Genomic DNA, 243793 nt, shown 5'->3' with positions numbered 1-243793 from the left:
AATAAGTAAATTAATGTGTTCATTTAAAATAATCAGAAAATTTGAAGCAAGCAAATGAAAAATAAAAACAAAACCCTTCCTCTAGGGCTACTGCTGTTAGATGTAGAAACTCAAACATCTATGTCGGCTCTGTCAGTTGTATTTGGAGTTTTTAAATTAAAGTCAAGCTCTTTTGTGTGAAAGTATTTACTCTCCTTGCTAATCGTTACAATCTGAGATCAAGCTATGAGTTACTGTACGTGACCAGAGAGAAAGACTGGGTGAAAAACTGAAAGCGTATGAGTTTTAAAATAAGTCGTTAGAATAGCATTAGAGAGGAGCTGATGACGAATGATAAAACAAAAGGAAAAAAAAAACAGGAAATGGGGAGGGATGACTGGAAACTATAAAAACCTAACCATTCACAATAGTTCTATCCACTACACTGGCTTCATCATTTCTTTCAAGTCATAGCGCCCTCCTCTCTCTCTCTCTCTCTCCTCTCTCTCCCTGTCGCTCTCTTTCTCGCCGCTCTCCTTCCCCTCCCCTTCTGTGGATGGTGTAGCTCTCTCTCTCTTTCTCTCTTTCTCTCTCTCTCTCTCTCTCAGTCTGGTGGAGCTGCACACAAGGATTAGAGGGTTGCTGTGAGTGTCTGCTCAAAGAGAAGAAGGCAGAAAGAGATATCTATTTTTTTTTTAAATCTCTAGGACAGGATAGCTTTACTGTTGTGGATAAGTGTTCTGATTTACCTTTGCACAGCATCTACCTCTCATCTAAATCGCACCAAGCTGAAGCGCTGCTGCGCCTTCACCTGGGGGACGACAGATCAGCCCGGGGGACTATCTTGCCTGGACCTCCACACGGGGAGCCATGTGAGCAGCACCCCACCACCACTACCGACTTCACACTACAGAAGTCCCCCTCCACAGTCTGCACTCTGAGCTGGGGAGCGCAACCAGGATTTTTCACCCCTCTCCCTGGAATCTCTACTTTCAGGGCTTGAGTGTAGGGACTCTCCAAGCTTGGTGTACCCCAGTGGAAGGCACTCTTCTCAGGGCACTGGTCGGGCTGTGAGTGCCCCCCTGGTCTGGAGGCCGGCCAGCAGCACTCCAGCACCATGGAATACCTTCTTGGGATTGTAGTGCTGCTGTGTGGGGCGGTGCAGCCGGGAAGAGGAGTTAATCCAAAGCACAACGTACCCAGACTAAAGCTGTCATACAAGGGTAAGCCCATTCTCCATTCTCCCCTGGCTCCAGGTTATATAGGCTCACCGTAGTAGCTGGTGCTTTTAGCCAACACTAGCCTGTCCAGTTTATTTTTCTTGCCCATGGGTTCTCTTTTATGCTTTGCTTTTCATCTATTCTTCCTCATGTTGAGTATGGCTTTTTCCTCCTCTATTTCTGTGGATCTATTTCTGCCTCTGTGTCTGTCTCATTCACTCTTTCTCCCTCTTGGTCAGCATACATGATCTAACTCTCTCCTTAACCTACTGTCTTCCTCACTCCCATTAACTCACCCCTTCTTTCTGGCCGGTTCTGTCTGTCACTATCCCACTTACAAATAGTCAAATTGGTTCCATATGCTGTGAACGGCTCTTGCCTGAAGTTAAATGTATATATTGGCCCCTGTACCAATTTTCCCTTGTGCTGTCCCCTTGTGCTAGTACTGTACAGCCCTGTTAAGTGCTCTGCACGGGCAGTAGAGCCTCTGTTTTAATGGCTTCTGTCCCAAAAACTCCTGAAAAAAAGGAGGAGATCTGCTTTGGTTGTGACACAGAGCCCCTCTTTATGGGGCCAGGTAGATTTCTCTACTTCACATTACTGTATCCTGTACGGATCCAACAGTTGGAGTGTGCGTGTGTGTGTGTGTGTGTGTGTGTGTATTAAATCACCTATTGCACTAGAGCATACATTAATGGTTAAATTTATTAGTTTTCTCCTATTTTTCATCTTCCTTTTATGTTTGTTTTACATCGTGCACGTGTAAGTTTTTGACGTATATAGCAAACATGTTATTCTCTCTCCTTGTGTGTTATTTTGAGGGGAGACTGCGGAGCGCCGGTTCTTCCTCTCCTCCTCCCTCTTTCTCTCTCTCTCTCTCTGTGTCTCGTCTCCTCTCTCACACCCTACACTAAATCAGGCTCTTTGTAATAGCAGACTTTTCATCGCAGCTAGAAATAACTGGCAACATTTTTGGCATTTTCTTCTTTTTTTTTTTTGCTTTTTAATGTCAGTGAGGGAAGGCTATTGTGGTTCTTTGTCCTAAAACATGACCGAAAGTATATGCCTGGGAGTGTGGTCTCTCAATTCTTTATTTTCGTCCCGTTTCCCTCGTAAGACGTGCCCTCTGAAAATTTACGAACAGGCTGATTTGCCGTCGGGTTGCAGCCGAAAACACGAGCGTGCGGTTGAAAAGTACGCGTGTGCGCTTCGACTGTCACCCAGAGCTTTTGCTCCTCACATGATTTCAGTCCAAGTTGAGGGAAAATCACATTTCGGGCTTGAGGAGGGTGAATATGATGTTTGTCACAAATTCATTCTCTATCTTTAGACAAAACCTTTACTATAACTTATGTTTAGAGGCCTGCCATGTGACATGCACGTTGTAATTTGGGAGTAGTATATTTTCATTTATCACCCTTTCAACTTCCAAATGTGTGTTATTGTATGTGTTTTAAATCCAAAATAAAATCTGTGTGAGATAGTATTTAAAATTCTAAAAAAGAAAAAAAAAGCCATCATCATACGGGAATTCAAAGGGTGATGACATGCATTTTCCACATGAGCTGAATAAATCTGGAAAGCATCATTCTTGAACTCACCTGCTGCAAGTCATGTATCCCCTGGGCTCCATCTCTTCAGTTCACACGAAGCCAAGCCTCTAGGCATGATGAGACGATGTCATCCCTTCTTTACCCAGCCATCTGTTTAAAGAATGTGAATATAGTTCCCTCCTGCCCCCTTTTTGTGATCCTCTTCACTGTTCAGTCTGACAAGTGAACATGTTGCTGACAACAGCACTAGACAAGAGATATGTCATCAACCATCAAAGTCTGTATTGACTGACTGTGTGAGTGATGGACGAGTGAGAGCAGGTCTGCTCGGGAAGCCTGTCACGCTAGACATAGTTTTATGGATTTCTTTCTTTTTTCTTTTTTCTTTTTTGTGCTAAAAGTGCATCAAAGCTTTGTTGTTTATGTATGTGTGCGAATGTTCTTGCCACATCTTGGTGTGAGAACTCAACACCCTCTCTTGTGATTTCCTCCCCTTAGACTGTAAGTGGTGTCTCTGCATGCGAGTGTGTGTGGCGCAAATGTGTCAGGTCTTGCGTGTCCCCATATAATTAGACACCTGGTTGTGTGCATGTGCATGTGCCCGCGTGCATATGCATGAGCTCACAGATAAGTTTCTTTTATTGTGCCGTTGCATCAGTGTTTCTATAATTATGCGTGATTGCATTCTGCTGTTGGCTTGTGCCGTTGTGCATGTCACAGCGCGAGCGGGCGTGGGGTGTAAAGGCATGAGAGCGTATCGTGCGCCGCTCTCTTTGTGTGTCACCGCTCGCCAGCATCTGCGCCTGTGTCTCGGGCCCACAGGTGTTTGATGGCTCTCTTGATGTCTGTCAGGAGACAATTCGCAGTTGACACCCACATTGTGACGGATGGAGGGAGGAAAGCGAGGACGCTGGTAGAAATGGTGGAGGAGATGAGATTCACGTTTAATGAAGGAAGAGCTGGCAGTTGATGACGCAAAAGGATGGGAGGCCGGGCTTCGAGTGAAGTGTCGCTCATCCCTTCTCCCCATGCAAATCCAGCTTAGTAATTAAGTCAAATAAACAGCAAGGAGGAAAGCTCCCGGGTAGCACAGTCGGGCAAGCGCCGAGCAAAAAGTCCAGCACGAGAGCCGAGAGTGAAGGAGAGACTCCCAGGCATAGGACGGCCACAAGAACTAGCAAGGTTTGTTATTTGCGGCAGTCATATAAACACAGAGCATGTGAGCAGGGGCCCATGAAATCATTCTCAAATGAGCACTGATGACACGCCTCCAGGGGCCGATAGTCACACAAGACGGAGCGATTTTCTTCTTCTGGAAAGGACAGGCGGAAGATTGCAGAGTGAGCAGTTTGGGACGGAGAGCAACTGAGAAATGGGAGACAGGTAGATAAAATGACCTCTCATGGGATGGCTGGCAGGGCAAGCGCGGAGTAAATGATTTCCCTGTGGGGTCAGTTAGACGTTCAGCAAAAAAGGGATCGTGCTCTGCGGGGACGGGACGCTGATCAAAAGAGTTAATGATTTTCTTGTCTCCTTGAGACCGCAATAGCGCTTACTTACGTCGCCTTGAAGTAGTAACACAAGCAAGGTGAAACTCAAGTCCAAGTTCAAATGATCTTGCTTAAATTTGTGGCACGTGTTGATACCATCTCATCACAGTTCTGCTTGTGTGAAGAAGAATTTAACGCTGTGTGTGTAATGTTTTAAAGCAAAAGAAAAAGGAGAGGCTGACTTGTTACTCAAAGTGAGTCATTAGCACCTTGAGTTTTTGAGCAACACATGTGGAAATCATCACTTTAGAGTGAACTGCGACTGCTCCACAGTCCTGTTGCACCACTGCAATACGTCATGCATGCGAATCACAAGGAGAAAACACGGGTACACTCCCATGGATCAATGCATACCTGCACACACATTCCTGAACAATCGATGTACAGCACTCTCCCTTACTGTGCCATCAGGAGGAAGACTGACCCCTAAAGGTCATCTGAGGTGCATGCAGCATGAGGGGCCTTCCTGTGAAACTCCCACCAAGACCCAGTGTGTCGGTCTTATAATGAAATGAAAAGCGAGACTGAAAAACTTTAAAATGTCCCATCAAACAACCTGATAAATACTCTCAGTGTGTTTGATTATGGAGCCTAGGTATGACCTCCCAGCGCCGTCGCAGACGCCCCACGCTGGCTCGATGGGTGGAGCGGATGAGGAGCCGGGGAATCTGGAGTTGGCTCACAACCCTTCAAAATAGACACTTGGTGTGGAACCGCACTCGACGCAGTCAGTCTGGACTCAGCCCCCATAATAAGCCTGTCTGTGCGTCCATGTGTGCTTGTGTGTGGGCGTGCCTGCTCGCCTGTGAAAATATGCGCCTGTTTGTATGTTTGCGGGTGTTTGCATGTGCGTTGGGTTCGTCAGTGTGTGTCTTTTCTATTTATTCTTTGATATGTGAATGAGCATCTGGGTGTCTCGCTCTCAGCTTCTCTCTGCTGTATCTGTCCGTTCTTGCGGGCTGGGGCTGACAGAGCGGATGTAGATAATTATAAGGTGTTCGTACAACGCGGCAACTTTGGAGATGCCTGCCTTCGTCTCGCTCTTTCTCTCTTTCTCATCGTCCTTTTCTCCCTAACCCTCCTCCCTCTCCTGCGGCTCAGTCGCTTCAGTTGAGGAACCACAACACCGCAGACCTTAAGTACAATCTTCAAGCAAGCTCTGTGTGTGTGTGTGTGTTTATCATTTTTTTTATGTTCGTCTCCTTTTCCCGTCTCTTTGATTGCAGCTCACTTGATACATATCTTTTGGCTATCCTTCTTTTCAACTCTTTTTGGACACACACACACACCCACACACACTGAACTGCCCTCGTCTTTTCTCCCACACAGCCACATTCCAATAGTATAAACCAATGTTTTGCACTGGTTTGGTTTTCAACTATGCCCCTGTGTTACATCGGAATATATTACTTTTCCTTCCCCTGACTCACAAACCTGACCACAGAGTTTGGTGAGCTCCCACCACCCCGAGTCCACAAGTTTAAAGATGGCAGAATGAATTTGTGCATATGTGTGTATTTATGTGACACTCATTGCCCCACAGATACCCAGCTCCACTTGGGAAACAAAAACAAAAATCCATTCATCAAATCCCTGAAAAAAGCAAATCTGTTTTCACTGAGCTTTTATACCGCACCAGCTGATCTCATCCTGTGGCATATAAGAATATAATGCAGGAGGAAGACAGCAGAACCCTTTGTGTAACTTGCAACTTCTATGAGCATCCGTTGCATGTGTCTTCTTCCCATCGCTTCCATTTTTAATCAGCTATTTTCTTTTTTAAATTGTCATAATAAAATAATCTGCATGTGCACTCAAATGTCACAATAGAAGGGAGCGTCAGCGCAGTTGGTGTTTGCCGGGAGATGAATATGTGTGCGCACTGCAATTGTGTATGTTCGCTGTGCATTTTTTGTGCCTGCGCGCGCATAAACACAGTACGGGCATGCACGCGGGAAAAATATCCCGTGTCTTTGCATCTGTGTTTGGGATGTAGGCTTAGGTTACAGCATGGTGCAGATTGCTGAACCGTGGGTATGAATGGGTCCCGCCACCTGCTAAGTCTTGTCAGTCAGATGGAGAAAGGGTGCACCGTTCAATCTGAGCAGAGTCGCGTTACAAATGAGGGGAACATCTCTGCAGAAAGACGGACCGAGGGACCGACAACAGACGAATAAAAGGGGAGCGGCTAACAAGGAAATGTTAAGAGAAAGTAGAGTGTGTAATGATTTTTTGCACAGGCTGATATTACTAAGCATTAGTGGCTATTTATAAAAATTATAGACACTGTTAACGATTTTAATCTGACTCTACCAATTTTAGTGTTATACTGTCCAAATCAGAGGTCAACTTGAAGTAACAGCGCCTTAAAAATCACTTTAATTTAAGACTCAATTTAATGTGAGCTCATTTTTTCCCCGTTTCCTCAGACTTGCTGTTTTATTCCTGTCATAAATAACAGGAACAGCATAAGACATAATGAGGAGGGGTTGAAAACATATCGCTTCCTTATGACAATATTAGTCTTGACAGTTTAAATTGCTTTCATTATCATTTTCCAGTGGAACTGCCTTTAACAAAGTGCACACAGCAATAATTCTTTTTTTTGTTGTTTTTGACACGAAACCTAATTTGTTTGCACAAACCCCCGCCCCCCTAAAAAATGCTGCACAGAGCTGAAATGTGCATCCTCGCCCGTGGATTTGTGTCGCATCAGTGTGTTTGCTGTCACGTTCAGATTCCTGGCCCTGCCTCATTAATTTGTAATAAAATGGCAGAGCTGACATTCAGCTACACTGTACAGCTGACAGGCTGCACTAACAGGCAGTGGCTCCAGACATGACCACCGTAACCACAGCCTGGTTCCTCTAAAAGTCCATCCATCAAACTGCCTGGTGATAGCACCAGTGGCTTTGCAAGAGGAGCGATTTTTTTTTTTCTTTCTTTGAGTCTACACGTACGTGTGCTTGGATAGACACGACCATTTCTGCCAGTTTGTTCATACTCCGAGAAGTTTGGATGGGTGACCGCTTACGTACAAAAGTCAGTGTTTAGATTCCCTTGTGTGTCTGTGTTTTCCTTAAAAGTAATAAGAACCAGGGCAGGCCTCATTATACTGTGAACGTTTAGTGGTGTGTGAGTGCGGTAGGCACGGCCAGGCCTCGAGCCGTCTGTGGTCATAGCCCTGGTCTGTGGTCCAGCCGTCCAATGACAGGAGGAGACGCACGCTAATGAAACGGTTCCATATTTGACCGCTTTTGTTGTACGCAAGCTTTTTACGGGTTTCTGCCTCTGTTTTGTCATTATCCTTGATTTGAAGGAGGTTTCTGTCTGTTGCTCAGTCTCTCTGTTTTTTCCTCCCGTCAGATTTTCTAGTATACCGTCCTCTTGTATCCTGTATTTCTCCTCGCTCTGTCTTTTTCTCTCTCCCTCTCTCTCTCTCGAGGGAAAACAGGCATGGCATACGGTGACAAGGAAGTCTAGCATTTGGGTTGAAAAAGATGAATGAGCTGTGTGGTGAAATTCAACACATACTTAAACTATTCATATAGATTCGGTGCGGTTTGGGTTGTGGTCACGTTTTCCTTATTAGGGCCTCTGATGCATATTCTGTTTTCACATACACTGAGTCATATTCACAGGACAGAATATGGTATTAAAATGTCCCATAAGATACGGTACTTGACTATGAGTTATGGCTGTGAGTCACTTTTGGTTAAAAAATAGAAAATTATTATTGAAACTGTGTAGAAATCAAAGGAAACTTGCTCATTCTTCCTGCAAAGCACCTTCACTGTGGCTTCAAAAGCGACATATTTGGTGTGGCTGTAGTAAATAGTCCATCAACACGGGCTTCATTCACACACAACCACACACACACACACACACACACGCGCGCACACACACATGCTCTGTTCTTCTAGAGTAAAACACTCATGGGAGTTCCTCTTAATTGTAGAGTTCGGGGCACCGTGTGTAAGGAAGCACATTTCCTGTCAGAGCTGTCACTCAGCTGCACCTGAATGAGAAATCCAACAGTCCAGGTTGTGTTATACAGACAGTCGCCATGGAAACCAACCCACACCTGCTACTGTGCTTAGAAAGAGAGCGAAAAGGGAGGGAGGAACACCGAGAGGGGAGGTGAACTTTTAAGGCATGTGTGGATATCCTTGAGCTTAGGATAATGTTTGAGCACTTTGTTAAGCAAAGCTCTCTGCAAATTTCCATGCGGCGGCTGTCTCCTCTTTTTCTGCCTCACACCTGCGTTTTGTGGCCGAGGCCATCACGAGAGAGGCAAAATGTACACTGCACCACACACAGAGAGAAAAGAAAGCATTCAAGAGCTGAGATGCCAAACCAAACCGCTGGAGATATTATAGTACTGTTCGCCTTTGCTTCTGCAAAGCTTAGCTTGATAAACACATGCCATTTTTTTCCCCCCGCGTGCATGTGAATGGAGTAGGTCTTTCGTAATACTTAGATTTACACACTCGTTGAATCCACAGAAACGGCACCTATGAGGTCTAAATCACACACCGTGCAAGAAAAAAGAGGATATAAACAAGACGTGGTCGAATAAAACGAGCATTCACTTGGACATATGAACAAGGGGGGAAAAAAAGACTTTAAAAAAGAGCGACGTTGTTTTAGTGGAATATTATCCATCTGTTGATTCCCAGTCAAGTGTTTTCCTCTGTCGGGCTTTTATGTTTCGTGTCACCCGCACAGCACGCACATCCTCACATACACGCATTCAGATAAACATAATTTAATGCCTCGTCGCCTTTCTTTCATGTGGTTTCATTATTCTGCTATTGCGTGGCATGTAGGCGTCTAAAACGCCTGGCTGTTTGGAGAATGGGGGAGTGAAGAGTACTCCATAGACAATTGCACTTGAATTTTGAATGTAGCTTTTTTTCCCCCTCTAGCTTTTTAAGACAAGAGCCAGGTTATTTTCCATAATGGAGTATGACGGTGAGCAAATGGTAATTTATTTGAATGAATTGCTTGTATTTGCCTGTTTCAAGCTGCGTCCTTGATTATTTGTTTGCAGTTATTGAATATGAAAACAAAGACTGATAACGGCTGTCGAGTAGCCTACACGTGCAATAATGTAGATCAGCATATATGGCCATTCACTCTTGTGTTAATGTCAAAGGGAAAAGAATACACTGATGGCACGGAATTTCCGGTGTGGTTGCATATTTGCATCTGCGTGTATAGGTGTGCCCTTGGCATATTTGTCTGAAGCCGTCCGCATCGGCCGTTGTGCCTTTTACAAAAGGAAACTGTGCGAGAGAAAGACAGCAGACAGAGGATGTGTGTAACAAGAGACAGTGAGGAACAGACACAGAGTTGTGTGTGTGCATGTGTGAAATGAGGGGAATGTGTAAGCATGCACCAGTATGTGTTCAAACGTCTCCGTGTTCAATGGCTAGTGTAAGCAGACTGTGTGCGGTGAGGGGGCATGTGGCTTTGTATGAACGCATACGTGAGGAAGAGTGTGTTTCTGTGTGTGTGTCTGTGTGTGTGTCGGGGGTCCGGGCAAGGGAAGAGCGCTGGAGGTGGAAGCTGCTGAGTGCGCTCACTGTTCCACGAGTTCGTGCTGCATAAGCACAAATTCTGATTGGATTACAACTTGGACTATGTGCGTGTGTGTGTATATATGTATATACATATGTGTGTGAGTGTGTGTGTGTGTGTTTGTGTTCAGAGAGAACTAATGTGGTGTATACATTTAGGTCAATATCTGCATGTAAGTTCAAGGGTGTGGCAGGCATTTTAAAAACTAGAGCGCTGTGAATTCATGTCAGACCTGCTTTTCTTTTGTGTGTTTTTGTGTGTGTGTGTGTGTTTGTGTGTGTGTGTGTTCGTTCTATATGTCCGCTGACTGTTTGAGCGTTTGCTTGGTTACTGTATTTTGTATGAGCTGTGCCTTGTGCTCTCTATCTTCTCTTGTTCCCTTTTCCAAACGAGTGTGTCTGTGTTTAGGTTGGAGGTCCTTAGGTGCTTACGCCCCAGTTCCTCCGATTTTCCAAACCGCAGTAGATCCCGGCCCCAGATAAAGGCTCTCTGTGTGTTTTTGTGCGCACAGGCCACCTTGTCTTTGTCAGAGATTACAACGTGTTGAAATATGTGTGCGGTGATTTATTTATTTATTTTTTGGCCCATTTGGAGGAAACTTTTCATGAAGGATCTCAGATACTGACAACTGGACCGCAATTCTAACTCAACTCATATTCACACGATGATGAAACTGAAATTTGTCCTCTGGTTTGTTATTTTGCTGTTTTTGAAATTGTCCAGTCTTCCTCTCTTCCTTTGTTTTCATCTTCTATTTTTTTTTTCCCATTTCATTCTCATTTTTTATGCCCAGCTTGGCTTTCTGCCACGTCCATCACTTTTTCCGTTACACCATAGTGAAAACACGAGAAGACCTCTTCTGGCGTCTTGTCGGCTGGAAACAGCATTTCCTGACTTCCCTTCTCAAACTCATTTCCTGACCCTGCTATGTCATGTCTTATTGGTAAACTGAAAAATGTGGGTCCCGACCGGTTAGCATATGATAACAAAATGTTTATGAAAATTGCTCTTAAGTTAAGCAATGACTTCCTTGAGCACTGTGGATTTATTTTCCCATGGCAGCCGAGTGTGTGCAAACATGAATGCCAGCATGTCAGTGTGCAGGGAATGGCCCACGTAGGAAAAGATACCTACACGCACTGAAACCCCCACACATGCGCTCAACCCATGTGTGGTACAGTACAAAATTTCACACAAATTCACTCCCACTCCCCTCCAGGTTCCTTAACCTCAAAGGTAGCCTCAAACAGAAATCCAACTGACACAGATGAGCTGCGAGCGTCTTTATTAGGTGATGACCGCTCCTTCTCACAGCCCTCATCCACCCGGCTAGCCCTCGATCCACAGAGTTGGTTGACACACCACTTCCTCCGTATCCCCTTTCCATCAATCCACTTTTTATGTGGACACAGATGTCTAAGATCTTACACATTGTGAGCGGGCACAGATGGCTCCTATAGCAGCCCGTCAATCAGAGCTTTGTCGGGAGAGCACGGAGATCACAATCCACTGGACTGTATACTCTTGTGCGTGTTTTCAGATAGATAGATATATAGTTATTGGAGCAGCATACAGTGAAAAGCAAAAATGATGGTTGACATATTGGATATTCATTTTTGTTGCCATGTAATGATGTTACAGAGTTTTATTCACAATGATAATTAAATATAATTTAATGGGTTTGGTCAATGTATTCTCTCCACAACAGAAATATGTAATAAGTAAAAACATCGCATTCTTTCATATTTAATTAGGACTGCAAACAACAATCTTTTGATACATATTTTCTTTCTTATTTTTGTGATAATTATTATATTATTATAATTTAGTTCACTTACTAAGCAGTTAATCTAATATCTGTGTCAGGTCATGTCATACTGTAGATTATTTTGGGTTTTTTTTTTTTTATAAAATTGCCTTTGATTTTGCATAATTGTAAAAATCGGTTTTCTTGGTTGTTTCAGGCAAGTAGGTTCACGAGGATAAACAATGAGATAATCCGGGGTGGGAGTCTTTGTTAATATAATACTGTTGCTCTTGTGATAGCTGACCCTGCAGAGTGGAAGGGACTCATCTTTGCTGATTAAACTTTAACTGACTGGCTAGACTTCAGCCGATATGCCAGGTCTTTGGTTTTACATTCAGCTTGACCACATATTATAAGTTTATGCATGATGGCTTCGCACACATGTGCTGTAGTATACGTGCAGCCGCAAACTCGTTTATGTAACATAGTAACCCGTTTAAAGATACATGGACACCTCCGCACATACTTGCTTACACAAAGTGTCTCCCCTGGCCTTTACTCCATATGAATTATTCAGCCAATCACACGGCTGAGCAGTCTGAACCGCGTCCCTGATTGGGACATGCTGTGTTCACTTAAAATGTCTCACGCTATACTTGACTGACAAGTGTCCGTGCAAGTGTTTGTGTGGAAAAACAATTAAGGAAACATGAAATCTCCTTAATATCCTACAACATTATCATAGATAGGGAAGAACTCTTTGTTTGTTCTTTTTTTTTCCTGCCATTGAAACGTGGCTTTGATTAAAAAGCATTCACTGGTACTGACTGATTTAAGATATGAATAACTGTGATTTCATGCAATATTTAATCAAAAAGGTACCGTGTGTTGCAAATGCATTTTTTACACTAGTCTTTTGTGGTTAGTCCAAACTTGGTGGAAGTGCGTTAGATAACTATAGACTTGTTTTTGTCATTTAAAAAAGCTTTTCTTCCGTCATTTAGCCTTTTCTTCACCCTTTCTGTACATCTAAGAATCACCGTGTTTTTCTTCTTTCCTTCCAGAGATGTTAGAGTCTAGTAACCTCATCACCTTCAATGGCTTGGCAAACAGCTCGAGCTACGACAGTTTCCTATTGGACGAGGAGCGAGGGAGACTGCTGGTTGGAGCTGAGGACCACATTTTCTCATTTGATCTCGTTAACATCAACAGGGACAACAAACAGGTAAAACTCTCGTTTCAGGTTTGTCTATAAGTCGTCTCTCTGTTTCCATCTTTCCCTGCCTGCTGCTCCCTCTGGAGTCCATTACTCCATCACTTTCTCCCCTCCCCTCATCCCTCCCACTGTCTGTCTCGGTCCAGACGAGGCTGTCCATAATTCCATTACTCCACCTGGACTAGGTTAACAGTCTCTTTTATCTGATTCGGGCTTCTATCACAGACACACAAGACTGACACAGACTTGCCTGCAGGCTGCAGAGAGCTGAAAGAGGGAATGAAAGTGCTGAAAAATACATAGTCAATGCGGAGAGGGGAAAGTGCGTCTTTTAAATCTTTTGCCCTTGGCTCGGATGTGTATTTTCCCCCCTCCTTTCCTTTTCGTTCTTTTGTTCTAATCTTCGCATCATTACGAGATAAAGGCCAAAAAAAGCAGTGATTAAGCAAATCGAATGTAATTATCCTAAAAAAATGTGCAATGCAGAATCCCATGAGGGGAACAGTCAGCTGATCTAGAGAGGAGATAAATCTAGGAATAGAGTGAGCAGTGCGTGTGTCTATTGTAAGCACATAACAGTGTGGATATGTGTATGTGCATACATTTGGACATGGGGATACGCATACATTTCCATTGTCTGCAGACATCTGTGTGGCCAGGAGCAAAAAGTTCAGCTCTGTCGCACCCGTTTTTTGCAGTATAATTGAGTATAATCTTTCCCGTACTTATTACAGCTCACACATGCATGCTCATACGCTTCATATGCCCCATGTGTGTTTAATTCATGTGACACCAGAGGCCACAGATGGATGACAATGAGACTTATCTCTTCCAAAGCAAAGTAGCAAAACCCTGGTTTCTTTTCATATTTGAAGTGAAAAGTACAACCTTATGGCGAGGATTTCAAGCATAGACATGCTGTAATTTAAACCAGAACCCCTGTTTAGACTGTATAAAATGCCTGTATTGACACAGCAAATGTCAGAGAGGGCAATAAAACGTATATTAGTCCATTTCAATAAAACATCAGATTTTATTTCTTTTTCTCATTTAAATGTCTGTCAATAAAACTCTTCTTTACTTCCCTTTAATGCAGTCAATCTTGCACCGTTCTACAACGTCCTTATATTTATTATATGTGCACATATGTTTCTGATGGAATTGCCAAAGATATAAAGCGAAATAAAGAACTGGGTAATCCAGGAAATATCTTTCTGAATCGTGTCCTGGAATTACACGAGGCTTGCTTCTTTCCTCTGATTCACTCTATCGACTCACTGCCTTCCAGTTTAGTGTTTCATGAAATGACTTTTAAATGTTCCTGTCAACCCCCAGCATGATATGACTTTGCTTTTTTTCTTCTTTTTTTTTTTTGTTCATTTGCACAGATTGCGTGGCCCGCCACCCCCTCTAAGAGGGATGAATGCAAGTGGGCAGGGAAAGACCTAGGGGTAAGTCCACATTTATAACAGCGTCATGATTAGAGCTGTTCCATGTAATGTTTGCTTTTTGTCACGGAAATTGCATGTCTGCTCTGTCTTCAAATTTCCCTTTTTTGTTTTTTTTAACATCCTAATAACAATATAAGACAGAAATAATTTCAGGGCCCAGCGGCCGTTAAAGAAACACTAGCACGAAGAGGTATTAAATTAGCTCAGATAAAAGTCGTGGTGCAGCACCCGTGTTCCATTTCACCTCTGGCACGCTGTACTCTCTATAGGCTGTCCCACAATGACACCTACATCTAAACACACTGTACAGCAGATGTTCAGTCACACGATAGTGTACACAGCATGTCGGGGGCACAAGGACAATGAGCTTATTTGCTTCTGCGATGTACAGTTTAATTTTGGGAGCATGTTTATCTATGTGCCTCACAGTGCGGCTTTGTGTGCATATTTATGTGGGAGTGTATTGTTTGAGTTCTCGTTATCTGACGCCGTGTGTTAGCTCACATGTCGCAAGTTTGCTGAACGCACTCTATGCTGCTGACTTTGTAAGCACAATGGTGCTAGTGTGCTTTATTTGTATGTGTGTGTGTGTTTCTGTTTGGAAAGGCCCTGGCTGCATTGTATCTGATCCTAATTTCATAGCTGGATGAGTCTCGAGTGCGGTGCTGCTGGGTTTTTTAGGATTATCAGGAATTACGCAGTCTTTTTAAATCATAGTGGTTCCGCTGGGATCTAACTCACTAGCGACTTTTTGGGTTTCGCACAACTACGTAGGCAATACTTCACCTTCACTCCCTCGTGCAGTGGAAAGAGTGTGCTCTGGCAGCACAACATCACACAAAATGCAATGATGAGGTATTTGCCTGCTGTGAAAATGTTTACCCTTGAAAATGAGGCGGTGAGAGCAGAGACAGAGTACAGCACGGAGAGGCCTTGATTAGGACATTACTAAAGCATTCAGAGCTCCCATAGTGATGCATTTCCCCAAACCACAGTTTACAGCGGCAGAACAAATGTAACAGCTGCCCCCTAAAAAATGCCTCATGGCTGTATCGCTATCCGTGGTAGAATGGCTGTGTAACATGGTCCAAGTTGTTGCATTTGATTCACCGAACAAAGCGTTCAGAGTGTGGATTTACGATTTCGTAGAAGTGCCTGATGTCATTTCGGATTTGCTGTCCAGCTATTGTAGACATTAATGGGAAAATAATACTCTCGAGTTATCCCACATTTCCAGTGCATTTTCTTTATTGAACTAGAGAACTCAGCATTATCTCAAAATTCATTCAAGTCATTTAAATGTTTACAAATCTGTCCACCTATTTTCCCCGTGGGAGGTCAGCATTAACAACCAATCCAACGAGAGCCATTAATATCATCCGGTAATGACTTATTTATCCTCTGCGTGTGTTGCGGTTTTCACATAATGACATGGTTTGTGATCAGGGAAGTCATTTTTCTCCACAGAATAAGAAAGAGCCGCAAGTTTCAGTGACCATAACGACCGTCTCTCAGTGTTTAGGTGTGACCTACCTACCACATAGCTAATGATTCTAACTGAGACAGCCGTGTAAAATCCCAAACAGAGCTGACCCTGGAGGGGATTATAGAAGCTGATGAAATGTATATAACGAGGGCCGTGAGAATGATGTGGGGGGACAAGCGCGCTCGCTGTTCAGCAGTACACAGAGGGTAAAACCATTAGACCCACAGACACACAAAGACTTGCAGGGTTAAGGTCAGCCACAGGGCTTCAAGTTAAGTTAATGATAACACACATCGTTAAAAGGTGTTTAAATACATGGAAAACCCCAGTCTGTTAGCATGCTGTCACAGATTTTATATTAAGAGAACAGTTAGACTTAAAGCAGATAGAGTTATTTGCTTTCTTCCAACAGTTAGACACGAATATTGATATTACAGTCTGTAAGATAAATTTTAAGATGCTGTAACAACATCAGGCAGTTACCTTAAAAAAACAGACAGGAAACAGGAAATTAACCAGTCTGCCCATTTCAACAGGTAACAAAATCTGCCTGCCAACACCTCTAACACTCACTGATTAACATCGATCTAGTTCATGTTTAATCAATGAAATATAAGTGGAAAGGACTTAATGGAGTCTCCACCACAGACGGATAGATGCACAGTACTGCGCAAAAGTGTTGGTCCACCCCTTGTTTCTTTATATTTTTTATTGGAAAATGTAAATAGGTGCAGAGATTTACTGAAACATCTATAAATATACATTATATATATATATATACAGTATAATAGGGTAAAGCTGAGTTTTTACAATTCTAATGAGCTTGAAAATCAATATTTGATATGTCCAAAGCTTAAACTCTCCTGAGCCTTGATTTAACTTGGTTGCGAACACGGGCATGGACAACTGGAGATACAACAGCCCAGTCATTCCCGTTATAGTTCTTTGAAGTCCGCTCGAAGTCCGCGGCCTGGGGCACGTGCATAGTTAAGGCATTGAATTAATTCATCAACTATGCATGTGCCTCAAGGACGGCGAGACCACATGCTCACAAAACACAGGCAGGCAAGTGGAGTCCAATGGACTTGTGGATACAAAAGGTTTTCATGTAATTTCTTGAAATAATCTTAAGGAAAAGTTCTCCAGACTTTCTCTTGAATAGCATTCAAAGGCTGTCTTTATTTCCATCCTCTGTCAAGGTGACTCCTTCAATAATATTGAGGTTCAGGCTCCAGGGAGACAAGCAAATGACTGATAGTGTTCCCTTGTGTGTTTTTTTTATCAAGATATGCTTTGCATTGGCAGTGTGTTTGTAATCATTGTCATGCTGCAGGATCAAGCAGTTTCCAATCAAATGCTTTCCAGATGGTACTGAATTGTCTATCAAAATCTCATGGTATTATTAATAATTCCATCAATTTTGATAAGATCCGCAGCACCACTGGCTGAAATGCAGCTCCAAACCATGACAGAGCTTCCATCATGTTTTACAGATGGCCGTAGACACTCACTGTTGTTCCTCCCCCCTGACCTCCTCCTCGACGATTTGAGCCAAACATTTAAACTTCGCATTTTTTACTTAATAAGAGCTGCTGCTTTTCTTTCCACTTCTTGAGAAATATACCATACCGCAGTCTTTTCTCCATGTTTGCCTTCCATAAGAATGGCTTCATGACAGCTACCCTTCCCCTCAAAGCATTCCTAATGATGTTTTGATGAACAGTTGATTGATCGACTGATGGGTCAGATGCATCATTCAGATCCTGTGTCAGGTCAGCCTGGGTTTTTCTCATTTCTTAAGCACATGATTCCCAGATACTGCTGTAGGTAGTTTTTAGGCCTTAAACTTTTTTGATATCCTCAAATTATTCAAGAGCATATGAAGGGTGGCTCAAAACTTTTGCACAGTACTGTGGTCAGTATATGGTTTTGAACCTCATATTTTGAAGCTGAACATTAGCAGTTTGGCTAATGCCATGCTAGTTTGTTTGAAATTGCCATATTTATCAGCTAACACTAACAATCCCTGCTAATTAAGGCAATGTACCAGAAATACTAGAATTTAGCTCAGCAGAACTGGAGCCTCATCTTCTTGGATGGGCTGTACCTCACAGTAGGTCATATTATACATAATTTCATGTTTCAGAAACACTAACAGCATAGATATTCAGTTCAGTTTGTTTTTCTACCTTATGCTGTAGCGTCTTTTTTCAGCTATCGTTACAACCATGAAAAAAATCAATGAAGTAGCCTCCTGTAAAACCACAAACTCTATATATTTTTTTTACACTTTTTACAATACAAACAAATGCATGGACAAGCTAATTTTTTTAACCTTCAAACAGACCTCCAGCTAACAACCTTGCTAAGCTATTTAACTCTCGGGCACACAGACATGTGAGTGGTATTCATGCCTTTAAAAACAAAAAGTCAGTGGTTTTCCCAAAATGTCAAACTTTCTCTTCGTGCAGGTTACTGCGGAGGAGAAACAGTTAGAGCTAAAACAACAGTTTTTACCTTTTAGAATAATTACAGAAAATTCTGCTTTTTTTTGAGGGGAGGGGGGGGGGCGGCTTTGCAGTGACTGATCCCAGAGTTTATTTTAAGCAGCACTGGAAAATGTCAGCATCCATTTACGGCTCATATAAGAGACACCATCAAATCATCAAAGCGAAATGTCTGCGAGCTTGAAAAGACTGAACAGATACACGTGTTTTAGGGAGGGAAGAAGAAGGATAATTTGGCTGCCTGTGTGACGAGGACTGTATTTGCAAATCCCTGAGCAAATGTGTACTTATTTGTTAGGTAGATATCCAGCATGTATTTATAATTAGGCAAACCCCAGCCTAATCTCTTAAACACATGTGGCCAAATCAGCTCCTCAAGGCTGCTAATAGGCCTCCTACATTAACCAATCCCGTTGATTAGCACTCTAATAAACAGTCTCACACCACTGGGACTTTCAACACGCACTGCAGCGCCAACCCAAATATCCTCAGTAAATTCAAACATATGGGTCGTTAAAGATCTGTGGTAGATTTGCCTGATTTTCCTTACAGGTGGGATTTCCTTAAAAGAGACTCAATTTCACACACCAACTGGAAAGTCCCTGTTTAAAATTAAATTCCAGCAAATCTTTGCTATATTATATTCTGCTTTCTATTAGTCTCTATTTTCAGTTTTTCTCTAATAAAAACGTCAAGTTTATTTTCATAAAGCATACCAGTTAATTTAAACTTTATGATATGAAGGTGGCAATTGGCAGAATGAGGTTACTGTTAACATATCAGATCTTTCATGAAGACCAAAGGTCACAAAGTTGCATGTGGCTGTATAATATCCTCCACTGGTAACATTACAGCATAAACAAAGATAGGTATCACATTAACAAAAATGTATTCAAAACAGTTATTCCAGCCTTATATCTCACGGTATCCTGTAAGCCACAGCCTTATAGCCAAAAACTTCACATTACTGGCCAAAATGTAGGTCTGTTTTATGCTAGTTTTTATGATTGTTTAACTTTATTGTCATGTGAAATGTGGTGTAAAACTTTATGCATGCTGTACAAAACTCATCCCACCAGCCTGTAACATAATTTAACCTTATGCCTGCAGCATAACTGCAGCATATTATAACCGTAGGATATATAAAAGTTATAAATAATTCAGTCTTTTAAAGTAATAGTTTAGCCATGCAACAGTAGCTAAAAAGTTATGCACTTCACACATATTGACATATAATTAATATTAATATGAAGACGAATTATTATAGTCAAGCGATCTTCATGCATGCTGTAAATATAATATTCATATAATAAAAATATATTCTCAGTAATAGCAAGTTAAAAAAGTATTCTTATTATATTTAGGATTTGTGAAAAATTGTTTGCTTGCCACACTCCAGTCTCCAAAATAAAGAAAGGTTTTTATTTTGTACTTTTTATGGTCATAAAAATGCTTAAATTTCTAGCAAACTGCTATTAGAAGAAATGCAAATTTTACATCATAATTTGGTAAAAAGTATTTGCATTAATATATAAAAAAAACCAACTATTTACATTTGACGATTACCACTGAAACCTGTGTGAACTTCATCACTAGAACAAACTTTATATCGCCAACACCAGCTTATGTAAAATTGGATTATTCACTGGAAAATCATGTTTTTTTTCCACAGATAAACCCAGTTTTCTCATTTGAATATGCCTGATCCGTATTAAGTATTTATAATAGCGGAGGCTTTATGATCCTGTGTCTCTTTTCTTTTTTAGAAGGAGTGTTCTAACTTCATCCGTGTCCTTCAACCGTACAACCAGACCCATCTGTACATCTGTGGCACAGGAGCCTTCCACCCCATCTGCGCTTATCTGGAAATGGGCAAGAAGGCAGAGGTAATTCATTCAGGGCTTTTATTGTAACCAAATGTTTTGGGGTTTTAATCAGTTATATATATGCAAAGGGTCATTTAAATCTTAAACTAACCATTCATTAAGAAGACATGAAATGTGACAACAGCACTATAGTAAATTCATGTGAGAGAAAGTCTGAGTATTGTCTATCTTCTCATCAGTGTTGTCTTTTGTGCGAAGCAGTGGAAAAAAGCGGTCACTACATGGTTCAATTACAACTGTCGAATATTTAACAGCCTTCCATCCTGCATTAAAGTTTAATCAGTCATCTTGAGAAACTTCTACAGGTTAATCAATGTACTAGCATGGATCCTGCCGTCCAGCAGTAGGGAGGGGTAGACCCTAGAGGCGTTCACTTCAGTTTAAAGTAGTGCTGACAGTCTGTAACTGATTGAATAAATTAAAAGCCACAAAAAAACTCACTCGCTTTTCTTTAAAAGACTCAGAGGTCGTGTCTGTTTTTACTTAATTTTACTGCTTATATTCCCTTTTTTGGTGCATTTGGTAACCAAGGGCAGCAGTGTAATAAAACATTTCTTGTTTCTCCTGTCTGGAGGTAGTGTTTTTTTGCATCCCACTCCCCCAAAGTAGCGCGCTATAATGAGAATGTATTGTAACTTGAAACACGTGCTATAAATGTACCTTTAACCATGCTCGTTGTGGCTTTCACTGCCCTCACTTCGATCTTTGACCTTTTCCCACCGCAGGACAACATCTTCCGACTGGCCTCACAATTTGAGAACGGCCGCGGGAAAAGCCCCTACGACCCCAAAATGCTCTCAGCCTCACTTCTCCTTGGTGAGTTTGATGTGTGCTTTTATTACTTCCAGGGAGGACGCAGTCACTTCAGAGCTGGTCATTTGTTCCTAACTATCCTTTCTCGCTGGCAGATGGAGAGCTGTACTCGGGCACATCTGCTGACTTCATGGGAAGGGACTTTGCCATTTTCCGTACGCTGGGAGATCATCATCCAATCAGAACAGAGCAGCATGATTCAAGATGGCTGAATGGTAAAAAAATAAATAAATAAAATTGTAGAAGATGAGCTAAGAGTGAATTCTTTTATTTCTCATGTTCAATTCAGCAGTTGAATTTTTCATCATGGTGTATTCTGCTGAACACTTCTCAATTATATTTATTCCTAGTAGCAACAGTTAAGTATAAACCACTTTAGACTGCAAAAACTAGATAACATGACTCAAAATACTTTGCTATTAAGGTAAAATTAGACCATTGTGGTCTCTATAGACCTCAACCTTTCCCTAAAAGCTGGATGGAAATCCCTGTCATTGGCCATTATTTGGAAAAGTATACCATTGAGCTTTTCAGCAGACTTTGAGGCATTAAATTCTCTCGCAAGCCTCAAGTCTCCAATCATTTCCATTCATGTGCAGACATCAGATATCAGAGCCCATTCACAAAGTCAGTGGATTTGCCTGTGCTAGCAAGATTAGCGCTGCAGTGAGGGTTATTGACTGCTCAGTCTGTCTGGCTATCTTTCGGCACCGCAGAGGACTTAGGGAGCCACAAAAGGTCAGTTTGAACCTTTCCCTCAAGCTGTGCCATCCCCCCCACCCCTCTTTCCCACAGAACTAATCCGCTCTTAGCTGTTTTCCTCCTGTAGTGGAGTCAAATTCCTCCCAGTCCCCCTCAACCGCCCACGTCCCCCTCCCCAGGCACCATCAAAAATCACAAACACGGGTCTCGCCAGTGCTGATTACTGTGACATATTAATAAAGAGCAGTATAAACCGAGGAAGTCATTGTTATAGTGTTAATCCTCATCGATCTTTCACCTTGTTCAAACAAATACGCTGGGGATTGTATCCATTCGGCTCGGCAGAATCCAGCGTCTTCTGCACAATGAGGGGATTGTAATTGCATGGATTACCGGGGTGGAGATATTCTATTGAGGCTTTATCAACAAGGTTATATGGTACTCAAATGTATCAAGAGAGAAACCAGGGAATGAATCCCTAATAGCAGCTGATTCTAAAAGGATTTGGGGTTAAACTGTAGTTTGGTAGTCCAGATTTATTTACGCATTCCTTCACATTTTAATGACCTCTTGCTTATATGGATGGTTGGATTTCCTTTGAATAAAGCAGCTTTTTCTTTGGATTATAGGTAATCGGTGGTATGACTTCAGTGGTCAGCAGCTTGGTTTTGTTTTGTTTTATCTGTGGTGTGCGCACACAAATTTATGGTGGTCTGCATATAAGGGCAAACATTCATGATGGAAGTATGAAGTGTGTGTGGGGTACACACAATTCACAGCAGAGGTCTCACACCTGCACAACCCTTATAAATCTGCCTCCCACTTTGGCCGCATGCTCCTTTTTCACAGCTACTCTATATCTTAAACGCCCATGGAGGTGTAACATGGCACTACTTGTTTCTCTCCGCTTACACCCACGAGCTTTTGGACGTAGGCTCACGACTTTTCCTCGATTCTTACGCCCTCTTTATGCCAAAAGATCCCAGCCCTAAGGCCTTGGCTCCTATGTTTAGCTTTGATTTCCTCTTGCGCTTAAAGTCAGGATAAATTTATTCAAGTGTTACCCGGGACAATCAGAGCCATGTGTGTTTGCGAGGATGTGGTCTAGAGACAGGGTTTATGTGGGATTTGGATTTGGAGCGCTCACTTGAGGTAAAGTCACATACTATAACACCATGGTGTAAAGTGAAGGGCTGCTATTACCGAGCCGTGACTGGAGAATATCGGGGGGGGGTTACAGAGGTGTAAAATAGGGGTGAAATGATTGTCACCGGGGCAGAGGTTGGATTGTAAAATTGTATTTGTGTGTCTGCTGGTGTGAGTTTGAGTGTGAACAAAGTTTATGTGCTTTATTTGTTTATTTTTCCTCTATTTTCTTTCTTGTAGATCCCAGATTCGTAGGCATACACCTGATCCCTGAGAGTGACAACCCCGAAGATGACAAGATCTTCCTGTTTTTCAAAGAGAACGCCATGGACGGGGAGCACACTGGGAAAGCTACTATTGCCAGAATAGGACAACTGTGTAAGGTAACAACACACACAACCCCACAAAACTGTTATAACAGTGTGATGTGGTATCAATACGATTCTGTTACACAAAAAAGTAGCATACTTCTTATAATGTGCCTTAGTTATCAGTTTATAAGCCCTTAAAAAGCCATTTATTAACATGTACGTGTCCTAATGAGAAAATAAAAGTAATTATGAACAGCCCGAGTCATAGTTGCTGAAAAAAAGTTAACGATCATATGCCCATAGTTAACCTTTACCTTCCTTATATAAGTATAAGTTAGTTAGAGGTGGGAATCTTCAGACACAACGCCCCACAATACGATATTATCACAAAACTTCACACATGATACAATATAGAAGGAGACTACAGTCCTATTTTTATTACTGCAATATGTATGAAACTTAATACTTCTGTAACATTTTTAATAAATGTGATATTTACAAGGACCTTACTAACAAAAGTGCATACGGAGGTTTGAGCTGACAGCACTTCAAATGTTGTTGCAGAATGACATGGGAGGTCACAGGAGTCTGGTCAACAAATGGACCACTTTTCTCAAAGCGCGGCTAATATGCGCGGTTCCTGGCGTCAATGGCATTGACACACATTTCGACGAACTGCGTAAGTGCGTTTTATTTTATTTATTTGTGTCTTTGCTCGATGTGGAAAAATTCCAACCTGACCTCAGAGCTTCACCTTCACACATTATTCTTCTCGCTGTTTAGAGGACGTGTTTCTCATGAGCTCCAAGGACCCAAAGAATCCAGTTATCTACGCTGTATTCACCACATCCAGGTACAGTCTTTTACCCTTGACCTCCAAAGTGAGCATGCAAGGGTTTCAAATGTTAAAACTGCGTGACAGATGCTGGTAGTATCAGAATTGTTTTGTTGATGTGTTGCTAAGAGATCAGAAAGACTTGATTATTTCAACGGTCAACCTTCCTGTATAGGTTTCATCCTCTGCATTTGAAAAACACGCGCCTCGTATTTCTTTTCAAGAAGCCTTTCTTTTCTCCTCCTTTATCCTGCCCCTTTATCTGTAATTTCCTAACCATTTTAAATGGCACGGCACGATGCAAGCGACCAAGTGCGCCTCTGTCAAATTCCCAGACGCCGCTCTCGTAATCCACTTACAGGTGTCTCACGGATGCTTTTCTCTCCGAGGGTAGCCCTCCCCTCGTCTCAGATTTGGAGATTGCTTTTATCTGATTCCCCAATTCCTCACTACCTGTCCTGTTTTTCACTGAAACCTTGGCAGGCTTGTAGGAAAATCAGATTATGGAGCAGGAGGGAGCGAGAGAAACATGATATTCACTTAACAGAAATCCACGGGGGTTTTTTGTTGTTTTTTTTTTTCCTCCCACCCCCCTCGGCCACCGCCCCAGCTTCGAATGGGGTTTTCAGAAGCCGGGTGTGTCTCTACTGAAGCATGTGGAGAGGTGAAGGCATGGGGCAAGGCAGATAAGTGAGTTGAAATGGCACAGATGGTGGCACTTATCGTGATGATGAAGATGATGAATTTGCATTCAGGAAGGAGGAGGGCTTTTTGTGCGTGCGTGCGTGTGTGTGTGTCCGGTACTGTTTCTGCACCGCTTCGAAAGGAGGACAAACACTTCATCATCAATCACTGCTAATGATAAGACGAGCTGAATAGAGGAGCGGTGCAGGCTAACGCATGGTGACAGGCGCCTTGCTTTACCAGACCTGTTTGGCTTTTCACTGCTTTCAGGGATGTATTAAAACCCAGAGGTTGGTGGGCGCTGGTGGGCGTACACCCACGTATCCACGTCTGCCCACACACGCACGCACGCACACACACACACGCGTACACTTTAAAATTCAATTATGGGGCATTGAGGAATTAGAGTGGTTTAATTGGTTTTCTAAGTGGCCGGTTTTCAGAGATGAATAGAGCAGAGATTCAGAGGGACCGGCTTTTAATATCACTGCTTAATGAGGCACAAAGAAGCTGCCACTGACAGATCAGTGTCTGATTGTGTACCTCTGTGTGTGTGTGTGTGTGTGTGTGTCTATGTGTGTGCATTCTAGGGGTGAATTTGCATGCCTCTTTCTGTGTGTCTGTGTGTATCTTCACAAACACATTTTCACCCTTCTTCATAAGCACAGATATTGGAGCGTCTTTTTTTTTTGCCCCTGGAGTTAATTGAATTTCTCTGTAATTAACATTTTCAAATGCTAATCCATTCATCTTCCATGCTTTGTGGAGTACTGTCGGCTGTGTGTTTGCCAGCCACATCCCTAATTAGGCTGATACAACTTCCCATTGCAGTCAGCAAGACAAAGGACATCTCGAATCATTTTGAAGCATTCGGTTCCTGCAAGTGAAGGAGATTTGCTGTCCAAAAGAAAATCTGTAATTGTAAAATGTGACACCTGGAAAGTAAATGAATGATTATTTGGGGGGCATTTATCCTCATAAAGTAAATAATTCTAAATCTATAAAACTGTGAAATAGATGAATAGATATGACGGAAGGTTTATAGACTTCACGCTCTCCACAGACTGCAAGCATTGTGCTTATTCTGTCATAATCTCCACAAGAATATTTAATAACTCTTGTGGAGTATGCATGTTGGAATATTCATGTGAAACTCCCCGATTCTCCCATTTAATGACTCACGACTCAAATTGCTGTCTTCTGGATGACCCGCGAAAGAGCTTAAATTGAAAAAATAAAATCCACATCACTTCCCCTTTTTTAGCATGATTGATCGACCTTGCCTGCTTTCCTTGTGAAAGCAAAATCCACCCATCTGGCTCAAGCAAATGCTCACAAAATATTGGAGGGGATTTCAAATATGCTCTGAACCAGGTCTCCTGGTTTGTTGGTGGTGTGCCCAAATTCCTGTCTGTTCTCAAGAGGCTGGAAGCAATCAGAGAGAAGTTCCAATCTGTCATTGCTGTACTCAAGTAATGACAACTTTGCTCCGCTCTGTCTTTGTGCGATGATGGGTCATTTTGTTGTCTTTCTTCAGTTTTTAACAAGCTCCTAATCCCTGTCTTGTGACCGATCATTTACGAATCCCCTTTGTTTGTCTCTGTCATCTCTTTTATTTCACCACCCTCTTGCTTCCTCCCCCTCTTGATCCTTAAACTCACCCCTTCTGGATTTATTTCTTTTTCTCTCCTTCCACAGTAACATATTTAAAGGCTCAGCGGTGTGTATGTACAACATGGCAGACATCAGGAGGGTTTTCCTGGGTCCCTATGCCCACAGAGATGGACCCAACTACCAGTGGGTGCCCTTCCAAGGGAGGGTGCCCTACCCTCGCCCTGGAACTGTAAGGCAATTTAGCAAAAATGTTGTAAATTTACAAGTAATAATGAGACATTATAAGACAATATTAGAAGAAACAAACATATCACGTCTTGATCTCAGTGCCCCAGCAAGACATTTGGAGGTTTCGATTCTACGAAGGACCTTCCGGATGATGTCATCACCTTCGCCAGGGGTCACCCTGCCATGTACAACCCGGTGCACCCAATAGGGGGACGACCCATAATGGTACGCACGGACGTGGACTACCAGTTTACCCAGCTGGTGGTGGACAAAGTAGAGGCAGAGGATGGGCAATATGATGTCATGTTCATTGGCACAGGTATGCAACAGATGACACTGCAATAAATATTGTGCTTCTATATGTTTATTTCACCGCCAGGGTGGTCCGCCATAAGTACTTTTGGCGTACACTGCAAACAAAATCTGTTCAAATAAAGTCCAGTGTATTGTTTTACAATTAAAGACATTTTTAACCACAGATAGATTTTTACGATTTAGTATTTACAGATATTTCCACTCAAAAACAGATACAGAAAATTACAATAATATTTTTCCTTTTTTTTAACCGACTTTTAATTTATTTTTTAATTTTATTTTTATTTACAGTGTACTGGCATCAGTATCTAATACACTTAAAAAGCTTGATCTCACTAACAAATGTCTATGTTGAAATAGGGGGAGCTTGGGTGAAGATGGGTTTCAAAGCAGCTCGCAGAATCCAAATTTCACTTTTTGAGATTGCAACCCGAGTGTGTAAAAGGATATCATCATGAGCCATCACATGGCATTGGGATCAGTTGATGTACCAGTTGATTCCGATTAACTTCTTGGCCTGAACCACTGAGCTCAATTTAGTTTTTAATTAAAATGGGATTAAAATAATCAGAAATTTTGGGAAAGACAACTAACGACTAGCAGGACCGTTAGTCATAAATTATTAGTGATTTTTAATGGAATATCTGTCTAGGCACACAAAGACCCCTCCTGTGTTCCAGCGGTTCTTTGTGGTACTTAATTCCAGTTTATCAACTTTATAAAGCTGATTGATCGGTGGGAAACCCCTTTCCCAGTGATGTTAGCACAGCTGAAAACTGTTGTACTGATTAAAGGCGCAAAATGTTTGGATAGTTGAGCATCTGGATTATTGTAATGGACAAAGAAAAGACATTTCTTTGAAACTCACAGAGTATCATTGTTCCAGGAAATAAGAATAGAAAGAGAAGTGGGAGGCCTCTGTGTGCACATCTGAGAAAGAGCACATCAGAATCTATAGCTTGACAAACAGATGCCTCGCAGTGCCTTTACCTGGCAGCTTCATTAAATGGCAACTGAAAAACACCAGTCTCAGTGTCAACAATGAAGAGAGTCCTGGATGCTGGCTTTTCTCTGCTGAGTTAAAAAGAACAAGCTGTGTTTTAGACTGGGCAACAAAATAGAAAGATTAGGATGGGTAAAGGAACACAGACGTTGGACAGAGCAAGACTGAAAAAAAAAAACCAAACAGAAAGAAAAGTGACTGAACAAAAGAAAATATGCTGGAGAGCTTAATGCACTTGTCAGGCATGTCGAAGATTCCAGAGAATCTATTTTAATCGTTTTTAATTTTTTGATCTATTTCCATGTTTCTTCTTGCACTTAACATGTATTTTGAAGAAGGCACACACACGTTTTTCTAATCTATTACTTAAACCATACATACATGCACCACAGATGTTAATCTATGACCAGCGAGGCCTGCATGTACACTAACAGTATGCTGTCTTTTGCATTTCAGATAAAGGAACAGTGCTGAAGGTGGTGACGATCCCCAGAGAAAGCTGGCATGACCTCGAGGAGGTTGTATTGGAAGAGATGACTGTCTTTAGGGTATGACGTTTTGTAATTGCGTGCTAATAGCCTTCCTTTAAAAACACATTGTCCATAGAAGTGGTGTTAAATGGGGTTTATTTGCTTTGTACAGGAGCCTACTCCCATCACTGCTATGGAGCTGTCCACCAAGCAGGTAAAAACTTGCTTTCTCACTTTGTAATTAATCCAAAAGCTGTTGACAAGGGTAAAGGTCCAAGTGAAACAAAAAAGCGAGAAATTCTCGGTCTTTAAACATACACTGTTACCCATAAGCAAAGAATGTGCCCACTGAGAACTAAACCCACAAGCACCTTCTTTTTTTGCAAGAACCCTTCCAACTGAGGCGCACAGGAACATTTAATTTTTACATCCTTGCTCTCTCTCTGACTCCCACAGCAACAGCTGTACCTTGGCTCAGCCCTGGGTGTATCGCAGATGTCTTTACACCGTTGCGAAGTATATGGGAAAGCTTGCGCTGAGTGCTGCCTGGCCAGAGATCCTTACTGTGCCTGGGACGGTGCTGAGTGCTCGAGATACTTTCCTACTGCCAAGAGGTAGGAGCCGGCAATCGCTAAACACCCTTCTTTAACCTTTATGTATCCTCGGAGGGTTTGCTGAGCATGCACGCTGCTTTTCAACAACATCCTGTATTAGTGTCGTCACATGCAGTCACACCTGGGACTTATCAGTACACCTGCATTCTGTTGTTTTGGTTGGCTTTAAAACAATTGGTTTTAAATGTTATGCTCAAGGGCATCCTGATGTGCAGCCTCATTTCTCTAGCGTCAGACCTCCACTGGCTTATTAGTAAGTGTGGCGACTCCCAAAAAACAGACACAGATAGCCATTGTATGCCAAAACTTCTAAACATGGAAGTAATCTGAATATTACACCAGCACGAAATTGAGTCATTAAACACACATACGCACTAATTATGCACTCCAAGAAAGTACAATCCAGCAACTTAGCCAGTAACAGTTGTTCTGAGTTGTGCTTCAATCATCCTACCGACCAAGACGCATTAAGAAATATGCACAAATATCCAAAGACAAGCGAACACACAATAAATTATAGCCACCAGGAGCTGCCTGACCACTTCACCCTTCAGCCAGGAGGGACATACACACCCTCAAATTACCCTCTGTTGTACCCAGCAGGATTAGGCTGACCACTACACCACTACTACCCTCCCATACACACACATGGCACGACACCCCCACATCGTCTCATTCATCTAGAACTTCTCACACCAACAGAAGTAGGCCAGTGGGTATACTCCAGCTTGGCAAGATTACAGACGAGGTGGCACACCCCATGTTTAAAGTGGGGACAGGCTTCTCTCAGCTCTCCACTGCACTGCAAATATTTTCGCTACCAGAATGAGAACCAGACACCCAACCTTGCACGTGCTCAGATGGCCAAAAAAGACAGGAATGTTAGCCCAGGAAATGTACAGACGAGGGACACGTGTGAAAAAAGTGGAATGTAAGTGGTCATAATTTTGTGTGGAGAATTCACACAAACACGCTGAGCATTTTTTATCTTGTTTTTTTTTGTTTGTTTGTTTGTTTAGTCTTTTTTTAAAAACCTTAAGTGGTTCTACTTTTTATCCCTACCTTGGTTCTTTCTCTTCTTTCCAGCCCTTGCCTCATGTTTGGCTTGCACCCAATTTGAATTTTGCAGCGGCCATCAGCGTTTTTTGAACCATGACAACTAGGAACTAGGGAGCCATTCACAGCTAGTCAGTAAAGCCAGACTTTGAAAACGCCTTGCCATCGCATTAAAAAGCCAAATCACACAGTAGATTTTTTCATATGGAGAGGACAAAGACTGGGCCTGCTTTTACAAGGCGTTTCAAGGGCAAAACAATGCTGTATGTGTTTCATAATAACGGCTCATCGGAAGGCAATGAAGCGCACTGTTTCACTGCTCAGCAGGTTTATGTTTCTTACATTCTGCTGTTTTTTTTTCCATCCATGTGATTTAACAGTGGAGTTAAAGGTTGAGTTAGTGCCTGTATTTTTGGGCATTGGGTAAACATTGCCCCCAAGTGGTGGGAATAAAAAAGTACATAAGAAATAACTTGTCATGTACAGCAATGATTCCCAACCAGGTTACAAATATACCACTGGATACTTGCAAAGCTAATCTTAGATAAGTTAAGTAAAAGTATAATTTACTAAGTAGTAGTAGCCAAAAGAAATTCATAAAAGATTTCAATAAAAAAGCAATGGAAACAAAGTGAATAAACGGTTAAGATCTCTCACTTACTGTATAACAGTTGAACAGTTTTTACCTGATAGCATGGGTAAAGATTTTCAATAAAATTTTATTTATATAGCCCCAAATAACAACAACAGTGGCCTCAAGGTGCTTTATATTGTAAGGTAATAACTCTGCAATAAAGAAAACGGAGAAATTAAACAGAAATCTAATGACATGGGTCAACAAATGAAACAGTTGCAACACATTCAGTGACTAAAAAGATGTTTTTGTTGGGTTTTTTTTTTTTTGCTAAATGTACAACTAACTATTAGCTAATGGTGTATGTTAAAGGTTAAATAGCATATGGATAAAAAGTGAAATTTGTTAGCTAACAGTGTCGGCTAACTGTTAGCTAAACTTTATGGAGAAGCAGGTCAAATCTGGTCACTGTACGTGTAATTATATAGCTGTGAAATCAAGTATTAGCTTACAGCAATGGAATTGGAAGCTAATAGTTACATGTGGTTAAAAGAGTTAACTGACAGTAATTGAAAATTTTTGATGATTGTCCAGATACACTTTAATTAGTACAGTTAAACTCATTTATGTACAGAAAAGAGTTGGGTTCCACATAATTCCACAATCTTCCAACAAATTCAACCCAGGGTCAGACCTCACAATGCTCAGATAAACTGTAAAAACTTTAAGGGCAACATCTCCAACCCTAACATTTAGCATGCCAACTGAGAGTAAAGATGATAACAGTACAATTGAAAAAGGACTCAAATATGTATGCCTTGTGTGGTGTGATCACCTGGAGATAGTTTCTTCACTCTAAAAAGAACATGACAGCATAGCTTAGGTTTGCAAAATTACATTTGAACAAACCACTAGACTTCTGGAACTGGCCATGATGCACAGTACCATGTTTGGAGAAAACCAAACACAGCATATCAATGCAAACACCATAAACCAATAGCCAGCACGGTGGTGGAGGGGTATTAATTTGGGTTTGCTACACAGCCCCAGGACTTAAGCAGCTTGCAGTCACTGAGTCCCCCATGAACTCCTCTGTGTACTAAGGTATTCTAGAGTCAAACGTGAGGTCATCTGTCCGACAGCTGAAGCTTGACAGAGACAAGATCATCCAACAGGTCAATGACTCCAAGCATAGCAACAAATCTGTAACAGAATGGGTGAAAAAGAAAAGAGAAAAGTGTTGCTGTGATTCAGTCCAAGTCCAGCCCTCAACCTGATTGAAATTGATCTCAAGAGAGCTGGACCTAAATGAATGCTAACAAATCTGAATGAACTGCAACAGTGCTGTAAAGAAGAGTGGGCCAAAATTCCTCCACATTGATGTGACAGACTGATGAAGTCATACAGAAAACTAGTTATTGCTGCTAAAGGTAGTGCTGCAAGCTACTGAATCATGCAGTGTACTTAGTTTTCCACAGGTCCTCATAGCTGTCTGTTTCCACCACTTCCATTCAGTTTCACTGTCGTTTTTTCACAGGCGAACCAGACGGCAAGACATCAGAAATGGGGATCCTCTTTCCCAGTGCTCAGACCTTCAGCATCACGGTACCTTAAAGATCTCATACAAGCACATACACACTGTCTCCTTCTCATGTCATTTGCGTCTCATTAGTCTGTCTGCATGTGCTTTGCATTGAGCAGATGACATGGATGGCTTAGGGGACAGCGTGGAGGACAGGAGTGTGTTTGGTGTGGAGAACAGCAGTATGTTTCTAGAGTGCAGCCCCAAGTCTCAAAGAGCGCTCATCTACTGGCAACTGCAGAAGCCCAACGACGAGCGCAAGCTCGAGGTGTGTATGCCTAAGATTACTTGCTAATATACTGCTAGATGATTATAAAATATATTACACATAGTTAGATTTCTTCAGACAAAATATCTCCATCCAGGGCTCCACCTTTCCTGCTCCATCATCTAGTGACTTATGACACTTCTAATCTTTAACCTCAGAGACCCAAAAGGGTGAAAACCACTGGGTGTGGGTGTTTAGATTAACTTTTGTACTGCGGCTGTATTTTTATAGCTGGTCTTTCTAGGCGTGGTATTTTAGGTACCAATAAGCAAAGAGAAATGCGATACAAAAAAGTCCAGCTGTGTAATAGATCCACAAGTCAGAGGGTGTATTAAATGTGAAACACAGCCGTTAATAATTTTATATGGAAGGATATTACTGTTTCAGCAAAAAATAGTGTTCAGCTAAGAAATTAACCTAATAAGAATTTGCTGTGCCCACCCACACTTGCTGCATGATTTGCTGCTAAGTTTAAGCCAGCTTCTACTTTTTCTGGACAACATCACTCTGTGATGACAGCCCAGGTGATTGATGTAGCTGCAGTTTTTCCATGCAGTGTGAAGCTTGAAAGGAACCTTTGGAGTTTGCTTCGATCTTTCTTACCAATACTCATGTATTCAGTGAGACCTGAAACAAGGCATTTCCTTTGAACTCTTGTTCATTGTTCTTCTTCTTTCTTGACCAAATTTGACATTATAATGTAAAACGTGTTTTCTTTTTCTGATGTGACCTCGGTTAAGTGATACCAGCTGTAGCGATATATCCCTTCCCCTGAATGTAAGGGGGGTAAATGGCAGTATCTCCTTCCAGAAATCCTGATCTGATTATTAGAAATTGGTTTGGGGGTGTAATTTAATACAAGGAATATTGTATAGTTCTGTCACAAAACTTCTCACATCAAACTTTATGGATTTTTCTGAGTAACTGGGTCATGATTTCTGGAAAGAGTTTTTCTAATGGGTTATTTTTGGGTAGTTTTGAGCTTTGCAAGACAAGTGTGAATTAATTGAGTCAGACATCTCTGATATAGATTATCGAATATGTACGTTTAAAAACTCTGGTTCATTCTGATGTTCCATCTTTGTTTTTTTCAGTATTTTTACCCATTGTATTCTTTGTCTTCCTCTTTGTTTCATTTCAGATAAAGCTAGATGACCGAGTGCTGCGTACAGACCAAGGTCTGCTGATACGCAGCCTCACTCAGTTTGACACAGGGGTCTACCATTGCCAGGCTGTGGAACACGGCTTTATCCAGCCTCTTCTACGCCTCAACCTCCAGGTCATCCCCACCCAGAGATTGGGTGACATCCTGCCTGGAATTCCTGGCGCGGGAGGTGGCGCAGGTCACTCAGCCAAGCACAGGATGTGGTACCGAGATTTCCTGTCTCTCTTGGACCACCCAGAGCTAAACAGCGTGGAGGAGTTTTGTGACAGAGTGTGGAAGAAAGAGCGCAAACAGAAGAGGGTGAAGACGCCTAACGGCAACAGTCAGGGCAAGCCTGACAGCGCAGGCGGGTCCAACTCTGCATTACAGCCTAGAGCTTTAGCTCCCACTGCTCAGAAACAGCAAGCCAGTCCACCTCTCAGTCGGCCATGGCATCAGGCTGGAGCTCTAACAGTAGAAGAGCCAACACTCAGTCAGAATACCCAAAAGGGTATATTGAGCAGTGAGGCACCTAAGAACAACCAGAAAACCCAAAATGGCCAGAAGGGGCAGGCCAGGCTAGCTGGTTCTCAGCTCGCAGGGGGATCTCGGGCGAGCAGCCAACATGCAACCAAGTGGAGACGGATGCAGGAAAATAAGAAGGGACGCAACAGGAGGACCCATGAGCTTCAAAGACCTCCACGCAGCGTTTGAAAAAAAAGAAAAGAAAAAAAAGGACACATTAAACCAGACCGACACACATGCAAGCACAAACCCACGCATCCACACAAAAACACACAAATACGTTCTATAGATGCAATGTGTGCTTCAGTGACCTCTCCATAACAGCAGAAAAAGCAAAACATCTGAAACACTTTTTAGGTAGAAACATGAACTCCGCACATGTAACGTCAGTGAAGCTCTCATTCAGACACAAAAGCACACAACCTGTGAAAAGGACAAAGATGAGAAGAGGACTGAAAAACTGGAATGCATACTGTAAATGTGTGAGGATATGCTGGTTGCCTGGGATACTGGCTGGCAGACACGTCAACCTCCTGTACATAAGCTACTAAAATAAGACCGGGACAAAAAAAATGTTTAGTGAGGTGTTTGTTGGTAAGCAAATGGACATAGCATGCTGGGAGGACGGCCGTGGAGACGTTGAAAGAAGCGGGAATTCAGTGCGACCCGCTGGCCCGTTTGACCTGAGCATGTGAACTGCTAAAAGAAAAGGATTCAAAACTCTTATTTTGAAGAACTGCTTCAGAGGAGAATAGAACCTCTCATGTCGTCTTTCAATTCAAGACGAGCAGCACGCTCACAGGAGGGCACAGAGGGGCTGCGGTTCGCCTCGACATGCGCACAGATGGCACCGGTGGTTTTCGCAGGACAGAAGCATTATTAGATGGAGAAATGAAAAAAAAAAACCAACAAAAAAAAACACTGCAAAGTCATGCAACTGTGCAAAAGTGCTTCATCATAACCCTCTCCAACTGAGGCTCGGAAAGCATCGTGCATGTTGTTGTTATGTTTTAATAATAAGCTAATTATTTTAAGAGGCTCTTTTTTTTACACCCTTCCTAAAAAGCAAAAAGTTACTACTTTTTTTTTTTTTTTTTCAATTTGCTTTCCTTTCGAAACCAGTGCTTCTACTTTTGGGGGGCAAAAATTGCAGGCGACATAGTAGTCTTCAGTGTGCGTAACCCCTTCTGCTCCCAAGGATTCTGTGTATAAGTTATTTTGTTGTTGCTTTTTCTGGGATTTATAGGGCACAAATCCCAGTTGTCCGCTATGCTAAAAGCCCAGTCTGATACAAGACTGCCAGTTGTTTGTGTACATATATACGACAAACGTAACTCTCTGTGTATATACAGTACATATACAGTACAAGAACACCACTTGATTATTATTTATTTGCTCATTGTTTTGTGAAAGGGTTGCATTTATTTTTGATATTATGGTATTTTTGGCTCATCGGTATATTGGAGAAACAATGGCAACAGCAGCAAAAAAACAAAAAAAATCTTTGATGGACCAAGTGGCCGGATGTCTGTGTGTCAAGAAGGAATCCCCCTTTTTGAGGGAGCTGAACATGAATTAATTAGAAGCATGAGTGCAGGGTTTTGTGTGTTCATTAAACAAAACGTCTGACAGAGATCCCACCAACAATAAGCACAATTTTGTCTCTTTTTGCCTTTCATACCAGATCATCTCACTGTTTTCCTCTTCTTTTATTTTCTCCCAATCCCATCAACATTTTTCATCCAGTAGCTATTATGTGTAAGATAATTTCCCCAAACTGAAAAACATTAGCTGTGAATTTCTGTAAGAAATAGTGGAGAAAAATGTTAAATCTAGTCTGAGGAGAAGACACATTATACTGCATGTGAATGCTACCTACAGTAAGTGCATCTTTTTTATTGTCTTTTTACGTGTTTTGTGTGAGAGGTTAAAAAAAAAGAAAAGAAAGGAAAAAAAAAATTCCTCAACGCAATGTGTGAATTAATTTTGCCAAACAGTGATATTAACAACTCATGATATCCTAGCCAAAGCTGTTTTAAGGTCCAAGCTCCTTAATCTTCGATTCAACAATGGTACCTCCTGTCTCCCCGCGCCCTCTGAGTTCATGACGAGAGTAATGTGTCAATGCAATAAATTAGGGCAAGATAGTGTTCCCTACCAACGCTCAAAAGTTTGTTGTGTCCCTAATCCGGGTCTTTCCCTCAGAGTTAGAAATGTGAGAGAGCTGAAAGTTACCACTGCTGTAACACAGTTCTTTTTGGCATGCATTCAGTTGTCTAAATAAACATCTCTGTTACAAGAACAAGCGTCTTTGTTCTCATTCATGCCAAAAAAAAACCTTTCGATCCGCCCTCACCCTCCTACAATTAAAGGTCCCAAGGGCACCCTCATCACCCTGGAATGTGTCTCTCAGGTTTCTGCTCATAACACCACATAGATTCATTCTTTCATGTGTATATACACCTGTTTTGTTGTTGTTGTTTGTTTTGTTGTTGTTTTTTTTTTTTTTTCAAGTTATGCTCTAAAATTGATATTCTTAATGTCTGTTGCGTTACACTCCGCCATTCCAGAGCTGGACTTCCCTGAGGAGAGGTGACTGGCCAGCCTTTCAAGACATCACAGCAGGCTGCCAACCAAAACAGCTCATTCAGGTAGTTTATTGCCGATATAAGGAAAAAAGCATGGCCTTTTCTCTGATTTTGAGAGCCTATAGAAGAAGTGACTCTGACTTCTGACTGCATTTAAAGTCATGTTGGAAGTCTAGACCCACCAGCATTGGATTCATCTTCTGGGAACGTCCACACAGAAAATGAATTTCTGGAGAAAAGTCACTGTTTATTTATGCTCAACTTCATTAGGTAAACTGGCTGAACTAGGTGGTTCGCATTGCACCATCAGCCTGAACTTCTGCTACATGGCAGAAAGGATCCATGCTTTCATGTTGTTAATGCCAAATTCCGACCCTACCATCCAAATGTTGCAACAGAAATAAAGACTCAGCAGACCATACAATATTTTTCCAATCTCCCATTGCCCAATTTTGGTGAGCCTGTATGAATTGTAGCCTCAGCTTCCTGTTCTTAGCTGAAAAGAGTGGTGCCCAGTGTGTTTTCTGCTGCTGAAGCCCATCTCCTTCAAGGTCTGACATTCAGAGATTCTCTTCTGTATACCTCAGTAGTGGTTATTTGGGTTATTTGTTGCCTTCCTTTCAATTGGGAGCAGTCTGGCCCTTCTCTGGATTCAGCAAGGCATTTTTGCCCAGAGAGCTGCCACTCAATGGATATTTTCTTTCCTTTTTCCCCTCAACATTCTTTGTAAAGCCGAGAGGTGATTGTGTGGAAAAAAACATTCAGATCAGCAGTTGGTGAAATATTTTAATACTCTATTTGAACTTCAACAGGTAGTCTTGACCATACTGACATGCCTAAATGCATCGAGCTGCTGCCAGAAATTGGCATTAATATACAGTTGGACAGGTATCTCTAATGAAGTGGCCAGTGAGTGTATTTTACACAGATGAAAGCTCTACTGGTGATGGTAAGGGGGCATAGCTAAAATTTCCACAGCAGTGTATTAAACTCTGCTTATTAACTTTGCAGAAAACACTTTCCATCGGGACTATTTCTTGGAATAAAAGTTTAGCATAATAAGCTTCTGGTTTTAAAGAGTCATTACAGACATTCTGGCAAACCACAGTTGGAATATCCCTGGCACAGCACATAATGAGTTAGGTGAATTAGTCTGCAAGGTTCTGTGCATGTCGGCTCACTGGCACTGTTAACTGAGGCATCGTTACCAAAATATTGTCCCTTGTGCGTGCCCGGCTATGACAAGTGTCCAAATGTCTGCCTGTTCTGGAAAGCTGGAATGTCTCGGTGTTACATTTTTAAAGCGCAATCTGCATAGTGCTTTAATAATGAATACGCCTTTATTGTTTTGTGATGCTGCCAAAAATCTCAGGGGCAACTTGTGCAATAGAAACTGACTGCAAGGCTCGATGCCACTTGAGATAAGTGAGATTTTTATTTCTGGAATTTGACTGAACTAGCTCTTCACTGCTAGCAAACATCTACACCGACATTTGAAGCTTTCTGGGGAGTTATCTCTAGTTATGATGACTTGCAAAACTGACCTTTCTACTTGCCAGAGTGGATGCATTGTTGATGTTTATTATAATATCAGCAATCTTCCTGTTCTATATCCTGAAACTGCAACGCTCATCTTTCTTTAAAAATATTGTTAATTATGTGTTTTCTAGTGATCATGTGCCATCTATAGACAGCCTTAAACTCAGACCCAAATATGCTTCTCATGAAGATCCACCAGAGGTCGCTGCTGGCCCACCACCTTATACCCTTATAACGCTATGATAGATAGAAATAGCTTCCATTCAAATCCAGGTGCAATGACTTCAAAGGTAACATGTGGATGTGTAAGTGCATGCATGTTGTATGTCAGCTGAAGTGATTAGACTGGTGCAAACAGTTTCCCTGCCCCTCAAGTTTTATGCACATTGTGAATTTACTGCTCCTGTTACCATGACTACTGTCCTTGAATGTCCTGTGTGTCAGTCTGAGTTCTTAAGATACTCACTTTCAGCTGTAGAAACAGGATGTCTTGGTGATTTTATTCCTCTTTCCTTTGCTTCAAGGGGGCTTCTCACTGTCTGAAGGGCTTTCCTCTAAACGTCTCCTATCATATCCGTGCCTCAAAGCTACATTTCTATTTGAAACCATATTATTTCTTCAGGAGGTGGTACTGATAATCCAGTTTTTTTTAAACTGTGGATTATTAAACTGTGGACTGCTTACGAAAGTGTAAGAGCAACATAATGTGTGAAAGATGAACAAAAAAGTTTTTGAAATGTATTACTAAAAGTCTACACACAAACGTATTATAATAGTATCTCAGGCTGTGTTTTACAGTAGGTACTGGTAGAGTCAAAATGTCCAGATTCAGATTTCCTCTAGCTAACTGTACTTTATTTAAATAAAGTACATGATATGTGCTAGTGCATTTGCAATATATGTGTATTCACATCCAAAGCGCCTCACGCCTTTTAGAAAGTAGGCTCTGCACTGCTCAGAAGCTCTGACTCATTCCTTCTTGCCCAGGAGCTAGCCCAAGGGATTGTGGGAAATAAAGTCTGTGGGCAAGGAGAGAGGAGGAGATTTAGGTCAATGGCAGGACATGATAGCAGCAAAATGCTGAGCTCACTGCTAGTCCCCTCTCTCTGCTACTTTAGTATATTTCAAAGATACAGTGCAGCTTTCCCTCCCCCCAATTTATAATTTTTCATTCTCTTTGAACTCAGTTTTACCTCAAGGGGTGCTGCTCAACTCTTACTATACCCTGGATGTAGTCCTGAATGTTTCAGCCATTAAATACAACTGTCATTTACTTGTAAAAAGCTGCTGTGAGAAGAACTGGCATGCATATGTACAGACAGTGGTCAAGCAGCAGCTCAAAAAAGAAGGCAAGTTTCAAAAATTGCAGTTCCTGCACCGACCACTTGGGGCCGTTTCAAAAAGCAAGTCAACCTCATACATGCCATGTTCAAGTGTTTAGCTATGAAGCATGAATGAACATGTTTACAGTCTGGTGCAAAAGACATTTTGTTTTCTACAGCTAATTTAATTCTTCAGTATGACTGTGTGGAGGTATTTATTTTATAACTTTCCAATGTAACTGTTATTAAGGCTTAAAATGAGCTTTTTGGGGGGCATCGCTGCTTTGACTGACAGGTAGCTATGAACTCTGTCCTTTAGCTGTCCACTAGGCTTCAACTGAGCTAATTTGAGTATTGACTTTGAATCATGAACAACTAAACCATGTTGATAGTGTCAGTACTGTTCAGAACATTTCAAGGCAACTATCAGACAAATATTTTATTATTATGTTACACTGTCTGTGGGTGTATGATGCATTTTGCCACACTGAGCAAGAAGAGAGAAGAAGCGAGCAACATCAGGTGAAAGAAGAAATATGCTGGTCTCTGAGGTCATCTTCTGAGGTTTGGTTAAGGTTATCTGAGCTGCTTTTGGTCTTTACACCCAAATATTTGTTCAAAGAATTTAACTCTCACATATTTTCTGCAAAAACAGGACATAATAATGTTACATTTTAGAAACATTTTAGGCTTATAGACATATTAATCAGTTTGTAGCATTTCAGCATTTTGTTCAATTAAGCAAATGCAGTTTTGTCAGCTTCTGGTTATGGCAGAGACATGGTGCGATGTGCCAAAGATTGTCCAACAGATGTCTGTGTTTGTGTGTCCGTCTGTGTGAGAGCGATAGATAGATGTCGTTAGGCGTTAGGATGTTATGGCGAACTGTGGAAATGACAACAGAAGGTTCTCGTGCATGTTCATTAACTGTCCACTCCTGCACATGCTCGTGCATCAAAAATTGTTAAAAAAATTAAAGCATAGACACACAGTCTATAATGTTCCTTAGCTGCACTATACTTCATGCAACTGATGCATGTTGCAGTAATCTTCTTCTTGTTCTTTTTTTTTTTCCGGCCTGTCCCATTTGGCTCTTTTGCCATCAGAATTATTCTTTAAAGGCAAAGAAAGATGCCCAACGGATTTACTTTACCAAATCAACCAACCCAACCTTTCCGTATTGGTCTATTTGATTCACCTTTTATTGTTTATTTTATTTTAACCTGCTAAATACGGGACAGACTTGAATGGGAAAAAGAAAGGGGAGAAAGAAAGAGGGAATGAAAAACAGCGGGGAAGAGGAATGGTGATAAAGGGCTAAAAAAACAAAAACCAACAAAATAAGCAGACAAAAAATACATGTTGCAGTAATCTTCAAGAGATCCCATAATTAGGAACCCTGCAGCTGAGTGGCAGCTGGAAACCATGGCAACTGGGTGATGTAATACAAAGCAGCTCTTCTTGATGATAGATGACATTTCCCATCAAGACTGAACCCTACTGTGTTCTCCAGGTGCAGCTTTCTTTTCTTGGCTACACACTGATTTAATTGACTGGATTTGGCACAGTGCTGAAAATTTTCTAAATCTTCCAAGATCTAGAAAGGTTTATGGAAAATATATTTAAATAAATATATTTCCCCACTACTCAGTTGAATATGTATTTAAAGTATACTAATTGATCTGGCTCTTTAATTCAGTTCTTTAGTTCTTTAGTTTAGTTCTTTAATACAAAGTCCTATGATTCTGCTCTTAACAAATAGCGGTTTTATTCCATTAATATTCTATTCTGTTAGTTTAGTATTTTACGTACAGGTTGGATAACATTCAGGAGTAATAATAATAATAATAGTGAAGCATATCTATGGTCTGTATATAGGATGGCTGTAGATTTGGGGTATGAAAAGTGAAGTGAGTGAAATCTTTAAACCTGCATTCTTTCTAATGACCAGCAAGAGGCGACTCCTCTTCTCCTTGTATGGTCTGTGATAAATCATCCTTACTTCTCCTTTGATCTGTACCCTCGGTATACACTTGCCATGTCCAGTTTCAAAATGGCAGTGTGGTTTGTGAAAACACTCAGCTCGATTTTTTTAACAGTGATTTTTTTTTATCTTTCACACACAGTCAGTAACCAGACCTTTCGTGTTTTTACCGTCTAATATCATCAAATTCAAAACAGTGGATTCGAGCCTACATTTCCCATCATGCATCTCAAGAATCACTAGAATTATTGCTTTATAAAATCCACATCTTTCAAAATAGTTACCTCTTTTTTGTACTGTTTCTGCCCGTGGTGCTTGTTGTGTTAAGTATGTGAATTTTAGGGATTTCTTTATTTACTTATAGCATGCAAATGAGTCACAATTATGCCTCTTAACTTACTCGACTTTAAAGATACCTTAATTTGGACTGAACTAAAAGCCATTCAGTCATGCATGACTTCCTCCTTATTTTGTTGGTACAGATATAATCTGATTCGCACTCACCAGTTTGACCTCAACCACGTACCGCTCGCTGATTGCTTGTGATTGATGGGGTGATCAATGACCTATTCCTGACCATCTCTGGAGAGAATACTGAATCAGAGGAGATTGCAGAGTTACACTCAAGGATTGGGTAAATCTTCAAGGGCTGCCAAAGCTCTCTGGTCCAAGCAGCTTTACAAGCCAAGGAAAATACTACATGAAAAATTCGGCAGCATGTAGAGAATGACCCCAAGCCCCGTGGAGTATTTTATGTAACCACCTTGTTAGCTCCAAAATATGATGTGTTTGAATGGACATGCTCAGTTGAATTTGCCCTCACTATGACTCATCTGTGTTTAGTTTAGCTAAACACAAGGGACTTACACCCTGGGGCAAAATGACGATGCCACGATCTGTGACGCACTGCCCTGACAACAGGTGTGTGTTGTTAATGATTCATAAACCACGGGGGTGTGCATGACTTGATTGGCATTTAAAGCCACATTACTTTGACATTAACCCTTTCACCTCTCTTTCCAAAATGAGCACTCTACCTCCCCCTCTCCCCCAACAAAGGGCTACTCCCAGTCCTGTACCACTACTGATGAATCAGCTCATTAGATCCTGGAGTAGCATTAGTTAAGATGTCAACTTCTGTCAACTCACTGCAATGAATAAAAGAGGAATGTGGAGTGAGAGTGGGAGAGGGGCACAACACAAATCCATTATAGCAGTGAGTCGTGCTTTAGGAGAGTGCTCTCAAACTGAATATTTACCCTGAGAAAATAAAATATGGAAGGAAATGTAAGATTGATATCTACTATCTGACTCACGGAGATATTTTTGATAAAGTAACAGCGATTAGAATTGCAAATAGTACATATTTTGATGCGCAACAGCGCAGATGAGTTGCTGATGTAAAGAGTGACGTGATCATTTTCAAATTAAAGAATAGTTTGGGGCGGTGCTGTGGTGGCTATCTTGCCTCCCCGGCAAATAGATCCTGGATTTGATTCCAGTCTGAGCCTTTTCTGTGTGCGGTTTATGTGGGTTGTTTCCAGGAACTCCAGCTTCCTCTCACAGTCCAAACATGTGCACGTGATTTGGTATTGAAAATGTATTTAAATTTATAAATCCAGCACCATGCAATGATTAGCTAAACTTTCAGATTCTTTGACTTTATGTGGGTCCTTTATTTTTTTTTTTTCAATCTTTTCTATTTAAAAGCTGTTGGTAGTTGAATTTTGTTAGTTTGGGAGACTTTTGGCTGTTTCCCTTATGATTCTAGTTGTCTCCTGTGCAAGGATAGCATGCTTCCATGTCATGGCACCGGAGAAAAGAACAATAAGGGAGGAATAAGGCTAAAGCAGCAAATGCACCAGGAATCACAACGAATAATTAAATAAACAAAACTTAAAAGTCCAATAAAACTCAACCCATGACCATGGCAGCCATGACCAGCCTCATGATCTCCACGTTCCTCTTGTCCATGACTCTTAAGTTCATCCCAGTGTACCATCTTGAAGGGTATCTCGAATCCTAAAATGCATGTGGCGAAAAGAAGAGCAATGAGATCGGACACCTACTGGAGGAGATGTGAGAAGGATGCACAGGTATATCCTTAAGATTAGTCTTTTGGATCCGTAAAGTATAAAAGAGGTATAAATAAATACATTTAAAAAAAAAAAAACCATGGTGGAAACAGGACAAATAAATGTTCTTTTTCTATTCGTGAGTTATATTAGCTGTAAAGATAATCAGCTCTGCGTGAATTTCAAAGCCCTTCACTGTTTGCGGGTGTTTGTATGACTTTAATAAATTCTTGTCTCACTAGACCTCGTTGTGAGTTCAATTAAAAGTAAATAAGTTGTCACGAACACTGTCATGCTTAGAGATCATAAAATATAGCAGCAGGCTTTGCAACTGTGCCATACGCCATAATTAATTGACATCACTTTAAAATGACAGCTCCGAAGCAGGGATGTCTCATTTGCTTAAATGCCTGTTGAGGCGACTCCCCCCTCCCCATAGCTCTTCTATGACTTCTCAGGAAACAGAAAGAAATTCTAAGAAGCCTTTTTAAGGTAATAATCTATTTATTTACATTAAAATTAATGCTAAATCACAGGAGCTCGCCGCTGTTTTAAAAACCCAGTTTTTAGGCAGTTTTCCCCCATGAAAGATCCTTGCGCTGTGTTTTCACTCGACTGCAGCTTCTGTGGAATGCGCTGCAGAAAGTTTCTCTTAATTAGCACGAGCTGCCGCCTCCATTGAGCAGATTTCGCAATGACTGGTATGCTCACAGGAATTCAAACTTCCGAGGAACACAACATCAGAGTGCTGTCACGCTGACTGATCACTGTGCCTCTCACCAGCTGAGCCTAAAGTGGAAACTGTGGCTACTTGTGCTATAATTACCCGCTTTCCCTGCAGTTTTTCCATATCAAGACCCCGCTGTAACCACTCCACCTTTATTTAGCAAGAAGTGTACGCTGCTGTTACATCAGTCAGCTACTGGAAAATTGGCTTGAGATTTGCTCCCAGACAATGACCTGCAAATCCTATTAACAGTTCTGTTACCAGTTAAAGTCTCCTTCCCACGCCCTTCACCCTAGCACCATAACAACCTCCGGGAAGCAAATCCAACACGCATCAATTTTAGATTTTTTTTTTCCTGCAATTTTTTTAAAACTGGAAGCGTGAAGTCTTTTGAGCTGACCACTGTGATACTGCAGCAAGTCTGTGATCCTTTTGTATATCGAGGAGAAGCTGCAGATGAGGACAGGTGTTGTGAGACTCCATCTCCTCCTCCGTGCAGTTGAAGCAAAGAAAAAGTCTTATTTGGTTTTCATCATATTTCAAGCCACATTTCAAACATGATTTCAGGCTTTTCAACAGTTCATCGCTCATATATATGTCGACATTCTCAGCTCTTTGTGTTTGTGCTGCTGTGTGTTTGTATGAAACAAAGGGATTTATATAACTTGTGTTGAGTCTCTGAATCTGACGCCTTTGTGTGTCTTCAGGGAGTGAGGAACACTATTCACAGAGAATTTAGCTCCAAGGAAACGGCCTCAGCAATACTCTGAGAAAGAAGAGCGTCCTATTTTTTAAATACCACAGAGTAATCCTATGTTTTCTGTAATGCTGCTATCATGTCATCCACTGCTACCCACTCCCCTTGTTTGTGTTTAGTGGGTTCAACAGATGGTGGTGTTGAAGCCTCTCGGTGCAGTTTTGGAGGCCAAAGAAATGAGGGGAAAAATGAAGTCTGGCAAGAGATGAATAATTGATGATGGATCCTTTTTTTTCTTGCTTGTTTGTTTTGTTTTTGTTTGGGTGGTTTTCTTTCCCACTGGGCTAACTTGACCCTCAAGTTTGGCACCAAGTCACAGCAGAGATGTGCTCAGATGAAGTCTGTGTACAAGAAAACAGCTTACAGTGCAGAGCAGTGTCTGATTGGCCTATCTTTCAGAGGGAAAGCGGATTAGTGTGGCCGCTTATGTCTGTGCATGAGTGTGTCTTTGTCTGTTAGTGTGTGTGCGTTGGCAGCAGGTGCACTCAAGCACGCCTACCACGTGCTCCCGCTCCTGTGCATAAGGTTAGTAAGATTGAGAAACGAAAGAAAGGGAAGGCGCCTCTGCGACTTTAAAAATATTTTTAGTCCATCGTGCCTCAGTGGTCAGGAAAAAATTGGCACTGAAGGCGGAATTAGGCTTGTGCCAGGATGCTAATAAGGTTAAGGAAAGCTCAGTCCTAATGTACCAGAAATTAAACGTCACTTGCAAGTACACCGTCACCTGGGAGCTGCTTCACCTCATCGCACACAGACTTTGGAGAGAGAAGGCAGCGCATACTTGTGCACGTTAACACAGGTATGTAGCTCTTGCTTGCTCTTCTTAGAATAAGGACAGCAATTTGGAGGAAGTTGGGAAATTTCTTGCAGGTTTTTTTTTATTTTAGACAAGAATATAAGAAGGGAAAAACAGGTGTTACACTGTATTCACAAAGGAATCAATCTACAAGGCCGTGTTTGGCCGTATTTGGTTCATTTTCTGACAGTGTAAGCCTATTCTTGTGCTTTGGAAATTGTAGTTTAAACTTGAGTTTTGCAGTGGTGTGCAAGAGCAAAATATATATATATGTACATGTTGCATTTGTTAGCTTCTTTGCTTCATACCCCAGCTGACTATTCAAATTTAATGAACACAGCCCAGTGTGTGTTATCTGGTTACCAGACTCAAGTTACACTTATGAGGCTACACAGCACGAACACACATACCTCTCGGAGTGTCCAGAAGGACACCTGATTCAGTGTTGGAGAGTACCTAAAGTACTACTAAAGTTTAGTTTTATTGTACTTTTAAGCAACACTTTAAGGAACTTCTACTCTAATACAGAAGGAAGTATTGTACATTTCTAGTCCAGAAAGCTGTGGTTGCATTTTTGATTTAAGGTTCTTCATAAAACATAAATAAATAAACAAATAAATGTCTCCTTAAAGGCTAAATCAATGCTTTAGTGTATGTTTGCCTCGTGAGTGTGAACATGTCCAGTGAAGTGGTGTATTAAAATTACTTGTCATGGTCCTGGGAGTGTTGGATTTCTACTTGTAATGCAGCGCTTTCAGATTGTTTTGTATTGATTCATTCTCTTAATTAACAAGATAATCTGAATACTCATTTCACTCCTCTGCAGTTTTGCTTTTTATAACAGAAGCATGCCTAAAGGGCCCTGGTAGCACTGTACTAATAAGTGTATGTGTACACTGTATGCAGGTGTGTATGTGTCTGTATAAATTGCTGGGTTTGCACATGCCTCAGAGAGTGCTTGTCCCTAGGCCTGTGTTTGATGTTGCGCCTGTACGCTGGTTTGTGTTTGTGTGTGTGACTGTCTGCCCGTCCGTCTGTCTGGGTGAATGCTTTTGCTTTGCATCACTGAATACTTCAGTCAGTGTGTTTATGTGACTATGTGGATGAGACATACACACACACACACACGCCAGAGATGGAGGCGTATGTATGGACTGCTTCCGCCTCACAGCGTAGAGACAATCAGGGCATGCTTCGGCAGTCAGTGGAAAGAAGGGGAGGAACCGAGCAATCGCTACACCACCATCATTTATCACCGAAGACAGACACCGAAACTCACCTCTGCCTACACGTACACATTCGTTTAGGTGAGGAGGAGGGTGAGGAGGAGGAGAGGAAGCAGGAAGAAAGCAGAAAGAGGGAGACAACTATAAAAATATTCACATCTGTGAAAGCCAAAGAGGTGAAGTTAGGGTGAAGAAAGCATGTTTTTGCAGAAAGAGGTACTAAAGGCTCAGAGAAAAAGCAAAGCATTACAGGAAACAGTGAAAGGGATGGAGTAAAGCGTGGATTTGAATGCTGTAGCCACACCAATTATGGTTAACATTTTCCTACTCTAAAATATAAGAAACAAAGAATGTGACATTTGGCCTTTTTCTTCTTCTTCTGCAACTAAATGAGATGCCTAACACACATCTTCACTTAAATGTGAAGCTACAACCAGGACACGGTTAGCTTGGGTGTCGATAAAAACTGGAAACTGGAGGGGGGGAGGCTATTATAGCTCACCTGGTTGTGTGGGGGAGCCATATGCCAAAAGGCTGCAGGGGCTTGGGTTTGAATCCACCCCAGACCATTTGCTGCATGTCATTCTCCCTATTTTCTTGTCTGCTCTTTACTATCTTGCCAAAAAAAAATAGCTAAACACACACCCCAAAAATAACCCTACACACTCCTTGTTTTAAGAATAAGAATAACTTTATTTATCCCGAGGGAAATTCTTTTGTCATGTACATGCTCAAAGCAGCAGGAGAGACAGAGGAACAGATGAATAAGATATACAATATATACATTAAGAATAGTAGTATACAGTAATATACAGTAGGATAGTGCGAGACATAGTATCACATAACTCTAACGAAGTAATATATATAACTATATCCTGGAGAATAAATAACTTAACTATCAGTGCAGGCGATTCTAGAAAGTGACATAGTATTGTGCAAAAGAATAAAGGGAGTAGCAGCGTATGATGGGGGGATGAAACAAATATTCAATAAGGTACTGTTGGGTACTGTTGGTGCTGTTTCTTTAATCAGCACTGAAAAAACACATTGTTTCTTGACCTATGTTTTGAGTAACTTTCTGGAATCCTTGCTGGTTTTTAACTCTGATGAAAGAACTTTTTTTTCTCCATAATTTGTGTACATGTTTATATAAAAAAAAACGCTAATTAAAAACTTTAAATTTGAGGGGGTGGGGGGCTGTTTGCCCCAAATTTTGGTCTTAGACACAAGAGTGATAATCTGATCTAAAATCGCCTTGAGGCAACTTTTGTTGTGATTTGGCGCTATATAAATAAAATAAAATTGAATTGAATTGAATTAAAATGTCATCTATACCAAATTTTCATTAAATAATCTCTCTGAATAGGTTGTATGGCAGATTTTTATCAAATATTTTTTATCTAATTATTTCTATTCCAACATATTTATAGCAAAAAATCAAAAGACTGTACTCTCGTGTGTAGGCTTATGGCTTTCAATGCCTAAAAACAAAGATATCTGAAGGACAAACAAATATCATCCCACTTGCAGGGGCTGTCATGACATGTAAACAGTGGTAAAATGATGATTTGTAGTGCCACATGCTCATATTCCTAACCATTCTCTTATTAATATAACAGGAAGAAATAGACACAAGCACTAAAGCTCTGGTCTTTGTTGTTTCTACTGCACTGTCTAGTTACCCAGGTTTTCCCTTTACCAAGCTAGTCCAGGTACTAAGGGCTTTGAACTGGGTAAGTGAGGACACATTTCCCCCCTCAGAGCTCCACATACAAAACAGCAAATGAGCACTTGCTGTCATATCGTGACATATCTCCTTGATGTACAGCGGAGACGACATATTTTAATATCCTACTTGCCGAATCTGGTGGCCTGCTGTGCATGTTCTCAAGACAATAGAGCTAAATACACTGTAGGTTTAATTTGCAACATGTGGGCAGGTTTAATGTAATTCTGTTTACAGCTTTGGACTGTTGTGTGTGTGTTGCTGTGGTGGTGTTATGGTGTAAAGATGCAACATACTGCTGCCTCTGCATTGTCTTTTCATTACCCTCCTTTTATATTACGCTCATTTGATCCTGTGCTGTGTTCTTCATGATAACAACAGCAATTAAATCTTCACAAGGAGAGAGGAGATAAAGAATTCATTGCAACTTATCTGGCTTCAGTCAGTGAAACCTGATTTCAAATGCACATTATCATATCTGACAACATAATGTAGTTTGGATTTTAAAAAAAACTGAGAAAGAGAGATGTACAGCTGCCAACTGAAAAGGCATATGAATTACTCTTCTTGTTAGGAGTCATCTGTGGACTACTGCAGATGTCCGTTACATACTTTGTGATTGTTTTCCTCCTTGTATTAGATCTATATAATTTAACTATAACTGAATGGTTAGTGCAGGTGTGGGCATTATACAGCAACATCAACAAACACTTCCAAGGAGCTCCAAATGCGTTCAGCTGTCTGATCTATTTTACCTGCTTTAACTTGTGAGAAGCTGAACATACGACTCAAAACGAAGGCATCAGTGAACCATACATTATGACGAATAGGTCTCCTTTAAATCCATATTTTCCCCCGCTGATGTCTTCGGATCACCTGTCAGAGGAGGAACATGCGCGGTGGGCATCAGAGCTGAGAGGCTGGTGGAAAACCTGCGTGAAAACGTCAAGTATCACAAAGCGGAAGTCGAATTCCGCTTCACTATAAAGGCATCCAAATGTCATAATTGAAGATGAAACGTTTAAGGATAAATTGGTTTCTTTTTTTCTTTCATTTTCATTTACGATCTTTACTAATCCGTTTTAACCTTCACTAGTCCAAATACGTCGTTGTCTGCGCAGTTTAAGTTTTAAATGCTCAGTAAAAAAAAAACGCTTTCCTTTCCTCTTAATTTTATTTTGTAAGACTGTACCGGAAGCCAGCTTTTGTGGCTGTGAGCGGTTGTAAAAACGGAGACCCCTCTTACGGAAAACTGTGGTTAAATGTGCTGTAGCTACAGCTGCAGAGATGCGAGGGACAGAAAAACGTCGTGAAAGGAAACAGAGGGCAACACCGAATCTGAACGTAAAGTAACCGCCGTGACAAATCATCTGAGATGTTTCGAGAAACCGAGGAGCAGCATCTTCGCAGCGCTTTCTCCCGCTGGAGATAAAAACCGAGAAGAGGATCGCGCATTGATCCGAGAACAGGGGGACGGGAGGGGCCGATCATGGGGAACGAAGCAAGCCTTGAAGGAGGCGAGGGGCCGCCGTCTGGGCTACCCGAGGGGCTGGCACCTGACGGGAAGGGGGGCTTTTACCGGGTCTCAGACGGGACACCGGTCAACCTGAGTGAACTCAGCGAGGAGCAGAGGCGGCAGCTCTCCGCGGCGATGTCAAGGGCGCAAGGCAGGCAGTCCGGAGGCGCGGCGGCTGGACGAAGGCAGGGAATTTAAACCGCATTTATGATGCACTTCAAATACCCACACTAACCAGGCCATTTTATACGACACGGAGAGAGGATGGGCACGAGTGGATGTGTTGTGGTTGTGTGAAGCATCGTTTGGGAATCTGAGATGCTCTAAAGGAGGCAGAGAGCCCAATCACGCCCATTAAAAAAAAAAAAAAAAATCATGTCAACCGCTCCAAGAAATGATTCCCTTCTTAGAGCTCGCTCTTATGGATAATCACCGAGATCTGATGATCTGCATGGCTGTGATGTCTCTCTTGGCAATTAAGTCGTACAGCCATTCGCGCTTCTAACGCAGACATACACGTCTCATTTTAACCCAGCAAACGATTTGTGTGTATGTGTGTGTGTTCCGTATTAAGAAATATACAGTATTGGTCACTGTTTATGTGTGGTATGTGCGTAAGAGACACACCTCCAGTATTTATGCGAAATTTTCGAAATGCCTGCTGGGTAAGAAAATCTGTCGTGCCCAGTGTGTTTTTCTCCGATCAAACGACGCCTTAACACCCAGCTAAAACAAACCCGACACCGTCAGCCGTGAATGCGCGCCCCGGTGTCGCCAATTAAACGTTTACCCCTGAATTTCACCGAATTGGATTTTAACCGATGGTGTCGTGGAGGAGGAGTGGGGGGTGGGGGATGCTGGGTTGTGAAACTGGGGTGTAGAAACCTGCCGACGAAAACAATATGCAGATTTGGGTTTTACGTCATGTTTATCACGGTGAAAGGTTTGTGAATAGGTGTGGGATAAAATGGCAAGATTTGCCTTACTAATTGGCTCCAGCGGGAGGGGGGGTATTTATATCTGAGCTAGAGGCTGAGAGTGGGGGGAGGGGGCACATCAATATTAATATGACTATAAATAGAACAGAACAGGCGTTAATGTCATCACTCATATATGTCTTCGCAGCTGAACGTTTAACTAAGTCGGATTTCATCCTCTGTTGTGGACACATCTGCCCTGGAATGAGGCTGATCGCTGTCCGTGGTCCTGAAATCCACGATGCAGCGGGCTGGCTCACAGCAAGCATTGCGCCGCCACTACTTTTCACTGTTTGCTCGGCTCTTAAAGTACCCCCACATAGCCTGTGCTCACTATAAAAATAATCACATGTATTCATTACTGCATTAAATTTTATTGCTCGAGGATGTAATTTAATAATGGCCAAAGCCTCAGAGACTTTAAAACAGCAGAACCAATATATCTCGGCTGTATGTTGCATACACACAAGGTGATACAATAACAAACAGTATCCAGTCGGTCCATTAGCACATTGATGCATTTCTCTAAATATCCTGCAGTCCTTTGGCTAGGCTTGTGCTTACTGCATGTTGCCTCTCAGTCTGAGCTAACAAACACATCTCAGCTTACCCCTGTGGAGCCAAGCCTCTCCCCTCTCTATCTCAACAATCTACACTCCCATGTCATTCAACGGTATTCACTTTCCTGTCAACTTTACCCCAGGGCTGCTCACTACACATTTTGTGCTCACTGATGTGTTGAATAGGCCTGAGAGCTACGGGCTTAGCTTGTGTTATTAGCAGAGGGATGCTACAGATGAAGTTTAGGCGTTTACAAGTTTAGGTTTTGTTGTTGAAAGGATTAATAGCATAGCATGCAAACAGTCCAAGAAAAAAAGGAGATGATAAATGTTCCTATCCTCTGTAATTCACAATATTATTGGAAAAAGGAAGCTTTATTAAGCATTAATGTGCGCGTAACTAAGACAAAAGGCTCGTGTAGATGTTAAAGCGTGTGGTGCTGATGTGATTGGGTTTTTTTTAGCATTTGTTCAGAAAATGTGTTGGAGTGTCAAAGTGAATATGAATGATTCAAGCAGAAACAATAACACAAACGAGTTGTTTTTCAGGGACGGTGCACATTTATCTGAAGCTCCATAAATGTGTTAATTTCAGCCAAAGGCAAATTTTCAACTGCCGCCAGATGTTGGTTTGTTCTTTAAAAATACAAAGATTAATGGATGAAGGTGGAGTTGAAGTGGATTTTGCAACTATCCAGATATTAAAGTCTTCGTTTCCAGTTAGGTGTTATTATCTATCTGTCTAACAGATAAACCTATCTGTGTCTGTTTTCTTTCTTCCAGACCATCAGAATCTGACGCACAGCAGCGTTCCCAGCAGGTAGGAGCCTCCAGGGGCCCAACAGGTCTTAGCAAAAGCCGAACTGTTGACGCCTTCAACCAGGGTCCACTCGGAAAGCCCACACCAGGCCGCAGCCCTTCGTCTCTCAGCCTTTTTGAATCAAGATTCCGGCAGGAGCCAAAAGACCCTGAGACCAAGTCATCCGGCATGTTTGGCTCCAGTTTTCTCAGCGGGGCCAACCCCCTCAGTGCTGTATCTTCTATGACTTCGTCTGTCTCCTCCTCCATATCCTCCATGGGTGATACTGTCAACATTCCCAAATTTGGACTGTTTGGGGATGAAGAGGAGGAAGGCTTGCCTGCAGCTTCTGAGTCCAAGCAGGGAGGGAAGCCACAAGGGAAAGGCCCACAGCAAGGGAAAAGCCCACAGCAAGGGCCAGGTCCGAAGGGACCACAGCAGGGAGGACCCCAGAAACAGAGTCAGGGCCCTCCTGGACAGGGAGCAAAGCCAGGGCAAGGACCCCCTGGTCAAGGACCCAGACAAGTTCAGGGACCACCAGACCAAGGGCCAAAAGCAGGCCAAGGTCCTCCTGGCCAAGCACCACCAGGGCATCAGGCCCCCAGACCAGGTCAAGGACCACCGGGTCAAGGCCCACCAGGGTCACAGGCACCCAGACCAGGTCAAGGACCACCGGGTCAAGGACCCAAACAGGGAGGCCCTCTCCAACAAAAAGGTGGTCCGCCACCACAGCAACAACAACAACAAGGACCTGGGAAACCTGGACCCAAACAGCAAGTGCCACAAGGGCCTGGTGCACATCCTGAAGCCCCAGGAAAGACTGCTGGGCCCCCTATTAAGCAGGGAACTGGAAAGCCTGCAGCTGGGATCTGCCCACTATGTAAAACCACCCAGCTGAACGTTGGATCTAAGGATCCACCTAATTACAATAACTGCACTGAGTGTAAGAACCAGGTCTGCAGCCTGTGTGGATTCAGCCCCCCAGACTCAGCGGTAAGACACGACTGTTCACTTTTTTTTTTCCTCGAACCCCTTTCTTGTCATGAAGACTTTAAAAGAGTTATCACACCTTGTATAACATCCCAAATGATTCATTTCATGTCAGCACCCACAGATCTGTGCTTTCCAGACATCTAAAGGTAAAAAAAACAACATGTATAATTCCTATGTTAGTATACTGGCATTTAACTAATATTACACAATCTAGTTTATGTTATGATGACAGTGTGTGGAAAAGGCCAAGTATCATTAGATTTTATGTCAGTGAAACATCAGTTTTTCTGGGGTTTTTTAATAAATATAATCTGCCAGTAGGAAGACGTCTCGGCTCTGCATTTAAATCACCATAAAATGACTAGTCAAACTGATTTGTAAACAATGGAAGTTAGCGTCCTCATCCTAAATAGACCAACAAAGAAAAATGATTGCAGCATAAAAAAGAAGTCAAGATAACTAGCCAAGGTGCACATCTTTGCGCTGAAGCTGAATTCAGCGCTCGCCTGTTAACAGCATATCGCTGTTCCGTGAGCCTGGCAGAAGGAGCGCATTTAATAAGAGTTGCAGACGATTTGAGGAACAGAGGGACCATATGGACCCAGGGAATGTTGATCAAGGTGACTCATGTCATGGCCACAGGAAGATACCGTGCCAGCCGTGAGGACACTCAGTCACACATGGACTGTAAACGCTAGTGGGCCATGATTATAGTAGAGCAGAATGGCTGGTTCCGTCTGCTCGAGTTTCTTCTTGGGATCGGCTGATGTGCGTAATAACACTGGGGATAGTTCAGAAGGCACATTTTTAAAACAAGAGGCTTTGATTTTTGGGTGCATGTTTAGACAGACACTAGGCCTTTAAAATATCCCCAAATATGCAAAGGGGGAAGTCCACCAAGGGTGTATGCAACTCTTAGAGCGTGCTTCTATCGCTGCAAGTAGCAGCTGATACAATAATATATCATCACCTACGTTTGTTACTCTTATCTGCAACAGACTGTACACAGCTTTGCCATTTATACTTGGGTTGTTCTTCGAAAGCCAGCGTATTTGCATATGTTGGATGGATTGATCTGTTTACATTTACGCAATAAATAGGCGACCATTACACACAAAAATACGCACACTGCTCTATGCTACAAATACAAATACACATTCTTCTAGATAGCGATCAGCCTGTCAGCACTGACCCTTTTGAACACTGTACTTTGCATACAGTGGAAACCAAGGAGATAGCCAAACACTGAACAAAGAGCTCTCTGCTGTAAACCCGGCTTTTTTAAGAGCAGGTGTTGATAACTCCTATATGGTGTAAACAAAGGCAACAAAAGACAGCCAGTTATCATCAACATATAGAACACCTGTAATAAAGCTACTATAACCTGGCATTGGTGCATGAATAGTATTTGCTTTTTTTGACTGATTAGTATTTGTGTAAATGTTGTTGATGAAAAAACAGGAATTAGCATCATTTGAGATGCAAATTATTTGGTTGTGTCTTTTATTTGCGATTAAAGTTAATTATTGGGCATATACTGTACTTACACTTGTCACTGGTGCATCTAATTAATGCTTTGTTTGTATCTTTTCTTTCATGCACAGGGTAAAGAGTGGCTGTGTCTGAACTGTCAGATGCAGCGAGCCATGGGAGGAATGGATCCCCCTGGTGTGACGAAGCCCAAGCAAGGCTCCGCCCCACCCTCTCCTCAGAGACAGGCATCGGGAAAACCTGGAAAGCTCCTGATAAAACAGCAAAGCACCTCCGACCAAGGGTTAACGCCACCAACCACACCAAGGCAGAAATCCCCAGGTCCTACCTCTCCAGGACCACTTTCACCAGGCTCCTCAGTCGCGGGATCCCCCAAAATCGACCCCAAGACAGGTCGCCCCATTATTCAGAAGTCCAGTCCTCAGCAGTCCCCAGCTAAACCCAAGCAGGAATCAAGCTTCTTTGGAGGGTTGGGAGGTATCAGTTTAGGGGGGCTCACAGATGCAGCTAAGCCACCAGCAGCTGCTTCACACGCTGCTGAGTCAGTCACGGGAAAACTGTTTAGTGGGTTTGGTGGGTTGATGGAGTCGTCGAAGCCTCAGACCCAGGCTGCTCCAAAACAGGAGGAATCTGTTGCTGGGAAGTTGTTTGGAGGTTTTGGAGGCTTGACAGAGTCCACTAAACCTCCTGCGGCCACATCTCAAATGTTTAGCTTTGGATCATCCCTCTTGAGCTCAGCCACCAGTCTTGTCACGGGAGAGGAAGATAAAGCAAAGGGTTCAACTCCTGGGTCACCACCTGACTCCCCTGCAGACTCTGGTCCCGGTTCACCACCTGACTCCCCCCTCTCTGGCCCTGGCTCTCCCCCTGATTCAGACTCTGCTCCTGAAACACCGCCCCCTAAGACCAAGAAACCCCCCAGAACCATTTCTGTGGAGCGGGAAGAGAAAGCCCCGGAAACCAAACCCGTGCCCGCTTCAGCTCCAGCGACGAAGGAAAACTGCCCTCTGTGTAATGTGGAGCTAAACGTTGGCTCGACAGACACGCCCAACTACAGCCTCTGCACCGAGTGCAAGAAGACAGTGTGCAATCTGTGTGGATTCAATCCTACTCCTCACTTAGGAGAGGTAAGAAACCCTTATCATTGTCGCTCTTTTCTTACGCCCCTACAGCTTCCTGCGCTCTCAGCACCGTGCACCTACTGCTAATTTATGCATTCTGGTGTATATAAATAGAACACAAACATCCTCTAGATGTTTCGTTGAAATAGGTCACAGTAGAAATACAATTAGGACTATTCAGTTGAACATTTTCCCCACGAGCATCTTGCAAAAATACCTTTTATTTCTTCTTTTAAGTCTATTAGTTTGACTCAGATAGACAGCGTAATGGCATCTGTACATATTTGACCGCTGAATTAATGGATGTGGTCAATTATGCAACGTTTAAAAAAATCTGTAAGCCTCATTACTGTCAAGCTTTCTTTAGCTGAGAGCGCGGCCAGACACGTGAAGATGAATAGCTTTTTTTTTTAAATGGAGGACTCATCATCAAAGAGCACTTGACTGAACACTGTGTGTCTGTATATGTGTGCATGTGGCTGTGTGCACTTGTGTGGTCATGTGTAGCGAATGCACGCTTTCCTTTATATAGAGCAGTCTTTAATTGTGAAACTGGATACATGCGACTTGGTAAATCTGTAAATGCCAATGCTTATTTGTCTGCTTTTCTGCGTGTGAAAGCATCTCCAACCAGTCACTTCCAGCCTGGTTATCTATCAAGGTGCGGGGACAGGTTTGCTGGTGTTTTCCACGTGTTGTTCCATGTGGAAGCAGCACTGTGAGACCGTGCTTTGAGTTCCACACAGCAGATGGTACTCTGTGGTGTCGAATCAGTATATAATGGGAACAGAGGCCAAAAAGTGCTTTTGGTTGAGCAGTTTCCCAGCATGCAGGCAAAGCATAGTCACATATGCTGCACCCACGTGAACATGTGAATTGTCCCAATTTTGTTTATAGCGTATCTGAGTCACATCTCACAATTAGATCAAACATCCATTGAGAACTTAAGTATAACATAACTAAAGCTAGTGGTCACTTGGGATGGCTAATATCCCCTTGACATAGTCATGCCACTCAGAGCGCAAACACGTGTTTGCCTGGGTCGAAGCTGTATCCTGGTTTCACGTGATAACTGCTTTGTTAGGTCAAGGTTTGGTAATCTGCTGTGTATTTCTGGCTCTAAGCTGAGAATGAGCTTGTGAACGCTGCCAGTTCAGAGGCAGTTTGACATTATGAAAAATATCCTTATTCCCATTTTCCCATTCCGCTTTCATATCTGTCTGTTAAAGAAAATGCTACAGCCAGCAATCCCAGGAGTCTCCTGGAGTTTGGCACACAAACAACCTTTAAACAGGGAGTTTCTGTGTTTACACTCAAGTTTTTGCACCCACCCCTCACTCCCATGTCTGGCAGTCCAGTGACGAGAGTCCACAAGCAGGTCACGGTCACATCTACACTCCCCTTTTATATATGACCACTATTAGTTTACAGTGGTGACAGGACTAATAAAGTTTTTGTACTGTTGTCGTCTTCTGAAGCTCCGATTTTTTTTAATCACACATGCTTGCTGGGAGACTGAGGAGCTGAATCACTTAATTGAGGCCAAGCATGGAGGGGGAAATGTAATTACAAAGGCGAGATGGGCATTCAAGCCACTGATGCTCTAATTGGACATAGATTAGTCCTCTTAACATCCTCTTTTCTTGAAGCCCGACTCCGTTTTGTTTTTAGGACAGGCGTAGCTAGAAATTCTTACGGCGAGGGATAACTATTTCTTTCTCTTGCAGGGCTGAATAAGACACATACGTTGAATAAAAATGAAAGGTTCTGACTGAAGTTGTGACCAAGCTTTTGAAGGTTTGGCATAAAAGACACGCACACACACATACACACACACGGCACCTAGGTTGAGTCATCTGCCCCCTACGTAGTACGCCTCACTTGTGTGTCATTCGCTGCCATAATGTCGGCTGTCAGAGGGTTTAGTTGCTGACGTGAGTGGTGCAGAGTGTGTGGCGAGTGTGTGTATGTGTGTGTGGGAGGGGACAGTTTGTTTAATTTGTGAGATTGTCGAGCTATTGACATTTGGCTGAGTAGGCTCAGGTGAGCCTTCACACTTCAGGAGAGCTGCTTCTTTTAGTGTGTTTTTGTTCTCACGGTGTGCGTGTGCAAGGATTAGAAATAAGGCATTTCAGGGTCTGTTTGCTAAAAATGTGTCACTTTGTTGAAATATTGAAGGGTGAGCGTCCATCTGCACTGTAATGTGTCAGCATGTGTAGCCATAATCTCTGTGTCCTGAAAGGATTTAAAGGGCAACTGGAAGTCTGCCATTTCTGTTGAGGCGTGAGCCCCGACTCAGGTGTTTCTGCTTAATCCCATCAATATGAGTTGTGAAAATAGCCACCCTGGAAGGAAAGGCACTCACCTTAATGTGTTTTCTCTGTTGCTTGCTTTCTTTCAAACACAGCTCCCTTGCTTGCATTTTTGTCCTATTTTCTCTGTCTTTTTTGTATTTCCCACTCTTTTGTATTCTTGGTCTTTTCCTATCCTTATAAGACAAAGAACGACTTTCCTAATACCTGTGTTTTTAAAGACAGTGTATTCTCTATGAGAACCCTCCCTGAACCATGCTATCCCCCTGCTTTTACCAATGGGGCCCCCTTTGAAGTAGGGAAAGTGTGTAAATGTGTGTCTGCTTCTCAGCAGTGTTACTTTAGCTCAGGCTCCATGTCATATTGTCCTTATCAGTAATGAGTGTGCTTTTTAGAGGAGCCTTACGTAAAATGGGAAGTGCAAATCAGAGAGTCAGAGCTAAGAGTAGAGTTGTGAGTTACACTCCACCTACACAAACCAGCGAGATTTCCACCTTTTTTATTTCAATTCTGCAGAAGGTAATCTGTGGTTTTGAAATTGAACATATTAATGTAATGTTCATACTAAGGTTGGGTGATATGTAAAAAATTTTCCAACCGACACTCGTCAGTCCAATAATCGACGATGGGCGATATATTTGCGCGCGGGCAGACATTTTGATGGGCGGAGCGATGTCATCATGCATGGACTGATTTGCGCCTTTACAACTCAGAAGTCCAAACAAAACGAATCCCCCCCCCCCCCAAAAAAAATAAATAAATAGGACTGTCAGCGTTAACAGGTCATCACAATTAACGCGATTCAAAATTTTAACGCGCTCAGCCCATCTGGAGTGCAGAATGAACAAACTTTGGACAAAGTGCCTGAATAGCTCCATCATTATTAGCAAACTTACTCATGGGCAAATGAATAAATAAATCGCCTTTGTAAAAACGATCGTCGATGGGCTCAGCCTATCATCGATTGTCGATATATTTGTCCAATCGCCCAACCCTACTCTTAATGCATTTGGACTATGTCAATACAAGCTCAAGTTCAAACCAGGCATCAGAATGGCGAAGAAAGGAGATTTAAGTGACTTCAAACATGGTGCTTTGAAGTCCAGTAGATCAGCTGAGTATTTCAGCTGATCTACTGGGATTTTATCAAACAACCGTCTGTAGGGTTTACAAAGAATGGTCCAAAAAGGAGAAAATATATAGTGAGCACAACGTCTCTGGGTGTAAATGCTTTGTTGATGTCAGAAGTCAGTGAAGAATGGCCAGACTGGTTCAAGTTGATAGGAAGGCAACAGCGATTCGAATATTCACTCATTAGATCCAAAGTATGCAGAAGAGCATCTCTGACTGTGGAACACATCAAATGCTCCAGCAGCAGGAGACCACACCATGTACCACTCCTATCAGCTAAAAACAGGAAACTAAGGGTTCAGTTCTCACGAGCTCATCAAAATTGGACAACAGAAGGAGAAATGTTGCCTGGACCGACGAGTCTCCATGTGTACTTCAACATTCAGATAGCACAGCCAGAATTTGGTGTCAACATGAAAGCATGCTGCTTTATATCAACTGCTGTGGCTGGATCCTGGAGGTGTGATGTGTGGGGTATATTTTATTTGCACACTTTGGATCCATTACCAGGAAATGAATATTATGTAAACACTACAGCCTTCCCGAGTGTTGTTGTTGACAACGTCCACTCCTTTACGACCACAGAGAGGATCATCGTCTGGTGGATGCTTCCAGGAGGATAATGCACCATGTCACAAAATCACCTTAAGCTGGTTTCTTGAACATGAAATGGCCTCCACTGTCACCAGATCTCAACCGGCCACAGTACACTCTACCAGCGAGCCTTGTTTAGATAAATTAAATATGAAAAGATGTATAGAAACATATAAACGAGAATTATGAAGATAGTGTTTCCTCTTTTTTTTTGCTTTTTCCCCCCACTTGACATTGGCCAACATCTACAAGATTATGCTTTGCTATCCTGTATCAACTGCTCTCCCTAACTTAATTATTAAATACTTTCTGGCTGTTGGTTAATGTATCCTAGAAACTGAACTGCTTTATTCCAGTTTTCCATTTTTGTATTTAGTCACAACTACAAGATCTTAAAAAATCGTCATCCTGGAAAATGAATAAGCAATGATCATAAAGTGTTGAGTACACCTATTTTTGTGGAATGGTGGAAAGAAATAGTTTAGGATTTTGGTAAGTAGGTCACCCTTGTCTGCTGAAAAACTGACATTCGGGTTAGGAGGCTAGCATCACTTTCTTCTCAAGATTTGTTTAGCCTCAAAGAGAGTAAGCAGAGCAAAATGCAAATGCTAGGCTAGTGGTTTCTTGGCGCAAAAGTAAACACTTCCTTATTTATGACACAAAGATGTCATGAATCTGCTCCTCTGGGTCAGACAGGAAAGGATCATTTCAGATTGTTTCGTTAACTTCACCTCTCTTAATATCTGCTTAAGTTAAGCCGTTAGTTTAGGCTTGTAAAGTTTCGGTTAAAACCAAAAAGCCACTTGAGCGCTAGGTCCCCGTGTTGGGCATCCTCGTGTTTCTAAAACCTTAGCCTGCATTTATTGCAATGTGTTTCCCGTGTCCTCCTTCCTCATTGTTATTCTGCAATCGTGCCCACGCCTCCGCCCACAGTCTGAATCCTCTTGAGTCTGCACAGCCAGATAAAGGCTCGCTCCGTGGTCATACATACACTTATGCACATGCTTGAATATGCTTCTGTGTAGCGCTTGGTATCTCTGAACTCTCCCCCCCCCCCCCCGCTCCGAACTTCTGCCTTATTTAAGTCACACGTCATTGCAGAATCCAGATATTAGATGATTCTGTTGTTTACAATACTTAGAAACTAACCACAGTTATATATCACAGTTATAAAGCTTTCAATCCGCTCCAGTCCAGTTGCTCTCACAGCTCTCCCATCAGTTGGTCAGGAGGCTGAAGCATACAAAAATAGCCACAGCCACCAAAGAGAGCCACAAAGACGAGAGGGAGAGAGAGAGGGGGGGGAGAACACAAGCAACTGCAGGGCAGCCCCCCCCCCCCTCCTCAACACTCCCTTTTGTAGCTCTTTGTGTTCCCTCTTTCATATTCACTCCTTTAACTGTGTATTTTCTTCTGCCGCACCAGGCAACCCACAGAGCCCCGCACATGGCCACATTGGAAGGCTGTGAGGGTATTTTTAGACATTAAGGTGAATATGTGTGTCTGTGTGTGTGTTTGCGGATGTGTTTTGGTTGATTTTGTTGGCACCTAAATAAGAATATACCTCACAAGTTATACTGATTTTATTTATTTATTTTTTTTACTGAGAAATTCATCTAGTTGCTCTCTCAGTTGCCATATTAACAGATCTTACACCTTGGTTAGGCTATGAATGGTAGCTCCTTCCTTTTTATATAGAAACCCTCATGCTCTATTCTAGAAGAAATTCTAATGATCTCCTTTCGAAATTGGCAGTTTTCAAAATTTATTTTAAATGCTTAGCAAGAGTTAAATTTTCACCACCAAGTGAATACGTCAAGTGTGCCAGCAGTGGAGCCTCATCACACTGAGAGCAAAGGACAGGCAAGCAGAGACACATGAAGACACAGATTCTGGCACTTGCCCCTTCTTGTCAGCACTCCAACACGTGCTTTTACTTCACCAGCAGGGAAGGGTCTAATTTGAATAAAGCAGAAAGTTGGTTTTGTGGATTTTGGACAATCTCAGTCTGACTATTAAATGACCTTAAGTGGGTGAGGGGAAACAGCTTAGCTTCACCTGTGAAAAAATCATTTTCATGCATTTTTTGAAAAAAGAAAAAAAAGGCAAGAGGATTAACTTTTATCCCACGTTTAAAGTGGTCCCTTTCATCTTTATTGGAGAATATAGGTATTGGTAAAGGAAGAGCAGTTGGAGGGAGCTACCTTGACTGACAAGTTATAAGAAATAGACCAGAAACTTCACAATCGTCTTTTTATGATTTTGTTTTTTAATTAAAATGGAAAATATTAAAACCACAGTCTTCTTTTTAAGCATGAAATGAAAGTAAGAGAGCACTGAGATGAAAAAACTCGCAGACATTTCATTGCAGAATGGAGGAGGACAGGCCCAAAGCAGAGGCGAGAGGAGACAAGAGATATGGTTGTGACAGAAAGAGGAATCCTATGGGGGGGTGGAGGAGGAAAGGGGTGTCACAAAGGATATGGGTGCCAGCCCATGCTGCCCTAAGCAGTGCAGACCATGACAACCTGACTGTTGCGGTTTGTTTTAGCACTCGTGACTCACGCCTGCGAGTCACATGAACAGCACCTGTGGGCAGAATTGACTGTCAGGCAGAAAATATGATAATGCAAGAATCCTAACATAACATAAGATTTTATTAATGTATAGGAAACAGCCAGCCCTAGTTATGCCAACATAAAAATGGTTGTGCACTATATTGTTGTGCTAATAGATTCTGGAGGCCAAATTGTGCCTCTTTCTTTTGCATTGCCTGAAAAAAAAAATCTGTCATATGCTGAGACATCGGTGTAATATGCACACATTTCTGGCTTTTGTCTTGAATTGTGTCTCCGTCGTGAGTAATGTTTGTTAGAATACACTCTTTTTTTTTTGCAAGTTTGAAGGAAACATTGGAGTATGACTTAAAGGTGATTGTGTGGTTTGCTTTAAAAAAGAGAGTTGAGTATGTGGGTTGTGGGTATGTGGGTTGCCAAATAGCATATTTTGTTATTGATTGTTGTTTGTTGTCGTTTATTGCATTGGATGATTGAAGTCTGAAGAAACAAGACAAATTGCCAACGTAACAATTTATTCATTTAACAAACAGGGGCGTCAGTAGAATGTGGAAAAACCTTACACAGCCCCAACAGCAAGGCACCTCATGCTTGTGGTGGTCACCAGCATGGCAACACACTGCTTTGCAAAGTTAGCCACAAGCCCCAAGCTCAGGCTAATCCCACAAGTGTTAAGTGGCCTTGACCCTCTGATCAACTGCAAGAGGCAAAATCTGGACTCATTGCTGGACATAAAGTTTCTCTACATATTCAGGTTCCACTAGAGTTTGGCTGTCTGCAGTCTATCCCAGATTGTCTGGGTAGACAACAGTCAGCTATAACATCCTCCAAACCTGTACTGTAGAAGACTGCCTATGGTTCTTGACTGCCGACAGGGTGAGGGAACTGTCTTCTTGTGAAGAAGACAGTGAAGTGGTCGTCTTCTTGGGACGTCCACTTCACGGCCTGTCTCTGACATCCTGATTATATGGGATTTGGGCTTTAATTTGGAGATGGTAGTAGTGCTCCAAATAATGCTGCAACTTGGGTTTGCAGAACACCAGCTTGCAGTTGCCCCATGGCACAGGTCCTATCCAGATCAGTCAAACATGGCATTCTTGGAGCAGACACCAAGTGACCTCTGTAGAAGTGTCCATGCTCACAGGTACTGCTAACCAGGAACCTGGGGTACCAGAAGCTCAAAACAACAGTCAATGGCAGAATAAGCTGTTTGGCATAGGCAGAGAATATTTGGCAGGTTTTCATGGGTGTTACCCACATACTCAATCTTTGCTGCTTTGGGATGTGATGGAATGGGAAATTGGCTTCATGAATGTAAAGCCACAAATCTAGTTGTGTGATGCTGTCATGTCAATATGGACCAAAATATCTGACAATCCAACAGTCAGCTATAGCGGCTATATCAAAGACTATAAAACCAAAATAATGACCTTGAAGAAACCAAAAACTCTTTATATAGCTGAGGGGATGTGCAGAGTAAAAACTTTTCTATAAACATTCTTTCTTTCTTCTGAAATGTAATTCATAACTGCTGAAAGGAGCGAAACACTTGATTTAAAATTTGAACAAAGCCCTGTCACTTTTTTGATTTCGATAGGAAGCTGACTCATGCAGACAGTTTATGAGATAAACTAGATAAACAAACACAGATGCACACAGAATATGCACTGAAACTTCTCCCTGTCCTTAATCCCTAGGCTAGAAGTGTATATATATTGTGTCAAACCCACTCTAAAAACAGACTTTTTACACATCAACAAACACTTTGTCCTTCTCTCTTCCGGCTCGTCTTCATTCACCTTCCACAGTGCAATGGAATATTCTGACAGTATCGTCATGACAGAATTGAAACACTGAGGCTCTTTTCTGTCAACTGTCAGGATTGATTTGAGTAAAAGATTTGTATTTAGAATGGGATAATTAACCTGTTAAACCTTCATTTATCCAGGGAATATTCCTCAGTAGGCTTATACTTTGTCCTGCAACATTCTGCTTCTCTAACATTTTGCTAAATGCATTCCCAGAGGATGGTAGCAGGATGGGACTTATTCAAATTCCCCACTCAGGTTTTGCTTCTTATTTTGTCATTAAAGCCTACAATCTCCTCGTCTCGAGCCCAGTTCTCAAACCTTAAGGCAATTACCACTCATGTTACGTTTACTTTCATGATTCATTTGAGAATTACATAAACATTTGTGCATGTAAGTGTGAATACAACACATTGAGACCACGATGTTAACATCCATAACGCGGAGACATTGATTAGAACAAAGATCTTTTTTGGCTCGCAAAGGAGCTGATGATGTGATATGCTGCTTGCGGTCTAGTGAATTGTAATTAAGTTGGCCACTGAGCATGCTCATCAATGGGAAAAGGGCAGAGACTTCCAGATTTTAATTTGAGCTAGAGCCTTATGACAGAAGCATGCATGAGAGGTGCTGCAAAAAGAGCATTAGTCTCTAGCCTTTTAACCATATGATTCATATAGTGGATTATATTGTGTTTTCGCTAATTATCTGGTGATATACATCCAGATATCACCATTGCCAAGACATATCATTCATTTGTGGGCTTAAATGTAAAATAACATTAATATTAAAATATTAAAGGAATAGACTCATAAATGTCTTTTTATTCCCCTTTCTTGCCAATACTTGACTGGAATAGGTAACCCCAGCAGGTGGGTAGCATTGGCTTACGCATAAAGAATAAAAAGGGTGTGAAACAGCTAATCTGGCTCTTTTTGAAGGTGGCAAATTTAACTTGCTAGCACCTAGAAACATCAACATGAGCACCTTTTATTTCGCTTGCATAAGGAAAAATTACAGTGGTGGAAACAACTCCGATGCATCTTATGTTTAGAGAAATAGAGGGTGTTTTAGCGCATTTTACTTTTTAAAATCAGCTAACCAAGATGATGAGAGCAATGAGAGTAACCAGGATGAAAATGATCATCTACTTGACATAAAGACATGAGGCAAGTTAACTGCAATATGGAAGTTGCAGTTAACTTGTATGTTATGTGTATGTATATATATATACATACACATATATGTACATACACATTATATGTAGATCTCTCCAGTCTACATATGATAAAGGAAAACCTAATTAATGAAAAGACACTACAAAAAAAAAAAAGCTGATGAAGAGGCGTTAACCTGGAAGAATGGCAGGAACTTTTGCCAATGTATGTACAAATGACGTCAAAAACATTCACAAACTCTAGTGTAACATTTTAAAGTCATTCTGGGCAGTCACAAACTGCAGCTTGTCCTGTCCTCTTGGCAGTTGGTTTGCAGATCTACAGGGTGATAACGTTAAGCTTGTTGGCAGTAGTTGATGTTGAGTCATTTCCAATGGTCATTAAGCTCCTTCCCTTTACTGTTCAGCTTGTACTTCAGTGTGCTGTATTATGTTCATTTTCTCCTTCTGCCTATAGCCTTGACTGTTATTCTCTCTACTTATCATCTTCCCCTCATTCTTTCATCCTGTCTCGCATCTAACCCACCATTATCAGTCTTTTTTCCACTGCCTCCCTTTCATCTGTTTTATCCATCTGTCCCATCTTCCTCTAAATCATCTGTTTAAAACGACGCTTCTGAAGTTCAGAGGAAAAGTCATAGAAAGAAATCTCATCAAAATACACGAAAAGTATATGTATGTGTGGATATGTCCAAGAATGTGTAAAGTGCAGGCAGTGGTAAGAGGAAGCGACTTCACCAAGTCTGTGGGCCAGGCGCTGTCTAAATTTAGATGAGCCAAACCCTCATAGGATCCTTCGTGTTAATCAAAGAGCTGCGCCGACCTTCATAACACTCCTACACTCAGTTGGAGACAATAACCTAACATGGGTATGGTCAGCCTCGTCCCAGCATCTGATTCCTGTCTGCGGTTTTCAGTTTGTCTTCTTTCTCCGTCCTTGGAGGAAGCCTGACGGAGATGGAAAATTTCTGAGTCTGTCATGATTCATTCATGTTTGAGCTCGTGCTTGTTTGAGAGCTTCATGTAGGAAGAGAGAGGGTGTTTGTATTTATTTTCCAAGGTTTTTTATGCTTTTTATCTGAGTATAAGCATTTCAACAACATTGCCACAAATTCATCTTTGTGGGTGTTAGTGTTTGTCAGCTCTTTGGTGCCCACGTGATATCAGAAAATCCTTGACGGTGATGTACGTGAGTGACTCCCTAGGTTACATGAATCATCCATGATGCGATTTGCAGAAGCCATCACAGCTATCTTACAGAGGCATGTCACATTTATTTGAAAGCTGATGTAGAAAAGATCATTATGTAAAAAAATTAGATTTTTTTGCTTTGTTTGTGTACTGTGCAAAACTCTTCAGCCATCTTTTGTTTCTCTATATTTAGTAAGGAAAATAGAAAGTAGGTCCAGCAGTCTATTGAAACATGACAACACACATGGAAGTAAAGGATAAAAGGCAGTTATAATGAAATAATGAAAGTCAATATTTGGTATGACCACCTTTATTTTTCCACACTTTTACCTGAACTCTCTTAGGCAAGATTCCTTTCAATTTCAAGTAGGTTTCAGGAATAGTTCTCCAGGCTCCTTGAAAGACATTTAAAGCTCTTCCTTGGATGTTGGCTGGTTTTTGTGTTGTTCTCTGTGAAAATGATTCCACACGGTTCAATAATTCTGAGGTCCGGGCCTGGGGAGGCCAATCCATGACTGACAGTGTTCCATTGTGGGCTTTTCTATCCTGGTATGCTTTTACTTCATTGCAGTGTTTGGCATCATTGTCATACTGCTGCCAATCAGGCCCTTTCCAGATGATCTTATATGGTGAATCAAATTGTCATGGCATGATCCCCAACAACCTCAAACCATGACATGACCATGGACTTCCACCATTTTTTCCAAACTGCTATAGGCTCTCACTGTTGTACCTCTGTCCTGGCCTTCTCTATACATGTTGATGGCACTTTGAATCAAAATGTTCAAATTTGGATTAATCACTCAGTAAAACCTTTTGCCTCTTGTTTTGTGACAGGCTGCAAGTAAAAGAATACCTAAAGATACATTTTAAAATTGATTCTTTGCCAACTTGTTTGCAGACGGAATACTGTTTTTTTCTGTTTATTTTACTGTTTATTTCTCAAGACCACTTTAAAAAAAATTCTAATAAAATAAGAAATCAGCGGTAGCTCAGTAGTTTTGCACTGTAAACGGAGACCCCGAACTTTCTTCTTGGTTCTCATAACATCACAAATTCCTGATGCAGTTTGAACTTCCCTAGTGTGTTCAACTCATTGGATTTGTGCTGATGTAGAAATAGCACAGGTAATATTCCCATTGAATTCCCAACAAGAAGTTCTCACCTGTTCTGCGTCATGCACACTCTAATCTGAAATAAGAAAGCAGCTAATGCCAACTACTTCCTGCTGTGAAACAGATTCTGGCCCTTTGTGATTTAGTCAGAGAATGGAAGCTGTCAATTGTTGTTCATCATTTTTCATGTACATGGATATACAGTTGTCATACAGTCTGAGGCCAGTTTGTCCATTACACACAAGTCTAAATGCACTAGTACAAAAAGACTGCTTTTGTGACTAATTCAGGTTTCACCGCGAGATGAGATGGCTTGATTACGTGGTGAGTCTCAGAGAGTAGTGTAAGATTCTTGCTAATTTAGATGCTGTTTCATCACCCTGTAAATAGAATTTGTGATGACTTTGCTGAGACCTGTGAGAAATCTTTTCTGATGGTAGAAATAGATGATGACTGTGAATGAAGTATTACAGTCTGACTTCTAGTTTTCTTTTGCTAAATAAGTTTGAGAATACTCTGTCCCTTTTTACTTACCAGAGCCCAAGTTGCTCATTTTGTCAGGCATATGCTAAGCCAAAACTCAGATACCGAAGTTACTTATTCACTGCATATTTTCTGGGGCCAAAGGACATCCGGGATGTGTATTAAGGTTCTGACATCTGCAGTGAAAAAGCTGCCTTGTCTAGTTTTGTATAAAGCTAGCGGTACAATTTATTGACTGCTTTTCAGAGTGATAACTGTAAGGTAGGAACTGCATTTGAGATGTGCTCATTTTAATTTAATTTAATGGGGCCGTGATTCAAGGCTTAAAAGGCTTGGTTTGGTTTATCTCACTAGCTATAAGAGACACAATGATTACAGTAAGTGTATTAAAAGGAGCAGTAATAGCTGTAGGTGTTCCAGCTCTGATGTCTTGATAACGTTGGTGATGACTGGCTGTGAAGTGGCTGAGGCTGACCGACAGTCTGAGTTGATTTCCTGCATTTCCTATCGGCGGCCATCACTCCAGCTATCAGCGCCTGCCCTCTCTGGTTTAACTGATGCAGCCCTCAAGCCGGAGGAGCTCCTGTCTCAAGTTGTTTGAGCAGGGACCCACAGAAGAGGTCAAATGGATAATACTTGGACATACACACATGCAGTAATATAATTTTTGAGTTGCTATTTCATATATACTAAAATATTGTTCCTTCGTGAGTTGCAATATCCAACTGTCATTTCGGGTAAAGTGTACAGTACGGTACAAGAGTAAGGTTTATTTTATAGGCAAGGTCAAAACATGGCATATCATGCCTTATTTAATCTGACTGTGCTGCTGCAACATTCCCTCTGTCATCTTCTCTCCTCCCCTCCCGTCTCCTTGTTTCTTTCTCTCTGTCTGCGCTTGGACAGAGGTGGCTTGTCTGCTGCATGGCTTAGCATACTGCCTGTGATCTTTTATGAATTTAGCATAAACCCTGCTGCTAAGCCAGGCGAAGACATTCACAAGAGAGGTTCACAGAAGAATATCAGAGCACTTGGCAAAATGTGAAATGAGGTGTTTTGTGGTTTCTTTGTTTGTTTTTTGCTTTGCTTTTCCAGACTACTTGGTCTGGTCTTGTGTCCCTACATTAAATAGTTCCTTGCTCCCCAAGTGTCCTCTGTTTACGTGAGTGCCCAGGAAAACCCAGCCATAATAGGATTGGCATTCCAGCAGAGCTTTATTGGAGCTCAGAGACAACACATTAGAAGTTAGAGTTATGTCAGCACGTGTCCTCTTCCAGAATTAGATCCCACGCAATTTTAAGCAGGAAGTTATTGTGAAAATATTGCAAAAAAATATTCTTTACAATTTTTTGTGTATCACAATCATATTAGAGATGTAATGAAGGTAAATGACATATTTAAGAAGCTGAGGATCTTTGCTAACATGCTAGCTAAGTAGGAAGGGGGGGTGAGGAGGGAGCTTTTTTGCAATAGGACAGTGGAGAGAAGACAGGAAAGCTGGGGGAAAGATATGTAGTAAATAGTAACAGGGTGGATTCAAACTTGGACCTCCATGTTAGGTAACTGGTAAACTAAACCAGCACCCCTGAAATTGCTAATGTTTGAAGTGTTTAATTAACATTTTGCTGATGACAACAGATGTAAAAATTCTGCTGATACAGATGCACTGTTTATGTTCATATAGACTTGTACACATACACAGCAAAACCTATAATAATGCAGTCTCTGTGCTTAGTTTGCCTCATAAATGTCTGCATAGGCCACCCAACCCTTTCTGACATGCCTTGGTAAACCCCTGGTCCCATTACTATGCATTATGCATGGACCTATCTCTTAAGTCCCACAAAAGTAAAAGCTCCCCTTGAAAATAGAAGTTATACTGTCACAGGGTAACTTGTCACAGTGACATTTTGAATGTGCAGAAACATTTTGTTTCACAGTGTTAGAATGATAAAAAGAGCATCTTTTGGGCAGAGTCTCACCAACCTGCAAAACAGTTTCTAAATTATAGAACAATTAATAATAAGGATACTGTTCCTCAAAATTGTAAAGACTTTGAATAGCTTACAGTATACAAATCTATGTGGGCAAGGGACAAAGCACAACATTAAAAACAAGCCTGACTCTGTCATGGAAATCACTGCATGGGCTCAGGAACACATCCAGAAATCTCCGTCTGAGAACGTGGTTCACTGTGTCATCCGCAACTGTAGGTTAAAGCTCCGTCATGCAAAAAAGAAGCCATATGCGAGCATGATCCAGAAACACTGCTGTCTTCTCTGTGCCAGAACTCATTTAAAATGAACTGATGTAAAATGGAAAAATATTCTGTGGTCAGGTCAGATTAATCGAATTTTAAAAGTCTCTTTGGACGCTGTGTTCTCTAAGAGGACTAAAGAGGACAGATCAGTTCTCAAGCTTGCATCTGATGCCAGCCGTCAATGCTGAAAGGTATATATATTGGTTTTAGAGCCGCATATTGTCTCTTCCAGAAGGCAACATACAGTAAACTTTTCATTAATGGAAAACATTCGGAGCACCATGGAATTCAAAATACAGTAAAGAAAACACAGGACTTTTGAGCAGCTATAATCCTCTATCAAACAAAGAAGTATGGAACCTCATTTCTCTCCCAAAAGTCCATCAACTGGTCTCCTGAGTTCCCAGAGTTTATGAACTGTTCTCACAAGAAGAGGGGATGCTACACAGTTGGACTTTGGGTTGTAAAATCATTCAGGCAAAATTACTAACAGTGTTTTTTTTTTAATGTTTGTCTTACAGAAAGAATGGCTTTGCCTCACCTGTCAAACTCAAAGAGCGATGTCAGGCCAGCTGGGAGATGTTTCACCATCATCCATGGCTTCCCCGAAGAAGCAGCCTCCTGGTCCTGTTCCCTCCTCCACACCTCCCCCTGCTGCTGTAGATAGCAAACCTGTAGTAGAACCAGCAAAGCCAACCCCTCCAGCTTCTGAGACCAAGGTAGTGCCCACAACCCCCTCTGAATCAACACCTGATAGTGCACTAATTTCACCTAATCATAGTATTCCTCCTCCTGAGAACAGTTCACAATCAAAAGAACAAAACCAAACACTAGCAAATGAGAATATTATTCTTTCTGAGAAAGACGTTCCTGTAGTAGAACCAGCAAACCTAACCCCACAAGCTTCTGAAACCAAAGTAGTGACCACAACCCCTACTGACTCCATGCCTGAGAGTGCACTGATTTCGCCTAATCATAGTATTCCTTCTCCTGAGAATGGTTTACACTCAAAAGAACAAAATCAAACACTAGCAGATGAGCATACTATTCACCCTGAGAAAGAGGTTCCAGTAGTAGAACCAGCAAACCTAACCCCACCAACTTCTGAGACCAAATTAGCACCCCCTGAGGCTGAGCTTGATAGTGCGGTAATTTCACCTAATCATAGCACTCCTCCTGAGAACAGTTCACATGACCCACCACAGACAACAGAACAACAACAAGAAGATGAGAATGCTATCTACCCTGAGAAAGAAGTTCCTGTTTCAGAGAGTTTAGCTGATAGTACCAATGTAGCCCCACCAGCTGAGCAACAGCAAAACAGCTCTGAGAGAATAGCAGAGAATCCCCCTCAGCCAGGGAAAGAGCCATTTGATTCTGAACAACAAACTGTCAGTGAACTCCCAGCAGCTGAGCAACAACAGAGTAGCTCTGAGAAAGAATCAGAGGACCATCCTCATCCCTGTACAGAGATAGCTAATGATGAGCAACAAGCACAGAGTGCAACTGTCAGTGAAATCCCAGCAGTTGTGCAACATCAGAGTAGCTCTGAGAAACCCACAGAGGACCTTTCTCTCCCTGTGGAAGGTGAGACACAAAATCCATTGACTAATGCAAGTTTAGACAAGAAAACAGACCCTGCTGGGGCAGAAACTGAGCCAAATCCTGAGATTACGCAAAGTGAGGCTGCTGCTCCCCTGGCAGATAGTAAGAAAGTGGAACCCAGTCAAGAAAAGCATCCAGAAGTGACAACAAATACAGCTGAGCCAAAGCCTGCTTTGATCCCCGAAGCAGTTAGACAGGAAACAGCTCCTGTTCAACCTGATACTACAGCTGCAAGTGTGAAAGAGGAGAAAACAACAGAGAAACCCCTGATAGGTGAACCACAAGTTACTCCAGCAGATCACACTCCACCTGACAGTGGAACAACACCTAATGTCAAGAGTGATGTTAGTGTAGAAGTAACGACAGAAGTAGAACCGAAAAACTCCGCGTCCCCTGTTGAACAAGTTGATGTCCCTGAACCTGATAAAGCTGATGAAGAATTAAAACAAAAACAGGCATTAAGTGCAGAACCTGAAATTTCTTCTGCAGTATCAGAAAAGCATCCTGTCTCCGCTTCAGAGGGAAAAGGTCAGGCAAACGAAGTGAAAAATGAACAGTCAGAAAAAGATCAGGAGCCCACATTACTTGATCTGGCAGATAAATCCTCTCCTGTTGCTCAGTGTGAAGGAGTAACGAAAGCTGTGGAGAAATCAAATGAGGAGAACACCGCTGAAAATAAAGCTTCTCAGGAACTTAATAATGAGGTAGACACAACAGTGCAGAAAGCACCCGAGGGAGCTGATGAGGGAACATCAGTTGAGATTAAAACAAATGCATGTGTACCGATATCTACTGAGGTAAAACCTGATGACGAGGAAGCTGCTGAAGAAAAAGAAAATGAGGAGAATACAGTTCATAATGAAAGTAACCAGAAACCTCTGGAACAGAATGTTACTAATACAGAAAATTCGTCTCCTCTTCTCGACAAGAAGGAATCTACAACGGGATTAGAGGCGGCTGCAACTGTTCCAGAGGAAATGCCAAAAGAAGAAATAGATATACAGAACAAGATAAAAGCAGGAACAAAGAATGAGCCAGCTGAGGAGAACATTATTGAAACAGCATGCTTGTCAGAGAAGTCACAGGAGAAAGGAAAGACTGCAGTCGAAGAGTGCACACCCGAAGCCACGGTGTTAAAATCAGATAATAAATCTGACAATGCAACGGTTATCTCTGTTCCACCACCCCCTGACTTCGAAGAGCCACAAATGGTCAATGAGGTGCCAGTGCAAAGTGTAGACAGCGCGTTATCCTCAGCTGTTACCAGTAAGACAAATGTCAGCGATCAAGCCAGTGAGGGGAACCTTTTCCAAGATGAGTCAGAGATGGGCTCACAAAAGACAAAGAGTATTGCTGAAAATCAACACGAAGCAGAGGAAGATACATCAGCTGTGACAGGCGGCGATGAGCAATTGTCAATCAAAGAGAAGAACGAAGCAGAATGTGACAAAAAAGACGATGAGTCACAACCTGTTGCTGGCAACATGCAGACAACTATTTCAGTATCAGAGGCAAACGCAGTGTGCGACAAAGAAGGCACTGCAGAGTTTGATGTAGGCGAGGATGCAATATCAAAGAAGGATGAAGTATCAGAGATAGCTTTTGAAAATGGAGGTGTGCCTCTATCAGTATCTTCAGCTCCTGTCACAGAACCTGAAATCCCAGTTCCTGTAGTAAGTGAGCAGGACAGCAGCCCGAAGGAGGAAAACACTAACATGGAGGAGGAAAAGGAGCCCCTTGAAAAACTCAATGATGAAGCCAAACTTTGTGAGGTGACCATAGTATTTAGCAGATGTAGTGGTAGATTAGAAAAAATGATCTTTCAGAACTGCTTGACCATTGCAAAAACAAAAAAACTTAAATAACTTAAATATAAAACAAGAATTTACAGTTGGAGGAAATGAAAAATTGTTCATTCCAGATGGGTTTTACTAGAGGTTGAATGAAGTATTGGTAGAACAATATATCCTACTGCTTCACTTTGCAATAAAATTATTGATAATCTTGGACCAAATATTAATATTTCTTTAAAAACATGCTGCTACACTAAATAGATTCCTCCTCAGCTAATTTGAGATATCAGAGTTGCTTTTAATGACTTCTTGTTGTGACAAATGAATGACAGATAGTGAAAACAATATTACTCACATGTTAAAATAGAAGAAGCACAAATGAGGGAAATACAGTAGTAGACACTTCCAAAGAGCTACTTAAATGAGCTGACATGTTATTACACACACAGTGAAACACAATGAGTCATTACATTACAATGCCATGATTATCTGCTTTAAGTACACAAAGATATTAATTATAATAAATGTCTAAATATATGTCTAAATTGTTAAATATACAGTTTAATGTTTGGATTACTCATTAAGCATATGACATTCCTGAAAAGTGGAATAGTAAGAGCTGGATAATACTTCAAGGTTTTGCTCTCATATGGTCATTGTTGAAAATACCCCACACTAGTCATTCCTATTAACTCCTGAAATATATTTTAAATCTTCATTTTTCATTCCTGTCAATTTATATGAACTTGCATGTTGTGCTTATTTAAAACAACTGTCTTCGTAATTGTCAGAAATTAAGCATATATACTTAAAAAGTTTGTTTTTTTTATTCATCAGGTGAAAACAGTGGAGACCTTGAAAGAGCCTGGAATTAAAGAAGCAGCTGTCAAGGAAGGCAGCCCAACCAGCCCATCAGACCTAGCAAAGCTAGAAAGCACTGTCCTGCCCATCCTTGAGGCCCAGGCAACCACACATGAAGAGGAGAAACAAACAGACACTCTAAAGACCAGGCGTAAATTAGAAGTGCTTCCTCTCTCACCTGACTCTCCTAGCTCAGAAGAGGACAGAGAGGTTTCTGATAAGAACGGCAATGGTACCACAAAGAAAAAGCTCCTTGTGCCCGTGGATGTCAAGGCAGATTCCCTGGACGATAGCAGTGAAAGCTTTGGAAAAGAAAGCCCTATGTCAGGAGATGATGAAGAATTTATCCGAAAACAGATAATGGAAATGAGTGAGAATGAAGATGCTTCACAATCTGATGAGGAAAACCTAGTTCGACGAAAGATCAGAGAGGACGAGAAGAAACAAAAGGAACAAAAGAAAACAGAAACTGTAGAGAAGGGCACGACAGGAAAAGTCAGACGGCTTACCAAGAAAAGCACCATAAGCCCAGATGATGAAGATAAGGAATTTGGTACTTTAGTGGATAAACCTGATATAACCAAAGATATGGAAGCAGAAACAAAAGAAGGGAAGCAACAAAGTGGTACTGCAGTTCGCAAATTCCAAACTATGGAGCTGAATACAACTAGCAGCCCTGTGTCTATACCCAATGATGATGGAGAGCCTGAAATGGAAAGCCTGACAGATTCTCCAGATGATCGGTCTAGAGGTGAGGGGTCTTCCAGTCTACATGCGTCCAGCTTCACTCCTGGAACTTCCCCAACATCCCTGTCATCACTGGATGAAGACAGTGATAGCAGTAGTCCGAGCCATATCCGCAGTGGTGAAGGTAAACAGCACAGGAAAGCCAAACACAGACAACCTGGTCAAATGCTGCCAACTATCGAAGACTCTTCTGAGGAAGAAGAGTTACGGGAAGAGGAGGAGCTGCTCAGGGAGCAAGAAAAACAGAAGGGCTCAGGGAAAAAATCCAAAAAAGATAAAGATGAGATTCGAGCCCAGAGGAGGCGAGAGCATCAAAAGACACCACCAAGCAACCTTTCCCCTATTGAAGATGCCTCACCAACTGAAGAGCAGAGGCAAGAAGCTGAAATGGAGGAGATTAGACGATCATCTTGCTCAGACTTTTCACCCAGTATTGAATCAGATCCTGAAGGATTGGAAATCCATGCTGCAAAGATTGCGGCAGTCCAGAAAACCTATCAGCTGCCCATGTCTGTATCTCTTCACTCCCCGACAGATGATCAAAATATTGATAAACCACAGAAAAAAACTCTCAGATCTGCTGATGAAGCTTATGAGGAGATAATGCTGAGGGCCAAGTCTCCAACAGCTGACAAAGGTGAGATTCAGCCAGAAAAAGAGTCCCTATATGGAGGCATGCTCATCGAAGATTATGCATATGCATCTCTTATTGACAGTTCGACAGCTGATCTCGAGGACACAGAGAAGATTACTATTCCCACTCAGCCCAAAAAGCTGCGATCGCCAGATGAAGTTTATGAAGACATGATAAAGAAAAGAAAGGAATTCATGCAGCTGGAGCAGGAATACCAAAATATGCAGGCAAAAAAGGAAAGCACTAACCCAGAAATTGTGCTACAACCTACTGATATTACTGTTTCCAAAAGCAGTACAATAACATTAGACATGGATGGGAAGCCATTGTTGGATGCTGAAACTGCCTATGAAGAGCTAATGAAAAGAGTCCTGACTCCTGGAACAAGTCCAACTCAGCATGAGCCAAAAGTAGAAGCCACTGCTTCTAGAAAGGCACTCCACCCTATTCCAGACTTAAAAGTAACGCAGTGCTCTTCAGGAGAGTTATCTTCTGATGATGAAATTATACCTAAAAAGGAAGAGGAGAAAAATCCTGTATCAGATGTCACATCAGCAATGGAAACTGAGCCTGTGAAAGAAGCTTTTCCATCACCCACATCAGATCAGCAGCCTGAAACCACAATCAAAGCATCCCAAGGTGATATTGTGGACTTGACTAGTGCATCTACAAAAACATCAGCTCCTGTGATTGCCAGTGTATCACCCTTGCCTACAGTCCCCCAGTATACACCTGGTATACCAAGTGTAGTATCAACTGCCCCACCTGTGCCCCCGAAGCCAACTGTCCTGCGTAGGGCTAATTCTCAGGAAAAAACAGAAGAACCTGTTGCACCGCCGCTCCCTCCTCCCACTCCTCCAAAACCTACTGTTTTTCCCAGGAAAGCTCCAGTTCCACTTCCACCTCAGGCTTCAGCAGCTCCAGTAAGGCAAGAGACAGTGACTATGACTACAGCTCAAGCACCACCTACAAGACAAGTAGTTACTCCAACATACAAACCTCATGTTCCCCCTCCTGTACCCCCAAAGCCATCCATCCCCGTTGGAATTGGGGATAGCCACAAACCAGGACATGGTGTTAAACCACCAATTGCACCAAAGCCTGGCTCACAGCCTTCATCACCTGCCCATGCCCCACATCCACAAAGACCCTCTGTACTTCCCACAGGTCCTAGTGACATAGCCCTTAATCTAAGCCCCACTTCTGAAAGCAAAATGTTTCAACCATCACCAAAGTCTCCTTCTTCTCCAAGATATGCCAGCAATCTTCGTGACACATATGTGGTCATCACTCTGCCATCTCAGCCTAGCTCTCCTGTAGATAGTGTTACCACTCATGCTCCCTCTAGCCCTGGCCCAGCATCTCCTTCATGGCAAGCTCAGCCTGAGACTTACCACCATCAGCAGCCTCAACCTCAACCATATTCGCAGCAGCAGCAGCAGCAGCAGCAGCAACAAACACCTCCTCAAACAACCAGGGTGCCTCTGGCATATACACGAGTCACAGAATCCATTGAAAGTCAAGAAATTTGTGGCCCTGAAAAACATGTATCTAGCTCTTGTCATATAATTGAGGCTATATCAGCCTCAGCACAGCCACCTGTGGTGATGCCCAACCTCATCTCTCAAGTGGTTACCACAGAAGTCCAAAGGACCACTGTCTCTGTTGTTCATGAAAGGACACCACCACCAGTGCCAGCTCCAAGGGCAAATGGTCTCCCAATATCAATGCAGAAGCCTATGCCCCAGTTGCCAGCACAGAATGGACAGGCTATTCAACCTTCTGAGGTGGTAGATCTTAGGACTATGAAAGTGGATCCAGAATCAACCACACGTGGTGTGGATCTGTCTGCTGGTCCAGACTCAAGACATCAGTCCCTTACGACTGATGTCAGTCGTCACAGCAGTGCAGTGCAGTCCCCTGTGGTCAACCTCAGTGCTGAATCATCTACAGTTTCTATAGTAACTGATAGCATCACCATCGTGACCTGTGCTGCCACAATCCAGCGACGCGACAACTTGGACACCTCTTTGACCTCTTCAGTACCCCTTCAGCTAACAAAAAACAAATCATTTGAACCCGTTTCTCAAATTATTTATCGACCAATTGATTCTCAGCCGTCTACTCATGCTACTGCTGAGATCCCTATTAATCTCTCAGTTGGATCTAGTATGAGTGGAGGAACACTCCCTGTAACAATTGCACCTGCTTCTGTTGCAAGTTGTATTGCTAATGGATTAACTAATGGCACAACCACAGTGTCAGGAGCTGTTGACCTTAGCACAAATAAACCGTTCAACACTGTGGTTTCAGTGGATGCTGCGTCTACCGAAGTGGTTACAGCTGTAATCACAGATGATGGCAAACCAGTGGATCTGACTGCAGGGAAAAGAGCTGTATGTTGTGATGTTGTGTACAAGCTTCCATTTGCAGGAAGTTGTGCAACTCACCAACCTACCACACCCTTGCCTGAAGATCGCTTTGGATATCGTGACGACCACTATCAGTATGACAGGTCGCCTTATGGCATGAGAGGGTTTGGTGGAATTAAACCTTCTATGTCAGATACTAACCTAGCAGAAGCTGGTCTCTTCATGTACAAGAGTAAAAACAGCTATAATTTCAGTGGCACAACTGAAGGTGCAGTAGATCTTACCTCAGCAAAGATTTCTGATGCAGGTCAGTGCAGTGACATTGCAGACCTGTCACTTAAATGTCACTTTGAACTGCTTCCACTTATTTATGGCTAATGTGGAAATAATGGCTACTTTTTGTTTTTATTTTGTTTTGCATGGACATTTTTTCTTTTTTTTTTTAATCATTTTTTTGTTTTACCATTATATTTTTGCATGTACCTGCATGCTGTTACTTTGTTGAACCTCATTGGAGTTTTTTTTTGGTCTTCCACCTTTTTTCATTATTTGAACAAGGCATGGCTTGCTGCAACAATTAATAATTCTGTAATACTGGGACTGAAATGATATCTTTGACTTTTGACAGGTGAAGCTGTTGACTACTCCAAGAAAGGAACTTACGCTGGAATGACAATTCCTCCCTATTCTCAAGATAGAGTCACAAGTGCTGTTGGCACACTCTTTGGTACAAGCAGTGTTTTGAGATCATCAAATGGAGTGGTTTATTCCTCTGTCGCAGCCCCAGTCCCATCTACATATGCCATTACCACCCAGCCAGGGTCCATATTTAGTACAGCATACAACACCCTGTCAGGTATGCATACCAGCGACACCATGCCTTCTCTTTCCAACCTCCAGAACCTACCACTTACTCGATCCCACAGTTTTCTATCCACCATCTCTACTACTGCAGCAGAAGAACAAGCAGATGCCCCACTCAATCTAGAGATATCTAGAGGAGGCACTACTGCTGGTGATGCTGCAACTACTGCAGCAACTTCTTTATCTCTTGACACCTATACTGATGCATCTCTGGAGGCTATAGCTGCTTCACTGGAAGCGCTTTCTTCACCCATGGTTCCTGGAGACAGCCAGTATCAGGCAGAGCGCGAGAGACTAGAAATGGAAAAACTCAAGCAACAGCGCCTAGCTGAGGAATTAGAATGGGAACGGCAGGAAATTCAGCGGTTCCGAGAACACGAACAACTCATGGTGCAAAAGGAACTGGAGGAGCTGCAGGCCATGAAACAGCAGATACTTGCCCAGCAAGAAGAGGAAAGACAGGCTCACCTTATAATGCAGAAAGAAACTTACGCTCAGCAGCAGCAGCAGCTTGAGCAGATTCAGAGACTCCAAGAGCAGCTCCGTCTACAACTGGAAGAGCAGAAGTTTCGTCAGATGTACCCAGGTGGGGACATACAAGAGGCAGTTGTCTTAGGACCTGATGGCACTGTACTGGCCCGAAAGATCACAGATAGTGGGTGCCAGACAGATGAAGAGGATGAAGCAGTCAGCAAGGCTTACACAGCAGGTAGAAAAAAGAGAACTGCTAAAAAGAGCGTTGACAGTTGTGTGCAGACTGATGATGAGGATCAAGATGAATGGGAGGCTCAGAACAGAAGCAGACAAAGCCGTCCACGTACTGCCAGAGGTGATAGGGGTGGGCAGTCTGAGATGTCTCTTCAAGCCCACACTGAGATTTCTATACAAACTGATACAGATGGGAACATTAGAATGGATACCAGAATGGAGCTTTCAGATTCTGAAAGGACCTCACCAAAGAAACGACCTACCCCCTTAGAAATAGGGCAGTCTGCTAACCTCAAAGCTGATTCTTCTACTCTTCAGGCCCCTCCAAAATCCCCCAAAGTGCTCTATTCCCCTGTATCCCCTTGTATCTCACCAAGCAAATCCCTTGAGTTTGTGTCTTATGATAAATCCCTTGGTGATACAAGCCCACAAAACCTAAGAGGAAGTGCTGATCCATCAAAAGCCTCTCCAGCAAGTCCCAGAGGACAGAAATCCATGCAGAGATCTATGTCTGATCCTAAGCCCATGAGTCCAACAGGAGAAGAAAGAGCAACATCTGGAACCCAGTATGGTGAAGGCTATACTGTAAGTACTACCATCGTAATTGACATAAATCCAGGAAGCAAAACCACAAACCAAAAATATGAATTTATTTTAACTTTCAGATGGTGTTTAAACTTTTCTTTTGGTTGATTAATTTTGACATTTCTGGAGAGTTATCTTCAGCTTAATCCCATTTCTAGGTAAAATATCATGGAGTATTGTAGTCAGTTTTCTGCCTGGGCAATTCACCACTGAGAATCTCATACATACATAAACAGTTGGAAATAAGCTGAGGTTGCAGGAAACACTGAGCTGTCAGAGATCCATCAAGGGTTTGTGAATAAATTATTTCTTGTGCAACAGTAGTGTGGAATATTTATGGGCAGAAATACATATGTTACTGTTACCTAGAAAAAAGGTAATCAACAATTTGTCTTTCAATCACTCTACTACAATACATCCTTATAGAGGAAGACTATTAAACAACTTAAATTTATACAGTTTGCTCTGTTTTAATTACTCATATAAAATGTAGCAGTTATCACTAATTAATTTATCTGAGTGACATATTGTTTATGAAGCTGAAGGCTCCTTAAACAATTATTTTGGGAACTAAACTACTTTTACAACACTTTTTTTCCTACAGGGCAAAGGCTCAGGTGGTACACCAACAGGGACTCAAAAGAAGGTGAAGAGGACTCTCCCAAATCCTCCATCAGAGGATGAGTCAACAACCACTGGACAGACAGCATATAGCACTGGCTCAGCCCGTCGAAGAATGTGTCGTAATTCCAACATGGCACGCGCCAAGATCCTACAAGACATTGATCGAGAGCTAGATCTGGTGGAGCGCGAGTCTTCCAAGCTCCGCAAAAGACAAGCAGAATTAGATGAGGAGGAGAAAGAGATAGATGCAAAGCTAAGATACTTGGAGATGGGCATTAATCGTAGAAAAGACGCACTGCTTAAAGAAAGAGAGAAGAGGGAAAGGGCCTACTTACAGAGTGTTGCAGAGGACAGAGACTACATGTCAGACAGTGAGGTTAGCAACATCCGAGAGACTAGAGGAGGTGGTGAGGATGAGGAGATTGAAAGTCATGGTCTTGAACGTCCCAGGACAGCTCCTCAGTCAGAATTGGATGACTTTGTCCCACCGCAAACCAAACACGAGTATGGAAAATACTCTCAGTACCAATACGCTCAAAGTCAATTTCAGCAGTCTCTCTACCAGACACCTCAGTCCTACCAGTCTCATTCAATCTACTCCTCTGTCCCTTCGCTCACTACCTCCCAGCAGCAGAGTTACCACCAAATGCTTTTGTTGCAGCAGAAAGCTGCGAGACAAGCAGCCCTACTCTCAGAGCTCGATGCAACGAAATATGATGTCATTAGCCGTCAGCCTGATCCCACTTCATCAGCTTACCTTGGTGTTAAGTATGACAAATATGGGAATCATCTTGATCTCAGAGCCTTAGAAGTGGGAAGTATAGCAAGTAGTCCAATGTCAGCTGTCTCTGATTCCTACTACACAGATGTAGATCACCACACACCTCGGAGTTACATGCTGCTGGAAGATGCTGCAGAACTAGCTAAAGGCTCCACAGGTCTGTCCTCATCTTATAGTCTGGCTGAGAGGGAGCTGGCAAAGGCAGAGAAACTGCTTCGTAGGAGTGCTGCTGATCTGGGGTCTACTGACTATTTGGGATCCACGTCCAGACTTCATACCTTTGGAAAGACCCCTGACGAAGAGGATACCATGGAGGAACCCTATGAACTGAAACTTTTAAAGCAGCAGCTTAAGCAAGAGTTTAGGAGAAGTACAGGTGGGACCGAAAACTTAGAACAATTGACAGGTCTCTCACAGCACTACTATACACCAAGCTCTAGCATCTCTGGTTACTCTCAGAGACACTATCCAAAGTCAGAAAAGTATAGCATCAGTCGACTTACTCTTGAGAAGCAGGCAGCTAAACAACTCCCAGCATCTATGTTGTACCAAAAACATAAGACACCACTACTAGATCCTAAAATCTCCTCCAAATATTCCTCTATTACAGACAGTAGAGGTTTAGAGACTGACTATACTAGCTATTTGGGGTCCACCAGTGCATCCCCAAGATCCAGCCGTCTCTTGCAAGATGAGATTACCTTTGGTCTTCGGAAGAATATTGCAGAGCAGCAAAAGTATTTAGGATCCACGCTGGGTGCTAACTTGGCTGGGTCACTTAACTTGGGTCAGAGCTTGGGTTTGGATTCTGCCTATCCGAGTGGTAGTCGTTCAAGACCATCCTCCAGGCCCACATCTTGCTATGGCCTGGACTTGTCTATCAAAAGAGACCCATCAAGCTCTTCACTCAGGCTGAAAGGAGATGGTGAAGCATCTGGAGACGGCCCAAATTATCAAACCCCATCTGGTCGTACCAAACCTACTAGCCTTCCCATTGTCCAAAGTGGGCGCGGCAGAATACCCATAGTGGCCCAGAATTCAGAAGAAGAGAGTCCACTGAGCCCTGTTGGGCAGCCTATGGGTATGGCCCGTGCATCAGCGGGACCTCTGCCTCCCATCTCAGCCGATTCAAGGGACCAATTTGGTTCTTGCCTTTCATTGCAAGACTCCCAGCAGCAGCAACATATCAGGGAAGAGCCAACAAGGGGTAGGAGTTATGTGCTGCTGGATGATCTTCAGGGCACCATGTCAGATAGCGAAGGTAAAAAACAGACTTGTTACACTGCCACTTCTTTCCTAATTAGTGTTTCATCATTAACACTTTTTGGTTATGGTTTGTCTTGCATGAATTTATTACTAAAGTGGGTAAAATATAGCTTGTGTTTCTTCATTCAGACTCAGCATGACTTTTGAGGTGTTTTTGTTTTTCCTTTGCATTCTGTTGAATGTGTCTTCTTATTCCTTTCTAGTGCAAGTACATTTAATATTGAGTTCCTTTGTGCATGCAAATCATTTGTAAACTTTTCTGTTTCCTATAGACTTGAATGTATCTTTATGTATACACTGTTTTCTATTTTCTGTTCTATTCTCATCCCAATTATTGTGTAACATCTTCCTATATGAGTTCACTGCACTGTACAGTCTGACATCCTGTTTCAGATACATGAAAGGCGTCCCCAAAGAAATACAACTTTAAAACTCAACATGATGTCACACGTAGCTGTTGAAACGCTTGAAGTATTTTAAATCCTTCTAATTAAGCATTTAGACGACAGTAGTATGTTGATCCTTTAAAATAGATCACATAGAGAAAAAAAGTGCCTTTGCCACTCAAAAAGTTAGAGTTCTGTCAGTTTCAGTCAATTCCTCTTAAGCATAATAGTGTCCTGTCTGCATTTACATAGCCAGTAATATATAAATATATATTTTTGGATTATTGATGTACAATGTGAATATAGGATATTTACTTAGTTATTCAATGATTGCATTTAACTTTCTACTAGTACCCAGTAAGACTAAACTATAGGAAGATTTAAAATGGTTTTTTTTTTTGTTTGTTTTTTTGTTTAATTTTGTTTGAAATGCATGATATTTGTTTGCAATACTTCTGTGTTAATAAATATAAAACTTTTACATGCATGTCTTGTCTTAAATATCTGCTTTTGTGCACTGTGATACATGAGTGATTTTATGCTGCATGAAATGCATGCATGCCTCCTTCATGTAAGAAGATCACCGAAAATTTGATCATTTGATTAACTTCTGTTAAGCAAACATAGTTCATTATTTTTTTGCAGCTTCTATAGCTGAAAGCAAATGAGCTGTCATACATATGAGGACAGTGTTTTTTTTCTAAAACAGTGGTTGAAAAGCACTATTACAACAGGAAAGGGGGAAAAAACATTATTGTTGCCAGCACTTGCTGTTGTGATAGAAGTGGTTCGCAATAAATCATGTGTTTCAAAAACGACTTCTACAAAGCAGCTCTAGAACTTCTAAACTTTAAGCTGAGGACAATGTATTACTAAAACAGGATGCAAAATGGGCTGTCATTAAGTGCAAACTACATTCATAGTAACATTTCCTATCTTTTTGTTTCATATGCTTAAAGATGCCATGTCTGAGTTGTCTTGAATGCAGTTTAATTATTTACCTATTGATTCATATGGATCCCAATATTTTATTCATACTTTATAATACATTAAACCCGTTTGCCTTGATTGCAGCCCTAAGTGATTCCCTGATGGCTTTGAACAGAGACGATGCAACCAATGGTAGAGTATTAGTTCAGTTCTCTACGCTAATATATTAACTTGCACCACAAATAAAATGCATATCAACAAAATGGTGTCTAAATGTTGGGGAAGTTTAAGACATTTCAAATTTGGAAATACAAACAATACTTTTATTGACAATTTAAAACAAATTTAAATGATTTTACATTTTTTACAATTTTCATAAGATTCATCACACACTTGTTGGGGAGGAGACTCATTCACCTTCCTAACAGCTGGAGAAAAATTATATAAATATACCCAACATTTACATCTATCGACAAGTATGGCAAGATAGATTTAGTTTATGCTACTGTGTTGTACTAATAGTGCTTTAATCATTCTCAATCTGCCTTATTTTCTGTGCATACATATGGAATTGTTTTGGTTTTTGGCATCGTTTTCCTACTTTGCAAAAAGTGTAACAGATTAAACTTCAGTTTAGCTCATATTTTTTCCTCATATTTTTTGCAACCTAACAACTAATATGTAGACGTTTTTTCAATGGCATGTAATCACCTTTAAATGACCTGATAACCATCCTCTGTAAGTGGATGGAAAAGTCCAGATTCTCAGATTGGTTTTGAAGCTGTGCTTGTTTTTATCCCTGAAGCCTACCACCTTAGACGGGAAGAGACAGATTGGTTTGACAAACCGAGAGACGGGCGGTCGGAGAACGGACAGGAGAAGAGACAGGTGAAAGAGGAAAAAACACACATACACTGTAGTAAAGTTCTCAAAGTGTCATCTATGAAATGCCAAGCTGCATGCATCCACATGGAATCATCTTAATATATATAAATATATATATAAATATGTTGCATGAATGGTGTATGGTTTTTGTATAGTAGCACAAGGCACTTAACGTCTTTCCATTGTGTATGGGCCATAGGGAAAAGGTCCATACTACCCCTTCCCTCACCTCAGGGTCAAACTGCAGAGGGATCCTAAAGACCGCAGTGTCTCAGGTAAAGTAACACAGTTTACAGGAGCATCATGTTAATGGTAGAGTGACTGACTATCCAGTCAGAAAGGCATGTACGTTTGTGTGTTATTGACTGTTGTACAGTCAGTCAGGACTGCATCAAATATAATTAGGAATAAGAATGTTATAAAATAAATGAAATAAAAATATTTACAAAGGATAGACAACAAAATATGCATAACAAAATATAGACATTAACCTAGATCTATTTGGGTTTACAGAGCATGACTAGTTAGCTTAATGCATATTACTTAATATTCAAGCCAAATCTCAGCAAACTAGCAGGTCACTTTGCTAGCCTATATGTTGCATCACACAACTCTTCCAGGCTTAAAGCAGCCCGGCATTTCATTTCCTGGCTTCCCTTTCGATTTGGCTCTCCTCCACGCTCATCAGTCATTGCCATGCTCAAAATGGCGTATCCCTCACACTCAGGATTATCTTATGCAATTAACAAGCAGCCCAGAAAGGAAGCGTTTTGTTTACTAGCGCCCAGTGCTGAACTGATTCATTTTGCTGCATTGTTTTTGTTCTGGCTTCAATAACCATAAAAAATGGTTTAATGGTTCAAAATTAGTAAGGTTTCTGTTTTTGCGTAATTGAAAGCCTCTTTATGTAGGCTGAGAAAATCAATACAAGGGTAGTGGTTTAATCTGGCTAACAGTGTGCAGAGTGTAGACAGTGTTCTGCCTACATATGACCTAAACTGCTGCTGGACACAGAAAATCTGCAAACAAAATGATGCACACATTTCTTTAAGACTGTGATTTAAATAAACATATCAATTTAAGCTATTAAGCTTTACCTGGAGTTTAGCTGGGTTTTCTCATCAGTTTTGGATTAAGCATCTAGTAATTTAATTGTGGCAAATAATTAAGTTTCAGAGACGGCATCAAAGTGCATATATTTCAGTCAAAGTTTACAGCTAGCCAAAACCAGCAAGTATGCTATACTGAGCTTTAGCTTCAGCTATGGCTAGTTCTGGCTAGCTCCCTAGCTTAATTCCCACTCCCACGATATCTAAACCCATAACTTTTAGCTACATTTTACCTGCTTATCTCTGAAAAATTATTGTATTTTTAGTAAATAACTTACATGTTTAATTTGATACAAAATATCAAATTACAGGCTTAATTCTATTTTGACCATAGACAGTATAAAAGATGGGCATAGCTACGTCACCTCTTGGTTTGTGAAGTCTCCTTAGAAGCCTCGAGATGAGGATTTTCACCATGTTGGTCTTATAAAGTTAGAGGTCTTGAGAAAGGGGCACGTCTTGCTGTGAAACTGCATGCTCATTGGGCGTTGACTCGTGAATCACAAGTAGTTAGCCAATGAGCTTATTTCTAATAATCCTCAGTTCTGGAACATGGTATGACAAGGGTTTAGAAAATGGACCTAATGCTTTATTAAATATGGTCTAAAACAAGTGACTGAGACTCAAAACTGACTCAAACTCAAAAGCACTTTTCCCTTTTATGAAACCATAGGCATTGCCCCCTTGTGGCCATTAAAAAGAATTCAGGTCATGTCTTTTATACAGTCTTTATTTTGTCTGACTCTGTAGTCAGTGTATTTGGCTTTCTACATAATAGTCACACTTTTATGTTATTTGGCTGTTTTGGTGAGTTTATTTTTGTGTACAGTCATCCAAAAGAAATCATATATTGAATTATAAATGTTGTAGACTGTGGGCTACTTCTACCATAAACACTCACCAGTCTTTCTTTTGGGGCATTAACAGGAAATGGTCTGGGTATCCGAGTGGTCGGAGGAAAAGAGGTCCCTGGTAGTAATGGAGACATTGGAGCATATGTTGCCAAAGTGTTACCTGGTGGAGCGGCAGAACAAACAGGAAAGATTCTTGAAGGTAAGCTCTTTCATCTAATTAAATCTCTTATTGTGAAAATTAAGTAGAGTAAATGGAGTGTAACTACAATGTGACTGATAACTCACTAGTCTTCTGTCATACAGTTAAGAGGTGCCATAAGGTATTGTGCGATACAAAATTAAGATACAAAATGTGTCAGTCTTCTCATATAAAATTCAACAAGCAAGCCAAACAAACATTTTCTTCACGCGTGTAATTTGGGTGCATTTACATCTTTGGTCGTTCGCAGCTGACAGACTGACAGAATCGAACATGTAGTTAGAGTGAGAGAAACAGGGAGATTACAAAAATAGGTCTTCATTTGCATTTAGCTTTATCACCTGCAGGCGACGGGCCGTGACTCACATTTGGTCATGAGAGATGAGAACCAAAAACAAGAAGCTTATGGGTGTAGAGTGTTTAAACCAGCAGTTATATTTGTATCATTTTATTATCATTTTTCACCTTTTGACTAATTGGAATGGAGATAGAACCTAATGGCTGTGTCATGATAGCAGAGTTATTTTCTTAAAAAATCTATTGTATTATTTGATGACTGTTGTAAAATACAAATCATTATATTATAGTTCTTAACCCACAGATATGGCCTTTTTTTTAACAATAAATTGCTTGTTTTGTGTGTAACAGGAACACATTATATTGATTTTTACATAGGGGAGTATGAAATCAGTGAACTCCTAGTCATACTCACACGAAGGGTGTCACACAATCAGTAAAGCTTGAGTTTGGACAATTTAGACGTGTATAATCCATCTGCCTGTACTCTGAGGATGTGTTTATGTGCACTTGAGCGTGACCACTTGCTGCTCTTGTTTACCTCTCCTACTGTTTCCTTTTTATTGTAGTACATGGCTGCTTTATTTTGCTTTAACGCTCTCCACTTTTTTGTAAGCACGCTATAAAGGGTTCCAGAGAGAACAGTGCCATGTTGTTCTTTAAGTCAAAGGCCAGAGGATTCAACAACATCCTACAGAGCAATTGTGTCGTGCATTTTATTGTAACACAGAGAAAAAACTAAAACTGTTAGCGGCTGCTGTAGTCCAAGAGTCAAGGTACATCTGTGGTGCCGTTAGCCAGACATCTCAACCATAATAACACCCGTAACCCTGTCATCAACACCGAGCAGAATGGCTGCAAATTACTTCGGTTCTGCCAGTGGGAACACGATGCCTCACTCTGTCTGGTGCGAATATGGAGAAACGTTGTCAGATTCAACAGGGGTAGAGGCTCTGTGTCACAGAAGGACACAGTGTGTGTATGAATGGGTGCTTGTTTGATCGCTAGAATTCAACCTCCAAAAGCTACTATATACAGTTCAAGGGTGTTGATGAATAATACCAGTGTGGGAATACAGTGTACTCTAGCTTTCCTGTCACATATGCATGCAGCTCGAGAGTACCGTCGAAAACAGAGGACCTTCCTGATGAGCTGTTTCAATCCGTGTAAGTCCTGCCAGCGTGCAGGGTGTGTTTTGGAGCATGCGGTGGGTTTGCTGTGCTGAGTGGAATATCACTGCGCTATTTTATATATAGAAATGATCAGCCTGTCCTGGGAAACATCTGTCACTGCTAAAGCAGGTTGGAGAAAAGTGTATTTGATTGTAAATGATATATTTTTAAGATTAAACAGACCCTTTTACTCTGCTTGCTCTTAACTAATAACTAAAATGAATGGACTGATTTTTTTAATCATTTGATTGTTTTATGAGATAGGTTTTGATTCCTTTTTTTATTTAGAGGGATGCGTCTGTACAGCACTGGATATGGGAAAATAGAGGATCAATATTGATTGCTCTTCTGGGTGTGCAAATCGTATATAGGAATGCAGGTCCTGGAGTGGAATGGTGTTCTTTTGACGGGGAAAACCTATGAAGAGGTACAAGGGCTCGTTGGACAGCCGTGTAATGAGGCAGAAGTGTGTGTCAGACTGTGAGTATAACCTGTGTCACTTGCAATCTTTCTCTTGTGCACTCTGTTCAACCCGCCATAGTGTCATTCTTGTCTTTTCTTTTCTTTATATTTAAAATGGATCATTTTAAACTCTTCATGACTTTAATGTTACCCCATGTCTAATATTTAAAAGCTAGTCTTAATCACTAGCTTTGCTGTCCTGTTTTTTAATTAACTATTGTCACATCATTTTTTCTCCATTTCTGTGATGTTTTCGTGGCTTTTCTAGTACCTTTTTTTTGTCTTTTTTCCTTGTCATTTAATTCCTTTAGTTTCACTTTTCAGAAATGTATGAAATGTAATTTTTCCAACAGGGATCTCAACATGTTGGCAGAGTCTGAGGGTTCCCAGCACCTAGATTTCCAGGAGCACAGCAAAGGTAAGTTATCACCTAATTATTTTTATTATAATTTCAACTGCAACTGATTCCACTGATTCCTCCTCACTCCTGTTCCTCCGTCCTCAATTTTTCCCGATTAACTTTTGTCTCTTGTTATTTTCAGATGCTCTTCTCATATCGCTTTTTATCTTCAGCTCTCTTTTTTCTCTCAAGTTGAGCCATGTTTTTTTTTTCTGTGGCCTAGTTCGTCAGTCTGTTACACAGAACAGTTGGAAAACTGGAAACATGCACAGAGCTGTCTCTATTGTGGCACTTTAATATTCACTTTTCTTTTCCATTGAATTTGACTTGGAAATGAATTGGGTTAAGAGCCATAGTGATGATTCATTTGGTCCCTAGACAGATCATTGTCAAGATCCTTTGGTTTGTTATGTGCAGCGATGATGATCTGTACTCATAGCCATATGTGTTAACTCTCTAGGTGACAGACCTCCCAGATCTCCAGGTGTTGATCCCAAGCAGCTAGCGGCCGAGCTGCAGAAAGTGTCACAGCAGCAGGCTCCACTGTCCACCTCCTCCTCCAGCCTACCTGCCACCACTTCAGCAACCTCCAGCCCCGGTCAGCCAGGATCCCCCTCAGTCAGCAAGAAACGTCACAGCAGCAAGGCGAGTTTAGAGGCACACTATCAATCATATTCTTTAAGTTTTAGGCAGCCAAGCAAACATGTCAACCCCAGCCACAATCCACAGATACCATAGAGCATGCTATTCACACAGGCTTTTTTAGCTTACCCACAGTAGCTGCAAATCTGCAAGCTGCTTTGCAACCAACCTTCGTGACTCTGTGTCACAACCTTTGATATTGATGCTTGCTCTATCCATGTAAATCCATGGAGATGGAAGTACATGGACTTCTTTTGACTATAGCAGTCCTGGCTGCACTGTAAGCACCATTAAGATTGCAATATTGAGTTTCTGGGAAAGTTTATTTTGAAGCTATACCTCTGTCTGCAGAGAGTTTCTGAAGAGCTCTTCTAAACTTTGTTTTAATGTTTGCGAGTAGTTGTCTTTGATTTCATAAGCGATATCTACCTCTAACTCCATATGAATTTAAGATGTGTATAATATAATTATTTATTAGTTATAATTAGGTAACAGTATATGTCTTTTTTAAAGGATGTCAATTATCTGAAGGGATCCCTGAAACAGATGCACAGATTCTATGATTCGGAGACTTCACAGTTTAGCCTAAAGTGCAGCATAAAGTACTGTACACCACCTTATAATCAACTACCAGTACACACAAGAGTTCCACCTACACTTTTGTCTGTTTCACCATGTTGTTTTCATCTTTTACAGATTGCAGAGGGAACAAAGAGCCAATCCCACCCTGTATCCGGAGAGATACAGGTTTGTGACACAAAACTATTACTGTAAATCTGTAATCTGTGTAGATTAAATTCTAAGAGCATAGAATCTGAGTAGATGGATGTTATTTTTGCTAAAATTAGATAGATGCAAGACTAAAATGCAGCCAAATCTATTGTAATTCAGTTTTGTTTCTTTTTGCAGCTTCAAATCCACTATGACAAGCAGCTTGGCAACTTGATAGTTCACGTCCTGCAGGCCAGAAACCTTGCTCCACGGGATAACAATGGCTACTCCGATCCATTCGTTAAAGTGTATCTCCTGCCAGGGAGAGGGTGAGTTAGTAGTGTTTAGACTGAAAGCACATGTTAAGGATTTCAGAGCTAGAACAAGTAATTAAGTATACAGATTTTCAGAAGCAGTAGCAGCATTCTAGCTAAGATCTTTTTTTTCCATTTAGGCTACACAGACAGCCAGTCTGTTAAGCAGTAACTTAGTTTCCATTCATTTTAAAATTGATGTACAATTGATTTTGGCTTATCATGACATCATTCAATGTGCAACACATGGATGTTTCTGATATGAACTCCATAACGCCTATGTGCTACTATGCATAAGGTCGTCTTTTATTTTGACAGTCCAAAACTCAGCAGCCCATTTCTTTTGCTCCCGAATGGCATAAACATTATGTAAATATAATGAGGCACTTGAGTTGCCCCTGTTGATGTGTGTTCCACTGTAGGTGTGAGTGCAGTCAAAATCAATAGCTCTCATATTTACTTGCAATACAATCCAGACTCCTGCTTAAGTCTACTGCTCCCTTTCCCACTGTGATTGCACTGTAATGCAATTGACACTTCCACCTTCTCTTCGACATGAGATGAGGTCCCTCGAGAGAATGTTTTTAGTTTTTTTCCAGGGATCATTTCAGATAAAAGTAATAATATACTGTATAGCTGTGGGGTTTTTAGCTGCCACTCTCACACGCCTCCGGGTTGACTCATGCACCGATGCCACTGTGAGTTATGAATGGGATTGGGGCTATGCTAAAGAAACTGAGAGAATGGCAGCCACAAGCCCTACGGCCACTTTAAAGTGGTTATGGAAACATGCACACTTAAAGGCATGTGTGCACATACTCGTGTATACCCTGTGTGTGTATACATGGAATCTCACAGCTATCAATGCCAGCTGCAATCCATAGAGAGGCTTTTCAGTTGCATCGCAGGTCTTCTGGCAACTACGTGGGACAGCGTCTCAATACTGAGAAGCCAGAAAAAAACCAGTGGGTTTTATTTTGTTTTACATAAAACAAATGTTGAGCCTCCAGCTCTTGCAGCAGACACTTCAAGAAATAAATCAGACTGCGCAATCTGGCTCATGAGTGACAGATCTCCACTCCGGTTGCCACAAGATCTGTCATGTGACCTGGGAGTCCTCTCAGCACACATACATGCAGTCATGTACACACTATAGCAAAATTTCTATCCACCACTGCAGCAGACCGCAGCTTCCTGTTCATGCCCCTTTCTAAAAGGCACACTTGACAAATCACACGCTAAACCTAAGCTAAGTGTAGACTCAATCTCCCCTCACAGTCCACAGACACTTTTTGACCCGCCCCCACCCTCCCTCTGACTATTGTTTCTGTATGTTGTTCTCTATATTTAATGCATGCTGGACCCCCTCAGTCAGGTCATGGTTGTCCAGAATGCCAGGTATGTGACTTGCCCACTTTGGCACTTTGGTTCTGTTTTGGTTGATAATTGGTTGTCACTTTGGTTAAGGCAAAAAAAGAGCAAGTTCAATTTCTCTCTGGAAGTTTATTGATAAAAGTCACTTAGTTCAGTCCTACTAACTCCCTTCAACCTGAATATATTTCCCTTAGTATCCATTATTTCATGATACTCTCTTTGGATGCCCCAGATATTATTATTTTACCATCTGTTTTCCTTACCACATATAAACTAATAGTCCCCTGTGTTGTTTTCAGAGCTAACTGTTGTCTTTTTCTGGTAGATGGTTTGTTTTTCCTTTCTAACCATCGTAATTTGAAACCCTAACATCGGCCCCAATACCCTAGATTTTGACCCTGTTTTGTTATTAAAATCCCTCAGTAATATCCTACATTGTGCCCCGACATCATAATGTACCCTCAGTGCCCTGCATCCACATCCAGTGTACACTATTATTTTGCCCTACGGCCAATTCATACCATTGTTGTCTAGTGTAGAGTAGATTGTCCCTGTCTTTTCCAACCTAACTCTTCCAAACTTACTCATATGCTACAGTCTGAACTCAAACCCTACACACTGCAAAAATATCCATGTCAACAAGTCATTTATTGATGCCCAGCATAACTTTTTCATGTGAAATATCTTAACTCAGAATAGGTAAAAAAAAAACATTTGGTATACGGTCATTATGTTTGTTTTTTGTCATTTGGACTATTGGTGCTTTTCTTCTTACTGGAGACCTGAAACATTTGTTCTTTCAATGCATCAAAATTCTGTGAAACTAAATGACTTGATGGGCATCGAAATGGACTTTTTTGCAGCACACCCTGACATCATACCCTGCTATCCATGCACATAGGCCCATACATTGTTACCATCCAAACAATGTGCATCACATTCATTCTTTTCCCTCTACTGTGACATTGTGCCCTACTCCAGTATCTTCTGCTCCCTGCAATGCGTAGGTTCACTGACACACATGTTATTTGCATACATGTCGTTGACCAAGTGTGTGTTGCTATGATGTGTTCCCCCCAGTGCCGAAAACAAGAGGAAGACCAAACACGCAGGCAAGACTGTCAACCCTGAGTGGAACCAAACTGTCATCTATAAGAACATCCACCTGGAACAGGTACTGTGTGGTCAGAGACACATGATTACACTAAAACGGTGTCTAGGTACACATGACACGTTTGAACCCTATTGGATTCATTTAGGAAATCTCACAATTTTGCAATGAAATTTTGTACACAGCCAGCAGCAAACCAAAATCTCCAATTCAAAGTGCACTTGAGCCAATAAATAGTCTCGTACATTAAAATTCTGAAATTTGTGGAAGAAATAAAATTTTTTACCACCCTATATTAAAAAAAAACAATTTTTCCACATCATGAAATCCATACCCATGGGTTGTCTTCTAAGCTTTATTTCTTCTAATTCGAGCCACTGAACTGGGCCTCACTGTACTGTGGTGTTGGTGCTATTTGGAGAATTATTCATTTAATTATTTGACAAATACAGTAATATAACTCGCTTTGTGTAATTGGGATTAATCATACCAACAATGTTTCCAAAACTTTTGTCTCCCAGCTTTGATTCTGTGTCTTTGCAGTGCACATATACAGTATCTGTACCATTTCTTTTAACTGTATGCAACCTGCTAACCAAGCTTGCTAACATTAGCTGATAACGTTGCTCTTCACTCTCACATCCAGATATAATTAGTAAGAAAATAGAATCAACATATATTGCTTCCTTACATGCTGGTCTTTATACTCTAAATGCTTTTATATACAGTCTATTATTCACGCATGGTATTGATATTACTGTCTTAATGCTAATATTTTGCTTTGCTTAAATGTTTTAGGGTTTTTTTCTTAGCAAACACAATTGTATCAGCATGATAACATCATAAGCTGGAGGTGTCTTCATCATGAGCTTGTTAGCATGCCCTGCCAAAGTACAGAGTAACAAAACCACTAGTATAGCTATAGACTCAAGCAACATTTAAACCGACACTATGAGCTCAGACACTCAAAAATGTTATTGTTATCTTACGCTGTTTTTTTAATGGCATTTTTCTATAACTCTGTAATAGTTCATATATGAATGGACAAATAAGAAAGCCCTCAACTGATTCATTTCCAGATTGAAAATAACAAAAAACTGCAGCACAATATATTGCTTTTTTTTTTTACTGCTTCTGTGCCAACCTGTCATCGTTGCCACTGGTTTTCAGCGGAGCAGATGGATGTATCGCTGAGATTTATTTTATCTGTTTAGATCCCATTTTAGATTCAGTGAGCCTGTATCAATCACAGCAAAACTGCCAACTTCTGTCGCCGTTTCTATTCGTTTTTCAGCTGCTTGAAGGCGTGAAACTGCTTTAATTTTAGCTTTAAACTTGAAACTTTTTTATGAACTCTTCAACTGTGTGTACATTTTAGCTTAAGAAGAAGACTTTGGAGGTGAGCGTGTGGGACTATGACAAGGGCTCCTCTAATGATTTCTTGGGGGAGGTAAGCTCCTTTGATATTATATTTTATACATATTTGAGTCCATAAAGGTTTTCTATAACTTTTAAAAATTTTTCTATTTGCTTGTAGGTCCTTATTGATCTGTCCAACACTGCCCAGCTGGACAACATCCCGCGGTGGCTCCCTCTCAAGGAGCAGAGCGAGGGGGACCACCACAGACGCTCGCACTCAGGCCAGGGTCGTCACAGTTCTTCTAAACCCTCCTCACAGCACTCCTCCCCTAAAACCACTGGCTCCTCGCATGATAATCAGGATTCCCCAAAATCATCTGTCATCAAGAGTCGAAGCCATGGGATCTTTCCAGATCCGGCCAAGGGTAGGACACGATGTATTCCCCTCACCTCGACTTAATCACCATCTCCCCCTAACAACACTCTGCTGCTTCTCTGCTGTTTCCTCGTCTCTGTAGTCTGTTCTTCTTTATCCCTTTCTTTCTCTTTTTTGCTTTCTTCCTGTCACTGCTCTCTCTATTTCTACCTCTACCTCTGTCCATTTTCTCTTTACAGTCTTGTCTCCTTTATTACCGCCACCTTCCTCTAGTCATTTTTGCACCCATTCTAGCTTTCGCGTCATGCTTTTTGCTTTCTCGTGGTCTGTTTTCTTGGTTGCCATGATGTCACCCTGCTTAGAGGCCTTGCCTTAGCTTCCCTCTATCTTTCTGCTAACACAGAGGGCAACATGGCCGTGGAAGGCTTTGAATGCTAGTTAAAAAATAACCTCAAAGTAACATCAAATTTAATGAGCACGATAGACTATAAGACACACTGGCTAGATTCAGTATCTCACTAGCCAGCAACTCAGCTCGTTCTGAGTGGTGCTCAACAGGTGACAACCACTAAGAAAAGCAAAAGGTAGCCTTTTTTTTTTGGTAATTTGGTGAATCTGGTTGTTTTAGACACACAGGTGCCCTCTATCGAGAAATCTCACAGTAGCCCTGGCACATCGAAGCCTTCCCCGTCCGAGGGCCAGAGCCAAAGCCACAGCCACGGACACAGCCAACACTCTCGCTCACACGGCGCTTCACGCTCCAGCAAAAGCGCAGCACGACAGCACCATCAGGAAAGCCTCAATGGAAGCAGAGGAGGCGCTGCCGTAGCAACGGGCGATGCCCAACAGCAGTCACAGCAGCAGCCGCCACAACGCCTCCAACCAAGTAAACCAAGACGCAAATAAAGCCTACGCAGCATGGCCTCCTCGCACTCATCTGTTCTACCTTTTGTTGAGTTTTTTTCCGTTCCTTTATTTCCTATACTTACTTAGTTTCCCCTCACTCCTCACGCTCTCTGGTTCTCTTCAGCATTGTATCCACAGTGTGTCAACCTTTCATGGCTTCTCTTCTGTATGTATTCACAAGTGTCAGCAGCCAGCACCTCACCTGTAAGGTAGCACACTGTCTTTGACCCTTACTTATTTTGACCTCCTTCCAAATATGCATAATGCTAGCTAATAGGTATCCAGTTCTAACTATTTAAAATTCTATTAGTGTTAAAAAAAATATGTAATAAAGAGGCTTAAATGTACTTTAATGGAGTTAAACATAAACATCAGCTTTTATTTTGACTGACATTAGCTTTTAATTATAAGATGACAGTGTAAACAGTAGTAAATAAATGAAACAGAAAAAAGCAGATTTGCACAAGATGTTCAAACGAGCTTGGCGATAATGTCAGAGCAGCTCGCTCTAATGATGAAAGATAACTGATAAAACAGTTCATCAGGAAAATAATTCTTCAGAATTCAGAAAATGACTTTTGCTGCCAGCTAGAACTTAAATCATTTCATTTAACTGATCCGACTTTAAAACCGAAGACAGTTGCAGTCCCCTCCCTTATATCATTTACCTATTTGGATTTTTACTTTGATTTTATTATTATTATTTATTTTATTTTTTTGAGTTCTATATAATTTCCTTTTTTGTTAACAAACAACGACCAGCTTTTCTGAAGCTCCTCCACCGAGATGGCTGTGCATGCAGTCCGCTACACCCCCCCCTCCCAACCCTTTTTTTTCTGTTTAAACAACTACCGGACCCACGATGCACCTCAGTAGATGCTGCACGCCCCACCCAATAGTGATGTGGGAGGGGCACTGCGCACTGTGGCTGCATGTGATTGACAGTCAAGCTGGTTGCCATGATGAAGATAAAGCGCTTTCTGAATCTCCATCTCGCTCCTCCCTCCTTCCAATTTGAATTCCGGCACCATGACCTTTGTTTCCCGGCGTTGACCCCTTGACATCGTGCCTGTGAAACTAAACTCATCCAGGCCAAAGAGGCCGCCTCTCACTGAGGCACCAGAGACACAGCGTAGTGGGCGTGCTCACCATTCAGAGAGCCCAGTCTGACTGGCTGCCTGCCCTGCCATCGATTGTGTCGGCCAAAGGGAGCAGAGCAGACGGCAGACACCTGACCCTCAGGAAAGCCGTGTCAGAAGAGAGACCGCAGAGCACCGGAGGTGAGAGTTTGCCCAAGAGTCTCCTCTCTGTCGTGTGACTGAAGCACAGATGGAGCAAGGAGAGAAAGAGAGAGTGAGAGAAAGAGAGGATGCAGTACTACTAACGCACACCTGCAGAAAGAAAGAGGGGAATATTCATAAAAGAGACAGGAAGATAGAGAGAGAGTCGCACTCAGCCACATCACCACAGATTCATGCGCACACGGCACACACTTTTCTTGAAGGCCACCGACACAGTTCACTAATACCAGGAAGTCAATATCCAAAACTGTGAGATGAGTCAGTGAATGTTAACACTTTGCCACTGCCACATCTGCTGCATCATTAAACTGTTATTAGTGAGCTTTTTCGCAATCCGGCATTGATGCCGTGTCGAGTGGCTCGAAAGAAACACGTGTCGGCATGGATCCTCTCGTGCACCGCATCCACGCGTCTTACTTCATTCATACTCTTATCACACTGCCTGATCAGCAGTTTGAGAGCAAAAAAGCTAAAACATTTAAAATCATCTAAAATATCCTGCATTAAACAGTTAAAAAGATTATAAAGAGACAGTCGTAAACATTCTTTAAAGTCCCGAAAATATGAAACTGAAGCACACTGAGGCAGTTTCACTTAAACTTGAGGAATCGGAACGCGATTCTTATTTCATGTAGACGACTAACGATGTCAGTGGAGTCTTCGTGTCTCTTGTTTAGTCTGCATAAACATATACATGTGATATCGCTCTGGTTCTATGTGTGCGTTTTAAGTTTGAAATTTTAAATGTGACTTTTTACTGTCTTGCCTTTGCCGAGAGAAAGATGTCTGTCCATGTGCTTTTCGCTAGTCTTCAGTGTTTGTGTGCTATTCATTGCGATCCAGTCCTGTGTGCTTTAAAGTAGCTTTCTCTTTGACTTTAGCAAAAACTTTTCAAGTTTTATAGCAGATTTCCACTGCTGCAAATAAGTAATGCTACCTGGCCCATGTTTTTTTTCTTTTTTTAATTATTGGAACCAACCGAGGAGGGGAAGGGGCAATTTTTCTTTCTTTGTCTTTGTCGTGATGGGTGTGGTGATATCTATGCACAGCTCGGTCAACCTACAAATCAGGAGATGCCCCGGTCACAGCAGCCTCGTTAGATAGTGGCTTGAGCGGCAGCGCCTACAGCCTACTGGACGAGGAAGCAGAGGCAAACGAGGTGGACAGTGCTATCTTCCAAGTGCCCCGATTGTGAGTCAATTTATTTATCCCACAAAGAGCGGCACTTTAGCATTTTAAACATGTTAATTTGCTTAACTATTCCTCGCTGTACTAAAGATATACTGTACTACATTGTAATATGCTATGCACTTAAATAATTTCTATATTTTTTTCTCTTCCTCAGTGGAAAGATCCCAAATGGCACAGATGTGATAAAATCATCACTGGGACACAGTGACACTGAAGGTTGGGCGTGTATCTGTTATACAGTAAATGTTTTTTTGTGTGTGTTTTTGGTGTATTCATTACAACATTCATGACATGATTATCTAAGAGTGCAATTAGCAAATGGCTCCTGAAGTTTGCATGACCAACATTTAAACTAGTCCCTTGTTGTTATGTGCCATAAAGGGGTTGGACATGGTAGGCAGCTACTGACAGGTAGCATTTAAATAAGACTCACCTGGTATTAAATGGGCTCAAACTGTACCAAGAAAAGTACCTTATGCCATTTCACCACATCAGCCTGAACCATTGATATAACCACACACTACATCGATACTTTTATCTCGATCTTGAAATGTTTAGGCAGATATCAAGACACACCAGTCAAATTAGGAAATATTTTTCCAATCTTTTGTCCAATTGTGTGCAAATTGTAGCCTCAGTTCTTAGCTGGCGGCTGAGTGGCAGTCGGTGTGGTCTTCTGATGCTGTAACCCATCTCCTTCAAGGTTGGATGTTTTGTGCTTTCACACAAACGTCCAACCTTGGAGAAGATGCTCTTCTGCATACCTTGGTTGTAACAAGTCATTGTTTGAGTTATTGGTGCCCTAACTATCAGCTTAAAGCAGTCTGGGCATTGTCCTCTGAACTCTGGAATCAACAAGCTTTTTTTCCCAAAGAATTGCTGCTCACTGGATATTTTTTATATTATATTCCGACCATTTTCTATAAATCCTAGAGATGTTTGTGTTTGAAAATCCCAAGAGATCTAAACTACTCAGACCAGGCTGTCTGGCAACAACCACGCCACATTCAGAGACACGTAAATCCCCTTTCTTCTCCATTCCTGATGCTCAGTTTCAACTTCAGTGGGTTTGCCCTTTACCATGTTTGCCATGTGCCTAAATGCACTGAGTTGATGCCATGTGATTGGCTAATTAGATATTTGTATGAGCGAGCAGTTGAACAGGTGTACCTAACAAAGTTGCTGGGGAGTGTATATATTTTATAACTGCTCACAATAGTTTCTCATCCAATTTTAAGTCGGCTCTATTGATCTATTATATGATTTCTTACTCCTTATGTTGCAATTTGGCTCACGACATACCACACTGTAATTATGACACTGTAATTTTAAATGGACTTATTTGATCTTTTTATCGTTTCACCATCTGCACTCAGTCTTTTTCTGCCACTGGATTTCTCACTTTTCATCACTTCAGAAGACATTACATCCACTGATTTAACCAAATCCCTGCCTGTATATGACCATATAGTCAACCTTAAACCCCAGACTTCATCCTAAATTGTAAAGATTTATGTTATTGTCCTGAGAAAGGAGCTGCTTCCCCACAATGTAACTGTGTAAACAGATTTATGTCCCCACAACATGAGTAATAAAAGTGCACTTACACACAGCCTACATTTGCCAGGGACTTGTTGACCCAGCTTTCACAACTGCCACTTCCATTCAGTTGCCAAGGCAACTAGAGGCCAGACAAGGCTCATCATAACTTCTCCTCGTCCTTGTTAAATCAATAAATGTGATTGCTCGCAGACCATGTCTGATATTAGTCATCGCATTCACACACTTTGTGCTCTGTAGAGTACGGCCGCTTTAAAAGATGCCACATTTAAAATAATTGTAATAATCTTATACCCATCCTTATTTTCTTAAATTAGCTCTAAAGCCCTTCCTATTTTCAGTAGCTTTTAACTTGAGGTCTAGTTTGCTGAAGTTCACTGTAAATACATCCTATTGCTCTTTTAGGATATTTTATTTGACCCATTTAGAAGGTGCCTGGAAAGCACTTTGGGTCAACTTCTGTTGTTTTAAAATGTGCCATATAAATAAGGTTAACTTGACTAGTGCATATTTAGCTTCATGTGTGTATGCATTTAGGTAAGACTCAGGTAATGGGAGAGATAAAGATCGCTTTGAAGAAGGAAATGAAGACGGAAGGCGAACACCTGGTCCTTGAGATTCTTCAGTGTCGTAACATCACCTACAAGTTCAAGACTCCAGATCACCTGCCTGGTAACTGAAAATACCTGATCTATGCACATGACCGAACCAATGCCAAGCTAAAGTACACCAACTGAGCAAGTTGTTGTGACATATCACTTATTGTCATCCATTCTGTCAAGAATCGTGTTTTAGGAAGAGGAAGGTGAAAGAGAGGAAAAAGTATATTTACAGAGAGTTTCCATGATACGCATAATTTATATTGCATTTAACAGCTGGGAAGCCCACACAAATATGTGTTCTGGCATCTAGCTTCCCTTCAAATGTTTGCCAGTTTTATAGCAGCAGAACAACTGGTGTTGCAATAAAGTGTTTCCCAGCCCACGTAGAGCATTTAACCCTTAAGTAATATGTACTGTATATGTGTAAGGCTAAAAAAGAGACTGGAAAGGCTCACTAATGACACATAAGCCTGGGCAAATAAGATGTGGGATGTGCCATTTATGAGTTATATTTGACAGAAACTGTGTAGTTCAAGTAGTAGCATACATTACAGTATGTAACTCCCTTTAATTGAAAATTAATTAAAGTGTTAAAAAAATACAAATAGATTCATTAGAGTACAATCGTATGCTATTTAGCCTTTAAAGATTGTTCTGTGCATTATTATTTAGACACATTGGATAAATGCGTTGGGGTTGTACAGCACAATTACATGAATCTTTCTGCTGTTATAATGCAGATTGTTGCCCACACTGCCTCTGCTTGTAGTATTTACTTCCTTAATACCCAAGCTGCTGGCCACTTGCTTGATTTGCATTTGCTACCAGATGGGACCTGCACAAAAGGCTTTATTTCAGCTGAGAATACACTGTCGCTCTGCAGTACAGAATCTTGCTCGGTGTTTCATAATGGTAACACTTTATAGTTATGACAGTTATATAAACTATTTATATGTTGTATAAAAGTATAGTTTTCAGTGCAGCTGTGTTCGCTATAGACACCCAGTGTCAGGATTCGCAGAATTGGGAGTCACACTCAAAAAGGCAGATTGAAGCAACAAAAGCCATCTTATTGCACTGATACAGAGAACACAAAGTCCAAAACAAACCATCAGGAATCCAAAGTAATCACAGAAATATGCAAGTGAACCACACTGTGAAAGAGAGCAGATGCTGAGGCAAAAATAAAGGGAAGGCATGGCTATTTATACACAAAGGAGTAATCAGGGAAGTGGACACAGGAGGGTAACGAGAAAGCGGGGAAGTGAAACTAAAAGCAGGTCGCAAGAAACAACTGTCAGAGGAAAACAGGAAATTATTTAAAAGATATCTGCTTAAATCCTGAAATATTATACAGAAGGAAAGGATCAAGCCTTTATTTGCGAGCTTGAAACTGAAAAAAAGGCATATTTTTATTGCACTAATAAAAAGTTATTAAAGATATATGTTCTTAATCCCTAATCCTAAGTGGAAAAATAGGACGGAACTAAATAAACCTTTTAAAAAATACCTAAAACTAATGATTATAGGAAGACATTTTCCTGCAGATGTCAGAAGTCACACTCAGAGAAATAGCATACTTTGTTTTGTTTTGCTTCGTTTCTGTCCACAGATCTTTATGTGAAGCTCTACGTGGTGAATATCGCCACCCAGAAAAGGATCATCAAGAAGAAGACCAGGGTTTGTCGCCACGACCGTGAGCCGTCCTTTAATGAGACCTTCCGCTTCTGCATGAACCCCACTGGACACGCGCTACAGGTAATCCACACAAAGTGTACGTTCACAGTCACATGCCACGTTAGCATCCCATTAAGCACGCACAAAACTGCTGCCTTTTGTTCTTTCCAGCTATTCCTGGTGTCCAACGGTGGCAAATTTGTGAAGAAGACCTTAATAGGCGAGGCCTACGTGTGGCTGGATAAAGTTGATTTACGCAAGCGAGTGGTGAGCTGGCACAAGCTGCTTGCCAGCACTGCCCAGATCCACTCATAGGAGGGGACTCAATCTAAAAGAAATAAGCTTAAGCGGAAAACAGGTTTCTGACATCTGGGTTCCACATCTGGAACGCTGATCCAGTCTTCTGGAAGGTCTGGGCACGGGAAGAGGGGGAATTTTTTTCTTCAACCTTTGTTTCAGGGCTCGCATAGCTTGCTATTTGGAAAAATGCTTTCAGCAAATGATGATATCTGCTCTGATTATGTGAAAAACTTGGAGGAAACCATTATGTGTTTACAGGGAATAAACACATGTTTACAGGGCATACAGTGTACAGCAGTGTAGCCAGGACTTAGAAGAAGAACACAGGTGCTGAGTTCAGAGGTCAAGTGCAGAATCAACCAGGTATTACACACTTTATCTCACATACACACACACACACGCTCACGACATTGCACACAGTCATTCACACAGAACTTCAAATCTAATAGATACAGGGAATGGACACACTTATAGATTCGAATTGATTTATTTTGACGTTTTATCCATTAAATGTTCTTTAAATGGGGCGCTCACCCTCGCTTTATTATTGTATTGATTTACAAAGCGTTTTAGGAATGAAATAGTAAAGACTCTGCTATAGAGACCTCTTATTTATTTTTGTATTATGATATTAGCGTAGAGTTCTATGATTTGTCTTCTCCTCAATTATTTAAGTACTTTAAAAATCTATTCTGGGAAGGAAGTATATTTTATAATACACTACCTAGCATTCCAGTTCAATACAAAAAAAAAATATTGCAAGCATGTTTTTGACTTTATTAACAAAAACTACTTGTTCCCTACCCTTTTAATCTGATTTTTCCCTGATGTTATCCAATGATGACTATTGTTTGATATAGCATCAATATTAATATATATCAAATTGGACATTACATGTTGTGCGCATGAGTCTATCTATTTGGTATGGAGTGCCACATGTTCAACAAAAAAAAAAAAAACACCTCCAAGGTTCACTTTGTATATAGTGAAGTGTCATAGCTGGACATTATTCTACATATATAGATATAGATATATAGATATATATAGATATCTTTATCACAGACAATCAAGTCTTGATGATTGTGGCATAGAGGTTTTATTTATTCATGACGCCCCTTAGAATGTGAGACGTTTACTATATGAGAGTTAAGCATTTCCTCTTTTTCCTTGTAAGATTGGAGCACATTAGAAGTCTTGCATCAGTCTTGCTTTCGTTCGTAAGGGCAGTCAACTCGACGACACTTGCTTTTGTAGTATTTTGCACTTTTTCTGCTTAGAATGTAAAACTAACATCATCATCCTGCTAAATTATTATTTTTTCCACTGGGAAAGTGAGAAACTATAGACCAGGAACTACCCAGAGTTACGATCCTAAGACGCGATGCTGTAACAGTAGCATGATGATGTTTCGTCCCACCTCCACGCGCACTTCATTAAACGCCTATTATGCCCATTATTTCATGAGAAAGGTCCCGTTTGCTGTGTGCAGGTGTCAAAAGACTGGAAGGCTGGTTCATTTAACATTTTCAGTGAAATATCCGAGTGATTTCTATGCAACATCTACTATATAGCGTAAATAACTGCACCCTGACTTGCCAGAAATATGACACTTGGTTTGAGAGGAAGCATTTCTGTTTATTTTGCACTGCTGTGTTTTCATGTCCTCCACGAAATGGTTACTGCTTTAATATGATTTGTTGTTTTCTGTTTGTTTGTTTTTTATTTACCGTGTGATTTTTTTGTATTGCTATATGAATCTTTATTTATTGCCTGTGAGACAATTTCATATGTTGTATTATATTTGTTTACAGTACATATCAGATGTACAGAGAAATTAGGTTTTTATACACTATGTAGTGCTTGTTTACAATATTTAGAGGGGCCTGAAACTCAGAGAACCAACTTTTTTGCCCTTGTGCACGAACACACGCTCACATTAAAAACGCCAATTCCACGTAGCTATAAATCAAAGGAAGAAAATCGAACATTCCTAGTCATGATTCCTATCTTTGTTTTGCACTCCCCCTTCGATTTGTTTCATTTTCCAGTAAGTGTATGAATTACCAAAAAAAAAAAGCAACTAAAGAAAACCTTGTAATCAGTGGACTTCACACCTCAAACGTAAGGTGCAACGTGCATTTTCGGTTGCTTTTCTTAACTTTCTATCCATGTGCTCGTGTGTGTGTGTGTGTAGCATCTTCACACCAAGTCCATGCATGTCATTGGCTCTAATGCAGTATCCCTTCCTTTACATGTTATCTGTCTAAATTATCTAAAATTTCTCATAACACACAATGAATTATACGAACACACACACACACACACCCAGATGCCATCTCTATCTTCAACCTTGTAAATAAATAGTTTTTTTATACTGGGGTTTGGGGAAGCAATAGGTCTTTTAGCAGTCAAAACTAAACAAAAAACAAACAAAAAAAAGTCGCGTGATCTTAGAAGTAACAGGGAGTTGTTTCTCCTTGGATCGCTGTACAGTGGATAGGCCGAGGGAAGAGCTTCTGTCTGTTTATAGGGACCCAGATTTACCCGACCCTTTACACCAAACACTAAAAGTTTACCAGAGTCTAACACAGAAGTCTATCTTAACAACTCAAGTAGTTGCAGGAGAATTTAAATGTGCTCACACTGGATGTTGCATGTTTTGTTGGTGGTTCATACTATTTTTGTGTCCGGATATTATTAAAGAAAAAACAAGAATGGTGTAGAGAGAGATATAGAACAAATGTTATAGAGGGGGAAGTTATGAAGAAAACTTATAATTGATGATGTATGCTGAGTGTACAAAGAGTATGCTTGTAAAACCTGTCTGGTTTTTCACTTGTAAGTAAACAGAAAAAAAAGAAATCTAATGTCATGGTTTTGTGATTGTATACAGGAGGTATTGATAAATTATGCAAAATGTGCTGTAAAAATGGCTGTTGCCCCATGTCTAAATATTAAATATCATATAAATGAAGCATTGTTAGCGTGCATTGAGTTTACTGCATATTTCACTGTTAGATAGCACGATTTTATTTTGAACCTAGAAAGTGCAATTTCTGGGAAACTGCAGTGTATATATATGTGTATGTGTGTGTGTGTATATGTGTGTGTATATGTGTGTGTATATATATTTCCGCGGGGGAGGTTGCATACATGGCTTGCATATGAGGAAGTAACAGAATACAGCCACAAGATGGTGCCATGCTGCTATCGTTTTGGCCAGTTGGAGCTCCGTGGTGACGTCCAAGCAAGCCTACGCAAGCCTGCAGAGCTCACACATGTGTCTTCACTTATTACTGATTAGTCTTTTCGTGACTGTGTGGGAGTGCGCAGATGGGGCTTGCTGACAGATCCTTCTGTAGCATCATTTGGTCCAGCTTCATTGTGAGACAAATCAACACCAGGTGTGTGTCTATGTGTGCTCAAGGCTATTTGTTGGTCCTTGATCCCTTTGTATGCAAAATGCGAAAATGTGCTATAATAGGATATGTGACATGTGCTTAGATGTGTCTATAATGCTATGTTACTTTCATGTATATATATATATATATAATATGGTATACGGTGTTGCACTATGGTAACATATGGTATAATATGGCATGTAGCAGGACCATATAGCATGCCCTGTTTGATCCTCCTTGTTAACTCTAATGGTGTCACTACATCAAGTAAGATTAACATAATGTTGTATTCAGTAAGACCATAAGAGCAAAGGAGAAGATGGAATTCCCCCCTGTTGGCCATCAGAAACAAATGCAATTTTGAGATGTAGAATCCTCGCCCATTTTTTATATACAGTCTATGGTATGAGACAATTGTGTTAAAAAACAAACAACCAAACCTTAAACTGAAGTAAAATGTAACCATCCAAAGATAGATAGATAGATAGATAGCACACAATGACAAAGATGAAGACTAAACTACACAGCACACCAGGGAGACACTATAAGGCACATATAAGGATGAAAGTAAAATAGGCAGTACCTGACAGCAAAACAAAGAAAGTCATGGAGACAAACAGTAAGACACCAGCAAGCAAGCATGGGGAAAAGGAAACACAATAAAACTAAAGATTACAAAGGAGACTGGGAAGTCTCAAAATGTCTTGCATGAAAAAAGGTGTCTTGACATTCTCCATGGACAGGCTTTTCTCATTAGCTTGACCCGGCAACATCATGAAGAAAAGATTCAGTTGTTCGGCTCAGCAACCATGGGTCTGAAATCTTGCTGTACTTTCACCCCTGGAGGGCTGTTCTTTAAAGCCAGGAAACTCTGAAAAAAGCTCAGAGGCGACTAATGAGAATGACAGGTTAGCACTAAAACCTTCTAAAATCAATATACGGTCCACTGACTCATATTTAGTAGATCTGAATTTACGTCATGAGTGATGGTGGAATAATGTGTTTACTGCAACATACAACAACCTAAAAGCATATCCAAATCATAGAAATAATCTGTAACAGTTTCTCATTTTAAAAAATGTTTTAGACTTTTTATACATATGTATATTACACCAACAGGGGGCGTAAGGAATCCATTTTACACAGTCACACAGTTAGTTCTCTGTAGTGGAATCCTTTTGGACCTTTGACCTTAAGTATTTCTGAGTTCAAAATAGAGATCCCATAAGCTTAAATGCATTTAAACTTATAAATAACTTACTTATTATTGCATTTTTTCAGGGAGTAGTGTGAGTCTGTGTGTGTGTGTCTGTGTGTTTACAGACAGGGGATGGATCACCTGTGTCAGCACCTGCTGAATGTTGACTCTGCAGCTGAAAAAAACACCTGCTTCTGCCAGCTGAGTCTGCCACAAAATAATTATGTGTTGGAAAAATAGAGGACCACCTACAGTTATAATACCTACAACAAAAGAAGGATTTTATCTATTATTTTATAGGAATGAGCAATCTATACAAATGCACAGTAATGAAAAGGTTTACAAGCTGTAATGAGAGCTGCTACAATTCATGATTTGATGGTGACACTGTCAAAACTAAAGGAGGCTGAGCTGGAGGTGACAGAATTGAAAGTACTAAGGTTTTTGTTGGGAGTGACCAGGAGGGAACATGGTTAGATGTAAGTATGTCAGAGAGGCATTTCAGGGTGAGTGGTTTGAAGGCAAAGTTAAGGAGGCAAGGGTTGAGATGGTTTGGACAGATGCAGAGAACGGATAGTAAATATACTGGACAAATGGTTGAAGTTGAAGGTGCCAGGTAGATAGATGCAGGATCAGATGGAGACAGACAACCCACTGTGGTGACCCCTAAAGGGAGCAGCTGAAAGACAAAGAATATGCAAAATGCACAGTAACTATATGGTTAACAGAAAACAAAAATCCTTTCTTCAGTCTACACAAGTACTATTTAATGCGCTAGTTAGCTTTTCTAACGGCTGAATTGCAGTTCTAAGAGATATGTATTTCTCTTGGCTTATTGGTGTACAGTGATAGAGAATTGATCAGGCATTTGGTGTTGATGAAACCAAGCCAAAGTTACTGCTGTGAAGCACCTTAGTGTTAATTCGTGCCCTAAAAAAAGAATTAATTATATATATATAAAAAAACAGATGGTGCTAATCAGGTACATAAAGCAAAAAGATGACTAATGTGGGGAACCTTGATCACCGCTGGTGATCTGGTATGATTGTAATCTTTCTGAGAACACCTGTTGCAAACACTACACCAGATATCGCTGAATGGGGCAAAGTGAGCACTAATGAGCCTCAAATTGATCTTTTGGAGAAAAAACTATAGCAGGATACTAAGCTCTTAGCTACTGCGTGCTAGAACAAAAGCGTACCCAGTAAGCTTGACAGTTGGCTAATGTTCACATGAAGTATTGTCCGCTATTTAAACTCTGCATATTTGTAGAAGAAGTTCACCTTCAGCCAGAGGTTTCTCCAATTTTACCTTTATGTGCTAAGCTAAGCTAGCCAACTGCTAGCTGTAGCTTAGCTTAAATTTACACAATAATAAATTTAGAAAGAAGCCTGGTTCTCTCAAATAATATCCCACAAATAAATTCCTGTCTCAAGCTAAGTTTAGAAGCTTCATGAAGCAAAAATATGCTTTATGTCTACAATTTGTATAGTCTGTAATGCTGCAGCTCTCTGTATAAGTTCTTTCCAGAAGTGTTCATGAGAGAAAGATAGAGGACCTTAGATTATATGGTTTGATTAAGTTATGATGTGCTTCTGGCTGAAAATTTCCACAACTTGATCAAATTATGCCAGGCTCTCTCTGCCAGGTTCTTCTCTGGTGTGTACTTTATTCCCTTTATGTCTCCCCTGTTTGTTTCATGTTCCCTGTGATCTCTTTCATATTCCCCCTCTTCATACCGCTTCTCAGTGAGTCCCCCTTTGTTTCCCCCCCTCTCTGATTCTGATAGATCCCTTACATCCTTCGCTTCTAAATATGTGTTTGTTCCCCTCTTTTGTCTTCAAAGATGTGGCCTGAATCAGATGGTGGCTTGGAAACATTGTGCTGTTGTCCTGCATCTGTGATTCACAGAGCGGTAACTTTGATGAAAACAACAGAGATCTGACAAGGCGGGATCAGGCAATGTCGTCGGATGCATCAGCTTATGCAAGGTTAGACAGAGGTTACACATCCATCAAATATGCCTTGATCTCCAAAGAGGTGCTGCAAACTTTCACTTGAGATATCACTTGGAAGCACTGCTTCTTTAAGACTTTTGCTGATGGGATACACTACCCTTGTAACACAGTGGAGGATAAGGGTGCCTAAATTGGAATACTCAAGTAAAATACAGGTATCTACCTTTAATTTTTGCATTGATTGAGTAAATGATCCTAGTTACCACTGCAGAATAGTGTAACAGAAAGCATCTGGATTGTGATTGAATTTCCATAACCTTGTTCCTAAATTTGTTCTCTTGCTCTGAAATTCACATCTGGTAAAGTCCAGATGTCCAGATGATACACAGACACGGATGTGCTGTCTCTAACCAGTGACTGATGGTAGTGTTTTGATAAGAGGAGACGCCAGCATTTGGACACATGAATGTGAATTGAGAAAGTGATCTTTGCTGGCAAGTGTCAAAAGATGATGTTGTAGATCATGAGCTTTAGCTGCAGCGGTTGTATATGATGCAGAAAACATATGTTAACACAACTATTAGGATAAGACATTAATCAGAGTCACCTGTTACATATGTGACAGTTTACTGCTCTACATGCATGTGGTCACACAAGTCTTGTCAACAAAAAATCTTTTGAGAATTTGAGTAGGAAAATGTAATTTTTTAGAAAGGATTCAAGATTTTGTGAGTTAAAAAAGAGAACAGGACAGCTAAGACCCTTCATATCTCATCACCTCAGATCCCCCCTGAAGACAGCTTCCCATCACTGGATGCCCAGTTTCACCCTAAGGCCATCCTTTGCTGGGCCATGACTTCTCCTACTGACAGAATAGTTTTCACTAATAGTAATGTGATCAGTCAGTGCACAGAGGGGACCGAGGCTGCCCCTGTCCCAAATGAGACATCATATCACACACACTCTCCGTCACTTCTCTTTCACTGAGTCAACAAGGTGTAACCACTCCGGCCATCACCCGAGACAAGACTGTGGTGCAAGAAAACCAGTGTTGTTTTTTATGGGGTGACCTACAAACACTGTGTCTCGCAAAGAAGAGGATATCCAAGGAATTTGCAAACACAATCTTTAAGATTATATAAATATCAATAAGTTTGAATCAATCATAAATAAATGATGTGACGTCTCAGGAGAAAATCAGACACTTGCATGTACTGTATGCTAACAACAAATAGCATCGCTGTAGAGCAGGGGTAGGCAACTCCAGGCCTCGAGTGCCGGTGTCCTGCAGGTTTTAGATCGCACCCTGAGTTAACACACCTGAATCAAATGATTAAGGAGACTTGAAGGAGGAGCTTGGCCATTTGTTATTGTTTTGGGAGATTTCATGCTGCTGTACAGTAACTTCTCATAGACTAGTGCATATCAGACCTAAATAGCAGAGGTACCAGTTGCTATAAATACACAAATATAGAGCAAGACTGGAGGAACAGAATGAGAACACAAAAGGGAATTAGCTAATTAATCCAAGGAACACAGAACCCAAACTCAAAGATAACCAAAAATGTTCGAATGAATTTCAAACATAAAAAACCCAAAAGCTTGGATATAAAATCCAAGGATCGTGGCAAGCAGCCATGCAACAGCTAGCTCATCTGAAGCTAAGCCTGCGCTGTGTGCACTGACCCTCACTTACGTAGCCAGCATTCCCTCTATAGCTGTTGATGTTTTGGTTCCCTAGGACTGACATTGTGCAAAATATTATCACTCTTTCCTCACAGCAAGAACCCAGGGCCTTTCTGTGTGTTTCTGTGTGAAGTTTGCATGTTCTCCTCATGTTTCTATGGTATTCCATGGGGGAAAACCCACACATCCAAGGACTTTCAAGGCTAGAATAATTCTCTTGTTCACTGTTTTTGACCAATGACCTATTGTACAGCTGGAGTTATTCCCCTGGCACAGCACAAAGGCTTCACATTTTCCTAATGCTTATTATATGTTTAATGGAAACAAAGGATACTGGTCCCATTCTATTTTATCATTCTACTTGTCATTTCAGAATTTGAACTCTCTTTTTGAGTTTGGTTAAGTGGTAGAGCTAATGTTTAAAAGTCCTGTGATTGGACGTTGTAAGAAGTCTGTATTCTATTTTTTAAAGGCAGACTGTCCGACTTATTCATATGAGATACTGTGTGAGTAAGAAAATCTTTCAGCTATGATAAACACAGCGCAGTGTGATGAACAGAATCAAGAGGTTTCAGTGTGGAGGGTGAAGCATATGCAGTGTGTGGGAGTTTTTAGTGCATATTAGAATTAACAGTACTGAAGAATAATGGGTGTATTAGTGGGAGGTATTTAAGTAACAATAGGCCATGCAGGTGTAGTAGGCATCTTTGTCCTCAACCAAGAAAACCTGATTCGACTGAAAGATATCTATATATTTGTTTATACTCGTGGTATATTTACTGCACAACAAACCTTATTTGTTGTGGCTAATGGAGTATGATTTTCTCCATCAGGATTAGTTGTAAATGTAATAGTGCCCCAGACTGTGCTGCAAAAAACCATGAATGGAAACTAACTAAGAACATGTAAATTCTGCAGGGGTCCAATTTGCTTTCTGTTATGAATGCAGGTAACAGTAAACAAGAAAAGGCAAAAGAAGCAAGACAAGTATGAGCGTTTCAGGAAACTTCTTGTAAGTGCCTGGAAGAAATTGAATGAAATAGGTACATTGTCCAGTGAGCGAGCTAGTTAATCTTGTTGCTTTTCAGCACCCACCTGAATGAGAGACCCTTCGTTAACCAAAGTGTGACTCCACTGGGTCGTGGAAACGCACCAATTTAATATCAGTTGGAAAAAAATGCACATATGTACATGGATGTGTTAGAAAATGCTAGAAAATATCCACCTATAAGCACAGCTTAAGCTCAGTAATTTCCTCCTGTTCTGAGGCATGATTATCTGAATATGTGTGTGCTGACTGTAGGTTGAGAGACCGAAGTGACAAATCTTGCCAAGAAAGCAAATAAGCGTATTTTCAAAAGGAAAAAAAAAGACTGTCAAAGTAAGCTTAGATAAAAACTGTCAACACATCTCTTAATGCATGCTCAATCATCCAGGTAAGTAAATCCCAAAAGGTTGAATCTGTCAACAACCATCAACAACCACCAACTCGAGTTGATGGTTGAACACGGAGTCTGATGTAAAACGGGGTCAACAGAGCATTTATTTGTTAAGGAACTGAACTTTTTTTAAAATGTTAATAAGGAGATTTTATGTCATTTATGTTGTTTATTTTATTGAAAGTATTTTAATATTTCATCTTGGTCTGCTGGTTTAGTGTTTTATCTATCGAACATAAAAACTCCCACAGCAACATTAACACCTGCTCCAAAATCAGGGTCAGTCAGAGAGATTGTTATTCACTCTGGAAAATCAGGTTATAAAGAAGGAAAACAAAAACATTATTAACCGTCCTTTCAATGTTTTGTCAACTGAATTCAGGACTGTGTGGGTAAGCTGCAAACAAATGGCCCTTTTGTGGATTAATAAAATGACCTGAATCTGAATCAAAAGACTTCATTTCTTTTCTTGTACTCCATCATTTTCCTCCCTAGAAGCTGGAACTGACAGTGAAGACTACATCCTTGTTAGCTCATGCTGAGATAAAACACATGGCCCTTAATCTTTCCCAGAAAGATGGTGTGTGGGGAGAGATGTGATTAAAGTTGGAAATCATTTATCAGTACCACAGACAAGTTATTAAATGAACTGCGTTTGGCATCCTGTGGGGGCAGGCAGAGTGGGTGCATGAATGCAGAATTTTGCTCTTTGGGGAAGATTCAGCAGTATGTATCAATTTGTTTGTCTTGCAGAATACTGAAAAATGTGACAGGATATGACAGTGACATTTAAACTTTTGAGATGAAAGCCAGATGTGACAGATGCCTCATGATATTTTATCATGTTGCGTGGCTCCGAATGTTCTCCATATGCTTACAACCTGCATTTTTTGGTGACGTCAGCATCATGAAAAAGTACCGGCAAAAAAGTAACTGGCGAAGATCAGAAATGCAGGAAGTAGGGAAAAGAACACACAGTGTTTGTTTGACTTGAAGTGGTTATTTGATGTGAAAAATAGCCATAGGTACATTTTTGTTATTTGAATATGATGCAAAGCATTTTGCCCTGCAAATGTGTTTTAATGAGCTTATACATTTAGTAATTAAACCTTATTGCTTGATAGATCTTCCTCCTTTGTGCTGTTATATTAAGAAATTGTGTATAAGAGCTGGTTGATTACACTAAAAATGATGTGGTTATATCTAGGGCTTACAGTGGGATGTTGCTGATGGGGAAACCCCAAGTTCCGGTGTAAATGTGCAAGGTGGGGAAAATAATTACTTAGAAATAAGTCACATAATAATAAGTCACTGTGATCAGCTGACCTGTGCTGCTACACAGAGTCCCATTGCTCTTTGTAGGTTTACCCAACTGATTTAAACATCATATAAGCTGATGTTATGTGTGGAGATTAGAAAATTATTTTACTGTTACTATTCATAACCATTATCATTACTATTGCATTACTTATCATTTATCATTATCATTTCATCAGAGCATTTATTGAAGCTGTTAAAGTCTGTGTTTCAGGTGTTAGCATAATCACATAATCTTTCATTGCAGGTGCAACTGTAATCATGTTATACACATTGCATTTTTGTGCTTATTAAAGAGTTGAAGCTCGGTCAGTTAATTAATGGTCGGAAGCTTCGGGCGGCGCGATGTCCGGCCGATCTATTGAATAAAATGACCTAGAGTTATGAAAGGATTGCATACATGCTTACAATACACCACATATTATATAGAAACAGAATAGAGGCCTGTGTGTGTTCAGCAGCCTGCTGCATTGGAGTTTGCCTGGTAACAAATGACTCAGAATAAGTCAGGAAGTATACTTCTAAAATGTCTTTGTTTGTCGAGTGAGGTCATGCACGGAGGTCAAGACACACATAGGCTGCCTGTACGCACACACACAGTATATAGACTTGTTTTGCTTGTAAACAGCATGTTCATGCTCTGTTCTGAAGTGCAGTAAGTGAAATAACAGGAAGCATCTGGCGGTGACAGAGGAACAGAGGGAGGAACTGTTCTTTTTTGAATGTGTTCAATGTTGAGGATTACTGGAACTGATGCAGGTTATCTATCTGCTTGGACGCACAAGGGGCGTTATATTTCCTGATACCCTGATGTTATAAATACAACTGCTCGTTTATTGTTCTGGGAAGATTGACGCTGATTGTGTGACGGAGCTCATCTTCCACACACGCGTGTGTTTAATAAAATCATTGTTTTGACGCACAATGGACCTGCAGTCATTTGTCTCTCACCTCAAAACACGAATCAGGACATGTGCAAGCTTAAATGGCTGATTTCCAATCCCTACACACTATCCCTACACACTATAAATTTATGTCTGGTACTTTAGTTGTAACCTGGTAACAGTACCATAGATGTAACTAGTCCTCAATCAAACATCCCTGTAAACTTTGACAGAATAATTCAAACTAACCGGTGTAGCCTGCACTAAACTACCTCGAGGGCCGGTGTCCTGCAGATTTTAGATATCACCCTGGGTCAGCACACCTATTACAAATGCATAATTAGGCTAAACATTGTGTATAGATCTAAAACTCCAAAATAAACAAGGATATTAAATATAAGATTTAAATTTTAAATCTAATTTGCTGACCTTTGAAAATAATCTCTGATCTTCCCTACTAGTGAAATACACCAGCTGTACATTTAGCTCACGGGCATGTTTTGTGACAGACTTCACAGAAACAGTTTGTGTGTTTGGTGAAATTTGTTGAGCTGTTTGAAAAGTTGCATTTGGAATCATGTAGCAATAAAAAAACAAACAAACATGTTACTCTGTTTATGATAGCTCCTCTTCTGTAACTAGTGAGACGCTGAAGTATTGCAACCACAACTTTACATCTGCAGCATTAACGCATCACAAGGATGGGAGGGAAAGAGGACGCACTGAAGATGTTAGACGGTAGTAGCATGCAGGGGCTGGAAGTGCCAGGCCAGTAAAAAAAAGCAAACAAAAAACCAAAACAAACAAATGTAATAATAATATACATTAACCTCATTAACTAAAGTTGCCAGAGTGCCATCCTGAATCAATCAATTCCTGGTTTTATGCTTCTGACAGGAAACTAAACTTACATTTCGAATGATGATCTGAATAAAATTGACGACACACACTTGTGAATTATAACCTCAATTCCAAAACAGCTGTGTTTGTATTTAGTGCATCATGAAACAAAAATTTTGACAAGAAGACTGCCATCAAATTTAAAATTAACTAATAGTCTTTAAAAGTGATACATTTTCTCTATTTAAATATTTAATTTGTTTTCTATCTTTTATTGTGGATAAAATAGGAGTTTATAAGATTTACAAATCATTGTTTTTTTTCTTTACACACTTTTTTGGAATTGGGATTGTAAATGTGATTGTCTCTGCAGCTTCATTTCTACAAGGACATGTTAGGCGTGTCCTCAGTGGATGAGAAAAAACAGCCTTGTGGCATAGTTGACGACAAATGCATTGCTAGGCAACGGCCGGGGGGGCTATTCCCTGGACAGGTGGGTGGGGTCGCGAGCTGATGACAGAGGCCACACCTGCTGCCCGCCAGACGCATATACACATTTCTAAATCACTCAGAAACAGACACACACCTGTCTCACTGTTACACACACACACTGATTTTTACCTCCTGCTCTTTTCTGGAAACATAACCTGAAGCAAATTGTACTTTAGTGGCCAACAGGTTAAAGCAAAAGTGCAGTGAATCGCATGACTGAAATCAACACAACCTTTACACAGGCTACAATCTTAAATGCCAAATGAAGAACATTTTTTCTATCTGTGTTCATAGTATTGTCTTTTTAACCTGTTTAGTTTTGTCCTACAATTTCCCATCTGCTGAATATGCTGACTTAAGTGTGCTGCCATCGGGGTGCATTAGGATTGGCTTTGAAATGGCATTAAAAAAAACAAAATAAATATATTACTCCAAAATACTGAAGCCTTAATTTAAGGAAATAGATAGTCAAGCAGCTGGGTTTTTGTTAGCTTGCTTTGTTAAACCTAAACAGCTGATGGCAGTTATCAAGTCTCCCAGAAAACACCGACTTTCTGAATCTACCATTAGAACAGAAACAGTAGTGTTGTAACCAGGTGACCTATTGCAAACAGCTGCATATTTCACACAAGAAGACTTGCATGACTTGCATGGTGCCCCGCAAAGAACTGAACCACTGGGGTAAACATGACAAAGTTACCCGACTAACCTCAGATCCTGCTTTGCAGTGGAGGCCTCAGCAGATTAGCATTCGTGTCATATTGATGGCCATATTAGTCATTCTCTTTGCAGCTTTCTTATTCTCTATGGGGGGAAAAATATCTGCTTTGTCTGTGCACTAACTTTTGGGGCAGGGCAGGTAGTGCACATAAATTATCAAGACTTTGTGTATGAACATAGAGCAATGAAAAAAGGGAGAAAAGCTATAGTCAAAGCAAAACAATAAGCCAAAATATGCTAGGAAGGAAGTTTAGTTTGTCACTTAGGTGTCTCCCTTTACATCACACAGAGTCATTTGATCCAGTGTTGGCTTAAAAATACTGATTATAGCATGAAACAACATTGAGTCAGCGATTTTATGGAAATTGGATGTATTTAGTCATACTGAATTTGCTGTTTTTGAGAGGCTTTTGTAAGCCAAAACTAATCTCTGTGAAAAACCCATATAATCCTGTTTAAGAGAGTGTTGCATTTGCTGGCCTGTTTCAAAAACACGAGCAGCATGAGGGATTGTTATGGTTTTTTTTATGGGAACACATTGTACATTGTTTTCCACTTCAGAATTAATTTAAAAGTCAACCTGTGGACGTTCTTAACGGATAATTACCACATATAGTTAATCTCTCTGGGGGTTTTTTAATAGTGTATAGTATGTTACCCCTTAAACCTTTAAACCAGCGTTCCTCTCTCCATATGGTCAACACTCTTTCCAAACCGGCCCCTCCTCTTCGCCATTGCTCGGTAAATACACTTCAATCCCCCACCTCAGAGCCATGCCAGGCAAGAGGTCCCAAAGGAACAGCTTTTATATGAGCTATAGTGAAACCTGAGAGGGGGGGCATAGACAGCTATTTGCACAGCATATCTATTTGTGGGATTCACGTAGCAGGTGGTCAACACTTTGCCTTGTTTGTCTATTGTGACCCACACAGCTCATCTGCATGCAGACATCCATACACACAAAAACAAGCAGACAAAAATTCAAGCCAAAAGAAGAAAATAATTATCTTTGGGGGGGGCTTGTAATAATGGAGGAGCTTGAAGCAAGATTAGTTTTGCATCTGACAAGGGGCTTTGAAGACAAACCCGTTAGAAAATACAGTATATGCTTCTGGTATTTACCTTGCTGATTGTCCCAGCAAAGGGAAATGTCACTCCATATTAAGTTTGCCACAGCCCTTGGAGCGAGTGGAATTTATTATCACATTTCTGCATAAAAAAGAGGCGCTGCGCTATTGAAAATTAAATGAAGGTTCATCATGATACACATAATAAAACGGAGAGCTTTTATTGGATGGGAAGAGTGTATTCTTTTATTTAGTTTTTGAGATGCTTGACTGAATCTGACATGGACTACAACTGGGTTGTGGGCCTGAAATGCTTTAAGCAACGCATGTGACCAGACAAGAGCAAAGTTGCCCTGGAAGTCACCTGACTTTGTTGTTTACAAGAATGCACATGAAAAAACATTCAAAAGTCAGCTCTGTGAGGAAGAAGACCATTGTAGGAAGGATAATATAGACGCACAGTCAGTGGAGTGTGTGACTTATGATGATGATCAGCTCGAGGTCATAGCTCGAGGCTTTTAAGGTTATCAGAGGAAAACTTAAATCTAAAGACACGGGCTGCAGTGTTGTTAGAATCTCCAATGTTTGATAAGGCCAGTGTGCCGTAAATAACTGTTGCTGGGTGACGTGAAGGGCGCCCGGAAACCCAATTGCGCCTCAGCAACACAAACATAAGAGACCACACACACTGCAAAAAAAACATGGTGAAAAAGTGCCATTAAGGTTTGTGTATTCTAATTTTTTTTAAGTTGCCTAAAATCTTAAATTAGGTCACGTGTACATGTCTACGCATAGATTGACTTTTCCCATTTGTGTAATTTTTTCTTTCTAAAAGACTTTCGAAATAAACTGCGAGGTTTTTTTTCCGAGCCACGCAGAACTTGGGTGAAATCATCACAATTAGGGGTGGGTTTTTATAATCGATTTATCGATTAAAATCGATTCTGGCTTGGATTACGTAAAATCGATTCATTAAAATCCTGAATCGATTTTTTAATACAAATTTATTTTGCCCGAAATGCCAGAATCTCTGGTGAAATCTCACAAAATTTCAACAACCACCAAACAGCTAAAACAGTAAATGAGAGCAGGAACACGGATTCTGCACAAAGACGTAAACACACAGCGCAACCCGCGGATCAGAATCAGTTAGATGTCGAATTTCTCACAGTTGGGGCTGAAAGCCGACAGCCCGCTGATTCTGATCTGTCGGCGGGTCCGTGCTTTGTGTTCACGCCCTTTATGCGCTGATTCTAAAGCTGTTAGTTTGATGTCTCTCCAAACAATATTGACCGAACCAGCAGCAAAAGAAGATCCAAACTACGCTTCACATAAACATCGTCATGTATTCACTCTTACTTTTACTGTTTTGCTTCTACCATGAGGCACAGCTCTCTCTCTCTCTCGCTCTCTCTCTCTCTCTCTCTGTACTGTTTTCTGCATTATTCGCTTGCTTGTTACGCACAAGTCTACCTTTGTTTACAGCGCTATCGCCGACTTTTTTTTCTTTCCGTTTTATATACTTCCGAAAAGAAAACCTAATTTCTGCCGTTCAATGCTGAACAAATTTAAACTTTTTAAAATTATGCAAAATGCAAAACGCTAAGCCGTGTCTCTAATAAAACCGCTGTAACTTCAGAGGTAATGTTCATATGTTGATTAATGGTTTTCTTTCGTTTTTGATGTACTGCAGAATATTTTTATAAAATCCCAGGCCAGGAAAAATCACCTTCATGTGTTTCTGTGTTTTATCTTCAGCTACTTTGACACAAAGGCCTCTGCTGTGATGCTCACACCTTTGATAAAGTCTTGCGTGTGTCAGCTTCCTTTTTATAGATACAAAAATATGTAAATGTACTAATCTGAATTATAATATTTCTGACTGTCAAAATTTCCCAGATTCAAATCGAAGTGAATCGAATCGAATCGAATTAAATCGAATCGTGGATCAAATCGATTCTGGACCTTGTGAATCGGAATTGAATCGATTCTAGAAATCAGTGACGATACCCAGCCCTAATCACAATCACTCAAACACACTTCCACCCCACGTGTTCATCCCCGCAAACCCACGATGTTTTTTGCAGTGTGCGGAGTGACACCGCTCTGCCGGCAGAGCTGGAGCTCTACTGTAAATGCGCCCTCCCCTTTTCTCCTGTGTTTTTTTTAATTTTATAAATCTTTTGGACACACGCTTGAGATTTGCTCTAACAGCCTATCCCAGTTTGAAACACTCACTTAAGAGTGTCTCTCTCTCTCTCACACACACAGATACACACGCTACACCCCCCCCCCCTCCAAAAAAAGAACACACTCCTTCAACTCCATCGGTGGGGAGAACACAGCTATCGGATGAGATTTGTTTCCAAACGCGCACCGATGGCGGTGTGAGGCGTTTGGTTTGAGAAGTACGAGCGGCGCTTTGGATTTGTGGGCAATTCTTCTTCTTTTTTCTCTATTTTTTTGTTCATCTGCTGAATCCTGCTTTAGGGAAATTAACAAAGATATGGATTACTCACTTTGTCTATTCCTACTCTTGGCGACTGTTTCGTCTGAGTCGAGCGGGCAATTCCCAACATCGCAGATGTGAGTACTGTACAGCTGAAAACAGCCTGTTGGCTTTTTAAAGTAATACGGTGTTGTATCATAGAATTTTTTATGTGGCTCTTTTTTCTGAACCTGTATCATTTTATGGCATGTTCGGAGATATACGGTAGATGCAAAGCAGCCTGGTAATCACTTAAAGAGAAATGTGGTGCTAAATATGCTTCTAAAGCTTACATTAAGTTTGTGAACGCGCACTTTGTGGGAAATTCTCTAGGAAGCAGAACAGTCCTTCTTCTTGCCAACTGATGATGAGGATTGTACATGGGCTTTGTCCGTTACTTTAACTTTGTGAAATATAATATTAAAAGCTGCTTCCCATTTATTGCCAGCCTGCAGCAGTGTGACATATTGCGGGCTGTCACATGAATCATCCCAAGAAGGGAGACTAAGGTCTGAACTTTCTCTTAACCATGTCCACAGATAGTTCTGACATTTGGCTATATGTGTAGATTGCTGTAATGAATCACATTTGTTTACAGTGCATGAAGTTTGAACTGTAAATAGGAAAGTATATAGAAAGCATACTCCTCAGTTTGTCCTTTTTGACAGCAGTTGGTTATTGACTGGTCAAATGACACAGTTAATCAATTATTTATCCAGAATATTGATATTTTTGTCTTCTGCTGATAATATTGATGAATAATGGTAAATGTATTCATCATGACGGTTACTTGATTAGTAGATAATACAAATGATGATTGGTTTTCCAAATAAAATATTAGTTCCCTATTTTGCTGGACACATTTCAATATCACCTTGCGTTGATTAGGCAATTGGTGATAAAGTTGTCTCAAACCTTCCTTAAAAGTTTAGTTTCTTGTGATTTCCAGCATGCAGACCAGTACTTCAGCTCAGTGTAGAAAACTCTGTTTGCCCTGCAAGACGTTAACTCGGTTTACAAACCCATGCCATCAAGTAGAGATATCGCTTGCACAGTCAAGCTATCTCTGGCTCTGTCTAAATTTGACCTTCCATATTTGCACTGCAGCATTAATAGATGTAACAGATGATCTGTCCGCAGCCCAAATTAAGCAAAAGTGTAGGAGTGCAAGCCTGTTCAGCTGACATGCTGAGCCTCACACTTAATCAACAGGTTTAAGATATTCCAGATGGTTCTAAAGGAGCCAGGACTACATGTTTTGGTTTTAAATGCAGCCCAAGTTCAGTCCTAGAGAGATGATGGCACTTAGCCTAATGGCTGAATATGGTGATGTCAGACTCGCAGAGTGGTCAGCCTACTCCCAATATTTCACGGGCACTAAGTGGATTGATCTGTGGGTTGTGTACATGATATTCATGTTGGTGTGGACGTTCACTCGCTGGTGCATGTTCACTCTTTTATTTTGCAAATATGAGTATTTATTTCAGAAGAAAGCATGCCAGAGTCAAACTGTAAACCCACAGTTGTAATGCGCCTTCTTAAAAACATATTCCTAGCCACCAGTAATAAAAAAAAGCATCAGTCAGTGCACAGCTTCTTTTAATTCTTGCTGTTTCACTGTGAGCAATTTCAGCCAGTGTTTGTATACTGTTGTAGTGACAGTGATTTTGAGTGACAAGCTTCACGTCGACTCCTCAAGGTGAAAGTCACAGAGCAAAACAGAGAAAGTAGAAGGGCAACGATGGAGAGACCGACCCAGCCCGTTTCCCTTAAAGAAATTCAGAAACGTGGTTCTTAAGTAGCTCAGTGTTTATGACTACAGCCAAACATTTACATACACTTTCTATACTATTATTTCTTTCTGTGTTACTTTCTTTTTTCCCCTTTATTCCTTGCTTCCTTCACTCCTTCCTTCTCCTCCGTTCCCCTCCCTATCTCATGGACCCGAAGTGTGACTGTATCTCTGGGCTCCATCTCTAACCTCACATGCCAGCATCTGTCTGTTCTCAGATCTTCATGTCCCCTCTCCTCCTCTCAGCCCCCCCTCCACGCCTTCTCACTCTGTTTCTCATCGCTCTGTTTCCGTCTCGTTCTTCCTCTGTCCGTCTTCTCCCTATGTGTCTCTTTAGCTCTCCCCTCTCTGCTTGTTTTGTTGCCAAAAGGCAGATGATTAACATCATCAAATCTGAAATGCAAAGTCTGATGTCATAGACTGCCCCAGAGATCTCTGCACCATTCAAACACACTGTTAAATCAGGAAAGATAAAAAGACATGATGGAGATAAAGAGAAAAGGAGACAAGATGAAAATCCGTACTACTTGGCCTTATTGACTACAAACATATATAATATATGGACATTTTGCTACATAAATCCTGCCAACGTGCAGCTGACTGTTACCACACTTGCAGCCAAATACACAGAAAATGTCCAAATGTTTTGCTGCTATGTGCCATTTCATTGTGCTAACGTTCCCTTCTGATCTAAAGCTTGATCATATGCTTGTTCCTGGCTTTCACCCTGGTCACTGACACATATAGCTTGTTTTATCTTCATCCTACTAATTTCCACACTTTCTGTCACCCTCTGCTCTGTTTCTCCCACTCTCACTTGCTTTTTTTTTATTTTTAAAGCTAACTAGATTTCATGCTCAACCAGCTAAAGCGCCATGCGTCTTGTGTTTGTGGCCTCATCTCTGGCAATTAGTTGGCATAATGTGAGGGGATGCTTGATATCAAAAGAAAGCAGCAAGATATAAATCATGTACATATATATAAGTATATAAAACCACACTTAAAGTGAAAGCAAGCTTCACACTGAGCCCTCTGTGAACTTAAAGGACTAGTTCAACATTTATTACCAGTTCATATTGAAAACAAATTGTAAAGATACAATTTTTGTTTTTAGGTTTGGGGATTTGTAGGGTTTTTTTTTCAAGCCAGCATAGGAGCATCAAAGCTCCTAGGAACAAACATATCTTTGTCTTTGCTGGTACAAAAGGTGCCTTGGTATCTGTCTAATTCACAATAAAGCAATGAAATCTTATACTGCTTATTATGGTCATTGCTTTCAGTGGCAGACGGATGCCAACAAAGGCGCTTCTGTAGCCACTAGAGGCGTCACTTCCAGTGATTTAAGCCAACGAACCACACCTTTCAACCGTTTCAACTGAGCATTTTTAACACAACTGTGTGTTTTGTTTAATTTTGTTTCGTTTTTGGGACCAACATTTTAGCATTTCTTCTTTAGCCTGTTCCTTAGCACTAATTAGCTGAAATCTGTCTCTCTCTCTCTTACACCCATACTGTTTGTAAATGCAGCCAAACCAATGAGTGGCGTCCCAATGGCTATGTCCATCTTGTGTATACAGTCTGGCACTAACAGCCTGTACAAAAAAAAGAAAAAGGAAAATCTGTGCTCAGATTTTGACGATTTGTGTATTATTTATTACTGTGTACTGCATTAGCAAGTGTCTGTGCATTGGACACATGCTGTTTGTTTATGGTTGCACCATGCCAGCCTAGTTTTATGGTGTTAGCTGATAACTTTGTACTCAACCCTCCTGTTCAAATCTGGTTTATTTAAAACAACAATGGCCGAAATGCTAAAATCAAAGTTGCAGAAAAAGACTTTAATAATAATGCCTACATCCATAAAGGTACAATGTATTTGCAGTGTAAGATGGGGACATCTTGTTTGTTTTTACACTTAATTACTTGGAAATTAAACACTCAATTATTATTAATTTCATCTTCTGTGTAAAAACTTGAACTGTTACGCCCTTATTCTGGTATATCAACAGGCGACAAGTGTATTGATCAGTATTTGTAGGTGAACATCGTTATTGCAGATAAAATTAGACCCTTAGTTGCAGGCCACAGTATAAAGTGCTAACTTATAATCTAGCCTCAGTAACTTCATGTTTTGTCTGTTTCTCTGAAAACGTCACAGTCTGACCAGTAACAATCGCAAAACTACTATTTAAATCACAAATTAACACAGTCAGTACTCCTTCTGCCTACAGACTAATCAAATAACATGTTCATAAATTAGCTGAGTGGTAAGGGAGACGATGCCTTCTAACATGAGCAGATGTGGGATGTATATATAAGATAGGATCTGAAATATTAGTCAGTTCATTAAAAGTGCTGTTAGTTTGAATTTGTTAGGCTATGATTATCCTTTACTAGTTTTTAGGCTTTATGTCCAGCTGCTTACAAAAGAGATAAAAGACTTCTCAACTAAGTCTTAACAAGAAGGCTAACATGTAAATGTTCTCTAACGTCCAACTAATCTCTTACAATTTACTTCAGCAATGAGAAAAGAAGCCATCAAGAACAGGATCTTTATAAGTTTTTCCCCCTTTATTAATCAGGCATAGTTTCCTTGAGGTTTGACTTGACACTCAATCATCCCAGTAGGCTGGCACCAACAGTGGCCTGTAATGATGGCTCAGTTTCTAGAAGACGCCAGACGTATGCACCTTAGTTCACTGCCAGACTTCCTCTAGATCCCAGGTGCTTGGTGTTACTGCTGCTGAACAGCTCAGTCATAAAATGGAATAGGTTGCAGGAGTAAAACCAAAGTCTAATATGCTGATAAAGACAATAATCATGGCTTTAATCTGCTCTAATAATACAATTAGTTGAGTTTTTGCCTTGCAGCAAAGAAAACGTGTTAATACTTTTACATTTAAATTTCCATTACATCATCACTGAGCTGAAGAGCAGGCTCAAAAAACTTGTAACCCTGGAGAATCATGCTAGCCATAGCCCCTGTGTCCAAAACATTATTACTTTATGATTACATTATTACTTTATGATTTTTATTTTTATAAATTCTGCTTTATTTTAGTCAAAAGGCTGTGGGCTTTGTTTGCTGATTGAGTCACAGAGCCGTAGAGCCTTTCTTTTTTCTTGCTTTGGCAAAGACTGGGCGATTAAGAATGTCTCATCTAATGAAAAAAACAAAACAAAACAAAGACAAATGCATTCATTAAATTAGATTTCCCTTCAAATTTCATTCCAGTGTCAAATCTAACTTGGATTATGACACTGATAATACGGGAGAGATTTGAAAAGGATGAATCGAATGTAATGAGCAGCAGATGGAAATGATCTGCTCGGGGCCGTCTAGGGTTTCCATGGCTGTGATTTCGTCTTGGCTGTAAGGGAGTTAGTGCTAGCAGGTATATTTCAGGAGGCACGCTCAGAATCAGGCAGCTGACGGGGTAATATCTGTTACACATAAACATGCAACAGTGCAAAATCTTTGACCGCGAATAACGTTTGCTATTTACTCACTTTATTTTCTTTGACTCTTTCACATTTCTTTTGCTTTTTTTTTTTTTTTACACCTCACCCTTTAATTTCTCACTCATTTGTGTTTTTTCTTCTCATCTACTCACTCATTTTCCTTTGCCCCAGTCTGAGCTCTGACTATATTTATCCAGAACCTCTGTCTTTGGGGACGGGGGTGTTAAGTGTCCTGACACAGCTGTATAGGTAAAGATAGAGAGGCGTAGAGTGGCAGGGGGCTTCCCATAAATCGCCCTCTCCTCGGCGGAAGTTTTGAGCGTTCTTCTGCGTGAGTTTTCCTTAAGGTCTGACTTGGATTTGTAAGGAAAAAGACACATACATACACATGTGGTGCATTAACACTTCCAACTTACGTGAAGAAAAAATGTGGGGAGGAAAAAAAGCTCACATGAAAAATCCCAAGAATTTTCCATTGCACCGTTGCCTGGGAAACCCTGGGAATAGTTAACAGCTGTTGGGATAGCAGCCCTCTTTGGTACAGGAAGCACATATGTATGTTGAAACAGAAAGCAAGGGCACTACAGTTCAAGGCAGAAATTTAGGATATTTCAGGGAAGCTATCAAAAGTTAGTTAGTCAAGTAATATAGCGGCAAAGATACAGAAGAGCAGTGTGACATGAAAGCGGCAGATGTTTGAAGAGAGAGGCTGTTTGTGACTGAAAGTTGAACATCATACCCTGTGGCTTCTCTTGTCTGTTCTGTCTGTATTTGCATGAGCCAGAAATGTGTCATCAAGCTTGATACACGGCACAAAAAAAGCAACATGATCATGAACAACATAATCATTTAATTAAACAATTTGACAGAAAGAAAAAGTATCACTGCCTTATGGAGAATATTAATTTGTGAGAGTTCATTAAGTGTTTCCTATAAATATTTAGAGCTCTGGTTAACGACTCAGTAAGTCATCTTATTATAATGACGCACTAGTAGCTTTAAGTGGATAAAACACACTGCAAGCCCATCTGATGTGTTATATTTTGAGCGAGGCCCATGATGGCTTGTGATGGTGCCTCTCGAGCCCCTTAATGGAGCTGGATTGAGACATAAGAGCAGCGGTCCTCAGACACCAACACTGGCACTGTGTGTAGCCATCAGGGGAGACTAGTACTCAGTGTAGCACTAACACTAGTCTGCTTGTGTAGGCGTTTACAATGACGTTAATTGGACATTGTGGCTAGAGGGGGCTTTCAAATCTCTATTTATACACATCGTCCATCCAAGATAGTTTGTATGTGTAGTGAGGCTGAAGGGTAGGGTCTGATGTATGGATGGCTGGGTAGGGAGTTTGCTCAGAAAGTGTGAAGGTGACAGAGATGTGGAGGTTTAGTCATCTGAGCAGAGTTCAAAATGACATGTCGCACGGGAAAAGACAGCTGGAGGGGTGAGGATGAGTAAGAGGAAGAGTAAATGCACTGAAATAGTTCAAAAGAATAAAAACTTTTGTTATAGCTTCGTTTTCAAAGACTAAGGGATGAAAGATTGTACATAATGTCATGAAATTAGATTTCCACTACATGCTTACTGTGGCCAAAAATGAACAATAATAAAATAAACCATTGTGATATCGATACAAGAGATGTGAATCAATTTCTACCAGTCCAGTTCATCTTTACGTTTGGTGCTGTGTCTTATGGATCAAGAGGCTTACCAAGGTGACAATGTGAGTCAAGTTGGTATATTGTGACGGTGGCTTTGACTCGGACATACAGTGAGAGTATGTCTGAGTTGACAGTGATTCAAACTGGTTGTACGTTCAGAATGTGGATGTAGTTTTGTGCTCTTGGAAAATTCACCAAAGAAGTCTTTTTTTTTTTTTTTTAGACACAAGTATGTCTGATGCAAACCTTTTAAAAAGTGCACACAGGAAGCGTAATCTTAATTGAGTTACTGCTGTTTTTCTTTACACAGTGCTGGTATCTCAACAGTAGGTGAAATTTCTCTGCAGCAAGTACAGACACTTTCAGGTGTCACAACAATTCTGCTTTCTCTGATTTAATGTGTTGAGACACCTGCAGGGAGAGGTTATACAATGGAAGCTGTTAAATACACGGCATTTGACATGGAGGGTGGGGAGGAGGCCGACTATTGGCTAAGAGGACAGAGAGTCAGTCCCAGCTCGTCGGGCTTCAGAGTGTTAGGTCAAACGTGGGCAAGGGTAGGGAAAAAAGTCTGACCCCAGTTCCCCTGTGGCAGTCTCATGCTGTCAGAGACAAACAGAGCAGTGCTCAGATAACCAAATGGCCCAGTCTGAATTTGTTACCTTGCATTTCTTGTAAATAGATGAGTGAAGGGAGGAAGGTTGTTTTTTGTAGCCCAGTAGATTTATGGATGAGAAAAAAGAATTAAAACAACTAAATGTAGAAATAAGAACACTTCAATACACCACAATAATGGCTTTTTAGACAGGTAGCCCTAAGTTAGATAAGCGGTTAAGCAAACGAATGGATATTGCTCTTAACTACCAATTTATTCCTTCTTCCACAAGATTCAGTTATTTCTCTGCAAGAAAATAAAGTGGCATCAACAGTGGCGGTCCTAGTCTGTTTGGTGCCCTGGGGGAACACCCCCTCTGGCGCCCCACCCCCACCCCACCCCCCACACACATAAAACATATTAAGGATTGTACATTAAGATATTTTATTGTAAAAACTGTTGTCGGAACCATACTGAATTTAACCAGATAAAAATACACACACACACACACACACACATATATGAAGAGAGATAAACAGCTAACAAACAGCCATTATTTGTTAGCTGTTTTCGCATTGTAATTTGTCATACAATGCGAATAGGACAAATCAACAATTGCCAATGACTAATTAATATTGTGCTGAACACCGTTCAAAAGATTCAGTAAGCTACATCAGTGTGTACTGTTTACTATCATAGCCAAGTGGCTAACAAACGTAAACAGAGGTTTTTGCTATCCCTACTAATTAATGTTATCTTGTTGTATCTCTGTTGTGGTCAGTGCTATCCTCTATGCCAGGGGTCGGCAACCCTAGACACGCGTGCCACAGCTGGCATGCGAAGGGTTAACTGATGGCATGACCATAGCTGGACTGGCTATTGGGCATATCGGGCATTTGCCCGGTGGGCCGATGGTGATTTTTCGTCTTTATGGGCCGATGATTTTTTTTTTTTTGTAATGGTATAAACAATGAAAGGTGGTGGATTGGCCAGGTGCTGGCCGGTGTGTAAAAATAACTCAGTTGTTTGGTGGTGGCTATGGCGTAGCTTCCACAGATTCAGTCACATTAGCAAGTGGTGGAGGCCAGCAGGCGGATGAGAGAAAGGGGAGGCAAGAGGAGAGACCCGAGGCAGCCGCTGGTCCGAGTGTCAGTTGAACTGAACTTCAGGTAAGAAGTTATGACCTGCAGTCTATCTGGGTCAGATATAAACCAAGTTTAGGTGTAGTTTATTTTCGTTGTGCTGACTCTTTACAATCAGTTACAATAACTCGTACTGCGTGCTAGCTAGCATGACGGAGTTTCTATACAGCTGGGTGGGTGCTATGATGTTACTGATAGTGAACTTTATTTTATTCATAAGGTTAGTTAGTAGAGTTGCCAGCCGTCCCGTAAAAAAACAGAATCGTCCCTCATTCAGAGAAAATATTATGCGTTCCGTATTGAGCTGAAAAGGAACGCAGTTTGTCCCGTACTTCAGCTAGAATGGAAAAAGACACAAAGCTGGATTTATTCTGTCTTTACGCTGTCAGCTGCCTCTTCTTCGCTCATTCTCTCCCCCTCCCTCTCCTGTTGCTACTTCAGTCATGAAACTAATCAATGATCAGCTGATCAGCTTTTCTCTCTTGTTTGTTTATCGCCAACTTTGCGCCAGAAAGCAGAAACAGGCGGATGTCGCGCTAAACAACAGCAGCATGTTTAAGCTTGATCAGCTGTTGTTAGAATTTATTTAATATTAATTTCTAGTATCAGCTGATGTTTGCTGGAGCCACAGCTGTAAAAGCTGCTGGTCATTATGTCGGTTTGGTTATCTGGTGAGAGGGAAACATGAAGATGAAACCAGGAGATGTCCTTACTGAATCATCAGAGCTGAACACGTGATGTAGAAACAGGTTTACCTTTTAGGTGACGTGAATAAGTTGAAGGGAAGTTATGAACTGTTTCTGAGAGACAACTTACACCAGGATCCTTTTCTACGTAGCTGACAGCTGGTAACTGTGCAGGGCGGGTCTAGGAAAGTTTTGCCAGGGAGGCCAGGAAGGGGATTAACAGGGAAAGGGGGGCACAAAGAAATACTTTCTTATTCTCATTCAATGTCTGGCTGTTATTAAATAATTATATGAAGCTTAGAACCAAAGTTTTTATCTGATGTAAAATGTATAGAAATCATACATATACCAACAAGACAGTGTACATCACTGTCACAACAGCGTTAGTTTTCATTCAAAGGCTTTATGGCTTTAATACCTGTTGGGCCGGTCTTTAGTCAAAATGTCCGGGACGATTTTTTTGTCCTCAGTCCAGCCCTGGGCATGACACACAGTGAAGTAATCTGAGCTAATTCACTGTGACTGTGCACGACACGCAGTGAATTAATCTGAGAGGGTGCATTAAAAAATAAATGGCCGCGCCAGCGGTGCACATCGCAAATAGCTCGCATAGACACATTAGTTGTGCCGCGTCTTAATGACGGTGTCTTAGCTAACAACCCCAACTATCAGATTCAACTTGTAATTGGCTAAAAATAACCTAGCCTACCGGTGAGAGGGATGTTGTTAGCTTTCCACATTTCGACACTTCAAATGCTTCAGGAGCTGTCCGCTCAGCACAGCATCAGCACCACAGAAATACACAGATACATCCGTAGACTTGAGACACAATGCATTTTTGGGATTTTCAGGTGTATGGACCAATGTTTTATTTTCTGATCAAACCAGAAAGCTTTAATGAGCAGCTCGATTTGTCTTGCATTAACTGGCTGAGTTAATGCCAGTTAATGCAACATTGAAGCAGATGGAATCCATAGCTGTGCGTGTTCATGGAGCTTGCATTTTCACCTGCTGTACATGACTACCTGACAAGTTTAACTGTCTTCAGAAAATTGCAGAGGCCTTGTTGACAGTATTTGGCTCTACATATCCGTGTGAGCAGATTTTCTCTCACATGAAGAGTGTCCTCAGGTAGCCATCTAAATGCTGGACACTCGGAGACCTCTGTGTCTGAGTGGGAGACCAGAGATCAGATTAACATGTGTATTAACAGACACGCCATATTGGCTAAGTTTATTTTTCTTATCATTGTTGTGAGGAGACCACAAATAGCATTTGCATTTTCTGTTGTACGGCTCATTTGGTGTTATGGAGTTCTTGTTATGGATAAAAAAGTGTCCTTTTTTTGTTTCAAAATAGCTGATAAATATTCGCTGATAGCTGCCAACATCTGCGAACAAATATAATTCTCTAAAGTGGTTCTATATAGTGTGTAACTGTTAATATAGAGTGTTATTAAATTTATTGCTAATGCAATCAAATGGCACACTGACTTCTGAGGAAATTTTAGATGGCACTCGTCATCAGAAAGGTTGCCTACCCCTGCTCTATGCTGTTGCATGCTGGGGCAGCAGGTTGAGGATCACAGATGCCAACAGACTAAATAAACTGACCCACAAGGCCAGTAATGTTGTGGGGATGGAGCTGGACTCTGTATATATTAGTGCCATTTCTTAAATGTGTAAAATCTGTAACATAATTTATTGTTTGGAGTGTAGTCTGTTACTGTTACTATTTTTCAGTTTCTTCTTGGAGCAACTGTAACCCACATAATTTCCTTAGGGATTATAAAGTATTCTGATTCTGATTGTTTCAGGATACATGACCTGTCATTATCCAATGACACATCTGCTTACCTGTATCTTTTGCTCGTTTCTCCTCCTCTTCTTTTCTCTTTTTTCTAAACTGAGCACCTGATGGCTTTGAACTTTTCTTGTCCATCTTCCATTGGTTTTAATTTTGCACTCCAGTATGAACACCTATCACCACGACATAACCTAATAGACCGACACCTTGGTTCACAGATTCACTTTGTCTCGGGTTTATTTCTGGGATTTTGCACAACCCAGGATTCAAATCCTGAATACATAATGGGCTTGGATTGACAACATTATGAATGAAATGTGCTCTATTTGGAAGCAGCCGGCCCCCCTGCCCTTTCGACAGGTTGTGTGAGACTTTAAATCATTAAACTGTAAATTATACATTGTTATTGATCCCTTTACCCCTGGTCCTAAAGTGTATATTTATATTCTTACTGTTCTTATATTTATTGTTTGTTTACTTGCACTGCTGTAACTGCAGCCTCGTTGTCTCGTCACAGAGGGCTCTCGCGCTCACTTTTCACGTATAGATTTTCGAAAAAACTTCGATACAAATTATAAGCCTGTATCATAATGTCTGGTGTTTTCCTATTTGTTGGTTTGCTTTTATTTTGTTTTATTTTGTGGGTAGGTTATTAGATGCTGCTCCAGCCAGCCAAAGAATCCCCCGCCCTTACTCCCAGCAAATGTGCAATAGAAAACTGATCAGTGCCTATGACATCCCCAAAATGCGCTGGCATAATGTCGGGAGAGTATGAGTACGAGCAACTTTTTTGCCGATGCCCGTGATGCCGCCCCCACCACGATGCCACCCTGGGCAACCGCCCATGTCGCCCATATCAAAAACCGCTACTGGGCATCAACAGCGGAAATACATTCAAGAACTGGTCAAGTAGCGGCAGCTTTCACCTCCCTCCGATGGTACATCTGGAAGAAGACAAACGTCACCCTTACCACCAAAATTCGCCTGTACCGTACACCAGTATTGCCCATTCTTCCCTGTGGGTCGGAGATCCTCAAACATGACCTCAACAAGCTTGAGGTCTTCCAAATGCGCTGCGATCCCTCTGTGATCATCAGCAGCGTGATACGTAGTCAATATCACCAGCAGCCCCCAGTGGAAGAGCTGATTAGGAAGCGATGACTGCAATGGTTTGGCCACATCTGCCGCATGAGAAATCATTGCCTTTTGATGCAGCAGCAACCCGCCCACTGGAGAATCAAGCGTGACGTGCCAAAGAAGACTTGGATCAAGCAAATTGAAGACAATCTTAAACAAGGACGTCTAACCCTCGAGCAAGCAAAGGTGAAGGCAGGAGACCACAAGGCCTGGAAGTGCATCGTTGACCAAGATGGAAACCCTACGGCACCCACAGCGACGTATTGGCTTTGTGGACAACCTCCCCTGCCAGCCGCCAGCTGGGGACAAAAGAAGAAGAAGAAGAAGAAAGATTTCTCTGCCAACAGGTGGAGCTAGTATCTGAGCTAGCAGGAGAAGTTTGCCTGCAGTTTAGGCAACAAAACTATTTGGTAAGGATTGGGGGAAAGATCGTGCATTGGTTAAAATATACTGATTACCAGCATTTTTGAGTGCCTGTCTGGCAGAAAGCCATGAAGGCAATCTGTATTTGCTGTTTGCCTTTAAGGTTATATAAAAACTAAAAGGATTTTTTTTAAAAAGTAGTTGAGAGGTGGAGGTTGGGCAAAGGTCTAGTCAAATAGCTGCGATGTACATGTACATAACTTTTTAATGTTTTTTTCCCCTGCTCTACAGTAATGTCCAGCTACTAGGTGGATCTTTTTTAACTAAAAGAAGTGTGCCAGTCCCAAGCCTGGATAAATTGAGGGTTGTGCCAGGAAATGCTTCTTTGCTGAAATTCTTGACATTCTCATCCATTTCCTGTCCCACCACTTGGGAAATAAGGGACCAGCTACAATGTTCTATATATTTATTTCTAATAAAATGTCAAACCTGAGCCTATATAACATATTTAAATATTTTTGATTAATTTGATTGACAGTCACAGTTATGTCAAGAGTCAGTCCTTAGGTTTGAGAATCTGGAATAATATCTTTGGATCATTATCTATCTATTGATATACAGTATATCAGTTTACATTGATATGTGATCTTCCAGTCAAAACATTTAGAAAAGCCACACAACAAAGAAACCAACGCCCCCCAAAAAACTATAACAAATGTATGCTCTCTCCTGCGAAATTGTCCTTTTTGGGGACCATTTCTCAGGCTGTCACTTTGAGCATATCTTCTGTGACAGCTGTAATTCTTGGACATCTTATGTTTTTTTTTTCTCTAGTTAATTTCACAGAAACTCGGAAGACACTATCATCTTACTTTGAGCATCATTAATTAATTTTTTCTGTGACATCCAAAAGTTTTACACAAGGCATTAAAATTAAGCTGTGCTAAAGAAATGAATAACCGAAAAAGAACTTGAAAGATTTCTGTAAATATACCTTGTGGTACTTTTGGTGCTCAAATTATCTGATTAGTATGTAATTGTCTTTGACCAGGAAGCCCCACACAGTTAAAACATAAAGCAACATCCCACAAATCCTGCCATTCAAAGCTAAGTAAACACCTGAAGTGTTGCTCAGAAGTTCAGTTTAGCATAACAATATAATTCAATATTCAAGTTCACCTGTAAAACCAGTCCCAGTGGAATCAACTTCCTGTAACCTACACCTTGTCTCTCCATGCACGACTGCCCACCAGCATTGCCCCATCATTCAAGTTATCTCATGCAATGTCAAGTCAGCGCTTCCGCAACTGTAATTACCCTCATGTAAGTGCTTGATAGAGCACAAAAAATAAATTCTGTCAAGGCTTCACTTAAACAGAGCTCTTCAGAGCTAGGCAGGGGGCTAGGCTAAAACGCTCTGCATGACTCGCTAAGAGGAAAATATAGAGGAGAGGCTGCGGCATCAATAACGTCCTACCATAGAGGATAATGAGGCCGAGAGACATTTACAAAGCCTGCAATTATGGTGTTATTGACCTCAATAAAGGAGAAGATATCATCACTTGTCTCCTTTGTACTTTGTTGTGATACATGTGGGAGGAGGAAAACCAGCTGGGGGAGGGGGGCAGAGGAAGGAAAGTTCTAGCACTCCAAGTTCATTTAAACTTGGTAAGGAAGCAATAGGTAGGTTATGTGATGGAAATGTAAGCTTTCACTATATGAAGTCCTAATTTGCAAAATTAGACACAAAAAACAGACAGACAGCAGTGTCACTGCTGGAGGGAGAAAGACAAAATAAAGTGAATTAAGAGGAAAGACCCAAGCAGAAATAGTATACTAAGCCATTAGTGGTAGCTTTACACCAGAGGGATAAAGCCCATGTAAGAAAGGAGGGAAAGGCACGAAGAAAAAGACAGGAAGAGGGCCAGAAAGTGACTGTTTGTCTTCTCCAATGCTCTGTCAAGCTTGCTGCTTATTAGATGCACTATCCCCAATGGCTCAATTACATCCATTCTGGCATCTTCAAACATCCCTATCCTTTTTGTGCATGTTCTCAGCTTCCAGTAATAGTATCAGGCTTGTTCTTCTCTAAGAACAGATTAGAAGCCCAAATTACTACTATTAGAGGAGGATTTTAGCTTTCAAACTGTCACCCACTCTTGGAAACCATAACTCAACTTGATGGGACTTAAGGAGGGAGGGGGTTTGCTTTTGGATGCTTTTTCCGTGACAGTTTTGATGGAATTAAGAGATCAGATGTGGATCTGCAGACTGGCTTCAGAGTATAAAAACATGAGGATGTTTACAAGGCAAGAGGGCGCTGGAGTGGAAATTCTGAGATTGGATATTGAGCCCTGGATTCTTGTGCGCTGCTTGCACACGAGCATGCTGGGCCTCTGAGGTGGTGTGAGGCTGATTTTTCAGTGATTCAGTAAGGGTGACGTCCAACAATGCTTAATCAATATTCTAGATTTTCACTCGGCTCCGGGTGTCAGATTTGTTTGCTTTTTTTCTCTGTGAGTAAAACAGAAGGAAAGAAAACAAAAAGTCTAGCAATAAGGCTTGGAAATGATTCGGGCGTACTTGAAAACCCCTACTGCTGAATGACAATGTAAGGTCATGTTTGAAAACAAACGGATGTGCTTTGTCCTAGATTTACTTCATGCTGCATGAAATTAGACTATTAATACAATAAATTTCAAGTGAGATGAGAAGACTTGGCTGCCACTGAACTGCTAGTGCCTGCTAACCAGTGAGATGTGAAAAAAAAAGTGTTTTATGACAAACTCTTCAAACGCTTTGACAAAAACATAAGAATACAGTCTGTGGGGTATTTATTTAAAAATCCCTTGCTGCTTCCTCATAAAGATGTAGAAATACATTTGGTATAAAAGTACAGATAGGAGAAAAATACTGGGAGGAAGTCCTTCTACTGAACTCCATCTGGGAACCGTCTTTTAATGCTGGATTACAAACTCCACACCCGTTGAAAAATTCTGTGCTTTTCATGTAAACTCTGAATGAAGGGGCTTCACTATTTGAAAAGTAGAAACAAAGTCGTATTCAAGGACAGTTTGAGACATTTATCTAAAAAAATTGTTCATGTTATTAAAGCATATTGAAAATACTACTTCCTGTCTAGGGTGCAGGAGTTAGCCCCAGTCAGTCCGCTTATATCCGATCTTTATTTATGTTGATTTCCAGTTTCCCTTGGCCCAGTAACCATCTTTCTAAGTAAACTACCTTTGAAGACAACAGTCTCCTCAATATCTCTCCCCGGGGTAATTTATTTGCCATTGTAGGGTCTTTCAGAGTGGTACTTATCTAAGTATTTTTTAGAAACTCCTCACCTACAGCGATTTCTGTCCACACAACCGTCTCTGTGGTTTATAGAGAATGGTCTGAAAAAGAGAAAACATCCAGTGCCTGGCAGTTCTCTGGGTTAAAAATGCCTTGTTGATGTCAGAGGTCAGACGAGAGTGGCTAGACTGCTTCTAGGTAATAGGAAGACAACAGTAACCTAAGTAAATATATAGCAGTAGAAAACACACCAGTTTCCACTCCTGTCTGCTAAGAACAGGAAACTGAGGCAGCACGTGACATGGGTTCAATGAAATATGGCAATGAAAGACTGGAAAAACACTGCCGAGTCTTTGATTTCTGTGGCCTCCTTCAGATGGCAGTCAGAATTCAATCTAGGCAACAGGAAAGCATGGATCCATCTTTCATTCTATCAACAGGTCAGGCTGCTAATCATGTAATGGTGTAGGGGATATTTTCTTGGCACACTTTGGGCCCTACCCGTGCATGTCCATCCCTTTATGACCACAGTCTACCAAGCTGCTTCCAGAAGGGTAACGTGCCGTGTCACAAATCACCTCAAACTACTTTCGAGAACATGACGATAAGTTCACTTTACTCAAATGGCCTTCACAGTCACCAGATTTCAATCCAACAAATCACCTTTGGGATGTGGTGGAACAAGAGATTCGCATTACATGTATGTGCAGTTAAATCAACAGTGAATGTGTGAAGCTTTTATTTTTCTATGGAGAAAAATCTTGGAGCAATGTTTCCAGCACCTTGTTGAATCTCCACTTAAATTTATGCCATGAAGTAATGCAGTCACTGCTAGAGTCTGTGCATTTGATTTGGAATTATGGATTTGCTAAGAAGTTGAAAGTCAAAAGTCTAAAAAAACAAACTTCTGTTTACAGGGTTACTAAAGACGTTTTAATTATAAAAGTTTGACTTTTGCATTGCCTCCTCCAACTTTTTCTTGGCATGTCTCACTGCCCGCATTCACTTCTTAACGGAATGGTGGCCAAAAGCCTGACATTAAAATCCAAGTTCCAGAGTGAAATTATCATTAAAATGTCAATTTTAGTTGACAGTTGCACTTTTAATTAATTAGTAACTGCTCTACTTATTTCATGACAAGTGGCTTTAACGGAGGATTACAGACATAAGTCTTAAAGCCAAATGATGGCCAAAAGCCTGACATTAAAATCCAAGTTCCAGAGTGAAATTATCATTAAAATGTCAATTTTAGTTGACAGTTGCACTTTTAATTAATTAGTAACTGCTCTACTTATTTCATGACAAGTGGCTTTAACGGAGGATTACAGACATAAGTCTTAAACCTCAGAAATAAAAACTTTTAATGGTTGTAAAGCCTGTAGTTAATAAAAGCTTTAGATATGTTTATGGTCTCGACATGACGTATGTATATAAATACCCCAGATGTGAATTTTGAAGCTATTATTCCCAAGAAAATTTGCTAATCATACCTTATTTTCTGCAGTAAAAATAAAAACACCTGTAAAAAGAAATCGCATTTAAATTTTGTCAATGGAAGCTGAACAATGCTAACTTACTGAAGAACAGTAATCCTTGCTGCATTATATTTACTACTTTTTAGCATAGAATCACATTTATCTTCTCTAAGTGTATGAACCCCACTACACTTGTGTATGAAACCTCATTATCAGTTATAAAAGGGTATGAAACCTCAAGCTGATTGCTGCACAGCACCTAACAGCTTGAGGTTGTGGTTTTGAAGTGTACAAATGGGAGAGAGAAAGCACAAATTTCCTCAGCAGTCACACATAGCTAAGCCAGAGGGGATAAAGTGGTCAGAAGTAAGGCAGCTGTGCTTTCATGCTGAGTCATGTTCTCTATTCTGGGATTGTGTCCACTTCCCAGCGTTCAACCCTTGAATATGACAGTCTACTCTTAACTGGCTCAGCGAGGCTACTTGGCCTTCATTAAGGTTGTTATGGTGAGTCAGGATGTTGAAAATTATGTTTTTTCACCTCCCCTCCCCTTTCTTTTCTTTTTTTTTTTTTTTTACCTTTTTTTAAAAAAAACCTTTATTGTATTTATTTATTTATTTATTTTTTTTTATCAATTTCACTAGTAAGGGTTTTGTCATCCTTTGGTCCATCACTCAAAATGCACAGGCATAAATGTGTCAATTTCATCAATTTCATTACATTAAAAGCTTCTTGAAATGGTCTATCTTTTTCCTGCTGACCTTTGACCCTGCAACTCCCATCTAACCTCTGTACAACCCACTTCTCTCTGGTTTCAAATGAACCTGGACGCACACACAATGACGTACGCACGCATAGACACACGTATACATGACAAATGGCCTAAGAGAGGCAGTCATTAGAGCAATGGAGGCTAAAAGAAAAGGGGGGTGGGGGGGTGGGCTACTTTCCCCTGTGGCTGTGAGGCTACCACTTTCCTCACAGTCACAGAGGTCAAGCACGAATTAAGACACATCATTTTCGTCAAGGGAGCAGCTCATTTGGTAGTGAGGAAGTGTCATGTTTTTGTGACATACACACTATAGTTTCTGCTGCGCTATCCTTCTGTTGTAGCAATATTGACACCGCTGGCTAGCACCTCATTTAATTTCACACCATTTAACTCATTGGCACACTTATGCATACAGCTGAGGACGTGGAAAAAACGTGATGAAATTTTAATGTCATCCTTTCAGAGTTGGAGCGGGGGCCCTCAGATGACCTGTTTGTCTAAACTCCAACCAAGTGTGTCCCCAACTGTCTAAATTCAGTGAACCTGGGATGATCTGTACCGTATGTGCACTGAGTCACATTTCACTATCATAAACAAGATGCGTGGGTGAGATGGTTTGAGAGCTTCTCATTTCGTGTCTAACGAGTATAAAACTGTTCCAGGCTCAAAGTGTGAGCATGTTTAAAGTCCAGGGAAGTCAGTATAAGCTGACATGAAGCCAACTTTTATTTAGTAAACTTTTACTGTCAGTTTGCCCGTTGAAGTCCGTTTGTCCAGCTGCTGCCCCCTCAGCTCATTTGTGCTGCTGACAGACAGCTGGTTCTGACGCTGAACAGAGGTCGGAGTCATCGTGAGGGCAAGCATCACTGTCAGTGCTTCACTAGTCCTCTCTTTTTTTCTTTCTTTACTTCTTGTCTTTATCTGCCTTTGTGATTACTTGTGATCAATCATCTAATCAGTAACCCTCTTGTTAATTTTTGTTTTCTTCCACTGGAATCCAGGTTTTTTTTCTGCTCCAGTTTAGGTTTTCTATCATAGTTTCTCCTTTTTCTTTTCTCTCTTCACTGGGAAGGAGCATTGACTTCATTGCCTCCTCATCTATTCTGTCCTTTGTCATCTTGCCTCTGAGCCGTAAATCAATCTTAGCATCATGTCAAAGTTGCATCTAAAGGACAGAGGAGCGAGGACGCTTGCTGGAAAAGCTATAATTGAGGAAGCGTAGGTGAATCATAGAAGTGTTTCTTTTACCTGTGACACAAGAAAAAAGTTTTTTTCTTAAATTAACTGTTTCATCAGACTTTCTTTTCCATTTAAGGTACTTTTCCTTCTTCTTCTTTTTCCTTCTTCTTCTTCTAGGGTTACCACAGAAGAAGCGGGTTATCTGCCTCCATCTCTGTCTATCACTAGCGTCCTCTTCTGTCACACCAAATCTTTGCATGTCCTCCTTCACTATATCAATCAATCTCCTCTGAGGTTTTCCTGTTTTTGTTCTGCCATGCAGCTTTACTTTAACATCCTTTGTTCCTGTGGCTACAATGTAGCTTGCCGTCACCAGTGTGTGAATGTGTGTGTGAATGGGTGGATGACTGAACGTGTAAAGCGCTTTGAGGTCCTTAGGGACCAAGTAAAGCACTATACAAATGCAGGCCATTTACCATTTTTTCCAATATATCCATTACCCCTCTTCTGCATATTGAAGACATGTGTTGCACAAAAACTTCACTGTACTCTGCTGTGGCTTTAAGTACGGTGAAGCAGGCTAAATGTCATATACCCAAGAGCAATCTGGGGTTCTGCATTTCCCATAACTCACAAACTTGTCTGGCGACATTGCTAAAACAGATCAGTAGTACTCAAACTACTCAGACTAGAAATTGGGCAGAAAAAAAGGGCTTCAATAACTGCCTGTCATAAAACCAGTCTGCTTCATAAGCGGGTGGCCCAGTGAGACAAGTTTAAGAGCCAAAAGTCTTGCAGTCCCAGCAGGTCTCACACTTGGCTCAGTTGCATGTGGTTCCTCCTTCTCGTGGCCTTGCAGGCAACAGGCTGCGTGGCCTCGCACAGCTCACTGACCCTTTTTGGATGGTTTCTCCCTTTTTTTTTCACAACCGTTTTCACCATTTCTTTTATTATAGCAATGGGATCAGAAAAAATCTGATAAGAGGAGAATGTTTGTTTATGGATGTAACTAATCAGAACACTATTTTTACTTTTAGCAGTTACTCTGGTGATTTTTAAATAAAAATCAGACTGCTTACAAAAAAGGCAGAATGAGACATTAGCAGTTCGTTTTATTATATGATGCTACAATCTATCATAAAAAGGGTCTAAGGAGCAGCAGACACATAAAGGAAATGGTCACTTTAATTCCCAGCTACCCAGCTACTGTAGTTATATCATTTCTCAGGACCATATTTTATTGTTTATTGCCCTTACACAAAAAAGCTCTAAACTCACCCTGCAACTTTCAATGCTTCACACTTAGATTTAATTCAAATATACTGTTCACTAAAAAAATGTGATAATTTTTCCAAAGGATAAATAATTATGAATGAAATCATGCTTTGAAGATGATATTTTTTGTAGCTGTTCAAGACCAAGTTTAACTCTTGTTGAAAAAATGGACCAATAAGTCTACTTTCATAGAGCACAGCTACTGTACACACATCCACACATGCTCACGGTTTCCCCATTAGTCACCTGTTGTTATGCCCCACCCCTTCTTCCTTATGGACAGCTGGGCTCACATACTCTGCTTAATGTGCTCAGTGAACCTTGCTTTGACTGAAGCATTGAGTTCATGCAGTCATAAATCCTGCAAGTAAAATCTAAATCATCTTGAAGGCTGCTTCCAGGTGATTATAGCATATTGTCTTATTTTTAAATTAATTCATTAGGCTGTGTGAACATGTACATGTACAATGACAATAAAGGACTATTCTATTCTATTCTATTCTAGTCATGTGTGCTGACCCTCTATCATTATCTGCTATCAGCGACTAGCAGCTGTTGCTCTAATGGAAACCAAGACACCAGTAACTTTAAAATGGTGATAGCTAACTTGGAGGGCATTCATTTTCCTTCCAACTGTTTAGACATACTGAGTTCATGGACACAGAAGGCATCACTTAAAGTAGATCTCATAGCATATTACTGACTGTACTGATGTGTTAAAATGCAACAAGGCTGATAAATAAGTAAATAATAAAATGAATAATTTATTTTCGAATTGAACAACGAAATCTCAGATGTGTTCTGATGTGTTTTGAAGTTACATAAGCCTAATAAATGCTCATCTGTCTCTGTCTTGCTCTTTTATGTCTTTCTTCTCTTTCTGTCCTCTTTCACATCAGAAGAATACATTAACCAGCATCTCACCCCTGAGGATGTGATACTCTCATGCTGCCAACTTTGAATAGGTCTTGCCTTAATGCACAGCTCTTGTGGAGTAGAGTAATGCATTATCTTGTCTAACACTTATTATATCACGCTTCCCCTCCAGTGGATCTATATAGATAATCTAGCATAGCTATTGATATAGTAAACAATAAAGGCCAGCTTAGGTCATACGATTGCAATGGCTGCATTCAAAATGAATTAAAAAAAAAATGTAGACTTTCTATTAGCCAAGGAATGATCAGCTACTTTCTTTTTCTGTTCACAGGATAAAGGAATGGGTGGACCAAATGCAAAAAGATTTGATCGCTTTAACAGACACAGCCACTGGCATGCAGGACCTAATAGAGGTAAGACTGCCTGTCATGCATATACACTAAGTAAGATTTCAAATGTGAACTGAAATATGAGTGAGTTCTCCTATTTTGTGGATAAAGGGGTGCAACGCTCTCGGTTGATGTTTTTGATCAGAGCAAAGATTTAAGAGCATCCACACAGCCAACATAAAGAGTCCTACTAATTCTCTGCCTGCTCTTTTTTTTGATGGGTGATGGAGGCGACACATACGTTTGTGAATGCAGTAACTCAAGAACAAAGCGACAAATACATTTTCAAATTCATACAATACTTGTATCTACTAAACATATCAGATGAGTTCAAATCTCAGTGATCTCAACCTCAAAGTCAAGGCCAAATTTTCTGAAAATCTTGTGCCCTAGCTACTATGTTCCTCCCACATTATAGATTGAATGGGGGTTAACCCAGACTAATAAATGTCTAACAAAACTGAAGTTTGTATAACAAAGTTTTTCATGTCTCACACATAGGTATCATATACCTATCATAAACCCCAAATACCAGTACTGACACTGTGCTTAATAAAGTCATTGTTTTTACAGTTTGCACCAACTGTGCACAAACACCAAAGAAACAGATTTCTATAAATAAATGTATATCTATTCAAATCCATATTTACAGGACAAGAACAAAATATTATGTGTAATTTCTGTCACTTAATACTCTTAGTCTCATTAGCTCTCTCTGCACGACCTCAGGTGTCACAACACATCACCAGTCTTCATATAGTAGTCTCTCATTAGACATAACGCTGCATCTGCATCATTTCATTTCACCAGCACACTGTACACACTCACATGAGATCAACTTCACTTCTCTACTGTGATAGCTACAGCTCCTACACACACGCAGACACTTAAACACTCAAAAACACAAACATATGAGAAGGAGAAGAAGCTTTTTAGATCCACATTGATTGATATAATGCATGTGCTACTTTGGATCCATTTGAGAATAAAAGCATTCAGCCTTAAAACATGGCAAAAATCATTACAAAATCTATTTTCATTTGATGTTCTGGGATGGCGTATCACTCCAAACAAGAATTAAATGTATTTGGAAGTCTTATGGGCAGCTGAATGAGATTAATGTGCAAAACAGGGGGAGTTGAAAAGGGGTGTTACAATGCTGCCTGAACAGTTATGCTGACTCATGTAAATTACAACCTCAAATGCTGGTATCAGCTTATGCACACGAGTGCGGAAATTTCATTTTCAGCTTTCAAAACACCCCAAAGCTATAGTAATCACTAGCATTAATATGTTCAGTTCAAATGTATTTATACCTACACAAATTCCAAACATAAAACAATGTATTAGTACAATCCGAATCAAACATTTAATAGTATCATTTTTAATACCAGTCTGTCACTGAGTGCCTACATGAACGTGCCTCAGCTCTGTGTTTTGAATGTTGGACAGTGGAATCTCTTTAGGCTTCTAAATAATTGGCTGTTTGGCATTTGTGCCTTTTTATTACTCTTGCTGGGACATATTCCATAGCAGAGTAAATGGTACAGTTACATAATGCTTCTTTTTTTTTCTAAATCACTGTGCTTTGGTCAGTGAGGCTGATGAAATATAGAAGATGGGCACTAATGCAGAGTAACGTTCTTAATTTTAGTTACACTACATCTGTCTGTGAATAGAAAATAGACAGATGTTACGTTGTTTCTGACCCAGAATTTTTATTGTGACTCTCTTAGATATATCATAAACACAGAAAGCACTTCAGAGTGGAGTCCAACAATGCGCAGGAGCTGGTGGCAACGGCTGCTGGGAACATAGAGAGACTGCTGGCTAACCGCTCCGAAGCCCTAAAGGTAAGTGTAATCTCATGATCTTGTGGCAATTTATAGGAAATCAGTTAAGTGGAAGAGAAGGTTTTCCCTTGCGTCTTTTGTCATGGTGACATAATTCTTGAGATGGAATCATAAAATGCAAAATGTACACTGTTTGCAAAATTAGGAACAGCTTGACTTCTTGCACAGCGGCCCAGGAAAACACACAGAAACAGTCTGTTTATCTTCATTTCTCTTTGGGACAGACTCTGGAACAATATACTATACTGGCTGGTTTTATGGCTCATTTGTCTGAGCCCAACAGAAGGAAAATGCCATGATGACTATGCTGATCAACGCTTTCATCTTGTACCAAAGTGTTCCTGAACCGTGTTCACCTCATGCAGGTTATTGAAAGGCTGCGAGGACAATTCAGAGGCCTTGGAAGAGGAAAAAAAAACACAAAAGCATTTTCAGTCCTTGACAGTAATTAGTTTGACTTTTTAATAAAACTCATCTATTTAAACTGTTATACATCTTAGACCTAACTGTTGCTAGGGTTCGTTTGTCAGTTATTGACGTGGACCTTTTCATTGTATTTTTGTCTTGTGAAGCATTTAAAAGTCACTTATCTCACATGTTTGACGGTGTCAATTCTGCAGCATGTTAAAGTGTTTTTACAGGTTGCTATATTAGTGGAGTGATCTCAGATGCATCTATACAATTTATATCCACATACTAACCAGACTAGCAAGAAATAGTTGAAAATTTTTACTTTCTTGTCTAAATATGGTCAATTGTGGCTCAGGAAAAACACAACAAAACAAACAAACAAAAAAACAGACAGTATAAAAGATGAACATAGCTGCCATGACCTTACCCAATATTCTTGGACTCTATTCCCAAGCATGACAGAAGTTATGTTGGACTTTTGAGAGGCTAGTACTTGCTATCTTAGTTAGCATGCTACATTCCTAAACAAAACGGTTCCAATACAAATACACATACATTATCTACTTTGTAGGAGACTAGTAAAATACTAGAATGTCTAAGGAGTTTGGAAAGAAGGCAACTGGACTTCTTTAAGTTTCTTGGAGATGTTTTACTCTTGTTCGAGAAGTAAAACCAAATGGTGGAGAGTCCCAGGTGTTTAAACCCTAGTCTGGATTATCCCTTAACGGGGATTTAATTATCTGATTCTTAGACTATCATGATCTGGATGACTAAATACTAGAATATCATTGAATAAAATTGAAGCACAAACGTCTTGGATGGCCTTTACCAGACAACAAACTATATTGTTAGTAAGATAATCCAATAAAAATGCTCTAAAAGGCTCCAAGAGCACTCACAGTAACTTGAAGTTCAGTTTAATGATTCAGGGTAGTGGAAGTAAGGCCTGATCGGCCTCACTATATCTGGTCTCCTGCCAGTCAGAGCCGGCACGCCCTAACTGAGATGAGTTATTAGAATGTGAAACTCACTCTAAAGTTAAGTACTTCAATGCAGGAGTCTGTTGGGATTGACTCAAGCAGCACCTAGAGGAACTGCAACTTCTGTCACTTCTATAACGTCTTTTTTTTTTCAGCTCTCGAATTTTGGGGGGAAAAAAGATGATAACAGCCATAATGCTTTCTAATATGGTTCTGATTGCTCCTCTACCACTGCTGTGATACTCTCTGGAAGTCTGTGGTTTTGAAATGCTTCATAAGCAGCTGCTCAATAGAAATGCATTGTTGATTCCTCTATCATCTGCATTTGTCTTGGATCAAGATTTGTATAGCCTTTGCTGTGCTTTCTATTTCGTACTGTATAAAAAAATGATAGCGCTCACTTAACTGAGGTCTTGACCAGTATTATTATTTTCTCTTGGACACACTTGTTTTTTTATTTTTATTTTCAAAGGACAGCATGTGAAATTGATCCAACCTTTCCCTGTACCTTTAAATTACATTTAACAGTATATCACCAACTAAATTAGGACCTTGGGATGCTCCCAGCCTCGATCAATCTGACTCAAAGGGCCCGGAATATCCAATTAAGGCTGACAGCTTGTTGCCATAGCTACAATCTAATTGATTAACCCATCATATCTGCCAGACATTTTGTTTTTCTTACATCTTCATAATTGTCAAGGGATTAGGGAGTGTTGCTTCACACCTGGGGAGACTAAATATGACTTCTCTGTGAGTTGATGACAGTGGAATATAGATGTTACACTACAGACTGTGTTCTAACATTTTATCAGCACCATCTGCTGTGTGTTTCACCTGTGGAAGTTAGTGCCAGTTGTTTAGTCTTTGCTGGAAGCAAAAAATGAAACAGAGATGATATAAGTGTAAAAAAAAAAAACACCATATGCTCCTGTTTTAATGTCAGTGCATTAGCATTGAAGAGTATAGGTTGTGGTGGTGATGTATTTTGTGTAATGAAGTTGAACTGAGTCAACTTTATGGTAGTCAATTTATCTAAGGGACCATAAATTGTTACAGGGACTACTTAGCTAAATAATGAATGGAAATGGAGTCAAGCATCTGTAATGCTTTGACCTGGCCTACGCTAATATAATAGCTCTCTATGAGGTAAAAAGCACTCCTCTCTGACTTTACACTCCTTTACTATCCTCTGTCATTTTTCCCATATCATCATCCCTCATATCTTTTTGTTTTTATCTTTAAGTCCTCACTTTTTCTCTGTCTTTGTTCTGTTGAAAGGCTGATTGCGCACATCATAACTGCACATGTGAAGGAGCACAGCTTTTTTTGTCTGGGAGAAAGGAAAGAACTGAATTGTCTGATCTTTGAGAAACACAGATGATAAGGAAGTGGTAGGAAGTCCATGAGTGCTCTATATGCTACACTTCCTTTGAGGCCCTAAACAAGAGACTAGAAGCCTAATGGATCTTGGCATCTCAGCAACAGGCAGCACTCTTTCTTTGTTCACACAGCACCGTTTGAACCTTCAAGGCTATTAAACTGACACACAGCCCTGCTATGAACAACCACAGACATGCAGGGGTAAACGAGGAAACCCACACAGATGTGTAAAAGTAGGGTTTCAACTCCACGTGAGTTATTTTGATTTAATTTCAGGTATTTTGTGATCAGATTCAGGTATTCAGACCCTTTAAGATCAAAAAGGTGCAGTAAGAATATTTCCACTTCTTAGAGTAATTCACATGATTTTTAAATTTGAAAGCTGAGACAGTATTAAACTTTAAATTTTTAAAACCAACCAAAATCTTGTATATTGTAAAGTTTAGGCAATGCTGCGCCTGAAATTAGCAGTGACATTTCTCTTTACACTGACCAAACTGCTGTCCTGGGCTGTGCTTTGCAAATGTCCAATTACTTTTGTATACGTGTCCCTCAGTTTATATGTGACTGATATCAATTGTCAGTGAACACAGTCAATCTTGCTCCAATCTTTTTCTTTTATTGTATAGACTATATACATTTGCCTTTTTTAAACATCACTTTTTGCTCATCTGTTTCAACCATTCCAAGTTAATGTTTCCAAAGTGCTGATGATCTGACTGGGGATATGATTTTGTCTCTTTACAGCTCGTGGGTGATCAAAGAATTTGCCTCTTTTATGTCATGCCACAGTATTTTGTATTCAGTATGTGTCGTTCTTAAAAGGATGTAAAGTGAAACTGAAATTCCCAGCAGGAAAGAAACCACCACGGTACTGACAGAGAAATCCTGAAAAGTTGTCATCGACAGCAACTGTACGGTAGCTAGGTTTTTTTTTTTTTTGTTATTTTTGAGGAAGGTATTGATATGTTTAGCTGTGTGTGCGCGCGTGTATGGCTGAGATGAGAGGGTTTTCTTCCTGATCTCTATATGACTCAGATTCTTTAGGCAGCTGCTGTTGTGGCTTAGCTTCACTGCTTCACACACAAGCTAAGCTCCACTTGTGACCATCTGCGTGCTCTCACATGCATAAGTGCATCACCATCCTTACCTTTTCTTATCCAAAATCAGCTTTCTCTTGACTTTTTCCTCTTTCTTACTCTCCACTGTGATCACACATTTTATCTTTCTTCCGCCTCAAACCCTGCTAAATTCTTTTGCCATCACTTCATCCTGATTCTGTGTCACTTTTCATTCCCAGTTTCCCATTTTAGCATTGCCCTCTGCTCCTCTGTTAGCCGTATCTGTCCTTTTATATGTCTTCTTGTTGGATATAGAAGTATTTGGTATCCTTCCTCATTACAATGTGTTAAAAAGAACTAGCAAAAATAGTTTCCCTGTTGAATTTATGTTAAATTACAAAAATATAACTACCTAAAACTAAATATTTTGCTAGTTGAGTAACATTATTTGATTTGGTAATCCACATTTGCCATGTTTTCTCTTCTGATGAACTGTCATATAAGTAGAAGGTATCCAAATCATCTGGTTGTGTCAGTCATGTGAGCCAGTGTTTTAGCAGAAGTTGAGGTTTTACATTGTGGATGTTCACATTAATTTCTTCCAGGGTGATGCTGCAAGTGTCCATCAGCTGCTAAAATAAGTACCTGCATATAGAGCTCATCCATGTTAAGAAGGTCTGTTAAGGAAGAAAGTGGCAGAGCCTCACCAATATAGGATTTTTAAGACTTATTCATTTTCCCCCTTAATGCACAAAACCTGTTATCTGTGCTTATTTATGTTATCTTTCTTTGATTATATGATGCATTTTAAAATGAGTCTAGTTTTATTTCAAAACAATTTATTCATTTACGCTTTGCCAGACTCTGGTCACGCCAGCTGGTTTTTAATGTTTTTAGTGTTTTTCTCTTATTCTTATTAGTCTCTTGTTTACATTTGAACTTTTCATATGTTGGCTGTTTAAAAATGCAAATATTGGCAGATAGATCTGCCTGCTGATGACGTATCGGGTGAGCTCTGGATAGTGAAGTGGTCTCAAACCACAATGGCCAGGTTTTATTTCAGCTAAAGATGTTGCTCCAAGGGAAATTAATAAGCTTGATGTTGGTTAGGTGGTCAATATCAACTTGCTTCAATGAGATAAAGTCAATACACTTAGAGATAAATGTACAGTTGGCTTCACAGCCTCTGAAGATTCTGTAACCAATATGCACAAGCTAAATGCAAAGAAACTTTTATGGTATTTGGTAATGCACACATACTCTAACAAGTTATTTTTCTCCATAGGCAAGGTTATAACTCACAGGTGGACAACTGATCTTCCTAAGGAGCCACATGAGAAACTGAGACTGTTGTAATAATCTGCTCAATATTAATTTAGTCTCTTTATAAGCTTATTGGTCTAACCCTCCACAACAATCCCAGTTACTCATGTGGCCTCTTGGAAAAATGAGTTGCCCACTGCTGCGGTAAGATAACAGCCTACTTTTTAATAGCACAAGTCTTTACTGTAGCATCTATTAACCAACACTGTAACAGTCTGTAATCATCTTCATGAGTAGCTTTACATCTTTATGTTTGAACAAGAAGTGTTTTGAAATACGACATTTGACCTACGTTAAATAAGACTGCGTATTTTCACCTTTTCTGAGAAGAAGAGCGTCATTGCAGTCACAGACTGTATCTAAAAAATGGATGTAGCCACTGAGACATGACATTTTGGATGTGAAGCATTTGCCATCTTTTTTTATTTTTTTAAATTGACCGTGACGAACAAGGGGTGGACCTGACCTTACACACCATCTTAGACACAGTGATGAATAGTCTGTCACAAAGCAAGCCCATCTTACTTTATAAATCATAAATCATACATGCGTTTATGTCTGTTTTACTCCCAATAGGACCGTATTGACAAAATAAACATCATGCTACATTAAGTAAGTTGTTAAGTGAGACTATAATCTCATCAAGAGTAAAAGTTTCAAACTCTTCTCTATAGGATTTACTTTTCAGAGTATGCCATGTTTCATAAGAAGTCTATAGTTGAAACGTGAATGTGGAGAATTGAAATGGTTGGGTGGGTGTAAAGCAAACTAAGATCCGAGACTAAGGTAATTTCCCTATTGAACATCTATCATGCACATGGTTTATTATGAATTTATCTACACATCACACACTTTATGTGCATGCACACCTTTGTTCATTACTTTCTTTTTTTACCTACCTTGACAGCAGATAGCCTCCCTCTGATATTCAGGCCACCTATGACTCCGTTTTCATCAATTATTGAAGCTTTCCTCTTAACCAATACTCTTTGATGGAGCCAGTGGTTAACTTCTCCCAGTGGAATAGATCATTTCACTCCCCACAGTGACACCAGCAGAATTTTCTCGATATGTTCATTTCTCATTAAAAGAAGGAATTTTACAAGTGGCCTGCAAACCTAGAAGGCCAGAGTTACTGAAGCTGAACTATTAGCAATTAGCGAAATATGCTGAAAAGCCGTTTTTAAAGCTTATCCTAATGACAAAAAAGCTCAGATGATAGCTTTTGCTATTGTCACTGTTTTCCCATTAAAATGTGTTCAGGAAGCAGGTGTTAGTATCAGAATATTTATTTATCTATTTTGTTTGAAGCTTTGAGGAATGCCGAAAAAATAGTTGAAACTTGCCATCTGAACACAATATTAAGACTAAATGCTTAATACATTGTTTTATTTGAATATTTTTCATACTGTGTGCAATGTGACATCTGGACATGCAGATATTTTTGTGATCGTGAATAACTAACTGATGTATTCTGTTTTATTACACAGTAGAAACCATGGATAAATATTTTTTCCTATATGAATTCAAAAAAAAAATCCCTTGTTCGAAGATGACCCATGACCCATCACTGATGATAACCACGGACAAATTAATTTATTTTACATTTAAAAACTTTAGCTGCACTTAAGGTTACACAACTTCAAAAGCAGAGATAAAAAGCAAGAAGTATTAGAGTAGCTGCCATTATTAGTTTTAACTGATGGATGGTCTCAAGATGACCTAAGACTTAACAGGGATGACTGACTTGTTGGGATAAGTGGAAGGTTATTCTCTGTGAGTGCCCTCGAGGAACTCCTCTTGTTGCTTTGTGCCCACCTTGAGAGATGCTTGTTGACAAAAACACCTGCTTATGGTGATATGGCAGCCTGCCATCTCCCACAGACAGACTGCTGAGAGAGAGCAAACTGGCTTACAGAGAAGTTGTTGTGAAGGAATAAGAGAATGAAAAAAAGATTGAGGGACATTGCGCAGGGATGGTCCTTGTTGGACTGCAAATATTTCTCAAGGAAAGTAAAGGAAAAGGACAAAAAAAAAAAACATTTCACCATCCAAAAGAGAAAGTAAGACTATGAGGGGAAAAGGCTGTGCAAAAGTACAGGCGCAGACAGGCCTGGGCTATTTGAATATTGATTGGTGAGGGTTATTTCAGGCCTGGGATTGCATTAGCTCTTTGGCAGCAGATTCATAAGGCGTTGGCTTCCCACCAAAGTCTGAGCCACAATTGGTGGCCATTTTGGAAACAAAAACAACAGTTGTTCTCCAACCCCGGCGACTTGCGTTGGTTTAAATCACTCTCAGAGTGGTTTTCCATCGATAAGAAACTCCATTTCCTTAATTGTGAGTGGGCTGTTGGCATTACCTTCAGTCAGGCAGGTTTGAGTTGACTTTTAATTGTAGAGGAGAAAGACGGCTCACACTTTAGTGGGGAGATAATGAACAAAATGTTTCTAGTCTCTCGTGTTGCCCTCGCATGGGAGCTTTTGCTCTCCACTGTGCCTGGACCATGGATGCGGCAGGTAACCATGACACCCTGGTTGCTAAGCAACATGGGCATCATAAACAGATTCCTCACTCCCTAAGTGAATCACTTCTCTCTTGCTTTCTTTCTGTTACCCCGGTTAACATTCCACACTGGTCAAACAAAATGAGAAAACTGCCATTCAAGTACCCTCATCTCTCCTAATCTGCCACATGCATGCATTAAACACAATATTAGCTGTCTAGGAGCATTCATTTTCATTAAATTGTCCAAGAAGGATGAGCGCATGAGTGTGAGCACTTAAACAGAGCTCTTTTAAGTGTTGCGTTATGTAGCGGTGCGTAATTACAGAGGAGTCACTGATCTCTAGTGTCTGCAAGTGTGTTATTAAACCTCCACTGGATGACATGCTGTGAGTCATTAAACTCTGCTGTTAGAGTCCTAATCATAGTGTAGGCACACACACACACACACACACACACACACACAACACTCATTGCACTCCTCATTCACACGTTTCTTTTTAAATGATGTTGTCCAATAAAATAAGAACAGTTTTGCTTGTACAGTTTCACATGAGTGTTTATCCATTTGTGCTCAAGTATTGAGTTACATTAATTTCTGAGAAGAAAGGATACATCGCATAATGACTGATTTTCTAACAGCTGTCTTTCACTTGAGTGCTGGTGAAAGCCCAAAATTGCTGAATAAACACAATGTCGCATGCTGTTGATATATTATTGGCGGGTTAATTATGCTAATTTAGTCTTACACAAGAGTGGGCCTTTTTGAGTAATAAGCTTATTGCAGTAGGATCTTAAAGGTTTTGATTCATATAGTGAATGGGTTGGGGAACCCCAGGCCTCGAGAGCCGGTTTCCTGCAGGTTTTAGATGTGTCCTTGATCCAACACAGCTTATTCAAATGGCTGAATTACCTCCTCCACATGTCTTGAATTTCTAAGGAGGTCTGGTTAGGAACTAATCATTCAATTAAGGTGTGTTGACCCAGGTTGACCCAGGTGTTATCTAAAATCTGCAGGACACCGGCCCTCGAGGCCTGGAGTTTGACACCCCTGTGTTAGAATATTGCCTCTTGTGAGAAGCAGGGCAAGAAAGGCAAAAATAAACAATCAAACATGGCCTTGGACAGTACTCAGAGAACACACCTGAAAATAAAGTTATGGGAAATCTTCCCATAACTTTATGGTTATGGGAAGATTTTTTCATTTTTTCAAATGTTATGCTAATAGATGTAAAGACCGAGAACCTCAAGAATCCCCACTACTATCATGGGGACCTATGTAGATTTATTTGAATGTTTTTGGTGTTTTGTATGTTTGTAACAGTTTTGCATATTTTTGAACCATATTTATACAAGCAAACACTTTATATACATAAAACGTAACCTACATAAACAAAACTTAAAAATAATATTTTATTGGCATTTTCAGAAATAAAATAAAAATAGATTGACTAACTTGAATAATTTTTGAGTGTGTTTTTCACTAAAACTGAGATGTGGATTCAGAATCTCTTCTGAATATGAAAATGTATATCGTCATCATGCAATGATATTAAAAACTCTTTGTAAGCCCTTTTTAAACTGTGAATTTGTGTGAACTGGGCAAATATTTTAAATCAAATTATTAAAAAAAAATCATCACACTTCAAAACAGTCTTCTAGAAATTGTACAATTGAAATGAGCAAAGTGGCGTGATATTTGGCTGATATCGTACAGGCGATAACTGCAAATATTGGTGTCAAATTACAGCATTTCGCAAAGGCATTAGACCACCTGTCAGGAAAAACCAGAAAATATTTTAGAAAGGAACTTTTAAATTAAACACTACTGAATCCACTGACTTTAATTCGTGTTTTTATAGCCGCTTCACTGCCTCAGGGGTCAGGCAGCTCACAGTTGATATGAATTCAGAAACCATATAAAACATACCTGAAGAAAATGTAAAGATCTTGTAAACTATGTTGAGCAAATCATTCAAAAGGATAATAATTCAATGCAATTTTCATGTGTTTTCACTGTCAATTTAATGACTCTATAAAATGGGTTTCTTGCCCAAATACTTAACAAATCCAATAATGGGATGCACTTCATCACATCATAGGTGTATTGTCTTCAGTTTGTCTGCTAATTCTGTTCTGGATCATAAGTTGCTTGTTTAGTTGCAACAAAGTAATCCTCCAAAAAATCATCACATGTCAATTAGCTTCTAGAAATATATGATTAATTATCTGCAGTCATTACAGCATTTCATTTAATCACTGAATGATTATGAATGGAAAATGCCAGACAATTCCCAACTGTAGTTCCTATACTTGCTGTAAATCTCAGGACACTGTGCCCTTAGTCACTGAGTAATGCTATGTATGCCCAAGGACTCTAAAACATATAAAGTGAACAACAACATGCACATACACACCTATGCAAAGAGTATCCAAAACAGATAGTTTGGCTCCAGAACTTTTGCAACACATATTGCAGCTTAATAGATTTCATTTGATGTTACAGTTTCAGTATGGATTTCACACAGTAGGGATTTTAAGAGGCTTTAAATGACATGATGCAATATTGTGCAAACGTAATCCTGTCTTTCTTAACGAGCATTAATATTTGAAATATTGACTCAATGAGATAAAGAGTGCACGTGTGTGTGTGTGAGAGAGAGAGAGATTTTGGTCACTAGTGACTCATTATTCACCACTTCCTGGACTGTGTGTGCTTGTGTGTGTATTTGTGTGTCTAGCTGCTTTTGTCAGCCCAGCTGTCGCAGTGCTCCGGCTTTGTGTTTGTCATCTCTGTTTTCCTACATGAAACTTATCGGATATACAGTATATGTATACAGATTTCTTGCTCATTATAACTCTATCTCCCTATGTCTGTCACATTTAGTCCCATTCAGATATAACAACAGTGCCTCAGAAAAAGACCGTTTTCATTGTTTTTGTTGTTGTTTTTGTTTTTTTAATTGCTTTACATTGGTCAAATTCTGCTTTTTAATTGAATCAGCAACAGTAGCTATCACAGTGTGTGAGTGTTTCGGTCAAAAACACTGCCTCTGCTTCGTCACGCTTCAGGAAAGAGCTAAAGTAAGCACCATTCAACTAGTTATTGTTGTGATCCGTAAATAGTTATATGTAAAGCCAAATCGCTGACGATCAAAATGGTAACCTTTCTTTTGAAACATACAGCAAATCAGTGAGTGGCTGTAGGTGTGTCCATGTGCAGAACCGTCATATCAACTTTCCAGCTGGGTACAGCTGTAATTGGGAGTTGTTTGCAGCCAGCTGGCACACAGATAGCATGGTCGGCTGGAAGAGTTTGCTGCAGGAGAGATGAGCTGTCAAACCAGAGCACAGCAGTGGATCAGCACCAGTCTCTATCAAGTCACTTCATGCTAAGTTAGTATTTTGGTGAGAGTGATGTCTTCTCTAAAAGACCAGAGTTGTGTAGATAGGGTTAATTTGTCAACTTGCATGCGCTCACTGTACAGTTGTTTTCCTTCTGGTGCCAGTGTAAGTGTGTGTGTGTATATGTGCAATGTGTGCAAATGTATGTCCTCTCTCACCACTTTTTTCTCACCACTCTCCTCCTGGCTCCCTACAGGCTGAGCAGGATAGATCTGACTAAAGTGCTGCCAGTCACAACAGCAGATGCTCATGTTTCCTCTGCTCTCCCGTGCCTCCCTACACATCAGTGAGATGGCAGGTGTGTGTGTGTGTGTCTGTGTGTGCTGTCCTGGCAGTACTAGATGCTCTAATCAGGCTGCCAGGAGCGTGTGTCAGTAAAGCAAGCATGTTTACACAGTACATCTCTGTGTGGTGCTTACAAAATCACAGAGCACAATATGTAATCCAGTGTTCTTAGATCACAGACAAAGGATAAAAAAGAGAGACCATGTGTGAGTGACTCAGTGATTATAAGAGTTTACATACATTAACTGTAATTTTATCAATTTTCTTCTGCTTTAAACTCTTTCCATTGCAAATCATCCTTGCATTAAAACATAATGTGAGGTGTTATTGATCAGTAGAGAGCTTCTTCCACATTTATCCTCCAACAGTGTGCTAAAGATAGCAACCCTGACTAAAACAAATAGAAAATATAAGCTATAAATCCACAGAGTTCTTGTTTGGGGTTAGTTGTTGTTGTTTTTGGGCAAAGTTACACATTATTTGTCATTCTTTTGAGGCCAGCTCAGTTTGTACATGCCGTAATGTTTATAGCTCACATAGTTCATGGGTGTTTATTGCTCTGGGTCCTCAGAAATGACATTTTTGTAGCATAACACATTCAGTTTGCCTCATCGTCGAGTGACATCAGAAGGAGATTAAAGGAATTACAGAAGACATGACTCATTTTCTCCGAGCCGAAGAAAAACGCGTGCAAGCGCACACAGGCTGTGTTCAAGTATTCAGTGGATTTATGAAAGATCTGTTCTGAAGTGGTCACTTGAAGCTTGTTAAACATGTTTTTCTTTCTTATTTGCTAAATGTCAGCAATGTAGCGCCAATTTGAATTTAGCATTTTGGCACATATATCAGTAAAACTCATATTCAGTAGCATGTCTGTCCTAATGAATTCACCTGTATTTGACTGTCCCACAAAAGTGGATGGTCCCTAACTTGAAGTAACTTGGTTCTAAGGCATGAAGCTACATTTTCATTATCTTCTCACTAACGCAACAATGTTCTCATTAGTCTTGCTAAAAGAAATTAGCTCATATTGTATATTTCTATGCCAGCTTGTTAGCAAATCCTTATTTCAACATCTTCTCATTATGTATTGTAAGATAACTGGTGTTGCATTTTTCTTTTATGTACTGTTTGACATGTGTTTATGTTTCACTTTGAGCAGTAAATTCTAAAAAACCTTTAACTGCTTAAAGGCATAGAAAGGCACTGCGAGGCTGTGGATTCAACATAAAAGAGAAGCTACAAGGTGGAAGAAACAGCTGGGCACTTTTGACCCCTTCACCTCTTGATCTGCTGCTGAGATCCTTATAAATGCCTTTTCCTGTGCTCATGTGTTTGTGTGTGTGTACAGCTGCTTGAAATTCAACCTGGCACCTTTAACTACTGGGTGAAAGGAGTCAAATGTAGGTCAGCAGGCCTCACCTGCAGGGAAATACCAAGTAAAACGATAGTAAATACAAATGCATGTGAGCAGGTATCGCTCTGTAATCCATAGCTTTTAATTAAAAAAACAAAAAAATATTTCAGTGGAAGGAATAAGATCAGTATGCATACCCTTTTTATTTTGTTGGAGCATCTTTTGATTGTGATATAGCAGTCAGTCTTTTTGGGTAGGAATTAGCATGCCGCATCTTAACTTGGCAAAAATTTGGCCTCTCTTCTTTGCAGTATTGCTCCAAATCTGTCAGAGTGTGAGGGCTTCTCCTGTGCACAGCCCTATCCAGCTCATTTCACAGATTTTCAGTGGGATTCAGGTCTGGGCTCTGGCTGGGCCATTCCAAAACTTCTTCTGGTGAGGCCAGATTTGGATGTTGATTCAGATATATGCTGTGTGTCATTGTTCTACTGAAAGATAAAATTCATCTTACTGTATGCAACCACATTATTGTTGTGTTGTTACGTGAACATCTGTGTATGGTTAAGTTGAGCAGCTGCATGCTGTATGTGTTTAAGTACTGAACACTATGTTTTCTTAGTAACGTGTGAGCAGGTATGCTGGAATGAGTTTCATTCACCTGCTGCGACTGATATCCAGACTTACATGATGTGAATGTGATGAAAATGCTTTGCAAATTGCTTTTGTGCAGACAACAGAAATGCACACAAAGCCCTTGTCTTCTTATCATGTTTCATTCTTTCGATAATGCTTGGAGCTGAAATGGGAGTGCTTCCACAGTAAACGGCCATCTGTGGGTTTGTGACCACAGAAACGGCACACAAACTGATTTGTCTTTGCACCATTAGTGACCTGACTGGAAACTGACAGGATATTCCCATTAAGTCCATGCAGCCTGGTTGCCACTGGCAACTAGAAACAAAATCTACAAAGGCACTGTGTGTTTGTGCATGTGCAAATAAAAAGACCAGAATGACCCCACTGCCAAGACTCATATACCTCAAAAAAAAAAAAAAAAAAGGGGGGGGGGGGGGTTGTGTGCATGTAGATACATGGAGAGTCATAAACATAAACTTGTCTAACAGAGCAATGACAGAGCAGGTGGCTACCAGGAACGTTGTATACATATGTTCCCTATAAGTAGCCCACATGTCGTGCATTGAAGCTATACCGAAGCCTTTTTTCCCTACCATAACTGCACAGACATAGCAGTAGCGCGTTTTCACCTTTGCTCCCGCCATCTCTTAAAGCTTCTGCTAAATTTCCCCCTAATGAGACACAACCAGAGCGTGGTTTGCGATGCTTTCAGCCTCCAGATAACATAATGGGGTACGGAGCACAAGCATAACTAGTAATGTGAAGTCAGATCTGTGGGCAGCTGCTACTCGTTCTGCTTGTTTTATCTAATTTCTTTCTTTCTTTCTTTTTATGGACATTGATATTTTAAATCAGCAGAGGCTTTCTTTCTAGCTTTCCAGTAACGTCCAATATTTGGTGCATGTTCATGCTTCTTACTTGTGTTTTGATATGAAGTTCTGTCTACCACCAGGAAAATGTGGGGCCAATTGTTCAACGATAACAGAACAAGTGCTTTTGTTATACTTGGTAACTAATGGCAACTCTCCCAAATAGCTAAAATGATGTGTTGCGACTTTAAAGTTTGTCTCATTATCTGTGATTTTCGTTAGACTTTTGTCCCTTGCATAAAAAGATCAGCGCTGTGTTATATATCTTATTGTATGGCTACAAGGATATTAGCTATCTGGTGTTATATTCAGTAATTTTGTTAAAGTGATTCCAAAATTGTTCCTCTTACTGCCTAAATCGTGTTTGAAGCTTGATTTTGCATCACAAACACTGTGACTAATATCCCATCCTGGGATTCACAGTCAGACTTTGTGCTGCCTCGCTGATTCTTGCGACTGTCGTGTTTAATCTTACTGCAAAATTATATTATGGAATTAGAAGAGGAGTGGGTTGATACAGTGAATTAACTGACTCCTTTGCCCCCATCAGATTACTTGCCTATTTTGTGTGTGTGTGTGACTTGAAACTCATAGTGACATACACAAAAGCAGAAAGAGCTGGATTTCATATTTCCCAAGGGCAGTTAATAATACAGTGAATTTCTGGACCATGTACAGATTAAAAACTGGGACCATTATAAACCCATTAACCCAGTCATTATGATCAGATCTCGGGAGAAGATGGAAGGTGGGTGTCTAATTTTAGCACAACTCGGTGTCAATGGTTCTAATTCATACCTGAAGGTATTCGAGGGAAATGTGGTATTTTCCCTTGAATACACTCTGGCTAAGAATCATATGAAATCTGCTGCATTTAATTTTTATGATCACCATTTCTCTAGCTGACCTACTTGTAGTTTTTTCATTGCCGCCTTAGAGTCAAAAGAATTCAAAGGTTTTTATAATATTAAAATGGTCTTATATAATGTGTTTTTCTCTTCTACTCTCCTTCTGTCTGTCTTCTTTTAGAGGCTGGCAACAGAAGCAGAAAAGCTTCAGATGCAACACGTGTGGCAGGACGACAGCGACGTGAGTGAGCAGCCAGGGCATGATCTATCTAATATGTTCATTAACAAGGCTGTCTACATACAGATCAAGTGGTTCGATGAGCTCCATATGTAGGGGAGGTGCAGGGACATGTGATTCATAATCCTTATCATAATAATTGGAAGGAAAATCTAATTACAATCGCAATAGGGCTATAATGACTATATTGATTGAATTTTATCATTTTACATAACAGGCGGAAACTACCAAGGTAGTTATGATGAATAGGTGCACACTCACACGCACACAGCAATTGCTCTCCAGTAATCTTAGTATTACTTACAGCATATAATAAGAGGACAGTGTTTACTCATTAAATTGCTTTGCCTGAAAGCAAGCCCAGTGTTTTAGATCTAACTTTTTCATAATAAACGGAAATGATAAATTTTATCTACTCCAGCTGATTTACACATTAAAAATGAGGTTCTTTGTACATTTTATAGTGGGGAGATTTGGGGGGAAAATCAGCTTAAACATTATTCAACATTATATTTAAAGATTATTCAATGCCGTGCATACTTTCTTGTGCTTTGAAAATAGACAGCGAGATATGGATCTCTGGGTTTTGATTTATTTATTATATTACTCACTGAGTTCGATATCCTTTTGGCCCTTTATGTTTGGCTAGCAAATGTAATTATTTTGGAGATAATGTGACAGGGATTCTTGAACAAATTAACCAAAGCAATATAAAATATTATTAAGCTAAGAGTCATGCATAGTTTATTGCATCTAAATGTATTCACTGTACAACCCATATGGAAAAGATATATATAAATCTTATAAAGTTTTTATCTGTCTTGTATGAAACTTGTATGAAAAGCATACAAGAGTGAAAACACATATAAAATCCCTTGAAAAATTATATAATGAAACTTGTATGTTTTGTATACTTACTAAAAAAATATATGAAAGTAATGAGAAAGTGGCCACTTTCATGAGTAAATCATATATGTTTTTACTATTTCTTTTCCATATGGGAAACATCATACATTGCAATTGTTATGCGGTAAACAAAAGGTGATAGCTTCATACACCTCAGCCCAATTCAAGTGAAACAGCCTCAGGATATCCTTTCACAATGTGCTTATCCTATGTCCTATGTGAACCTGTGGCTCTTTAGTGACCTCATCTCATTTTAACATTTTAAAATGAGATGAGGTCTGTGCTTTGACTGGGCTATTGCAACACCTTGATTCTTTTGTTTTTCAGTCATTCTTTTGCTTGGATTCATTGTCCTGCCGAGCTTTAAGCCACTGGACAGATTGCCATTTGAAATAGTTTGGTATGCTGAGGAGTTCATGGTTGACTTAGTGACTGCCCAAATTATCACCCGTGCTTGGCAGTCGGTATGAGCTGTTTGTGCTGATGAGCTTTGGTTCTGACCAAACAAGGTGCTGTGCATTATAAGCAAATGTTTTCATGGCTTCTTCTTGGCATTTTGTTACAGTAACACACCTAAATGTTCCAGACCAGGTGTATTCTTTTTACACACTGCTTCTGCATTTTGTCTTTTTTACTTAATTTTTGTTAAATTAATGATGACATAGTGCGATATGTCCTGATGCGCAAAGAATTGACAGAGAGTGTACTTTTACCATGACTGTTGCCACCATACTAAGACATGAAAAATATCATCTTAATGTGATAATAGTAAAATTTATTGAAATAGCAAGTGGAGCATTGTGTGTGTTTGTGTGTGTATGTGCCTGTGTCTTCTCTGTCTGTCACCTTTGATAACTGGGTCAGTAATGCTGGGCACCTCTTCCTGCTGACACTTGAAAGCCAGTGCCAGCTGCAGTAAGAACAGCACATTTGCATGTGTCAGTGCATCATAATCATTTTAATCCTTTTGCTGTTGTTCGTGTTTGCATTTGGTATTCACTTATCACATTGATATACTTCATGTAAGAGTAGGATTAAAGTCCCAAATTTTATGCTGCTTGAAATGTAAAAATAATGCTTTACGACCTACCTGAGAAAACAAAGGTCGCCTTTTATGACTGTTGACAGAAAGTAGTGATGGAAAGCACCATAACTGGTGGGAACAGATGATGTTCAAGTTTTTTCTAAGTGGATAGCACATTAAATGAGTCATTTGGTGTTTAAAAATGTAAAAATGAACTGCAGGTGTACCTGTGTGAAATGAGATGCAATACATTAATAAGCATATGCATATTCAGATAAGATTTAGATCATACACACAACATACACGTTTGTTATGTATGTATTCACTTTTTGGTCCTTATGCTCCCTTCATCTCCTTTGCCAGTCTCACACATTAAGTGTTCTTGCACACAGTTTTCTCCTTTGGGAGGTATGATGGTGTGACCTTAATGTGCAAATTGTCTGCACTAACGTCACCTGACACAAAACATCATGAGACAGTCTGCTGTTATTAACTCGTGTGTATGGGTGTGTTGTGGCACACTTTGCAGATATAGTTGATCTCATAAGTCTTCTGGTATATTGGAGCAGTCAAAGCAGAAAAATGGAGAGCAGATGTTTGTGTTTGGCACAGTTTGCCCTGCTAAATCACTTGTGTGTGAGATAATTACAAACTCTTTAAGCTAACACAGCAGTGTTAGTGGCAGGAGCAGTTGCTGTTCTGTTGGCGTGCCACTTCAGAGGTGGTATGCAGGTGGTTGGAATCAGTGAACCATCTCTGTGGCTCCGGGGCATTCATACGTCAACAGCTAGGCTAGCTCGTTATCACCCTGCTAGCCCGTGTATCGACAGCAAGCCCAGCAGTGTAAGAGCAAAACAACACCACTTACTTCACTGCTGCTCAGTATCAGACGCAAACTCACTTGGACTGCAGGGAAAAGTAGCAGGTGCAAGTTAAACTGAGTGATTCAGATGCCCTGTTATGGTTTTTGAGACTAGCTTTAGCATTTTTTTTTTAAAGTTTTGTTCATCTGCTTTCTGTTTCTTTTTTTTGTTGTTTTGAGGTTGAACATGATTTATTGAGATACAGAATTTTATTAAGCTATTTGGTGATTAGCCTCCAGTGACCCATCGTTGCAGAGTGGAATCCCAGTGGTAACAGGAATTAGGATAGGAAGGAACCTTGATTTTTTAATTGAAATCTTTTGCTCTTCGTACTACGTGTAGAATTAGGACATTTATGCTCTCCTGATGATAAACCTTTTCTGTTTTGGACACTGAAATACACACTTTCTGCTGCTGTCAGTGACAGGTCAATTTGTTAGCTGCTTGTACACTTAGTTTTACACTGCACTGACATATACCAGTGTGTACTCCAGGTAGTGCACAATGTGGCAAGACTGGGAGCAATAAGGAAACACCACAGCCTTTTTAAGCATGGCCATCTGTGAGGGCAATCTTGGTAAAACACCTTTAAGATTTTGACCAGCATCAGATACTTTGTTTCAATCTAGTATTGAGATACTAGATTAGACTAAGAGTTTGTGTATTTCTTGTCATGCTTTATTGATATTTTCCTGTTTTGGTGTTTTTGCAGGTCGAGAAAATCAATTACTACAATGCCAAAGACGACGTAAGTACAACTTGAGCAATTTGATGTGATGCCAATTCTCCAGTAAAATCCTACAAGCCATCCACATCAAGCAGCATTGTTGCATTGTTACAATGGGGGAAAGGCTGATTTGAGTTTTCATTGTAGCCTTGAAGAACTGTAAGATTTAAGATTTATGCAAATAAATCTCTGTTAGTACAAATTTGTGCATGCCACAAAAGCTGTTTTTGTGCTTATACTAATATTTGACTCGTGTTTATGAGACAGGTTTTTTTTATGGATCAGGGCCAGTTCATGTTTAGTGCATCACGCATTTAATGCCTCTCCTGGCCTTGGACATCATTTGTCTGCTTTGATAAACAGATTTCGACATCTAATTCCTCTCCACAGCCCCAGTGGGAAACAACCACACACCCACTGCACACTAATGTCACTCTCTGTTTGACTCTCCCCTTTCTATCTGCTTCTATCTAGATACTGGCATTTATCTATCACCGCATAACATCTAGCATACATTATCCATTACATGAAGATACTACACGTACTATGCAGTAATTTTACAGTGTACACACATAAAGCCAAAAATGTTTTCCATGTGATTTTAAAAAATCAAATTCTGCTATTCTTCTTTATTTTCATGTGTAGCTTAGTGGGATAGAAAGCGAGTCAGATACAGAAGGGAAGAAAGATGGAAAGGAGAAGAAGAGGATCCCATACATTCCCGAGGATTTCAGTTTTGACCCAGACTTCAAACGAGACGTCTCCTACAACACAACTGCCGTCCACATCCCAACGGATATATATGAAGGGTGTAAGTTAAAAAAAACACACACACGCTTTCCCTCTCTCTCTTTACCTTTCGTCACAATATGTACTATCTACAGTACTCAGGATGTGACCTCAGCCTTCCAGTGCTGTCTGCACTGTGTAGACAGTTCCACACTAAGGCTAAACCATTCCAGTCTATATATAACCCAAATGCCATCCTCCCAGTGGTCAGCAGTCTGTAGCTCCCACTTTACCCTGGTCACCAGCTGCTCCTTTCCCTCATGTCCACGATGGCCCCACTGACCTCTCAACAGTTGCACAGAAGGTCTGTAGATTGGCCTTTGCAGGATGCTTTGTATTTGCCTGAAGCTGTTCACAGCTATTTGACCATGTTTATCAGTCATCTTTCAGTATCTTTGTCCAAGGGTCTTTATTTACTCTAATGTTCACACCACAGAATTATTAAGTGTGCCTATGCAAAAGCACACTTCTTATCGTTCGTCGGATTAAAGGCCCTTTCCCATAGGACGCGGCATGCGCTGCCTAGAGCGAAGGCCCCAAATTTTGTGTTGCGCTGGCCGTTGCACTCTGCTTGTACGTCATTTTATTGTGGCCGTTCTACATGACGAATCATGGCACTATTTTTGCGAAATTTGCAAAACACTTGAATTCTTTATTTGAAAGTGCACCAACCCAGGCCAAATTGAGCTTGCTGTAATTAAATGTAACAAGTTTAGCTATAAACTATTTCAGAGCTATATAACTGACGTTTGATCTACTAGGGCCTTACAGTGTCAAATACAAAATGGGCATCTACCGTTTAATTAATGCCAGCATCAAGGAAATCGCTTTTGTGTGCATCTGCAAACTACGATATGTTTAATCTTTGTGATAGGTTAATATAGAGTGTAGAGGTTTGTGTTTAATCAAGGTGTGTTGATTGATATTTCCTTAAAAAACATTGACATGATCCTTTGAATGAGATTTCAAAGTAACAACAAAAAGACTACATTAATACAAAGTACACTATTAGACATTGGTGAGTATAATGACTGGACACTGGTGCACACAAATATATAGCTAGAAGCATGCCTGTACATACATGTGCATAGAAATGCTTGCATTAAATGTCCTTGCTGGTAGATATGCAATGCATATAGATTATATGCGATATAGAAACTATATACTATATTAGGACATTTAGAATCAAGAGGACAGACAACATAAAGGGAAGCTTGTAATTTGAGAAACTAACAGTGAATTAAAGGTCATAATTGCCTCACCATAATAATCTGAATGGACTCTACTATTTCAGTCCAAGCTTTAGAAAAGCTTTTCATAGTCACACTTCATCACTGACTGCAGCTTAACATATCACGTTACAGTAATGTGTCACAACTTCATTACAAACTACATTAAACTACACATGATAGTAACATTTATCAGAACATTTAAATAACTTTTTCTAATCCAGGCGTTGGTGCAGATTTAAACATTCATTATCAATTCCAGTAATGATCTTCTCTGTGGACCCGTGGCTAAATTCGGTGGAGTTAGTCACATGACTTTAATGCCCTTATACAGCGAGTCAGTCAACATATTGGACTATAAATGTGCACAGTGACAGGCCTCTGACTGTGCAGACATTTTTGTCATAGCCAAATGGCCAAATGCACTCAGTTATTTTTACAAGCCGCAGTTATGACGATGAAAGGACAGAGAAGGGTAGGGGGCCTGCGTGGTAGGAGGGGATTGTTCTTAGTGTGATTCGTTCAACTGCTTTTTTGCTTCATTACAGTATTTATGAGCGTCTGTCCTTCTGTCTATTTCTAGCGGGACCATAAAACCCTAAATTACTTTTATGTTAATGTTAGTGTGACTTGAAAGCTACTCTGCTAATTCTGCTTATTGTATTACATAATCAATGGCCCTTAAACCTGTTGAATTGTGGGCTGGTTCTCAATTGAGATAGAACTGACTCCACACTGTTGTTGGTACTAACACCAGCAAAGAACTGGTGAGGAAAAGTACAAATCTGTGAATGTTAATTTTTGTTTCTAAATTAAAAACCTGACCTAATAGACTGCATTACCGATTACATTTAAGGTAATATTTGCAGCAATTTTCAGTAAAATACAGCTAAAAAAATAACTTTTACCATTATAGGAGCAGGTGATGGAGGGTGGGGTCTGGGCAGAGTCCCTGTTAGCGCAGTAATAAAGCTGTGCTAGTGCTGTTGCTTTCTATCTCCAAGGACAGGCTGCCACATTGCTGCCTCTCCTTCTGGGTAGTACTGTCAGCGTTGCTATGGCAATATCTGTGTGTCTTTGGGTGTGCGTGTGTGTGTGTGTAGGAGGAGACACACGCACACACTTAGCCATGCCCCGATGTTCTATCTCGTTGTATGGAGGAAGGATTGGTAAGTTGATTAGGGGACTTTGTCTAGACAAGGCTGGCGTCCTTGTGGCTTTTACTGATGCTAAAGGAGCGATGCATCATCCGACCCTTTAATTGCAGTAGACTTTCTCCACAACCGCTACATCTTCCCATCACTTCCTCTTTTTCTTTTTCCTTTCTCTTTACTTTATGCTTTAGTTCCTTTTTCATGCCTTTGTGTGTACCTTCTTAGCTCTCTGTTTTTTTCTGTCTTCCTCAGTACTTTGCTCTCATTCCCTTCACCCCACCCTCTATCACTCTATCCTCTCTTCCCCATCCCTCGCTCTGTTATATTAGGCATATTAATAGTGTGCTGTGAGGAGACAAATGCGCTACCGTCTTTCTCCTCTGCATTAGTCTTACTGATTGGTATCCATTCCACCCACTGCTCCAATGTGGGTGGTCAGACTGGGATTCATTATCATGTTTACGTGTGTGTGTGTGTGCATGCTTACCAGAAAAGGATAGGTTTGTATGTGTGTGTGTGTGTGTGTGTGTGTGTGTCGTAAGGAGAAAGAGAGGAAGAAACACTTTAGGTGTGAGGGCTGTGTGTATATGTGTGTGTGTCACATCATATGCACCTACTCTACTGTATATGGATCATGTGTATGCATGTCTCCTCTCTCATTAAGCAGACTGGCATGAATGCGATGAGAAGAGATGAGAAGAGAGCATTGCGGCCTTGGCAGGAGATCCGAGGCTCGTCTGATGCCCGTTTGCATCAACGCTGTGTGGCACCTGTCAGCCCCAGACACACAAACTCTCTGACACGCTGGGATACTGTGACACCGTGTTTGCGTGTGTGTGTGTTATAGTTACAGCCCCTTTGGCAAAGCTCACAGCACATGAACTGATTTTCTTTTCTTTTTGCACTCTTGTGCCACTTGATGCACGTCCTAATTCATTTACGATGCTGGCAGCCAAACTTTGAGGTATCTTCATTTTCGTCTCCGTGTATCTCTGTGTGCGTATCCTTCCTTCATCTTTCTTCCCGTCTCACAGTCATTACATTGGTGCAGCTTTAAATTGTGTCCTTGCGACAAGTTGGATGCCTTCCCGTGATTTTTTTTTTAATCAGCTGATAGGAGCATACGATTTGGATTCTCCCCCAAATGAGTAGCCAAACCGAGAAAGTTTCTTTCTTTTAACCCCATTTCACCTTTTCTAAAAATAAACAAGGAGACAGACATTGGTGTGTGGGGATTTCTTTCTTCACAACCTCAAAATGTTTTTCCTGCAGATTCCATCTTTCTTGTATCTGTGGTCCCAGGTCAGGTTATGCCTATACATAAATGTAATGTGTACAGAGAGTAATTTTACTTAGTATTTACTCAAGTGTTTATCCATCTGGTCCACAAACCACCATCTTTTTCAGAACTCAAAGTGAGACTCATGCACAGTCATTTTCTTTTTTTGTCTCTTTCTTTGATCACGTCATCTGATTGCAATGGCAAGGACAAGATGGAGATAGTCTGGCCAGTTCTTTGATTCAAGCATCACAGCTAAATAGTTTAGAATGGAGTAAGTTTATCAACACAATCAGCAGGGTCTTTACAAATCATATGGAGTGGTTGTGGCGTCGCAGCTCAGAGATGGTACATAAGAGCAGCAAATAACCAGTAAAACCAGTTGTTAAAGTAGGGTTACTTACTGCTAAAGTAAAGCACTGTGACAAAACAGGATAACAAAAATCATTGGAAACAGTCGTGTGACAAACATGTGCAGTTCGGTTACAAAGTATGCACAACCTGATTGAAATGCTATGTGGTAAATTAATGTCTGCAAATGTCAGTGTTTAAAAAGAGTGGGACAAAATTCCTCAACATCAATGTGAGAGATGGATGGAAGCCATACAGAAAATGATTGCTTGAAAGTTATTGGTGCTTGAAGGGGTTCTACAAGCTATTAAATCAGCCTTGTGAAAACTTTCTTCTTTACATGCCAAACCAAGAGAATGAAACCAGCTTACTACATGAATTACAAAAAACACCAGTAAACCAAAACAGTTAAACTTCCCGCCCAAATCAGACTACAGAGGAACACCTCTATTTCTAGTTTGGTTTAACAACTAAGTGTGAGCCTGTGTAGTGCGTGGCCGGTAAGGCTACATGAAACTAAATCAGAGATAATGGCAGAGTGGAAAACAAATCAGATTATGGTTTACAAACATTTCTCTTAGTAGTAGAGAGTTCTTAATGACAAGAAGCATAGGAGGAGAAAACTGCTCACATTAGACTAATGGAGCACGACATCCATGCTCCATTTAATTGAGGCAGCAACAGGGTGGAGCCACTGATTAGCAGGATTGGTCATTGTACCTCTCCAATCAGTGAAGTCAGAAAAGTCAGGGCCAGTGTGTGCTTCTTTAATATTAACTGTATATTGTTCAGTTGTTCTGTGTAGTTTCTTCTTCCATATTGTCATATTATCAAGAAAAATACATCCTGGGTTTTGTACACAGAGTTTTCTGTTTTGAATACAGTTTTGTGTTTGATATTTCCTATTTAACTTTGTAGTTTTCAGTCTAAGTATTACCTTTGCTTTGGTTAGGTTGTGTTTTCATTTTGATTTGGTATTCATAGTTTTCTTTGTTAGTTATCCACAAGTTTTTCCTATCCTCCTATGTTCCCCTTGCCTCGTCTGTGTTTCTGTTATGTTTTGTGTGTTTGTCCAGTTTCATCCTTGGTCTGTGTACTTTGGTTCATGTGTTTTAGTCTCAGTCTCAGTGTCAGTTTCTTGTTTTATTATGACAACCGCTTGTCTTGTGTGCTGTGCTCAGTTTTGCTTCCCCTCTTGCTCGTTAATTGAATCTGTTCACTTGCACCTGTCCCCCAGCTCATGTGTGCATTTAAGTCCTCTATCTCCCTCTGTTCCCTGTCACGTCGTTTTCTTATCCCCTCTAGCTGGGTGAGTCGTCTGTTTGGAGTCTGTCTGCCTTCTGTTTAAGTAATCCTGAGTAGCTGAATTTGTTTATCTGATGACCTGTAAACTCAGCAGTGAAGCTGCTTTCTAGCTTAGTCCTGCTCCCTGCTCCATTTCGGGTCCGATCCTGCTTTGCCTCACACAGTGATGATGCCAATGATGTGTGAATTGCTGCAAAAGGGATGCGTTTGTGCTTATGTCACAATCAGTTGTGAGTGGCAGGGACTGGAGGGCCCCCTTCTGATATGATGATTGCAGGTTCTCACCACATCAGACCCCAACGTGTAATTACTTTGAAACACATGGGCAGTTTGAGCCACCAGCTAGCTGATGACAGGGGAACACTGCAGGGCATCGCTTGGCATTGCACCTTGTCACTTTCTCCGTTCCTCCTGAAGCCAACACCCTCATCAGTCTATGCCAGAATCCTGCTTGATGTGTTATTGGAGGCATCTACCCACCACAAAGTGAATACTTTCAATTATCTTTTCCATAATCAGTTCCCATAACTTCTCTGGACCAAGAATCATTAATTTTTTTTTTATCTCCCACTCTCTCACACTTTTTATCCCCCGTGTTTGAATTTGAATCGTGTGATTTATGAGGCTGCCATGGTTGTTGTCAAAGCATCCTTTCTGAATTAATTATTATCTGATCGGTCAGTAATTAATTATCTACAACAAGGACTGGTAGTTTTTTCCAGTGTAGCAAAAGTCTGGTGGCATACAAATAAGTCCTATACCAATTTCTGAGCTCAGCGCTTTTATTATGCATTTTATAAAGTTTTCACTGGATCAAACAGTATATAATCAAGACAGCTAAACGGGAGAGAGGAGTTTATATCATAATACAGTTCTTGTGAATGGCAGTGGATGCAAACACACCACAGGATAACAAATCTCAGTATCTCCACCTGACTAATAGAGCTTTCAAGAGTTTGCATTTTTGCTGTGATGCTTCTCATTTCTTCCTCTGACCCTTTTGACCTCAAACCTTCTATTGACACTGAGATGGATCTGTTTACTGCAATTTGTTCCAGTCTATAGCTGAGATTAAAGGACACAGCCCTGCAATACCACAGTGTTGTTGCTAAGGACTTGTCAGTGGTGCCTAATCTGCCCATGTGGGTTGTGTGAGCTCAATTGTTTGCGATATACTGTGTGTCTGCATCCATATTCCTAGAGGAAGCTATAATGAGTTTGTCAATTGTATAAGATGCAGCTAGGGAAAAAACATGCGTAGTGAGCGAGGAGCTGCTCTCTTTGTGAGGGATTCATTTTGTCATTATGTATTGACATTCGCACAGATCATGTATCCTGTGGCAGTGAACTGAATGAAATAATCAAGATGCTCTTTCCCTGTTATTTCAGCGTACAGTATGAGCAGCGTGAGGGCATAACAGTGCGTCTTATCCTGAGATTTCTTGTTAGTCGTAGTGGAGAAACCAGCAGGAGTAATCCATTAAGGGCCACTTATCACTGGGACACACATATTTCACTATAGTACCAAAGTGCCCCAAACTCCGTCTTTGTGGTACAAAGAATTACAGGGCTGGGTAAAACAGGCTTTTGTGGGGAAGGCAAGGAGTTCTAGATTTTTTTTATACATATAGAAATATATGTCATTGGAAAGTGGCTCATAGACTGCCAGCAACTGCAGGCAGGTTGAAGAGGGTCAAATAGAGCACCTCATATAAGATTTGCTATAAGATCCTCCGAGTTTGTCTTTGCCTGCTTCAACTGACATTATTATGTGTCTTTATGTGAGTTTGTGCACATTTGTCTTGATTTGACTCTATAAAAGCTGAAAATGCTCATTTAGTTTAGAATTAAGTTTCAGAGTTACAGGTACATCACTCTAACTTTTCTTACATTTTAGCAGACAGCCTGGTGCCAGCTGTTAACACGACTGCCTAAGCAAAGTCTTTATCTCCTGGCTGCCCCCTTTTTTATGCTGTTTTTTTCCTCTTTTAATTCAGTTGCTCTTAGAAAAATCTCACTTTGTTGGAGGCATCTGCACAGGCCACACAAGTATGAGTCATTTCAACAAGTAGCCTATGCTTCCAGGAAGACTGTGATTGGGTTTTTTTTGTATCTAAAAACATTGTCTGGGATTTAAGCTTCTGTAGACCAACAGGTAAACAAAACAATGCATGTCCAGTCAGTGAGTACCTGGAAGATTTTTTCTTATTCCAGAAATACCAAATTGAATCATACTTTTTTTTTTTTTTACCTTCATGACTCTCCTGTCTTTGTTTACCTCTTTTTTTGCTCCCCTGCTATAGAAAATGTTTTTAGAGCAAAAAACTCAAATATAAATCTCACTGAAGAAGCCAGACATCACTTTGAATATCAGTGAGGAAGCTTCCTCTTTGCCGTCAGTGTCAGTAGACTAATACTGCCAAATCCAAGTGTGTGTGTGTGTGTGTGTGTGTGTGTGTGTATCTGACTTTCAAGTGAGGTTTTTTTTTTTCAGAATTGCTTTTTTTTAGAGTAAATACTTTCTGAAACATGTTGACATTTTGTGCTTGTGTGATTCTTATGATTTTATACTTTTGCACAAGCATGACTCATTTCATCTTTATTTCTGTGTGTGCATGTGTTTCTGTATGTGTGTGTGCATGTGTGTATGTTTTTCAGCTACCATCATTCTGAATGAGTTAAACTGGACAGAAGCCTTGGAGGATGTTTTCCGGAAGAACAAAGAGGAAGATCCCTCTCTCCTCTGGCAAGTGTTTGGCTCTGCCACAGGACTGGCTCGTTACTTCCCAGGTAAGCAGCCCAGCTTGCAATGGGGCTTAGACCTGTGACTATGTGACTATTTGGTGGTGAGTCAAAGGAACACAAAATTTCCACTAAAGGAAAATCATCTTACAGTCAAATGCATGCAAATCTGGCACAACTCGGGATGGGAAATAGGCAAAGTAGTCATTAAATAATTGTTGGAAAACATACGCACTTGCAAGTGTTTCTTCTCTTTTTTTATACTTTACATAGGAAATTCCTGGTTCCTGTAAAAATAAATAGTGGCATCTTAAATGTCGAATTAACAGTTGCAAACAATAGTTGCAAAAAATGTATAAAAACGCAACCTTTTATGTCTTTTATTTTATGTACACTGGGCATTTATATACAATACTTGAGTATAGGAAGTGTTGTTGTCGTCATTTCTCTTGAAACTACTAGGAGTCATGGGTTACAATTAATGCCCCTTCTTGTAAATAAAGGAACATAAAGACTGTTTAGTTTTGACAGAGCCTGCTGTAACAGATCAGTGTGCTATCTCAACAGAGATCTTACAGGACGAATTAGGCATTTGCATAAGTTGACAGACTAGAAAAGACCGTGGTTTTAATCAGTAGGAAACAGGACAAATTATCCACTAATGGCAGACAGGACTGATGCTTTTCTCAGTTGAAGTAGACATGATGCTAAGATCACACCACAAACACAACCTGCAATACTGAAAAAAGTGATAAAAAAAACTCAAGGGTAACAGCTTTTGAAATCTCTACAACTTGCTAAAATGTTTGTTCATGCGTAAGAAAAACAACAAAAAGGTATTAATAGAAAAACAACATGAAGGAAACCACTGCTAACCAAACAGAAAAATTGCAATATATCTCAATTTTTCAAAATTACATGTAGTTTAGTCATAATTGTGACTTCAAGTAATATCAGTCCATATTCTCAATTCAGAAATTCTGGTAATGTTAGTAAGTTCACAGTTTTTTTAAAAGCACAGATTGATTTTGAATCATTCAAATCCTCTTTTGTAGTCTAAGGAAGAGTTTATCATTAGGGAATCTAGAGTCACACAAGGACCAAGCACCAGGAGCATAAAACATACCAATATTATAAGACTTTGCTGTTTTATCACAGTGAGACTCCTCTGGCAATGTCACAGTGACAAGACTTGAGAAAGTCTTACATTTTCAATTGTGTACAATAATAAAAAGAAGATACACTGTAAAGACAAAAGTAATGGGCAACACCTTTTGATTGTTGAATTCAGGTGTTTTCACCCTAACCCTTTACATTCACCCATCAACATTATTAAATTATCCAGGTACATCCATGACCACGGGTGTATGCTCTGCTTTCTCAGTAAATGCATTTTCAGTAGTGAGCTAATAGCATCAGCCCAAAAACTGTGCACCACAAGCTTAATGGTATGAGTGTCCATAGGCGTCAGGTCCTGCAGGTGTAATGTGACTCAGTGCTTTTGTCCATATAATTGTGTGGATGCTTAAGGCATCCACACTATTGAGTTCCTGTTTCTCTTTATTCTTTATTATTGTGTGGATGCTTTAAGGCATCCACACTATTGTTTTCCTGTTTCTCTTTATTGTGTGGATGCTTTAAGGCATCCACACTATTGAGTTCCTGTTTCTCTTTATTCTTTATTATTATTATTATTCTTCAAGTTGCTTCCGTACGTTTTTCGCCGTAGAACTACTTCCACAATTTTTATGCTATTTTCACCATTCAAATTTTAAACTATTCTGCTATTTCTGCTAATTTGCGCAATATCTTTTGGTATTTTTTGCTATTATACTTTTTAAAATATTAAGCTTTTTATGCAATTTTTTGTCCCATTGAAATTAATGTAAAACTTCCAAAATTCTGCTAAATTTTGCTTGTTTTTGAAACTTAACTACTTCCTCATACTTTCACGTAGAACAACCATTCAAATTTTAAAATGTTCACAAATCATTGGGCTATTCATGTATATTTCAACTTTTTCATATCTGTTACCGTTTTCATCTTATCCCTCTTTAAGTTTAGAGTTGCAAAATTGTGATTTTTCACAAAATACATGCGTTGTTATGGTTGCTATGCACTTGGCTTTCAGTGTGGTACTGTAAGTTTCGCAGTCTTCTCTTCATGTCCGAACAACTTCTTGCTACTTGCTCAATTTTTACTCAACTTCCACAAATTATACATCAAAACGTAGGTATTTTTGCTGGCTTTCAGAAATTGTCACTATCATTGTTGTGGGATTTATAGAATTTTGGCAAATCTCCTCAGACCAACACAAACTCTGAAAACTCTCCATAGAAAGTCAATAGAGAGTTTGTTCAAAATCACCGCTTGATTTCTGTAATGAGAGTCATATTCGAATCGCCATATCTCCTTAACGAAGCGAAGTCAAGACATGAGGCTTGTGCCAATATATCTTCAGACACTCCTGACGCTCACAATTTAAAAGTTTTTTCTCACCTATTACCATTTGGCCATGAATTACGTTTGTTTGAGGGTAGGAAATTCGATCTTCGCTCAGATTTCTTCAGATTTCAAACTCTGGAAATGAACCACTTTTTTCTCTTGTCATATCTTTTTGATGGATTTCCATAGAGACCTAAAAATTTCCATGACTGTTCACTAAAGTCCGCTGTCTCTTACGGTGAAGGAATGATATCGATACTCCAAATAGATTTAGAGTTACAAAGCGTTGTTTGAGGGCAAGTCAAGGCAGTTTTTGCTTCGCCTCTACTCAGTTATGGTGCATTAGAAGTCAAATATCTTTAATAATTCATATTTTAATGATAAATTGTCAACACTTGAAGATTCCCCCATCTCTGCTGAACAAAACGGTGTAAGAATGATCGTTCTAGCCCCTACGGTTAGGAAATTATGGTCATTTGTTTGAGTTTAGTCCTCACTATGAGAAATAGACTGCAAAAATCCTGCCTCTCTGCTGCGTGTGTAAAAACGGCTGCACCTGTTTTGGCGGGAAAAAAGTACACAGCCTCTCTGATTGGTGGATTCAAATTTAGCAGCTCCCAGGCTGCTTGACTGACCTAAAAACTGGCTTCTCTCTCTTTCTGTGTGTGTTATAGTATTTCTAAATGATAGTATTTCTGCTTTTTATAATATTTCTGCTAAATTATAGTATTTCTGCTTTTTATAATATTTCTGCTTTTTATAGTATTTGAGCTTAATATAGTATTTCTGCTTTTAATAGGATTTGTGCTTAATATAGTATTTCTGCTAAATTATAGTATTTCTGCTTATTATAGTATTTCTGATTTTTTTATAGTATTTCTGCTAAATTATAGTATTTCTGCTAAATTATAGTATTTCTGCTAAATTATAGTATTTGTGCTTAATATAGTATTTCTGCTAAAATATAGTATTTCTGCTTAATATAATATTTCTGCTTTTTATAGTATTTGTGCTAAAACATAGTATTTCTACTAAATGTAGTATTTATGCTTAATCATACTATTTCTATATATTACTGCCAGGTCCCCAGGCAGCCAATCCTCTGTGAGGACTGAGACATTCAAATTCACAAATCAGAGCCTGCATGGCTTCCCAGCCAGCCAATCATATCTGAGGGCTCAGGCATTCAAATTTGCATATTGGGGCCTGCAAAAATCCTGTCTCTCTGCTGCATGTGTAAAAACGGCTGCACCTGTTTTGGCGGGGAAAAGTACACAGCCTCTCTGATTGGTGGATTCAAATTTAGCAGCTCCCAGGCTGCTTGACTGACCTAAAAGCTTGCTTCTCTCTCTTTCTGTGTGTTATGTGGAGGCTGTGTGCACGCCGGGGTGGTGACATGAAGGACCCAAAATGCAGACTCAGGAAACCAAAGGTGAACTTAAATACCACTTTAATGTTAAACTAAAAAAACAACAAAACTGAGTAACCAAAACTAAACTTACACGAACAGACTGAAAAAACACACAGCTAAATAAACGGTAGATCGCGACAATGACAAACTGAAACACAGGGCTTAAATACATAGAGGGAGCAATCAGGGAATGGACAACAGGAGGGAAACACAGCTGGGGCAAATCAGAACTGACGAGACAAGGAAGCGTAAACTGAACACACTGAGATAAGACAGAAACCTTCAAAGTAAAACAGGAAACACAAAACACAGACTGAACAAAAGACACAGACTCACATACAGGCACTACAACAGAAGGAACAGAGACGTGGGACCAGGGCAGACACAGACTGGACATGGGGATACAGCAAACAGGGGAGACAGCAACCAAGGATTACACAGAGACAAACCATAAGACATGACTCACGAAAACCCCAAAAACTAGAAATTATAAATAATATAATAAACTCAAAAGCCCTGGGTCAATGACCCAGGCATCCTAACAGTATCCCCCCCTAAAGGGCTGGCTCCCAGACAGCCCAACCCGAAACACCAAAACAAAAAACAACCCAACCAGGGTGGGCGGCGGGGGAACAGGATGGAGGGACCGAAATGAAACAAACACACGGAGCCAGAGACAAAAAATACAGGGAGCAAAAGCCCAAAACAGAACAAAACAACAGCACTGCGGCCCAGCAACAGTCCAAAAGAAAACAGACAAAAAGCCCATGAAAGGCGCAGAGGCCCAGGTACCAGTCTCGAAAAGGTTCAGGAGGCCGGCCCGGAGGCTGACGGCACAACAGTCCAAACCCGGGCAGTTCAGGGGGGCGGCCCGGAGGCAGGCGGCCCCAGAGCCAAGATCAGGGGGCCGGGCAGGCGGGAGGCACCGGCGGCGACGGAGCAGGTCAGGAGGCCGTCCGGGCGGGAGGCACCGGCGGCGACGGAGCAGGTCAGGAGGCCGTCCGGGCGGGAGGCACCGGCGGCGACGGAGCAGGTCAGGAGGCCGTCCGCGACGGCAATGACGTCCAGTCATCGGCCCGGAAAGCGGCCGAACAGGCCGGACAGGACGTGCAGGACGAACAGGCCGGACAGGACGTGCAGGACGAACAGGCCGGACAGGACGTGCAGGACGAACAGGCCGGACAGGACGTGCAGGACGGACAGGCCGGGCAGGACGTGCAGGCCGGACAGGCCGAGCAGGACGGGCAGGACGAGCAGGCCGGACAGGACGGGCAGGACGAGCAGGCCGGACAGGACGGGCAGGACGAGCAGGCCGGACTGGACCTGATGGCACGGGGACCTCAGGCGCAGACGAAGATAGACGGAGTGAGGCAGGACCAGGCGGCGCCGAGGGCGAAGACACGGAGGCCGGACCAGGCGACGCAGAGGCTGAAGCTGAACCTGGACCAGGCGAGGGCGAAGACTCGGAGGCCGGACCAGGCGAGGGCGAAGACTCGGAGGCCGGACCAGGCGAGGGCGAAGCTGCAGGGAACGGCGTGGGAGCCGCAGGTGGTGGCGCTGCAGGCGACGCAGGTCGCTGGACGGGCCCCTCGGACCCTCCAGCGGGAACAGGAGGCTGGACGGGCCCCTCGGACCCTCCAGCGGGAACAGGAGGCTGGACGGGCCCCTCGGACCCTCCAGCGGGAACAGGCAGCTGAAGCGGTCCCTCGGACCCTCCAGCGGGAACAGGCGGCTGAAGGGGCCCCTCGGACCCTCCAGCGGGAACAGGCGGCTGAAGCGGTCCCTCGGACCCTCCAGCGGGAACAGGAGGCTGGACGGGCCCCTCGGACCCTCCAGCGGGAACAGGCAGCTGAAGCGGTCCCTCGGACCCTCCAGCGGAAGCAGGAGGCTGGACGGGCCCCTCGGACCCTCCAGCGGGAACAGGCAGCTGAAGCAGTCCCTCGGACCCTCCAGCGGGAACAGGCAGCTGAAGCGGTCCCTCGGACCCTCCAGCGGAGGCAGGAGGCTGGACGGGCCCCTCGGACCCTCCAGCGGGAACAGGCGGCTGAAGCGGTCCCTCGGACCCTCCAGCGGAGGCAGGAGGCTGGACGGGCCCCTCGGACCCTCCAGCGGGAACAGGCGGCTGAAGCGGTCCCTCGGACCCTCCAGCGGGAACAGGAGGCTGGACGGGCCCCTCGGACCCTCCAGCGGGAACAGGCGGCTGAAGCGGTCCCTCGGACCCTCCAGCGGAAGCAGGAGGCTGGACGGGCCCCTCGGACCCTCCAGCTGACGCCGAAGCAGGACCAGTAGGGACAGAGACTACTGGCTGAACAGAAGACTGAGCGGGTGGTGGAACAAATGGCGGAGCTGAACACTGGGGAGATGGCTGAACTGCACAGTGGGCAAAGGGCTGAGCTAACGGAAACACAGGAAAATGAACTATGGACTGGGCTGCTAACAGAGCTAATGACTGAGCTATGGACTGAAATGCATGCAGTAGTGATGGTGGTGATGATGGTTGCTGACTTAACTCTGAGACTCCAGAACACAAGGACAGGGGCTGGATAGGCTCGCCTGAGTCTCCAGCAGACACAGGAATGGGTGCAGACACCCGCCGGACACAAGCCGCTCCCACCCGAGGAGTAGGTACGGGTGCAGAGGTGGGCTGTGTCCCAGCTGGCCTCACCCTGGGAACCGGGACAGGTAGCGGCGACAGCTGGGCAGCTGCTGTCCCCACCCGAGGAGCTGGTACGGGTGCAGGGACTGGCAGAGCCTCAGCCGGCCTGGGAACCGGAGCACAGACGAGCTGGACCTCAGCCTCCCTCACCCGAGGAACTGATACGGGTGCAGGGGTATGCTGGGTCCGAGCTGCCCTGGGAGCAGTAACACAAGGGGGCAGAGGAGGTGGCTCAGAAAAAACAGTCTTAAAACGGGCAGGCTCAGAGTTAATATATACTGGGTCAACAAAAACAGACCTATCAAAAATGAATCTTGCATCTCTTCCACCATGTTTTACAGTCTTTGTTTTAGCAGTTTTTAGAGTCCTTGGGTTAACAGTCTTAGAGTGAACTGACTTGGGGATGACTGGACCAGACTTGACAAAACCAGAACTGCCAGGACTTGAACTGTGCGTGTTAGACCTGCTACGATTGCTCACAGTCTTTCCTTTAACAGCCTTTGGCGAGTGCTTATTATCTTTGGCTTCTCCCAGTGGGAGTTGCTCAGCAGGTGAAAAGTGACGGCGGCGTGAGCGTCGCTTCCTCTGAGGTGAGGAAGCTGACGGGGCATACAGCTGAGCCTCTGACGTGCGGGACGGCAATGCAGAGGCTAGAGCGTGAGCATCCGAAGAAAAACGGAGCACTCCCACCTGAAGCGGCCGAGGCTTGGGTGTGCGCGGGGCAGCAGGCGGAGGCTTTTGGCAACTTCGGGGACCTCCAAAAGCCAGCCGAGTTCCGCGGAATATGTGCTCAAAATCCGGAGCGCGCCACGGCTTCCAGCGGAGCTCCTCCTCCAGCTGGGCGATGGCTGCCTCCTGACGCTCGTACAGCTCACTGTCTGCTGGGTCCATGTAATGGTCGCGATCTTCTGTTATGTGGAGGCTGTGTGCACGCCGGGGTGGTGACATGAAGGACCCAAAATGCAGACTCAGGAAACCAAAGGTGAACTTAAATACCACTTTAATGTTAAACTAAAAAAACAACAAAACTGAGTAACCAAAACTAAACTTACACGAACAGACTGAAAAAACACACAGCTAAATAAACGGTAGATCGCGACAATGACAAACTGAAACACAGGGCTTAAATACATAGAGGGAGCAATCAGGGAATGGACAACAGGAGGGAAACACAGCTGGGGCAAATCAGAACTGACGAGACAAGGAAGCGTAAACTGAACACACTGAGATAAGACAGAAACCTTCAAAGTAAAACAGGAAACACAAAACACAGACTGAACAAAAGACACAGACTCACATACAGGCACTACAACAGAAGGAACAGAGACGTGGGACCAGGGCAGACACAGACTGGACATGGGGATACAGCAAACAGGGGAGACAGCAACCAAGGATTACACAGAGACAAACCATAAGACATGACTCACGAAAACCCCAAAAACTAGAAATTATAAATAATATAATAAACTCAAAAGCCCTGGGTCAATGACCCAGGCATCCTAACACTGTGTTGTGTTATAGTATTTCTAAATTATAGTATTTCTGCTTTTTATAGTATTTCTGCTAAATTATAGTATTTCTGCTAAATTATAGTATTTCTGCTTTTTATAGGATTTCTGCTTTTTATATGATTTGTGCTTAATATAGTATTTCTGCTTTTTACAGTATTTGTGCTTAATATAGTATTTCTGCTAAAGTATAGTGTTTCTGCTTTTTATAGGATTTGTGCTTAATATAGTATTTGTGCTTAATATAGTATTTCTGCTTAATTATAGTATTTCTGCTTTTTATAGTATTTCTGCTAAATTATAGTATTTCTGCTAAATTATAGTATTTCTGCTTAATATAGTATTTCTGCTAAATTATAGTATTTCTGCTTTTTATAGTATTTGTGCTAAAACATAGTATTTCTACTAAATGTAGTATTTATGCTTAATTATACTATTTCTATATATTACTGCCAGGTCCCCAGGCAGCCAATCCTCTCTGAGGACAGACATTCAAATTTACAAATCAGAGCCTTCACGGCTTCCCAGCCAGCCAATCGTATCTGAGGGCTCAGGCATTCAAATTTGCATATTGGGGCCTTCACGGCTTGTAAGCCAGCCAATCATATCTGAGGGCTCAGGCATTCAAATTTGCATATTGGGGCCTTCACGGCTTGTAAGCCAGCCAATCATATCTGAGGGCTCAGGCATTCAAATTTGCATATTGGGGCCTGCAAAAATCCTGTCTCTCTGCTGCATGTGTAAAAACGGCTGCACCTGTTTTGGCGGGGAAAAGTACACAGCCTCTCTGATTGGTGGATTCAAATTTAGCAGCTCCCAGGCTGCTTGACTGACCTAAAAACTTGCTTCTCTCTCTTTCTGTGTTGTGTTATAGTATTTCTAAATTATAGTATTTCTGATTTTTATAGTATTTCTGCTAAATTATAGTATTTCTGCTAAATTATAGTATTTCTGCCTTTTATAGGATTTGTGCTTAATATAGTATTTCTGCAAAATATAGTATTTCTGCTTTTTATATGATTTGTGCTCAATTCTAGCATTTCTGCTTTTTATAGTATTTCTGCTTTTTATAATATTTGAGCTTTCTGCCTTTTATAGGATTTGTGCTTAATATAGTATTTCTGCAAAATATAGTATTTCTGATTAATTATAGTTTTTCTACCAAATCATAGTACAGTATTTCTGCTTTTTATAGTATTTATGCTTAATATAGTATTTCTGCTTTTTATAGTATTTGTGCTTAATATAGTATTTCTGCTAAATTATAGTGTTTCTGCTTTTTATAGGATTTGTGCTTAATATAGTATTTGTGCTTAATTATAGTATTTCTGCTTTTTATAGTATTTCTGCTAAATTATAGTATTTCTGCTTAATATAGTATTTCTGCTAAATTATAGTATTTCTGCTTTTTATAGTATTTGTGCTAAAACATAGTATTTCTACTAAATGTAGTATTTATGCTTAATTATACTATTTCTATATATTACTGCCAGGTCCCCAGGCAGCCAATCCTCTCTGAGGACAGACATTCAAATTTACAAATCAGAGCCTTCACGGCTTCCCAGCCAGCCAATCATATCTGAGGGCTCAGGCATTCAAATTTGCATATTGGGGCCTGCACGGCTTGTAAGCCAGCCAATCATATCTGAGGTCTGCCGTTTCTTCTCTCGTCATATCTCAGCGACGGATGTACAAAGAGCAATGAAAATCGCAGTCAAAGTACACCAAAGTCCGCTGATTCACCCAGTACAAGAATTATGTTTCTAGTCCACCTAGTTTTTGAGTTACACGGCGTTTTGTAACTCCAAAAAACGGCGTTTTTCGCCTCTCACCGCGAGCTAATTCTGACTGCTCATCACCCTGTTTTCCAGTCACCTGCTCTCTTTCCCAGTGGCGCAGTTGGTAATGACACGGGTCTGCAACCAAAAGGTCGTGGGTTCGATTCAACCTTGGTCAACATTTTTTTTGCCCTACAAATTAATACACTATCACAGACAAGTAATTCATATTCATCATTTATTATAATTCAGCAAACTTTTATGATTTTAGCAGCTTTTTTGCCAAATCATGGTTTTTGTGCCAAATCATAACAGTTGTTTTATGTTATAGTATTACTACTAAGTGGAGGAATTTCTGTCATGTTACAGTATATGTGCTGATTACAGTATTTCTATATTATATTTCTCTTTCTAAATATAGCATTTCTGCTATATAATTGTATTTCTGCTATGTTATAATATTTGTGTTAAACCAGAGTATTTGTGCTGAAACATAGTATTTCTGCCAAATGATAGTATTTCTGTCAAATTATAGTATTTGTGCTAAAACATAGTATTCATTTAAAATTACAATATTCATAGTTCATCACAGTGTCTCTGGTAAATCACAGTATTTCTGCTATGTTGTACTATTTTTCTAAATCATAGTGTTTCCGTAATGTTTAAGTATTTTTGGCTAAATATATTCTTTCTGTTATCTTATACTATTTCTCCTAAATTCTTGTATATTTGAGAAGTTATGTTTCTGCTAAGTTACAATATTTCTGCCAAGTTCTGCTATGCTATTGTATTTCTGCCAAGTATTATGTTTCCTCTAAGATATTGCAGTTCTCCTAAGTTATTACTTTTTAGCAAAGTTCCTTTGCTTCTGCAAAGTTTTTACAATTTCTGCAACTTTTCAGCTTTTTCAGCTAGTTTTTGCAGACAGCTTCAGCTTTAAAGCATCCACACTGCATTTTCGCAGGAAATGCAAATTTTTCTAGTGTATATATGTTTTAGTACTCAGTTTTACAGGTTTAGCTAAAGCGGTTTTGAAGTTTTTAAGAGTGACAGACAAGTTGTCTGCTAAAGGCTCTGAAGACACGTGTTTTAAAGTGTGCCCCTTGAGGCAAAGTTTAAAATGGAATGTAATTTTATAGGTAAGAAAGTCCTATTAAGCGAAAGTGTCTGTTATCGGTGTAAATGTACTTTTTTTTTAAGGTCTAAATCTAAATAACCATGTGTTTTCCTTCTGCCAAAATTTCAGCATCCCCATGGATGGACCTAAGCAAATCACAGAATAAGATTGACCTCTACGATGTGCGCAGACGACCATGGTAGGTGCATCTACTCAGTGTGGTGAGGTTTTTGTGCCTTACTGTCATCGAGCTTCCACATTTATCTGGTGTTTTTGAGCAATTGTCATGTGAAACATTTATCATAATAACTGTATTTGCATGTTTCATTACACGGTTTCTCATAAGAGCATCTGCATGCACGCATAGTTTAAAACAATCACATTCACACCTGTTGCCAAAAGCAAAACGAATTTAAACAAACACATCAGACGACTATGATGATTAAGCCACTGCAGATCAAAGGGTAGGAATACAAAAGCTTAATTAGTTGTCTGAAAATTATTAAAATCTGGCTGGAAGCCACCACTACACTTTTAAACATGTTATTAAATTTCATTAGCTTCAGACAGCCTGTTAGCAACTGAGCACTCTAACAAAGACAGCCAACTGTTTGCTTATTAAAGAAATGAGAGCAGACATGTAATTAACTATTACAAAGTTCAGATTGATTTGAAATGCAAAGCAATTGATGAAAGTTAGTAAGTTTTTGCTTTCTTGCTCACAAAAGGTGAATGCCTCTGTCTTTGTGCTTTGCATTTTAAAAATAGCCTTTCTGCATTACAGTTACTGACTGTTCCTTCCTGCGTGTGTGTTTTTCCACTTCTTTGTGCACATATACATCTGTATGTGCTTAGTAGCCACAACCTATGTATGTGTGTCTGCTATTACTCACCAGGTACATCCAGGGGGCCGCCTCACCCAAGGACATGCTGATCCTGGTGGATGCGTGAGTGACGACCTTATGATTCATCCATTACAGTCAGCTTTTATTTTCTTTGGTGTGCCAGAAGGCCCTGATGCTAACCCTCTGACTGGCCTCATCCCGCTGGGCGCTGCTGCGATGTACTCGCATGTGACAATGACAAAGAAAGAGCAGCCAGTGAACTGAGCAACCTCGATGTTCACAGTCCAGTTATTTTCTCCTGAGATGTGTGCTTTAAAGTTTCCATATTACAGAACTACATAGGATTTTCCAGGAACACACAGGTTCTGTTTTTGATTTCCCAATTCAAGCTAATCCTCTATTGAGTAACTTTAAAAAAATATATATATATATTATTGTTATTGTTGTTATTGTTTTTTTCTGTGTGATTATCGATTCTCCATTTTCATTACCTTAAAACAAATGCGTAGCACTATCAAGATCGTGTAATTGTGTAACTGCTTCTGTTATGAGTGGATATGATATTATCCACTCAGGTGAATGTTCATTATTAGAGACGGTCATAATCCTGCTCTAGGGCTAAATAACTGCAAAATATGATGAATGAAGAACTGAACTAAATTTGTACACTTGCAACTCTTAACACAGCTCTGGTAATTGGCACATATAAGATTAATGAGGCTCATTAAAAGCTGTCATCAATATGCTTTATTAAAAACCACATTAAATGAACGCCACCTTGATTTTTCCAGTTCTGTCCTGCTTTAGTCTGTTGCTTAGAAGAAGCAGTTTTATTATTTGCTTATACATTCAGAGGCTCCATTTTTGTTTTGGGAAGAGATGTTGGACATTGCTGACACAGATATTTTGTTATTCATTTTATCCTAATGTTCACAGCAATTAAAAACGTAAACAAAGCGTAAGTTATTTAAGTTCTGTTGACTTACAGAGTGTGAAAATTATTTATTGTGATGTAGTTATGACTCAAGGATTTCAAATGCACTTTATTTAATGTCACACAAACATAAAGTCACATGGTTTGATATCTCTGCTTAGTGCTGACAGGTGGTAGTAAAGTTTAAAAAATGTGATCAGGTTTGTCATCAAAGATATTCATATTTGTGAAACCTTGTGACTTCTCAGCTGCCTGGTGCACGTAAGATTATTGTGAAAGGAATAGAGGTTCATTAAAAGAGTCTTTCAAGGCAAGGCAAGTTTATTTATAAAGCACAATTCAACAACAAGGTGATTCAAAGTGCTTTACAAAGACATTAAAAAACAAAAACAATAAAAAGCATGATTTAAAATTGATTAAAAAAACAGTAGATAAAATCAGTAGTTAAAATATTAGTATTACTAATATTAGTAATATTAAAATAATATTATTAATATAAGTTTTGAAATTTAAGCTTAAAAGTGTGGATTTGGTGCTTTATTCGAATTCAGCTGAGAATAGGTGAGTTTTCAACCTGGATTTAAATAAACTGAGTGTTTCAGCTGATCTGAGGCTTTCTGGGAGTTTGTTCCAGATATATGGAGCATAAAAGCTGAATGCAACTTCTCCGTGTCTGGTTCTGACTCTGGGAACTGATCAAAAACCGGATCCAGATGACCTGAGAGATCTGGAAGGTTCATACTGGGTCAGGAGGTCACTGATGTATTTTGGTGATAAACCATTCAGAGCTTTATAGACCAGCATCAGAAATTTAAAGTCTATCCTCTGACAGACAGGCAGCCAGTGTAAAGACCTCAGAGCTGGACTGATGGTGTCCACTTTTTTGGTCTTAGTGAGGACTTGAGCACCAGAGTTCTGAATGAGCTGTAGATGTCTGACTGATTTTTTTAGGTAGACCTGTAAAGATGCTGTTACAGTAATCAAGCCTACTAAAGATGAATGCATGGACTAGTTTTTCCAGGTCCTTGAAATATTCTTGAGGTGATAGTAAGCTGACTTTGTTATTGTCTTAGTGTGTTTTTCTAAGTTTAGGTCTGCATCCATCACTACACCCAAATTTCTCGCCTGGTTTGTGGTTTTTAGGTGTATAGATTGAAGTTCTCTGGTGACCTGTAATCGTTTTTCTTTGGCTCCAAAGACTATTACTTCAGTTTTGTTTTTGTTTAGCTGGAGAAAATTGTGGCACAACCAGTCGTTCATTTCCTCAATGCATTTACCAAGAGCCTGTACAGGGCCTCGGTCTCTTGGTGACATTGTGATATATATTTGTGTGTCATCTGCATAGCTATGATAGTTTATTTTGTTGTTCTTTATAATCTGTGAAAGTGGGAGCATGTAAATGTTAAACAGAAGGGGTCCCAAGATGGAACCTTGGGGAACTCCATATGTGATACTTGTCTGCTCAGACGTGAAGTTACCTATTGATACAAAGTATTTCCTGTTTTCTAAGTATGTTTTGAACCAGTTTAGTACAGTTCCTGAAAGACCTGCCCAGTTCTCCAGTCGTTTGAGTAATATGTTGTGGTCGACTGTATCAAATGCTGCACTGAGATCCAGCAAAACTAAGACTGACATTTTTCCACTGTCTGGAAACATGAAGTTATGTTAAAAGAACATTTTACTGCCCCTTTTACAAAATAGAAGATACATTTCTAATACTTGATTATTCTGATAGATATCGTAACTAAGACAAAGTTTGTTTCTGTATTTGATCTTCAGGAGCGGCAGCGTGTCGGGGCTCACGCTCAAACTCATCAAAATATCCGTCAGCAAGATGCTGGAGACCCTCTCGGATGATGACTTTGTGAACGTGGTTTCTGTGAGTACTCACACAGCTAATGCTTTGATCTCATCATCTGTCTGTTCAGAATGAATGAATGAATGAATTTCCAGGCACGCGCAGTGATGAATATTAATGTGGACTTCTTGTTAATGCGGTGGCTTGGCTGTTTAAGCAGCCTTGGCCTGGATCGAGTCATTGGTCTAAACATGGCAGCGGCCTTTCTAGTAATTTCATGGACGACACATGGATAGATCTTCATTGTGGCTGCATTCATGCATGGATGCATGCATGCTTGTAAGCTCATTTATCTGACACATACGGTGTGTGTATATTTATTTAGTATTTTATATGTGACAACACAAAACACAGCTTGGGTGAGCCGCAAAAGGCCACAGGATAAGTTTGATGAATCAAAGTATGCTTTTTTCTTTTCTTTTCTTTTTTATTTCACTTTGAATCAGAGGCATGTAGTGGAAATTGCCCGACTGCCCAATTGAAATTTGGTAGGACTCTCAGGCATCAAAGCTTTACTGCCATGGGGATAGGGGAAATATTCATCCATCATCATTTAGAGCTCCATCGCCTGGTCAGTTAAAGCTTTTGTTCCTCCTACAGATATTACTTTTGGAAAGAAAAATAACACAGTTGAAAAGGGTTATACTGGTAATGTCCCCCAGCTGAAAGAATTTGAGTAGTCCCAAAGAGATATTGGAGACAATTATATTCGCTGTGATAAGGGCTTAAATGCAAATACCCTAACTTAATTTGGACCCTTTGTGGCACGGCTGCTTAAAGGCAACCCTCAAACTCAGTTTTTGTCTGTCCCTTGGCATATGTAGTGAGCTAATATCTTTTGTGATGTAGAGGAATGTGCTCTAGAGACATCTCTCTGTAGATCTTTTTGTGTGAAGGAGAAAATATCCAAAATCAAATCCAAAGAAAGTAACTAGAAAATTGCAAAAGATTGTTTCAGCCTCAAATGTGCCAGAAAGCATTTGAGCCATGTTTTTCTCAAGCATCGGTCTTTCACATGAACAGTGGAACTCTATTAGTCTGTTGTTGTATAAATGGCATAAATCCAGATGCAGAATTATAAAGTTAGTATATAAGTTGTGAAGTCTCAGACTGTGTCTCAGTATCTGAGCCTGACTTACTGTAATTCCTACTGTAACAGTTTGTTATTCAGATAGAAGTGATTACTGTAGGTGTCAAAGGTGGGACCTACCTGTGCTGTTTATGATGATGATTCATTAAAGATAACAGAGCTTGACCAGAGAATTTCTTTATTTAACTCTGAGTGATCGATAACCCATTTCTATGCCTGTGTGGGGACAGCTAAAACACAGCTTGTGTTTAGCTTTGGCAAGATTTTGTCCTGATAGGGCCCAGATAGCTTTCAGCTGGACTAAGCAAACCAGAGACTGGATGTAATGTAAGCTTCTTCCTTACAAGTCCATGCATTAAGAGGTACACAGGTACTTAGTTTCACATCACATACTTAAGTTTGAATGTGTTCTATGTTCAGCATGGACATAAATCACCGGGTTTATAAGAGTAGCATTTATACTACAGATTGGTTGCCTGGGATCAAACATCTCTGCTGCAGTCGAATGAATTGCTCCACTTGCTTAGGCACAGAAGTCTTCTGGTCCTGTCTAAAATCTCCTTTATCCGTATTGTTATCTTTGCCCTTCCTTCACATTCTTCTAACAGTAGGAAATACCCATTATGTTTCAGTTTTCTTTCCATATTAAACATTAATTACATTTTCTTCCACTTCCCCTAATAAAGCAGCGGTTTCAGCTGAACGTTTGGTTCGGGGCTGTCATATCAGCTAAGTAGAAAGGCCCTTGAAGTTAATGAAATAAGGCGCAAGTGTAATAGGTATATTGATCAAATCCAGCGAAGTTTGTAAACTGTAGACTACATTTTGAAGCTTAAAAATTTGATATGTGCAAGTCTAATCGCTATTTCAAGTTGGCTTTCCCAGAATGTTGCCATGGCGACCAAGGGTGTTGCCTCACTCTCACATCACACACCTTTCTGACCAAATTCTATATGGCTGACAGCTAGTTGTCTTCTAACCATTTATAATGGAACGTGTATGTCTTATACTTGGACTCCCTTATTTCATATAGTTCCTAATTTTCTAGTAGATTAACGGAAAGCTTTCTTGAAGGGAGAAAGTATTTTTTTAACTAACAGGAATGAAAGTGGAACCAAACCAGCAAACCAAAGGCTTCTCAATTATTTTAGAGTTGAAAATTCCTGTTAATTCAATAAGTAACAATCTTAAAATGCATCCATCCATCTGTCTGGTATGCTGTATGTGCTTTATCTGTCAGTCACTAGTTTAACATTGTTTTTATTCTGTATATATTTAATTTGTTGTTTCTACTTAATGCCATGTGAAAAGGAGAGTTTACAAAGGAGTCTTGTGAGAAACTAGATATACCCTTACTGCTTCCTTAGGCATTAAGAGGTTAAGTAGCAGCCATGAGCCACTAATCAAATGCTCTTGAATAATTGATCTGCAAGTGTAACCACCTCAATAAAAGCAGATCTTCAGCAGTTTGTCTTTTGGACAGATACGAATTAAGGGGAGCTGTTTGGCTATAATGTATGGCAAAAAACAAACAAGCATGGTGATGATTTGGGATTCGTTTGCAGCCACAGGACTTGGACATCTTAATGCCTAGGACTCAACCATGACCTCCCTTGTATACCAAAGTATTCAAAGCTGGATCATGCAACAGGATAATAATTCTTTCCACAGCAGCACAAAAAAATTATGAATCAAGTCAATATGAGTCAAGCTGTTCCAATGCCCCAATCAAAGCCCAGACCTCAACCTGACTGAAGTGCTGTGGTGGGGCCAAGGAGAGCTGTACATAACCTAATGCCATCAAACCTCTGTCAACTGAAACAAGATAGTAAAAAAGTTCAAATTTTCTTATGTTCAATTACAAGTTTATTTCTTTATTTTCAAGGTATAAAGGCTGGTGGCTTTTTATTGCTGTTTCTATGATATTTTCAGATCTTTATTATTAGTTAGATGAAGGAAGTTTGTGCATGTGTGTAGGCATGTGTCTTTGAGGATGAATGTCTTGGCAGCATATGCCCTGAAACTTCTGCCAACATGTTGAATATTTGGAAACAGATACTGCAAGCTGCGAGCCTCGAGTGTTCTAAAAGCATAACAGAATTTGTCATTTGCCTGGTTTTTGTTCCGTTTTGTCTCAGATTGAAATGTTTCTACGTAAATAGCCTAATATTATTTTGTAAATGCTGTGCCTAGAATAGTCAGGGTACTTTACCTCTGTTATACTTAATGGTGTTCTGACAACTTTCAGTTTGATTCAGTTTTATTTATACAAAACCGAATCACAACAACAGCCTCCTCAGGCACTTTATATTGTAAGGTAGACCCTATAATAATACAACAGAGAAAACGTCAACAATCATACGACCATCATATGAAGGAAAAACTCCTTTTTAACTGGAAGAAACCTCCAGCAGAACCAGGCTCAGGGAGGGGTGGCCATCTGCCTTATTTCTGTAGTTTGTTCAGAGTTTATGTGCCATTTCTATTATTTCCATGTTGTTCAAGCCTGTTTTCAGCTAGAGAGAGAATCCTTAACTACAGTGGTGAGAAAAAGTGTTTGCCCCCTTGCCGATTTCCTGGGTTTTTTTTGTATGTTTGTCAATCTTAAATGTTTCAGATCATCAGACAAATTTAAATATTAGACAAAGATAGTATAAGTAAACACAAAGTGCCGTTTCTTAATTTATTATTAAGGGTGAAGAAAATCCAAACCTACATGGCCCTGTGTGAAAAAGTGATTGCCCCCTAAACCTAATAACTGGTTGGACAACTCTTAGCAGCAACAACTGCAATCAAGCATTCTCAATGACTGGCGATGAGTCTTTTGCAGCGCTGTGAAGGAATTTTGTCCCACTCATCATTGTAGTAGTTTTGGTACACAGCAGAATTCATGGTTCCAATGACAACAGCAGGTCTTCCAGGTCCTGAGGCAAAACGACCCCAAACCATCACACTACCACAACCATACTTTACTGTTGTTATGAAGTTCCTTTTCTGAAATGCTGTGTTAGTTTTATGCCAGATATAACGGGACTAAGACCTTCCTAAACGTTTAACTTTTGTCTCGTTAGTCCACAGAATATTTTTCCAGATGTCTTGGGAATCTTTAAGATGTTTTTTGGCAAATGTGAGACGAGCCTAGGCTCTTTTGGTCAGCAATGGTTTTCACTATTTTTGGCCAGTTTCTTTCTTATTGTTGGATTATGAACTCTGACCTTAACTGAGACATGTGAAACCTGCAGCTCATTAATGTTGTTCTGAGTTATTTTGTGACCTCCTGGATGAGTCATCGATGTGCTTTTGGAATAATTTTGGTAGGCCGACCAATCCTGGGAAGGTTCACCACTGTTCCAAGTTGTCTCCATTTGTGTATAATGGCTCTCAGCGTGGTTTACTGCCTTAGAAATCTGCCTTAGAAATTTGTAACCCTTTGCAACCCTTTCCAGACTGACAGATGTCAGTGACTATGTTTCTCAGGCGTTTCTTGAGATTGTTGCGGGATTTGTTGCTTTTTGAGCCTGCTTCACTTTTTCAGACAGGTTCTATTTAAGTGATTTCTTGATTGTTTAGTGAAACTGAACTCAGCTTTCTAAAAAATGTGGTTAATCACAATTAATTCATGATTTAACAAGAGGGCCAATTACTTTTTCACAGAGGACAAGGTAGGTTTGGAGAACCTTTCTTCCTAATCAATGAAATCATCTTTTATAAGTTGCATTTTATATTATATTACTCGGGTTATCTTTGTCTAATATTACAATTTGTTTGATGATCTGAAACATATGCAAAACACTAGGTGATCAGGAAGGGGACAAACACTTTTTCATACTATTCTACTAAAAAGCAGAATTTATTTTGCACCTCTTTCGTATTTGCACAAGTTTCAGTGTTTGTTTTTGTGCCAATGTTGAACTTGATCATGATTGGAGGGGTGCACTCAAGTCCAAAACAGATGTTTGGCATTAATGAGCCATGTACCAAAGTCCGTGCTCTGTGTATGTGTGATTATATGTGTGCGTGTGCACGTGGCGGGTAGGTGTGTGCATTAATTGACTGAGTTCCATCTGTTCCTCCACGTTAACTATTCACCAATATTAACATGAAGATGCTTCACGTGTGAATCTGTGTAAATGTAATTTAACCTTTTAATGTGATTTCTGCTTCAAGCAAATAATTCTTTCGTAATAAAGCTTTTGTTGTTGTTTTGTTTTTACCTCCTTATGCCACTCTTTTCATGCCCTTACCTGCTCTCCTTCCAATTCTTCTTCTCCTATAGCTCCCTTCGGTCAGTCCAGATTTGATTAAAACTGATTTCATTTCACACAAGTGACATATGTCAGTAATCACTGTATATTGTTTCAAATGGAATCGCTTTAATCTTTTTATCCTGAATGTTGAAGTGTCTTTACATGGTTCTGCAATGAAGGGGAGGGGGGGGGGGGGGGGGAGCCACATATTTAATAGAAAATATGTGTAAGTGTCTTCCCTGCACTTCCCGTCATCCCTCCTTACCTTTTCCCTCCAGTTCCAAAATGTCGCCAAGAATGTGTCGTGCTTTGGGAACCTTGTGCAGGCTAATGTAAGGAACAAGAAGATACTGAAAAACGCTGTGGAGAACATCACTGCGAATCTCAGCACCAATTACACAGCTGGCTTTGAGACGGCCTTTGAACAGCTTAAACAGGTAACGTGTGTCTTGGGTAGGGGTAGGCAACTCCAGGCCTCGAGTGCCAGTGTCCTGCAGGTTTTAGATATCACCTTGGGTCAACACACCTGAATCCAATGAGTAGTTCATTACCAGGCCTCTGGAGAACTTCAAGACATGTTGAGGAGGTCATTTAGCAATTTGAATCAGCTTAAACCTGCAGGACACTGGCACTCAAGGCCTGGAGTTGGACACCCCTGGTTTAGGGTTATACTTGGTTGATGCATTGAGCTTTTTGTGTTAAATTGCATTATACGCTATTGTTCCTTAAACAGTAATAATTGTAAGAATAATGACAGCAAACACTGTAGGACACACTAACAACTCAATCCCAGTGGGCTTCTCCTGAATACTGGGTATGTGTCGACCTCCTCTGGTTGTTTCAGATATCGCAGGTTTGATTTTATTAGTATCAGAGCTGCCGTTTAATTCCTCTTCATCTTTTTTAACAGTAGCAGCAAGTCAAATTCTTTTTTCATCGTCTTCTTTTGGCTGTTTTTATTTATCCTTGGTTAAATAGTGGTTAGTTTTATTTCCATCTCCTTGTTTCCATTAGATGAATTACTCAAGGGCCAACTGTAACAAGATTATTATGCTTTTCACTGATGGCGGAGAGGATAGAGCAGAGAGGATCTTTCAACTTGAAAACCCACAAAAAAACGTAAGCCTGTAAACACTCTTTTACAATGTTCAGAGTGAAATACCAGAATGAGCCTTTTAGCATATTTGATTTGATTGCTTCCTCTTTTCCTCGTAGGTGCGTGTCTTTACGTTTTCAGTAGGTAAACACAACTACGACAAGGCGCCTATACAGTCGATGGCCTGCAACAATAAAGGTACATTACAGGGTCCATTGGAGGTTTAGAGAGCTTGTGACACGTTTGTTTCATTCACCTGAATTTTCCTCTGTAGTATAAAATATATTCTATAGGTACCATTGTGACACCTTTGTAAATAACATTTTTATTGTAACAACAAGGTTTTAAATGCATACTCTCCCTGCCTTCTTTATTAGCTACACCTGTTTAACGCAAATATCTAATCAGCAAATCACATGGCAGGTAAATCTTGACATACCTATCTACCAATCGCTACATTCATAATCTGATGAATGAGCTGGAGAACAACTCTGGGTTATTTTCTTGCCCAAGGATATTTGGTATGCAGCATGGAGCAGCCAGGAATTTAACCCAAACCTTCTGATCAGCCTGGTATGTGAGTGACTGAAGGTTCCATGATGATGATCACAGGAAGAAGGCAGGCAGAGGGACACAAGTGTGCACACAAATACAGAGCAGGAGAAACTTCTTACCTATGGCAGCCATCTCTGCGGTTTACAGACAACAATCTGAAAAAGAGAAAATATTCAGAGAGGGGCAGTTCTGTGGTTTAAAAACACAGAACTGATGTGATAGTTCACATGGGACGAACAAAATATGACAATAGAAGACTTGAAAAATGCTGCCGAGTTTTATCAGTCTCGGTTTCTGCTGCGCTATTCAAATGCTAGAGTCAGAATTTAATCAAAGTAACATATAAGCATGGATCCGCCTTAACTTGTATCAGCATACAGTCTGCTAATGGTGTGGGGGATCATTTCTCGGCACACTTTGTGCCCCTTAGTATCAGCTGATCATGGTTTAAATGTCATAACTTACCTGAATATTGATGTTGATCATATCAATTACTAGTAACCAGTGTACCCATCTTCTGACGGGCGCTTCCAGCAGCTCATATAATCTCAAACTGGTTACTTGAGCACGACATTGAGCTCAGATGGCCTCCAGAATCACCACAGATCATTCAAATAAAATGACTTTTGGGATTGGGATGGTGGAATGGATGAGTCACATCATGGTTTTGCAGCTGAAAAATCTGCAGCATCTGTGCGATGCTATCATGTCAGTCTGCCTTAAAACATTTTCCAGTTCCTTCTTCAATCTATGCCACAAACATTTAAGACAGTCATGAAGGAAAAGTGCAACCCAGTACCAGTCAGTGAGGCTAATTGTAGGTAATTGCGACCAGGTGGAGACTAGATGATAAAGTGGTAAATTTTAGCGTTTACACAGCGTCTGGAGTGAGGATGATTATTAACATGTTTTTTTGTTGTTCAATATCAATATGTTTTTCTTTTCTTGGGGGGGTTTGTTTATAAAATTTAAAAAATATTTTTCTTCCTTAGGTTATTACTATGAGATCCCATCTATAGGTGCCATTCGGCTAAATACTCAGGTAAATACACATTCAGTCACACTCATGCAGTATTTCTGCACTGTTTTTCATGTCAAAGTCCCACCTCGCTTACTTAACCACTTGTGTGCTGTGCCCTCTTGTGGTAGAATGCCTCATGTGCAGGTTCAAAAGTAATATTCTTCCCTTCATCCTCTTGGCAGGAGTACCTGGATGTTCTGGGAAGGCCTATGGTTAAAGCTAAACAAAAGGCCAAGCACGTTCAGTGGACTAACGTCTACCTGGATGCTTTGGTATGTTAAGTGTTGTAACCAAAATGCATTGCATTACATTGAAAGAGTATGGAAGCAGAGATTCTGTCGCTTGTGTAGAGCTCTGGAATTAGAAGAAATCTGTTTTATGTCTTCTGAAGAATTTCAGATAAGTTTTATTTAGTTATACTAAACATGGTGGTGTCATCCTGCTCAGCCGAACTCTGCTGAAGTAGTGTTTGCGAAACATTATTTGATAAAAAAGAAAATATAATAAAATAAAGAAGATCATAGTCGTTAAGTCATTAAGATTTACTTCCCAGTTGAAATTCAGATAAGAATACTGATAAAGTGAGCCAACTGGTTTGGATACTGTCAGTGTTTGGAACAGTATTGACCTCATGTCAGCACTGGAAATATCTGTCTTTTATTACTGGAGACATCCTGGATTTTATCTGACATCTAGTCATTAAAGCAGTATAAAAAAAGGATCATATAAAATGCATACAAATTTGACATACAAGATACAAAATTGCACAGAAACAGAAAATGACGTGCAGTAAGGCATTGATATCATATGCTAAGACTGCGTTAGACACCGCTAAGCATTAATCTTCTGAGAGCATCTGTTTCTGTCTCTCATATTGTGTCTGATTTTTGTGTAGGTGTAAATACAATTCCAAATTACCTTAATCTAAAATCAAATGAGCTGGGTTTCATTTAAACACCAGACACAACAGTCAATGTGGTTGTAAAGGTAGGCCCCCAGACATACAGCAAACATCGGTGAGATTGGTGAGACAGGCCGTTTAGTATGTTTAAAGTCTACCTTGACCTACTCCTTTAATCAAAAGGGGTCACCACAGTGGGTACCTCCACATGTTTGATTTGACAGATTTTATTTTTTATGCCGGCTGCTCTTCCTGTTTACTTCTTAGGCTTATGTGTTAACCACAAGCACCAATAAATTTCCTGTATGTAAAGCACATCATGGTGTGAACCCGAGATTAGAATTATGAGATTGCTTTTGTTTACACCTGGGAGTGACTTGTGTTTAAACTGTGCCTGTTTAACCTTGCAGGAGCTTGGCCTGGTGATCACTGGAACGCTGCCTGTCTTCAACAAAACCGGCACAGGCTCAAAGGTATCCAGAACTACTGTTGGACTCCTATGTTACCATTTTTTTTTAATCACTTAAATCATTCTCGCCTGCTTTTGTTTTGTGCCTTAACTTATTCATTCTTTGTTCTTTCACATCGTTCTTTGTTGCATTTGACTCACAAAATAAATGTACTGTATGCCTGACACTTTGACCCCATGAGAGGATTTAAGTCTGTGGTTTTGGGATACTCCATAAAGTTTACCAGACCAAAAAGTAAACATACAATTACAGTCTCATCCTTTACTTTTATCCTCTGCTCTCTTGTGGCTCTAACTTACATCCTCTGTTGATGCGGTGGTCCCCCGAAGCTCGCCACAAGAAGAGAATCTAGCATGTCGTAAAACAGAAATCAAAATGAGATCAAAACTGCAGATCAGAGTGAGAAATGATCCGGTAGCTAAGTGCTTCAAGATGAGGTCACATGTCTACCTCGAAGGACTCGGGCTTACCTCCACTGTGACTGAAAACAAGCCTGGAAATGCCTTGTCAGTGACTCATTGCAACACGTGACACTATTGGGAATTAAACTGTCCAGATTTCTGTTGCACCCCATTTCCTTGAAATCGTTCAGAATGCACAAAGGGACTTGACTCATCCAAAAAGAGCAGCAGGATTTAAAGTAGGAGTTCTTGCAGTGATTGGTTTTTAACTGTTCTTTCTTATGGCTTTCTCTTAGAAACCTCAAAACCAGCTTATCTTGGGGGTTATGGCAATAGATGTGTCCCTGGATGATATCAGGAGACTGACTCCTCAGTACACTGTAAGGGCAACACAAATAAAGACACACAGATCCTGTGTATGAATAGGGTAGATATTACATTTGATTATTAGTTGCAGTCCTCTTTCACACAGACATTTGCTCCTCTGTTCTTTTGTTCTTCTAGTTTGGTCCAAATGGCTACTACTTTGCCATTGATCCAAATGGATACGTGTTGCTTCATCCTAATCTGAACCCACAGGTAGGCAGAACTTGTGAAAAATTAATTTGTTTCTCCACAGATTTGCTTCTTACTTTAAAAACCATTAGATGGTCGTTAACGCCAGTCAAACAGTCATGAAAAATGGCATTCCTGATTATCAACAGGCTTATTGTTATGGTTTTGCAGCCTGTGGGATCACTTATGTTGAGTTTTAGCAATCATATTGCAGGATGAACCTTTGCAGAAAGGTTGCGTTTCTGTGTATCAGATGTGAGATGTTTCTTTTTTTTTTCTTTGCTTACCAGTCTGCTATAGTAATTTCTGTTGCCAATAGGATGTTTGCTTGGATTTCTACACTGACTGTGTTATTTGGCGGACTTTCGTTGTTTATTATACACAAGTCAGCCATATGGCTCCAGGATGGTGTTTGTTGAAGCGAGGCAACACGGGCGTCATTGAGATATGCATTTTCTTGTAAATGTTGTATGCACAAATTGATTACAGATGATTACAGCAAATTATTTCATAATAAGACTGCAAAATGTCAAAATAGTTTCTTGGAAATACATTAGTAAGAGACGATTACTAGTCTCTCTCTTTTTTTTCTTTTCCCCTGCCAACATTTTTTTGGTACACAACACTAATTGCTCACATTTCTGCGCAGACCGCCAAGTTTCATGAACCTGTAACACTGGATTTCCTAGATGCAGAGATCGAGGATGACATCAAAGTGCAGGTTTGAAAAACACATTTCTCTGACTCCTATAATTGCAGGAGGTCACATCAAAATCAGATAAACTGTAATACAGGGTTGCCAAATGAATGGCCTGGATCCAAAAAGACTCCAATCTGGCCCCCTAGACATCTATCAAATTAATCCTAATAAGTGAGGTGTTACTATAGTATCATTTATTTGTAATGTTTGGTCAACAGATAAGAAAACAAATGATTGAAGGTGAAACAGGAAGTACGACTATATCTACACTGCTGAAATCAACAGATAAGGTAATTTTATTTGATGATGCGTGATCATGATAATTTGGTCATTTTGTCAGCTTATACACATATATATAGTCATAATATTCTTGCCTAAAGCGTTACATCGATCGAGGTCAGAGGATGTACACCTTTGCGCCGGTGAAGGGGACAGACTACAGGTACGCAAAATATTTTGACTATGATTTCGGCGATGGTAGATTTGGTGCATGCAGATGGTAGGCTTTTTTTTAAACCCCGTGCATGTTTTGCATTCCTACTTTACATAGTCAGAATTCTGTTTTGTGCTCATTAAAACTGATCCGTGGAAAGGGCAATATCCAGACACAATTTGGAATAAACTTTTGGAAACCAGTCTGCGCAGCTTACTGCATGTGAACTGGTAAATTATGCTTCCTGCTAAAAATACTTTGCAAGCCTTGCTGAAAGATTTGTGGTGGAAGACTGAGGATTTTTTTTCCAAAGCAAAATGTCATGTTTTTATCATTTGTCCTCTCGCAGCCTGGCCCTAGTCCTGCCCGAGTACAGCATGCATTACATCCGTGCAACAATTGGCGACACAATCACCCAGGCTAAATGTAAGTGCCACACTAAATCAGTTCAGTCTCTTTTGCTATTCAAGGTTTTCCACTCATTTATATTTACTTTCTATATATACAGACAGTAAATACATGGCAGTGGGTGGAAAATGACTGTTAATATTCTCCAGTGACATCAATGCTCTCCATGTAAGGGCTAAAAAACACTTGTGTGTCTCGTTATAGTTCCTATTCATCACTTATAGCACACCCCATATTTGCTCACACGGAGATAATATATATACAGATAATTCATTTACATGCTCTCTCCTTTCCTGCACTTGTCACTTGTGTATCTATTGCAAAACCCACATTCAGTTGTGGTGGTGTTCAAAGTTTTTGTCACCAGACAAGCGGGACGAGAGGCTCCAGTGTCCCGTTTCGCACATATAGTACTCATCACTTCGTTTAAAGCCAAATACCTCAGCGTGTGTGAGCCTGCCCGTGTGTCACCAAGAGGGTATTTATACATTTGTGCTCAGTCGTGAGATGATATACACCAGATCAGAGCGTCCATATGTGTGGCGTTGTCGTCATGTCCCTTTTAAGATCTGTCTGTTCCCACTAGTAAAATATGTCATTGACTTATAGTGTTACTCAAAGGACATTTTTATTGTGTGTCTATATTCATTGCAGCTAGGTTGGAGCCATGCCTGGTTCGAGTCTGCATTCAGTGGACATTTGTGGATCTTGTAAATGCAATATTACTTTTGATTTTGCATATATTACATAAACCTTACAGTCATACTGGTCAAAACACATTTTAAGACTTCTAAGCCACCACAGCACACTTCTTATTTCAGGAAAGACACAAAGCCTGCTTGATTCTGGCAGTCTGTTATATTTCATCACCTTTCAATAATCATACATGTGGACAGTTTGAAAATGTCTATTGGAAAGGCTTTTTGTAACATCTGAGATTTTGGTATTGGCTGAAAGTTCTAAAGTTATAACAGTTGATTTCTTTTTCATTACAGTGATTAGTTTTTGATTGCAGAGTAACCTTGCACACACTAGCAATATTAAATAGTTCAGAATAGAACAATTTTTAGCTTGATTCTAACAAATTAAATTAATAAGGCAAGAGTTGCTTTTGTGCTAAAGTGTGATGCTGTTAGTGTGAAAATTCAGTTTGAAATTAGTGTGCACACACACTTAAAATGTGGTTTTTATTCTTAATTTTTTTTAATGTGTCTATCTATGAAAGAAGAACCTGCCCATGATCAGTTTCATGATCAAGTCAGTGTGTGAAGGTTAATCCCTACGAGCCTCAGGATCTATAAAAGAGACTGGTCATATTAAAAATGGTCACAGGTGCACTGCAACTGTAACTCTGAGCATTGAAGCCCCACCCACCTGCTGTTTAAACCTTCTGTTTTTTAAGCAGCAGCCAATCAGATTAAGTTACAGAGAAGGAAAGGGAATAGATTAACTGAGGAACTCCACCAAGTCTAAGTGTGAGGTAAAAGGACCATAAATAAGAATTCTTTCAGTTGTAATTCATGCAAAGCTTCTTCAATAGAGTCAAATAATAGAAATATGGTAGTGACAATAAGAGCTCCACTTTAGATGTAAATGTAAAACCCATTTTGTTCCTCAAGACAAATCAAATGAAGTTTTTATAAGATGACTGAATGAACAGATTTTTGCCACATATCATAACGTTTGTTAAACTGCCCCTTTGTGCTTTCCACAAACTGATTACTTAAACTGTTGGGCACTTTCGTAGAACAATATTCTTATTCAATTTCCCTTTGAATAAAATATTGTGTAAACCCTGTTGGCTTACTTCCTTTCCGGCTCTCTTTTCCCAATTCCCTCTTTCCTCTCCTCATCTTTTCACTGTCCTCCCTTCTTACGTTCTCCTGCCTTCTTCAACTCTTGACCATTCCTGGTGTGTTGGACCCCTGCAGCGTTTTTGGGCAAGTATTCTCCTCCTGTTTTTTGCCTCACAGCCTCTGTATTCTTTGTATTCTCTTATCACCGGCAGACTTTGGATGTAACGTCTTTTCCTTTGGTTCACTCTGATGCGGCGGACTCACAAAGACAGAAGCGTTTTGTTCTAATGATCTGTTTTCCTTCGTATGCTGGTTTCTGATTAATAATGACAGTTCTGTGACACTGAATCAAGCTGCTATTTGCTCTGAGAAGCAGTGCTTCGCATGCAATGTGGACCCACAGTGCGGCGCAGACAGTGTGTGCGGGTCTGTGTGTGCAAGTGTGTATTTAACCCCCCACCTGTTCCAATGGCCCTCAGATGTGGTTTTGGCACTAACCTACTGTAGCAGGAAAAACAGAGGACAGGATGTTTGCATTATTTAAAGGTGAAACCATAAAGGAGAAAGCTGTGAGTCTGTACCCCGAACATGAGTTAGTGTGAGTCTTTGTTTTCCTCACTTTTCTCCTTTTTTACTCACTTTTTTTTTTACAACCTTGTTAAATAACTCCTAATGAAAGACAGGATACTTCTGAACACACTAAGCCTCGCCTCTTCTGTCTGCCCTTCTGTGTGCTTTGTCATCTGTTTTGTCTTGTTTGCCGGCATCGAATCCAAAAGTCTCAGCAGAACATCGTTAATCTCTGAAACTGAAGCCTGGCTTGTCTGCTTTATTCCTTTTCAGAGAGTCAGAACACTAAATGTCAGTTTAAAAACACAGTTCAAGTCCAAACCATAATCTCCCAATTCCCTCATGTATTTATCACGCATTTGTTAAGTCGGTGCAGATTTTTATTTCTTGTTTGTGTATGCGAGATCGATTTATGTTGAAATCCAGAGTTACTGTGAATGAATTTAGCATTTTAAAGAAGCTCACAAAACAAGCCAAGGGTTTTTATTACATTTTTTATTTAAAAGCCCAAAAAGTAAATTAATTCCTCATTTCCTAAATCTCTCTGCTATCCATCATTACTGGATACTTTGTGGGATTAGTAAGCAGTGACTGAATATAAAAGAAAAACCACATGGGTGCAGCTATTCCCCAACCATGACCACCAAAGAGGACGAGCAGCAGCCATGTCGCCGTGAGAAATTCTGCTGTATCATATAATCAACAGAGAAAAATGTTAAGGTTAAACATTAAGGTTACGATCTGCGGTGTATATATTTCTCGCTTCATTTCAATGCACCGTATTTTTCATGCAAATGCATCACAGAAGTATTTTAACTCCACAGATTTATGCTATCGCCAGAAGAATGCTAATCCTAACGCTAAAAACGCATATCAAACCTAACTTTAGAAACCGCATTTTAAGCCTCTCTTTGTGTTGTCCATCAGCGCTGTCTCCATTTGCATCCAAAGGGCTAAAAACCTTTAGTTCGAAATGCAATATTTCTATTCAGGACTCGTTCTGTGAATAAAATATTGTCACCTTTGACCCCTGTGGTTTTACCCTGTCTTTTCTTTCCCCTTTCTTTTCCCTCTCGTCTTTACCTCCCTGGGGGATGATTCGCTTGTTCGTTCACTTTGTCTCTGCTGGGATTTTTTCCACACCAGGGAAAAATGGCAAGTATTTTTTCCTTTACTTTCATCTCTCTCCTTCTGGTTCCAAGTCTTAGCGGTCTTTTATACGGCACATCTGGCCAAGTCTGTTCTGGTGCATTTTTATTTTTGGCTTTATACCTGATTTTCACCTGTTTGTGCAAGATTTGAATCTTTGCGGTCTGTAAACACAACTTCTGCCTCAGTTAGTCTAGCTGTACGAGTTATCGCAGCCCCTTATCATTACCAGAACACCAAATGGTGTGTTTGTGTCGATGCTGCTGGTGTCCTGACAAATGCAAAAAGTATGTTCCTTGGAAACTGAGCTGTGACTCAACATAGACAATAATCAGATAAGTTTCTCAATTGTGACGCTTTGCAGCAATTTCTTGTATTTAAACGTGTTTCAGCATGCAGTGTTTTGAAGGGACATATTTCAACACAAATTGCAATATTTACCTTAAACCTAACCAAGGAGTTTTTAGTTACCAAACTTAAAATAAATGAAAATACCAAATGTAAACAAAGTCAGGGGGGAATAAGGAAAATGGAAAGCTACCAAAGAGAAAACAAACTGCGGATGATCAAACTTGTGACTGTCTTCATTGACATACCCACAACCTTCTCATTGTGGGGACTTTTTTAAGAGACCTGTTATCTCTCATTGCCAAGACATACAGTGTTTTAGATCGTCTAATACATTTAAAATAAGATAACCTGATAAATAAATACAAAATGTAGTTTAAGGGAAAAAAGCAAACCTAAAAAAAGTGGAAAAAGTAGTCGCCACCTAAACCTAATAACTGGTTGTGCCACCTTTGACAACGAGAACTATAATGAAGTGCTTCTGCTACAAGTTTGAACTTTGACTAGGCCACTCCCAAACCTTCATTTTTTTAAATTAATTTCTTTTTAGTCATTCAGAGGTGGACTTGCTGGTGTGCTTCGGGTCATTGCTGTGTTGCATGACTCAAGTGTGCCTGAGTTTCATGGGAAAAAATGCCTCCTTCATGATTTTCTGGTAGAGAGCAGAATTCATCATTCAATTACTGCAACCTGTGCAGGTTCTGAACAGCAAAGCACTCCTAGAACCCCTTGAAATGCTGTGTTAGTTTTGCTGCACGTAATCTCTTCATTTCAAATAATATTTTATCCAAACTCGTGAGGATCATCAAGATACTTTTCTTAATTTTGGTAAATTTAGTCAATCACAGTTAATTCATGTTTAATAAGAGGGGCAATTCCTTTTTCACATATAGCCAGGTAGATTTGGATAGCTTTTACCCCTTTGTAATGGAAGTCATCATTTAAAAACTGCATTTTGTAATTTCTCTGGTTATTTATTTTAGTCTAAAATTTGTATTATGACCTGAAACATGTAAACGTGAAAAATATCCAAAACATACGAAATAAGGAAGAAGGTTATAATAATTTTTTCACCTTTTTGAGGTATCAGTCTCGCTCAGATGGAACATCTCATCTCAATCTCAATATAGTGACTCTTATTAACTTGTCTATTCTGAACCTAATTTTGAACCTTTATTGGGGAAAACTCATATTACTTTATACTTATCGCAGTTTCTGAAAGCCTCATGGCTGACAAGTTTGATGAATATGGCTACACACTGATTGCACCGAGGTAAGAAGGCACAGACAACTTTTTATAAAGTTACTTCTAACATAACTTTTACTCAGTATGACTGGAGAATTGTTCCATTGCCAACAGAGATTACTGCAAGGACTTAAAGCCTGACGCCAACACCACCGAGTTCCTCAAGAGGTTTAACGATTACATTGACACGAAGACTCCAAACAACCCCATGTGTAAGTATCAAAAAAGGGAGAAATATTTACAATTTTTGTCCATTTTGCATGTTCTTGGTGCCTATGCTTATGATGTGAGCACTATTTGTTATAGTAGGTTTATATGAAAAAAACATTTTTTTTACTGGAAGAGTGCCAACCCAAACATACTCCCAGAAGTCTCTCTTTCCAGTGAAGTACAGGTCTGGCTGGATGGTTTGGTGTGCATGACTAGGCAAAGCTTTGTAATGTTGAACCCCTCTGTTCGTGTTACCCATTTGATGCTAACTCTAAAAGTCTGACCATCACACGCCTGACTGCACATGTGTGAGGCACGTCGGCTTAGATGTGTGACACACACACACACACACACACACACACACACAGTATTCGATAGCAATATGCCTTCCACACCCCACCTATAGCCGCTCGACCTCATCCAATTACTCTGTGTTTGTGAGAAAGAGCAGGACACGTCAAGCCGAGAGCGTGAGCGGAGCAATAAAACACAAATCAGGGACCAGTGGACCTTTTCCCTAACATCTGACCAATGCATTAACATCCTTGCCATTTCTTACATGCGCTCATTGATATGGATCACTCTTTTTTGGGGGGGCGAGTAAACCAAAAGGTCCCCTGATATTTATAAAAGAGCTCCTATATTGTGTTCCTTGGTATAATTTGATGGTGTGCATTTAATAACTTACTTCAAACATCTCAACAGGATCAATCCAATAAAACTTTTCACCCAATTGAAATATTACTTTCACCATTATTAGCTGCCAGTTTAATGGAGTCCATAGAGAGCAGAGAAGGAGAGAGAGAGGAGGCCCATGTGGACTGTTGGGGGTTCGAGCATCGTTACACGCTTTACTTGGTTAAGCCACTGCAGTGGCGAAGAAGTTGAAGTACATTAGGAATTCCTGGGCTGCCTCCAATAAAGAGTCTCTAATGAAAAACACTGCACAGAGAGGGAAGGTGGAGTAGGAGGGAAATAAAGTGTTACACCAGCTGTTTTCTCTGATGTGTGTGTGGTGTGTCATAAAGGTTGGAGGAGGTGGAGGGGGTGCACCGACGAGCCTCGATGTTAATGGACTGAAGAGGGTCGCCTGTGGGTTCAAAGAGGCGGGCATAGCGACAAAAAAAGAAATGGACGAGCAGCTTGTATCATATGTTACCTTTGTCATGTGGTTTTTCACAGAAGACCGCAAAATGTTTTTTTTTTTTTTGTAACACCTGTGCTACCCTACCACCCTCCCCAGAGAAGGAGGCGTGTGCATGAAAATGCGTGTTTCATTCCTACAGTGCTTTAATACAGTATCTGTTTCTGATTTTAAGACGCTCTTTTCTTCAAAGAGTAATATTTGTTCTGAAAATTTTCATTTGTGACATTGCTAGAGCTTTATTCTTTCAGCTTGGTTTCCATTTGGATCTTTTTAGGTGTTTGTGATTTTGGTAATATCTCAGTTTAATCTTGCTCCCTTCTCTCAGTTTGTGATTTGGCTCTGGATACGTAAAATGTGATGCAAATGTTAAAATATTTCCAAGCATGTTTTTGTTTCTGACAGTATTTCTGCTTTTCTCACAGCAGAGTTTGTGGTTACTCTCTATTGATGCTCCACAGTTTTCTTTTGTTTTTATTCCACATAATTTTTTAAAGTGCAACATCAGCTTATTGAGATGAGACAGTTTAAGACTGATGCCTAACAGAAGTCTACCGACTCCATCCATTTGCTTCCGCTTATCCTTTTCGGGGTCATAGGGCGAGAGGCAGGGTACACCCTGGACAGGTCGCCAGTCTGTCGCAGGGCTAACACACAGGGACAGATTCGCACTCACATTCATTCGCACATTCACACCTAGTGACAATTTGGATTATCCAATTAACCTATCCCCAGAAGCTGCATGTCTTTGGACGGTGGGAGGAAGCCGGAGTACCCGGAGAGAACCCACGCAAACACAGGGAGAACATGCAAACTCCACACAGAAAGACCCCGGCCTGATGTTGGAATTGAACTCAGGACCTTCTTGCTGTGCGGCAACAGTGCTAACCACCGTGCCACCGTCTACCGACTCACTCGCATATTATTCCAAAGGTAAAATACTGAGGCTCAAAATTCTGTTTTGCTGTTTAGGCAATGTGGATTTGGTGAACCGATTGCTCCTTGATGCTGGCATCACCTCCGATCTAATCAAGATATGGAAAGAAAACGATCCGATGTAAGTGAAGCACCGGTATTTGGTAAAGAATGACCAGGTGGAAAAAATTGAACACAGGTGGTTCAAGTATTTCAGTTAATGTCAAAGATAAAGCACATTCCAGTTTTTGTAACGGTATGCTTTACAGCTTTATTTTACTCTGCTTGTCAGAAACGGTGTCATGTCCAGATATGTTGCGACTGAAGGAGGGATCACACGAGTCTACCCCACAAGGTATTTCTTAGATGATCAAGGGCAGGGTTGATTTAGGATCATGGGAAGAAACATGTAGTATGTTTAGGATTATCTGATAAAGTATTATGATGTGGTCTGCTTATAGAGCAGCAACTTACCCATGTATTGCTTGATTTTTAGTGGTTATGGCATGAAGTCAGATTTGTTATGTATGTTTGGATATAAATGTATATCCATTTACTGCTGTATGTCAGTGGGTGATGGTGGTATAAGCTGAGGAAAGTGGCCCATTGGACCTTATACTTTGGTCCCTAGGTGCTTGACCCAGCTTCTCCTGGGGATTGCCAAGGCTTTCCCAGGCCAGATTGGATATTTAGTTCCTCCAGCAAGTTCTGGGGTTTCCCTGGGGATCCTACCAGCAAAACATGTCTAGAATACCTCTACATAGAAGCATTCCAGCCATCTTAACTGGTCCTTTTCTGTGAGAAAGTCCAGCTACAGTATTCTGCCCCTCTATCTACCTAAACTTCTAGAGTGATCCCACAGAAAAGTCAATATCCAGTTAGTTCATACACCTTAAGTAAAGGTTGAGCAATAGCTTGACAAATAAATTTAGAACTTTGTCTCCATCCCTATATCGTTCCTATCAACGATTGACCATGTCAAAAAAAGTGGCAAGTCATGTGACTAGAACTCAACATCCCGTCTGTTGCTCAGGATACGATGGAGATCATGAAACTGCTGTTCACTTTTAAAAAGACTTGCTTACGTGATTATTAAAATAAGTACACAACAATAATAATAATAAATAAATATTATTTGTCATGCCACACATGGTATTTGTAATTAATGCATCACTTGTACTAGTTTTGTCCATGTATCATTTCTGAAAAGTTTTTGTACAACCTTTAAAAAGACCTTTTCTGTTTCTTTTCTATCTCCTTGGATAACGTTAGATTCATCTACAAACTCTAATTTTAAATTAATTCCAGTTTATTTGAATCTACTCTATTTAATTTCTATAGTGCCAATTCTCAACAACAGTTGCTTCAAGATACTTCATTGTAGGGTAACAAGCTTTTAGAAAATCCCAATAATCAAACAGATGGTGACAGTAGGAAGAAAAAAACTCTTCTTCAGTTGGGGATGAGGGGCAACAGAACAGAGAGAGACAGGACAAAAGGTATACTAGAGAGAGAGAGAGTCCGATCTATTTTTTCTCAAGGATTGTTGCTGAAAAATTGTTTGCTTTCATTTGGCACCCTTCAGAGTGATGAGTGATTTACTTTGCTTCCCATTCTGGTAAAACCTGTATTTTACTGAATCATTTCAGGTTCAGTTTTAAGGAAGTTTTATTCTTACTTACAGGATAGGGTAAGTCATTGGCAACTCTGGTCTGTGGGGTACCGCAAGGCTCTGTCCTTGGACCATATCTGATTTCTTTATGCATATTACCCCTGGGACAGGTTATCTGTAGGCACAGTGTTTTCACTGCTATGCAGATGACACAAAGCTTTACATCTCTTTAACACTAAAGGCAATATATTGAATGCTAGATGGCACAGAACTTCCTGCAGTTAAACATGGATAAGACAGAAATAATCATCTCTTCTTAGCAAATGTTTAAAATTTGTTTTTAATTTACCTGTTTTTTTATTTTCTTCTCACTTTTTAATCTTCTCCTGCTACCAGCATTCCCCTAATACTGTTTCATCTTTATCTCTTCTTTAAATATTTTATTGCTATTTGTTTCCTATCTTGTTTTTGATTTTTGAAAGGTGCTCTATAAACACATTTATTATTACTGTTATTAAATGTGAGCGTGATAAACAAAGAACTGCAGTTAGAATTAGATCTATAGATATTGGAGTCAAAAATGTGGTCATGGTAGTATTATATTGGTAATCTTTGAATGCACTCATCTTTATTTTTACAGTAATGGCCTGGACTGGACTGGACAAGCGGAGACGTATGATTTAAGCTTCTACAAGCGAAGTTTGGACAACGATCTGTACATCTTCACTCCAACTGTATTCGAAAATATTTGTGAGTAACAGCTACTCGGTTGTGTCATCACCTAAGAGTTATTCTCTCCCAAAGACAACTTTGGCTAAAATACCCAGAAAGCCTCCTTTGAAGATCAAGCTCTTCCGTGAATACTCCACGTCACTGTGTAAAATGGTAAATGGCCTGTATTTGTATAGCGCTTTACTAGTCCCTAAGGACCCCAAAGCGCTTTACACAACCAGTCATCCACCCATTCACGCACACATTCACACACTGGTGATGGCAAGCTACATTGTAGCCACAGCCACCCTGGGGCGCATTGACAGAGGTAACATATTTGTGCAATGCCGTACAACCTGCAAAGTAAGCTAAAGAATGCCTGGCTACAACGCAGTCACCAGGGGGTTCAACACAGTTCAGTTTTCACAAACATATCAGTATCAAGCTATAAAGAGGCAGACACTGTCTGAGCTCTAAATAATTAGCTGTTAAATCTCTCTATCGGGGGCTTGTGGGAAATAAACCCACAACAAGGCTTGAGCCTTTACCTCAGTTCTCACCTTTGTCTTGACTTTCACCTTCGCAGATGACTAAATGGTTACAATGAATTGTGATCAGATCTGGTTCTCTTGTGCTCAAATTGTGATTCACACTCAGTAACTAACTTATTTTTTCTGAAGTCAAAAGCGCTTCAGTAGTATACAGTGTTTTTATACAGTAAAGCATACAGTTGTTTGAATGAGTCACTAAAGGAGCATCAAATGGACAGTTTAAAAGAAAGTTGAGTGTAGTGGGTGAGGGGACAACAGTAACAATTTTGTGAATTGTCTGTGAAGGTTCTCTGTCATCTAGGTCATGATAGTCCAAGGAGCTTGGAAAGAAAAGCGTCTGGACTTCTTTAAGTTGCTTGAAGACATTTCACCTCTGTCTGAGAAGGTACAACATAGAACAGTCACCTCGACGGGACAAGACTCGGCAGTCCATCTCCATCTAAAGGACAAAGGTCACTCTTTCGAGGACACCAATGTTGACATTATGGACAGAGAAGACAAATGGTTTGAAAGAGGAGTGAACAAAGCGATCTATGTCCACTGTGAACGGCCCTCTTTGAACAGAGGCTGTGGTTTACGACACCAACTGTCTGCCATCTATAATCCAGTTCTGAGATCTCTTCCCAGACGCTTTAACGCCAACTCACATCCTGGGCCTTTTGACTTCAGGAAATCGCATGATGGGGTGGGGCCAGGTCTCACAATGAGTTCACCCGAAACCTTGGCTGATTGTGACCCACACCCGTTTTCACACCTTAGCTCGCGTGATTAGATAGAGGATCATTAGGGGGTCCATGTTCCTCTTGTGGGGACACTCCCACAGGGCTTAAATCTGGGACTAGGGATGGATATTGTTTAGGTTTTATCCGATACCGGTGCCAAACCGGTACTTTTGAAACGGTGCCGGTGCTCAAACCGGTGCTTAAAGAATGGAAAACACAAAAGTGGTCCAAAAACCTCTCATGTTCAGCTGTTTTTTTGTAAAAAGATAACAATGTTAGCCTTTTCTGCAGCTATGGGGCATATATGGTATCATTCTTGGCTGGAAGCAGTGCTTAAACAATGGAAAAAAACACAAACTTTGTCCAAAAACCTCTCATGTTTAACTGTTTTCCACTTTTTCTTTGGTCATTTTAGCCTTTTTGGCCAGGGTGAAGGGAGTATCTGCCATCAAACAAGAAGACAGCTGCATGTAGCTATGATGGTGTTTGCTGTTCACCTTACATGCATTAATGTAATAACGTGGTTAGCCTACTCAACGTAAATTACACACGAACAACATTAAGCTACTCACGCAGAGAAGAACGGCTGCTGCTGCCATCATCATCCGTCATCATTTCTGCTACACTGGCAGGGCTAGGGGCCAGGACTCTCCTCTTCGGGTTTTTGGGGGATGTTGCTAATTCCGGGTCCGATAACAGGCAACCCACAAGCAGTAGATGTGCTCGGTGTGAGGTCTCGCAGCAAGCTATCAAATACGGCGCATTTCTCGGCTTTAAAAAAAAACCACTATGCATCGCCAGGTGTTTCATCAGATTTGAGGTGTTACCTTCTTTGACAGTATCACAGTATCAGCTTAAAGCACTTGTTGCAGTGCAGCTGCTGAGTTTGCATCTTTTGCTGTGAAGTACAGCCAGACTTTTGACCGCTTCGCCTTGGACATTTTTAATTTGTAGCTCTGCTCTAAAAGAACGTACGTACCTGGACCCGCCTACTATTCTCGGAAACTTAAAATGATTGGCTAGAATTGGCTAGAAGTGTATCATTCCATACCAGTTGGTGGCGGTAATGCACCTTTCAGTTGTTTGCCAACCGCCAATACAAATGTAAGGAAGAAGAAAGTGTATCACAGCTCAGGAAAAAAAGCACCGAAATAAAGCACCGAAATGTGCGCTGCTTTTCCGTCTGGTTACTACCGTTTATGTCAGAACCGGTGCCATCATGGCACCGGATACCGGTACCCATCCCTATCTGGGACTCTCCACCATTTGATCCTAGAAATGAAGAAGCTTCTCAGATGAGAAGTGAAACGTCTTCAAGCAACTTAAAGAAGTCCAGACACTTTTCTTTCCAAGCTCCTTAGACAGTTTTGTGAATTGTTAATTTGTTTAGTTTGCTAACTTTTAATGATAAAGCCAGTAAATTGTTAGACGCCATAAAATGAAAATGTGCACATACCATTTTCAATGCAGCGTTTCCTTGGTTTTTCTTGTAGCTCAATATGAGGGTTCAGTTCTAGTGAGTAAAGCAGTAAACCTCAAGATTGACGATACCACACTCAAACCAGCTGGTAAGAACACACGTGCACAAATACAAATCACAACCCAAAGAGTGTTTACATGTTTAAGCCCCATTTCTCATGCTCTATCTTTTATTAAACCGCCTACGCATAAACACACTTACGCTTAAAGCGATGCATCTTATTTATAGATCCACACCCTATAGTGTGAACTTCTTTTCCTCCACGAACACTTGCTCCTTCTAATTTAATAGCCACTACGTTTGTCTATTTCTTCTTCCCTCTGCCATAGATACACAAACACACATACACAAACCACACATCAAGTTGTCTAGTTGTCTGTGATCTTTAGCCAAGTTCCATTTTCTGAGTTCAGAGTGGAAAGTTGACACAGAGGTCCAGTATGATCTAGGATGTCTGGCTTTTGTTTTTTAACCCAGTGGTCGGTGTACATTTGGACATAGATATGTGGAGAGAGATCTTCTCCAACACCTCACAGAGAAAAAGTGTGAGTAGATCCTATCTTGATGACATATTCAGCATGTGCGCAATTAGATACATTTTGTTGTTCCTATCAGTTTTCATCATTTTGCCCCTCCTATGTTTTCAAGTGCAAGGATGAGCTGTGTGGCTGTACGATAGGCGATAAGGTAAGAGGTTCGGGTATGTAGAAAATGTTTTGCTGTTAGTTTTGGGTGAAAATCAGCGCTGGTTTAATCATCTGTTTAATTCCAGAATTTAAACTGTTATATTCTGGATGATGGAGGCTTCTTGGTGATGACCAATCAGATTGACCATTTTAATGAGGTGGGCCTCTGGATTTTGTTCTTTTTTTTTTTCATTTCATTCATAGTGATTCTGATAAAAAGTCAAGTATTTCTAAATATGACCTTTTAACAAACATCAAGTAGTTGTTGGTGTTAGTTGTTAATATTGAACTCATTATTAGTATTTTTTAAATTCCACTAATCAATTATTTATTCTGTTTATGATTTACTAACCATGAACTGTCATTAGTGATACTTGTATGTGTCTTCTCCTTCACTTCTCTGTGAATTTGGAGCATTTATTTTAGGTTGATATTTGGTGGTCTGATGACTGATTTTATTTCTTTAGATACTGTGACATGATTATTTTGTGGTACTTCGAATTTAGAATAGTGTAGTATTTAAATATGTATGCTTAAATAGTATCCTGGGGACTTATTCATTAGTTCCTTAAGTCTATTATCTAAACAAGAAAAAACACAGGAGTGGAAAATGATTTAAAAGGAAAAAAACCCTTTAAAATTAGACCCTTTAACTCGTGATTTAGATCATTATATGGTCTGTGATGATCTGTGATTGCCTGATTTCATGTGACCAGAATTCTGCAGTCCTGTGAAAGCTTAACACCCCATCATCTAGTAGTTTGTAGAACCACCTTTGGGAGCATGAACTTGATGTAATCATTTTCTGTATAACTTTATCAGTGTCTTACATCATTGCAGGGGAATTTTAGCTCACTCTTCTTCCTAACATTGTTCAGTTCATTAAGGTTTGCATGCATTTGTTTGTGCACTACTTTCTTAAGGTCACGCAACAGCATTTCAATTAGGTCGTTTGGAGAATTTGCACTTTGACTGGGCCATGGCAACATCGTGATTCTTTTCTTTGTCAGTCAGTCGGTTGTAGATTTGCTACTATGCTTGGGGTATTTGTCCTGTTGAATGACCAAGTGTCAGCCGAGGTTTAGCTGTTGGACAGCCTCATATTTGACTCTCATATTTGGGTGAATTTGCTCGGACGTCCACTGCTCAGATGATTGTGGAATTATGTTAAAAGACATTTGAATTCTCCTCATCTGGAAACTGCCACAACTTTGTATCTAATTAGCAGTACATGGCTACTACCTACGTTGGGAACAGTAAGGGTGTGTTTAGTTTTCCACAGGACATAGAACCCTATGAAAACGTAACTTTTCACATGAGTGTATAGATAATGTAACAACTGATCAAATTCTGTTCATGAAATGAAATTGGAGCGTTCAAGGTAAGCTGGATTTAAGTTGAAATATTTTGTGTCAAAACAATATTTCTTTCATTTTTCTTGACCTTGAAAGAAATTCTTTTTTTACTGCCAAAGGACTTACATGCTCAAAGTTGAATTGAATTCAACAACCAGTCATTTTACACACAGACTGACCTTTTCCTGGACTCGCCTAATGCAGTTTGTCTTTAACTTGCTGATACAAAGCCCATAAAAGTTTGAATATCACAACAAATCTTTTGTGAATCTTCAGTAAGCCTAAATTTGCTTTTTTATTACTAAAAAAAAACATAACAAGGGAGCCTAATAAAGCTTTCCCAGGGCTTCCTATTATTAGCTAATTCACAAAGCCCAAATACAGAAAATAGATGTTATTGCCCTATTCTAAAGGCTGACACTGGGCCTCTGTTGTCATCTGAGTAAATGTTTTCATGCCACCTCAACTCCTTCCCTAATCAGAGTTGGGTGTATGGTGGATAAATCAGTTGCCTCAGCAGTACTAAAAACCCAGTGACCTTGTTTATAAAAGGCAGTGTGCCCTCAGTCATATTTCCTACAGCAATGTTATTCTCTCTGTGAGCTTCCCCTTTTCTCTCCCTCTTACTATGTCCTTCTCTCCCCAGCTTATTCCTTTGCTTTCTCCCAAACGCCCTCCGGGAGTCTGCAAGCTAACAGTGCCGGGACTGTTAATTCATTATTTCCATTATTGCACGTGGAAAGAAAAGAAGGCTCACTTTACCTTCTAGATTAAAAGATTTATATACCCTGTGAATGTTAAGATAAAGAGGAATGAATAAATGGAGGACAGCTTGTTAGCAGTGACCTGAGCGATTGACTGCATTCATAAAGTACAAACACACAGAGCACTACTTACTGTACACACACCCTTCTGGAAACACTGTTACTTAAACACTTCCATGCACACAGTCATGTGATACCTCTGATATACTGAGGCAAACTACTTCCCCCAAGTAAAAAATTTATGGCTGCCCGATGGACTGTGTTAATCAGATTATACCGAAGTCAGTCATCCTGGTTTGAGAGTGATTTGCTGTCTGTTTGTCTTTAAATTCTCTGTGAACTTTTTTTGCACATGTCTACAGTTTCACGACTTTTTGTTGCACATGTTTTACTTTGTGTGGGTTTTTTTTTTTTTTTTCAGCAAATTTACAATCACTGACCACTTTATTAGGTACACCTGTTTAACTGCTCAATCAGCCAATCGCATGGCACTAACTTAACACATTTAGGTATGTAGACATGGTCATGATGGCCAGGTTCAAAGCAAACATCAGGCTTCTGTCAGTTGAGAACAAGAAAGTGAGGCTACAGGATAACGCACCATGTCACACAGCTCAGATCTTCCATAATGGTTTCTTTAGTGGACTCAAATGTCTTCCAAATTCACCAGATATCTGTCGTCAGTGGTGAAATGGAGGATTTGCATCATTGATGTGTAGCCGACAAATCTGCAGCAATTATATATTTCTATCATGTCAGTTTGGACCAACATATCTGAGGAACAGTTCCCACACATCTGTGTATCTGTTCTACAAAAAAATAGGTGGTTTTGCAAGCAAAGAGTGTCCAGTTCAGTACTAGTACTAGCAAGGTGTACCTAATAAATAGTTAGGCAAAAGTATAATGATAAATTCAAATTATCAAGAAGCTTAGGCTCTCTGTAAATGAACAGTCCCAACTACAATATCAATTTTAAAAGTTTAGTAGTTTTTGCTGTGTTCAACCATTTATCTGTGGGCTGTAGGTAGTTTGTGGACCTTGAGGCATGCTTACTACTCATGCATTTGTCTTGTTAATTATATGATTTCTTTGTGCAAGTTCTTATTTATTTATTTTTTAATTATAATTATTATTCTGTGCCCTGAATACCTGATCCCTGCTGCAAAACTAGATTGGGAAATTCTTCGGTGAGATCGACCCTTGTATTATGAGAAGCTTGATCAACTCGTCTCTGTACACCAATAAGAGTACGTATAACTACCAGTCGCTCTGTGATCCCAAGAAAGAGGACAAAACATCTGCCGGGATGCGATCCGTCTACGTGGTAAGTTACAAAAGCCAGAGACTATAAACACACACAAAACCTATCACACAAACCGAGCCACGCATTACTGCACACCTACACGTTCTGATGTCCATACGCGAATTAATTTCCCTGCGTAAACAGAAGGATAGACGCAAGTAAACATGATGCAATTTGTACTCATACCTGCTTGATGATATGTATGCACACCTACACATATACAGACGTCACTCTAAAGGGAGCCATAAATCTGGATAGTGCAGACACTAGGGAAAGCAGAGGGAATGGTGAAAGCATGGCTAAAGTGGATGTTTCAGAGTAAAAGATTGCTTGGCTAACACATCAAGCAATGTACAAGCTGGCACTTTTTTTTGTCCCTTACAAAAAATGCAACTTCCTGTGGAATGATGTAAATTATCTGCCGATTTTACAGTTGATGTTAAAATGTTTCCATCATAGGAAGAGGCAATAAGCCGAAACTTAGAGGTATTTGTATTTGTAAAAATTTCAAATCATTTACTAGACAAACAAAACTGTCATTTCCCAGCTGTTACCACATATTCGTACATGGTCTAGTGACCAAGGTGAGATGAAAGACGCAGATATCTTCTGATCAAAGACTCTGTCAGCAGCCAGTGTAACACGGTTAGTAAAGCCTCCTTGATGACTCAGGACACCGTCAACTAAAAGGAAAGAGTACAGCACTGATTCACCGAAACAAGGCCCTCGCATGCTAACTATAATCAAAGCAACATGTTGGGGCTTTTATTTAAACCGTGTGCTACTTTGTTTTCTCACTGGTTCTTTGTTTACATAGTTATCCTCACATCTGTTGACGAGGACTGTGCTCTAATTTCCTCACAAAGGAGGAAAATAAAACCTTTGGCTGGAACATTCGGTCTTTGTGCTGTGCAAAACTAGACAGCTACTGTAAACACAAACAGGATATTCAGACAGGCTCAACCAGCTTAAAATGAATGCTAAACTATTCATTATAGGTTTTATTTGGTGCTCAGCTAATATTCTTTTCTCATTTTCTCCCTTTAAGCCCACAATAGCAGATATATTAAATTTGGGATGGTGGGCACTGCTGCTGGCCTGTGAGTTCTTTTTGTTATTTGTTTGATTTTTAATTTTTTTTAATAATATGGTCTGCTATGGTGTCATTCCATTATTAGCTGAAATATTCTCTATAGAAGCAGGAATTAAGTCCTTAACCTCAAAATACATGGAAAACAGGATTTGTTCCTCCACATGGACGTATAGCATCTGTTTAATAGCTGATTTTTTTTCCCTAGACAGTCTACATTCCAGGAAATCATCTCTTGATTTATGTGCTGTGTCACTGTCTTGATGTCATTACAACATGTTCAATAAAAATGTATTTTAAGGCCACTTAAAATGTACCCATATTCACGCCCTTAAAGCAAATATTAAGACTTTTCAACTACAGTATACAAATTGCTTGAGCTAAACCTCATTTCTTTATGTTTTGTGTCAAGGAGCAAGACTGCTTTTTAAAGTACTCTCTAGCTTTAGATGTCCAGGCGTTACGAAAGTCTCTCAACCTTGTTCTTTGGACATTGGCTGCTTTTTCGCTACATTTTCAGTCCAATTTCTCAACCATTTTCAGATGAGTGTTTTGTTGGTTGTTTTTTTAAGCCACTTAGCACCTATGAATCATCCAAGCTTAAAAGGGCTCTTAACTCAAGAAAAATAAATCTGCATGCCTGGAAAACAATCTATGGAAGAGTCGCTGTCAAGAAGACGATCTTAGGGAAGAGAAAGAAATATATTGTGGCAGTGGCAACTGGTCTTATGGATCAAAATTTGACATTTTTGGTTAAAATCATCATCAATATATGTGGTTAAAAATATATGGAGGAGGTTGCCAATCAGACCTGATTGCAGTGGCTTCATTCTTTAGCATAACAATGATCCCAAACACACTGCCAGTGCAATAAAAGCGTAATGTAGAGAAATGTATAGAAAAGCAAACAATGGAACGCTATTAGTCATAGATTGGCCTCCCCAGAGCCTGAACCTTAGTATTATTGAGGTAGTTTGGGATCATCTTAACAGAGAATGGAACAAAGGGCATCCGATTGGGGCAGGTGTGGATATTAGTGGTAATCATGTAAAATCCTACCCCAGAATCTACTTCACTACACAAAGAAGAGCTTTGCATGTCTACCAAGAGGCTTAAAGATCTAATCTTTAAGACTATTTAAAGAAATTACAAGACAGTTGTCCTAAAGTCTCGACTATAATGTCTGCTTTCCACAAGCCTGCTTCGGTCCACGTGTGTCCGAGTGATTTTTATCATCAGAGCTTGCCTAAAGGTGATCATACCAAGTAATAACTTTCAAGCTGGTTTGAATGATACGAACACTATTTTTGACTTGCATGTTGTATTTCCACCTACGTTTTCACATTTCAAGAAGTCGGTGTTCCTATTTCCCATTTTCCTAGCAAAATATAAAAAAACGAGTGACGGCTCAAGACATTTGCACAGTAATGAAAATATGAAAATTGGATAGAATTTAGTTAGTTTAGCAGTTTGGTTTTAGCTTGCATGAGTACTTAAATAGATTTTTGTTTTAATGTATATAAAATCAAATGAATTTAACTATTTGTTTGTGTCTGGGATTGCTTTTTTGCTCTTAGGTCAATAATGCAACAGCTAGTGGTCAGCATCACATTACCTAACTTCGGGGAAGCAGGTTGGTTCCTATTAATTTCACATGAGAACAAGGGGGTTGAATTGTTTCTAAGAATCTGTACAGCCTGGATTGACTCCTTATGGAGAATTAATTATGATGGATGTTCTTTTTATTTTGAAGTCACTGTCATTTTTACAAATAGTTACAACCTCATCCTTAGAGGAATTTAGCAGGCTTAGGTTTGTATGTATTAGGAAAAACAGAATACCAGGCCTCCCTCTTTCTTTGTTAAAGACACTTCTTTTCATATGACTTTGGCAAAATAGAAGTTTTAGTTTATTAAAGCTTTGGAATTAGTTTTATGCTGTCATCCCCACGAAAATGTGAGAACTGATGTTAATGCCCAGAAATGTTCCTTTTTTTTCTAAATTTAAATATTACTATTTACATGGCTGGTTTCTCCTGGGAGGAGGGCAATAAACTTTATCTCTTAAGCTGCTTTAATTGTCACATATAAACAAAGGATAAATGTACTATTTGTACAGCACTCCCTTCATGTTGAACCTACAGAGAATGATTGTCTGTGTTAGGTTTTCTTTAAAGCTCAGTGTCAAAATGTAGACACAAACAAAATAAAATGGAATGGTAAAAGAAACTGTAGATTAATTAGCTTTACAGAGGATAGCAAAAGTCTCGCAAAAGTCCCTTTAAATACTGAGGAAAAAATGCTCCAATGATTCCTCTATCTTTTCCTGTAGCATATGAAACACTGGAAAAATCCTTATGAAGGGAAAGGAGATGATGCTGTCGATTCAAAACGACACAAATGCCCACTGTTCACGAAAATATCAACAGATTAACAGAAGTGTCAATTGAGGGATGTGCCAGAACTTGTGCTCATAAGCAGATATTCTTGGAAACTTTCAAAAGCTCACAGGCAAACTATGAATGTTACACTACTTAAAATTCACAATCTACTTGTTATGAAGTTGTTTCTTTGTGTGAAGCGCTTTGGGTTTACACAAGTGCTCTCTAAATAAAAATAATTCAAAACACACCTAAATGAATGCTAATGTTTGCCGTAGGTATAATAGGTGAAAATATATCAGAGCTGTTGTTTTAATTGTGTGTTAACCAAACATATACCTGAATATGCCTCTACAGCTACTGATGATGCACCGGATGTGGAGAAGGAGGTCTGCATCAAGGAAGAATATCAATACTACTTTGAGAATGACAGCCTGTCTTTTAGAGGCGTAATCGACACAGAGAAGTGCTCAAGGTAAACCTTAAAAACCCGTCTCAGCTAAACAATAGGCACTTGCTGTGTAGACACTGACAGAGAAGAATATCTGTAAAATACCTGACGTGGGCCTAAAACATTTCAAAACATTTGCATGCCATAAAAGTGAAGTCAAGTCACTTGGCATTTTCATGTGTGATTTGTGCATGGGCATGTGTGGTGTTTTAAGGTCCCCTCTTGCCGGCTAATGGAGTGCCTGCCTGCCTGCCTGCGTGCCGTGTGGAATTCCTGCACTTTAGCTGCACACACGTTTCTTTTTAACGACCACTATAAAAATAAAATAAAAAAGCGGAGCAAATCATTTGAGCACCAGTGACATGTGGGTCTCAGTAAAGTTCTCAGAGGACAGCGGCATGGTAAGGCAGGTTTGTGCGTCCTTATGAACATAGTTGACAAACTTGACTGAGTGATCCACTGTGTGTGCAGACCAATAGCTGACTACTTTCGTGGAAAAGAGATGAGAATTACTGCATCTTCACTTCACTGCTTTCTGGTTAAACATTCAACTTCCTGTATCTCTTGTGAGCATGTTTGAATGAAATCATATCTTTCCTGGACTCAAGCCCACGTGTCAACAACTGCTTTTGTGTCTCTTGTGTGTCTTTCCTTCTCCAGGCTCTATCACGCCGAAAGGCTGCCCAAGACGAACCTCGTCTTCATCGTTGCAGAAACAGAACATGGATGTGAATGTCAGGAAAAGATATTAAAGCAGGAAGAACAGGAGTGTATCCTTTTACTAAACACCAGCTATAATCTGGTAGACAGTGTGTACACTTGACTCAGGGAACAGATGTTCATAAAGTTTGTGCTTTGGAGAACATAGGCGCTGATTATGACTGATATTTTTCACCACTTGCCATTTAAAGAGGACTTGTGGTATACAACTGAATGTTCATTCTCCAAGCTTCTGTAAAAGGGTTGTTTTCCATTATCGACAGTGGTTACCGTGGAGTATTTCCCTCATTTGTGTCTTTTAGAATCCCACACCCACAAAAATGATCCTCTCCGCCATAACTGACTTTTACAAATTGGCCCAGAATGAGAGACTTGTAATGCTTGGGTTTCTAAGTCTGTATGGCAGATGGTTTTGTGGGATAAGTCTGAATAGCTTACAAACAAATCAATGATGTTCTCGCAAATACACAGAGCTGTGATCAATTAGAGGTAAAGCCTCTCGGAAAACACATTGTAGAACATGATGGCTGTGTCATTGCAGTATTAAGCAACGTATTCCAACTTGTGGCTTTGTTTAGTAATCAAGATGTATGATTTAACACTATTCCAGCTGTACGTAAAAACTGTGTCTTCTGAACAAAGCACTATTTGTTGCTGCTATTACTAATGCAGAATCAATCAGAAGTTGTCATGTTCCTGACTTCAGTAATCCAGCACAAGGGCCTGATCCTTGTCAATTGGCTTCTGAGCCACGGTACAGGAAGGGACCTGCAGCTTGTTTTGATAACAATAGTCATGTAAGTGTCTTTAATCAGACTTGGATGATGTTTTCCCCTTTTTTTAAAAATTGGTTGGTTGTTCTGTGCTAGTTTATCATCTCGAGTCTGCAAAGACCTTTTGTCTGGCTTTCCGGTGAATGGAAGGCAAATATTTTTTCTCTGTTTATCTTCTAAGGAAGATATTTGGATTCTTTGTTGGGTTCTCTCTGGGGTACTCTGGCTTTCTCCCTTAGCCTCAGACATGTACTTAGTGGGGTTAGATTAATTGGTGATTAAAATTGCCCATAGGTACAACTGTGGGTTTGAATGATTGTCTGCCTCTCTATGTTAGCCCTGCGACAGACTGGCAACCTATCCAGGGTGTAATCCGGTTCTCGCCCTATCATAACTGGGATAGGCTCCAGATCCCCGTGACCCTGATAAAGATGAGCAGAAGAGAATAGATAAATGGATGGACTGATAACAGCAGACTTTTTCAGAGAAGATCTGCAACACTCAATGACATTTAACTAGATATACAACCAACAAGCCTTTACTGAGTGTAGTTATATTGGAAAGAAAGACCATTGCAAAGCTTTTTGTACCATGCACTCACCAGGCACTTTAATAGGTACACCTCTGCTCAATAATGCAAAAGCGAAGCAGCAACTCAATGCATTGAGTCACATAGACATGATAAAGATGACCTGCCGAAGTTCAAACTGAGCATCAGAAAGGACAAGAAACTTGAGTTTGCCTTTGAATGTGTCTTTGAACGTGACAGTTGTTCATTCTAGTATTTCAGAGTATTTCGGAACTGCTGAGGATTTTCCCACAAACTAGGTTTGCAGAAAATAGTCCAAAAACAGTCTAAAATACCCAGTGATTAACAGTTGTTTAGATTAAGATGCTTGTGTTGATGCATGAGGTGTGAAGAGATTGGCCAGACTGCTTTGAGCTGATTTTAAGACAACAGTAACTCGTTACAACCATGGTATGCAGAAGAGCATCCTAACACAATGAACCTTGAAGCACTTGGGCTACAGCTGCAGAAGACTGCAATCATGTCAGCTAATAACAGGAAACTGAGGCTGCAATTTACATTGCCTCACCAAAATTGGACAATAACAGATTAGAAAAATGTTGCTTGGTCTGATGTGTCGCGATTCCTCCTGTGACATTCAGATGGCTGGCTCAGAATTTGGGATAAACAACACTGAGGCACTGATCCTGCCTTGTTCAACCTTTAAGAAAATTTTGCGTTGTTTATTCACTTTATGACTACAGTGTACCCATCCTCTGATTATTGATAACGCACCATGTAACAAGGTTCAAATCGCCTCAGACTGGTTTCGTGAACATGACAATGACCTCTACAGTCACCAGATCTCAATTCAACGAACTCCTTTGGAATGAGGTGGAACAGGACATTGGCATTGTGGATATGCAGGAAATGTGCGATACTATCATGTCTATATCCTCCAAAATCTGTGAGAAATTTCTCCAGCACTCTATTGAATCTTTGGCATGAAGAAGTAAGAAATAGCCATGAAGGCAAAAAGGGTTCCAAGCCGGTACTACATTAGTAAGGTGTACCTAATAAAGTGTCCAGGGTGTGTAATTTTAAGTTCTCATGATTCAAGCCTGTTCTCAAAATGCCTTTTTTACTGTGCGAAAAACATTTTAGCGTTTTTTATTATTAGAGTAAGAAGCACCAACACCAACATAACAGAAGCCAATTAAGGAGAGACCAGAGTCATTTTGGTCACAAGCACAAGTCACTTCCTCAAATTCCTTAAGACTCTCTCCCAGTATGGGAACAATGTATCAGTGCTGCACCCATGGCACCTTTCCATAACTAATATCTTTACATCGTGCATGCCACTTCTCTTTTGGATTCTTTTGTCTTTTGTGAAATCCCTCAAAAGCTGTATGTGCGTAGGTTTCCCATGCAAAGATAAACAGTCGGTTGTTTCTTAATTTATGAATAACTAAGCTAAACAAACATTTTTATGAGCAGCACAGAATCTTTGCGTGTGAAACCCCTGTGCTTGAGTGCTTTGTTTGTTTTCACTCTATAGTCTTTTTCCAGCGTCAAAGTTTTAAAAATGAACTCTTCTGCCTGCACTGTTGCTCACTTACACACGCATATGCAAACACCCACCCATCCACCCACACACTAACTTTCTCTCACACTTGTCTCTGAAGGGAATGCATCTGCCTTGTACTACTGTTTGTGTATGTAACCTAATTATTTCTTCCTTTTCTGCTCATATTTCCTTTCTAACCTGCTAACTATATGGACCCTTTGCTGCATGATTCTCTTTCTCTCTGTTTTCTCTGTTTCCCGCCTTATGATTGGCTGTTGATGGTTAGGATGAGGTCATGTGCCGAAGGAGCGCAGGCTCCCCATTGGCTTCTTCTCTGCTCATGTTACTGCTGCCACTGTTCATGTGCTGTCTCGGGTCAGTCCCATAACGCTCACTCTCTCTCGTTAACACTTTGTCATTGTTTTCGAATGCTTGATCTTGTTCGTAACTCTTGCTTCTTTTTCCCTTGATGTTTCAAGTCTTGTCTCCTCCCCCATTTTCATGTCCCTGCTTTGTTCCACTATTTTATCTTTTTCCATTGCTTTTCCACACATTTTCTCACCTGCTTCTCCTTCTTGTTTTATATCACCATCTGACTTCAACTTCCCAACTTACATCCCTGTCCTTAACTGACTTTGAACTTCAAGCCATTCTCTTTGTATTATTCCCCATCAATCATTATCTGTCTTCAAATGTCTAGTGGTTACCGATGTATCCGGATGCTAGCAAAAACAGACCGCTCACCTATCATCTACATCTAGATTTTATTTTCTTTTGCTAAAAAATATCAGGGGAATTCATTTATCCAAAGTTTTCCAGTCAAGTATGAAAAAACAACCTGATTCTGTTTCATATTTTGTGACCACATGTTTGATACCTGCATAGCTCATTTAGGGCGCTTTCTACGCTTCATTGTCCTTTGTTACTTCTGTTGTACAGTTGTAAGAAACCTGCGACTGTCAAGCTTCCCACTGTCACATTGCACATACATTTAAGTGAAGCCAGAGGTAGAAAAATACAGGATTTAGTCTGCAAAAGGAAATGTGACCTGCCACAGTGCTGTGAAAAAGTCATGAGCCACCCCTCATTTATATTTTGCAAGGACAAGGGAAATGGGTACAGTGATTTATTGAAACAGGTGCAAACATAAATGGAAAAAGAGTTTGGCAATTCATGAAAGTCGTTATTGCCGCCGTTATTCTTAGCCCGAACCCTCTGAGGCAGCTTCTTGGAATTTCTGAAGTAGTCTTCAGAAACACTTCTCCAGACTTCTTGATGAACATTCAAATATCTTCTTTGGATCGTGCCTGCCTTTTGTTCAAGAAGTCAAGATGATCCTACCCTGCAGAGCTCCGGACTCTGGGGAGGTCAGTTCCTGAGTGATAGTGTTCCATTGCATGTTTTTCTAGTCAGGTATGCTTTTACTGTACTGCCGATGAGTTCAGGATCATTGTCCCGCAGACAAATGAAGCTGTTCCCAATGAGGCACTTTATATATGACGTTGTATGAAGCATTTATGATTCCATCAGTTTTGATACGATTCCTAAGACTACTGGCAAAAGTGCAACTCTAAACCATGACAGACCAACTCCAACGTGTTTTACGCATGTCTGTCAACACTCACTGTTATACCCTCTCCTGACCTTTAAATGTATTGATGACACTTTGAGCAACAAATGGATTCGGCACTCCTTAAGACCTTTTTCAGTCCAGTTCTTGTGTACTTTACCATACCTTACCTGGATCAACTGAATGTTCGCATTTTTTTTTTCTATTTCTTAAGAAGATAACTTTAAGATATTTTTTAGTTAGTAGCTCTTTGGGAACCAACTTGTTGGTACAGCATGCTGTAACAAACAGCCTAAAGATACAATTTCAAAATGGTTATTTGCTAAGTGGTGTTTTGTGTAGACACAATGCTGCCCCATCCCTTGCGTTGGGTCCCTTTTTGAAGCTTGAATAACTCATAGTCTGTGTTAGAAAAATCAGCCAACGTTCGAAGACCTTCAGAAAAGCTCATTAACTATTGCTTGAGACCACTTACAAAAATTACAGCCTAGCTGCTCTCCGCAAAAGATAAATTAAAATAGGGCTGGCTCAAAACCTTTTCATAGTACTGAAAAAAGAAGTGACATCATCAGATTCAACCTGTTAGATAATCAAGCTCACACATTTTTTTTTTTTTTTTTTTATAAAAAAATGCTACGAAAAATGGAAAAACAGATGTAGATATGCTCAGCTGTCTGTTTAGCTTATGTATTTTTTTTTTTTTTTTATAAAAAAATGCTACGAAAAATGGAAAAACAGATGTAGATATGCTCAGCTGTCTGTTTAGCTTATGTATTTCTTTTCTTTATTCCCAAACACAACATTAGGAAGTAAAGCTCAGTTACTACTACTGTACTGGTCACACAGCAGTTATTTTTCAAAGCAACTGCACTCAAGGCAGTCTTTAGGTCCTTTTCAAGGGAAGCCATAAATATGTAAAAAGACATTCTGATAAACCTATCTTAGAGTTTTATATAACTAAAGGCACAAGCAGCAGGGTAGTGAAATAATATTTTTAAGAGAAATACAGTGTTTATTTTTCTTCATCTGGTTGACTCAGCATATAACTGTCTATAAACATCGTTTCTCCTTTTAAGCTTAAGTTACAGAATTCCTATTGGTGTATATATCAGATTCAGTTTATTCAGAAAAATAAAGTATTATAAGAGTATGTACTTGTAATATATGTAAATGTTTTAGTGACTTTTTTCTGTTACAAAAAGAGCAAAAGCAATGGAAAAGTTGTTGGTGGACTGCTGATATATAGATATAGAGAGATAGATATAGAGAGATAGAGAGAGAGATAGAGATATATAATCTAGATAGATAGTATTTGTTACAGAGAATACATCTAACTTTAGTTTCTTTTTTCTCTGCTTGCCACTAGGAAGATAACGCTGACTGTGGCGGAGTGTCCGGCCTGACTCCGTCGCTGTGGCTAGTGCTGTCCCTTCAACTGCTACTGGTCTGGGTTGTGACTGACACCAGACACCATGCCATCCCATCATGACCTCCGAATAACATAATCCAACCCTGTATCTCCACCCCTTCGTATCTCCAACATGGCAACCAGCATACAGCTCTGCCACCAAAATGATGAGCGCCCGATGAAAAGCGCTTTAAACAGACAAAAAAAAAACGTGAGCCCCGCGTTCTGCCAGTTTCTTTTGTATTATCAGCGGTTTCTCTTAAGGATTTCACCAGGGCACAAGTGACGAAAGAAATGCATATCAGAATATAATGATATGAAAGCTAGGAAACACCTCAACTTATCTGTCCGTCATCCTTAAGTGGTGCCCGCCAGCTGAGATTAGAGGAATCCAAAGATTCGTTTTGATTGGCGAGTTTTTGTCTGACTTGGTTTCTTACAAAGAGACTCAACTGCCTTACAGTATCAGAGGGATTTGAATCACAATGGGTGGACTTGCTGTTTATTGAATATGTTGGGCAGTTATATTCACCACTGCCAGAAACAGCGCAGCCCTTTGCAAGAGTATATTTTGAATCGATTTGCAGTGGTTAGTTATTAGGTATTTATTGTTTTTTTTGGTTAAGGAATTGGCCAAGATCAGAGCAAGAGATGCCAAATCATCACATCATCACGAGCTCTTGCCCTTCGTTTGCCTCATCTGGGTTGCTCGTAATAATATTGTCTCAGTCTGATTTTTAGATAACATTACCCAGAGCATTTACACAGTGTCTCTGAGGACATTGTCTTCACTTCACTATGCTGTTCTTTAATGTAGATGCTGTTTTTTGCAGTGTGAAAGTCATGTTCATTGTTATGTTTTTGCACAAAAGCGGAACCTCCTACTGCCACAGAGTGCTTGTTTTTGAGTGTACAGATTTTGACATTGTAGCTGATCATATGGATTTTCTGCCTTGGTTTTGGATAGCCCCGGTAAAAACTTTGCTGCCATAGCACGCATAAACCAGTCAGGACAAGCTTGGCTGGTGTCCTGTACCTACTCAGTGGACAAAATCTCTAGTGCCATGTGGACTCTGTGACTCATACAAACCCCTTTTTAGACTGTGGCTGCTGAATGGGAAATGGTAATAATAGTATTTAATTATTTAAAGGTTATTTGACCGAAGAGTCAGGATATCATTCTGCCTTTTTTTTTTTTTTTTTTTTTATTATAGCCACAATTTAAAAAAAAAAAAAAAAGAGTTACAGGAAATTTGTATTCAACATTTATGTCAAAATTTGGTCAAAATGAAGGGAAAAGGGGTATATTTGTATTCACTGCTGTCATTTTTTAAATGAAATGACTACTGTCGGCACTGCAATTCAAAGTGCAGCTGCTGTTTCTCTTCACGGTTTGATCTCCTTGCTGAAGAGATGAACAGCCTTTATATCTGTGTAGTGGTGAAGTTGCCTCTGTCATATTTATTATACTGTGATATCAGCTACTATACAAGAGCTTCATACTGTCACTCTGGCTGATATATCAGTTTCTCAACAAAAAAAGTTCATCCTTTTTCATTTTGTGTGCCTTCTTCTCATATTTATTACATATATTAAAAATACCTACATAATCCATGTGATGTGCTGATACTACTGTACATGGTTTTATTAAATTTTTGTGATTGTAATTGCCAAAGAGAGAACAGTAAAGTACATTTCTTTGTGAAGGAAAAAAAGCGCTAATCAGTCGAACCACTGCTTTAAAGCAAATATATCTGCTGTAAAAACAATAACAAATTTCACAGGGCCAAACTGGATTCCTACCAAAGCCAAATATCAATGTCAACGAATGAAAAACACTTCATGAATTTTGGGAGGAAAATATTTTGAATATGCAGTATGTGGAAAACCACTTGCTGCAATTATACAGCTCATTTGCGTACTTATACAGTCTTTATTGGCAGGAAATAATAGCCAGACTTCAAACTTGGATGTGATTGTTTGAAACAAGTTTTAAATCTTTAAGATAAAACTGCCATTTTTACATAAACCAGCTGACTTGGCCGTTTGTTTTGTCAATGATTAATATTTAGGACTTTAACAGGAACCAATCACATCATTTTAAATAAAATTGGACGTGTGTGATGCCTTTCATTTAGAAGTTGGTCATATCCCAGGGTTGAGACTATTTTTTGTTCCTTGTTTAGTAACATGAGATAATTCGGGATGTGTACTTTGTGGTTAAATGTGAAAAATGCTTTCATGCTGAGCATTCACACCAAATGTTAGATTTGAACATTAAAACAAATCAACAATTATTTGTTTATGGCACTCGAAATGTCAACAGTGTAGGAAATTGTGGACGCTAGGAAGCGAGACCGAGGAGTGCGTCTTTTTGTGTATTCTCCATAAACACTGGCGGATGTTTCCAGAGAACTACTTAATTCTGTGGGGAAGTTGAAAACCACACAATTTAATCTACACGTATCACATTACCACTAACATTCACTCTCTTCAGAATCCTTTCTTTGGCTAAACAATTACATCACAATGACTTATGTCAGTTTTTTGTGTGACGCATTTCTGCAAGTCCCGTCAAGACATACTAGCTCTTCTGACTTCTTTTGTGGCAAAGCTCCACCACCGCCAATAAATCAAAACCATCATTGTCAGGAAGTTTCGCAAAGGAACTTTTTATTTCCAATGTTTTCCTCTATCTTTAACTATAATCTTCCAAATTATGTGGTGAAAATAACAATGGCATTTATGCTCCGCATTTATTAACCCTTATGAATATCAAGTGCCATATCCAGTAGGTCTTGTATTCTCTTGTGGAGAAGCCTATTACTATAACATTTATGCAATGTTACCAAGGCAAGATACATTTCAAATTGTTTCAGTGTGCTGCATGATATTCCTGCTTTACTATGTAATGATAGAAAGCATAATATACTGAGTGTTTGGCATTAGTTCGTGATATGTTAAGGTATGGCCAGCTAATACTGCCGTCTCTTGAGGGGACAGCATTTGGCTCTGCTGAGGAACAAAAGAGAACCAGATAGGTAAACATGATTTTTGAAATCACTGTTCAGTCTTTCTGATCGATTCAGACCATGTTGTTTACAATTATTTAAGGAACATGCCAGTAATTTAGCTCATTCACTACAATTCATGAGTACTTTATCCAATTGCCAGTAGTTTTCCAAACCATGTTGCAATGTTTGGTATTTCAACTATCAGGTGAACGCAAACTGATGACACTCAGAGGATTAAGCCTTCTGGCTTTGTTGGTCTTTTGACTTTAAGAGCTCAAGTAAATATTTCACCAATAAATATCCACACTGATTAGATTGAACTGGACTCTGAAGCATCATGGGCATAGTCTTTACTGAGTTCACTTCCTTTTGCACCATTCATTAATGGGCTTTAGCCATTAGCCACTGGATGGGTAGACATGGACATTGGTGTGCTTGTCCCCTAAAATGCCTTTTGATTTTTCTTTTGGCAAACCCTTTCAAACCCTGTCTCAGTTTGTTATTTGGAGGCATGGCGCTTTATGTCATAATATGTCACTGACAAACTATCCACTCACCTCATCTTAACTGGAGTCAGCCTGGGACCATCAAACATCCCTGCAGTGTTTTTATTGCAACTGACTGACAAATAATGCAGTTAATTGTGCTAGCAGATGTCTGTGCTCCAGTCAGTGAGTGAAATTCACTCTATTGTATTAGTATATTTATTGCATGTATGCATGATACTTCTGCACTGTCCGTGCATGCACCTATGGTTAGGCATTTACGTCCTTGTCCAAATACGGTAATAGTTGGCTTAAAAAAAAACTATTTTTATTTATTTATTTCTGATGGACATGATGTGTCCCTCTGTCACTGATTTGAAGCAGGACCTTATAAACCAATGGGTCATATAGTGTTGGCTAATCAGTCATTTATATATCGTATATGGCTGTACTTTGTTTTTATTAGTAATTTGGAAATGTTACAGTGATAACACAGGAAATCACAAAGGAACATGGTAAACACAATACCTGCCAACATTAGCATGATACAATGGTGACTGTGAGCATGCTGCATATTAGTGTTTGCAGTTAGCTTAAGATATCGCTCTGCAGTATATTATCTTAAAGCAGCTAGTATTGCTGTAGTTATTTGTCTGGTCTTACCCCTACATTACTGACCGCAGTTAGTTTCCATGCATTTGTATGAATATAAAATAGAAGAAACTTACTTAATGTAATGATCTTTAATGAATGTAAACCAATGTCCATGCAAGTGTTAACAAAACTGCAAAACAGTTGGTAGTGTAGTAACTCTAGTACTAAATGTTCTGAAGTATACATGAAATGTAGTTATTTAGCTAAAAATGCTGGCATGGTGATTCAGTCGCTTTGCTCAAAGAAGTAATTTGATCTGATGAAACGCTTCAACAGAATCCCTTTAGAGATGCATGGAAAACAATGGAGAAAGAACATAACCTCCACAGCCATCCAGATGTTTCATTCTACTCTTAAGTGCTAAAATCAGATGCTGTCACCTCAGGAATAATGTACTCTAGATGTGATATGAAGTGTTTTTGATTCTGTTGGTGCTCTTGGTGTGGATCGTGTGGGTTGGCCTTTTTATTTCTGGAACCTTTTGTGTGTATGCGTGTCTATTACCTTCCTGCCAGTCTGGCAGTTGATTGATGGGCCTGTCGGTCAGTCTTTCTCTGCCTTTGTTTTTTACGGCAGGCCACCAAGTACTTCGACAGTCTCAGCTTCAGATGGGTCTAAGTGGGCCTCTCTGTCAGTCTCCCTTGATTGTGGTTTAGTATGGTACACTTGATTTTCCAGAGTGAGTCATGTTAAAACAAAAAATGTAAAATAGAAAAAAAGAACAATGTTTATAATCCTGGGAAAGAAAAAAGTTTTTGTTCATGTGCAAATAAGGTATATACAGAATAAAACTTTATCATTACTAGATATTCCATTGCGTTAAGACTTCTGGCTGATGACCTTTTCTTACAGAATGACTGTTTTTTTTTCCACAGTGGATCAGATTTCTGTTAGTAACTTCTGTCACTTTGCCAACACGCATTTCCCATCCAAATGTGTGTGAGAATACGAAGGAAGCACCCCGAGTCTGCTCTCCCAGTGTCTAGCCAACATCAGAAACTTGCATCCAGCCAAAATCAACATTGTCCAAGAAAAGAAAAGAAAGATTCTTAGGTCCATCCACATCTCTCCTCGCTGAACACTGAATTTGACTCTGCTACACATCCATTAACAAAGGCCCATAATGGTCATAAATTTAGCGATTCCTGATTTCCCTGTTGCACGCTGATCAAATGGTAAGTGAGTTTCTCATTAAGATGGTCCGATTTACACTTAAAACCTGAAACCAGCTGTGCACTCAGTTTCAGAGCTACTATTCCTCACTGCCCCCAAAAGGCAAACTATAGGCTCATTTTACGCTTTATTATGGACGTTAAAACTAACCGTACTCCTACACGGTGTGCTGCTGAAACATAAAGAATAAAGGGATGCTTTGGGGCATTTTTAATGAGACCAATTACAATGACTTTCTTCTTTATAATGCCCTATATTGTTGGTAGCACGGCTGGTGAATGACTATAAAGAGACTAATATGATTAAATTCTTGATTATGGTGTCAATCAAAAGTGACATTTTAGGCAAGTATAATTTGTACGTCTTTGCAGCAAATAAGAGGCATACAAATTTAAAATAGAATTTCTTATCATATTAAGGCAGAGAAATTGCTAGCTCATAAGTTTATATTTTATAACTGATGCATATTTTTCATCTGTTTTTAGTGCTTTCCCTTTCCTTAATGTACAAAAGATTTAGTATCATGCCTGAAAGCTGTATTTTCCAGTGACAGCACAGTGTCTATGTTGGACTCCATTGTTTTCCCCCTCCAAACTCTTCCTCTCCGAAAGTATTATTCCTTGTCTGTCACGGATGACTTGCGATGTCAACAGCACACGGTGGATTTCCTGCCAAGGGTTCTGGATTTCGCGTCTGGCAACAAGATGACCCTGTTGGTTTACACTAACAGGTCACTCCTGTTGTGCTTTTGATTGTTATCCTAAGTCCCCGGGCTTGCGTCCCTCTGTCACTGATTGATATCTGGCCTGAAGTCCCAAAAGTAAAAGGCTTCTAATGTAAATATGAAGAGTTTATTATGTTGGTAATTAAATTTGTAAGTATTAACAGTCCTCTCATTACAAGATATTTATTTTCCTAAAATGGGCTTTCCAAAGATTATAGAGACGGAATCGTATTTGTGCACCAAAGTGTACCTTTTAAGTGCTTTTTCTCCTTCATTTACATGCATGTCCACTCTTCAAACCCCTACTGTCCCTCTTCTCATCTAATGCTTACCCTCGCATTCCTCACCACACCAGATGAAGAAGATATAGTTTCATGGAAGTACTCTTTAAAGTACTGCCAGTTTTAGATTACCAAAGAATACATTCTCCACATGGATGCCGCTTTGTGCCCATGGACAAATACGCTGTCCACCACTGAGAAAGTCTTTTTGTTGTTGTTTGTTTGCTTTTTGCACAGATGTTTCAAACAATCCAACAGGCACACACTTATTGGGAAGGAAGAACAGCTCTGTGGGTTGGGGTTGGAAGAAACTGCATTTTGAGCTTCATCTGGCAACAAAGAATAAGACCACCAAGAAATTGTTGAGGTTTTGTTTTATTTCCACGTCTCCTGCTTTTTAGCTCCTTTGTGTCATCTTAAAGGTTGTTACTTTGACTCGGGGGCTCAAGAGAGACATCTGTAACCACCCCAGTCCCAAATGAACTTCCTACCCTTTCATTTAAATTTCAAACACCTCATAAAGGCATTTGTTTGGCAAGAGCTCAAAACCCAATCACAACTGCTGCCATAAATATCTTGTGATACTTACAAGGCACCAGGGGATCTCATTTGGGAGAAGCTGAAATTGATATGTTTAGCATATCTTGTTCTTTCCTACAGAATTTCTGTTTTTTTTTTCTTTTCTTAACCGCCGCATTTTTATTCATAAAGGCTATACCCTGAGGGTCAGCAGTCAACTGCATGCAACTGCCTACATTCTTGTGCTTTCTTTTCTTTTTAAAGATATTAGATTACGATGAACGAGATTAGAGTAAAAGTATGGCTTTAAAAGTAGCTTCTCATGGCTCACGGTTTAAATATATGGACAAAAAGATGGCTTTTATTAAATAACAAATCATTGTAAATACTGACATGATCTGCTTTTGATTAACAGTTCTGATTTCTCATCACAGTCATTACTATATGGATTCCAGAAAAAATCCTTTCCCTTTAAGCTTCCGAAGGTCCCGTTTGTGTTGGTAACAGATTTTTTCTAAATGTTTTAGCTGAAATTTGTTAGATTCCGTGTGTAATGTTTGCTTTGAAATCCAGGTGTGGCCTAACAGCAGCCAACTTTACATGATCTATGGTCCAGCACAAAATGGTGGTCTGCGGTTCACTTCAAGTCGAGCTGCATTTTCCAGATGACTGCACAAGTTCTCTCTATGGGGTGACTGTCCTTCGCGAGAATGTGTTGCGTAAGAATTACAGTAGGTAGGAAGGTGACTTAAATATAAAATAAATGGTCATTTCTCATCATTTCCATGGAATCAAAAATGTTTTGCGCAATTGACTTTGGGTGTGATTTCTAGAAGCTGATGAAGCTGTAAGCACACTGGAGAACATCATAGAAGTTTAAACAATTATGAATAGTTTTAATTTTCAGTTTTAACTATTTATTCATGCACTTACGTGCCGCTGTGGCCTGAATGCATGAAAATAAGGAGTCCTATTTCTACTCTCACGCATTTGTCACCTGTGTCACTAATTCTGTTTATAACTTTAATGAACAGAAGTCCTTGGTGTAGCCAAAGGGTGGAAGATTTCTGATTCAGTGGCTTCTTGCAAATATGTGGTTCTTCTTGCTTCGCTGAGCAGTGACTTTCAGCTCATGCCAAGGCAGTTTGCGGCTGAGGATGAAACAGGAGATGAAAATTAGCATCTTGAAATCCGGTTTCTCAGACGGATGACATTTGGCAGTACACAATGTTATTTGCGGAGGAGGTTTCTTGCATTTTTGTGGCAGAGGAGAGTGGAGTAGAAGATTGACAGGTGGATTGGTTCACCGTTTGCAGTGATGTGAACGCTGCTGAATAACTTGAGAATCGAACCCGATAAGGTCACAAATATAAGCAGTGTAAATGAGCTTTCTTCTGAAGGGTGTTGGGGCTCAGCCTTTGAATTAGGATCAAGATTGGTGATTGATTATTTGAGACTAGAGACTAGAGTTGCTCCCCCATGTTGAAAGTAGACCGCTGAGGTGGTTTGGGCTTCCGTCTAGGATGCTTCCTGGGTGCCTCCTAGGTGAAGTGTTTTAAGGCCTTGGGGTGGACCTGAGGCCTCCCGGAGGGATCATATCTTTCAACACACGTGCAAACATCTCAGTATCCCTCTTGAAGACCTGGAGGAGGTGGCTGACATGTACCAGGTTGGTTGAAGATCTAAAGCAGCCAAATGAGCAAAGAAATTATTAGAATAAATAAAAATCAATAAAATAATAATAATAATCACCCTCTCTTTAGCATCAAGCATTAACTGAGGGTTTTCTAGTTAAATCAACCAACCAAATCTTATCCTGGTAGAGAAAAGAATATATACTTTTGGCAGTACACAAATCCTATAGACTCCCATTCAAAAAATAAAACAATTAAAAATTAAATTACAGTCATTACAGATATCAGAAGCCACAGTTATAGGCTTAACATTACTTTCAGCAATCATACAAACCAGATACATAGTCATTCAAAGCTTGAACCAAATGAGGTTCCTAAATAAAAACAGAGGTTTACATAATTGGCTTGGCAATGTTCTAGCCTTACCCCGGCATATCCAAAACAGCTTAAATTCCAAATATCCTCCACCTGCTTCGTTGTCTCTGCACTGCCTCGGATCCACGTTGGGAGTTCTGTTACTTTGTGACTCATCTGCTGGTTATTAAAGTACTCACTTTGTTGTAAATGCTGTCTGGTAACATTGGCTTTTCATGTTCCTTTCATGAGTTTTTTGGCCACAGAGAAAGTGAGGCTAAAGCAGAGGCCCCAGCTGTATCAGGAAACCAGAAACATAACGAGTGCAGATGTGGGATGCTCTTCCTCAGCGGGCTATGCAGTGACCAATACCAGAGGTCTGATGTGGTTTTTGAATCACCAGCAACACCCACAGTTTTGTATCAGCTGTCTTTGACTGGAAATAAGAGTGGTGTTTATCTCAGGGGAGAAAAGAGCAGGACAGGAGAGAAAACAGAAGAGCACTTACAAAGATTTGCGCACAGCTTGGAGGTGAAAAAAAAAAAAACAAGCTGTCAAAACGTTGCCTTTAAATGATGGTGCCAGGGATAAGACAAATAAATGTTCAGCTGCTCTTGAAGACGGAAAATAAATTGCACATTCCCGGCCATCGAGAGTCGTAAAAAATATTTCATTTATGTATTACAGATTTTGCAGATAGAAACTTGTGTGGGCTAGCCTGTTCTGGTCAAAATCATTAGGATAGAAAGTTTTATAAATTATTACTATCATTCACAAAGACAAATTAAATAAAATAAAATATACAGCTGTCAGATGGTTACATACATTTCTAATGGGCATGAATATCACAGTTTTAATCGTTTCTTTGAAGTGTTTTCTAAGGTGGAATGATTGTACAAGCGTATATGTGTGTAACACCTCAACCAGGTGTTTTTGCTATCCCTCAGCAAGCTTCTGGCATAATTCTTCTATGCATAATTGTTTGGTTTCCTGGTGTAGTTTTTAAACATAGTCCACAAAATTTCAATAGGGGCATTGGGAGAGCAAAAAACTTGACGTTAGCCTGCTTTATCCATTCCAAAATCAGGTTTTGTGCTTTTGATATAATTCCTGTTTCAAGCATTTTGCTGTTGATTTGAGGTAAAGTTGAAGAATCTGGAGGTAGTCGTCCTTCTTCATTATTCCAGTATCATTAGCAGCAGAACAGCTCCAGAGCATAATGTTACTACCACCGTGCCTAATGGCTGGTATCCGGTCGTTAAGTCTGACGTCACTAGCAGTGTCTGGGCCTAAACTCCGCTGCAGGTCTATATATCAAACAATCACTATGGCATTACTGAGAGTTGAAAAACTGTCTAAAGTCTTTCATCTTTAATAAAATGATCAGCGTTCTGCTCTACCAGGTGTAACAATTGAGTTTAACATCCAGGCATCCATGAAAACGGAATTTATGACATTTAACGAAGTTAGACGTTAGTAGGAAGTTAGCTCGCTAGCTTCTATCTAAATACAATATAGCATGTCCTGACTGCTGGGTTTTGGAAACAAATTAAAACGTACAGCTCTGTTATCACTTCCAACATAAATGAAGACTGAAAACAAAACAGCAGTGACGTTTGTAGGGTTACTGAAGTTTGGCTAGCTGGTATGATGATGTGCTACGTGACCGCTAGCGACACAGCTCTGTTAGTATAATATAAACAACCTAACTTTTTTTTCCACTCGATAAAAGTTAACGTGAGTGTTCTCGGTGGTCAGGAACAAATGTAATTGCATGGCAGGATGCTGTAAAAGGACCAAACTTCAGCCAGGAGAACAACTGATCTAATCCATCCACAATACGAGGTTAGTCATTCATATACTGCTGCATGGGCTGGGCTGTAGTTACATCCTAAGGTTTTAAAAACTGAGCTTAAATAAATGATTAGCGGTAATAAAAGCCGAGGGAGGTCAACAGTGATCACTGACTGTTTTAGGAGCTCTTTGAGATTAAATAGAAGAAAATGCATAACATTAAACACGTTAACAACACAAAAGCCATATTAAACGCAGACTACTTTAGGCCCGGAAGTAGGATTCGTCACGTCATCACTTAACGACCGGATAGTGTTCTTGGGTTTGACCTTTACTCCTCCAAACATACCTCTTGTCATTGTGGCCAAATAGCTTGATCTCTGTCAGGTCTCCAGCAGCCATTTGGCTTATCCGTGTGTAACTTTAATTTCAGTCAACCTTAAAGGAATCAATTTTAAAACAATGGCTACTTTCTAGGTTGGATGGTGATGTAAATCTCACTTTACTGTGGACGGTGAAGTAAGTGTCAAAGCAGTTTTCTGTCATGGCGGGTAGTGTGTTCGTGTAATGGACCCAAAAGCAGATACTAGAGAGACAAACTGAACCTGGACCTAACGCATGGAAACAATCCTGAAACTTACTGTGGCATGACATGAGCTAAGTCTGTGAAGGTTCTCAGTCATCCAGGTCATCGTAGTCAAAGGAGCTTGCAAAGAAAAGCGTCTGGACTTCTTTAAGTTACTTGAAGACGTTTCACCTCTCATCCGAGAAGCTTCTTCAGTTCTAAGGTCAAATGGTGGAGAGTCCCAGATATAAACCTAGTGGGAGTGTCCCCCCACAGAGGGACAAAAGGACCACAAAGATCACTACTCTCCTCAGTGACAACAATACCTACGAAGCCTTAAAGCGAGACCCCACAAGCAGCTACAAAAAGAAAGTTATAGCTTGCCTTCAAGACTTGGAAAAGGACAAAATCATTGACCGCCTTACTTATCACCGCCTTTACCCAGGGGATGCCATACCCTGCATTTACGGACTTCCAAAAATCCACAAGGAAGCTGTCCCACTCAGACCCATAGTCAGTAGCATAAACTCAGCCACTTATAACATTGCAAAACACCTTGCTACCATCCTTGCTCCTCTCGTGGGGAACACCCCACACCACATCAAGAACTCCACCGATTTCACTGACAAGGTCCAGAAACTTACCCTGGATCCAGATGAAACCATGGTGTCCTTTGATGTAGTCTCTCTCTTCACGTGCATACCCACCACGGAGGCAGTGGAGACTGTCAGAAAACGACTACAAGAAGACAACTCCTTGGAGGACAGGACCAACTTCACACCCGATCAGATTTGCACACTGTTAGACCTCTGCCTCACCACTACATATTTCAAATACAACAAAGGCTATTACAGACAAAAACATGGCTGTGCTATGGGCTCCCCCGTGTCACCTATTGTAGCCAACCTTTACATGGAGGAAGTGGAAAGGAAGGCTCTTGGCTCTTTCAAAGGAAGAGTACCCAGCCACTGGTACAGATATGTAGACGACACCTGGGTCAAAATCAAGACACAAGAAGTGGAATCCTTCACTGCGCACATCAACGCTGTGGATAAAAACATCAAGTTCACCAGGGAAGACACAAAGGACGACTGTTTGCCTTTCCTGGACTGCGCTGTGCACATTGAAGAGAATGGCAACCTCAACATCGAAGTTTACCGGAAGCCCACACACACGGACCAGTACCTCCTGTTTGACTCCCATCACCCTCTGGAACACAAACTTGGAGTAATTAGGACCCTACACCACCGGGCAGAACATGTTCCCTCTAAGCCTGAAGGGAAAAAGAAGGAACACACACATGTAAAGGAAGCACTCAAAACGTGCGGCTATCCTAAATGGGCGTTCTTAAAGTCAGCAAAGAGGCACAGAAAAGAAGATCAGACACCAGCGAGGGAGGATAAGAAGGACAGACGCAACAACATTGTCATCCCCTATGTAGCCGGTGTATCAGAGAAACTCAGGAGGGTTTTCTCCAAGCATGACATCCCGGTGTACTTCAGACCCAGCAACACACTCAGACAAAAACTGGTTCACCCGAAAGACAAAACGGCAAAACACAGACTTAACAATGTGGTGTATGCTGTACAGTGCAGCGAGGAATGCCCAGACCTCTACATTGGAGAGACCAAACAGCCACTTCACAAGCGCATGGCACAACACAGAAGAGCCACCTCCACAGGACAAGACTCAGCTGTCCATCTGCATCTTAAGGATAAGGACACTCTTTCGAGGATGCCAATGTTCACATTTTGGACAGAGAGGACAGATGGTTTGAAAGAGGAGTGAAAGAAGCCATCTATGTCCACTGTGAGCGACCATCTTTGAACAGAGGCGGTGGTTTACGACACCAACTCTCTGCCATCTATAATCCAGTTTTGAGATCCCTTCCCAGACGCCTTAACGCCCACTCACACCCTGGGCCATCTGACCTCAGGAATTCGCATGATAAGGTGGGGCCAGGTTTCACAATGAACTCACCCGAAACTCTGGCTGATTGGGACCCACACCCAGTTCCACACCTTGGCTCAGGCGATTAGAGGATCATCAGGGGGTCCTTTTGTCCCTCTGTGGGGGGACACTCCCACTAGGTTTATATCTGGGACTCTCCACCATTTGACCTTAGAACTGAAGAAGCTTCTCGGATGAGAGGTGAAACGTCTTCAAGTAACTTAAAGAAGTCCAGACGCTTTTCTTTGCAAGCTCCTTTGACGACATGAGCTAAGCAGAAATTAGCTGGGAAAAGCAAGGGTGGATAGACAGACTGACACCAAACAGAGAAAGACAGAGGACTTAAATACACAGGGAAATTGAAACTAAACACAGTGAACATGGAGACACCTGACTCTACAAAATGAAACAGGAAACATAATGAGACGCAGACATGACATGAGCTTGACACCTTGAAACACATGACAGACTGTGGCTACGTTCACACTGCAGGCGAAAGCGCATCAAATCTGACTTTTTTGACCCTATGTGACCCATATCCGATCATGGTATGACAGTTTGAAAAGCACAAATCCGATATTTTCAGATCCGACCTAGGTCACTTTCGTATGTGGTACTGAATCCAATAAATATCTGATGTTTTAGAAAGCGACTGCTGTTTGAATGGTCATGTCGCATTAAATCCATCTTTTACGTCACTGACACAAGACAGACGCCAATTATCAGCGCTGGAGAAGACAAACCTCTGCAAGGAGGTAGCAGCCACTGCTCCAAACAAAGCCATTGTTAAAGCTGTCATTTTTACTTCCGTAAACAGAGAGCATTGTGTGTGATGTTGTCTTTTGCACATGCAGGTCGCTTTGAAGGCCATGAACCGTTCACTCTAGAGCGGGTTTGGTGTCACATTTTATTTGTAGTGTGAACAACCAGACAAAAAAAATCGAATTTGATCAAAAAATCGGAATTAAGCATTAAGACCTGCAGTGTGAACATAGCCTAAGATGTGGACTTAACATGGTGGACTGACAAGGAGCGTGAACATTGTAGAAACATACAGAGGGCGAAAGGAACTGGAGATATGGACATAACTAAGTGAGGAACACAGTCAAGTCAAGTCAAGTCATCTTTATTTATATAGCACATTTAAAAGACATCAAGTGTCGGCCAAAGTGCTGAACAGAGGGATAATATAATAAAAGAATTAAAATAGAAAGAAAACATTAAAAAAAAAAAAAAACACGGTGAAAACACAAGGGGAACCAAATCAAAAAAGAACTAACATGGCAAACTAGGCAAAAGAGAAAGAGCTTTAAATAACTACATGACTTGAGCATAAACAATGAATGTCAAAATACAAGAAACTCAAAACACTGGGTCACACAACCCAGGACCGTGACAGTTTCCAGTTCATGGCAAGCTTGATTCTTGGTGGTTCCTGGGTTGTTCCTAAACATCCTAACTAATTTCCTCTCATATAAAGGTGATAGTTTGAGCCTTCTAATAGACCACAGCAAAAGTGCTGACACAGCCAAATAACTTCTACTTATTTACAGTTGTTTAAAATGATCTTTGAATCTGCAATTAGTTGTTTAGAAATGGCTCCAAAAGGCCTCCCCAACTCATGCAAATCTACAATTCTCCTTCTTGGCTTATCACTGAGTTCTTTGGCCTTTCCCATTGTTCTGAGTATTGATCAATCCAATGAGTCCAGTCAAATAAATCTTTTTTTTATCCTGTCAAAGAGAAAATACCAGTCGTACTTAATCATGATCACTAATAAGTAGTTAATATGGTTAAAATACATTGTAGAAAGTGAATGCCTGCATATTTCTGAACCTCTGAAGTCATTAAAGATATATGCCGAACAATCAAGCCACCCAAGAAGAATAACGCTTCAAAGAAATAATTGACAGCCCTAAATTACCTTGATATGAATCCCTATAATAACTGTGTGTAATCTACTGATCACAAATGTATCTACCTTAACAGGAATAAAGGTAAGTGAGCAACCAGTTTTAGTGTGAACCAGCTCACCAGAAGATTGTTTATTTAAAGATAAGAGTAATTTCCTGGCAAACTGGTGATGCAGCGTTCTGAGAAAATTGTGAAAGTAAATCAGATTGTTTATGATTGTGTGACTATTTGTCTTTCTATAACTGTTGTTCAACTGGTTGTCTAACTGCCTTAGTGACTGACAGTCCAAACGGACAAATTCCTCCTCAGAGTCATAAACAATGAGTCACTCTACTAAGCTAGCACTTCTGATGACTCTTATAGGTTTTCTCCTTACTAAGGCACATATCAGATACATCAGATGCATCTCAGTTACATAATCCAGACATATAGTCAGACCAGACATTTTTGTTGTTAGACCGTGAGTTATTTCCTCCCGTGTGCGGGCCCCAGGTGTCTGATCACAATAGCGAGTCAGCATATCAACTGTGTGTCATAACACAGCGTAATTAACCGCCAGAGTCTGGCACACACAGAAAGTCGACTCTCTTAAAGATCTTCTGACACGCCAAGCCCCCCAACTACTGTGGCTAAATTAATCTACAGCTGCATCTCACAGCTGGAACTATATGCAGATGCTCCCATTTCTCCAGGCATACACACAAGCGCACACAGACACATTAATACACAAAAGCTGTGCAAAAGATAAACAACCTTCTCCGTCTTTACACATACTTGAAAGCAAAAACAAAACACACGACTTTCCAAAGCGCAGGTGACTCCTCTTACTCATTTGCAAACCGCCGTGGAGCACTCACGCAAACACCCATGCCACCCACATTCATAGTTCGAAGAAAAACTTTCAAGACGAGAAAGTGAAAAGCTCGCATGTGGGAACTTGCAGGCGGGGAAGTCCATTAGATGCTGAGTAAGTGAAAAAATGGCGTTAATAAATAATTAGTGCAATGAAAGTGAGTAAGCAGGTCAGGGCAGTGTAAGTGTTATTTTTTTTCTTTTGAGAAATAGATATAAGCTAATATTGTTGATATGGAGTGAGGATAGATGAACTACTATTCTTCCCTTGAATTTCTTGTTGCATTGCATCTGTCTGTGCAAAGCATTAAGAGGTCCAGCGTACTGTTGCAACCAGCTCAGCCTGTTCTCATTCCCAGGGTGTCATACATGTCTTTTGGCATATCAGAATTCCACACAAGTCCTTTGACATCTGTGTCATGACTCACCAGGTGTATGGCAGTTGTGAAGTGGGTCTTTCAAATGCGTAAAATCGCAAAGGTCCACTTGTCTTGACATTTAAACAGACTCGTCCAGGGTTTATGTTGCGAGGAGGCATATTTAAAGTAAACAGCAATTTTTTTCCTAAACCAAAAGGAGAAAACAGAGCAAACAAAATAGGAAAAGGAAGCTCCCAAATGTCTCCTGGATGACAAACTTTTCCCAGTCATCCCGGTCAACTATTTTACACACACTTTCACCTCTTCAAAAGAGGATTGCTACCTCTCTGCTACCGTGTTCCCCCCCCCCCCCCCCCCCCCTTTTACCTGTTTTAAAACTTCATGTAATGCATGGCTGTTGTTGTCATCCCACCTCTTTAAGAACTACAACATTGTCGTTTGCTGTTTTATCAGCTTTAACACGATATAAATGAACTTTCTTTCTCATGCTTGTAGATTATACTTCCACACCTTAATTTTGTTTGATTGGAAAGAGTCAGGTGTCAGGTCCCAATGAACTATAACTACTTTGGGCTGCTACCTTGTTCTCAAAGGTAGCTTCACGTGTTGATTTTAGCAGATTTTTGTGCCAAATGCTTTTCCTGATGCAACTTCAAGGAATTTGTGTCACCTCCCAGAAAGCTTGTCTTATGCACGTTTAAACTGCTTCTGATTAACTTTACAGATACTGAATAATTATTCAGGTGTCTTAGCAGCCTTAAACTAAAACTATGACATGATATGCAGCAGACCAACCAAGCCGCCTCATGTTTTGATGTTTTATGTTATCCTGATTATTTTACATTAGTTTTCGCATTCTGATATATTTTAGAATTTATTTATGTATTTAATGTAATTACTCTTAGTCTTGGGTGTTGTTTATGTTTCTGCAGCACTATTGTGCTGAAGAAATTAGTAGTTTAACATGTTGCTCACTAGTGTTGACGACATGAGTCCCGTTTCTCAGGGTTTGCTGCAGTGACATGCATGTATTCTTCTTACAGGCCCACTCCCTGGGGGCCTTGAAAAGCAAGGGAACCCTATGTACTTTTGGCTGCTCCCTTTGTTCCTAAAGAGATTGCCACAGTGGCTTGCATGTTTGGATTTGGTACAGATATTAGGATGAATACCTTCTTGGAACAACCCTTCCTTTTAGCCAGGACTGGGAGTGGCACTAGGAGTACACTAGCTTGTGACTCCCCTGAGGCTT

The 243793-nt window shown here is 40.4% G+C and overlaps 3 protein-coding genes across 14 annotated transcripts; all 3 read left to right on the top strand.

The window, feature by feature from the left end:
• The first annotated feature begins 203 nt into the window (after nucleotides 1-203).
• Nucleotides 204-36367, top strand: sema3aa (sema domain, immunoglobulin domain (Ig), short basic domain, secreted, (semaphorin) 3Aa). Its single transcript, XM_085136876.1, has 18 exons — nucleotides 204-851; nucleotides 976-1202; nucleotides 12697-12857; nucleotides 14237-14299; nucleotides 20059-20178; nucleotides 20904-20994; nucleotides 21087-21206; nucleotides 23080-23222; nucleotides 23715-23829; nucleotides 23934-24003; nucleotides 26368-26512; nucleotides 26611-26830; nucleotides 28286-28377; nucleotides 28472-28513; nucleotides 28756-28913; nucleotides 32081-32148; nucleotides 32245-32393; nucleotides 33535-36367. The coding sequence occupies exons 2-18, from the start codon at nucleotides 1097-1099 to the stop codon at nucleotides 34249-34251; spliced, it is 2580 nt and encodes an 859-aa protein (XP_084993002.1). The 5' UTR covers nucleotides 204-851; nucleotides 976-1096; the 3' UTR covers nucleotides 34252-36367.
• Nucleotides 36368-48140: 11773 nt separating this feature from the next.
• pcloa (piccolo presynaptic cytomatrix protein a) lies at nucleotides 48141-106838 on the top strand. 11 transcript variants are annotated; one of them, XM_085136863.1, is made up of 27 exons: nucleotides 48141-50503; nucleotides 52639-53647; nucleotides 55252-56265; nucleotides 71428-74283; nucleotides 75142-79225; nucleotides 79547-81075; nucleotides 81680-83741; nucleotides 85207-85254; nucleotides 85868-85950; nucleotides 86147-86222; nucleotides 87984-88109; nucleotides 89950-90058; nucleotides 90394-90458; nucleotides 90901-91085; nucleotides 91779-91829; nucleotides 91992-92122; nucleotides 93479-93505; nucleotides 94562-94655; nucleotides 95971-96042; nucleotides 96130-96376; nucleotides 96956-97213; nucleotides 98325-98513; nucleotides 99584-99725; nucleotides 99880-99941; nucleotides 101823-101957; nucleotides 103500-103645; nucleotides 103736-106838. In XM_085136863.1, exons 1-27 carry the CDS (start codon nucleotides 50292-50294, stop codon nucleotides 103877-103879), a joined length of 15156 nt encoding a protein of 5051 aa, XP_084992989.1. In that variant the 5' UTR covers nucleotides 48141-50291; the 3' UTR covers nucleotides 103880-106838. The 11 variants fall into 11 exon arrangements, with proteins under 11 accessions (XP_084992989.1, XP_084992991.1, XP_084992990.1 ...); XM_085136870.1 differs by having other exon boundaries at nucleotides 48450-50503; nucleotides 71428-71625; XM_085136865.1 differs by lacking the exon at nucleotides 85207-85254.
• A 131-nt stretch (nucleotides 106839-106969) lies between these two features.
• Nucleotides 106970-231227, top strand: cacna2d1a (calcium channel, voltage-dependent, alpha 2/delta subunit 1a). Of its 2 annotated transcripts, XM_085136875.1 has the most exons (39): nucleotides 120954-121452; nucleotides 143213-143294; nucleotides 145007-145123; nucleotides 160368-160427; nucleotides 163930-163965; nucleotides 164590-164755; nucleotides 172710-172841; nucleotides 183838-183907; nucleotides 184605-184655; nucleotides 187267-187366; nucleotides 192961-193119; nucleotides 193697-193801; nucleotides 193898-193976; nucleotides 195326-195375; nucleotides 195537-195626; nucleotides 196666-196728; nucleotides 197423-197506; nucleotides 197631-197705; nucleotides 198331-198402; nucleotides 198600-198671; nucleotides 198762-198823; nucleotides 199164-199240; nucleotides 204298-204358; nucleotides 204446-204543; nucleotides 206658-206742; nucleotides 206893-206955; nucleotides 208853-208962; nucleotides 211690-211764; nucleotides 212154-212221; nucleotides 212325-212363; nucleotides 212449-212520; nucleotides 215653-215805; nucleotides 216833-216884; nucleotides 218451-218507; nucleotides 219612-219729; nucleotides 220366-220475; nucleotides 221140-221222; nucleotides 223560-223648; nucleotides 226210-231227. In XM_085136875.1, exons 1-39 carry the CDS (start codon nucleotides 121373-121375, stop codon nucleotides 226244-226246), a joined length of 3252 nt encoding a protein of 1083 aa, XP_084993001.1. In that variant the 5' UTR covers nucleotides 120954-121372; the 3' UTR covers nucleotides 226247-231227. The 2 variants fall into 2 exon arrangements, with proteins under 2 accessions (XP_084993000.1, XP_084993001.1); XM_085136874.1 differs by lacking the exons at nucleotides 120954-121452; nucleotides 218451-218507; nucleotides 219612-219729; ... (2 more) ...; nucleotides 223560-223648; nucleotides 226210-231227 and adding an exon at nucleotides 106970-110454 and having other exon boundaries at nucleotides 216833-218431.
• Nucleotides 231228-243793: the final 12566 nt, after the last annotated feature.

The sequence above is a fragment of the Neolamprologus multifasciatus genome, chromosome 17 (genome assembly GCF_963576455.1).
Source record: "Neolamprologus multifasciatus chromosome 17, fNeoMul1.2, whole genome shotgun sequence".
Classification (NCBI taxonomy): Eukaryota; Metazoa; Chordata; class Actinopteri; order Cichliformes; family Cichlidae; genus Neolamprologus; species Neolamprologus multifasciatus.
Note: the sequence above shows the minus strand (reverse complement) of the source record. Positions and strands in the feature narration are given on the sequence as shown.

Coding starts and splice junctions, on each gene's coding strand:
- sema3aa (XM_085136876.1), top strand. CDS start 1,097: ATGGAATACCTTCTTGGGATTGTAGTGCTGCTGTGTGGGGCGGTGCAG. Junction 23,223..23,714: donor GAATAGGACAACTGTGTAAG/GTAACAACACAC, acceptor ATGTTGTTGCAG/AATGACATGGGAGGTCACAG. Junction 24,004..26,367: donor GCTGTATTCACCACATCCAG/GTACAGTCTTTT, acceptor CTCCTTCCACAG/TAACATATTTAAAGGCTCAG.
- pcloa (XM_085136863.1), top strand. CDS start 50,292: ATGGGGAACGAAGCAAGCCTTGAAGGAGGCGAGGGGCCGCCGTCTGGG. Junction 83,742..85,206: donor CACCATGTCAGATAGCGAAG/GTAAAAAACAGA, acceptor CCTTGATTGCAG/CCCTAAGTGATTCCCTGATG. Junction 88,110..89,949: donor AACAGGAAAGATTCTTGAAG/GTAAGCTCTTTC, acceptor AATCGTATATAG/GAATGCAGGTCCTGGAGTGG.
- cacna2d1a (XM_085136875.1), top strand. CDS start 121,373: ATGGATTACTCACTTTGTCTATTCCTACTCTTGGCGACTGTTTCGTCT. Junction 212,364..212,448: donor GCTGTACGATAGGCGATAAG/GTAAGAGGTTCG, acceptor GTTTAATTCCAG/AATTTAAACTGTTATATTCT. Junction 219,730..220,365: donor GACACAGAGAAGTGCTCAAG/GTAAACCTTAAA, acceptor TTCCTTCTCCAG/GCTCTATCACGCCGAAAGGC.